This window comes from Dendronephthya gigantea, unplaced genomic scaffold (assembly GCF_004324835.1).
Source record: "Dendronephthya gigantea isolate DGI-Jeju-01 unplaced genomic scaffold, DenGig_1.0 000045F, whole genome shotgun sequence".
NCBI lineage: Eukaryota > Metazoa > Cnidaria > Anthozoa > Malacalcyonacea > Nephtheidae > Dendronephthya > Dendronephthya gigantea.
The window spans coordinates 221469-499330 of record NW_021163055.1 but is presented as its reverse complement, the minus strand read 5'-3'; the positions used below and the strand labels follow the sequence as shown (position 1 = coordinate 499330).

General features: G+C 37.7%; 35 protein-coding genes and 2 long non-coding RNA genes across 58 annotated transcripts in view; 16 read left to right on the top strand and 21 right to left on the bottom strand.

The window, feature by feature from the left end:
• The window catches only part of LOC114527594, a 1964-nt gene extending 1865 nt beyond the window's left edge, over positions 1-99 (top strand). The window contains exon 2 of the mRNA XM_028549292.1: positions 1-99. This exon is cut by the window's left edge and continues 724 nt beyond it. The gene's annotated coding sequence lies outside the window, so the exon portion shown is untranslated.
• Positions 100-8357: 8258 nt separating this feature from the next.
• LOC114527687 lies at positions 8358-9861 on the bottom strand. The gene is made up of 3 exons (XM_028549393.1): positions 9643-9861; positions 9333-9467; positions 8358-8951 (listed from the first exon to the last, which is right to left on the bottom strand). The coding sequence occupies exons 1-3, from the start codon at positions 9859-9861 to the stop codon at positions 8358-8360; spliced, it is 948 nt and encodes a 315-aa protein (XP_028405194.1).
• An 11204-nt stretch (positions 9862-21065) lies between these two features.
• On the bottom strand, positions 21066-25978 carry LOC114527586. The gene is made up of 2 exons (XM_028549279.1): positions 25377-25978; positions 21066-25171 (listed from the first exon to the last, which is right to left on the bottom strand). The coding sequence occupies exon 2, from the start codon at positions 24557-24559 to the stop codon at positions 23921-23923; it is 639 nt and encodes a 212-aa protein (XP_028405080.1). The 5' UTR covers positions 24560-25171; positions 25377-25978; the 3' UTR covers positions 21066-23920.
• A 10026-nt stretch (positions 25979-36004) lies between these two features.
• Positions 36005-36995, top strand: LOC114527685. The gene is made up of 2 exons (XM_028549392.1): positions 36005-36202; positions 36852-36995. Exons 1-2 carry the CDS (start codon positions 36005-36007, stop codon positions 36993-36995), a joined length of 342 nt encoding a protein of 113 aa, XP_028405193.1.
• Positions 36996-45079: 8084 nt separating this feature from the next.
• LOC114527436 lies at positions 45080-46075 on the top strand. Its single transcript, XM_028549081.1, has 2 exons — positions 45080-45295; positions 45796-46075. The coding sequence occupies exons 1-2, from the start codon at positions 45080-45082 to the stop codon at positions 46027-46029; spliced, it is 450 nt and encodes a 149-aa protein (XP_028404882.1). The 3' UTR covers positions 46030-46075.
• A 218-nt stretch (positions 46076-46293) lies between these two features.
• LOC114527557 (UPF0602 protein C4orf47 homolog) lies at positions 46294-49665 on the bottom strand. The gene is made up of 7 exons (XM_028549248.1): positions 49461-49665; positions 48323-48539; positions 47677-47890; positions 47304-47406; positions 47040-47116; positions 46673-46842; positions 46294-46466 (listed from the first exon to the last, which is right to left on the bottom strand). Exons 1-7 carry the CDS (start codon positions 49555-49557, stop codon positions 46418-46420), a joined length of 927 nt encoding a protein of 308 aa, XP_028405049.1. The 5' UTR covers positions 49558-49665; the 3' UTR covers positions 46294-46417.
• A 336-nt stretch (positions 49666-50001) lies between these two features.
• On the top strand, positions 50002-55080 carry LOC114527548 (ralA-binding protein 1-like). The gene is given in 17 exon segments (XM_028549238.1): positions 50002-50240; positions 51169-51332; positions 51406-51519; positions 51668-51745; positions 51857-51982; positions 52102-52220; positions 52311-52441; positions 52696-52749; positions 52843-52882; positions 52885-52926; positions 53002-53064; positions 53150-53246; positions 53406-53458; positions 53618-53689; positions 53843-53941; positions 54303-54368; positions 54488-55080. Coding segments are annotated over 17 exon segments (1596 nt in total). The 5' UTR covers positions 50002-50082; the 3' UTR covers positions 54608-55080.
• Positions 55081-55230: 150 nt separating this feature from the next.
• Positions 55231-57902, bottom strand: LOC114527591. Of its 4 annotated transcripts, none has more exons than XM_028549286.1 (6): positions 57288-57902; positions 56509-56570; positions 56272-56421; positions 55911-55977; positions 55774-55832; positions 55231-55569 (listed from the first exon to the last, which is right to left on the bottom strand). In XM_028549286.1, the coding sequence occupies exons 1-6, from the start codon at positions 57359-57361 to the stop codon at positions 55391-55393; spliced, it is 591 nt and encodes a 196-aa protein (XP_028405087.1). In that variant the 5' UTR covers positions 57362-57902; the 3' UTR covers positions 55231-55390. The 4 variants fall into 4 exon arrangements, with proteins under 4 accessions (XP_028405087.1, XP_028405088.1, XP_028405089.1 ...); XM_028549287.1 differs by having other exon boundaries at positions 56272-56406; XM_028549288.1 differs by having other exon boundaries at positions 56509-56572; positions 57291-57902.
• Positions 57903-59236: 1334 nt separating this feature from the next.
• Positions 59237-62293, bottom strand: LOC114527561 (T-cell-specific guanine nucleotide triphosphate-binding protein 1-like). 2 transcript variants are annotated; one of them, XM_028549251.1, is made up of 4 exons: positions 61931-62293; positions 60962-61080; positions 60134-60586; positions 59237-59906 (listed from the first exon to the last, which is right to left on the bottom strand). In XM_028549251.1, the coding sequence occupies exons 1-4, from the start codon at positions 62110-62112 to the stop codon at positions 59476-59478; spliced, it is 1185 nt and encodes a 394-aa protein (XP_028405052.1). In that variant the 5' UTR covers positions 62113-62293; the 3' UTR covers positions 59237-59475. The 2 variants fall into 2 exon arrangements, with proteins under 2 accessions (XP_028405052.1, XP_028405053.1); XM_028549252.1 differs by lacking the exon at positions 59237-59906 and adding an exon at positions 59928-59980.
• Positions 62294-64270: 1977 nt separating this feature from the next.
• LOC114527649 lies at positions 64271-70151 on the top strand. Its single transcript, XM_028549350.1, has 10 exons — positions 64271-64592; positions 65419-65733; positions 66336-66656; positions 66818-67201; positions 67295-67609; positions 67899-68252; positions 68555-68881; positions 68965-69055; positions 69271-69395; positions 69589-70151. The coding sequence occupies exons 1-10, from the start codon at positions 64532-64534 to the stop codon at positions 69816-69818; spliced, it is 2523 nt and encodes an 840-aa protein (XP_028405151.1). The 5' UTR covers positions 64271-64531; the 3' UTR covers positions 69819-70151.
• LOC114527684 (meiotic recombination protein REC114-like) lies at positions 70151-71992 on the bottom strand. The gene is made up of 6 exons (XM_028549391.1): positions 71858-71992; positions 71535-71624; positions 71323-71406; positions 70979-71128; positions 70653-70781; positions 70151-70438 (listed from the first exon to the last, which is right to left on the bottom strand). Exons 1-6 carry the CDS (start codon positions 71990-71992, stop codon positions 70274-70276), a joined length of 753 nt encoding a protein of 250 aa, XP_028405192.1. The 3' UTR covers positions 70151-70273.
• A 264-nt stretch (positions 71993-72256) lies between these two features.
• Positions 72257-84965, top strand: LOC114527531 (dyslexia-associated protein KIAA0319-like protein). The gene is made up of 27 exons (XM_028549219.1): positions 72257-72547; positions 72679-72978; positions 73893-73926; positions 74284-74331; positions 74428-74831; positions 75100-75762; positions 75862-75909; positions 76966-77070; positions 77255-77352; positions 77443-77536; positions 77688-77780; positions 78092-78236; positions 78449-78513; positions 78638-78738; positions 78900-78956; positions 79038-79294; positions 79519-79667; positions 79739-79890; positions 80093-80102; positions 81050-81178; positions 81630-81700; positions 81801-81892; positions 82848-82981; positions 83135-83257; positions 83724-83814; positions 84075-84169; positions 84542-84965. Exons 1-27 carry the CDS (start codon positions 72466-72468, stop codon positions 84691-84693), a joined length of 3792 nt encoding a protein of 1263 aa, XP_028405020.1. The 5' UTR covers positions 72257-72465; the 3' UTR covers positions 84694-84965.
• A 3028-nt stretch (positions 84966-87993) lies between these two features.
• On the bottom strand, positions 87994-90082 carry LOC114527622. 2 transcript variants are annotated; one of them, XR_003687433.1, is made up of 3 exons: positions 90062-90082; positions 88655-88759; positions 87994-88126 (listed from the first exon to the last, which is right to left on the bottom strand). It is a non-coding gene; the product is annotated as an uncharacterized LOC114527622 (long non-coding RNA). The 2 variants fall into 2 exon arrangements; XR_003687434.1 differs by lacking the exon at positions 90062-90082 and adding an exon at positions 89136-89147.
• A 996-nt stretch (positions 90083-91078) lies between these two features.
• LOC114527538 lies at positions 91079-92071 on the bottom strand. Of its 2 annotated transcripts, XR_003687430.1 has the most exons (4): positions 91987-92071; positions 91742-91824; positions 91327-91416; positions 91079-91117 (listed from the first exon to the last, which is right to left on the bottom strand). It is a non-coding gene; the product is annotated as an uncharacterized LOC114527538 (long non-coding RNA). The 2 variants fall into 2 exon arrangements; XR_003687429.1 differs by lacking the exon at positions 91987-92071 and having other exon boundaries at positions 91742-91843.
• A 3462-nt stretch (positions 92072-95533) lies between these two features.
• On the bottom strand, positions 95534-99095 carry LOC114527537. 3 transcript variants are annotated; one of them, XM_028549228.1, is made up of 6 exons: positions 98747-99095; positions 98205-98252; positions 97874-97949; positions 97690-97715; positions 96102-96174; positions 95534-96068 (listed from the first exon to the last, which is right to left on the bottom strand). In XM_028549228.1, the coding sequence occupies exons 1-6, from the start codon at positions 98852-98854 to the stop codon at positions 96064-96066; spliced, it is 336 nt and encodes a 111-aa protein (XP_028405029.1). In that variant the 5' UTR covers positions 98855-99095; the 3' UTR covers positions 95534-96063. The 3 variants fall into 3 exon arrangements, with proteins under 3 accessions (XP_028405029.1, XP_028405028.1, XP_028405025.1); XM_028549227.1 differs by having other exon boundaries at positions 95534-96174; XM_028549224.1 differs by lacking the exons at positions 95534-96068; positions 96102-96174 and adding an exon at positions 96639-97397.
• Positions 99096-99181: 86 nt separating this feature from the next.
• LOC114527536 lies at positions 99182-101262 on the top strand. Its single transcript, XM_028549223.1, has 6 exons — positions 99182-99308; positions 100031-100078; positions 100144-100216; positions 100345-100370; positions 100539-100565; positions 100851-101262. Exons 1-6 carry the CDS (start codon positions 99261-99263, stop codon positions 101052-101054), a joined length of 426 nt encoding a protein of 141 aa, XP_028405024.1. The 5' UTR covers positions 99182-99260; the 3' UTR covers positions 101055-101262.
• Positions 101263-103762: 2500 nt separating this feature from the next.
• Positions 103763-120643, bottom strand: LOC114527431 (TNFAIP3-interacting protein 2-like). Of its 5 annotated transcripts, none has more exons than XM_028549074.1 (13): positions 120546-120643; positions 108241-108423; positions 107529-107752; positions 107326-107451; positions 106973-107107; positions 106729-106791; positions 106089-106532; positions 105854-105970; positions 105228-105425; positions 105059-105148; positions 104800-104868; positions 104478-104558; positions 103763-104246 (listed from the first exon to the last, which is right to left on the bottom strand). In XM_028549074.1, the coding sequence occupies exons 2-13, from the start codon at positions 108362-108364 to the stop codon at positions 104073-104075; spliced, it is 1845 nt and encodes a 614-aa protein (XP_028404875.1). In that variant the 5' UTR covers positions 108365-108423; positions 120546-120643; the 3' UTR covers positions 103763-104072. The 5 variants fall into 5 exon arrangements, with proteins under 5 accessions (XP_028404875.1, XP_028404878.1, XP_028404876.1 ...); XM_028549077.1 differs by lacking the exon at positions 120546-120643 and adding an exon at positions 118804-118825; XM_028549075.1 differs by lacking the exon at positions 120546-120643 and adding an exon at positions 117814-117836.
• A 19215-nt stretch (positions 120644-139858) lies between these two features.
• On the top strand, positions 139859-142512 carry LOC114527446 (probable serine/threonine-protein kinase kinX). The gene is made up of 3 exons (XM_028549096.1): positions 139859-141214; positions 141342-141449; positions 141695-142512. The coding sequence occupies exons 1-3, from the start codon at positions 139969-139971 to the stop codon at positions 141802-141804; spliced, it is 1464 nt and encodes a 487-aa protein (XP_028404897.1). The 5' UTR covers positions 139859-139968; the 3' UTR covers positions 141805-142512.
• Positions 142513-143058: 546 nt separating this feature from the next.
• Positions 143059-148998, top strand: LOC114527444. The gene is made up of 16 exons (XM_028549094.1): positions 143059-143310; positions 143832-143888; positions 144008-144142; positions 144240-144401; positions 144527-144644; positions 144813-144925; positions 145021-145092; positions 145285-145512; positions 145688-145852; positions 146036-146215; positions 146480-146623; positions 146752-147005; positions 147481-147724; positions 147951-148061; positions 148245-148358; positions 148576-148998. Exons 1-16 carry the CDS (start codon positions 143163-143165, stop codon positions 148686-148688), a joined length of 2358 nt encoding a protein of 785 aa, XP_028404895.1. The 5' UTR covers positions 143059-143162; the 3' UTR covers positions 148689-148998.
• Positions 146102-167416, bottom strand: LOC114527440 (neurogenic locus notch homolog protein 1-like). 5 transcript variants are annotated; one of them, XR_003687414.1, is made up of 22 exons: positions 165675-167341; positions 165425-165517; positions 165000-165110; positions 164724-164834; positions 164266-164376; positions 164088-164198; positions 163530-163655; positions 163186-163329; positions 163006-163104; positions 162733-162846; positions 162521-162640; positions 162209-162328; positions 161771-161926; positions 161371-161487; positions 161171-161299; positions 160745-160855; positions 160440-160565; positions 160246-160356; positions 158758-158816; positions 155470-155565; positions 146469-146610; positions 146102-146193 (listed from the first exon to the last, which is right to left on the bottom strand). XR_003687414.1 is itself a non-coding variant. In XM_028549089.1 (20 exons), exons 1-19 carry the CDS (start codon positions 166879-166881, stop codon positions 158788-158790), a joined length of 3246 nt encoding a protein of 1081 aa, XP_028404890.1. In that variant the 5' UTR covers positions 166882-167341; the 3' UTR covers positions 155787-155820; positions 158758-158787. The 5 variants fall into 5 exon arrangements, 3 of the variants coding, with proteins under 3 accessions (XP_028404890.1, XP_028404889.1, XP_028404888.1); XR_003687415.1 differs by lacking the exons at positions 146102-146193; positions 146469-146610 and adding an exon at positions 155097-155187; XM_028549089.1 differs by lacking the exons at positions 146102-146193; positions 146469-146610; positions 155470-155565 and adding an exon at positions 155787-155820.
• Positions 150010-157251, top strand: LOC114527442. Its single transcript, XM_028549090.1, has 14 exons — positions 150010-150227; positions 152268-152324; positions 152446-152580; positions 152660-152824; positions 153220-153337; positions 153525-153637; positions 153737-153808; positions 154018-154245; positions 154479-154643; positions 154770-154949; positions 155057-155200; positions 155331-155584; positions 155869-156646; positions 156956-157251. The coding sequence occupies exons 1-14, from the start codon at positions 150125-150127 to the stop codon at positions 157063-157065; spliced, it is 2622 nt and encodes an 873-aa protein (XP_028404891.1). The 5' UTR covers positions 150010-150124; the 3' UTR covers positions 157066-157251.
• Positions 157602-159731, top strand: LOC114527452. The gene is made up of 4 exons (XM_028549103.1): positions 157602-157750; positions 158815-158940; positions 159037-159192; positions 159588-159731. The coding sequence occupies exons 1-4, from the start codon at positions 157651-157653 to the stop codon at positions 159713-159715; spliced, it is 510 nt and encodes a 169-aa protein (XP_028404904.1). The 5' UTR covers positions 157602-157650; the 3' UTR covers positions 159716-159731.
• A 289-nt stretch (positions 167417-167705) lies between the features above and the next one.
• On the bottom strand, positions 167706-171987 carry LOC114527445 (adhesive plaque matrix protein 2-like). The gene is made up of 10 exons (XM_028549095.1): positions 171258-171987; positions 170798-170890; positions 170598-170708; positions 170316-170426; positions 169843-169953; positions 169625-169735; positions 169323-169448; positions 169076-169216; positions 168568-168663; positions 167706-168301 (listed from the first exon to the last, which is right to left on the bottom strand). Exons 1-10 carry the CDS (start codon positions 171886-171888, stop codon positions 168177-168179), a joined length of 1656 nt encoding a protein of 551 aa, XP_028404896.1. The 5' UTR covers positions 171889-171987; the 3' UTR covers positions 167706-168176.
• Positions 171988-172182: 195 nt separating this feature from the next.
• On the bottom strand, positions 172183-184790 carry LOC114527439 (neurogenic locus notch homolog protein 1-like). 2 transcript variants are annotated; one of them, XM_028549085.1, is made up of 34 exons: positions 184511-184790; positions 184055-184258; positions 183855-183965; positions 183471-183584; positions 183191-183307; positions 182997-183116; positions 182527-182661; positions 182289-182390; positions 181883-181999; positions 181658-181771; positions 181303-181428; positions 181058-181198; positions 180802-180939; positions 180525-180644; positions 180238-180354; positions 179972-180088; positions 177891-177983; positions 177567-177677; positions 177344-177457; positions 177109-177219; positions 176743-176853; positions 176452-176574; positions 175948-176082; positions 175537-175632; positions 175310-175426; positions 174850-174963; positions 174536-174658; positions 174153-174284; positions 173829-173942; positions 173585-173713; positions 173325-173435; positions 173094-173207; positions 172641-172736; positions 172183-172534 (listed from the first exon to the last, which is right to left on the bottom strand). In XM_028549085.1, the coding sequence occupies exons 3-34, from the start codon at positions 183901-183903 to the stop codon at positions 172521-172523; spliced, it is 3585 nt and encodes a 1194-aa protein (XP_028404886.1). In that variant the 5' UTR covers positions 183904-183965; positions 184055-184258; positions 184511-184790; the 3' UTR covers positions 172183-172520. The 2 variants fall into 2 exon arrangements, with proteins under 2 accessions (XP_028404886.1, XP_028404887.1); XM_028549086.1 differs by having other exon boundaries at positions 181064-181198.
• Positions 184791-185317: 527 nt separating this feature from the next.
• LOC114527683 (fibropellin-1-like) lies at positions 185318-192971 on the bottom strand. The gene is made up of 20 exons (XM_028549390.1): positions 192653-192971; positions 191301-191928; positions 190645-190743; positions 190370-190480; positions 190088-190204; positions 189816-189926; positions 189631-189741; positions 189299-189406; positions 189040-189192; positions 188693-188788; positions 188467-188583; positions 188134-188253; positions 187941-188051; positions 187616-187735; positions 187400-187519; positions 187199-187318; positions 186882-187007; positions 186577-186675; positions 186335-186439; positions 185318-185925 (listed from the first exon to the last, which is right to left on the bottom strand). Exons 2-20 carry the CDS (start codon positions 191791-191793, stop codon positions 185318-185320), a joined length of 3045 nt encoding a protein of 1014 aa, XP_028405191.1. The 5' UTR covers positions 191794-191928; positions 192653-192971.
• A 51-nt stretch (positions 192972-193022) lies between these two features.
• Positions 193023-225336, bottom strand: LOC114527443 (adhesive plaque matrix protein 2-like). Of its 4 annotated transcripts, none has more exons than XR_003687417.1 (22): positions 225263-225336; positions 224754-225089; positions 223727-223837; positions 223546-223656; positions 223320-223436; positions 223128-223238; positions 222756-222866; positions 222176-222283; positions 221839-222006; positions 221630-221725; positions 206782-206889; positions 205079-205189; positions 204725-204835; positions 204399-204512; positions 204216-204320; positions 203787-203918; positions 203574-203699; positions 203388-203486; positions 203122-203226; positions 202891-202999; positions 193525-193665; positions 193023-193072 (listed from the first exon to the last, which is right to left on the bottom strand). XR_003687417.1 is itself a non-coding variant. In XM_028549093.1 (21 exons), exons 2-21 carry the CDS (start codon positions 225037-225039, stop codon positions 193662-193664), a joined length of 2343 nt encoding a protein of 780 aa, XP_028404894.1. In that variant the 5' UTR covers positions 225040-225089; positions 225263-225336; the 3' UTR covers positions 193029-193661. The 4 variants fall into 4 exon arrangements, 2 of the variants coding, with proteins under 2 accessions (XP_028404894.1, XP_028404893.1); XR_003687416.1 differs by having other exon boundaries at positions 193026-193072; positions 193475-193665; XM_028549093.1 differs by having other exon boundaries at positions 193029-193665.
• On the top strand, positions 195459-202185 carry LOC114527449 (tropomyosin-1-like). The gene is made up of 5 exons (XM_028549099.1): positions 195459-195559; positions 196362-196760; positions 200238-200789; positions 200967-201193; positions 201493-202185. Exons 2-4 carry the CDS (start codon positions 196371-196373, stop codon positions 201177-201179), a joined length of 1155 nt encoding a protein of 384 aa, XP_028404900.1. The 5' UTR covers positions 195459-195559; positions 196362-196370; the 3' UTR covers positions 201180-201193; positions 201493-202185.
• Positions 207689-221616, top strand: LOC114527447 (uncharacterized protein At3g49055-like). Of its 2 annotated transcripts, none has more exons than XM_028549097.1 (7): positions 207689-209382; positions 210085-210204; positions 220000-220263; positions 220408-220674; positions 220748-220810; positions 220897-220959; positions 221118-221616. In XM_028549097.1, the coding sequence occupies exons 1-7, from the start codon at positions 209050-209052 to the stop codon at positions 221292-221294; spliced, it is 1287 nt and encodes a 428-aa protein (XP_028404898.1). In that variant the 5' UTR covers positions 207689-209049; the 3' UTR covers positions 221295-221616. The 2 variants fall into 2 exon arrangements, with proteins under 2 accessions (XP_028404898.1, XP_028404899.1); XM_028549098.1 differs by having other exon boundaries at positions 220000-220236; positions 221118-221615.
• On the top strand, positions 215022-216339 carry LOC114527450. Its single transcript, XM_028549100.1, has one exon. The coding sequence runs from the start codon at positions 215149-215151 to the stop codon at positions 216085-216087; it is 939 nt and encodes a 312-aa protein (XP_028404901.1). The 5' UTR covers positions 215022-215148; the 3' UTR covers positions 216088-216339.
• LOC114527451 lies at positions 217581-219511 on the bottom strand. Its single transcript, XM_028549101.1, has 2 exons — positions 218799-219511; positions 217581-218241 (listed from the first exon to the last, which is right to left on the bottom strand). The coding sequence occupies exons 1-2, from the start codon at positions 219401-219403 to the stop codon at positions 218184-218186; spliced, it is 663 nt and encodes a 220-aa protein (XP_028404902.1). The 5' UTR covers positions 219404-219511; the 3' UTR covers positions 217581-218183.
• A 967-nt stretch (positions 225337-226303) lies between the features above and the next one.
• Positions 226304-238470, top strand: LOC114527682 (neurogenic locus notch homolog protein 2-like). Its single transcript, XM_028549389.1, has 32 exons — positions 226304-227193; positions 227368-227502; positions 227718-227821; positions 227995-228103; positions 228180-228296; positions 228401-228559; positions 228674-228784; positions 228980-229090; positions 229188-229298; positions 229397-229510; positions 229602-229712; positions 229833-229943; positions 230319-230429; positions 230520-230633; positions 230882-230992; positions 231100-231213; positions 231309-231419; positions 231670-231792; positions 232012-232128; positions 232404-232517; positions 232917-233213; positions 233524-233715; positions 234134-234370; positions 235250-235753; positions 236204-236308; positions 236565-236675; positions 236836-236946; positions 237147-237263; positions 237414-237524; positions 237608-237724; positions 237893-238009; positions 238355-238470. Exons 1-32 carry the CDS (start codon positions 226473-226475, stop codon positions 238468-238470), a joined length of 5064 nt encoding a protein of 1687 aa, XP_028405190.1. The 5' UTR covers positions 226304-226472.
• Positions 238471-238591: 121 nt separating this feature from the next.
• On the top strand, positions 238592-241230 carry LOC114527587 (delta-like protein 1). The gene is made up of 6 exons (XM_028549280.1): positions 238592-238678; positions 238950-239060; positions 239171-239281; positions 239722-239832; positions 240876-240992; positions 241211-241230. Exons 2-6 carry the CDS (start codon positions 239009-239011, stop codon positions 241228-241230), a joined length of 411 nt encoding a protein of 136 aa, XP_028405081.1. The 5' UTR covers positions 238592-238678; positions 238950-239008.
• Positions 241231-242125: 895 nt separating this feature from the next.
• On the bottom strand, positions 242126-243674 carry LOC114527681 (inositol 2-dehydrogenase-like). Its single transcript, XM_028549388.1, is given in 3 exon segments — positions 242126-243102; positions 243351-243395; positions 243398-243674. Coding segments are annotated over 3 exon segments (1011 nt in total). The 3' UTR covers positions 242126-242413.
• Positions 243675-244470: 796 nt separating this feature from the next.
• On the bottom strand, positions 244471-246860 carry LOC114527680 (inositol 2-dehydrogenase-like). The gene is made up of 3 exons (XM_028549387.1): positions 246839-246860; positions 246356-246700; positions 244471-245405 (listed from the first exon to the last, which is right to left on the bottom strand). Exons 1-3 carry the CDS (start codon positions 246858-246860, stop codon positions 244720-244722), a joined length of 1053 nt encoding a protein of 350 aa, XP_028405188.1. The 3' UTR covers positions 244471-244719.
• Positions 246861-250783: 3923 nt separating this feature from the next.
• Positions 250784-251724, bottom strand: LOC114527679 (cartilage matrix protein-like). The gene is made up of 3 exons (XM_028549386.1): positions 251649-251724; positions 251277-251569; positions 250784-251092 (listed from the first exon to the last, which is right to left on the bottom strand). The coding sequence occupies exons 1-3, from the start codon at positions 251659-251661 to the stop codon at positions 250784-250786; spliced, it is 615 nt and encodes a 204-aa protein (XP_028405187.1). The 5' UTR covers positions 251662-251724.
• Positions 251725-257660: 5936 nt separating this feature from the next.
• Positions 257661-260243, bottom strand: LOC114527471 (matrilin-2-like). The gene is made up of 4 exons (XM_028549124.1): positions 260087-260243; positions 259186-259492; positions 258449-258762; positions 257661-258297 (listed from the first exon to the last, which is right to left on the bottom strand). The coding sequence occupies exons 1-4, from the start codon at positions 260237-260239 to the stop codon at positions 257986-257988; spliced, it is 1086 nt and encodes a 361-aa protein (XP_028404925.1). The 5' UTR covers positions 260240-260243; the 3' UTR covers positions 257661-257985.
• On the bottom strand, positions 260239-276485 carry LOC114527678 (cartilage matrix protein-like). The gene is made up of 5 exons (XM_028549384.1): positions 276398-276485; positions 268815-268941; positions 263790-264088; positions 263137-263443; positions 260239-260549 (listed from the first exon to the last, which is right to left on the bottom strand). Exons 2-5 carry the CDS (start codon positions 268897-268899, stop codon positions 260239-260241), a joined length of 1002 nt encoding a protein of 333 aa, XP_028405185.1. The 5' UTR covers positions 268900-268941; positions 276398-276485.
• Positions 276486-277862: the final 1377 nt, after the last annotated feature.

The following is a 277862-nucleotide window of genomic DNA, read 5'->3' as shown; positions in this document are numbered from 1 at the left end:
ATACAATTGAAGACTAAAGATATGTAGCTATAGACTATACGAAGTTAAACCTAGCCTAACTAACAAAGTATATATATTTTGTATATAGCTTTTTTTAAACAGCGGTTCAATTTTACTCATGTTCTGAATGTAATACTCCAGTCTGCTGTCATAGACAAAGGATGAACCGATGAAGAATCCTTCACGAGCCATATCAACTCCAATGAATTTATCAGCGGCTTGTTCCGGTGTCATTGCGAGTAGTTTTTTTGTTTTTGGATCGAATACGAGTAAAATACTGTCGTGGTCGAGTTCAGTACTCGTGTTAAGTACACTTAATCTTTATGTGGTATGTTCATCACTCAGGCCAATACCTCCATGGGGATGTGATGCTTATAAGCATACCTTGGGTTATCGTGATAACCTGTTAATGATTTCTCATTCCTATGAATCACTGGACTGACCATGAAACTCTGTATAAAGTCGTGATGAAAGCAAGTTTGTGGTTGGAGGCGTACGAGGCATATTTGGAGACAGGTCTCTGCCTTAGTGAATATCTGGTCGAGATAGCATAGACTAAAGAGATACAGAGTAAAATTAAATTTCTTAAAAATGAGCTTTGCAGTTTAAGATATCAGTACAAGTGATTCACATTGATTATAATAGGGGTCTGATGAAGCCTCAAGTGGTACAATGGTAGAAAGGGACGATGTATTGTCGATATAATGCTATTCCCTTTGGCGACAATTGCGGTATATAACAAGCGGTTAAATCGCACGAGGAAACGGTCACAATTAGGGTGTTGCTAGAAACAGCTGCGCAAGAAAATTGGTATAGTTAGTTATTAATTCCATGTGTATATCACAACAAGATGGTAGCTTGCTCAATACGAAGCTCACACATGCAATAAAATAGATTGGTCCAAAAGTAATGCATCATAAGTTTCATGGTTTACCTGCATTATAGGTCTATATTACTTGACTGCATGTGAAAAATACACCATTGAAAATTCAGCCAAATGTGGTAATGATGTTAGCACTTTCATCTGTTGTTGATGCAAAGAGGGCTGTAATATTTTGCCTCATCGTTAGTGGAAGACCACGCGAGTTTTACTAATAATGTCTTGGACACCTGGCCAGCAGAATCGTCTGGCGATGGAAAAAATATTTTAGAAAAGTACTTTCCTGGGCGAGTTCAGTGGATAGAACCACAAGGTGACACAAAAGTTGAAGTTTCGCTCAACACGAATAATGGCCATCAATATCGTGTGAGAATATATTTGAAGGCCGCTGATAGCAGTATATTTCAGGCTCAGTTGCAAAATATGGTAGGTTTTGGGATGAATTTTTTTACGAAGCTGCGCGAATGTTATACGACTGAAGTGGACCAGTTTTTTAGGCACCCAATGAAATTGCTTGTTTCTAAACCTAAGTCCTCTTGTAAATCGGTTTTTTCTGAAGACGAATTAGGCTTTAAGGTCGTCATGTTATGGTATTCTGGATAACCACTGAAGGTTTACATAGTGAGAAGTCGATGTTCAAAATTCAAAATTCATGTATAGCTATTAGTCTTTAAATTAAAAGCATGTATACGTATTATCTGTGATAACTAACCGGATATTACAGGTGGTTTGTTCGTCACCAAAACCGCTGGCAAAATGGGGAGTTGATGCTCATAAACATACCCTGGGGTGCCGTGATAAATTTGTAAAGATTTGTCATTACCGTTCAAGTTGCTGGCCAAACCGTTCCACCCTTTACGAGGTCGTGATAAAAGGAAGACTTTGGTTGGAAGCTTACGAAGGACATGGAAACGCATTAATGAATTTTTAGGCGAAATGATAAATTAAAGAAATTGGTCAAAGAGAAAACTAGATGTAAGACCATCTTTCCATATACATGGAGTTCTATAAAGCAATAGCACCATCTTGTTCTATTTTATATATTTTTCTTAAAAAAATTACTGTTTCAAGTTATAGGCAATATGAAGAAGTCAATAAAAAGTGCGAATGACAAAAATGAGATACCAATATTTTAATTTGGACAAGTAAATAACTTGATTTGTATACTTGTATATTTCGGGTTCGTTCAAGTTATATGGTCGAAATGTCACAATTATCTATTGACACAACGCTAATATCACTATATTTACTGTTCCCTATATATATATAACATTGTTACATTACTGTTCCCTATATATAACATTGAGTATTTTCTATCAGTATTCTTGCCTCCTCTACCAGCAATAACGGATATGAAGCTTTTATTTCCAGGAGAACGTAATTAATGAACACTAATGAAAGTAATTAAAATGTCTAGTTACTTCGGTACGCGGTTATTACATATCAGTGCAGCGTTTAATTATTTTTCTAGAGTCATGACATTTGCTTTATTTTGATTTCCACCCACACAACTCTTCCAGATCATCAGTTGACACCATCAGATTTTTTATGCTCTCTCCTAATTTTCTTTTATTTTCTTCAGCAAGTGCTATGATACCATCTCTTGCTTTTTTCTGACCATTTTGTAATTTTTTTCTAATTTCATCCATCTTTTCCCGGTGTGTGCTCGGTTCCAAACTATCAATACGTTGCAGAAGAATCAATCCATCTAGTAAATACGTTTCCGAAATTTTAACGTAGAGACTAGACTTACTCATCACCACACGAGCTATTTTTTTGGCTTCTACGGACTCTCTAATGAGCATCTGGAACGTAATTGAAGTTTTCGAAATATCCTCAGGTAAATTTTTCGCTACAGCAGTTACACTCTCGAAACGTCCCACGTCTGCTTTAAGGCGTTCTTTAATTGCATTATTAAACACTTGAAAGATGCCCTGAAGTTCTCGCCAATGTTCTATTACGACACATATTGCATCCATACTTTTGCGAAGAGCTTCTTGAATTTGATCCAGGTCGAGGTCCTTTTGAGTAAACTTTGCAAGCTCCTGCAGGACTTCTCCCATTTTTTTCGACTGTTCAGAAATTTCATTATAACAAAGTTCATAGCTTTCGTAACGTTTCTGCAAAAATTCTTTTGCCTCTGCCTAAAAAGGTACGTAATGATCATTATTGCATGGTTTGTAAACTAAAGTTTTACGGCGCATGATGAACGAAAGAGAGAGTATCGAGGTAGAAGAGCACGTATAGCACAAGTGATTGTAAATCCCATACAGATCTTTTTCATCGCCAATTTATGACAGCAACTATATGTATTAACTTTGATACAGAGCGTCCTCGGTGCTCAAGGCAGATTTAGCATGAAAACGTTAACGTCAAGACGACGTGAAAATGGCGAGTAAATTGCGTGGGATGTCCATGTATAAGCGGATCCATATATAGACGCCATTTGTTCGCTATTGACCCGATTTATACTAAAGACGGATTATCTATCTGCACGAATGATCCGTCTGACAGATCATTTGTCTAAGTATAACTCACAACAAACCATGTAGACAAGCAGAGCAGAAGATGAACTATATTTCACTTGCCCAGGTTTATAAGGCGATTTTCCATTGCCGTCCGCTTCATGCACGCAGGTTATCTGGGGGGTCGCGCTGGCGACATCAAAATTTCTGCAGTCTCACGTGATTCGCGCTCAACCAATGAACTGCTACGAACACCAAACTTTGACAAGTGGTATATAATAATTAACACTTATTTACTGCATGATACCAAGGGAAAGTAGTGTGTTTTGTTGACCCGAGACCGCCGTTGTTGCCCGAGGCGAAGCCAAGAACAACAACGAGCAGCGAGTATCAAAATGAAAGTAAACCGGAGGCCAAAGAACAGCCAATTCCTAGACATTATAATTCTCTTCCCTAATATGGCCTGACATCGCGTTTGCTGCATTCTTTAGAAGGTGGACACTCGCATACATTTGGGAAGCTGAATTAAAATAGTATTTTGTATGCGGGACTTCATACCTGAATTTTTCTAGCGTTATCCAGCATCGTTCGAGTTAAAGATATTTCTGTTCTTTGTGATTGAATACTCATATTTTCACTTGATGAGTTTGGTTGCCCAACGGACGTTGTCGGCACCGCCAAAGTGGAACTCTCTTGGGCTGTTTGGTTGGTTGCAGGCTGAAGAAGAAATATTTACTATAAAAGAAGATATCGCCTAAAGAAGTCTCCGACTTTAGATTTTTTATTTTGAGGACTGATGCGAAAGATGTCAGTCTTGACATAGTGAAGAAATAGGGCACGAAAAGCACTAAAAGACTGGACGAAACAACCAAATTTTTTCTTGAAAGCACAATCAAAAATGATAATATTTGTTCAATTGCTGAAACGTTTGCTCGTTACCATAAAAAGTTTTGCAATTGTGAAATTGGTGAAGCACTCGCAAACAAAAATACTTGAATATTTATTTCCAAAAATATTTTCTGGACCGATAAAAGACTTTTTAAAACGAACAGCGGTTACAAGAAGCGCATAAGCCAAAATAGCAAAGTAATATTTACCCGGGGGTAGCGCTTATAGCGCTGAAGAACTGCCGCATAAAATTAGCGTGCAGTTTTCAAAAAAGCGCTATACATGTAAATCAGTAATAGTATACATACCGGGACCGTCGCAATAAATTTTCCCATCACAAGTTGTGGTAAAAGTTGGATCAGGTAGTCATAACTAACGTCTGCTACACCATCAATGCTTCGAAAGAGCATTATTTTTAAAGATGATGGAAAAGAGTCCATTGCTTTGACATAATTTCTGTCAGCTTCTTCAAGTTCTCTCTTTTTCTGTTCAAATCTTTTTTTTGCCTCTTCTTTTTCATGTTTTCTGTGCTTTTGCTCTTTGTTAAGTGCCTGAACTTTTTGGTTGGTTTCCTGTTTTTCATCTTTGTAGTTTTTCTTCGATTCCATCAAGGCCTGTTTCAGCTCCGACATCATCTTGGCGACAGTATCAAACGCTTTGGTAATGGACCTAGCTGTATCGGCGCATTCTGAGCAGTTTACTTCTGCTTTCTGTAAATATAACTGGGCGAGTATCAATTCGACTTTAGTACCTTTTTCTATGACTTCGGCTGCTTTCTCCAGGTGTTTATCAATGTTAACAGATTTCATATGAATTTGCTTCATACAGTTGTGTGCTGTATGGAACGATTCCCAGACACCTTTGGATACTTGGGCTGCGCATGCGCGGAAAGAATCTTTGTACTTGATATAACTGTATTCTGTATTTTTACTCAAACTGAAATCCTGTTCGGCCGAGATTAGTAGAAAATGGCCCATCGCTTCTATGATGTATGTTGCCTGACATAATGCATTGTAGCTATTTGGGTTAGGATCAAACATCGTCGTCAGACCAACTTCAGTATCTGAAAATTGGAGAACATCACTCATCAATCTATCAATTCTGATTATTTTGACGGCAAACTGGTTGCAGATATAATAAAACAAGATCATTTATTGGCCAGGTTCGTGAGTGAAGGAGCGATTACATAAAAAAGGCGCCACACGACAAAAAAGGCAGGACACATGGGTTAGATATTTACTCGCGTGCTTCCTAGAAATGCTTCGTGCGTCATCCACTCAAGAACACTAAGAAGAGGCGGCAGGTCCGTGGATTTCGCATCTTTCCTATTACGATTGGATCCAAGCATGAAAAATTTGCAACCTCCCAGTGATCTCCAGACCATCTTGCGCTGGATACCACGATGGATTGTTAACTAATCTTTGAAACTTCTCAAGTTTCTTCAAGCAACATTTGCAGGATATACAAAAATCGTCTGCCTATCCATGCATTCTTATAATGAGTAGCATGGGGGTGTTAAAGGATTTAGGGGGGTTATGGGTTTGACGTAACTCGAAACTGGTCTCTTGCTTTTTTTCGAGTCTCTAAATAATTTTTGAATTGTACATACCTTCATCTTTGCTGGTAGGCAATTTTCGCTCATCATCACCTGCAGCACACGAATCTCTTTCCTTCGTTGTTTTTTCTTCACCTTTTGTCATTGTGTCAGCTTTTCTATACGAAGCGAAAAATCACAAATTGATAATTTTCTTTCAAATTGTTATCAATAACTTAATTTTTGTACTCGTTGTATTCAATCATACCTCGTTTTGTATATTTCTTCCTTTGTTTTGCTCACTTCTTCGATGTTCTCAATTTTAATCATCAATCCTTCCACCTCAATTCCAATCTCCAAAAACTCATATTCCAAACCTTGGGTTATTTTTCCTGATTCGTAATTTTCAAGAATTTTAATAAATATTTTATCTGTTGGACAACAAATTAAAACAAGTAGACAATTTGGCATGATCCTTTCAACATTTTCTGCATCGAAGGTATTATTAATAGAATTTTGAAGTAATGGTTGTATCTTGGCGTAGCCGTACAAAGCAGCCAGTGAAATCACTCCTCCGACGGCAACGTATCCAGTAAGTTTACACAATTCCTTTGTCACGCGTATATTTGTGGTGCTAACTCTGAAATTAATTTTACGACTTTGAGGCAGTTTTTCATAAGCTAAACTAGCCTCAAAAACACCTTTCTCCACATTCTGTGCTTCTTGTCCGGCATTAGAAAAGGATCCTTCCATTACAAAATTGTTCTGAAATTGAAAATGCAACAAGTGTAAAACGCTACAAATGTTACATATTCGCTTAAACTCTTCATATATTTTTGAGGATCATACCATTTCACGTTTATGCTATCCTAATTAATATTGAGGGTAAAAGTAAAAATTTTCTTTGACGCATTGTATTATAATGAGATTGTGTTAGAGATTAATTTTGAACCACACTACAACCGATACGCCGTATAAAGAACAGACGACCCCATAAGTATATAGCGACCCATCTCCCCCCCCCCAAAAAAAATTTGTTGCGCCGCCTCCATCACTGGTACCGTAATGCAATTGTAAATTAGGATCTGCTGCCTTGCTCGATCGCCTGCTGCGGCAACAATTGGTATAAAAACCTAGAAACTGTAAAACTCCGCGTGATACTGTGAAGCATCTATGCCAAATATGAGAAAATCACTGACCATGCAGTGAATGTTAAGAAACGACACTATATCTTATAAGATTTCGTTGATTAAACGACTAACCGTCGTAATGAAAACTCACGCAACTCCACTGCATGTATGAGGAAATGAAATATTCTTGTCTTAGGTAGAAATTAAACAAATAATATGGCAATTATATCGTTGATATACATCTGTAGTTTATTCTAAAGCAAGAGGCATCGATACGACGCGATACCATGGCAATGTAAATAACAATGTTACCAGATTGTTGCAAATATGAGATAGATCGATATATAATGATATCATTAATTACAGCCCAGAACCTTTTCCTGCCTGGTTTGCTTTCAGAGATAGTAAAGTGTTGAAGATTATTAAATACGAAAAAGGAACTGTAATACTGTTTCATCTATAGATCAGTTTTGGATCATGTGACTTTTGTCAAATACGTTGTTATTTCGTTTTATCTGGTTATTCTGGTTTTATCAGTTTATAATATATTATCTCATCAATATGTAGTGTGCTTTGCTTTGCTTTAAAGCCGAGCTATACAGTTCAAATTTAACATAAAGTACATTATAGCTTTGAAGATAAGAACGATCATTTATTAATATAATAGAATGAACTCGGCATTACTTTGAGAGTTTGTCTCAAAACCATATGCTATTAAACGACTAACCGTCGTAGTGAAAACTCATGAACGCAACCGTAACTATTGAAATGATTGAATATTCGTACTTTATACTCAACATTAAGAACCCGTTATCTATTTAGCAGAAATTAAACAAATATAATATGGCAATTATATCGTTCAACATCTAGTTTATTCTAAAGAAAATACCAATGTAAATAACATAAAAACAATATTACTACTACTAGATTTTTGCAACTACTGAGATCGATATCGTTGTCTTACCATGCAGGCAACAAATTCGCCGGTTAGGCCTGTTTTAATCGTGTCATTTTGATCACGTCGACATAGTCATAGAGAAATTATGATTAAATAATATAAAATCCGTTGTCTTATCAGGCAAACAATTCTTTATGCCTGTTTTAAACGTGGCGAGAAAATCACTGACCATGCAGTGAATGTTAAGAAACGACACTAAGATTTCGCTAATTAAAGGCACATACATGATTTCGATACATGAGTTCCACTATAGATATATGATTTTGTTATGTTTTAGGGTTATCTTTTAGACCTAATAGCTCCTACATTACACACGTGCACTATGAATATTTGCTCTCCTTTGACCTATGGAGAGAAGATTGTTTGTATTTTATAATTATACCATTTAAGTTTATTTTGGATGAGTAATTGTTTTCATTCTGTCTAGTTTTAACATTGCTACGTTCAGTGCAAAGTGAAATATAAGTGCGACGTTAAATATCGTGACGTGAGCTGTGAGTTACTAACTATTGTGAAAATCAGATGAGTCAATCTCCTGCAAATCTCTCTCGCAATTTTCTTCCATTTCTTTAAGTGCTAAGATGCCACTTCTTGCTCTTCTCTGGTCATCTTGTAATTCTTTTTTTATTTCTTCCATCTTTTCCCGGTCTGTGCTTGGTTCCAAACTATCAATACGTTGCAGATGAATCAATCCATCTAGTAAATACGTTTCCGAAATTTTAACGTATAGACTAGAAATACGTTTCATCTGTTGAGCAATTTGCTCGTTTTTTTTGTAGTCCCTAATAAGCCACTGCGACTCAATTTCTGCAGTTACAACCAAAACGCCAAAACGTCGCCCGTCTTCTTTAAGATTTTCTTCGAGCATAACATGAAAAAAATAAAACATGTTTGTGATTTCCTTCCAATGTTTTAGTAACCGATTTAACGCATTGATACATTTGTCAAGAGTAAGTAGCATTCGATCCAATTCGTCGAGGTTACTTTGACGTTTTTCATGATCATCAAAAACTCTCATCAACTCCTTTGGTTCTTCTAATATTTGATCACAAAACGATTTATAGCGTCTGCAATGTCCCAGCAATACGTCTTCTCCCTAAATAGATACAAAAACATAATTGTTATACATTTTTTGTTTTTCCTTAGAGGGAAATCCAATGAAAAAATTTGAGCGTTATGTGCTCAACTCTGATTATAATAATTATAACTCAACAGGATTTAGACCACATTGTTCGTTGGGCTAATGAGCATTATATGAGATCCGTATAATATGTAGACGTTTCGATCTGAGCACAAAAGAAACCATACTGTCTGATCCGGCCAAGAAAACAATTTTCCTGACTGGAAACCAGCCTCCATCAACTATTTTCCATGACGTTGTTACAAAATTTTTACACCCTGCACTTTATTAGTTGGAATTAAGATTTCCAAGTTCAGCCGGATGATGATGTTAACATTAGCATGGAAGATTTTATACCTCATAGTTTATTTCGGCGTTGTTCTTGCTATTTGTTTTTTGAGAAATGGGGTCATTCACCCCGTTTTCATTTGATGAATTTGGTCCCAGATCGGGCAATGTGGAACTCGCCTCGGCTGTTTGGTTTGTTGAAGTCTGAAGAATAAATGTGTAGAAGAAAAGGACAAGTTCATATCATGGCAATATTGTTTATTTGAAATAACAATGCAGTAAAACATAAAAAATTTTAGCAAAATTATTGCGACGAGAAGAAGTTAACAGCTAGGTCTCAAATTAAAAAAAATGTATATACGAGCATAATATCACGTACCAAAGCACTAGGAATCCCTAAAAATCTAGCACGACTTGCAAAAGTACGAGCAAGCAGCATTCCAGCAGGAAATTGTAAGTGAGGTACCCCCTTCTGTTCACGTATTTTTTGGAAGCTCTGTTCTTGCCTATATGCCTTTACTTCACTGATTATCTTAGGTCCTTTATCTTCGTATTTTTTCTTCGATACAATGCAGGCCTGTTTCAGCTCCGACATCATTTTGCCGACAGTATCAAACGCTTTCGTAATGGACGCAGCTATTTCGACGCATTCTGTGCAGTTTTTTTCTGTTTTCTCTAAATAAAACTGAGCGAGTATCAATTCGGCTTTAGTACCTCTTTTTATGACTTCGGCTGCCTTCTCCAGGTGTTTATCAATGTTAACAGATTTCATATAAATTTGCTTCATACAGTTGTGTGCTGTATGGAACGATTCCCAGACACCTTTGGAGAGCTGGGCTGCACATGCGCGGAAAGAATCTCTGTACTTGATATAACTGTATTCTGTACTCTTAATCAAACTGAAATCCTGCTTTGCCGGGATTAGTAGAAAATAACCCATCCCTTCTATGATGTATGGTGCCTGACATAGAGCACTGTAGCTATTTGGGTTAGGATCAAACATCGTCGCCAGACCATCTTCGGTATCCACAGTTGAACTTGCCATTGTAATCAAAATCAGCCCTGAAAATTGGAGAATACCTTGAATTACATATTACCAAATATTACCATTCTCATACCTCGACGGGTAAAGAACGTTAACTGTTGGAAAATGACTTGAGCTCAAATATTGGGTTCATAAGAGCATGTTTTTTCTTATAGCAGTATAAAGTATAGCTACTAACCTTCCTTGTGAGCTGTGTACTTTTTGCGCTAGAATGTCACTTGCTTGTGAATGTCGTCAATACAACAAGTCAATACGGCGAAATTAGATTTGACTTCAAAAAATGTTTCAGTTTAAAAACCATATATGGACAACCAAGAAATTGACCAATCCAGCAATGACCATGGCCTACAGGCTCGACCTGTCATTAGGTGCAAGTACAAGAGATGCTCCTAAAATAACAAATCGGTTTACTGTATCTTACACAATATATCACTATAATAAAACAGCTCTTGGTCAAAGCAAGTTAATAATTAAGCGGCTCCGTATATTATTGATTTTATTTCAAAAACTCTTTATTTAACCAATACTCTCATAATTTAAACGAGGATGCTTTGAATAACGTGAGGCAAAGAACATTTGAAAAGAGAATTCCCCCCTCCCCTATGCCTCGATTGAGTCAAAATTAAGTGAGAACGCTGCTTATTAGCCGCTTCGCATGTGCAGCTACACGCGTAACTGAAACGCTCAGGTTGATGCAAGTTGATACAAACAGGATGGAGCAATGTTGTGCTGCCCACATTGTTCAGGGTTGTTATCAATATTGAACAATATTGTTACACCCGATTCAGTTTCAACAATGTGGGCAGCACAACATTGCTCCATCCTGTTTATATCAACTTGCATCAACCTGAGCGTTTTTAGGCGTGTAATAATAGTGATAGTATATTTGCCGAAGTCAGCTTCTCTCGCTATGAAGTTACATATGACTGTTCGTCAGCTAGATAATTGAAACTTCAGCCAAATCTTGTACAGCAACTTGCAATAAAACACCACTGTTTACCACGAACCCCCCTATCGTTTTTCCAGGAAGTCAATATTCATGGTCAAGTTTGACACTGCAGAGTCTGATTTACTACATATCTTAAAATAACAAATGGCCCAACAATGTAGTGATGTAGCTTAAGAGACAGAATAAGGTGTTAAATCGCATTAAAAATAAAAATCAGACTGCTTTCCTGTACGTGCATGCAAGCATGGGAGGAATTAATTCAAGGTCCTGTTTCACGGTGCAATTTTTCAACTTGTCTTACAATACTGATTAATATCTGCGGAAAATAGCTTCGTTTCATTTGTAATTAATTTATTAACCTAAGTCCTTCAAAAGCGGTATAGAAAAGAATTCAGACTTCACATTAACGATATTCGTGACCCAGGGTCAAGGAACACATTATGTACTTTAATACGTGAACAGTCACAGCAACTATACGCACCGTTAGTGCTCTAAACCTATCAACACACGCTGCCCAACATCACATATTATAATAAGCGTTCGTTTGAAATGACTACATGTGGTAGCGACATTTATTTAGAGACACCCTTTAACTTTTGTAATATACCAGGCTTGATGTATTTACTCCTCAAAAATCTTACAAAACGTTTCACATACTTTTATTTTCGGTATTTTTTTTTCTGTCTTTAACAAACAGTTCATTGGATAGAAGAAATTCCTAACTAGCCAAAAGCATGCATATACACTATAAATAAAGTTAATACTCAAATTGCATAGTCATAGCTATAGATGAATCTTAAAAGCTAGATGTTTTGACAAACTACGTCCATATCGCGTGGATATAAATCTGCGACTTTTCTTTTGTTCTGAATCTGTTTTTCTCTTTCGAATTTTCACTTGTTTTTAACAGGTGACTCATATTTCGTCGACACTGAACTTTGTTCGACTTGTCCAAATACTACTCGTGGCTGTGGTAAGCGTTCCACAACAACCGTCCCTGCTTTCGAAATCCTTTGTCAATGGTCAGTCTAAATACGCACAACATCCGCTCTCTTCAACACGTCCAGTGGCCTCGCACTTCTATCTAAAACCTCTTCTGCTGAACCATTTTTCTGCCCTAGACGCTCCTGAACGTGAACTGGATTCATGGGTTGGAACTCCAACAAGCGTCCTCAGACACCTGTATGCCTGTTCAACTCCAACAGGGTAGGGTTTCGTTCTTCTTCCCGTACGTTCTTGCACCGGACTACCAATTGTTACATCTTTTGGTGTGTTTCTGAAATTGAATAGTCCCAACTAAGGATCCGTATCGTCTTCCTTAGCCTTCTTCATAATTAATTTGGCGGTTTGAAAAGCTCATTCTGCCATTCCGTTACTCTTTGGGTAACCAGGCAAGCTAAAACACTGGATTAAAATTTAACCCAGGATTAGTGCTAACCTAGCTTTGAACAACTGGCCCCTGGCTTCTAAACTGATCGAGGACCATTATCTGTGATGAACTCTTCAAAGATACCATGTCTCGCTATCTGAAATTTCATTTTTCAAATAACTGACTTGGAGGTGGTAGTCTTTAAGGTGGTGGTTCTATAGTCAAGTTCGTAATCCACCATAAGAAGATAACTCTTTACCTTGCGCAGAGTGTTTTTTTCCCAGCCTAGCTTGGTTGATTTTGTTCCAGCCTAGCTTGGTTGATTTACTGCCTTGTTGGCATTTCAACTGTAGTAACAGTGCCAGTAAATAACTCTTTCTCTAGGACATCAAGAGAATTGTCATTCTTTTCTGTTTCCTTTTACAAATGAGACATGCTCTGCCAAAGTGATTTTATTGCAATTATGACAGCTAGGTTTTCCCAAACGCAGGACACTGTCTATAGGACTCTAGATAATCTTTATCCTGGTCTTCGTTGGAGCTTAACAAATCGTATATTTCAACTGCATTTTATCCAGGCTAGGTTTAAAAGAATACACGATTTTTCTTTCTTTGATACAGAAGCTTATAAACAGCGGTTTCCCGAATTTGTTGAGCTTCAGAGGTTCTGGTTTGCCGCTTCCATTTATGGCTTTCATTGTACAGCAAATCAAATAACGTTCCCCCTCCCCCTGTTATTTATGCTAATACGTTAAATTCTATAAGAAAAACTGGTCATTCACAGTTTCGCCTCGCATGATACATGTTTGCGCGCGAAAGTGGAGGTTATTAGATATAAATCTAGCTATACTATAGCTAACACTAACCTTTTTAGTGACCACAATGCTGATAAGCACACTCACTCTTCATAACGGATGAATCTTTTAAACGTTCACTTCTCCTTTGACAGTTTTACCGCTGTGTCTGTAGTGTTGTGTGCATGATGATGGACGTGTTTCCAATCAGGACTACGAAGCGCCCGGCCGGTTTGTCTATAGCCTATATATCGCCTTGTTTCAAACGCGTGCAAGTAGCGGAATAACGGCCTGCATAGCGTTATAATTTATAACAACAATGTGACTGTTGAAAAAGCTTCCATGGGTACAGGCCATGGGGAAAGGGAAAATATTTTTCTATCCCGACCTCGCAGTCGGTAAATAACATATATATCTCACAATCTCGTTCCCCGAGCCCGCGATTCCTCTGGCGAGGAAACAAACAAAGGCTCAAATCAGAAATCCTGGCTTCTGATTTGTAGCGGTTTTTATTGAATTTCACAATTGAAACGGCGTGAACAACCGTGGAAACGAGATTGATATATCTCATTGATGAATGATGGCACAATTACTTTGTCACCCTCAGTGAGCGTGAGTTTGAGTGAGCTAGTCCTCAGTTTCTGTTCTTCAAACGGATTACTTTCTTTGGGAATACATTTGTTTTTTGCCTCTGAGCATAGGCAGCCCAGACTTTGACTTGCGCGTGTGATACTCGCGCGCGTGTCGCGCTTACGTTGTTTACTTTGTCTATATATTATGACAAGGTAGGAAAGAGTTTATCAAAATATGAAAGATATACCTTCGTAGATGTATGATTATCTAAAAAACTACTTGAAGAAACGCCACAAAAACTACAACCTAATAATTACAGATGAGTAAACTACATTATCCTGCAGTTTCCATGTTTTTAAACAACATCTAAAGCCTTCAAATTAGCGAAATAAAACAGGAATTCATACGGAATTTTGAGAAAACTATCCGAGGGTCACTCCGCCTAAGGAAACGTCATCTTTTTTGAGATATTAACTAAACGCTCATTGGTTCTCATTGGTGGTTCTGCAGGTAAGCCAATGAGCGTTTAGTTAATATCTCAAAAAGATGACGTTTACTTAGGCCACAGAATACCTTACAGAAGTGGAACTCCTGTACTTTTTTCGTAAGTGTGATTCGTCATGATTCGTCACTTAGCAAGTGCATTTTTTTTAGGTAGTCACCCCCCTGCCAATACTAAAAATGCGCTAATTTTAGACATTGGCAGGAGGGTGACTGCCTCAAAAAAATGCACTTGCTAAGTGACGAATCATGACGAATCACACTTACGAAAAAATAGTATAGAGTTCCACTTCTGGTAGGTATTCTGTGCTTAGGCGGAGTGACCCTCGGATAGTTTTCTCAAAATTCCGTATGAATTCTTGTTTTATTTCGCTAATTTGAAGGCTTTAGGTGTTGTTTAAAAACATGGAAACTGCAGGATAATGTAGTTTACTCATCTGTAATTATTAGGTTGTAGTTTTTGTGGCGTTTCTTCAAGTAGTTTTTTAGATAATCATACATTTACGAAGGTATATCTGTCATATTTTGATAAACTCTTTCCTACCTTGTCATAATATATAGACAAAGTAAACAACGTAAGCGCGACACGCGCGCGAGTATCACACGCGCAAGTCAAAGTCTGGGCTGCCTATGCTCTGAGGGGATTTATCAACGCTTTTCTCATATTGGTGAATACAGCCTTCCTTATAGAATTTCGTATTTTATAAATTACTGAATATTTAGTTTAGGATTAATTTCAATTTCATAATATGCATTCTGACTAATTTCAGAGCACATTCTTCGTTTACTCCGTTTTGAGTAAATTTTTAGCTTTACTCAAGATGAGGTTGAGTAATATTTCCATTTATTCATGCATAGATGAATAATTAAACTGTGAATTGATCTACATATAGAACAGAAGTAAAACCGTCTTAACAGTTTAGAACTAATAGAGCTATCCAGTATAAATAAAGTTAGTGTAGTTCAGGTTTCCTCCTGTAGTAACACTGGATCAATAAGAGATGATCCTTACCGGACCTCTAGGAAGAACAGAACTATCCAGTACAAATAAAGTTGGTAGGTCTCCGCATGCAGCCTGCACTAATTGTGCATTACCTAAACTTCGTCCCCAAAAAATCTCAACACAAGCTTTACAGTTAAAAATATGAAAAAGGAAAATAAACAGTCTGAAGTTATATAGTCGGTTTAACATTTTGGTCTTCAATACGCATCATAACTCGTGCAGGAATTGTGCTAAATTAATAAATGGTCAGAAATTACTTAAATAAAGCATTGGTTACCAACCTTCTTGCCGTGGCTAATTAAAAGTTGCTTGCTCGTTGTTAAACAATTCTTCTTTTATTACTTCCACTTTTATTTTGCAGGTTTCAGGACAGCAGTTGCGCCTGTTAATATTAGAAATTTTTGTGTGTTATGTCAAGTCATATGTTGTATGTTAGGCGGTTAGCCCATTATTACTTTCCACGGGTAAAATGGGAATGCTTTTTTGGTAAATAGCAGGGGGGACGTAATGATTATCCAATTCGTTTTGTCTTCTATATATTTGGCGATAGAATTTATGTATATACAAAAACAAGTTTACATTTATTACATTTTTCTCTGTACTTCACTGATTTCTATTTTGACGCACTTTTTTGCCGCGACTGGATGTGTTTAATTAACCTCATTGAAGGTAGCTTAATATTGAGGTATTAAAATATACAGAAAAGCCAACAGAAACGTACAGAAATAATTATAAAGCTGTGCTGGAATAACTTTACATGGTCGAATATAGGTATTAACTTTACGCTTTAGAATAACAATTCCACCTTTCTTTGACAGTTTCACTGTTGTGCCAAACGAGCTTTTGGCATTAACAAAATATTCTGTGAGTTCAAATAAGAAATTGAAATTCCCTAAATTATTTTCTATACTTTACTGCATGATTTCTATTTTGCCCATTCAATCTGTCCTATGGTTATTTTCGATCTGAATCGGAAGACGCTGTTAGACCGGTTTAAAGATTCCATAACCCCATGCACCTGCCAGATGCATGGGGTGCTTATATTTTTTGAGGACATATTTTTCTATGTCGCGTGATATATATGCTCAAAACCTCAGTTATATCTTCATGCAACAGCACTAAAATTTTCAACATTAAAAATGTTTTGCAAACCCGAAAAGCATCCACAAAGTATGTTTACTGTATTATCTCAAAATATTCAGAAAATGAAAAGATTTCTCGGGATACGCCGAGAAGAAAATGACACTTGAATCCAAGCTTCTTTTGTATTCATTTCAGTTATAATAGCGTTGACATTATAACATTGTTGATAGCCGCATTATATTTTGTAATAACTCCTTAATTTGTTTAATTGGTGTTTTGCATTTACGAAATACAGTTCAAAACTTAGTTCACAACATAATCTAAAGAATAACGGTAAAATGAATGAATTTTGAGTGGTACGCCGAAAAGATTTTAGGTTTTGAGCGTTTTCCCGCCAAAATAAAAAATCTCCTCTTAATTTTATGCGATGATCCGGCGCACAGGAGTCGATGCAAGCATACGTTATGCCTTTGGGTGTAAAAAAATTCACCTCTGTTTAGTTTCCACTTCTCTGATTATCTCAAGAAATTATGTCATAAAAAAGGTAAAATATAGTACTCATATAATTCTCAAGTATGTATTTCGCTTTTTTGAAACTCAACAATTTTTAGAGAGTTTCCATGGTAGCGTTCGTTTATATATAGCTAGCTGCATGTCGGTGCGACTAAATATTAAAAAAATTTCCTAATATTATAGGAATTTTCTTTTTGTATAATTGTGGTGATAAAAACATCTTAAATTTTAGCACATTTTCACGTTTAAAGTTGCGCGATTAATTTTCCTAAAATGAGTTTACTAGCTACTTCAGGCCAAGCAAAAAATAACCAATCGCCGGACTATATGGCCCGTTTGAGACGTCGAACTTTTCATGTACCGAACCTAATGTTAATCCTGGGGCTAAAGTCTTTCTTTAACTTCATTGCATTCGATTCGGCACATGAAAAGTTCGACGTCTGAAACGGGCTTAATGTGCAGTCGGTTATCGGGCGTAATTTATATCAATAGAAAACTCAAAACGCGATTCACAGTTTAAAATACAAAGGTATTATATATTATAGACTTCAAAAATATTTTAGTTTTCGAATATGATAAAGACATAACTATACTAACCTTACTTGTCGTAGCCTTGGTTGAGCGCTAGGAGCCATTCACTTTATACTGTGCCTTCAGGGACTCGTCAGGTCCAATATATACGCAGAATTTTGCAATTAAATCCTAGGGCTCCTTTAATTTTCTATAATTAGTTTCTCCAAATATGGTTATGTTTTCATGAAATTTTATAAAAGCAATCATGCTCCATGCATGCAGTCACCGGGGTAATTCATTTTTTATTGTAGGAATACATTAACATGGATGACGCTACGCTGCACGAAAAAAGCATTTGGTAATTGTTTTATATATAATAACTACAGTGAAACAACGATATTCTGAGAATCCTGCGAAAATCCCGCTAGTACATTTTAACATTTTAAATTCCTCGTGCACGATTGTCTGACCTGCACGGATCAAATTGCGTGTTTCACTGTAGTTTTTGTGGGTAGCCGCTGCGCATGCGCGGCTAACCACTATGTTAGCTGAAAAGTGTCCGCGTCCGTCTAAATGTCCACATCTTCGGAAATCGTCGGATAAGTGAACAGATCACGATTATGAACTATTAGTGTTTGTTGACATCTTCGGTGATTGTCGCATTACCGAAACCTATGCCGAAACGAACTAACATGGAAGCACACCACTAACAGTTGCAATTGCACGTTTTCTGGAATTCGGGAACATATTTATTGATTCAGTCGAAGTACTTTTGGCATGGGGGAACATATTTATTGATTCGTAAGTACTTTTGGCATGCTATTTATTATCCATATATAATTGTATATGATTTCCAAAGGTAACACGGCATATAAAGTATTAAAACTTGTTTATATCGCCCATTTCATTTGTTGATTAATTTCAAATAGTTAAATTTAAAAACGTTTGGGCTAAACCATAATAGATTTTAGGCCTATGGAAATTTAAAATGGCTTTTGTATTGTAAAACAGAGCGGATATTGATACACCCTGCATATTTAATACCTTGTATATATTTAATGACTTGTAGATACATGGAAATGTTAATATGCACACATTTGTATTTTTTGAATATGAAATATTTATATTCTATTTGCTTCAAAAAGATCAAAATATTAAATGCTAAATTATGCTTCCTGTAAACACTAAAATTGAGCATAGGAATTATGCTTAAATTCACAAACCGCATGTGGAAGCAGTGGAACAGGGATACAAACAGAACATATTGATTTATAACAAGATCTCAAGGTTTAGTTTCTTTATAATATTTGGATGAAACTGGCAAAAGTTGTGCTTCAGTTTTGAATGAAACTGGCAAAAGTTATGCTTCAGTTTTATGAAAAATGTAACACATGGATCGAAAATGTGTCAGCACCCCTTAACTATTGGTGATGGAAGGAAATGGCTGAGATATCTAAAATGCAGGGGACTTGATAGATCAGGTTGTATAGAAAAATAGTAATCGAAGACCAATATAGTCATTGCAAATGTCCCATTCCCAAAATTCCATGTTTAGACATAAAATTAATATAAAAATTTTACTCAAGTTAGTTTAAACTCACAGACAATGTGTATATTGTAGAAACATATGTGTATGTAAACTACTGATAATATATTCAAATCAAGACCTAACATATAAATATATAAGTTCAAAGTGATATAAGATTCTTTAATTAAATTATATGAAATATATACCATTTTGTCAAATAACAAGTGTCAATTGTCACTAGGAAGCTCTAACATAATTTAACAGAACTTTATACTTTTTTTGTTTTACTTTTTTTTTATGTTCCTATAAACATAATTTTTAAGATAGTTAAATGATTTTCTTCTGGATAGTGTCATAAACAATGTCCAGTTCATCAATGTCTGCTATCAATTGATTGATAAGCTTTTCTGGTGTCATTTGATTTAGCGAGTCATCTGTGGAACATCTAGCTATGAGCTGATGCACAATGATGTTGAAGGCTGTCAAATTGAATTCGTACAGGAACAATAACATCCGATATGCTAGCTAATAAATAATCAAGGGGCATAAAAAAGAAGTACTTTGAAAATGTTAAAAAAATCTTTCTCTCCTTCCAAACTAAGCTTTATGTTATCAGACGATTTGTACCACCAATCTGGAACCTTATTCTCTTTTTTGTTCTGTCCACCTATTCTGTTTTTTAAAAACCATGCATTTCCTATCTTTTGTAAATATGTTTTTATATATGTTAATATTCTGTCGTTAAAATTGTATTTAAATTAATACAATAAAAAGATTAAATATATTGTGCAAAAAAATCGATTTCGTGGATTTAACTGGCTAACATATGGCATTAGAAAGTAAAATTATGAGCATTAGTTTATATTGACTCGCCACTATAGCAGCCTGTAGTTTGACATTGAATCAAACTTGAATTTTTTTGCCAAACCATAGCTTCATCGCAGCCAATGATTTGCAAATGTTTTAGAGGCTACCCACATGTACGCATTGCGTACCTATTTTTATAAAATTGTTTTTCCCAAAATTGAAGGGTTCATAAGTTCGGCATGCGATTATATTATATTCTATGACACTATCAGCCGTTTCTTAGCTGTCAACTGCACCATCTGAGACAAACTGCTGAAATACACAAAAGAAGAAATTCGCTTTGCGGAAAAAATATCACTATATAGCCTAGTGATTTTTCTTGTTTGCATTTTGATATTGCATCTAAATTTTTTAATTTTTATGGCAAATAACGGCAAACATGAAACAATTTAATTAAATATACCCGCAGGGAGCCTGAACGTGGCAATGTTCTTTTGAGGTAAACATTTTCAGTTCCACGTTGAAAAACGGCATGTTACTCGGCCTTTTCCAATTATGATATTCATCATCTTTGACGAGTGCTGTTCTAAATTATACGCCCCCTGTAGTCTTAATTTTCATATGCCGATGAATAGCTATACCCATGCAGATATATATAGACAGTGATTTATTTGGCTGCGTTATTTAAACAGACATGCGGTTATTCATATTTGCGAGACCTGCAATCCCATGCAATATGATATGTGCCACCATGCGTTTTCAATGTTGCATGACCCCCCCTTCCCCCTAACTTAATGTTGTATTTCAACAGTTAATTAAGACTAACACCTCGAATAGTGAAAACCATCACTACCCAACATAGAGACAGGGTGCGGGAGTATGTAGTGTCTCATTAATTTTTCATAAGATTGTGGCTGTTGCATGACTCTTTTGGTTTGATTCCAGGAAAACGGATACTAGGAATTAGAAAATGTTGAATAACCCCTGCTGTGTGCGAGCTAATGCCATTATAATTTGGTGTATACATAATACCAAAGTGTGTTTCTTCATCTATTTCATCTTTGGTTACAAAACCTGCCTCAGAATGAAATTCAAAGGAATAGGTTAGCTGCAGAGAAGCTATTTGGCTGCGTTATTCAAGCTGTTCGTATCCGCGGCAGACCTGCTTATTCGTTTCTGTTTCGATTGCAGGAAAACGAATACTTGGAAACTTAAATTACCCCTGCTGTGCAGAGCCAAAGACACACCATGCAAAGTGTTTTTCCGCCTCACAATTCCCGTTAAACAGCCACAAACCAAGCGATATAACCCTTTAACTATAGACATCTATTATATGTTTGTTTAGGGAATCAACGCTAGTATTATAGCTGTTTCTATAGCTGTAGTTTGACAAACTAAATAAAAAATCATAATTATGATGAGGAAAAGCTGTGTATAATACTATAGTCTGCAATTCCTTTCAGTTTTAGACTTTTAGTTCTACTTTCGTATCGCCAGTTGGATCGATCCATTTCACACTGCCGGGAAAGAAAGATCCAATGCGGTCTTTTCAGCAGCTAACTGCTTCCTCTGGGCTTCACTCCAAGGCATATCTTAATTGTTTTTGATACGAGAGTTCAATAACGCGCTCTTTCCCTAGTTGGTTTCAGTTTAGGTGCGTTGCTACGTGTCGAATTTGCATGTTTGTTTATGGCTTTTTCTCAGAAATACATCAGTGGCCATGGCGTATAGCCTGCATAGCAACTATTAGCCCATAACAACTATTTTGCTATATATAGTTATATATAGTTAAGTTATAACAAGCTATATATAGTTAAGATCATGTAAATTTCGCTCTCGTTAAGTTTCAATAGACAAATTCGTTCCTGCCTGCTGTGATTTCAACCTTGTCTTCCCTCCTAACCTCATAACCGAAGCTATGCAGCTATGATTCTTTTCTTCAAATGATTTTGAAACTGCAGGTTTAAGCAGGATTCCACAATTGCATTAGCCAGTAGGGAGCTTCTTTGTCAGTTAAAATGAAACTATTTTCAATTTTATAGAGTCTTCATCATTGTTGAAAGTTATAATTTTCCATCTTATACTCAAATAGCTTTTTTCCACTGAATAGGAACTTGCGGAATGTTGCCACAAGTCACATATCGTATATACGCGCAAGATAGTTTGTTCTTGCGTCTATAGATATGATTACGGTTTTGAATTAGTATTATCATTATAACAGAAACTAAAACGCCCAACAGATTCATTTATATATAAAAATGAATATATCGTATACATTGGTAAACGCTATAAGCCTATATGCATGGCTATAAAAATTTGACATTTATTTACACGTTAAGTCCAAATTTTGTTTATTTATGTCCGTCTTACATCACATACACTGACAACCAAGTCCACGACCCTCCATCTCAGGAAGGAAATAGTCCATAGACTCCTCTGTTCTCAAATGACCTTCGTAGGCTTCAAGCCAGACTCTTCCTTTCATAATGACTTCGCACAGCGAAGAACGATTTGTCCATTGGCTGGGGTGATAGTGGCATATCCTCACATAACCATCACGTTTTGATAAAGTATGATTACTCCCGTTCCAATCAGGCATCGGATTGGGTGAAGAAACAACGACCATATCCGGGACTGAATTTGGAAAATCGCCGATGTAAATCCTGAGAGTGTATTCGTTGTCGTTGTTTGTTTTCAACGTCACTTCCAGTTTCGTATCGCCCGTTGGATCAATCCATTTCACATTGCCGGGAAGGTAATGATCTAGGAGAGTCTTCTCCGCTGCCAACCGATTTCTTTGAGCTTCGCTCCGAGGCATATTGTTGAAAAGTGCGACGAAGGAAGCAGTTTGCGTAGTTATTTGAAATACGCCGTCACGCTTGTTAGATTATGAAGAATTGTTGATTCATCGTGACTCATGTATAAAAGTGCAAAATGAAAGTAATAAAACCACCACGACAAAATCGTAGCTATGTCTCGTGTCAAGCCAAATTGTATATCAAGTTTCGTCATACCACTATCTATAATATATTGTTTTTTATTTGTTCAGAGAAATATTTATACATAAAATAATTATAGGAAGACCACGAAATCCAGACTTCAAAAATAATTTTTTTCTGGCAGGAAGATATGTAACGTATGCAACATTTATATCTCAATTAATTAAATACATATGTCCACAATTATTAAACCACAGTTGATTTATAGCTAAATAAAATCAATCCCGAAGTAAATGATGCTGAAATGGTGAAATACACGTTATAATATGTCAGTATATATAGTGCCCGTACAGTCCAAACGTGAAATCCCGTTCATATGAATATTCAAATAGAAATAAGATCGTCAATTTTCCTTTTCACGTTCCAACTCTCCACTAGCTATTGATATCATCGGCGATGATTAATCTGGAAAAGAAGCCAGACCTGGCTACAGGTATTCCGACGGTATCGTCAGAATTCGATGTCGAAATTACAATTAATTTTCCAGTTTGTTGATCGAATTTCAATGTCTGAATTGATCCACTTGCCCATTTCAATTCTCGTTCATTGAACACAGCTCTGTCATGAAGCACATCTTGAACTTTTTCAGCATCCGCACGATTGTCACTCATTTTAGTTCAATTGTGTTGTGTTGTGTTGCGTTGCGTTACTTGCGTACCACGTTTGCCTTCCTTTGTCGTTATGAGCTACCACTGACAGCGATGTGACTTGATTTGAGAGACGAGGTCTTGGAAACGAGTCTTGCGCGAGTTAGTATGATTGACCACTGACCAGTCATCTTTCATTATACAGATTCTTATTTACAGAGACTTCATAAACTGTACAATAAATCAAAGTAAAACTATGTATGCATACATTTATACACATGCAACAAATCAGTCTACATTAATTCCATAATAACATATACATATAACATAACAGCATTGTTAAAGTTAAAAGACTCTGATAATGTTGACGAGGTCATTCCTCGCATAAACTCAGTCATGAGTAGTAAAAATAAAATCCATTTTCTGCCATGCCCAGATAAATCTGGTTATCAACATTTTCTTCTCTCCTGAAGCAGGAACCAAGACACGTCTTTGTGTTGCTCTCACTCGTACATTTGTTGTTGTCGTTTTTGCTGTCAATGCCTGCACAATCTTTTATATCTTCCTTCGGTTTCTGAAGTTCACCTGCTCTTGTATTCGGTACGCGAGGTATTTCCTCATCGTTGTCGTGAACAGCTGCTACACACTCTTTCATATTTTCTTCTAGTTTCTCAATTCCAGCTGTTCTCGTATTTGCCTTTGGCTTTGGTAGGCGAAGAACCTCTTCAACCTCTTCTTCAACGCTGTCGTAAATATCAAAATATTCCTCTATATTTTTACCCGGCTTTTCTAGTTTATCTGTCCGTGTATTCGGTTCGTGAAGGAGCTTCTCGTCGTTGCTGAGATGAATATTTTTATTTCCTGAATCGCGGACGGTAAACAGCTCTCCAGTTTCAGTTTCAAAAACCATCTTAGTTTCTGCAGGAAGAAAATCAAACTTTCCTTTAGCGATGTTAAAAAACATCATCATGTGTTCGCTTTCTTCACCAACAACTGGAATAGCTTTAATGTCACCGTGAGGTCCATACGCCATTTTAGTTGTGCATGTATATTAGAGATTAAATTACAACCAAGTTGTTTCAGTTTTAATAGACATGGTTTATGCAACGGAATGAACGAATGAAATAATCCTGGCGTGAAGAAGGCACGGAATAGTCCATAAACAGACTAGCTGTTGGCTGTTGTTATGGCTGCTAGCTAATGCATACATTTTCTCGTAAATAATTGAGTTGTGACTTGTATTTGTTTATAAAGACGACAATGTTAATGCCGGCAATGAGAAATTGAACTAACTTCATGTTCCTTGTGAACCTGCCTTACAAACCCTAACTTTATTCTATAATACACTAGATATTTATTCCGTTACTATATTTATATGAACAAAATCGTCTTGTTTTTGTTTAGTTTCACTTTAATAAATTTGCATACGTTTTGAACCTCAGTTATTCTTGGAATCCGTGAAGTTATTACTCGGAATTTATCTGCCATCAGTCGTTAAAATGTACCCATGACAAAGACATCACTTTTTTGGTGGAACTGTGGAAGGTCGAAACTCGAAAGTTTGTTGTACTATAGTCATAACTAAATGGTGATCTCCTTGCAGTTATAGCTTCCGAGTTCTCCATCATTAAAACTTCATCCAAATCTAGTATAAAATTGAGCGCACAATTATTAGAATGGTGGACAATTTGAGCTGGAGCTGAGTTACAGCAAGTTGCAATAAAACATCACTGTTTACGACGAACACCCCTGTGGTTTTTCCAGGAAGTTCGGATACGTTTTCTGTATGAAATTGTGAAAGTAAATGTTAGCGAGTAAATGTTTATTTATGTCCGTTTTACATCACATACATCGACAATGAAATAGTCCATAGGTCCCTCTGTTCTCAAATGACCTTTGTAGGCTTCGAGCCAAACTCTTCCTTTCATAATGACTTCATACAGCGAAGAACGATTCGTCCATTGGCTGGGGTGATAGTGGCATGTTCTCACATAACCATCACGTTTTGATAAAGTATGATTACTCCCGTTCCAATCAGGCATCGGATTGGGTGAAGAAACAACCACCATATCCGGGACTGAATTTGGAAAATCGCCGATGTAAATCCTGAGAGTGTATTCGTTGTCGTTGTTTGTTTTCAGCGTAACTTCCAGTTCGTATCGCCCGTTGGATCAATCCATTTCACATTGCCGGGAAGGTAATGATCTAGGAGAGTCTTCTCCACTGCGAACAGATTTCTTTGAGCCTCGCTCCAAGGCATATTGTTAAAAAGTGCGACGAAGGAAGCAGTTTGCGTAGTTATTTGAAATACGCCGTCACGCTTGTTAGATTATGAAGAATTGTTGATTCATCGTGACTCATGTATAAAAGTGCAAAATGAAAGTAATAAAACCACCACGACAAAATCGTAGCTATGTCTCGTGTCAAGCCAAATTGTATATCAAGTTTCGTCATACCACTATCTATAATATATTGTTTTTTATTCAGAGAAATAATTATACATAAAATAATTATAGGAAGACCATGCACGAAATCCAGACTTCAAAAATAATTTTTTTCTGGCAGGAAGATATGTAACGTATGCAACATTTATATCTCAATTAATTAAATACATATGTCCACAATTATTAAACCACAGTTGATTTATAGCTAAATAAAATCAATCGCAAAGTAAACGATGCTGAAATGGTGAAATACACGTTATAATATGTCAGTATATATAGTGCCCGTACAGTCCAAACGTGAAATCCCGTTCATATGAATATTCATATAGAAATAAGATCGTCAATTTTCCTTTTCACGTTCCAACTCTCCACTAGCTATTGATATCGTCGGCGATGATTAATCTGGAAAAGAACCCAGACCCACGGCTATAGGTATTGCGACGTTATCGTCAGAATTCGATGTCGAAATTACAATTAATTTTCCAGTTTGTTGATCGAATCTCAATGCCTGAATTGATCCACTTGCCCGTTTCAATGCTCGTTCATTGAACACAGCTCTGTCATGAAGCACGGCTTGAACTTTTTCAGCATCCGCACGATTGTCACTCATTTTAGTTCAATTGTGTTGTGTTGTGTTGCGTTGCGTTACTTGCGTACCACGTTTGCCTTCCTTTGTCGTTATGAGCTACCACTGACATCGATGTGACTTGATTTGAGACACGAGGGCTTGGAAACGAGTCTTGCACGAGCTAGTATGATTGACCACTGACCAGTCATCTTTCATTATACAGATTCTTATTTATCAAACTCACTGTGAGCCCATGATCAAACTCGGGCCGAATATGCAGCTGTACTGCACAATTACAATAAAGTAAAACTATATATGCATACATTTATACACATGCAACAAATCTACATTAATTCCATAATAACATACACATATATAACATAACATCATCTACTAATCTGGGCCGTAGTTGTTGAAGTTAAAAGATTCTGATAATGTTGACGAGGTCATTCCTCGGATAAACTCAGTCATGCATGGGTAATAAAAATAAAATCCATTTTCTGCCATCCCCAGATAAATCTGGTTATCAACATTTCCTCCTCGTCCTTGCTGTCAATGGCTGCACAATCTTTCAGATCTTCCTTCGGTTTCTCAAGTTCACCTGCTCTTGTATTTGGTATGCGAGGTATTTCCTCATCGTTGTCGTGAACAGCTGCTGCACACTCATTTATATTTTCTTCTAGTTTCTCAATTCCAGCTGTTCTCGTATTTGCCTTTGGCTTTGGTTGGCGAAGAATCTCTTCAACCTCTTCTTCAACGCTGTCGTAAATATCAAAATATTCCTCTATATTTTTACCCGGCTTTTCTAGTTTATCTGTCCGTGTATTCGGTTCGTGAAGGAGCTTCTCATCGTTGCTGAGATGAATATTTTTATTTCCTGAAACGACGGTAAACAGCTCCCCAGTTTCAGTGTCAAAGACCATCTTAGTTTCTGCAGGAAGAAAATAAAACTTTCCTTTAGCGACATTAAAAAACATCATCATGTGTTCGCTTTCCTCACCAACAATTGGAATAACTTTAATGTCACCGTGAGGTCCATTCGCCATTTTAGTTGTGCATGTATATTAGAGATTAAATTACAACCAAGTTGTTTCAGTTTTAATAGACATGGTTTACAACGGATGAAATAATCCTGGCGTGAAGAAGGCACGGAATAATGAATAAACAGACTGGCTGTTGGCTGTTGTTATATGGCTGCTAGCTAATGCATTGCAATGAGTTGTGAATTGTATGTGTTTATAAAGACGGCAATGTTAATGAGAAATTGAACCAACTTCATGTTCCCTGTGAACCTGCCTTACAAATACAGGCCTTACTTTATTTCGTAATACACTAGATATTTCTTCCATTACTATATATATTTTATATGAACAAAATCGTCGCATAAAAACTCTAAGTATTTGTTTGGTTTCACTTCAATGAATTTGCATACTTTTGGAACCTCAGTTATTCTTGGAATCCGTGAAGTTATTACTCGGAATTTATCTGCGAATAGTCGTTGAAATGTACCATGACAAAGACATCACTTTTTTGGTGGAACCGTGGAAGGTCGAATCTCGAAATAAACTAAATGGTGATCTCCTTGCATCTCCTTGTGATCTTATAGCTTCCGAGTTCTCTCTCATTGAAACTTCAGCGAAGTCTAGTATATAAAATTGATCGCACAATTACTTGTATTATAGAATGGTGTACAATTTGAGCTGAAGCTGAGTTACAACAAGTTTGCAATAAAACACCACTGTTTACCACGAGCCCCCCTGTGGTTTTTCCAGGAAGTCCGGATACGTTTTCTGTATGAAATTGTGAAAGTAAATGTTGGTGCTTTGATCTGTTGTTGATACAAAGAGCTAGGCTGTAATGCTTTGCCTTATCGTTAGTGAAAGACCACGCGGGTTTTACTAATAATGCCTTGGACATTTCAGACACTTTTATAAACTTCTATCAATAACTTTGTTTCCACTTATTCATTGAGACCATTTTTGTGCAATAAATAAATGGAACTTTCAAATGAGAAATCAAGATAAGGTCTTTAAATTTAGGCTCGGGACATATAAAATAAGTGATATTCATGCCATGCAACCCGAACTAAACCAAAGATATAACCCCAACTGCATGTGGAATCGACATTGTTGTCAACGCAACTATACATGGTATAACCATATTTAGATAGCTATCAATGTTCTATATTGTATGCAGCTTCGAGTCCACAATATCTTTAAATTAAATGAATATTGTGATGATGCAGTCTTCTAAAATTGTTCATGATTCATCTCACTGGCACACACAAGTGACACAACTACTCTCTGTTCCACTGGGTCGGCTCGACACGGAACTTTCTGGCAAAGATGGCAAACTTCCACAACTGCCCATTTCCCGAAGGAAGTAACTCATAGACTGGCCTGTTCTCAAATGACCTTCGTAGGCTTCGAGCCAGACTCTTCCCTTCATAACCACTTCATACAGCGACGTACGATCGGTCCACTGACTATCGTGATATAGTGAAGTATGATTTGCAACTCCCCACTCAGGCATTGGTTTTGGTGAGGAGACAACGACCATAACAGGAACTGAATTTGGAAAATCACCGAGGTAAACCCTGAGAGTGTACTCGTTGTTGTTGTTTGTGTTCAACCTCACTTCCACTTTCGTATCGCCAGTTGGGTCGATCCACTTCACGCAGCCGGGAAAGTAATGATCCAGTACGGTCTTTTCAGCGGCTAACCGCTTCCTCTGAGCCTCATTCCAGGGCATATTTTGAATATTTTTTGATACGAGGATCAATATGTAACGTGCTCTTTCCTAACTTGGTTTCAGCGGTGTAATATACAGATAATACAATATATATTAATAACTAATTATAATACTAAAATAGAGATGATTGACATTATGTTGACAGGACTAATTAAGGAGGTAGATAGAACAAGAGAGTATGGTAGTAGGGTTAAGAAATATACAAGATTTAGAATAGAAGATACATACAGAAAGAATATTACATTGGCGACGAGAATGGCAGAAGAAAACGTCCAAGAAGATAATACAAATGTACAAACAGTGACATCGTCTCTTTCGATACAACCCATAGCAGAATTCAACCCAGACATAGAAATCGGTGCTAGCTTAGCGACGCGATGGAACACATGGCTCGCAGACTTTGAAATGTTTCTACTCGCTAGTGGAATTCAAGATAAAAGGCGACAAAGAGCGCTTCTTCTTTATCAAGCTGGCTCGCGCATCCGTGAGATATTTCGACAGTTAAATGATACAGGCGATGACGATGACTATGAGCGTGCCAAAACAAAACTTACGGAATACTTTGAACCACAAAAAATCGCCGCTACGAAGTATACAAATTTCGAGAAGCTAAACTTTGCCACAATAACAGCACCGTTACGTGAGTTGACAAAAAAAAATACGAAATTTGAATGGCGAGACGTTCATCAGAAGGCATTCCAACAATTGACATCTGCACTATCAGCGAACGAGTGCATGGCATATTTTGACACTCAAAAGGACACATATATCACAGTAGATGCAAGTCCAGTAGATATATCCGCTATTTTATCACAATCAACGCCAGGCAAAGATGATGAGAGAGTCGTAGCCTACGCCAGTCGGGCACTGACGGAAGTCGAAAAGCGATATGCGCAAACAGAGCGTGAAGCCCTAGCAATCGTCTGGGGAATAGAACACTTCCATCTCTTCATATATGGTTCGCATTTCACATTAGTCACTGACCACAAGCCTCTTGAGGTCATATACGGCAACAGAAACGCAAAAGCATCTGCCCGTGTTGAGCGCTGGGTTCTGAGACTTCAACCTTATTCATTCAAAGTTATTTATAGACCAGAACGAACGAATCCTGCTGATTATCTCTCTAGGCACCCAGTAGAAACAAGCTTCGAACAGCAACGCATGACCGAAGAATATGTGAACTTTATCGCACTCAACAGCGTTCCGAAGACCATGACAATTGAAGAAAGTATAAAAGCGACGGATGAAGACGAAGTGTTAAAAGGTGTTCGAGCAGCAATCAAACTAAATAAGTGGGACTACAACATTGTTAAACAGTTCAAGCAAATCAAAGACGAGCTGTCCGTTACAACGAAAGGAGTTATACTCCGTGGTGCCAGAATAGTAATTCCAGAAAGCCTTCAACAAAGAGCCATTGATATTGCTCATGATTGTCATATGGGACTAACAAAGACCAAGGCACTTTTAAGAGAAAAAATATGGTTTCCTAATATAGATCAATTAGTGAAAGACACCTTGGCGAGATGTATTCCTTGTCAAGCGGTAGGAAAGCCAAAACCACCAGAACCTCTGTCTATGACGAGCATGCCAAAGGGACCTTGGGAAGTTATTCATGCCGATTTCTACAGTCCGTTACCATCTGGAGAATATCTTCTAGTAGTGATCGATAGGTACTCCAGGTATCCAGAAGTGGAAATCGTGTCGTCAACTAAAGCTTCAACGGTTATACCTAAGTTGGACAAAATGTTCGCAACGCATGGCATACCAGATACGTTAAAAACGGACAATGGCCCTCCTTTTAACGGAGAAGAATATCGACGATATATTCGAGCGTTGGGAATTAAAGTATTATATTCCACACCATATTGGCCGCAAGGTAATAGCGAAGCCGAACGATTCATGCAGCCCTTAGGCAAAGCTTTAAGAACTGCTAAAGCCGAAGGAAGACCGTGGAGACAAGAGCTAAACAGGTTTCTACTTCAATACAGAACAACGCCACATTTGACTACCAAAGTACCACCGTCGGAGTTAATATTCAATCGTGTGGTAAAAGGCAAACTTCCAATGATCAGTAAACGTAACATTGTGAACAGACACAAACAAGCACGAGAGAATGACAAGGCAGGACAAGAGTATAACAAGCAGTACGCAGACAATCGTCGGAAAACTAAACATCGTAACATCGCTGTCGGTGATTGTGTTTTGGTTAGACAGAGAAAACAAAACAAGCTGACAACAAATTTTGACACCACACCATATCGTGTTATAGGAACAAACAGATCGCAAGTTACAGCACAAAGTAAAGATGGACACAAAATAACAAGAAACGTGTCACACTTTAAACGTATCCCCGGGAAAAAAGTAGAGGTAGATACTGACGTCGATGACGAAGAGTATAAAGGAAAAGATGCAGAGAATGCGAAGGCAGGACAGAACAATTCTCAATCGACACCCGAAGTTCCAGTGAACATAGCTAGGAGATCAACGAGAGACAGAAGAGCACCGCAAAGATACGGTAACCCATTAATGTGGAAATAAACACTTTCTCAAAAAAGGGGAGTGATGTAATATACAGATAATACAATATATATTAATAACTAATTATAATACTAAAATAGAGATGATTGACATTATGTTGACAGGACTAATTAAGGAGGTAGATAGAACAAGAGAGTATGGTAGTAGGGTTAAGAAATATACAAGATTTAGAATAGAAGATACATACAGAAAGAATATTACAAGCGGTTTATTTGTGTTGCTATACGTACGATCACTACGATGGTATATGCATATTTGGAAGTTGTTGATACGCTTTTTCCCAGAAATAGGATAAATGAAAAACGTCAGCGTCGTAGCCATTTTTTATTAAATATTGTTCGAATGCTACACAGCTTTGGTACTCAGATCTTATACTCATGAATTTGTTACAGTTATTTTAGTGTAACAGATAGCTACGCGCTTATTCATATCCGATTCCGAGAGACCTGGATGTTGATTCGTTGGTTTGATTCCAGGAAAACGAATACTGAGAATTAGGAAATGTTGAAAGACCCCTGCTGTGTACGAGCTAAAGCCTCACCAAAGAGTGTTTCTTCATCTTTTTTATTTTTGGGTCAAAACATGTCTTGGAATGAAGTTCAAGGAAACGTTTAGCAGCAGAGAAAAGCGTGCTAGATCATTTCTTTCCTGGTTGTGTGAAATGGATCGACCCTATGGGCGATACAAAGGTGGAAGTGAAATTGAAAACGAACAACGACAACGAATACACTCTCAGGATCTACATCGGCAATTTTCCAAATTCAGTTCCTGATATGGTCGTTGTTTCTTCGCCCAATCCGATGCCTAATTGGGATGCCTAGTTACTCCAATCACACTTTAGCGAGAAGAGACGGGTTTTTAACAATATGCCACTATCAGCCAATGAACTACTTTCTTCGTTAAATGAATGGCTAGATTTTAAGGCTTAAAATACTGATAAATTTATATATACTTAAATATAGTAACGAAGTATATACATTGAATATTAATCTTGTAAGTTTGCATGGTGACATCAAATAAGTAAATTAGATTGTAGGTACTCACGTACGTATTAATTTAATACCGCAAAGCTTTCGTTCCGTTAACGGTTAACCTGGGCCTTCATCAGTGCAATTGGAAATGAGAAATCGGACCGAAAGCTTTGCAGTATTAAATACTTATGTGATGTACCTACAAGCTAATTTACGTGAGTGGCCATTGACCCCAGTCACCCCACGCGGAACTAAAGAGCTTAAATAATGACGTCTAGCTTTTTTCTCGAGAGTAAAAGACTCCGATAGCGATGTATCTATTTTGTATTGTATTTATATGATCTTTACCCGAATAATAATTATTCCGAGAAAAGGTTTCGTTTTTTGTTCTTATAGAAAAATCTGTCCTAATATATGTGTATTGTGGTATAAAAATGTGATCTAGCTTATAGATAAATCATTAATCAATAAATGAGGCGATACTTTATATTGCAAACAGTTTTTAATAGTTCTCGTCGAGATAAATCGTCACCATGCAGCTTTTGCAAAATGTATAAAATTCAATCTCATGCAAAGTAAAAGTGATACTGCATCAATGTGTCTGCGTTGCCATAATTAATTTCGTTTTTATATCGCTTTATAGCATAGTATCTGAACTATCAGCAGTACAAGCAACTACAATAGTCGGTAGATAAAATTTTACAAACGATTGTAACTCTATTAGAAGCAAGGAACATCGTCATATTTTAGCCCATGGGCTATAAAACTATAGTAATCGTGTTAGATCAGTTGTATATACAATTGAAAGATTTGTATAGCTATAGACTATACTATATGTTGGCTATCTTCATTTAGACAGCGGTCCAATTTTACTCATGTTCTGAATGTACACACTCCAGTCTGCTGTCATAGACAAAGGATGAACCGATGAAGAATCCTTCACGAGCCATATCAACTCCTATGAATTTATCAACGGCTTGTTCAGGTGTCACTGCGAGTAGTTTCTTTTTATCCGGATCGAATACGAGTCTTGTTCTTCCTCCACCTCCTGTGCCTTCCCATTTGCCAGTTTGAAGATTGAAATTCCCAGGAAGGGAAGCGTTCTCGTGAAGTGTATTTTGAACAGCCTGTGGATCTGAACTCATTATGAAACTGGCATAGATAATATTCTCACAGTAGTGTATTGACCACAGGGGAGATGTTTGGCGAATAAAGCCTCAGTGCTGTCTTCAAAATCTTTCTTGGCTAAAGTTAATCTGTGCTATAACTTGGCGTATCTCTTTGGATATCTTCAATTACTTGCGCTAGCTATCACCGAACTTTTCGCACAGCAGTTAGTCCTGAAGACGCAAGACAGAGATGATGGCTTGGCAACCAGTCCGGCCGCGAGTAGGAAATAACCACTGACCAGTCATCTTTCATTACAGATTTTTATTTATCAAACTCACTGTGAGCCCACGATCAAATTCAAGCAATACTCAGCAGTTCTATGCAACAATAAAGACTGTACAATAAAATAAATGAAAGTATACAACTACATACATTTATATACATATAAGGCCATATAACAAATATGTGCTACTAATATAATCTGCATGGCCGTAGTTGCTGAAGTTCGTTTAAAAGACTCTGATAATATTGACGAGGTCATTCCTCGGATAAACTTAGTCATGGATAATAATTATTAATAAAAATAAAATCCATCCTCTGCCATTCCCAGATAAATCTGGTTATCAACATTGAATTCCGTCTCTCCTGCAGCGAGAACCAAGACACGTCTTTCTGTTGCTTTCGCTCGTTCATTTGTTGTTGTCTTCGCTACGTGAAAGGAATCCTCGTCCGTGCTATCAATGCCTGCACAATCTTTTATATCTTCCTTCGGTTTCTCAAGTTCACCTGCTCTCAGTGTATTTGGTACGCGAGGTATTTCCTTATCGTTGTCGTGAACAGCTGCTACACACTCATTTGTATTTTCTTCCAGTTTCTCAATTCCAGCTGTTCTCGTATTTGCCTTTGGGTTTGGTTGGCGAAGAATCTCTTCAACCTCTTCTTCAACGCTGTCGTAAATATCAAAATATTCCTCTATATTTTTACCCGGCTTTTCTAGCTTATCTGTCCGTGTATTCGGTTCGTGAAGGAGCTTCTCGTTGTTGCTGAGATGAATATTTTTATTTCCTGAATCGACGGTAAACAGCTCTCCAGTTTCAGTGTCAAAGACCATCTTAGTTCCTGCAGGAAGAAAATCAATCTTTCCTTTAGCGATGTTAAAAAACATCATCATGTGTTCGCTTTCCTCACCAGCAACTGGAATAGCTTTAATGTCACCGTGAGGTCCATACGCCATTGTATATTTGTGTATATTAAAGATTAAATTACATGCAACTAAGTTGTTTCAGATTTAATAGACATGGTTGATGGTTTATACAACGGATGAAATAATCCTGGCGTAATGAAGGCACGCATAATAAAAAACAGACTAGCTGTTTGCTGTTGTTATGGCTGCTAACTAATGCATAAATTTTCTCGTAAACAATTGAGTTGTATGTGTTAAACACACTTGTATATGTGTTTATAAAGACGAGCTTCACGTTCCCTGTGAACCTGCCTTACAAGCCCTTACTTTATTTCATAATACACTAGATATTTATTCCGTTACTATATTTTATATGAACAAAATTGTCGCATAAAAATTATAAGTATTTGTTTAGTTTCACTTTAATAAATTTGCATGCTTTTTGAACCTCAGTTATTCTTGGAATCCGTGAAGTTATTACTTGGAATTTATCTCCGAATAGTCGACTAGTCGTTAAAATGTACCATGACAAAGAAATCACATTTTTGGTGGAAGGTCGAAACTCGAAAGTTTGTTGTACTATAGTCATAACTAAATGGTGATCTCCTTGCAGTTATAGCTTCCGAGTTCTCTCTCATTAAAACTTCAGCGACAGCGAAGTCTAGTATAAAATTGAGCGCACAATCATTAGAATGGTGGACAATTTGAGCTGACTGAGTTACAGCAAGTTGCAATAAAACACCACTGTTTACGACGACCCCCCCCCCGGTGGTTTTTCCAGGAAGTCCGGATACGTTTTCTGTGATAAAATAGTGAAAGTAAATGTTAGCGCTTTGATCTGTTGTTGATACAAAGAGGGCTGTGATATTTTGCCTTATATCGTTAGTTAAAGACCACGCAGATTTTACTAATAATGCCTTGGAGACCTAGCCAGCAAAATCGTCTGGTGACGGAAAAAAGTATTTTAGAAAAATTCTTTCCTGGTCGAGTTCAGTGGATAGAACCACAAGGTGACACAAAAGTTGAAGTTTCGCTCAACACAAACAATGACCATCAATACCGCGTGAGAATATATTTGAACGACGACTTCCCAAATTCTCTACCAGATATGGTGGGTTTTCGGTTGAATTTTCTAATTTCTACGAAACTGCACGAATAGTATACGAGCATCCAACCTCGTGACCTAATGTTTGGAGGCCGAATTGTTTGTTGTGCCGGATTTATACTAGAGATGGATCGTCCGTCTGGACGAACTTGGGCAAGCGAAAGGTAGTTCGTCTTCTAGTTCGTCTGTGTATAAACACGGGCAAACAGACGGATCATCCGTCAAGACGAATTATCTGCGTAGTTCGTCTATTAGACGAACTTGCATGCGTAGTTCGTCTGGACGGATCTGGACGGATCATCCGTCTGTGAGTATAAATACGGCACGTGAAAGAACTACGGAATAACCGATACTTCGTTTTTCGCATTCAGCGGATTTCGCCAAAAAATCCAATATGACATAGTTCGTCTAGATAGTTCGTCTTGTGTTTATACTTAGACGGATGATCCGATGATACGTCTCTAGTATAAATCGGGCCATTAACGAATAATTATCCCCAGTTCCTTCTCTCTGCACAATGACCTTTCATGCTCATGTCAAGTACTGTCAAAATTAACCATTTATATAGGTGATATGTTCATCACCCAAACCAATGCCACCATGGGGGTTTGATGCTTATAAGCATACCTTGGGTTATCGTGATAACCTGTTGAAGATTTGTCATTCCAATGCACCACACTGGACTGACCGTGATACTCTGTATAAAGTCGTGATGAAAGGGAGGTTGTGGTTGGAGGCATACGAGGCATATTTGGAGACAGGCGCCTGCCTTAGTGAATATCTGGTTGAGATGGCATAGACGAAAGCGAGACACAGAATTAAATTAAATTTCTCTTGAAAATATAGGCTCTGCAGTTTAAGTTGTCACTACAAGTGATTCACATTGATTATAATAGGGGTCTGATGAAGCCGTAATTGATACAATTGTGAAACTGGGACGCTATATATTGCCTATATAATGCTATTCCCTTTGGCTTTGACCAATTTGTTCGCGGCAAAAACATTAATTTCAGCAATTGCCCTAACAAACGGTTAAATCGCACAAGGAAAGGATGACAATGTGTTGCTGCAAGCCTGCAAACAGCTGCGCAAGACATGGTAAAAAGTGTTATAGCTACAGCAAGTTGATAGCTTGCTCAATACGAAAACTCAAACAATAAAATAGATTGGTCGAAATAATGCATTTTAAGTTTTATGGTTTGATAACATGCATTTTAGACAACGTGCGGTTGGTGAACAGTGCTTGCGAAAACATTGATACATGCAACAATAAACAACAAAGATATATAGTGATAATGATTGAATCAATATTACAATGTTACAACTTATATTTATATAAGGCCTCATGCAGAGTTAATGAATACCAAACTGTTTCACGATAAATGAAGATTGAGTCCAAATGTATAAATCAATAAATCAATTAATGTCTTTAAAATACTCTAAAATAAACTACATTCACGATAACACGACACTGATATATGTTTGTGTCTTACAAGAATATATATGTCAAAGCAGTTTCTATCATTGCATGTTTATATCTTCTTTTCAATGATAAACAAAATAGAGTAATAATTTTGGAATACGAAGTAATATTGTTGTCTCTGTTTAATAAAGATTAAATGTTAGTGCGCTGTCTCAAATCTTCTTAAAATCCCCTTGACTAGTTACATATAATTACGTTTTATCGGCTCCATGCTTCAATACCTTTTAGATTATCGAGTTTTTTACCTAAATCTCTCTTTCTTTCCTCAGCAATTCGTCGGATTCCTCTTTGAGCTTCTTTCATATCATTTTTTAATTCTCGTCTTACTTCCTCCATTTTTGCTCGGTCTATGCTTGGATCTAATGGTATTATTCGTTGCAGACGAACCACTCCATCAAGTAAATACCTTTGTGAAACTTCGACGTACAGACCTGAGACATTTTCCACCGTACGAGCGATAAGCTGGGCGTCGCTGGACTCCTGAATGATCATCTGGTGCGTAATATTAGTGATACTCTGACCATAATTAAGCTCTTCGTTGGCAATATTACCTACGTCAACAAATCGTTTCACATCTCCTTTAAGACGTTCTCCGATTACGTCATGAAGAACTTGGAACATGTTCTGGAATTTCTTCCAATGTTCGATTACCATTTGCAACGCCTTCATGCTCTTGATAAGGGCATCTCGAATTTTATTCAGGTCGATGGTTCTGTGATCAAACTTGGCGAGCTCGTCTAGGACGTTTTCCATTTCCTTTGATTCCTGCAGCATCTGATTATAACAACGTTCATAGCGGCTGTAACATTCTAGCAACATTTCTTTAGCCTCCCTCTATATTAAAGATGGATTTGTGTACAATGTAAGTATCTAACGCTTGTAGGCGGGACTCGGGAGGCCAAAAAATATTCCTCTTCCATTTTTTAACACGCGAAGGTTCCAATGTGTCCTTTTACGAAATCAGTCAATCCCAGCCTTGCATGCAGTTAATATATGTTATTAAATATAATCAATTTATAGCTAGCATCAAATGTGGTATAACAGCTGCCTAAAATAGACAAAACACTTCTCGATGTTTCGACCTGAGGGCCTTCGTCAGGAGAGTTATAGTTAGTAAATTTTTACTTTAATAAATTTGCCTCAATTAAAATGGTCTAGAATAGTCATGTGACTCATGTGCATGACTTTGTTTTATATGTTCAAAGCGCCAATATATAAGTTTACGAAAATGCACATGGCCGGAGGCATAAAACCTTCTGAAGTCACACTCACACTTGCTTCTATGGCCACTTCTAGGTCTAAAAATGCATTTGAGTACAAAGTAAGAACATGCAATGTTCAATACATGTATAATTTCTTACCCGTTTTTTCTCCGCATCTTCCAGCATCGTTTTAGTTAAGAATCCTTGATTTTTTAGATCACTTCCACTCTCGTGTGTTGGTCCCAAATTTTCCAGATAGTATTCAGCTTCGTTGGAAAACGCTCTCCCTTTCTTGTAGAACATTTCAATTCGATCTTTAACGGCTGGCTGAATGGTTTGTTCGCCTGCTTCCCAAATCTCATTGCATATCTGCATACCGTTTTCACACAATTCCTTGGCAATCTTAACGGCCTCGGCATTACTTTTGGGTGCATTTACATTAAGATCACGCAACATTCTTTCTAACGATGTGATCACCCTGTCGATATCGTCTTGGGCAACGCTTTCCGAGAACATCAACTGTTTTGCTTGTTCAAAAATATCGCTGGCTGCAAGATACGCGTTTGCTTCGTCATTTGAAATCTCAGGCGTCGGCGAAATTGGTTCGGCTGAATTGCTGGTTGAACTCTATAATTATCACAAGGAAATAATATAGAATGGGGAATTCCTAATCGGGAAAGTTCGCCATATTAAACAAGCACATGATAAACGCTATACGTAATGTTAATATCTACAAAAAATGAAAGCTCTTATATATTATGATACATTGCATACCGAACCCGTCGGAATTCCTTGTCCCATCAAAAATGCCGGTAAAAGTGCGATCGCGATGTCGTGAGCAAAGCCCGCAACCCCATCAATGGATCCAACAAGCATGATTTTCCATGGTGCTGGATAGGTCTCGACTGCATTTTTGTAATTCTGCTTTGCTTCTTCAATCTCACTTTTTTCTTGCTTACATCTTTCTTCGAGCAGCCTTTTATCCTGTTGTATTTGCTCTTGCTTTCTACGAGCTGCCTCCATTTTGCGGCTGGTTGCTTTCCTTTCTTCTTCGTACTTACCCTTCGACTGTGTGCAGGCTTGGAAAAGCTCATCCATTATACTGGCGACTTTCTCAAATTCATTCGTTATGGAGGCAGCAGTTTCCACGCATTCAGTGCACTTCTTGTCAGAGTCCTGTAAATACATTTCGACGTTTTTCGATTCTTTTTGAGCACCTTTTTTAATTAATTCCGCTGCCTTTTTCACGTTTGTAGCGATGGTTTGAGATTTCATGTAAATACGATTCATACTATTGTGTGCTGCCTCAAAGGCGTGCCAGATACCCATAGACACCTGAGTTGCACATGCGCGGAACGAATCTGGAAACTTGATATGTTGAAACTTTGCGTTGCCCAAATGCTCTCTTAAACTGAAATCTTGTTCTGCCGAGATAAGTAACAAATGACCCATCGATGTGATTATATATGGCGCTTGACTTAAAGCATTGTAGTTAATTAGGTTAGGATCAAGTATGATCGCCATTCTGTCGTCATCATCTACGACGGGAGTTGCCTGTTCAATCAAATCTTCCATAGCTGGCCCTTTCGATCTGTTGGATCGCAAAAATATTGTTTACAAATTTACCCATTGTGCATCAACAATCTACACTTTACCAATGAAATATAACATAAAGTAACATAAAAAGGACAAAAGAATAAAAAAGAGTGGCTATCGACTGGCTATATATCTCCAACAGCGTCAGGTAATTATACGCGCGGGATAGACAAATCTATCAAGAAAATGGACATCTTAAAAAGAATGCATGGAGGATAAAAATATGCAGGTCTATATTCAACGAAAAATATTTAGAATTCTTTATTTTCTTGTACGAATATTTTTATGAAAATTGTTTGATTGTTTAGCTATACCCTGCTGGGTGATCGAGTAGTTTTAGAACTGTATTTTGAAATGTTAGTATAGTCTCCCTTGGAGCCGCACTTTCTCACACAAAGCCAAAGGCCGACTGCTAAGCGGACTACTGTGAGGTTAATAAGATAGCATTTTCGATAAAAAGGCCGCCTTTTCAGTCCCCGACAATGTTTACTAGTTTAGGCCCGTTTCAGACGTCGAACTTTTCATGTGCCGAATCAAATTAAAAAAGGCTTTAGCTCAATTAACAACATTATAGGTTCGGCACATAAAAAGTTTGAAGTCTGAAACAGGCGTTAGATAGCCAAACGCTAAAATTAGAACAGCTCCGTTTCCTTCGGTAAATTTTCTTGGCACTGCGGCATCTAAAGCATGAACATTACTAACAGTTTACATTGAAAGATTGCCCAGAGGCCAAGACTGAAATTAAAATTCAAAAAAGGATCTGAATTAACAATATTTCGTGGTTTGCAAACCAGGTAAATCGAAAGTCTGTATTACTGAGATAAAATTTTGAAGGTCTGTATTAATCAGATAAATTTTTTTGTATCTGACGCATTATTTGATAAATTGATCAATTCGGTTGAAATAAATTGCACGGCGCATCAGGAGGGAACAGTGGTAAATACACCCCATGAACAGTATTCTTTTAACAATGTTGTTCAACCTTAAACCATCAATGTTAACAATACTGTTCACAGGGTGCAGCACAACATTGCTCACTCCTTTTCAACAACTTGCATCAACATGATAATGTTTAGCCGTGTATAGGATGTAGGATAATATAGGATAATATATTTCTACATTCACAGTGTACAATTGGTGCAAAATTTCTGCGATATGGTTCCCAATTGTATCTTTATAGACGCGTCTTCTCCATCGCTCGCGCGCCATGCAAGTAAAGTTGGAAACAGGCTGTAAAACTTTGCATTAGAACATTACACTTCAGTCGCTCCTCTCGTGAGGCGTAATTTTAACGGATGCGTCCTGCAATTAACTAGCCTGTATACTAACCTCTTCTCTGATCCTAATCGGCGTTTCTTGCTCTCTCTACACCATGCTGTGATGACCGCGATTTTACTCTGCAGTAAATTTCAGATGGATTTTTTTTTCACATATAGGTCTTCTTCTTTTAATTGACTGTTTCACTGTGGCACTCGTAGTCCTGGGTGGACGAATCTCATGAACAAATTAAAAGCTGTTAATGCATGTGTTTGGCTTCAACACTAAACGCATATATTGTATGCACGAGAGCCAATAAGTGTACTAAACGCTCCACCCATGTACTATATAGCAATAACTTATTCAATTCTGTGTACGACATTCCTTGTTTACATACCAGTCTGTCCATATATGGTTATTTTATAACAGTTCTAAATAATATTCTGCATCCCAATAGCCTTTTGGATGCTGATTTGTAAGTTATATAACAAGACCCGAATTAATTACTCCAAATATGAGGCATCACAAAAATTATCTTCATCGGGCATAATATATATAATACAACCAGTCGTTTAGAGTCCGCAAGTAAGAAGTTTACCAATATAGTAATGGCTCCTTTTCAGAATAACAAATCGAAGGAGCGAATTTTACGAGACAGGGAGAATCTAAGTAAGCTGTTGTTAAAAACTACCCAACGTAGTGCACTTTTGAACAATGAAAGATCCGTACGAGCAAACCTGCCGTACATGGCCTTCAACAAATGGCACGAGCGATTTAAAGAAACTGAGAGAATTATAGCAAGGTATCATGATGATGTTTCTAATGAAACTGAAAGAATAATAGCAAACCAAAAAAGCCTCAAAGATAACATTTTATCGGATGAAGATAAAATTAAGGAGCACATAAAAGAGGTGAGTGAAGCTCGGGTGATTGCGGACGCAGCGTATCAGACTAAGGAAGCAAAAAGAAGGCAACTACGTTGCGCAAAATATGAATTAGAAGAAGCTAGGAGAAATGGGCGTCGGTACAATAATCAAAAGTCCTTTTCTCTAGCTATTTCTCTGTGCTTCTTTGTCGCTTTGAACCGTTTCGATGTTATACATGCGCGTGAACGAATTGAACAGTGCCAAAGCGAGGTAGAACATCTCGAATCCGAATTTGCCGAAGCTCGAGACAAAAGAGATAAAGAGTTAAATGGACTAACATCATTACAGGAAATCCAACATGAGAAAGAGAAGGAATTGGAGGGGAAAATATTAGAACTAGATTCGCTGCCACAGAGACTTAAAGAATTGACCCATGTGAATAAAATTTTAATGCCCGTTTGTCATGATGTCAAAGAGATTGTCACAAAAAGCGAAAACCTTTTGGATAAATTGAACAATGTAGATTTCATATCGTCCCATGACGAAATAGAACGTCACATTAAGGAAATTTTATTTGATTTGGATCATGTCATTGAAAGACTTTAGATGATCATTTTTATATGTAATTGAAAAAGTATGTGCGTGGTAATATGATGTACATATAATAATGATAAAATAGTCCTTTTGTGATCGATTTTGGGAACAACTCATTAACGAGGGGCGCAAAAGGGGGAATGATTAATGAACATGGAGATTCTTGGACGTTCAAGTGAACATTTACAGTCTATAGTGTGTCGTACATACTTTAATGAGAAAAAAAAACAAAAAAGCCTCTGCAGAGGAGAGAGGTACTAGTCACAAAATGCATAATCGAGTTTCACTTTTTGACCCAGAAAATAAGGGCTTCCACAATGCAAGAAAATTTCCTTGTATTTGGCAATCACTAGGGAGAAAGGGAGAGATCTGTTTTAACAGAATATATTATGCATAGTTTTCAAAATGCAAATATCCTATGCAAAATAAGTTGTGGAAGCTAATACCTAATCCACGCGGGGTCCATTTTTATATCTATATACACGCACACGAAATACGTATAATTAGTTTTCAATGTTGAATGATAAATATTTAGCCCATAAGGCATAAATTCAATTTTAATTTGAAACTTTATTTCAGTTGTATTATAATATTACGAGTCTATATTAAGCCGTCTCATGTATGTAATTTCCATCGTCAATACGATTATTACTGCTATGTTATCGCACGTTACAACCAATAATAAAAACTTGAAATCGTCAAATCTGCCTTAAAGTTGCCTTTTTTCCAACAATTCAACTGACAAGCACGCCAAGGATCACGGACATGACATTATTCTTTATTTTCTTTCTTTTTAAATGACTTCAAGTAAATCAGTTATGTATTGTGAATTATGCATGCATGTAAATTATGAGAATTGTAATGTTGTTACGTGTTTTCCAACAATTTCGAGGCAGGAGTTTTGCTTTCCTATTCCTAAAATATAAGTTTTATATGATAAGTTTTATATGATAAGAACTTAGCCTTGTAGTTGAACCTTTCGCTTATCCAAGGACTTTGCCACACCACTTAATTGCACTTATATAACTTATTGAATAGTAGTGGCAACACTGAGAATTTAAGTTGTATATCTCGTTCCAGTTCGACGATACTGTAGTTCCATCAGTACCAGCCTATATATACATATATTTATGGCTATAGTATTTTTATGATCAAGGTCTATATTTCATGTAAACTACAAATGTTTTCATAATAACCAATATACGATTATTACTATTATAATTCTAAATTGTGAAACAGTAAGTTGAAAATGTAAATATATACATTGACGACGTTGCTTTTGGATATCCTTATGGGTCTCAGCCTAAAATATTAGGTCAATGGCAATAAAGAATCCGTCTTCGGCCATGCCCAAATGAATCTGATTATCCGTGTTGATTCCCTCTACTACCGTAACTACTCCCAGCCTTCCTGTTTCAATATCAAAAGTAAGTTTTTCTGTTTTCTTAGGTTCTTCTAGTTTACCCGTTTTTGTATTCAGTACTTGTATTATATTTCCATCATTGTCGTAAATAGGCATACATTCTTTCATATCCTTTTGTCCGCGTTTTGTTGACATGTTAATCTCCTGAAGATATAGTTCCACTATACTTAGAGCTGAAGAATCAGTCGAAAAAATACGATACAGAGATGCACACGACCGCAATGGTTAACACAAATACTGTTTTGCCAAATTGTTTGTTGTAAATTGTAATATCATATATTTAGTTTCACTTTGGATTCGGAGAAGACCAGCCTGACCATGCAGGTTTTTCTTGGAAAATAATAGTGAAAGTGAATTATTATACGCGTTTCCGCTCTGGCTATACAAAAAGTGGTATTAAAGCTTGTAGATATTGTCGTGCTTGGTAATCACGGTTTTGATAATATATCAGTATATATAGTCATGCCTTGGACACCCGCCCAGCGAACTCGTCTAGTGACAGAGAAACGAATTTTGGAGCAGTTCTTTCCTGGTCGTGTTCAGTGGATTGATCCGCAAGGCGACACAAAAGTCGAAGTTTCGCTCAACACAAACAATGGCAACAAATATCGCCTGAGAATATATTTGAAAGCTGCTGATAGCAGTAGTTCAGACTTCCCGAATTCTGTGCCAGATATGGTGAGTTGCATCACAAGTCATTTTGAATTAGCTAAATTTTGATCCAAACTAAAAGGCTGGTAAAAGAACAACTATAAGTCTAAGACTATATAGCTACTATATATAGCTACTCAACACTGGAATTTGCATCGATCCTTATCTACATCGATCCATGCATTAAAACTGCAGTGTTGCATGCAACATTGGATAACAAGCGACTAGTAACTGAAAGAACTTTCGCCATAACTGTAATTCTAGCGTCCTATTGTCACTATTGAAGAAGCAACTCATTGCCATCATAAATATATATTTAGATAAACTTTAATATGATCTCGAAATGCCTCTTCCTATCGTGCATTTGAAATTTTCGTATATATCCCATGCATACATAAATTTAATTTTTTTTCTATATGACTGCACTGCTAAATCCATGCATGCAAAGGAATCAGTTGATTTGTTGTAAGAAAAGGTTGTCTTTTTTCTGAAAAATTACAACTCTCACCATTAATCAACCATTCCAGGTGGTTTGTTCATCCCCAAAACCGATGCCAAAGTGGGGAGCTGATGGTAAGAAACATACCCTGGGCTACCGCGATAACTTTGTAAAGATTTGTCATTATCGTACAAGTCGTTGGACTGACCGTTCCACTCTCTACGAGGTCGTGATGAAAGGAAGAGTTTGGTTGGAAGCGTACGAAGGACATTTGATGACAGGGAAATGTCTTAGCGAATTCTTAGGCGAGATGAGGAATTGAAAAAAATGGAGTGAAAATCAGAGTGAAAATAGATCTAAATAAGACCATCTTTCCATATACAGGGAGTTTTATAAAGCAATAACACTTACACAAAATATCTTACTTGAGTTGCTTCTTGTAAACAAATTTGCATCACTGGTAATTTGTATGTATCACAAGAAAGATGCAAATTTATATAACACAAGAAATTGATTGTTAAATAAATCATAGTAGAAACTGCTATAGTTATAGTTTAAGCACAGTTTAGACCTTGCAGTCGTTAAACAAACCCTTTATTATAAAATAACGATTCACAAAAATTCACTCAGAATTGATTGGTTTTATATATTTACCATTAACAGGGTAGTCTATCATATATATGGTCGCGTTTATCAAAACGGTTTATTGATTACGTCTTAACCAGACCAGCTTGGCGGAAATTCGTAACGTTTATCCTCCTAAAAACAAGAAAATATATGTTATTCGCCTGCACATGAACTTGTTTTGTATACGACGTTTTTTAGGCGCGAAAATGAAGAACTCTTCACGAGGAGTCTTAGAAATCACGTTAGATAAGTTTAAACGTGGAGTTAAATGTTTATTTTTATATGTGAGTGGTTCGGTTCCGTATTTCCACAGTCAGTGAAAGATTGTTTTGTTTTACCTGTCAACATTTTGTGCGATAACAGAGGAGAATGGAGTTGATTTGGGACCTTGTGTAGGTCTGAAAATCTTCTTCGCTTGCGAGGCGTCAGACGCGGCTTTCTTTGGTTGATAAGGATCGTCAGAGTGCGAAGGATACGACTCGAAGCAACCTGCTTTGCAACCGCCAATCTATGTACAAATTGAAGAAAAATTTAACACTCGTGCGGTGCATGTAAAAACGTGAACTGCTTGAATACAGCTCTTGAGATTTTAAATTCGCGCCAAATAACGTTTTAATTAACACTATCTTCAATGTAGCCGTATATCTTGGATAAAATGTTTACAACCATATGATATTCGATGAAAGAATGAGGTCAAATAACCACCTCTTTTCCTGGTGAACTTTGCTTGAAAGGTTTTGCTATGGGCGGTCTTGTTTTGCCTTCTTTCAACGGTGGCAGAGCTGTGCGATAAAGAAGATGCAATTAATGCCAAGCTTCGAGAAACTCAGAAGAAATACTGTAAAGAATGGGAGTTTGCAAAATAATTCAGAACTGATTCACAAAGATCACAAGTTTTACAAAAACTACCACTAGTGTAAATTTGTGTTGGGCGCGGAAAAAATAACTATACGTCATAAAGTAGCTTACGTTTATCAGATTTGTATGGATTGCCGTCGAAGTAGGTTCTAGGATGAAGATTTAATCGGAATGCGCCTCCTTTTCGAACCTTGATGCTCTTCTCGTGGTCGCCCTAAAGGTTGATTCAAAATTTTTGAAATAAAAAAAAGGGAATTATTGAAAGGGAAATATTTTCATCAGTTTAAAACGATATATTATGCAGCTTAGAAATAACCGAATTCCTGAAGAGTTTTCTATTCCATTTTGGGTACATGGAAAGAGTTATCAAAACTTAACGTAACCCAGGGTTAGGGATAATTCCTTAAGCTTTGAACAATCGGACGAGGTCTTTGTAATGATTTTGCACAATTCATGTACATATTTATAGCGTTTCCATTCCTACCTTTCTAATTTCTTTTGCTCTCTCGTAAGGGTCAGTCATGTACTTTGGTGTCTGTCCGATGGTTACGCCAAGGTAACCATACCCTGTTCCTTTTTTGGGTGGATTAGTGGTGAAATTTCTTCCAGGTGATTTATATCCTTTCTTGCCTTTGTTTTCCGGACTGAACGCCTCAACTGGCCCGGAAAATGTCCCATAATGGCTACCAGCACCAGACCTGGATGGTGGTATATATGTTAATTATCGTCGCTGTTTATGATAATTAACACACTGGAATAGCAGTGCTCCATCAAAAACGCTGAAGAATATCAGCACTTCTAGAATATCCTTTCTAGCATTAAAGACTCCCTCACTAAGACTGCTTTTATGTTATCATTTTAAGTGCATTTAGGAAAGATTGACTGAAGAGTGTACACCATTCTCACTAGCTTTCTTTATCATTTTATTTGGCAGCCCATACGAAGATGCAGCACAGAATGCAGTAGCATATGTTTGCTTATATAACAAGATAAGTACTTGGACTTGAATGTATAAATATATAACCCCATACCCCAGGTCACTTTTGTGTGTGACAAAGAAATACCCTGAGATGGAGTAGAAATTCGTGTATGAATTGTAATTTTTAATTATTCTTTGATTCAACACGTACGCTAATTTTTCTCCACTGCTTGGGACGAAAGCATGACCAAGGTTTAAGCTTGATTGCTTCAGTCTTTCCTGTCTTCGTCTCTTCACAGGATCGCTGTATGACTCTGCTTCCATGATTCTCATGAACTGTTTGTCAAAGTAACCATCTTGTCTGGCTGATCTTGTCTTGCTTCCTCCTGGAAGCATTTGCTTTCCTTTGTGCGCTGCTGCATTGAATGCTGAATTAAACACAGGAGTTATAAAATTTATTTCGATCATGAAGGTTGGCTAAAAAACTTTTGCACTATTGTTTTACCATTGGGATGCTAGAACAGTCTTATACGATACCTGATGCAGTACCAACAATACCATATACCCTATCTCCATACTATAAGTGACACTATATCATACCATACCTTACCATACTTATACTGTACCATACCATACCATACTATACCATCCTATACCATACTATACCATACCATACTATACCATACTATACCATACTATACCATACATACTATACCATACTATACATACTTACCATACATACTTACCAACCATACCGTACATACCATACCATACTTAATACCATACTACACCATACTATATCATACCATTACCATTATCATACTATACCATACCATACCGTACATACCATACATACATACCATACTATACCATCTTCATACTATACTACACCATACTATATATACCATACCATACATACTATACCATACCATACCATACCACATATACTATACATACCATACTATACCATATACTATACCATACCATACTATACCATACCATACTATATCATACTTAATAAATTAGTTTGGTAACCATATCCTAAGACTATGTTTTAGTTTGATGACTGACGATCGATAGATTGTGTCGTCAGTCCAGACTCCAGAGTAACAAATATTCGATCGGTACAATGCAAACAAAGACAAGGCAATATTGGAGTAATTGGACTCGCGTTTAAATATATTGTATTTGCACCTAGCAATATCCCTAAACAAACTAATACTATATTCATGCCATAACAACCCATATTATTAAAACCCGTCCAAATAACGCAATGGCTAAATTATCCGCGGGACGGGTACCGCGGCCAATGGCCAATATATTATCAGACGAACACGCAAATACTTTACCATTGTTTTTGACTTTATACGAGTCCCCGATCGAGATATAACCCATCTCGCTAAACCATCCGACTCGGTTGAGATCATTTTTCCCATCAACGACCATTTTTGTTGAGTAGATCGGCAAAAAACTGCTTAAAAGGGCTGAAATTCAAGTCGAAACGACTGGCATTTAACTCATTAGCTGGAAAGTTGTTGATATTACGTCGTTGTCATGGTTACCAAGCGAGTAAACAGTGACCGTAATATATCAACTGGAACGCTAACTCCTAGGGCTCAGGCAAAAATTGAAGAAAAAATTGAGTTTTTGACTCTGTTTCCCGTTTAATTTTCATAAAAATTACCAAATGATTGTATTTTACATAGATCTAGGTATTCCTAGATAATTACTCTCTGCGTTGGTCTCAAACGTTCAAAAACTTAGAAAAACTACCTTCAAATTTGGCTTCAAGTTAGCGTTCCAGGTTTTTTCAGTTCACTAGGAATAAAAAACTTCCACTTTCTGTGAAATTTTTCAAATTGGGAAACTCGTGTAGATAAATGGAAGTTTCCCAAACAGGAACTCGGGGCAAGATGGCGGAAAGATTTTCCAAAGGAGTTGTTTGAAACCTAAGTTACTGCTGAAGCGATCATGTTCAGTGGAACTGGACAAGATGTCGACGAAACTGTTGAACGAAGAGATGGGAAGAAGGAGAAAGACAAGGGATACGTTGCTTTCTATTCTGACGATGACGATGTCGGTGCTCAAGGGGATGATGAGAGTTTGACTTCTTCAAGTGCTAGTATAAGGTTTGGGAAACTTTGATATTGTTTTCTTTGAAGGCTATAAAGCTATTGATCGTGGTGTTCAAAGGCCAAGGACAACACGAAGACGCTATTTCACGGTTTAATAGAGCAATCGAATAGAAGTTATGAAAGAAAACGTACACTTTTGTACATATTTGATATTTATAATTTGCGGTGCATTGGGAAATATTTTGTTTCAGCAATTGGGGGTTTGGTAAATTGACTTCCGTTATGCAAACAATTACTTATTGCTGTCGTGCTGTGTTTATTAAACGGAAGATGTTATCTTTCGCCCAGTTACATTACTTCAACAGTTTTATATAAAGTTTTTATCAATTTTCTTCGTTTATTATCAATTAATAATTTTCTTGAAATTTTGTTCGGAATCAAGTGCATCCGTTTAGCATACAATCACAGGAAATGTGGCGCTATATAATATTGGCAATTTAAAGTGATTATATGATTAGCAAATAATGTCAGTTATAATAGTAAGCAATGATTTAATTCAAAGTCTGGCCAGACTGCAGAGTTAGACATTACAGCACCTGGGATGAAGTCAGTTATATACAAAGTCCTATATAGCACCTCTGAGTTATGCAATACACTTTTCATAAGTGGCACTAATGGCGTAACTGGCCATCCACAATATAGCATGTCTATGTGTACAGTGCATTTTATAGCGCATCTGTTTGCACCTGAGCTTTCCTGCCAAAATTTTACCTCCTTAAAAACACAAACTTTAACAAAGTTGGCTTTCCACACCTGAGAACCTAGCGAACAGTACCGAACTCTGCAGTCTAGTCTTCTCGTAACTATAAAATTCTTGGATGTATGTATAAATTAGAAAAATAATTCCATATGAAAGATATTACTGATGTTGCCCAGAAGGTATTTTTCTTAAAATTGGCTGAGCATTCAACATACTCCACAGATTAAAGAGCAAGAAGAGCAAAAAGGAAAAATCGGTGAAGAAAGAATCCAAAAAGAAAAGCAAAATTAAGAAACAAGAGAAAGGAAAAGTGGAAAAAGAATCGAAAGAAAAAGTCAAAGAAAAAAAGAAGGACAAGAAGAATGAACTGCCAAAGCAACAGCAAGGTAAATGTTTCAGAATCATGATTTAACGTGTTATGAAGGAAATTGTAATGCTCTACTTTGGTTAAATTTTTAGCACTACCAGTGTTTGGAGTGTCAATAGAAGAAGCAGTACAGCGAAGCATTCAAGCTGACGGAGTGGAGATACCTCGTATCATTCGAGAATGTATCATGCAAATTGAGGACAAAGGTTTGTTGAGAACTGTGCATTTCTTTTCTAAGTAATACACTGCTTCTCCTTTAGTTTATTCTTGATAGAAATCGTAGTACTCTGAACATATTTATCATCCTCTGAGAACAGAAATCTACATACCATTGTACATTGTTTATGGTTTCAGGTTTATCCCAAGAAGGCATTTACCGTTTGTCTGGTGTGAAGTCAAAGATTGAAACTTTAAAAGAAATTTACAATCAAGGTTGAACATCTAATCTTAACCTGATAGCATGTTCACTTGTTGTTGATGTAATAATCTATATATGGTGTAGACAAAGAGTTTGAGATTTTGCACTTTTTCATCTTTCAACAGGAAAAATTGTAGACCTTGATGACTTTGAACCAAATATTTTAGCTGGGCTGATCAAGTTATTCATACGAGAGTTAACAGACTCCATTCTTCCTGAGGAAATTGGTCAAAGATTTGAGGAAGCGGCAGGTTTGTGACAGGAATATCAATAAACAAACTGTCCACAGAAACAAGGAATTCTTTATATAGAAGATTTAAAGAATGCACCAAACTTTTCCCATATCAAGCTACGGTACTTTATTTTCTAGCCATACCAAGTCGACAAGAGAAAATCAATCAATTTAGGAACTTAATTCTTGAACTACCTTCACCAAACAGAACTTTACTGTCATGGCTGATGGTTCACATGCTACATGTTTTGCAAAAGGTAATCGTAAACTTAAGTCCTTAGTTGCATGTTCACTTTTCAGCTAAAAACTATCCCTTTTTATAATTGTAAATTCCTTGTGTCTATCAGGGGTCGGAGAACAAAATGTCTATCCAGAGCGTTGGTATTGTATTGCATCCAACAACTGGAATAGCTCAGTCTGTTTTGAATATTTTTTTGAACAATATAGCAAATTTATTTGGAGATACTCAGTTAACTAGGTGAGTGATTGGTAAGATACTTGCTTTATGTTAGGATGATGCTAGGGTACGCGTACATATATGTCATTATCGTGTATAAAACAATTATATGATTCACTCTCCTGATATATTGGCTGATAGCCTGCCTTTTCCTTGTTGGCTTTCAGCTTATGTATGATCTAATGATCTCAATTTTAATTGTATGGTAGCTGGTAAATCTTTAACTAAGGGTGAACGACTCTTAAACAATTTATCCAAAACGTATTCTGTGTTAGGTACGAACATACTGTTAAACCAGAAGTCGATATCTCAAGTTTATCAACTCCAGAGTAAGTAAAAGATAGCATTCTTTCTATTTTCTCGTTGTTTTTTTTTCATTTTTTACAATTCCTTTTCAAAGTCGTAATCTTTCGTCCGTTAAGGGAAATTGCTGCTGAACTAACGCGTCAGGAGGAGATTCTAGGGCGAAACTTCACGAGAACATGAAAAAAGGAACTCCGGAAGAGGTTTGCCATTGTCAAAAACGAGATGCAATTTTGGACAAGGAACATCGTTAATAGAGTTTGATTTGAATATCATAGACTGAGGATAAAGATGAGGAACTCTGGGAAGTTCAACGGAAAGTTACAATGTTGAAAAGAAAGGTAACGAGATCTTCCTCGTTGCAATACAGTTGAAGGATTTTGATATAACTGAGCAACCATCGCCATTATTCGTAATCTCTTCTAGTTACGTTTGGCAGAACGTAAACGAGACGCAGAAGTTGTGGAAGAACAGAAAAAGCAAGAAGAGAATAAACCTGCACCGCAGGAGGATGAAGAGGAAGGTACCTCAACATTTCTTCTCAAATTCACAATTGTTCTACAAGCAAGACGATACAAAAGAAACCTAGCATTAAAGCGTAATAACCTAGTGGTGTGAATCCTGTATAGCTAAGTATTTATAGTATTCCGTGGTGTTTATGTATTCTATTGTTTTTATTTAGAAACTTTAAAACGTTTGGAGCATGAGGAGATGGAATTACGCTTTGAAGAAGAGGTATGTTGCCGTTTATCATTCAGTGTTTTTAGAATTGGATCAGCATTTATGTCGTCTACTTTTCGGATAGATATTTACATGGATGAGTGCATGAACTAGTTTATCGCAATTCATCAACCTGACTCTTCAATGAAGCATCTTAAAATCGAATTGTTGAAGGAATTGCTTGAAGTCAGAGAACAACTCGAAAAGAGACTTCAAAATGAAAAGATTGAAATAAAAAGACTCGAGGTATTGCAATCTTTGTGTATTAATCATTCTGGTATTCACGTTCATCCATCCAGCTAAAAATGGGGTATCAGTAACACGCTGATCGTGAATCTACTGGATGGATAAACTGCATGTGAAAGTTCTAACAGTCATAACTGTTTTTCTCGCCTCCAGGAAGAAATAGCCGAGGTCTCGGAGGTGAATCAGTCACGGGCGAGCACTTCAGGAGTAACTTCTGATCAAAACTCATCTTCATCCGATAATAGTGAAAGTGTATCCTTTTGTAGTTCTCTCTGGAAGGACGCTTACACGAAGTATCTGTTCGCGTCACATGACGACACAAAGGCAGTTTACACTTGGACGTTTTGCTCCGATTTTCGCCTTTTGATAGATGCAAACGAGCAAATAGTTAGAAATGCTCTATGAATAAGTGACTTTCTATGAACATGGTGAAAGACTTCTCCACTCGTTCACATCAACCAAGGGCAGAAAATCGCAGCAAGACGCGAATGTGAACGGGCCTTTACGATCATAACCCGATCCAGGCTTGTTTCCCGCTGTGGAGGAAAGAGCCTGGTAACCAAGCTATAATCATCTTTACTGTGACGGGTAACCACCTTAACAATTATCTCAGGAGGAAGACGAGAGCGAACTAGAGGACATAATGAACGATCTTGTTCAGAATAACAAAGAACTTGAGGTAAATATTCAAGTCTGATCAATATTTTAGCGTTAACTAGTGGCGTAGTGCCACAGAGATTGTTCACTGCGTGTTTCCACAATGTTTCAAATATTTTTCTCTCAATTTTCTCATCGAAGGAGGAAAATAAGAAGCTGTCGAAACAGATTAACGACGAACAGGAAACATGCGTTGAACTTAAAGTTCAGATAAGAATGATAACAGCCACTCAAAAAGGGGAGACCGAGAAACTTTCGTGACCTGAGAACGAGCTTGAATTTCCACAATTAATCATGGCTGAGACGCTTCATCTCGACTATTGAAAATCAGTTAAACTTCTCAATTCCTGATTGTTTATAGTTTTATTTTTATATTTACAGGCACCGGGAATAAGCGTTAGAAAACTAAGGCATTATTAACATAAAACATGAAAAATTTCACTCGACACAATGCTAAACAATATTTGAATTGCATAACTCCATTTTTCGCAGGAAATTATTTTCCTGGGATTTCCCACTTCCAGGAAAACTTATGTTATTCTCAAGTAATTTTTCACATCACATAACTTTACCACGATCATATTTAGTGGTGTTTCAAGGGTAATTTTCTACACATAATTATTTATATTTAAATGGCTGCCATCTTATAGGATTCCTGAAATAAGTAATTGTAAATAGGTAGAATTAACCAAAAAATATTGTTCACTAAGTGAAATAAAGAAGAAATACTTTCGCAAGGTTGTACCGCGTTTTGATTTAAAGTATTTTGAACAGAGCTTAAAAAGAAACAAATTACAATTCATGATTGTAGCCATGTTGCATTTATATCAAAAACAAAACGGTCGACGATATTCCACAAAAAACATGTTTATTTTTTTCACAAGTTAACTTTAACAGCCTGACCCTAAATGATCGTATATGTTAGTATTTTTCATAAGAAATATCTAAACTATTCAATGCATTGATTTCCCAATAATATGATGCGAGTTGCATTTGCAAACAAACTTCTAATATTCTGCATTCTTTCGACTCAATACTGCAAACTCAAACGCTTGAACGCGGGCAGGTTTTGTCCTTTCCCAAGAGTGTTCCATATGCGCAGCATTTCTGAGCTTTTGTGTCAAAGTATCTGTAACCACAACATCTCCAGTTCTGTTTGATGGCGTAAATATCACCACAGCAACATTTCTGTGTGATTGGACTGAATATTTTCTGCCCACAATCTAGAGAGAAATAAGCATATGTAACACGTTATTCCTCCCTTTCTATATCTTCTCTTCTGCCAACGATTTTCTTGCCAATGCTTTACCCTATTACAGTGCACTTTAGCTGGTATTTATTTTGGGACACATACACCACGACAGCAAAGAAATAGCTGCTGTTTTTTGCTGTCTGCAGTTATAGTGATTTTCGTTATAAATACTTACGGAAGAATGGACATTGTTTGAAGTGATAGTCACATAACCAACGTGTTTTCGTACAGACGCTGAAACGAAAATTTAAACGATAAATTTCCTGGACGCCTAACTTGATAAAAATGGGACCATCGCTTAAAATATCTTACCATTTCAGACATTGACAAAGCAAGATTGAGCCTTCGTTATGAAGTTCGTGTACGCTCCAACGACATCCTAAAAACAGAAGAAACCTCGGTATGTCAGCCTCTTTGAACGTGTAGTGATTTTATATGCATCTTTGTTGAGCCTGTGTTAAACCTGTAATAATGCAATATACTTTTTTAACTTTGCACACGGCGATGCTAAAGATTTTGTTGAAACAGTGTTTAACATAGGTGGAACAAGTGAAGATTATTGGCATTATTTACAAAGACTTTTTTCATGAACAAAAAATCAAATATTATCAATGCTAACAAATCATAATTTTTCTCCTACGTAAAATTAAGATTACTAAAGCCATCAACTTACGTTGATCCTTAACGGGCACATCAGCTCGTTTAGTCATGTCTCCTACAGTTTTGTCATCTGGTCCCTCGATAATCCTGACCGCCATGTAAGCATCAGGCATAGGACCGCCGTCATTCCCAGGACTCTCTTCATCAGCTGTAAAAAGACCAGCTAAACTCTTAAGATGGTTGATTTTTTTTTCTTGCTTGGTAACTGTACGGGATTTCAAACTTTAAGACTAGAAATAATCAAACTCACACTCGCTGTTGACTAAGCCAAACGCCAGAAATAAAACAAATACTATCTTCATTTCTGAAACTCTGAAAGAATGAAGGATACAGATGTCTTTGGTTGAACAATTCAATTGGTATAACTACCCCCCGAGCCTCTTCTTCCAGTTTCCCTGGGACTGGGTTAATATGGTATACTTATAAAAACCTTGGTATAGTTTATTAAACACCAAAAGATTGGCTTTCTAATGAGTTACATTGGTGTATCCAAAACCAATATTTCTACTTGTCTCAATCGTTGATTTCGATCGTTTCCCCCAGACTAGGCGTCGGACGATTTTTGTAATTTCTATACTGCAGTACATCTCTCATTATAAATCAACTCTACCCTGTATGAAATTATAGCATAATCTAGTATAAACGAAGCATGCCCTTATCAAAGGACTCGAGTAAAGATGTCGCTATCTTACAACTCTCTAGAGAGTGTTCATATTATGTACGTTCACTGATTTGATATCATTTTCATCTATTTCTTTAGTTGCTGCCTTCTGAGCGCATTGATCAGCAAGAAAAACAAGGTAAATTAAGTATAGATTTTAAGAACCTTGTTGTTTGAATATTCACATATACCGCTTCGTGCTCCAAACGAACATCAAATTACAGCACTGAAAGTTTTCCTATACCGCGGGTTGCCGCATGTAAACTTTATTTTACAAGTCCTCAGCAAAGGAACGTCAGCCTTAGCAAAGTATTTGAGCACAAACTAAGTTTAGAAAATGTTATTAAAATATTGGATTGAAAACTCACCTTTTTGTGCCGGCAAAACAAATCACAGACGTCTTCAATTGTAAGATTAGATAACGACACGCATCCCCAAACATGAACTAGTTTTGTATATTTTAACAGCAACAAAACTCTAAAGATCTTTAACTCTTACACTCAGTTCTAAAACGTTTTGTTTGAAAACTACGCTTCCTGAATTCTGCTTCATCAAATGTCCCTTGTCTTACGATAAAAACCTTTGTTTCCAAACTCAAGGAATCTTTAGTAGGTATTATGAAAGTCGTTTGTAGCTTATTTGCATGTATACATGGTTAAAGAGCTTGCATCGGCTTCAAATGACAAAAAATCTTTAATTTCTTTGTTGTTTCCGAGTGCATAAGTCGTATTTTTGAAAGCTGTTTTTAGTAGCCGCTGCAGTCATAAATTCTGCTCAACTTGGTCAAAGAATACAAAAGATTTTTCTTCTGTTACCAATAATATAAATAAACCAGACCCATGCATGCAAAAGCTAAAATAAATGAACACATTAGGTTTGATATGCAAACAAATGGATGAATTTGCCTCTGTTGCTGAGAAAAGGTTTTCATTACTCGAGTGGTTGGCCGGTTCACCAGCTCGTGTAGTAAAAATTCCCTAATGAAGAAATATTATTTTCTCCTATGTCTATATGTACTTTCGCTCATCAATGTGTATAGTTACCCCCTGGAGGCGGCTGTAAGACAAAAACTTAATAGCACTGCAACCGAACGGAGTTTGTATATATCTTTCAATTGTCGTAGAATTAAGAGTATTCTTACGGTGAAGATATCTTCTCTATTGTTGGGCCAAACCTGAAGTTTAACTGTTTCATTTTAACCACAGTTAAAGCGGCATCAAGGCTTCCTATAACAACCGGCCATCGGAGAACAGGACCTTGTTGTCTCTGCAGCAATATTTCTCGCTCTCAATCAGAATTCACTTTTACAACAATAAATAAATAAATGATACTAAATGGATTGTATTGTATTAGTCGGTGATTCATTCTATCGAATCTAATGCCTCCGGTACAGCCTAGCTGATCATCCATCATGATCTCTTGTCTCCTAGCAAGATTTACTAAACCTAAACCTGCATGAATTTAAAATATAAATCAAATGTACATCCCTTAGTGCTCTGTATTTCATATATCTGCACACAAAATAAGAGAACATAGATTTCTGTATAACTGAAGCACGCGTATTTCGTTCAAATATATTTGCACGAGACGTTTGATTTCGGCTGTGATTGACTGATTTCTTCTCTCTTGTAGATCTCTGCCCACTTCCTATATACCAGCTCTCTACCAGATGCTGTTGCCTCGTCAGGAGAAATACAGCCGCACATTCTCACATACTGAGCCTGTAGATTGGATTCTATAGAGTCCATGCAGGGGGGCTTTACTATCGAGCCAACAGGAGGAATGGAATCCAGTATCATCCTATCCAACCGCCTCGCAAGCTCTGGGAACAAGAATGACGGTATCTAATTATATTTGTGTGACTCATGCAGCCGTGAACACCCCGGGGGGAGGGGGGAGGGGGGAGGAGGATTTCAGCTATCATTTAGTAAAGTGATCTTAAATAGTTATTACAGGACCTAGTGTTGGTTTCAAAGTTTACTATGAGAACTGTTAAATTATTGCCGAAACTTTGTTGTTATCCATGTACTAACGTCTAACAAAACACTTGGCTACAGAAAACCAGAGGTAGAGGTAGTTTGTTTTGAGGCTCTGAGACAGCGGTGTTGCCCCGGGTGAAAAAAAAAACACTGTTTCCCGTGGTCTCAATAAGTAAATAAGCTCTGCTGTTGTGGCGAACGACAAAAGATACGGCCATTCTTGCTGCGGTTACTATTTTTAAGACAAAAGGCACAGTAAATGCTGCAATTACTTCTCAGTTCGGCTAATAAAATCGCATTGTCCACGTGACAAAATGTAACTGGCTTTCGAGTATAATTTTGCAACGTCTACAGGTAAATGCTAGATTTTAAAATACTTATTTTGTATCATTAGTATATGTTTATCTAACAATTGCTCCAATGCTAATAACAATAGTCTATATTTAGTAATGATAATGAATATAATGATCCTTAAAGAACAGTGAACTCAGTGAACTCTAGTGGTTTAGCTATACCTAAATCGCGGACTAGTTAAATTTATTGGTCTAGATCTTTTGCAAAGTTGTTTTAAAGGAAATTATTCAATGTCGTCCATATCATCAACTGTCCGCGTGGTCATTTCATCCAAAAACTTAACAGCGGTTCCCTCCAGTTCGTCGAGGCATTGATGGAGGAAATGGTAAGTGGATGAGAAGGAAATTCCTCCGGCAATTGCGAGGCCAATAAACGGGATGAAACGAGAGAATTCCTCAACTGCGGATCCAGCACCGTACCTGGCAAGAAACCCTGCAAATTGTGTGGCACTTGTGATGCAAAATTTGCGAATTCTATCCTGGTTTTCCGGCGACATATTTCTGAATTCGATTGAATCTTCCTCGGGCAGGCCAAGCTGGGATTTGTAGAGACTCACTTCGTTTGATAACAGGGCAATATCAACGGCTACATTTAACCCGGGAACCGGAACAACAGCTGCAGCGGCCGACGCTGACGCAATCATCCAAATTCGACCTGAAACGAATTCAGTTTTGTTAAACTCTTGCCGCAAACGAGATCAAAGGTTGCATCATCTCAACTCCTCTGGCCTGATGAAAAAACGCGAAATATTATTCAAAAACTCTCCTTAAAATTTAAACCTGCAGGTAATTTATGAATGAACATGGCTCTTGGTGTGATAAAGGTATATAGACAAGTCTTTCCCTAGTATGCCTCCTGTAGTCATGAAGTCATATATTTACCTCGAAGAAGATCAGCTTTTCTTTTCAACATATCTGTAGAAAGGCTGGTCAACACGCCTAACGACAGTGTAAGACTTTCTCTTTGACGAAACGGCAATACGTCAAGAATCGCTTGAGTGAGACGACCAAAATCCCACTTAGCAGGGTATGGGTTGCTGATCAAGAACACGACCCTGTTGGCGCCTGAAAAACCTTTCAAATTCTCGAAACAATCATTCTTGATTGTCGCAAGCATCATCTCTTCGCTGAAATTTTTCTTTCGTCTCTCGTTTGTGTAGTCTTGATCGATTTTGGTACGTATTAAGAAGAATGACTTGCCGATGGCTGTCACCTTTTTGGTCAAAGCCAGATCATTCTCCGTGAAGCGTCCAGCGGTTAGAATGAGGAAAGTGTCGTATTTCTCCAAGCCAACATTTTCAGAGTAGGTTTCAAGGTCTGGATAGTTTGGAGTGCCTGAAGAGAGATTTTTGGAATTATTTTGAAAAAATATCTTGCTCATGACTTTTAGGTGATGCAGAGGTTACTGCATGCATCGAAACACTTCTAGCACTTTTTTTTCGATTTTCCAGGAAACGTTTAATTGATCCAATGGGTGTCGTCATACGTTATACTGGATCGCTCTATCAGTTCTAAACTGTTCTTCCTAGAGGTCCTGTAAGGATCATCTCTTATTGATCCAGTGTTACTACAGGAGGAAACCTGAACTAAACTAGCTTTATTTATACTGGATAGCTCTATCAGTTCTAAACTGTTCTTCCAAGAGGTGCGGTAAGGATCGTCTCCTTTTGATCCATCGGGAAATTCCTTGGTCAATTGACTTGTGCTTACCGATGCCAGGCAAGTCCCAGAAGAATATCTTATCGTTCGTGGGATGAGGGTATTTAGCAGCGACCCTTGTCGTCTCCTTGACACCAGTCTCCGCAGCCCCCTCGTCGTCGTCTGCCAGCCTGGATGGATGATGGGAAATATGATAGAAAGCTTTTAGTTCCAAAAACGCACGCGCTTTATGGAAACTCCCCAAATGTTAATCTATTTTACAACCAGAGGAAAAGACCTTTCTTCACTGCCCATGCTAGAGAGCTAGAGTAGACTACATAAATAAGAGCCGGATTATCATTACAAATATTTCACCTGCGCCAATTGAAATAGGAATTATATTGTTATGGTAACCTCCTGGGGTCAGAGAAGCGAGTGAGCCGAGGTTGCGCTCTCAAACTAAAATACTTTTCCTTCTAAAGTGCACTAATTCTTCTAATCATGAATTATCAAAGATGATTGCCCAGGTCTATGCAGCAGGATTCTTTTCTAAATAGTTTTCTTCCTTCTAGGCCCTGATCAAACATTGTGGCTTATCATAGCTGCCAGCGTCACTAGACACAACAAGAAAACCTTTTGCCATCGCTTTATGTTCAGCTTTATCGCTTCTTCGCATGCAACTTCAGGAATTGGCAAACACACGGCTGGCATATTACTAAAACACATCTACATAACATCCACAGAAACCTATAGTTTTTCGCAACTCTTCCGGCGAATTTAAAACCTACTTTCGATTCTTGGAAGTATAGCTACGCACTACAATAAAAAATCGCTTCGAATTATCCAAATCACATTCTGTTTATTTAATAGCAAGCTAACAACCAATTTGATCGTTATTTTTCACTGCCTTCAAAGCTCCATCGAAGCGATAACGGTCAGTGTACAACTTGATACTAGTTTTTAAGTGAAATGCGACAACACACCCATAGTTGCGAAACCATATCATGCAGGTTATTTCTGATATTCACAAATTTGCTTTACCCTCGTATTGCATTTATGAAACTTGATTTTCCGACACCAGAATCACCAGTTACACCAATATTGATTTCGACATCCCGCCATTTCTCCAGCTTCTTTTTGAAAAACTCCTCAATGCCAGACACGCCGTGTTCCTCGATATGCCCTTGCACATCTTCCATGAAAACAAATTCCCAATCGCCCATGGCCGCCTTTTGAGATTCGAGCTTCTTATCACAAACTTAGAGGACTTGAATTCTGTATGATATCCACGATCTTGCTTTAGCTGAAGCAAGCTAGAACTACTTTGAGCGAAGCCTGCGAAGGGGAGTTTGCGAATGATCGTCGTATTGTTCAGGGATATATTTTGATACAAGGTTTGGACAAATTATGTAATTTTCTTTGAAACGGGGATTCTGAAGACGAGTGATTTTACGGGTTTTCCCCTCATTATAATTATGCAAGTCATAGAATTATTTGATACGCAGTTACCGTTTAATCTGGAGAAGCTATAGCTCTAGTACAACGACCATCGCGCTATTGGCGATGATAATTGACACGAATTCATCGGTAAATTAATTTGTAAGTGCGAAATATCACTCTAAGTATCGCTTTTTTCGTCCAAGATGGACAAACTTGCTTGGAATTTAGAATTAATAAATGATGAGTTGTTTTGCAAGTATGAACCTCGTACCCAGGGCTAGCGCATGTTCGAAGCCAGTTGTCAAATCATTTGTAAGTAAAGTTTCCAATTTCAGGATCTTTATCTGAAGCATATCCGAAATACTTCGCCTGTTTTCTTTAGAAACAAATCATTCAAGTGCTCGAAATTACAGTAAAATGGCGAAACATTTCCTAACAGTCTCTAGAGAACAAGCCACCCACCCCTCTCTGTGTAAACAAGGAATACAAGACTAAATTGAGTCTATGCTGAGTTCAAATTCCATTTCTCATGTCATAGGGAAACGCGATAGCTAACTGAACCTTAATTGTAGTGGTAAAAATGCCCCGTTGATTGACAAGTAACATTGATTAGTATTATCAGTCGTTCTACTGAAATTAAGTTTGGTCTAGCATTTATTATAACCCTTGTTGGTGAATCAAGAAACAGTGAATAGATCGATTGTCGTTATTTTAAACAAATAGATTGTCGTTCGAAATAAACCTCTAGCCTCGACTTAATCGCTTTGTACAGATGACTCAAGAAAACTTTTACCCTGATACAAAGCATATGTTATTCGAAACATGGCATATGTACGATCGTATGTTGTATCTTTGCAGTACTATTGTTCTCTGATCATATATAGTTCGACTTTTTATCTCAGTTGACAGGGCAACATGTCTACATGGCCATATGAACGAAGTGATACAGCAGTGCACGAGGAATAATGCATATAAAACATACTCATTACCATATCATTGAAGCATGTGAAGACCTGTCTCTCTTTCTTTGCTGCACATGGTCATGAATTTTTAAATAAATATCAGTTAAATCACAGGTTCTATTAAAAATAGGTTATTGTTATATATAGCTCAGAGAAAGTCCAGTTCCACCTCTCAAAATGAGGTATTTCCTTCAGTTTTTCGATGGCAATTATGTCAAGGTATTTCAGATGTGTGATGACTTTCCTCCTAAACCGAAATGACTTCACAAAGTTAATTTGAATAAGCTTCAACTGACGTATTTCAAAAGCATGCTTTCTTTCAATTACCTGTTAATGCTAAAATTCTTCGGTAAAAAGAAAGCAAGAATGCTTTTGTATTTTGAAAATCCTCGTTCAACTCTACTATTTTGTATATAACTTTTATCATGATACGAAGATAAGGGTTTAGCTTATAAATAGTTGAAAGAGAACTCTACTAGAACCTCTCTCACCAGAACAGCCGCATGTTTCCCCAGCAACATAAATAAACTCTGAACTCTCTCCTAAAGCATCCAATATGGCGGTCCGTGGACTCCGTAAGATTCTCCACATGCAATGATTAATAACTGCTATAAGTCTATCTTAACAAACCTTTAGTTATCTCTACGATGATATTATAGAAAAAGACGAAATAAAACCTACTCCTAGCGGTGTAAAACATGATAAAGATGATTAGATGAAAGCATGCAACATATGGTTTTAAAGAGAAGACAGAAACTACTCCGGCATAATCTAAAATCAAACTTTTAGCTCTAGAAACGCTTCTTTTCTTCACTACAACTCCGAATTGAAATATAATTCACTTCGCAATTCGAAGGCAAATTCTTTGTCTAAACATGTGTTAATCCTGTATGCAAAACTCTGGGAAACAAACGCCTTTTGCTTCGGTTTTTTACGGGTGGAAAGCCTGATGGATGCCACCAGTTTTATTGTGCACGAAGCGAGATCGCCCATTGGTTGACTGGCGTGGATACAAGCATTTGTCAGCCGCCCTTTTCATCTGGGCGGATGAAGTGAAAACAAAATTGAAATGTTGTTTTTATATTTAAACGTGGCTTGTAAATAGAACAGAAACGAAAGGAAGTGGGCAGTTGAAGAATCGATGCGTGTGTAACTGTGTAAGGTCGTCGTTGAGACACAAAGTCTTCAATTCGAGTAAAGATACGTGACTACTCCAGGCGGAATTCGACGCGGGATAATCATGGCGTGCTTGCAAATTTTTGTGGCGTTGATGTGTGTCCTGAACGGACTCACGATTCAAGGTATGCTATAGCACTCAGTCGGTTCTCAAGCAACTTAACTCGATACGCTTATTGAGTAGTCCTAAAGTTGACCAATTGACTCAAGTGTTCAATGAAGATTTGACGTTTCTCAGTAAATTTAGCGACGGGGAGTTTGCGACAAATGCAGTGCTTTTCGGCCAATGCATGGTTGAAGATTCAATTTACATTTTTTCGTCTTCATTTGTGAAGTTGTATAACGATGAAGACGTAGGCTTTCAGATTGAAATTTTTACCAATAAATAACGTTGAACAATGGTAGAAAGATATTGCATTCTTGACGTTTAATAGGAAAGCTGTTATATAATTATATCTAAACTATATGTTTAGTGTGTCCATTTACTCTTACAAGCCGGCTGAAGAAGCTGAAGTATTAGCATCGCATTGCCTGATTGCCTGCATAAGGTGTGCACTACACTTGCAAGGTCGTTTTTGCCAAATTCTGTGTTGACAATAAAGAAAAACACGAATATGTTCTTGGTTTGGTTTTCAAACAGACGACTTTCGTACAAATCCTGTCACCAAAACTATAAAGAGGAGATGTAGCCACTAGCCGGCTGCGCCGATCAGACAAAACGATCGGAACCTTGATATTTAAAAAAAATAGCGAAGGTCGAATATACCACGGCCAGTGTATGGTATACTCAACCTTGATAATAAAAATAGTAAAGGTCGAATATACGTTTATACGGTATATTCGATCTTGGTAATTAAAAAATTAGTTCATGCAGGTTGAATAGGTCCAAACTCTTCCTCGATAACTGTCGACGATGCTCGGGGTTTTACTAATTCTATTTCTACTTTCTAGCTTATCCATCGTCCAAAACAAGACCGAATTTTACTCAACAAAGATGCTCTTACAGCACAATTCAGCGTGGAGTTATACCGCAGGGAGGGTTTAATAGGGACTATGTTGAGCATGTGGGGACCGTCAAGACCGTCGAGGATTGCGTGCGCAGCTGTTGTAGATCACGTGACTGCGACATGGCATTCATGCTGGCCAATCATTGCTACAGAATAAGTTGCAGCAGAGACCCGGAGAAATGTAAGCCGATTGATGCAAGAGGAAGGCGCAGGTTTGCCTCGAAGCTCGTGAAACTGACGAGGAAACCAATTGAAGATGGTATGCCAGAATACTTGATAATTTAAGAATCATTGAATAAGATTGAACATGTACATGATGTGGAAAAGTAAATTGGCTTCCAGGTACACCACGTAAGTATTTGATACTGCAAAGCTTTCGGTCCGTTACTAAATTACAGTTAACGGACCGAAAGCTTTGTAGTATTAAATACTTACGTGGTGTACCTGCAAACTAATTTACTTATTGATGTCACCATGCAAACTTACAAGAATATTATGATATGGGTAACTATCAGTCGAAGTCAAAGGGATGAAAACGACAAACTAATACTTGATACTTCTTCACATCTTGTGAAAAAATTAACACAATCATTCGCTCGCATTTGTGTCAATTTCACATACTTGCATGCTCCTTGGAACATTTACGTCTTCGCCATTGATGTGACATCAAACGTGGGATACGATTATTTATCACACGTTATAATGTATAACGTGCTTTAAAGTTTAAAGCTTACGAGACCAAACAAAATATCCAGTAGATACGATAGCGCAATCTTTTTGTACATACAGTTTTTTTGCAACTGTAGCCTGCTACCCGGCCAAAACTCAGTGAGGTAATTCTTTGCTTCCCTAAATTACTAGATGCGTTAACAGTCCACATGAAATCCCACAAGGACGAGCTTCAGTGCACCCACAGTCCGATTTCAACAAACGTCACATTACGAGGTGGTGTCAAGGCAGGAAACTTCTCAAATCTTGGTGACGTGGAGTCAATGCACATGTGTACGGCGCTCTGCTGTGCCAAATGGACCTGCGATCTCGCGTTTATGATTGGAGAGACCTGTGTAGCGGTGGAGTGCGCCAGCGAGGAGCTGTGTCAGACCGTACGGGCAAGACCAACTGGGTTTAATCCAAAGATTTCGTACATCAGACGGAGAGAAATCAATCAAAATGTGAAAAAAGGTGACTACGAGACGATACATAAACTTAAACTGAAAATACCCGCAGCATGAATAGTGTCAGAGTATAGTGAATTGTGATACTTCACATTAATAACGAGAAAGAAACCAGTTAATGAAATGGTAGCCCCATATTGATTTTTATCTCTTCATTTTACTTTTTAGCTAAAATCGCGTCAACCCATTCCCCGATGCCGACATACACCCAACACCTTCCTATCAAACCCAAGCCCCTCAGCACAACTCACTTCACGTACGTCAGCAACCGTACCAGCTGCACGGTTACCAAGGCGACGCCCAACATAACATTGCGTCATGGTTTGGACGGGGAGAACTCCAAGCTTCTCGGGAAGGTGAGCAACATGGAAGAATGTATTGCACTGTGCTGTAATAACATCGGCGGAAATACTGCGTTCCTATTGGGCGAAAGATGCTACGTGGTGCAATGCCCCCCCGGGAAGTTGTGCGACACAATACCCCTGGGAACAAAGGGCCTGTCCTCAGAGATTGCGTATTTACAGAAACCTCAGTCTCATCTTGATTACAACGGTAAGTAACCTCAATGGCGTGCTAATTCCTTGTGCACTAAAATACGGAGTACAGTTCATGATAACGGGACATCGCCACTCAATTTTCTTGTAGGAATCGATTCGAGAACAGCAAGTGAGATGAGGCACGCCCTATGCTCTGGCAAGCGCATTCTCAAAAACCATGCAATTCTTGGCGGACTAAGTGCCGGAAATTTCACGGAAATATCAGGAATCGATAGCATTGAGAACTGCACCGTTCTGTGTTGTCGAGAGAGGAATTGTGAGATGGCGATGCTGCTTAATGGCGTTTGTTTTGTGGGAAGCTGTCGGAATACAAAAAGATGTAAACCAGTAAAGTTAGCCAGCAGGGCTGGTATGATTTCCCATCTTGGTTTCAAAATTGGTCTGGTGGAAGACGTACTACAAGGTACATTGTATAAAGCTTTCACGAATTCTTTATTGAGCTTAACTCTTGATCAACTTTGACTATGATTATTAAAAGAGATGTGAGTTCAGTGAGTTAAAAACACAGCCATTTTGATAACTGGCTGTTAAGATAGACCTGAATGTAAAAAAAACAACTATAAAATTAAATTTATCAAATCTATGCATGCACGAATCTACAGGCAACCCAAATTACTATAATTGTTTAAGGGGATAAAAGTACTGTTGTTTGTGGTGTCACGAAACATACTAACATAAGTTTTTATTCACAGAGAAGCATATTGTGACCGCTCCGAACACACACAAAATCGTAAGCTACAGGCTGCCTGCACCAACGATCCTCAAGACCAGCACCTGCTCTGCAGAGAAAATCTATCACAATGTAACTTTAATCGGGGGTATGAAAGCTGCAAATATTACCTCGCTAGGGAAGGCGAGCAACATGCAAGAATGCATCGGAATGTCCTGTGATTACGGTCAGGGAGACCTGGTACTGATGTTGGAAAAGAATTGTTATACGGTGAAGTGCATCAACGAAAGAGTTTGCCAGACGGCACCAGCACAACCTTCAAAGTTTTTTTCAAGAGTTGCGTACCTCAAGTGGGGATCAACGATAAATGAAACAGGTTAGATCACGTTGATCATTTGGTTGGGTCCAGTATAGGTAGTATTCTACAATAAGCTGTCGTGGTTTATGTCTGAACTACGTGAGAAAGATATCTCGAACGTGGTGGTCCAGTGTAGGTAGTATTGTACAATAAGCTGTCGTGGTTTGTGTCTGACCTACCTGAGAAAGATATCTCAAACGTGGTGGTCTAGTGTAGGTAGTATTCTACAATAAGCTGCCGTGGTTTGTGTCTGACCTACCTGAGAAAGATTTTTTATACCCAGGACACACTCAAACTTATTTCTATTCCACGTCTTCTAGATCTCACTCTTGATCAATCGGAGTCCAAACGTTACCCCAGATGTTCCCGAAGTCACATTCTACACAATCACACCCTCAAAGGCGGCCTGCGCGCAGGCAACTTCTCCGTAATTTCTCAAGTGGACAGTATCGAGAACTGTGCAGCAATCTGTTGCAATGAGGAGAACTGTGACCTCGCTCTGATGTTGGATGAAGTATGTTATATTGGGGATTGTGCTAACCCTGATCTGTGCGTCCCAGTACCGGTGTTCGAAGGCTCACGAAGGACATCCCAGATTGCGTTCATATCTAACCCTAGGAAAGCTCTCGACAATGACCTCATTAAAGGTGATGTACTACAGTCTGATCTATCTGGTCTGCATTGAGTTGAAAAGAGTGATGCCATAAGCTCACCTTACATATCTTTTTAGATTACAGTATGATCTACATATTGGTTGGTTCCTTTGCAATGGTGATAAGTGTGGTTGGCATGATGTGGTCCGTATGTCTATGCATGACCAGGTAAGATACCAGAGCAGTACCTTTACCATTCACTGACCTATGCTAGAATATAGGTGAGTGTTACCAGTCCATATGAATAAAGCAAGACAGCATTCAGTCAGCATAGCAGATTAATCCCACTGTTATGTCAAGCTTCCAGCAAAATTTGGCGACCAAATCATTTCAATGCCGCTGTTATAACCTGCTTTATTCATGGACGCGTTCTTTTTCTTTAGAAAACGTTTAACCAAGGATAAAGATCGTTTATCGATGATGGACAAAGATGGAGACTCGCTACAGGATATGCAGATGTATTCACCAAGTCATTGGAGAAAGGAGAGTGGATTGCATTCTCTTGGAGGTACTGGTTAGATGACCTAGATCCCTCATTTGCAAGTCAAATGAAAAACGTTAGATGTATAGTCCAGATAACCCATTTCGGTTTAAGCGATTGTATGAGCTTATCCATGCAAGCCTTTTTAAAAGGCCCATACAATGTTTGTAGTTTGTTTGAGAATAGATCACTAACTGTGATAAAAATGTAATCTTTTAAGGTGGCTACACACACAACGGTCCACTGTTCCTAAGCGACAGCGAATCAGAAGATGAGAACGACTTCACAGCTTTGGAAGAGTATAAAAGGCATCGCGCGGAACACGAACATGGTACTGCTCAAACGGCTGAAGGATTATCAACAAACACCGCCGCTTTCACAGAGAAGAACTATATTGACAGAATGAACGCCATCAATCAGAAAGTACGAAAAAGTATGCAGAATTTATAGGAGAACTTAGGCAGCATCTTTGAATGGAAAGCGTAAGTAAATTGAACGGTTTTTCTTCGTGTCTAGAGGACAATTTTACTGGTGTTGATTGGAAATTTAGAGTAACTTTTTCGAAGGGTCTCTGCAATTAGAAATAATCCATTTCTGCAAGTAAAATGCTTTATACATTACATGGTGCGTAATTTTTAAATAAAGTAAAATAAACAATAAATAAATTAAAATAAACAATGAAATATTAGGCTATCAAAAAGTGAATTAAAATACGGTGGTTAGTTTCAAAAGTAGATCATAATAAATAAAAATTATAAAACTAATATATACGTACATGAAGTAGGACGTACATTAAACTAACTTTAAACCAATAAAAATAATGGTAATTTGTGAATAGAAGTATATGCAACAAGTTTTGTAGAAATTTATAATAAAGAGTGTTGAATAGACATGGAATCCGGGAGTTATTTTTGTGCGGTTAGTAATTTCAGTTCCTTTTCAACTTTGTCCACGAAATCTGGGAATCCTGGATCAGTGAGGCAGAGTCTAACCAATACTGATAAGTCAGATGTTGGCAGATTTGTTGTTGTTGTTGTTGTTGAACCAGTAGCTTCGTTATTAGAAACAATCTGTAAAAGAAAATCGTTGGCAAGGATAAGAGGTAAGGAAAAGGGTAACTCTAGTTCATCATTAAGGATGCTTTCTGACAGTATTTGAATCATCGTTATTAGTCGACAGTATTTGATTCATCGTTATTAGTCGACATCATTTCCGCAATTTTCTCTTTACTGGATGCAAGAGAGGTATTTGGGAATGAGGCATTCACTAAGTAGAAGACTCTACCTGTCTTGCGATTTCTGGCAAGCTTGAACCTTGTTTTGGTAAATGATTGTCTTCTTCCAAAGACATGTCCTGCACTGATTGCAATGTTTCACTTTGTGGTGTGGAAATGATCTGTGAATCTTCAACGAACTACGAGGAAAATACAACAAGAGTTAGAAGTACGACTTGTATGAAAGTTGACTGGATATAACTACGTTTATTTATAAATCAAACGAGCAAAGAACTCTCGTCATTTCTCCTAATTTCTCATTAACTATTCTGATCAAATCCTAAGAAATGCGAGCCGGAGAACTGTATAATAATCTGTTGGGAATATCAGTTCTTACTTGGGACTGTGACGCTTCAGTATTGTCCTGAAATTGAATCATTTTGATCGGCATGATTGGTGATGCTACTCTCACGAAATCCTTGCAGTTATCCACGCCAGTTTTTATACCAGTATTGGCAAACTTTACCCTGAATCTTCTCGAGCCATTCTGTGTCATGAAAGAGCGAATTTGAAGTGGAACAGAGTTGATAAATATAAATTAACAGGCTTTACTATGTAGATTTAGAGTAACGGAATTTAACATTACATTTAAACATTTAAAATGAAAGAGTAATCCAGCTTCGAACATGGGATTAAAAGACGTTAAATTTAAACCCTGATAAAGTAACGTGAAGAACATACATTTGTTTTTGCAACAAATAACACACTGTCTCCTTTGCAGTACGCTTTCAACCATTGTTCCGTGTTTATGAGAGCAAAACTTTCCTAAAAACACAGGATTAATATTACAGAAGGAATGAGAGCTGATGTCGATGAAAAAGATTCAAGTTGACAATAAAAAAAGAACGCCTGCATGTTCTTGAAAATTTGAAGTCGTCAGCTTATTGACATACGTTAATCTGAGAACCAGAACTCAACATAAAGTGTTTGCCTTCGATTAAAGTTATTTGCAGAGAGCCATCTCCATCTAAAGATGTAATTTGCTGAAAGACAAAAGATATCATTCTGAAAAAAACACCATGACTTATTATTTTCTGAGCGCAATTTCCTCAGAGAAAAGCCTCTCTGTCTCAAATAAGCTGCCTAAAAACCTCTCTCTAATGATACGACCACGCCCAGTTAGCTCAAAAGAAATTAAAAGACGCTACAAGCAAAATTCTAAGTTTCCAATAGCAAATGTCCATTAAACTTTTAAATTTGAAATATACAAAATAACCTTCCACTCTCCATTGCTCTTCACACCCGAGGACCCTTTTGGATTATTAACTGTAGCACTTTTGCATTCCCTATCAATATACTTTGCATATTTATCTAATAACCAAGACTTTATGTCATCCGATGCGGCCGCCATTTTGGATGGAATATAAATAATTAGTACTTTGTTTATGCAGGTCAATATGTGGGGATATCAAACGAAATATATCCTGAAAATATACACGCGTTTGGGATGCTACTCAAGATATTAAAGTTCGCCTATGAAAATCGTTGGGAAAAATCCTACACACAACAAATATGCTTTAGAAAATTCGGAAAATTTAAGAATTTTGTGACTTCAGCCAATCAGAGACCAGCATTGATTTGTCATAGAAATCTCGTTCACTTCCGGCTACGTCACACTTTCTTGTCCAGTGACTATTTTTACGTTTTGTTGATTTAAAGTCCTTTTGAAGTTTTCCTTGTTGTTTTTGGTTAATTTATGGAGTATTATTGCAAGAGGACCTAATCGCGGGATAATGGAGAAAGGCTGAACGGCAACAGCTGGAATTTTATCATCGAAACGTATATTTTTTGCGCCGAACGCCATGTGAACATCTTACAAAGAGGATGTACTTGTATTCAAAATGTCCAACTGGAATAATCGTCTGGTTTTACACACTATTTCTACAAGCTATTTTGATTAACACAGGTAGGTTTTAACGATAATTTTCCGCAAATTACCGCGTCTGCTACGAGGTTTTATATGTCGTGATTTTTTGCCGCGATCACTTTATAAATGATAATATTGTTTCAACGTGTTGATCTTGCGTCGTATTTCAGACAGGAACATTCAAAGGATCACGACCAGCTCTCGTCGCAAAGAATTTGAGCTGTGTAAAAAGGGCGAAACGTTACGGAATCATGCTTTAAAAGGTGGACGAAACGCCGGAGCATATTATAACATAGGGAAAGCGAGAACTTTTCGAAAGTGCATAGACTTGTGTTGTTCAGATGATGACTGTAGCCTAGCATTACATATCAAGAATAATTGCTACTCCGTGGAATGTACAAGTGCACAATTATGTAAACCTATTAAAGTACACAGAGCTATAAAACCATCGATTTTTCGTCGATATAGAGGTGAGTGTTTGGATTTTATGGATCAGTGTTTGATATGTTCATGCCTTTTGAAGTGACTGTTTTTCATCAGAGTTCTTGTTTGTAATTAGAATGTGACAAATTTGTCATTATTCAAGGTTCGGTTATATAGAACCTTGCAAAACAGTCACTCCTGGATTGTCTGTGTGAAATGTAACATTGGTTTAGCTATAAACTAAATCGATGTTATGTATATGTATTGCATTAGATCAGCTCAAAGTTTCAAATTTTAAAGCTGCTCTCTGAGTTATACATTTATCATAATTATGTGATTAATAATTAATCAAATGCTTTGTGGTCATTGTTTAACCTTCCCTAGAGGAAATTTGCATGAGAATGAGCATATAGTTTGTAGCAAGTACACAATTTTTTCCTTAAAACGACTGACAGATAAAGTCAATGGCCACTAAAGTCGTCCAGCCAATATTTTCTATCACAATCAGTGTCACATGCATGTAGGTTTTGACTAATTGATCACAGTCAGATATTTGTCTTGCTGTGATTGATTGTAAATTGCCTAACTGAAATACTGTAATGAGTGTTCCATCTTCTTTTGTCAAATCAGATAAAAACAATCTATATATGACTGTGGCATATTGAGATATTTATAAGCACCTTGCTGATTACAACATAAGCTTCAAAATAATAGGAATTGTAATCAACCTTTAAGGCTCTTTTCCAGTTATCGCAATGGTCATGAACTTGCAAGCTTGCTGTGTAGGTTTTTGTCCAATGAAATTGCTTTTAAGATGCAAGCGCTTGCAAGTGGGTTTTTGCAATGAATGGAAAAAGGCCTTTAGCAAAGCACTTTGAATACAGTACATAGCAATAGAAATTCTGTGATCATAAAATCAACTATTCTAATATCAAACTGTATTATATTTTCTTTTGTTCAGCTACTGTTAATCATGGTCGTGATACTTCATTACCGTAAGTACAATGGTTTACTACAAAAATTATAATTATACTGTCATTGATGAGAGAGTTGATAAAATATTCCATCAATCAACTCATCACCAAATATTGATCAATGCATTTATTGTAAGTTTGCTCAATTTCCAGTGTATTTGAACATGTGACCAATGTTTTCATGAACATGTACTGTAATGCCTTACAAGATTCTGATCCCTCAGGATGAATTTCATATTCTGGGTGACTCTCACCGACAGAAAGTGAAATGCTACTGTTATATCTTATTAAACACATTTAACCAATTTAGTATATTTAAACATCTTTGTTTGAAAATAGACAATCATCTAGATATTTATATATTTTTTGTTTTATAAGGCTTCCTGATCTCGCAGGATCAAATGTAACCTTGAAGCGAGAAAAAAGGTAATGGTGAACCTAAGTTATACTATATCTAGTGCACCCATTAATCTTGAAAGTTAGTTTGTACTTTGTATTATACGGCCATCTTCTTTCTATTAGGTTTGGATTCTGCCAAGCATACGCTGGATCAATATGTTCAAAATATCTTGATCCAAACAGACTTGTTTACTATGATGAACCACCAAAGGCTGTGGAAAAGCGGCTTTCGGGACCGCTCACTGTTATCCAAGGCCGTTTCAAATCCCATTGCAAGAAGTTTGCATTGCCAGCCTTGTGTTTGACTTCTTTTCCTTATTGTGATCCGAAACCACATCCTCAGCCTGTGAGACTATGCAAGGATGATTGTGAAGAGCTGTACAGTGGAGTTTGTAATCATGATTTTAACCTCGCCAAAAGAGTCGCAAAGAAGTATCCGCCTTTGCTGAAGATCATTCCAGACTGCGCAAATTTAACTGTCCCAATTAACAAAGGAGATGATTGTGTGAAGCTTGGATTGGACGAAGGTGAGATTTCATTCTGGAAGAGTTTATGATTTTGATTGATATTTCGTTTGTGTTTTGAAAAATGGAAATGAGAGTTGATGAAAGATTTAACTATGCTTTTTCGGCAAAAGAATATAAGATTGATATAAAATCTCTTGTTTACGAGTGCACACAATGCGGAGTAATATATTCAAATTGTGAAGTAATTTCTCCGACGTTTTACATCAACTGTATGCAAAATCAGTATCAACTAACTCAGTCTAACTGAATTAATGTCTTCATGTTTTAGATGATGACAAAGTTTCGACTGATTCAAGTACTCTGGAAACTATTCATGCTGAAAGCGACAGTACAATTCCGCCTGAGAAGTCATCGAGCTTTCATTCAACCCCTACACCAAGTGAAGCACCGTTAACCAAGTTTCGTTCATCAACTATGAAAACAACATCAGCAATCACGTCTCCATTTCAGCCTTCTCATTCAAGCGCAGACGGTCTCAACTTTGAAGTGAAAGACGACAGCGACGAATCTCCTTCAACACTGAGAACAGTCAAACCTAGTTCCGACAAAGAACTTCCTACAAAAGCCCACTCTACTGACTCAAAAATCATTCCTAGCTTTATTCAGACCACACAATCACAGGATAATAATGATAATATATCTTCTAATATTAATACCCAAATATCTTTTCAAAAATCAACGAACACTCCGTTTAACACAACACGAAATTCCGAAGGAAAAACAACGCATATTTTGACGACGGTTTCGCCAACAACTGTCACTCCATCTTCACTTCTTTCCAGTGTCTTCATGAAAGAAAAGCAAACGAAATTAATAGAGTTTGATAAAGATGAAAATGGACACAACGGTTCAGATAACACTAGCATACAACCTACAGTTGTGAATACGAATGATAGCACCAGTGAAATTGATTTCGAAACGAAAGATACGAGTAAGTTTTGAAAATCTAAACTCATCCAAAAATAACCGTGTGGTGTGGACAGAAATAGGAATTAATTCACTGAACGCTTCATTTTTATTTTGCAAATAGAAAGCCACATCGTATCAACTTCAGGACACACCAAGGCGCCGACTAAAGGTTAGGTTGTATTGTTTGTTATCTTGAATTATTTAGCACTGTGTATCAAAATGATTTTGTGGTTATAAATATGTACATTAATCTTCTGGTTTTCATTAGATCAATTTGTCTGCTGGGAGTTTCGCGCCAAAGGTTTTCGATTTTCCAAAGCTATATTGAATAGTTTAATCCTAAAATTTAAGGCATTTTCCGGCGTGCAGTGGAAAGGCCGTTTACTATATTTGTGACACGAAGCGACTGGCGTTTCTTCTGTCTGATAAATTTTCCCTTTATCAATATCATATTTGCGAATTTATGTCTCAGCTTGAATCTCCCAGTCACCTGAAATACATGGTTTTGCATTTTGTGTGTTGAAATTTCCAGCAAACTTTCAAAATGCAAGTCTTGTACATAAACTGAGCCGGCTTAGGTTGTATATAAGTGGCATATAAGTGGCTTACAGGCAGTGTCGCCCGGCCATGCAAATATATTTTATAGTGCCTCTGTAGACACCGCTGATGAAAATATTAACATCATTATATATATCCGTTTCTGTGGTTAATAATGATTCGAGGTTATCAACCAAAACAATCTCGTTGTCGATAAAAGATTGCAGTATAGTTAGTTACATTATCAATGAATGTTCCGGCGTAATACTAGCTGGAACTTTTCTGAATTTTCGACGATTTATGATTGCTATTTCAACATGGGGAGAATGTTCGCTAACTTCGCTTTTCGTAGTTTATTTGAACTGTTTCATTCAAAATTCCTCCGTCCGTTGTCGGGAAGATGTAGACGGTAAGAATCCCATTGTTTGCCGTTCATTTTGTTAGACAAAGCAGGTTTTGTGCACAATTTAAGCGCGGTAAAAGCAAAGCCAATTTGATTTCAGAACAAAATTCATTGTGCGAAATCCCGAAATCACAAAAGTTTGATGTCAAGTATATTATAGGACAATCAGAACTTATGTCATACATATATCCCAGAGTGTTTAAGAAGACAGATATTGGTGATAGCATGTTAAATTTCCGATATTTCATAACTTACAGCGATTTAATTCTTCTCCTTTTTTTTTAGGCTCCGTCGTACGTTTGCAAGTTTCGACAGTGGGTGATAAAGTGATAACGCTTCCAAAAGATACGGCAAGTCTATATGCAAGCGCTTGGCCAAAGGAAACCTCAGGTTATGAAATATTTAGATCGTTATCTTTTATTGCTAGTAATTTTAAATCGGTGCAAATTTGAATACTTTTTCATGAGAGTTTCTCGTTTAAGCAAGACCTCTCGTCCTTTTTTGAGGTTTAGCTTTTCTTGTCAAACTTGCACTGATGTAGCTAGCGAACTATAAGTTTCATTTATACTTGCAGCTCATCCATATTTGTACCAATGGCTCCAGATCTCGTCTCCAGAGAAAAGTCATGGCTATATGGAGGGGAAAAGCGCTCAAAGAGTTGTTCTTAGTCAGGTAAGTTTAAACCATCTATATCAGTTTGTAAGAAATATCTCCCTGTATTTATCAACCTTTTTTATTATTTATTTTGCTATTCTACTTTAGTTGAAAAAACCAGGTGTTTATCAATTGGAGGTGATCGTTCGTAGTCCGCATTACGCCTATGGCAACGCTTTTGTGAACGTTACAGTGGAGAAACGTAGGTTTTATTCAGTTTGTTTACTCGTGAGATATTGAATTGAATATGGAATATTCAAGGCCCTCATTCACCAAACGATACAACTTCTAGCACTTTTCTTGTCTCCTGTCGTTCAAAGTTACATATTTCATGAGAATTATATTTTTCATAGCGAAACGTGTGAATAAGCCTCCAAGAGCCGACATTTCTCCCAAGGAACAGTCCATAACTCTTCCCACAAACGAGGTGGTTTTGGATGGATCAAGTAAGTAATCCGATAATCCTTTTAATTTGAAAATCATTATCGAGTAATTTGATCTACTAAACCTACTCTAATTCAATCCTAAATGCATGGATGATGAATTGAGAGCAAATTTTGAGTCAAGAAGAACAAAGTCTGACGCCACGTCTAGAAAAAGCATCTCAAAATGATTTCATTGTTCAATGAAATTCATATTTCATATTCCCGATTCCAAGCTGCTCTTTTTACCCGTAGTCAAAATTTAGATCAAAACTTTGTTTAAGATGGAATCATCCGAACTATTCCAACGTAATCAAACGTATTTTTATTTTCAGAGAGTTCCGATGATGATAAGATTGTGGAGTATAAATGGCAGGAGTTAAAAGGTCCTTTGATTGAAAAGAACAAGATTATAAAGTCCGGAGTGGACACTCCAGTTCTACAATTGAAGTCCCTGTTGCCTGGTGTCTATACATATAAGTGAGTGAAAGAAACATTGAATAAACTCAGTTAAAACGTCATACGGTAGAGTCGAATTTTATGACAAGTTTTCATGACAAATAGTGTTTCGGCTGTTGGTTGAGAAGATCAATGGCTGGCTGAAGAGTCATCATCCTGTGAATCTACTGTGCTTCAAGCTATTTTGTCTCCAAACAGCGTTCCTGATTGTTTAATGTTGTATCATTGTTTAGACTGACTGTCAAAGATGCGGACGGTGAGACTGACTCAATCACAGCGACAGTAACTGTTAACGCGGGTATATGATTTCATTTATACTTGAACGTTAGAGGCTCGTTCGTGAAGTCTCTTTCATTGTGAGACTCGTAGATTTTCCCTGACTCTTGAATAACCGCCTCTGTATATATGTTTGTTTTGTTTAGAGAAAGATTATCCTCCTGTCGCTAGAGCTGGGAATGATGTGGTTATCACACTTCCTGAAAATTATGTTACTTTGTATGGGAATGGAAGCACGGATGATCACGTAAGTGTGTTGTGTTCTTTTGTACAATGTTTGTGGTATGGTATGGCCGGCACGGTATGGTACGGTACGGTACGGTACGGTACGGTACGGTACGGTACGGTACGGTACGGTATGGTGTGGTATGATATCTAGAAATATTAGAAAGCGTTTCTCTTATCTAGGGCATAAAAACATACGAATGGAGCAAAAGCCCACTGAGTCCAGCTTGTGATATGCAGGTATGAGATCATTCCATTTTACTATTTTAATAGCCAGCATTCCCAGCGTAAGGTCTGATAATCCAAATGTCATTTTCACAGGGAAGTACGGGTCCGGTACTTCATGTTTCTAACATGATAGTGGGCGATTATTCTTTCACGCTCAAAGTGACCGACTCTGGGGGACAAAGTTCCGAGTCTAAAGTGACGGTGGTAGTACGGCCTGAAAAAAATTCTCCTCCAGTGGCAAAAGCCGGAGACGATAAGGATCTTGTGATTCCTGACGACAGCACGACGCTGAGTGCTAGAGAGAGTAATGATGACCAGGAGATAACTAGCTACAAATGGGAGAAAATAAGGTCAGTCTCATTAAGCTCGTTAAGGATCATCTCTTATTGATCCAGTGTTACTACAGGAGAAAACCAGACTAAACTAACTTTATTTATACTGGATAGCTCTATCAGTTCTAAACTGTTCTTCCTAGAGGTCCAGTGAGGATCATCTCTTATTGATTCCATTTTACTGGAAGAAACCGAACTCTTGCTATAGTATATTTATAAGCTGTTTCCATCCATTATTCTAGCGGTCCTTCATCAGTGGTTATGACAGGAGCAAACAAGATGGTTCTGAACTTGTCACAGTTAAAAGAGGGGCACTACAAGTTCAAGTTGACTGTAACAGATAACAAGGGTCTCACAGGGACTGATACAGTGTCTGTTAATGTCAAGAGAGGTACGTTTTTCACGTACACGCATCACAATCGTGCAATTTAGTGAAATCGTAGCAATCTTTCATTTCTTCAGACGGAAACAAACCTCCACGAGCCAACGCCGGCCCGGATGTCTTTGTTAAGCTTCCAAATCGTGCGGCCGCTTTGGACGGCTCGAGGTCTTCTGATGACTATGGAATAATTAAGTACACATGGATACGAGACTTCAAAAGCCCTGCTGCTGGTGTAAGTTTCATTCTTAAAAAGAAACTGAGTTTATATATATTGGATAGCTCTATCAGAACTTTAAGCTGTTCTTCCATTAAGGATCGTCTTTTATTGATCCAGTGTTACTACAGGAGGAGACCTAAACTAAACTAACTTTATTTATACTGGATATAGCTCTATCAGTTCTAAACTGTTCTTCATTCTATTCGTGTTTCTTTAGGATGTGATAAATGCAGGGGCGGCGCCAGCCGCCCAAGCGTGGGGGGGACTTTTCGACCGCCGAAGGCGGGAGAAAACTAGGGGGGTCCGGGGGCATGCTCCCCCGGAAAATTTTGAAATCTAGAGTCTCTTAAATGCGTTTTCCTGCGTTTTGGGAAGCCTTTTTTTCTGAAAACCTATGCCACTTAAGCCTAAAAATAAGATGACCAGCTTTCTACAAAGAGTCAAGAATGAGTTAAAACTTTCACAAAACTTTTAAAACTGTATTGAATTCACGTTATATGTGAGTAAATAAGATATGATCTACATAAACAATTTAAAGAACAGAGTTTAAGTGCATAGTTGTATCCATGTCTACAGTGGAAGCTTTCGAGGCTTTGCGAGCTTAAATATTTCCACTAATTTGCTGAGTTCTATATTTGCTGCCACATCTCGTTCACAGCTTATCTGGACTAGATCCTCAAGTCTCTCAGGTGACATGGCAGCTCGCAAATAATTGTTTATAATTTTTACTTTGCTATGTGTGCGCTCACATGATGCCACTGTTACTGGCAAGGTAGCCACGATCTTAATGACTTCGAACAAGTCGGGATAAAGATGGTGTAGGTCATCATCGCTGAAAACATCGAGCAATGAGGGCAAACAGACCCAAGGTGTAACTGGAGAATTTTCATTGAGGCGATTAATATACGATTCAATCAATCATTGCTTTATCTTGTGCAAGAAAACGCCTGAAGCAGCTCTAAAGTTCAAGAGGTCGTTAAGATATATAATTAAAAATGCCACAACCTCTTGTCTTTTGTTTCGTATAAAATATTGCTAATATATAAATAAAACCACAATATTGCCCCCCCCCCATATTTCTCATCGGTTATGAACGAATTGGAAAATTGATTTGAAAGTGGACTGGGGGGGACATGTCCCCCCCAGTCCTCCCCGTGGCGCCGCCTCTGGATAAATGGCAGCAACCATCAGCCTGTTTTAAGGCTCTCAAATCTTGTCAAAGGTGTCTACAAGTTCCGATTAACTGTGGCAGACGCCAAAGGATTAGAATCTCATGATGAAGCTAAAATAATCGTCAAAGAAGGTTTGTACGTATATCCCATTAATAGCAACGAGGAGTACACTCACACACATTGAAACCTTATGCCACAACTAGCATTGAGGGAACATGAACCAATCAAATGCGTTCAACCTATTAGATCGACAAATCACAAGTGCGATAGATTAGCGAGAGGAGGGAACATTATCCAATCATATGCGTTTAGACTATCGTATCGACCAATCACGAGCTCTGCAAAATACCACATACAGTAGATGGCGTGAAGGTTGGATTTCAGCCTTGCCATAATTTTTTATTTCTTTGGGTGATATTTGATAAAACTCTCGGCCGAGTGAAAGTCGCTATAATCGTTGATTCAAATGCCTAAAGTACATAAGAAAGCTTCTCGGTCGACCAAAAACCATTCCTCAGGAGAGTTGCTATGAGCGAAAATATGCAGAGTTTTAAACACAGCTGTGTGTAATTTGATTTGCAGACGAAAACAGTCCAAATCTGGTCGAACTTTACCTTGATGTCGACGTGACGTCTTTCACTGAAGAAAACAAGGTATGTAGCTATATAGTTCGGACGAAGACTGCATACTTGACGTCATATAGTAGCGTATCTTCTTACAAGACAATGTTTATTCTTTTATTACTTTTCCTAGCGTCAACTGGTTAGAAAACTTGCTGTGACTCTTAATGCACAAGACAAGGATATCATTATTGAACATATTCAGCCATCCGGCCGTGGAAGAAGGTTAGTTAGAATATAAACATTCATTTTATTCACAATCTTTCGTGCTGAAAGAATCTCGAAAATTTAGCCATTACTGTAGAAAGTACACTGTAAAGCTTTTTTTTTAGTCTTTTGCCGATAGTCTTTTCTTCTAAATTTCCGTCAAAATCATCTTTGAAACTTCTTCTGGTATTTCAACCATAAAACATTCATCATTCCTATTATAATAGTGTTTAAAACAGATGTTTATCTAGATCCTACTGCATGTTTGTGAGCATGTTTGTGAGTGTGTGATGAATTTGGCTTGTAAATATAACTAAGTTTACGTTTAAAATTAGGTTCTTATAATGTGTCTTGAGATAACTGTTGTGGATCAAATTTTTCTGGAAATTTTCGATACCACCGGGCGCCAGTGATTTGGCGTTCATTCGTTGTTAACGCATACCGCGTCAGATTCTATCACTTGAAACGTATCAAAACTTTCATCATCGTGTCATATTTTAATGAGTCAAAACCATGCGACAACCACAGCATAAGATAACTTTGTATTCATTCCCAAACACTCCCTTGAAAAATCGGAATAAAGAAAAAAAGCATCGGAAAGACAACAAAGTAACTTTGTATTCTGTTGAATATACACGTCGATTTGAAGTGCAGTGTGCGAATTTTGAAGAAAATTGATGATATATGTAGAAAGAGTTAATTCGTGTTTAAAAAGTTTGTATACATACGTATGTCGAGTATATCTATCATAGATATTTACAATATTTTCAGAGAAATAGAGGTTTCTAATAGAGTAATAAAATAAACTCTAAATAGAGTGAAAAGAGGCCTTTTTCAATGAAGAAATGGACTCATTAACTAAGAACTTGTTTAACTGTCCATTCTCCGATGGAAATCGGTCTGCATGGTATCTGTCAATTTTAAGAAATGCTTTCGTGTATACGTAACATTATATTTTGTTATTTTTTCTTAGTTTGGTGATATTGTTCTATGTACGAGACAGCTTAATACACCAGCCGAGAAATGGCAAGGATATCGCTTATTTGTTGAGACAAAAACTCAACGACAATTTTTTTGAATTCAGAATGCAAGAAGTTGAGCCTTACGGTAAGTACTATAGCTTATAAGGTTTACTTACGGAAGAATATGCATAATCTATTTTATTCCTCTATGTCTTTTTATGTCTAACGTTTGTACTAAATCGTCGTTATATTTGCAATTGAATGCTTTTTAGATCAACATACACTATTCCTTGTTTAGTTTGCAGAAATAATTGTTCGGGACATGGAGTTTGCGACCAACACACGAAACAATGTATATGCCAAAGTTTCTGGATGCAAGATCCTTTTAAAGCAAGCTTTGGGCTTCGTGAAAGCAACTGCGGTAAGCCAAAAACACTTGATCTGTTGAACCGTCTTGCAATTTGTGGTTGTTATACAGCTGGTTCCCGCAGCTGGTCAACGTCTTTGACAAAAGAATACAATTTATTCCAAGTTTATCCCAGCCTGTTTTCGCACAGCTCCGCCGGTTGTATGCCTATATATGATTTAGAAGGATACTACTTGAAGTGAAAAGGTTTTACAGCCATGTGCACATTCACGGTAACGTTTCCGAGCGTTTTCACATTCGTTTTCATGCCAAAACGGTTTCAAACACTGTCAGTTTACATACAATAGAAGTTGAACCTAATTTAACATATTGAACATATTTTTCCTCGGATCGTCTAAACAATAAAATAGACAAAAACGATTTTGAAAACGCTCAAAAACGATGCTCGTGTGCACGTAGCCTTAGATATAAAATTTTGTTCTCTCCAAAGTGCCTTATAATATCGTTGTTTTTTGTTTAGACTGGAGTATTCTTTATGTGACGGTGATAATCTTCGCCGTCATCGTAGCGATTGTCGGAATCACATGGGGCGTTTGTTTCTGCATGGGCAGGTATGTTTCTAGTTTCACTAACCGGGATTAATGGCATGCATAGAGGAAATGCTGGAGTACATTCATTTTTCCTACCACTGGAAAGTTAAGCGTACTTATCTGGGACCGGAGAATGTCAGGTCATCACATGCAGACTTATAATATGAGCTCATGCATTGTGCGATCCAGTTGGGATGATGCCTGCAGTATCAACACCATTCACCTTTAACAACGTTCATTTCTCATTCGCAGCATCGCTTAAATTTAATTGTTTGTTTCAGAACAAGGAGTCGTAGACGGAAGCATCAGTATTCCATCATTGGTGATGAGGATAGTGAAGATGCAAAAAATGCGACAATGGAACTATTTCCACGAGGTAAATTTCCCTAAAAACAAACCTTAAAGGCCCTGTTACACGGTGCAATTTTTCTTTTAAAAGATGTAAATTTTGCAACTATCAAACTTTTGTCTTTATTATATTCCATGGCGTTTCTTACACATTTTGAGGGCTCTCTTCTAATTTACATCTCTTATAAGTAGAATTGCATGGCAAGTTGCAAAAAAATTGCACCGTAGTCGCTGCTAAAGTTACCTGTTATCTTAAAGCAAAATTGAAGAAGCTTATAATTACTGTAGGGAGAGAAGCTTGCGAAAACTTTTCCATTCATAGCATCTCGATTGCCAAAAAAGGCTTCTATAGAGGTGAGGAGACGTCTCTTCAACACTTACAGCCTTTATCCTGCTTTAGATAAATTTCTCAACTCGAGCATAATGAGTGAGACAGATATGGATTCGGACGAGGAGACTTTGTTCGAAAATCACAAACCTTTTAAACCAGGAAGGACATCTCAAATGAACGGAATGATTAATGGCGGGAAAAAGAAAAATCATCACACCTGACCGTTATTATATATTTTAGACGAGAAATTAAATTAAGGATGAGATTAACAATTAGTTATAATAAAATTATTTAAATGAAATTATATTGTAAAAATAATATTAATTTCTATAAAAACCCCAAGACTTTGGTAAATATGCGGGGTTCTACAGTTAATCGTATGAAAGTTTCTAAGCTTTTGAGCAACAAACCTTTTAATCAGAGCATGAATATTAATTAATAATCACTCTAAGAAAATTTCCCGAAGAGATTGTTTTCACCTCCCAATGAGGCATTTCAGTCACAAATAACTATAATAACTGCTGTCACTTTGATTCCCACGCTGACTGTTCAATGTTTATGGTTTGTAAACGTATGGTACGAAGAATGTTTTTCAATAGAATTTGGAATAAAAAAAAAAGTAGAACGAAAACACAGTTTTTTGTCCGAAGGACGAATAGTCTAGTTGAGAACAATTGCCTCGACAATGCCATCTAATTTAAATATCTTGCATCGAGAAAATGTTTTCATCATCACCCCAAAGAAAAGATTTAGGTAAGATAGAAAAATACAGCTGTGGGTGTCGAGAGTCGATAATCCTGGTAAGAATGTTTTTCATTAGGTCTATGGTTTTTAAGGGCCGTTGTGATGGTGTAGTGGTTAAGACAAGTGACTGGTAAGTTCAGAGGTGGTGGTTCTAGCCTGTGGTGGGAATAAAAGAAAAAAAAGTGAAAATAGTTTTTGAGTGGAAGTGTTGGAAGAAAGGTTTAAGTGTGTCAAAAGATGTATGGATTTCAAGAGCAGTCATGATGGTGTAGTGGTTAAGACAAGTGACTGGTAAGTTGACAGGTGGTTGCTCAAGCCTATGAAGGGCCAAGAGATGAAAAAAAAATAGGAAAAAAAGAAAAAAAACTGGAAAAAAACTACTTTGACTTCACTTCATTAAAAATACAAAACAATCGCACCGTAACCATTAGCTGAGATTTTACTAAGAAAGTGTTAGGTAATATAGAAAAGGTGTAGCGGAAGAATTTTAATTTAATTTAAAATTCTTCCGTCGCAAAGTATTAGGTCAAATAAAGAACAATAGGCTTTCGACAAATGACGCGGTGGTCTAGTGGTTAAGACCTTGGTCTGTCAATCCTAAGACCAATGTTTCAAGTCCTGGTAATGCAAAGAAAATTAACCTTAGAAATTTCGGTATGATTTGAAAGCTTAAAAAAGTTAGGACTTTCAGTCTTCAAAAGTGCTTGTAAATTTGAAAGAAATTGGAAATAAAAAAAAATTGAGAAACCTTTGAAAAATTTTCGGTTCATAAAAGTACGTGAAATTGATGAAAATACGCAAGTCAAAAAATGTTTAAAAACATGTGTCTCCTAAAAAGGTTGAAAATTAAAACATGTCCGACTAACAACTTTAAAAAAAGTTTAAAAATTTCCCGTCTTTAATGCTAATGTTTACTTACCTTAATAATTTTTTTCACGAAAATTTGCCAGGGTGATTTTCTCGAGACTGAAAAAATTTACTTTTTTTCACTTTTTGGAAATTCTCTTAGATTTTTTTTTTGACGAAGAAGTATTTTGTCTTGGGCTACCTGTGTTGGTCTTGGGCTACCTGTGTCAGGACCAACACAGGTAGCCCAAGACAAAATACTTCTTTGTCAAAAAAAAAATCTAAGAGAATAGAAAAAAAATTAGAGAAAAAAAATAAAAAAAAAAAACTAGATAAAAAGAAAAAACTAAAAAAAAAACTAGAGAAAAACTAACTAGAAAAATAGAAAAAAAAACTAGAGAAAAAAACTAGATAAAAAGAAGAAAAAAATAGAAAATAAACTAGAGAAATAGAAGAAAAAAATAGAAAATAAACTAAAGACCACAAGACAAAAATCAAGTTTCTTCTTAAACTTTTCAAAAGACATTTAGAAAATACTTAGAGAAAAACATTAAGTAGAAAAATAGAAAAAAAACCTCGAGAAATAGAAGAAAAAACCAGAGAAAAAAACTAACTAGAAAAACTAGAGAAAAAAACTAGAGAAAAACATTAAGAAAAAACTAGAGAAAAAAACAAAGTAGAAAAAAAACTCGAGAAATAGAAGAAAAAACCAGAGAAAAGAAAACTAACTAGAAAAACTTGAGAAAAAAACTAGAGAAAAAAAAACTAGAGAATAAAAGACAAGAGAAAATAGAAAAAAACTAGAGAAATAGAAGAAAAATAGAGAAAAAAAACTAGAGAAATAGAAGAAAATACTAACAGGTTTAAATTAGAAAAACTACTAAAAAATACTAAGAGGTTTAATTTAGAATTGTCAAGTCACACAGAAAGAACTTGCAAAATAAAAACACTAACACCATCAGACGAAAAAGGTTTATTTCTTAAACTTTACAAAGAAAAAAGGTTTATAAATCCAAGTTTTGAAAATTGTCACATAATTTATCACACTTCACACTAAAAAATATTAATTAATGAATTTGGGTGCCTTTCAACTTTCTTCAACACTAAAGAAAAAAAGAATTTCATCAAAAAAATAATAAGAGAAAATATATTTAGAAAAAATACTAATACAGTGGTCCCTCGCTAACTCGAAATCCCAAGGGGAAAGAAAAATTGTTCGAGTTACCGGGGGTTCGAGTTAACCGGAGTTGGTGTCAGATTACGTTTATTATATAAGTAATACAATAAGATATAAAATCCAATCGAATCATTCTTTAAGGAATACGAGGCCTCTCAATATGAATGGTCAGCGAGAGTGAACGACGTTTTAAAATTAAAAAGATCGAAAGAATACAAAAGGAACTAAAAAAGTTAGATCAATAACGACCGTAGCACCACACAAAACTTTTAAAATTTATAAGCATTTATATACAATTATACACTGATTAACTTGTTGTTATTTTGATAGTTTCCAGTTGTCAAAATTCTATCTTCTCACATTTTAAAGTTTGCTGATCTATGATTCGAAACCAAAGTTCGAGTTAACGGGATATATTTGACCAAGGGGAAACAAAATTTGTTCGAATTAGCGAGGAGTTCGAGTTAAGCGAGTTCGAGTTAAGCGGAGTAAATTACTATAAAAAACACTATCAAATTCAAGGGGAATTGGATTTAGTTCGAGTTAGCGAGGAGTTCGAGTTAGCGGGGGACTACTGTACTAAGAAGAAATTAAAGAGAAAAGAAGTATGAGAAAAAGCCAAAAGCAACTGCCAAAATATTTTCAATTGTGAAAAGCACAGGGAAAAACATGCAAAATCAAAACACCAACACCACCAGACAAAAAAGGTTTACTTCTTAAACTTTAAAAAGAAAAATTTCTCTTTATAAATCCAAGTTTTGAAAATTGTCACATAATTGATCACATTTCACACATGTTATCACACACTAAAATATATTAATTAATGAATCTAGGATAGGGCTAAAATAATTCAGGTTCTTCTGGGGTGCCTTTCAACTTCATTCATTCTAAAGAGAAAAAGCATTTCATCAATCCTTTTAGGCAAAAAGTTTGTATTTTCAACCTGACATCATTATTAAAAGATATTACTCATTATCTTACTTTAGTCATCTTTCATGGATAGACAATACATTCATGAATGCATTCTGTTTTATGCCAATCATATTTTTGCCATTTTCAATAAAAAGAATGTGTCACATGCATATATTCAACCCAGACATATGTCACTATTTAATTTGAACACAGAAAAACTGGGTACCACCCTTCTGAGTACTACAGAATATAAATCACACGGAAATCAGAAAAATTTCTCCCAAGTTTAAAATAGTAATTGCTGGTCTTTTTCGTGGATATTAATTGTAAGACAGGAATTTTAGTAATTAGCGAGACTGGTTCACCTGTTATAGCATTAAGTTTCATCATTGGTTTCACACATGGTGACCATAGAAGCAAATTACAATTTCATTGTTGTCATCTCAACAATGTAGTGGCTTTTTAAAATCAAATGCTGACCAACCATGACAAAATCAAATTACCTCAGTGCAGATATCTTGCTCACTTTCCAATCAATGTACATTTGACAGTAAAGTTCATATCCACAGCAGCTCATGTGGCTGGTTGCACTCTTGACCAAGGAAAATCTTGAATATATAAAGAAGACATTATTAATACAAAATTTCATTTTCAACTATCTTAATTATTGTTTAGTTTTTCGTCAGGTATTCTATGGTTACTTCATCCCTCTATATATAACTATGGTTGCTATATTTATTCAAAGACCAGCACAGGAATTTATTACTGGTGACACATAGTGAGTATAGAAGCAAAGTTCACTTAGTAATCTTAACAAAATTGTGACTGCCTGACGATTTTCATGAGAAAGATCCTAGTTGCAGCAAATTCCCCCTTATAATAAATAACAAAATATATATCCGGGCAGTTGATATGTATTACAAAGTCACTACAAGAATTTCAGCTGCAAGGCTAATATAAATTTTGAAGGAACAATCAAATTACCTCTGTGCAGAAATCTTGTTCATTTCCAATGTTCATCTGACAGTAAAGTTCATATCCACAGCTCATGTTGCACTTTTGACCAAGGAAAATCTTGAATATATAAAGAAGACATTATTAATACAAAATTCCATTTTCAACTATCTTAATTATTGTCTAGTTCTTTGTCAGGTATTCTATGGTCACTTCATCCCTCTATATATAAGTATGGCTGCTATATTTATTCAAAGACCAGCAGAGGAATTTATTACTGGTGACATGTAGTGAGCAAAGTTCACTTAGTAACCTTAACAAAATTGTGACTGCCTGACGATTTTCATGAAAAAGATCCTAGTTGCAGCAAATTCCCCCTTATACTAAATAACAAAATATATATCCGGGCAGTTGATATGTACTAAAAGGTCACTACAAGAATTTCAGCTGCAAGGCTAATATAACTTTTGAAGGAACAATCAAATTACCTCTGTGCAGAAATCTTGTTCACTCCCAATGTTCATCTGACAGTAAAGTTCATATCCACAGTTCATGTTGCACTCTTGACCAAGAAAAATCTTGAATATAAAAAGACATTATTAATATAAAATTCCATTTTCAACTATCTTAATTACTGTCTAGTTTTTGGTCAGGTAATCTATGGTTACTTCATCCTTCTATATATAACTATGGTTGCTATATTTATTTCAAGACCACCACAGGAATTTATTACTGGTGACACATAGTGAGTATAGAAGCAAAGTTCACTTAGTAATCTTAACCAAATTGTGACCGCACTGACGATTTTCATGAAAAAGATCCTAGTTGCAGCAAATTCCCTCTTATACTATTGAAATAACAAAATATATACCCAGGCAGTTGATATGTATTACAAGGTAGTGACAAGAATTTCAGCTGCAAGGCTAATATAAATTTAGAAAAAACAATCGAATTACCTCTGTGCAGAAATCTTGTTCACTTCCAATGTTGACCAAGGAAAATCTTTAATATAATAAGACATTATTAATATAAAATTGCATTTTCAACTACCTTAATTATTGTCTAGTTTTAGCAGAAGGCACACAAACAGTAAAGTAAAATACTTAACTTTGACCAGACAGCACAACAATCTTGCTCAGAAAGGTCCGCGAACGGTCCACGTGTATAGTTTTCTTCGGCATCGCCATTTTGAATTCGGCCGGGCGAGTCTTGAACTGATTTCTATTTCAACTGTTCTCTTGACGTTCGTCTTGATAACTAGCTGTTGAGATAAACGTTAATGACAAAATCTTCAGTTCTGCTTCAGTCTATGGGTGCGGAAATTGCTCATGACATAAATTTTCAGTAAAAATTATCATCATTGCAGGCAAAATTAAGCTCGAAACTTTAGATAACCTTGTACGAAGAATATTTCATATTGTATATGTTTTTTTGTTATTTCTGGCCGACAATTAGCAGAAGGCACACAAACATCAAAGTAAAATACTTAACTTTGACCAGACAGCACAACAATCTTGCTCAGAAAGGTCCGCGAACGGTCCACGTGTATGGGATCGCCATTTTGAATTCGGCGGCCGGGCGAGTCTTGAACTGATTTCTATTTTTTATTTCAACTGTTCTCTTGACGTTCGTCTTGATAACTAGCTGTTGAGATAAACGTTAATGACAAAATGTTCAGTTCTGCTTCAGTCTATAGGTGCGGAAGTTGCTCATGACATAAATTTTCAGTAAAAATTATCATCATTGCAGGCAGAATTAAGCTCGAAACTTTAGATAACCTTGTACGCAGAATATTTCATATTGTATATGGCTTTTTGTCATTTCTGGCCAACAATTAGCCGAAGGCAAACAAACATCAAAGTAAAATACTTAACTTTGACCAGACAGCACAACAATCTTGCTCAGAAAGGTCCGCGAACGGTCCACGTGGATGGTTTTCTTTGGCATCGCCATTTTGAATTTGGCCGGGCGAGTCTTCACGTTCATCTTGACAACTAGCTGTTCAGATAAACCTATATACAACGAAAAAAAAGGGTTCGGCTCAGCTACACTGTACTCCTTAAGGAAGGCCTACGGCCTTCCCGTAGATTAGTGTAAAGGCCTACAGTGGGAACTAGTCAACTAGCAGCGTGCGGGGGACCAAAACGCTCTAGGCAAACGGTCCCCCTACTGGGGTCGGACAAAGCAACCGCAGATTACGCATATAATCGCCGGAACCCACCTTTTAGTCAACGGCGAACTCCTTCTTCCTCGAACAATCTTCAATCTTGCTGAGCTTCGATCTTGCTGTCCACCTTCGATCGCCACCAATCTAAAGAAATTTTTTTTTAACGTTGAGATTATTTTTATAGGCAATAATTACCATGTGATCATAGCAGATCACGTGGTATGATAATGTACGACAACATGCCGATCAACTCTGAACATCATCGTGAGCGATGTTACTGTAAACGAATCACTAAAAGCCTAGAATAAAGATGTCCACATAAAACAAGGTACATTTATCTGTAAGACTATATGGCATTCACTGTTAACAGCTGGGTTGGCAGGGTAGTCTATAATTGCTCCACAGTTAGCCACGAGGCTGTTAATAAACAGCCTCATAGCTAACTGTTTCATATAGCAAGTTTACTTACGACTTGTAGTGAAGTAATCCCATTGTAATCAAGTAATCTCTTTCTTCTCAACATCCTTATCCTTCACTTTTATTTGATTCAATCTTTATATTAATAGGAACATTGCTTGGGGCAATGAAATTTGGAGATGTTATTCCTTGGGATGGAGATGCTGACATATCTAATATCCACATTGAAAAATTCAATCCGTCTGTTCAAAAATTCTGAGAAAAACTGAGTGTTTTATTAATGAAAACTAAGGATACCACATGAAACCATTATCCACTTTTGTCAAACAGCAAAACATCTGTGAAAATTGCTTCTATGATAATGCAAACTCCAACAAAATTGTTAAAGCGAAGTACATGCGTGTCGAGTACTGTAGCTCAATGTGGTTATTGTGGGATTATTACTTGCTCACTAGTCACTACGACTGCGCCAGCGTTTCTTTGTACTAAATTAATTCCACTTTTATGACAAGATATTCAGCTCCGGGTTCGTGGCTCCGGGTTCGCGAACCCGGAGCTGGCTCCGGATTCGAGCGAACCCGGAGCTGGAGTGGCTAGTTTTCATACAAACCGATGTGGCCGCTTCGCTTTTGATGGGAATCGAAAAATTTAAAAAGGCCATTTTTCTTTGTTATATTATCAAGAACATGGCCTAAAATGAGAGTTTTTTTTATTTACTTTGCTCGCAATAGCTCCGTGAAAATGGCCATTTTTTTCGCAAAGTTGACTGGTCAGCGGCACGGGAGACCGCCAGGCTTTATAAAAGTTCGATTTACTAGCTTTACGACGAGTTTTTGTAAAAACTAAAAGATAGCCATTCGAGAGAAAGCTTATGAGAATATCCTTATAGTTCTAACCTTCTTCTAGCTTGCGAAACCACGACAGGCAACTTCTGTAAAGTCTAGCTGTCTGATTTAAACCACGCACCCGTGGCATAAATTTAATCCCTTCGGAAAGGCAACTAACCCGGTTTCTGCAGATTTTCGTTTTTCCACATTGGTTTATTGAACTGTAAATGTCATATCATCAATGCTAACAATTATTCGAATACTCTAAGCAAAAAAAGATCTCTTCTACCTGTAATATGCTACGGAAACAACACCGTCAAACAAGTGTACACAAAGCGACTCAAATCGACAAACGGCCATTGCATGCTAAGTACGCTTTTCATCGCCGAGATTTTTTCGCTGATTTCTTCGCTAATTCGACTTTAAATAAAATTCTAAAAGATGGCCATTTGAGATATACATTCATACTCTTCCACCACAAAGATTTGAGGTTCTAGGATTCGTATCCAGTGAGCACAACTCCTGAGAGTACATGCCGTCAGAATTCTGTCACGACCCGACATCATTAACATTACAACCTGATGGACACAACCGCCATGTTTAGAGCAAATTCACGCTTTAGCGGACAACGCTGGTAAACCATAAACCCCATATTATTATTGTTAGCCATCATTCGAATGCTTTACGCTAAAAATATCTTTACTTCTCTTACTACACGGCGCAAACAGCATCGCTAAACGATGGTCTTAAAAACGGCTCAAGTTCTCAAACGTCAGAAATATGTCAAATAAGCTGAACATCACTCGGATTGTTTCGAAAATTTCGTCGCTGTTTCGACTTCATATAAAATTCTAAAAGATGGCCATTTGAGATTTATATTCATACTACACCATGAAAGTTTTATAGGGCTTCGGGATTCATATTCAGCGCCAACAACTCACGAGAATACAAATTTTGTTGACAACAAACTCTCGGGCGATGATAATTAACATTGTCATTGTTTTGATCTCAGGGAAAACCCATCAGGAAGATCGGGTGATTATTTAATTCTGTACTCGGGTAGTAGACGTTTTTACTTTACCACTTAAGCTTAGACCTTTAAACTGATTATCACTAACCTTTCTTGAACGCGGTTTTCTCTCTGTGATTGCTGTTTTCATGCTCATAACCGGCAAGCGTTCCAAGTTTTTATGTTTAGATAGAAGCACTCGTATGATCGTATTAGAATGAATCTGACCAATACAAATAAATCGGATTTTTTCGATGTTTAAAATCAAATTTAAAAATTATTAAACGCAAAAGCACGCGGTTAAAAACGTCTACTACTCGAGTACAGAATTAAATAATCACCCGATCTTCCTGATGGGTTTTCCCTGAGATCAAAACAATGACAACGTTAATTATCATCGCCCGAGAGTTTGTTGTCAACAAAATTTGTATTCTCGTGAGTTTTGGCGCTGAATATGAATCCCGAAGCCCTATAAAACTTTCATGGTGTAGTATGAATATAAATCTCAAATGGCCATCTTTTAGAATTTTATATGAAGTCGAAACAGCGACGAAATTTTCGAAACAATCCGAGTGATGTTCAGCTTATTTGACATATTTCTGACGTTTGAGAACTTGAGCCGTTTTTAAGACCATGGTTTAGCGATGCTGTTTGCGCCGTGTAGTAAGAGAAGTAAAGATATTTTTAGCGTAAAGCATTCGAATGATGGCTAACAATAATAATATGGGGTTTATGGTTTACCAGCGTTGTCCGCTAAAGCGTGAATTTGCTCTAAACACGGCGGTTGTGTCCATCAGGTTGTAATGTTAATGATGTCGGGTCGTGACAGAATTCTGACGGCATGTACTTCAGGAGTTGTGCTCACTGGATACGAATCCTAGAACCTCAAATCTTTGTGGTGGAAGAGTATGAATGTATATCTCAAATGGCCATCTTTTAGAATTTTATTTAAAGTCGAATTAGCGAAGAAATCAGCGAAAAAATCTCGGCGATGAAAAGCGTACTTAACATGCAATGGCCGTTTGTCGATTTGAGCCGCTTTGTGTACACTTGTTTGACGGTGTTGTTTCCGTAGCATATTACAGGTAGAAGAGATCTTTTTTTGCTTAGAGTATTCGAATAATTGTTAGCATTGATGATATGACATTTACAGTTCAATAAACCAATGTGGAAAAACGAAAATTTGCAGAAACCGGGTTAGTTGCCTTTCCGAAGGGATTAAATTTATGCCACGGGTGCGTGGTTTAAATCAGACAGCTAGACTTTACAGAAGTTGCCTGTCGTGGTTTCGCAAGCTAGAAGAAGGTTAGAACTATAAGGATATTCTCATAAGCTTTCTCTCGAATGGCCATCTTTTAGTTTTTACAAAAACTCGTCGTAAAGCTAGTAAATCGAACTTTTATAAAGCCTGGCGGTCTCCCGTGCCGCTGACCAGTCAACTTTGCGAAAAAAATGGCCATTTTCACGGAGCTATTGCGAGCAAAGTAAATAAAATAAAACTCTCATTTTAGGCCATGTTCTTGATAATATAACAAAGAAAAATGGCCTTTTTAAATTTTTCGATTCCCATCAAAAGCGAAGCGGCCACATCGGTTTGTATGAAAACTAGCCACTCCAGCTCCGGGTTCGCTCGAATCCGGAGCCAGCTCCGGGTTCGCGAACCCGGAGCCACGAACCCGGAGCTGAATATCTTGTCATTCCACTTTTTATATTGTTTATAATGTCATTAATATCATTATATATGGACGAACAAAATAAGCGCGACACGGGAGTATCACGTGCAAGTCAAAGTCTGGGCCGCCCATGACTTCGCGCATGAAACCTGCGGTAAACAGCTTCTTCCTCACCAAAATATGAATTTCAGACGAATTTACACTTCTTTAAGACGCTATCTATTGCGATACACTTGGCGCCAAATAACTAAACTTATTTGCTTCATATTTTTTCTGACCATTATTTTGTTACATTTTGTGTTATTACCCGCCGTGACAGGGGCATACAACGACGATTGTTACCTAACCGACAACAAATTAAACAATCTTCGTCATATGATACTTACATCTGCAAAACTGATGGAAAAATATAAAATGACCTATTGGCTAGATTTTGGTAAGCCAACATATTAATGTACATTAATTATCAGCCAGGTAATATTCTGTAATGTATACCTGATTGCAATGTAAACAATGATACAATTATAGAATACCCTGCCAATTATGCATTATGTTAAATCTCTGTTAGAGGATCAATTTTAGAGTATAGAATTGCCCCGTTCTTTAAAAAAAGTGTTTATTCTTGTTCTCTGGAGGTCCAATTCATGCATTAAGAAACATAAAACAAGGTACATTTATCTGTAAGACTATATGGCATTCACTGTTAACAGCTGGGTTGGCAGGGTAGTCTATAATTGCTCCACAGTTAGCCACGAGGCTGTTAATAAACAGCCTCATAGCTAACTGTTTCATATAGCAAGTTTACTTACGACTTGTAGTGAAGTAATCCCATTGTAATCAAGTAATCTCTTTCTTCCCAACATCCTTATCCTTCACTTTAAATTGATTCAATCTTTATATTAATAGGAACATTGCTTGGGGCAGTGAAATTTGGAGATGTTATTCCTTGGGATGGAGATGCTGACATATCTAATATCTACATTGAAAAATTCAATCCGTCTGACATGAACAAAGAATTTGCAACCTACGGTATCCATAGAAACAGTTTGGTTGCGCTAGTTAACCACACACAACTGGACTATTATAGGTGGACTGTGCATGATGGTATATTTAATGGTATTAAACAAAAGGTACTCAAGAAGTATTACCTAAAATGGATTACAGATAATGATAATATTTTTGTAAAGTTGGAGCACAGTCGTGAAACTGTACCTTTGGCATGGGTGGTGCCAACAAAGACAATAGACTTTCTTGGTATCCCTGTTGCAGTTCCAGGGCAATATGAGAGAATGCTTGATGCTCGGTACCCTATGACCTACCGGTACAACATATATACACCGTACAAGTGGAAATGCTGGTTACCCTGTTGGTTAACTGGTGAAAAATCTTGTAAGCGTTATTTCGCCAAAAAATCAAAACAAAACGCAAAACACGCTTTTCACTAATTTTTCTATTTGTATACATTTGTAAATTAATTTTCTATTCATGAATTTGTATAAAATTATTCTGGTTATAATCTACAATAACAATAAGAAATATTGTTACTATCATGGATGGAACGACCTACATCAGCAATCATTATCACAATGTGTAAAACAGTTGGTGAAACTCGTCACCTAATCCCTACTTCCCTTGTACTTTCAAGTCCACCACACCTGACTTAATATGTTCACACATTGCTTGTTCAAAACCCTGGGAGCCTAACACTAAAAGCTGCAATAGAACTTTTATCTTCTAAAATTTTGAGAGAAACTATTGAAACATGCTAGGAGCCAATTGTACAAATACTGGTTTTTCCATCACTCTAAAATTACCTGTGTTTTAATTGGTACAATTTGAATTGAAATTTCCTATTCTTGAAGTAGTGTTTCTCTTTATTTACTTTTGAGTCATTAATGTCAACAATCTTATTACTTTCTAATGATGAAAAAAGTACTCTCTGCTGGATAGACACATCCAGACTTCATACAACTAGCCTCAGAAGATAGACAGTATTTATCAACTTCTGTATGTTCAAAAATTCTGAGAAAAACTGAGTGTTTTATTAATGAAAACTAAGGATACCACATGAAACCATTATCCACTTTTATCAAACAGCAAAACATCTGTGAAAATTGCCTCTATGATAATGCAAACTCCAACAAAATAAATGAACCATTCTTTTTCATTATCAAGTTGTTTCCCTCGATGCAGCCACCACTGGGAAAATACATAGATTTTATATATACCGGTATATATATTTTATATTGTATATATACGGGTATATACTGTATTATATGTACTAGCTGTTCATTTCCAAATTTAATTAAAAGAAATATAACAGCAGTACTTACAAGAGCAATTTCCACAAATATATACACATATATACGTATAGTACAGTATATATACAATATAATATATATAAAAATATATTTTATATTGTATATATACTGTACTATACGTACTGTTTATTTCCAAATTTAATTAAAAAAAATATAACAGCAGTACTTACAAGAGCAATTTCCACAAGTGTTATACCTGCAAAACATTAATATACATCAATATTTCATAAAATTATTCTCAACAATGCAGCTGCAAATAATGGCAGTTGAATTTTAGCAGGTACGGTAATGGCAGTTGAATTTTAGCAGGTACGGTTTCTATTAATAAAAAGTGCACTATTATGATACACTTACAGAAAATGCTAAATCCTAACAACACATAAGAAACGTGTGTTGAAGCTCCCCGACTCAGGGATATGATAATGGTTATCTACAAAAAACAGCAGAAATTGTTAATACTAGCTACCATATTAAGACAAACTAAGACAGACTAAGACAAACCAAGACCAGTACTCATAAAAAATTATCAAGAATGTGTCTATACTAGCTTTGAATGTATGTTTTTGAGTAAATTGTATATTGTTGTTGTTGTTCTTGTTTTTGACAACCATACATGAACTACCACTGGAAACCATCCAGGCGAATGATCATTAAAACAAAAATTTCAGAATAGAATATTACTTACCGCAACCATTATTCCCACTATTCCAAAAAATATTATCTTCTTACATCTCTAAAAACCACCGCAAAACTATTGTCAGCAAATGTATAAAATCAACAGGAAAACAACACATGTACTGGCACAATTTCCACCCTCATGTCATGTGCCTCACCCCTAACCCTGACCAAATTAATTCAACTGCCCTGTTGCAAAGATATTGAGGAGACATGTAGACTGATGGGGTCCACATAATATTAGTCCTATACAATAGCCAATAGTACATGGTTCCTGTATATATATATATTATAGTAGTCTATATATGACCTCAAATCCTGGTGATTTTTATATCTCCACTTAAAAATAAACTAATGCATTTCTGAAACCTTATGAAACAACCATTTCTTCATGACTTTTTATCATTAGAAATAAACCGTCCTCTATCTCATAAAATCAAGATCAAAAATTGTATTATTCAATTTTGACCAAACAAAAAAACTTTGTATGGACGACATGCATCATGGAGCGAAAGAGATAGTCATAAAAAAAATGATGACTAATAAACTAACCGTTTTTTTCTCGTAGTAATCGTCAGGATACAAAGGCATCTGATCGTTAAAAGCGTTTACATTTTGAATATTCTCCACACCTTCTGTACTATCGTTGTCAATGTCCATGTTTACCGTCCACCCCGAAATCTCAAACCGGAACTAGAATTATGGATAGTCCCGGGGGGGGATGAACAGCAATACCCATACGCCTTGAAATCGTGAAAATACTTGAAAAAAGCTTCATTTTCCTATTTTACGCCTGATTTTCTCGCATATATGTATCGGTTATACCAACGTCGTCAATCAATCCTTTCTTGGTTGAAAATTTGCACAAAATCGTCTCGTACAAACAAAAGTTTCAAGCATATCAAGTCCTGTTGATAAACCCATCACATGACAATTTCACTAACAAAACACGTGCTTTCACCCCCCGGATTCTCTCTGGAATGCGCAAAACGCAGCCGCAAATTTCATCGCATTCTCGCGTTGTGGTCGATTAACAAAGTCCTCTTTAATAAATACAAAAGACAAAATGGATGACAATGATGGACCCTATTATGGAGGGACCAGTCCATTGAAGGTAAAAGTAAATGCACATTGCACAATGAAAGATCATGTACTGTATGCTTTGTTTGTAAAACGCGCCTTTGTAGTTCAAAAACAAATGCACCAATTATGAACGGTACCATAATATATTGTAAGCCAAATGATAATGAGAATCACGATATTGTATACGAGATTGTGTATAAAACACCTCGAGAACTACAATAATATCAAGGCGGAGCGTCTTCACCGCCTCATAAAATAACAAGTGTGCCTTAGTGGTTGCTTCCTTTATGGCTTCCTTAGTTTAATTACTTCAAGAATAGATCAATATAAATACACACGTTCAAATTCCAAATATTTGCAAGTGAATAAAAACGTACCCTGTTAGTGTTTTTTTACATTCAAGACTTCTTCAGCCCAATTGAAAGAAACTGCAATGTCTCTATGTAACCATTATACCTAATGCAATACAAATACACTAGGATTTCAACTATAGCCATCATTCATAAAACTCTTAAAATTTTCATGGTGAATTTTGCAATTTAATTCATTGATTCCCAGGTACACCATACGTGTGTATTTATTATATGCAGATATTTTTGTCCCTTAACCCGCTAGCTGCATGAGCCTTCATCAATTCCACTGATCAAGGCCGCAGTTAACAGATGTAAACCTGGATATCTAGAATCTGATGGGTGAATCCATACAAGAACAATGTAATTCGTACCGACATAACAATATTCATTTCTGCTTTAGTTGTGGCTTTTACGGATCTGGTTCTTGATTACGTTCCTTGCAGTTTCGGTGAGATCTGAATTGAAATTTCACATCACGCTACCTATGATGACTAATATATTTTTTTCTTCCAGATTGCATTTATCTTGGGTCTTGTTAAGGCTAAAGATGATCCAGTGCTATATCTACTAGTAGTCAACTTACTAGGTATAAATATGAATAATATAATTATCTAGTCGTATATTTTTATACTTGTAAAAGTATAGCAAGATAATGGCTATCATTAAACATATATTCTCCACCATTTCAAAACTTTTCATTTTTTTACTTTTTAGTGAGTGGAATAATTGGTGCAACTATTGTGAGTTCTGCAAATATTTTATTTTCAATCCTATTTAGTATTGCACTAAGGCCTACTTTGTCATATTTTGCTAACAAAAATTTATCAAAAGAAGGCTGAGACTAGAACAAACTTCACTTCCTAAAACTCAACAAATATTGTATTAATAAAGTCTATTTCTCTCCATAGGCTTGGTGGTTTCATAAGGATAAAATTGTAAGTTAATAGAAAAAATTCCTGCAAAGGTTTAATTTTACCTTCCAATGTGATTTAATACTCAGGATTCAATAAAGCACAATATGATTTTGAGGTATTGAAATAAGTCTTTAGGAAACAAAACGAAGACATGCTCTTGTCAGAATGACTGCGTCACTTGCTGGAGCATTTGAATACCTCAAAGTCATTTCATGCTACATTTGAAATAAAGAGAAAAGAGACATTTTAAGCCTTACCAGCAAAGCTTGAAAATTTTCTGCCTACCTGGTACCTTTTTTTTTGCAGAAATCGCAGAGCCTTTGCTTTGTACTTTTTGTTGGCATTTGTATTGTGTTCCAAGCGGTAGTATCTGACGTGTATCTTTATCATAATCCAAACACATCGAGTAATGGAGATGTGAACCCAGTGAATGTGAACAATGCCAGCTCAATAATAAGTCCATCAACTCCTGCACAGCTCATGGCACAAATGACAAATGCAATTCACTAATGACTTATGCAATTATTATGCCATGGCATGGCATATGAAATATGACATTCCATTTTACCAGGTTTTCACTTGAATGTGAGAATCACAAATATACCATAATTGTAGAATATGTAAGTGTCATCTGTGATGATTATATAGAAATTAGAAAAATCCAATCCCCTGTGATTTATAATTAAAGCTATTAAAATTATCAATCTTAACTGGTTGAAGCAAACTTTATTTAGTTGTCTATAATTGTGAAAATATTTTTTCATTAATTTCAAGCAATTACCAGCCCAAAATTTGATGTAATATTTAGACTATTTTTTGAAATCATTCAAAAACAAATTGATATACTCTCTAATTCAAACTGTTCAACTTATCACAAGTTTTGCCAGATTCAAACTGTTCAACTTATCAAGTTTTGCCTGGGAAGCTGCGCTGGTCTAGGAAGAAAAAGCCTTCACAAATTATCACATAAAAAATACGTTTCTCGACTTTATTTATTTGTTTACAATCAATTAAACAATATACTTCCACTAGTGCAACTAAGAAATTGTAACATCCATTAAATTCACACGTATCTGGACCCAAAACTAGCTAAACACAAGATTCCGCACAACACGACTCGATTTCTCAGGTCTTCAGAAAGAAATAAGTTTAATTAAAAAATCGCAAATTAGAGTTGCTTTGTCTTCATAGGTTCCAAATTTTCATCAAGGGTTTAGTTTTGTTCGAGGAATTGAACGGAATCGTGATGGGTTGCCAAATCATGTTTTCTGTGCTAGTGCTATACTTAAATCTTCTAAACACCAACTTTAACCTGGCCTTGCGCTGTATTATTTATTATTTAGACTTTATTCATTAACTGCTACGTAATAAAAGTTCCTCAAACCGTCTAACAATCCCAATATATATACAAGTTAATCAATATGCAAAATATCAACTAATGCTAAAATTACACTTCTTTTTTTCCCACTCATTTTCATTGATTTTCTGTTAAAAATGGCTGAAATAACCTGAATTAAATATTAATCAACTGATCCCATTTTAAGCCGTTAAGCCTAAACTTTGATTAAGATACAAGTACCAAGACTTTACCTACTTTAATTCATAGTGATACTGTTATTTTTTTTGAATGCTTTTTAGAAATATTTTGTTTCGCTTAGCTGTTCACTCAACTACTTTATTTATAACCTATCGACGCGAACCATGCAACACAGTGCGGATAAACCTCATCATTTGCCAACCGCTCAAGTTTCGCTTAAAAAAAGATAGCAAATTCGCAAAACATTTTTTGCATGAATGAAGTTTGCGTTTTATAAGTTTGCGTTTTATACAACTACATTTCTATTTGAATTTGCAATTTAGCCAATGTACAATAATAAACAGTTTGTGCTTTTTGAGACTACAGTAAGACTCCATTACCGCTTACTTATAGAGATCATCAGAACCCAAATACAAACAAACGCGAACTATAGCTTATACTAAATTACTAATCACTTTCTCCCCGTCTACTACTGCCTTGAGCCTCACTATATCGAGGTTGAGTAAGGCCGGGTTTACAAAATAATTTTTGTGATTACAGTTAGGATATTGTACCATGCACGTAAATTCTAGATTTTAAAAGCGTTGTAGCAGATATTAGGGTGAAATATAATTTTTCAATTTTTCTTAATTCAAATACTATCAAATAATTTCAAACTCTCGCGTGTGAAATATTTCAACTGTGATCACAAAAAACAGTGTAGACTGGGCCCGGGTTCTATATCAAATTAGCTATCGCCAAGGACAATAGTACAACTCTTTACAAAGCCGCTGGGAAGCTGTGTCTCGTCAGGAGCCACCCCCTACACTCCAAATTCCCACATACTCGAGAAACTCGGATGAAACTCATATATCTCAGAATTCTCATTGTCAAACATGAAATTAGATTCGCTATTTTTGGTATTTTATTTTACTTCCCAGTGGCTGGACTTGCACCATCCTTCCCTGTACAAATCTACATACACTGGCAACTGAACACTTCAGACATACGAACCGACATGAAACATAGGACGCTACCATTACATTTACCAACGTATATCTTGTATATCATGTAAAATACTATAAGTGTATTCGTATTCGCTCGCAATACGAAATAGTTTCACAAGCATTTGTAACTTAGTAAATGCGGACAACAGATCTCCTTCCACTTCCTTTCTTAAAATTTCCCTCTTAAATTCTTTTGATTATTTTACAGTTTTTCAGTTCGTATTATAGCAACTTTTTCGAAGCAGTTTCTTTTTCGAGGCATTTGCTTATTCTTCGATGCGTGTAGCTATATAACTTACGTTTCTTCTGTGTGTTATTTGTTTTTGTATATGTAAATATGTAATCGGAGGAATGCCTCGCATGGGATCTCGTGTCCCGTTTGCATTTTCTCCGTTTGAATATGTTCAATAAATTTGTTATATTAATTTCTGATTTTAGCGATCTTTTAGAAACCTTGTTTAGAAACTGTCCTGATCTATTCTGCGTTTGAATTTTTCTCTTCTTCGCAAGAAAAAGCAAAGTCAGGACACGATGAATGTCCATGTCTTTTCGTGTAAAAATGATCACTTTCATTGCGCTATCTTTCGCTTAGTTTTAGTGTTATTTTTTTTATTTTTTTTGCGCCAAAAAATGCTTAACTTCTCCCAAATAATTTTTAATTTTAACCTCCAACTTTGCAACCATAGATGTAGCTATCATTTAGTATATGTTTTCTAATCATGTACAAAGAGTTTTCTGGGTCTCAATTCATGCACAGGAAAACGTTATTTACTTTTGATACGAATGTCGATTGTATACTATACAGTCAGAAGATAATTTGCTGATTAAATGTATTTATACTGAACGCCAATCGAGTAAGCAGATTATAGAATACCCACTATTGCTGCTGATACAGCGAAACAGACGCGGCAATAATGAAGTAAAGTTTATCGTGATCCATACAGGAGGATTACAACAGTTATACCAGTTCTATCCAGCAAAAAGTGCAAATTCACTCACGTGAACTCAGGTTGTGCACTTATCAATGTGCTCTTCAAACGGCCGCCTCTCGTGCGATGCGAAGACTCGTTCGCAGCGAGGGCATTTGAGGGTTGCCGCTGGACCGTCACAGTCGACCTCGCAGCCGTGGCACAGCCCGCCAGGATGGCCGTTTCCAGCCTGAACGCGGGCGTGTAGTGGCTAAAAAACACAGCAGAATATTTGGCGTGAATACGACGCGATGCATAATGCAGTAATATGTTTCATTTCGCTCGAGAACGGAAGAAATACGAGTGCAATTAACCCCTCGTATCCAGCCTCGTACAATTACTTCAGGAAGAATTTTTCGCGCACTTTCTTTCGCCGCGTTTTTTTTCTCACCCGCTTAGCAAAAGTCGAGTACATTACACCAATGACTTCAATGACACTAACCTGCTGTTGTTGCTGATAAGCTATCTCCTGGATTTCTCTGGGCGAGTAACGATACGCTCTATTATCTTGCGGGTATGCAGGCTAGAATTGGAAGAAATATGAGATAAAGGGAAATAAATACAGTTTTCATTTTGTAATTAAAGATCTATCAAGTACGACAAAGGGCAAGATGATTTTTCGATGGTCCACTTTTCCTCCCAAATACGACAACTGACCATTGTTTCTGCCGGCTCAAAAATGGAGGTCGTGCTATCGTTCCAGTTTGCATAGAGGTCACTGGCTAATGTAGAAGAGAATCAAAAAGACGCACCCTGTCACCTACCTGTCGACGAGGATGCATAGTGATGTAGTCAGCAGGCGGTACTCTGTACCACGGTTCCTCAGCAGGGACCTGGAGATGACAATAAGTACAATATAATAAGCGAAACTATCACCATACCAACACAGAGTATAGAGTCTGCCAGAGGGCTCGCTTAAAGCAATATTCGTCGACAAATTATCGATGATAGACAGGCTGTTCTCTTCTGAACTATAGTTAACACTTTCTATATCTTTCTATACAGACGGCCCAGACCTCTCACCTGGACATCCGGTCTCCTCTCCCTCAGCTGTCTCTGGAGTCTCTCCTTGTCGCGTCTTTCGTTGTCAAAATCATCGCGATAAATCTGAATCTGTGTGCGAACGAAATGAATATCAACAAAACTAGTTTCAACACGCTAGTTTCTCATCAAGATAAGCGACACAACAAACCTGTTCCTTCAGTAACTTTATTTCTCTTTCAAATTCCTTCAGTCGCTCTTTTTGTGCCTCTCTGTCGGCCTGAATACGCTCGCGATCAGAACGCTCGTTTGCAAAATCATCAGCATACACTGCCACTTGCTGTTTTAACATCTCAATCTGCTCCGCATTCCCGCCGTTCATCGATACCAAAGAGGAACTAGCCACAGGCTGTAAATGTTCGTAAAAGCAATAAGTACGCATTGTTATGTAGGTTCTGTGTATTTTAAATGTGATTGGTTCATTCGTAGTCACATGACTTGAAATAAATGCAATGTTTCCCGTTGCCCGCTTTTTGTCATAAAAAAGTAAAGTGGTTTTTTTTAAATGTTTTTGTTCCTATATAACAAAACACTTAATGTACACTATCTCAGGAAATAGTGAGTTTTGTTTTCCCTCGAGACATTCAGACTCTTGGGAAAACAAAACTATTTCCCTTACATTAAGTGTATAAAATAAACATAGTAGTTTGAGAATAAACATAGTTAAGGTCCGTTTCCACTGGCAATTTTTGCTGAGATTTTCTTCTTTTGGTAGATGTGAACGAGTGAACTATAGTTACTGATGTCATCGACGCAAGTAGATGAAAAATAGCTTACTTGCTGTAAGGAGGCCCCAGCGGAAGTTAATCTTTCAATTTCTTGTCGAAGTTCTGCTTGATTTTGTTTCTCGATTTCAAAGAGACCTTGAAGATGTTTGATGTGTTCCTCCGCCGCCTATTAATGCGAATAATATGTTCAAGAAAATTTCACTAAAAAAGGTTTTCCCCGTTGATTCCTATAGAGATTTACTATTTCCTATAGACACAGTTAAAGCATCAAAGAATCACAGTACCGCTTTCATCTGCAAGGCCGCTTCTTTCGCCGCTTTCTCTTCGCTGATCATTTTCTTGGCTGCTGCCCATATTTTATCGCGTTTCTTCTGCTCTTCCACAAGCTCGTTGACTTTTTTAACGAGCTTGTCGTTTTCCATGGTTACCTCGTGAATTATCCTTGCACTGTCTTCGTCGGGCTGCCGGGACCTTGGATCAACATTCTTCGCCTTGTCCAGTTCATCAGCAAGTCTCGCTGTTATTTGCTCAAGCTCCGCGTTCTTCCGCGTCAGCTGCTCGATTACTTTCGTCATCTCGGCGATCGTGGCATCGTCGGGGGCTTGTCGTTGTGTTTCGTCGATTTCCCGCATTTTCCCAGATCTCTGGCGGAGTTGCGAAGCCAAACGATCTTTGTCAGCCTTCAGCTGTCGGTACTGATCGTCCCATTGATGATTTACCATTAAGAGCTGAAAGAAAACCAAAACTCTGGGTTATCTCTAAACAATCCCCTAATTCCATGTCCTGAATCCTAATCCACGAATATAATCTTTAATCTAATGCTTTAAAGTCAGCACGGATTAGGGTCAGGTTTGGGATTAAAATTAGGATGATATATTGGTGGATTTCGGACTGGAGTGGAATGAAATTACGAGCTAGCATTACCTCTTCTTTTTGTTTCTTCAGCATGTTAACTTGATCCTTAATACCATTATTGTTTTCTATCAACTAAAAAAATATAGTAATATACCATTTAGTAAACGATAATTTGGAAAAGTGAATCTGCTTTGAAAAATAATAACGGTACTTAAGAAAGTAGCTGGAAATAGTTTTATGTTAAACGTGGTATGGATACTCTTTTTGCAGGATCTCTCTCAAATGTAGTCATCTATGTATCCTAAATTTTTACCTCATCAATACGTTTGGTCATCAAGCCATTTACATGCTCTAGTTGACGTAATTTGGCCGAAGGACTCAATGAAATGTCTTCACCACCAGCTGTGACCAGCTGAAATTGTTCCATCGATGATTTGTGTGTACGATCCTAAATAGCATTGGATTAATCATGAGAGATAACAACCACAACAACAGGAGTTTTTATGGATCAGTTGCATGTTTCAATGAAAACCAAGTCACTTCTGATTTTCATACTACCACCATCGTTACCTTGATTAGTTCATGTTCCTTCAACGACTGTGTTGGTGGAATTCAAATCTAAACCTAACACGACTACACAAAAAATGGCCTAATGTTTCATCTTACCGGACCATATCCACGGGGAACATCTTCTAAACGTTTCTCCGCTTCTCCTGCCATTTGTTTGTGAATGATCTCCAATTCGGCCTGCTTCGAGTGTAATTGTTCATCGTACTTTTCCATAAGTTCAACCTGGGGAATGAGAATGGAAAAACCACGCCTAAGTACCGATCTTGAATTACGCGAGTGCCCTACTAATGGATCCTTACCACAAATTGTTCGTATTTTGAACTCATTTTTTCCTCTTTAATAGAAAGACCTTTAAAATCCGACAACAACTGGTTCTCGCTGAGAGGATCTGTATTTCTTGTCGGCACGTCGACATTTCCTAATCCACCTGGTTCAACAGGGAAAGACCTGCACTGATTCGCAAGTTGCAAGATTTCTTTTTCAACATCACGCGTTTCTTCACACTTGGCTTTCAAACATTCGCCTTAAGAAACATAACATAAGTTAGCAATTTCATCTCATCTGCATTAAAGTTAGTTTAGTTTACAGTAGGCTTTTTTCTGTAGTAACACTGGATCAATAGAGCTATCCAGTATAAATAAAGTTCGTTTAGTTTAGGTTTCCTCCTGTAGTAGCACTGGATCAATAAGAGATGATCCTTACTGGACCTCTAGGAAGAACAGTTTAGAACTGATAGAGCTATCCAGTTTAAATATAGTTAGTTTAGTTTAAGTTTCCTCCTGAAGTAACACTGAATCAATAAGAGATGATCCTTACTGGACCTCTAGGAAGAACAGTTTAGAACTGATAGAGCTAAATATAGTTAGTTTAGTTTAAGTTTCCTCCTGAAGTAACACTGGGTCAATAAAAAATGATCAAAACTAGCCAAATTTCCTTGTATATCTTAGGAAGTTAACAGTTTACCATAATTAGTCAAATACAAACACTGTACAATTTCTTACAAACACTTACCAAGTGCGCTAATTTTCCTCTTGTGTTCCTCTAACACACTTATTTCTTTCGATATGCGATCAATTTTCGCGATTATTTCTTTTTTACAATCATTTTCAACATATGTAGCTTCATCAATGTCCATAATTCGAAGTGTTTAACGCGATTGCTTATAAGCAACGTTTATGTAAACAAATCATTGTTCTAGGAAAAACAGATAACTTATAAGCAAATACATTTTAACAGCTGAGAACGAATTCTAATAATTCAGTGATGTGAAAGTGCTTACATCCGCATCTTAACCAGCCAAAACTGCTTTAAACTGGGTTGCGGTTAACAAGAAACCCATGCAACTATCATAAGCTAAGTCATATTCTAAGAAATTCTCATCCCAGTGGTAAAATTGAAATGACGAAGTTTCGTTATATTCCCTCAACATCGCATGCTTACAAAAATTAATATAACGAAAATTATACATATGTTATATAGCATTATACATCAGAATAGACATGTTATACAGATTATACGGGACATATATGCTTTCGAGTTGCTTTCATGTGCAGTGATTGCGATAAATAATTACGTCTCGTGAAACATATATAAGGAGAGATTATATTGATTTGTATTATCTATGAAATGTCTAATTTCATCGTTAATTGCATCGTTATAAACAGTTATATAATTAAAGTAAATCTGACCTAAAAAAAAATAAACTTGGCTTAAAGTGGGATAAATATTCATCAAATGTCTAAAAATAAAAGTCAAATAACAACATAGGAAGTTTTTATCTATGTAAAGATATTTTAAGTTTGAAATAGTCTAAAAACATTGTCCAACTCTAGAATACCCGTGAAAAACCGATGTCATACAGTGTGTCACTAAAATGTCACTATAAACTTTACGTTTGCCTGTAATTTTTGATAAAAATTTTGAAGGCAAAACGCGGAAGATATTTTTCTATATATGTCCGGAGGGTAACAAAGAATTAAAATAAATTATTAAAATGCTATTTTCGCTGAAAATTAGCAGTGAGAGGTCTGCCAAAATTTGCTCTCTTGGGAATTTTCAATGGGGTAAAAAATAAAATGTAGGCTAATACAATTAGAGTAACATTATCAGAAACCAGCCACAGTTCGGCTAAATTTCCTTCAAAACTAAATTTCCTTCTCTGCATTAGAGATATCTCTTCTAGTAAACGGATGCAGAACTATTCAATCCTTTCAAACATCTATCTACAATAAACTTTTTATAGAATCGGTTAACATCTTTCCTATATGTACAATTTTCAAGCCCAATTCCAGCATTTCATATTTCATGTAAAAGTCGATGAACAAGACAGATCATTTTGATGGTATGCACCTCGTATGATGAAGATGATGCAAGACTTGCTTTTACAATTGCTAGCTAATTAGTAATGAAAGAATTAAAAAGGATTTTTAAAAAGGACGTTTCACAAAACGCTGCATTCACGCGACGTAGAATATGGAGTGGGTAAGATTTGACATTTAACAGCAACATAACTTACCGTTGTTTTGACGTTGTTGATATAAGATTCTGTAGTGTATACCTTTCGTTGCAGAAACGTGCTGAGGTAGCTTCCCCAAATCATGATTTGCTTAACTAGCCTAAGTTAAGCTTCTAAATTTACACACGGTGTGTAATATATATGACGTAACCTCAGAGCCCTGCTGGTGTTTATCACGAGAAAAGAACCGAGAAATGTGTGATTTTAGGCTAGCAGTTTAGGCTTCTCGTTATCATCAAGCATCGCAAGTGTTCAGAAAGAAAATACGTCTATGTCTTCCGTTTCATTATTTACGCTAAAGGAAACCTTGGTGTAAATTTTATTAATATCAACAAACGTCATTTGGGGAAACCCTTTGCATAATTAGTTATAACGCCGGAAGTATCATGTTTTGAATTTTTATGATTGGTGTCACGATTCTTGTCTATTATAGTGAATATACCACGTTCTGAAATCTATTATATACTATATTACACGCGTAGTTCTTTGTGATTGAACGAGATGGTGATGAAATCAATCTTATTTACACAGTCCTAAACTTACACAGCCATCACTAGAAATATCGCTTCTTCTGTCGGGTACAAATTGTTTTAGCCTGCATAAGGACGTAAATAGATAAGGATACGTCCTGTTCGCGCAAACTACAAACTGTTAAGCTCGTCATCAAAACAAGAATATCGCTTCGCTTAGCGTGTAAAATGTCAAATAATAATTTAGCAGGTTTACGCAGGTATAGAATTTGCCTATTCACAAACATTAACAACGCTAGTAAAACTGATCTCATGCAGGTTCAAGCGGTTCACTGTAATGCGAATGTGCGATGTCTAAAGTAAAGACTGCTTTTCATTTCACAGAGAAATTAAATAAATGAACAACTATCAGAATACCATTCGTTTGCCCTGTATATTGATGAAGACCATCATGACCGCATGAGCAGATTTTAAGAACGTCGCTTCGCCTCATCGACAAAGGAATTTAATTTAGCAAACAGAGAGTGCGATTATACGAGTATTGTAAATAGAAATAATCTTCGCCGTCTTACAACGTGGCTGTTGTCTATTTTTTATGAAATTTCGATGAGTGAAACGATTCTTATTAAATGCAAAGCAATATCGAGTTCCTGCTTGGATCCGATTGCAAGAAATAAACGGAAAAATAAAAGAATATAGCTGTATTTAAAAGACAGGATTTGATATCTGTTCAGTATCGTCTGGACTACATATCTTTGCATATATATACATATTTAGCTACATGACATATGCGATTTCGGTGTTAGATGCATGACGTCGCAAGACCCCGCGCCATGTGGTCAACATGTGGCCAGTACAACGTGTCAACATTTTTTATCAGTAGAACTACTTTGGTCTGCCTAAAACGCTTACTCTTCTATTCATAAAAATAAAAGCTAATCTTGATATGTATTTTATGCAACGTGACACTGACAGTAAAGATCTAAGCATTCAAAGGGAACCAAGACGACCTCTGACACGTTAAATTTAATACATTATAGTTATATGAAATTTTCGCCACTTACCGCATATCTATACATCTATATATCTCAGATGCTGAGAAAATCCAAACTGCATTTGACACCTTTAATATATCTTGTCATCATTTCGTCTATATATTCACGCGACTTAACTGTCTTAAGCCGAAAATAACAGTTGCAAAACGAATGCGATGCATAAAAAAATTGACAGAACGAACGAGATTATTCGTTACAAAATTCTTTCAAGTTGTACTTGAGATATCCAATGGCAATATAATATGAAAATTTTGGCAGTAAAGAATAAACTTTTCGAAGCTCTACGAGTTTGCTTTCTACCGTAAGTATGGCAGAAATGTCGGAAAACGAGAAAACAAGATATTCAAATCTAGGATGTTTTGAAATGAGTGGAACTCAAATTATTCGAATAACGTAGTAAATGTCAATAAAAACCGTTAAATATTTGGCAATTAAAACACAACTTGGCTATTAACGCACCAGAAATATTTCACGACCGTCATATTCTTCGAAAACACGCAGAAAATGCGAATTCGGTAAGATTGTAAATATGATAATCGTCTCTTTTTGATCGCTACTCTTCAAGTAGTTTTATGCCCAAAGATGGAGTCAAACCGTTACAAAACGTCAAAGCCAAAGGGGAAAACTCTTGTATAAACCTCTCGATTCTAAAAGAAAAAACTCCATATCCAGTAATACACATGACACGCACGCACCTTAGCTTATCAATGAAACTTTCATATTTAAAACTGCCAATAATGGCTTTCTGTGGTATTAATGGGGTTAAGATGTCGCGTCGGAGGATACAGCCAATGGCCAAATTTAGAAGTAATTCCATCTGCAGCCGTATTTTACAGGTGCGCCAGGAAATTGGAATCCGAGTATTGACAAATGATTCATCTATTTAGCAATTCAGTATTTATTCATACAACATTTTCCCTTGGGAAAGCCCTTAGCTATTCACACCTCAGTGCCCACGCTCTTATACAACAAAACTGAAACAAAATCACGACTTCTTTGGTTGGAGAGTCCCTAATTCGAAAATTACTAAAAAAATGTATACGAAGCATCATGTCACTTTCGTTTACCAACGAATTCGAGTTTTAACCGATGAAAACTGGAGATTAAGACAGGATTGCCAGGAAGACAAAAGAAATCCAACTGTGGTAATGTATTACAACCCACGCGAAACATCTTAAAACACAACGGGAAATTAATTTGAAATTCAAATTTCTATCTTGCATAATACGCAGTAGATTCATTATATATGATATAACATCTGGATGAAATCTTCTCGACGTTTCGACCTAAGGGCCTTCATCAGAAAATGAAAGAGAATCTTCATAAACAACAAATTTCAGACGCACGTATCTTTAGTTGCTAAAAGGCCATTGCAGAGTCTGAAAGATATTATCCTTCACATAAAGTGCTGATTGGTGGTTGGTCAGATAAAGGGGGTAGTGGTTTAGACAGAGTGGTTGAAATGGTTCCAACGGTTGTGGCAGTTGGTATGGTTGGAAGCTGCAGTGGTTGCACAAATTGCATTGTTGGGATACTTGCACCATTTCCAGTTTCAAGATTTGCACTGGTTGCAATAGTTACAACAATTGCAATATTGCAGTGGTTTATGTCATCAGGACAATAGACCTGGTTTAGAAAGTTGAGGACTTGCATGGGTTGTCATGTTGAAGTACTTGCAACAATTGCATTGATTTGGACTTGGTTTCAGTTGTTGCAAAGTGTTTCATCAGTTTCAATGTTGCAGCACATCCTCAGGACCATTGACATGGTTCAGGAGTTGCAGTGCTTGCAACAGTTTGGTACCAGTTTTTAGAGGTTCCTCCACTTGATGTTGTCATGACCATGTGGAAGTGGTTGCACTTCATCACTATCTTTAAAAATCTTCCTGGATGCACCCTCTGCAACAGTTGAAGTCCTTGCAACGGCCAATTAGGAACAACCTATCACATCCACCTCCCAAGCACTGCAGGAGAACAGGAAATCTCCATCAAGCTATGCAAATTACTACTCATATTTCCATTCAATCTACCTGTAATACACAAGAATAACTTTAACACTCCTGGAGGAAACTAGCCTTATTCAGAGTATAGGATATGGATATTATCCAAAGTATTTCTGCCTTCATCACTTTGATACAGAGGACATGTGATTTGCCTTCAACATACAAAATGACTTGTTGCTCGCATTGAAGACTCGCATCTTTTTAGCCACTGTTGCATCACTGGCAAAACACATAACAAAAGCTGATATAACATACTTTCACACAGACAAAAGCAATCAACTATCTACTCAGGGTAAATGACTAGCCACTTGTGACAGTCTGACTTGATTTCAGTTAAAGGATTACAACTTTTGAGTGGATTGCAAAAGAAAAGTGTTAGCCAGTATTTTTTTAATACTCGAAAAAACCTGGGAAACATCAAATTGTTCCTTCTTTATCCTATGGGCATATAGTAAATAGCCTGCAGAATGTCCCAAAGCAATATTGCAACATCCTGAGTATTGGGTAAGGTGTCTTACAAGAAAGGAAAATTTTCAATAACTCCTTCAATTTTTTTTTGTTGATTTCTGCATGTTAACATCAACTTAGACTGCCGACCTGTTAGAAACACAAGGTATTGTCCACAGTAACAATCACGCTGAACAAACTCATCCAAACCACTTAACTGTGATTCCACCAAATGTTTTTTAAACACAAATCATTCACTACCCAAATGTATGACATGGAATATACAACCATCAATATGAGACTACAACAAAGACAACTAAAACTTCACTAATATTACTAATATAATACCATCAAAGGCCGGTTATATTGGACTGAAAATATTTCACACAGTTTACCTTCTGTATTTGGTCTAAAATACGGCAAATACAGATTTCCCACCATCCATCTTCGACAACAATAAAGACTACCAAAGCGCATGTCGCATCAACTCTGATATCAGAGTTACAGTCACCCAATATTTTTCGGTAATCTGTTGTATTCTCTCAATAAATAAGCCAATATTTAGATCCAACAGGCTCACAAGCATAGGAGCTTGACCTAAAACTAGCAGTACGCACTTCATACGTGTACATCCAATCACAACAGTATATATAATTAACGAATCTTCCATGTATATAGAATAACATACCACTACACTTTTTTTCATTGCCTATACAATGAATAGTGCCTTGTACAGACCAAACCGTTATGTGAGAATTTAAAAATATGAAAATTTACTGTGCGGACACTGTCACAATATCGAAATCTACAAAAAAACAAAGCGCTCTTTGCCGTAACCCCCTGCTATGTGCAAGAGTACTTTATATAGATATACATGACATTTGAGTAGCTTCAACTTTGTGAATAGTAAATTAGATTTCTAAGAAATAATTGAAAATTATATTTAAATAACAATACCATTTCTTGGAAGTGAAACATGGTAGTTCCAGTAGAATATTCTTCGATAAAAGTTGATGTGGCTGCTTAGAATTTTGTGTGGTTAAGGTCTTGAGGAAAATATTGCATTCCACTTTACGGAACGGAAATCAGCTCTAAAGAAGCATTCCGGAACTGGCCAGAAAACTATAAATCGTGGATTGCGATAGATCCATGCCTTTTATTATAAATGCGTAGGTACTAGGTAGCAACAACCTTACTTCGATTATTTGCAAATTAAAGAATTTTCCCTATTTGTACTTATGTAAAAGCTCTTTTATGCCCTTTTTAAGTCATGCTGGGCAACGATGCAACAAGCAACGCATCCAAAACATTAATGCGTTTCAATCTATGTGAAAATAAACAATGCTATGCTTATACAATACATAGCATAGCTTTTGAAACGAAATGCTCGCAGGAAACGCGTCAAAGCAGTACAATAACATGTTGTTGCCAGCTGAAACTCGGCCAAACAAAGCTTTGTTTGTATGATGCTATCGTTATAAATTGTTTACACCTATGTTCCAGAGGGAAAATCCCATATATAATCTGTAACGTAATTTGCCTAAATTCCTTGCAAACTCGTACTATAACCTATCAATTTGAAGTTCGGAAAACGCACTTTCAAATGCGCGTACTTTTGTGACCTTAAACCGTACGAGGATGCAGTAATTTGGACAAACATTTCATAAACGGCTGAACGATCAATGCACTTACCTGTTAGCGATTTCGCCGCTACAAATCGTTGTAAATTCAGCTTGCTTCGGCAGTATATATTCATACCCAGCCAGAAGAAGCCGAAGGGTAAATTTTTAGGCAAAAACCACGTAAAATCCGAAGGAAGATAACTTCCTAGAAACCATCTGGCCGTTCATGGCAATTCAAATCTAGTAAATTTTAATTATAGTTCCCAGTACTTTTGCGCGGCCAAACATGAAAACGATGGGGGTTTCCGGCAAAGAGCTGATGTGAAAGATGATACAAATTTAAATCCTCGACACTAAATGCACTCTGCATTGTATCAAAAACCAAAAAAACAATGAGATTTGTATTACGGCATCTCGACTCGGGATTCAGTCTGCCTACAAAATGCGTAGTTGGCGTAGTCGGCGAATCGTATGATTAAACTATGATTGACAGACGCTGATAATTAAAATTTAAATATGACCGGAATTCGTAAAACGCGGACGCGAAAAAACACGGAGTGCGGAAAGGAACAATACGGACTCAACCCAAAATACGAAGTCACAGGTCACAAGAACGGTACACCGTCGTTCCGAAATAGTCTCAATGACCCAATCTGTTTTTTAAACTCCCTATTTTGAAATTCGGATTGAGATAGCAATGGCGGGTATCTCGCAAGTTTTGCGTAATCCGTGTCCAGTGGCAGTGTCCAGTATGAGTGATTCATTGAAATTCTCCAGACATGTTTTGTGTTGCCTTAGAAACCGTAAGCTCACCAACATCGCAAGCGTTGTTTTACCAACGAGAAGCTCTAGATATTGCTTTAAATCTCTTTTTTTCGCACCTGTAACTAGCGAGTTTACTCTTACTGTAGAATGTTCCATTGGATGGAGGAAAGGTTGTTACCGACCAATCAAAAAATACCATTTTTTCGCAATTAAAATCTTTCGCAAAACAATATTAGCCTTGTTATATAGTGCTGTTATTTCTTTCTCAAACATATTCGTCGCCTATTAGCTCATTTGAATGCAAGTTCAAGTGTAAACAAATTTATGTATCTATGCACGAATCTATGTTTTAGTAATATCTCGGTTTTAGTCCGCCAGTGGGTAGTCGTCTCGTGAGAATATCAGCTGAGAGACCTAATATCAGCTTAGAGACCTAATCAGTTGCGAGAGCCGTCTGGAAGGTACCTATATGGTTCATAGAGTTCTTGTTTTGTCTTTTTTTTGCCTGACACGATAAATTTCATCGCAAAAGCGCATGCCCGTAAAACTGTCGACAATTTTCAAGGTATAGCACAGTAGCCCGCTATTGTGTTTTTGCTTCACATTAAGTATCCTCATCCTTAACTCAACTGCTGACATATCATCGCAGGCGCCATTATTCATGTAGGTAAAGTGGCGCCTGCGATGATATGTCAGCAGTTGAATTAAAAATGAGGATCCCTGGGTATAGCATGCGAACTAGCCAATTAAAATGAAGAACACAAAGCGAAGAGCCAATCATATTTTTGATGTACTGAGTTTAAATAAGGTTGACGTTACTAATATTATTTTGATTGTCATTTATAACTGTTGAAATTATTCTCTGGGTTCACTTCGTTTCACTTTTGAATTTGGATCGATCATTCTTAGTTCTTGTTCATTCTGGAAGCTATTTTAGCAATGTATTCACAACTGTAATTCGCCAAGAAAAAAGCATAACGGAATGTAAAGAGTAAGGAGGAATCCAAAAGTCAAAACATCTATGGCTATGACTATATAATTCTGAATAGAAAGATTTTTTAGCTATAAAGTTTACCCACAGTTAATAGTTGGCCAGCATTACCAAAATAATACGCCGACTTAATACAATCCTACCTAATACAGTAAATTCAGTAATGACTCCTTATATACAGTCACATGAATATCATGGTACCCACACGGTCACCAACACAAAAAAACCCAACAAATTCATTCGAAATATCACCGATGTTTTGCGTTTTCAGTGATTTCTCATTCTCAGTCGTGTTCACGAGAGTGACGAGACGAGAGTTCGTATGACTATACGAGTGTCAGAGCTTATTATATCAAGGTCACTGGATGGATATACAGATCATGTACTTAGTTACAGTGCAGTAAAAACGAGTCGTTTTTCGCTTAGGAAAATCGTTATAAACCCAAAACTCCAAAAAGTTGCCGGCAATACATCCCTGAGATCTAAAGTTCACAACACATGCTGACATACACGATGCTAATCGGTGCCTTGCATCACTTCTGACCTTAAGCCAGTAGAGGCCAAGGTCGTTGCTCGATTGTTACAATCGTCGTTTATCTAATAGTTTAAACAAATACTTCACGGTTAAGAATGGCTCTAAATTAAGACAAATACCTATAGTCTACCAATTTTATTTTTAGAATACTCTATACCAAAAATTCAAGCATTAATTCTTACCACATGTAATTTCTGATATTCTTTACCATAAACCTCGCAGTTGTGACTCTGTCTTAGACTATTTTTAAATGACTGGGCAGACTAGTACGTACAGCTATAATAATACCTCACCTGATATGCACGTGACGTCGTGAAACCCATCATGCGTTTCCCACGTGCAGGCATCCATAATTGTAGAAAAAGTTATTTTCTATCGCAGAATACACACTGTATGCCTGCATGCTAAGATATGCTTGCAACGTCCATGTTTGGAGTTACAATTTCTAAGTATTGGTTGTACGGCGTTCTATCATAAACCCGGGCGGCCCTGTTCGTGCTATGAAATTATGGATTATTTATAGATTAGCTTTTTTTATTAATTTATAGCTGAGATCAAATAATCTATATAATTATTACCTCAGACTCAGTATTCTTACATATATTTATTACCACTCGCACGCATGTTTCTATATTAAATTGTTGAACTCGCAAAACGCTTCCTCTTAGCCCCGTTTTAGACGTCGAGTTTTTCATATGCCGGAATCGAATACAAAAGACTTCGGTTCATTAACATCAGGTTCAGCGCATGAAAGGTTCGAAGTCTGAAACGCGGGCCTTTACTCATTCCGGTATATCATGCAATGATGTAATTCCGGCTATATTATACAATGACATAATTTGTTACGTTTCAATTATGACATCATTTGAAGGACATTCAAGTTTATATTTTGTCACTGATTGCATAATGGTTGTTTGGTGATATGACGTACGTGTACGCCGATGTACCGAACTGTCAGTGGTGCCACGCACTTATAAAGTTTAATACATATATACAAATATCTATAAACTGCTAATATAACTATAATCTTAACGGCTAACCCTATCCTATATAACCCACTGGCATTGACTGAGCCGTCTACACCACACATATTGCTAAATTAAACCCTGCATCTGCACAATTGCCATATCTTTGTAATTAAATATATATTTCAATGAATTTCAATGACTTACCAAATGGTAGAGGTCAGTGGTGGATAAGTATCTTCCTTAGTATAAAAGATGTAATAATCAATAGCTTTCAACATCGCAACTACAACACACAGCTTAAAGCGAACTCTTACAAAACAACGAAGCCAAAGAAGTCTTTCTTTTCCAGTGATCACGTAATTCTTTATTTACAGTATTATATAACTACTAAGTGCCCTTGAAGGATATTTTTCATCATGTGATGAGATTTAATATGTACATTACGTGATATAAATATCATTTGACATTTTTTAACTATTAACAACATGGTTGCATGTCAACAAATAACTAAATCCACGCATTATGTTAGCTATTTAAATTTGTCCTAATTTATCCCTAAGGCTAAAAAGCTACTACAACCCCACTTTCAGGAACGTAGCGGGCAGGATTAAACGTGTGTTTTGTTCACTGATTGATGTCATGCAAAAATCAGGGTCGGTTGTTATATGTACGATATTATATTTATAAGATATGATAAGGGCAACCCAGACAAAAAGAATTGTTTTAGAGCTATTTATAGAAAGCAAATATCTGTTACACGTATATATCTGTTGTCTTTCAAAGACATCGCAATGGCATGTGTGTCACACTTCCTTGCACGAAAGAACTGATTACTTATTGAACTGGGGCCGGTTGTACTTGTATCAAGCCCGTTTAGCTCAGTTAAACAGTGGCTCAACATAGAAGCTCAGCAAGTCTTTCGATTTATTCAACAAGCAAACTAAACGTTTTTAACCTAGCTTAATATACAACGATACAGTTCACAACATATTCAGTGCACAATGTAATTAGGAGTGTTATTTATTTAAACTTATGTTTATAAGCTAAACAGGTAGATACAACCGGCCTCGCCGGGCTAGTTTCATTATAGAAACTTACTTCTTTAATGAAACGCTTCTGAAATTATTCATTTCGTATATACACTCTATGTTTGATTAGTTTGAATCCGGAAAAAGAGCGCAAAACGCCCCAACTTAAGGGGCCGTTAGTCGGTTGTATTGACGTAATTCATGTGTCATATAAAAAAACCCCGTACAATATTATTACATGCAGTTCCTCCCAATTCAAATTTTCAAAGTTCCGGCAAACGTGCAAAACAGTATTACATAATAATATAGTCTTTTATTTGGACGATTTGAAATGAACTGCGTCTTGCCCTTGGTTTTTAAAATGTATACTATCGTCGAGCAATCGTCACGAATATTATAATAGTCGGGTTGGAAACTGAAAAACTCGAGTTTCGTTGTGTGGGCTTAAGAGGCATATGCAACCCAAAACCAGCTGGACATGCTGAGGTATCCGCCTCGTGAGGTGGGCTAAGTTTAGAGATAACTTCTCGTTGTCCGGTAAGCACAACTGGCCTGCATGTTCGTACTATCGTATGTTGTATGGTTATTATATACGTGGGCGTGTGGAGCCGGTTGTTCGAAAGGCGTTTAAACGGTGGATAAAGCCAAAGTTTAATTGAAAAAAACTCTCATACATCTTGTGAAAGACTGCATGAGCCTACATCTTATAAAAGTTATATATCCATTAAATGTTTATGTATTTCTAGCTATTGAAAATTTAACTGTTTACATCAGAATATTTCGCCGGCTCATTTGTTCAATGAATAGATAATTGTGTTTTTATTTTGAACAATGATATTTGCCGTTTATAATACATATAAACGCCTTCGAAAAACCGGCCCAAAAAGGTTTGATAACGAACCTACTAACAGCACTAACCGTAATCAAAAGTGAATGTCCATCAGTCCATGCATCTCTGTCTTTTTCCGATATATAATCACCGAGACTGTAGTCGTAAACATTTAACCCCACACCTACAGAACCTACATGAAAAAGAAAGTATACATATTATAGATATAAATAGCATTGAAGTTTCGTTTTTGATGGCAGACACTTTGAGAGAGAATGTATCTAGTATGACAATAAGTGACACTATGAAATAATACGCCGGTCCTTTGGATAATCAATTCCGGCATCGTGAACATCCATCGAAAGAAGATAACAATCTACAGTTAACGCTGTTAGCGGTTGTCAATTTACCGTGAAAGCAAGCCATAAGCACTCTTTAGATTATTCATTTAAATGTTTTACACTGCAGGGAAGTAGGGAGTTTCTCTTAAGTATGGGGGCGTGCATGCGCATACGTGGGCATAATTCCGCATTAATACCGGTTTAACATTATTACTCCAAGAACTCGATATGTACCGGTTAGATCCCAGATCCCACCAATCGGATTTGTTTCGACTTCAAAAGCGCAGGAAGTTAATAGCGCTGTCAGCGCTAAGGATAACGGGAAGTCAATGCGTTTAAAAAGTTCGTTGTAAATTGTAATTCGATATTTTTCCCGCCGAAGCAATTAATAAGAATATTCCTATATTGAATATATTCCGATTAACAGAAGAGGAGTTTCTATGAAACTTGAAATCATGCAATTGTAAAGTCAATTATAACTAATCCTGAGCTTCGCTTACATATGATTGTTGCTGCCTAATGCTGCAATTCGATTCTATGCGCAATTTGCATCCAGTTTGAAAGATGTGAACGCGGGTGCCTTTTAGTTAAGCATGTTCAAATAAGAGTTCTTAGACTTCAAAGCACTTGAAACTAATTCCTCGTAAAATCGCACAGCACGAATTGGCTGAATTTGAATTTGAAACTGAATTGAATTTAGACTGGCTATGATTTATGTATATGAAATCTGAACTGAATACGTTCCCTGCAGTTGAGTATATCACGCATTCAATTTCTACAGTTATTCAGGATTATATTAGCAGTCTCGTTATAGATTAACTATTTACCATTGCAACCGATCGAGTAAGCTCCATAATTCACCAATGTTGTGCATTTTTGCACTACCATGCATGATTAAATAAACCATAAGTCATCGTGAAGAATTTTAGAATGCCAATTACTATAAGACCATGCATGCAGCAAATTCTTGACAAGCTTCAGAGCACAGCACCGTGAAACGTTAAGTTAAACGTTTAATATCATAAGCATACACCTAGCGGCCTATATGTATTAAACGTAACACCACCTACACATGCATTCGAAAATTTCGTTACGAGATGAATCCACGTTTTGTATAGATATATATATATATTTAGTTTCGATATAACTAAATAAGATACTAATATATATCCCGGAAATGCAACTATATGCAAGCACTGAAAAGAACATGAAATTATACTTACCATACGTTTTAAAAAAGGTTTAAATTGCTATATATACCAAGTACATGAGATTCCCTTTTGCAAAATGTAAGAGCATCACCCATACAGTCAGTTAATTAAGACCGCCACAAGTTCCAACTTCTAGGAAGACCTACTAATCAGAGTATATAATATCAATAACTATCAGTTCCTGCACAACTATTTCCGCTTGCATTGGAGGGTGGTTACCAGTATAATTCATGTAAGGACAGTCTTGGTGCGTCTGGCAGTACTGATTATAGAGTTGTACGAGTACTGAGTACACTTGTGAAAATGTTATCAATGTTTACTACACAACGGCTAGCGGAGAATTAGCAAGTATTTTCTCTTTTATTCAAAATTAAGCTTGTAAAGCTGCCGTCTTTATTCAAAACGAAATTGCAATGAAATCAATTTGTCAGTTTCGACTTCCTCATTCCTTAAGGAATGTCGTTAATCTTCCTCATCAAGTTAATCTAAAAAAGTATATGATGCTTCTTTAGTCTTTACTTCATTTGTTTCCGCGGAAAATTAATCAGTGTTGCCAATTTCAAAAGAATATTGACTACAAATAATTATAACTAATACATTTAATTGTATATACGAATTGATGATACGTTGTGAGCTGACTAAAGTTAACACATCATGACATCATGATAGAACATAACTGGGAAACGACCTTTGGAAATGTGGCTTTGAGTTTTTTAGAATTAACGATGATGTGGTTGGCAGGAAAGTTCAGTAAAGTGACTAAACTAGCTAATCATGAGATGGGTAACTGAGAAATGACTAGCTCGACAGAACTACCTATACAGCATGTAGCAGCAACTGTCTAAAGTTAATCGTTAATCGCTGAACTCGCAGCTATGGACGAAAGTGCACATTGTTTCACAGGCAGACAGCATTTGTCCCTTCTTAGTTTAGTCAGAGTTGATTCACCTTAACGCATCAATTTATTTACCGACAATCAGTCAAATCCAGTTATACAAAGAAATGCAAGGTTATATGGATACAACGAACAACTCCGTCGAACAGGCTTCGCGTAGTCTTGATTCCTGTATCATAGGTATTTCCCCGAATAGATCATATCTTTGGAAAGATTCAAATTCCTAACAGGGAATTCCTGAGAATTTCAGGGGAAGGCCCACGTGCACGTGATAAAGAACTTGGAATAAGCGCAAATTTTATTGGTAATCATATCCTGGTTCTATAATACATTGAAAATCAGAAAGTCAATTCTTTGGAATATTCAATTCTGTGTTTCACTTTATATTTCTAGTGAAACCGAGCTCACGGATGATATATATATACCCTTTAGGGCCTGTTTACCTGGAGGTCGCCGGGGTAACCCTAGTTAATGTATTTTATATAGGATGCATTTATATGCGCGCTATGGGTTCCCTAGGGGTTAAGGTCACCTTATCAAATAGGTTTTTATTTGCATAAGCCGCGTCAGTACTAAGCAAGGATTCCAACTTCCAAGGAAGGATGGCGTAGTAAAATCATATATCTCAGTCTAGCGAGGCTTTTCCTTTAGACGAGAACGTTGCGAATGATATCAATTTAGCTTAAACGCGCGCTAATTTTTGATCCGCGTAGAATACAGATATGACTGATCTGTGCTTTATCATGGTATAACATTCAGAGGTGACTTTGGTTCATATAGCATGCAACCTTTAATCAGAAACAAACATTTCGTAATTTCCAATAATTGCTGGAGTTAACCAAGCTAGCGGCGATACAAGGACGTCATGTAAACAGGCCCGTAACTGAATCCCTCGAATGGCCACGTGGTGAAGTAGTTGAGGTAAAAACAATACCAAATCAGGTTTTAAACATTTTATAAATAAAAAAATAAATAAAGATCAACACTGCAAATTTTTGTGGTCAAATTCGTTTAATTAATCTACTTCAATTTGTTTAATATAAAATATAATAAGACCTATATTTTTTACATGCACAATAATTAGTTTCTTAATATATGTCCTAACTTCTTCTAAAATTCGCCTGACCTTCGTTTTGCATGTTTCAGATTTTTCTGGGCTAGTTGTAATGAAAGAATAGTTAATTCCTAACTACAGTGACACTGTGACTTACGGTGACATTGCCATTTTTGTTTAACTTAATGAATCCAAGTGAATAAAATAATGAAAATAAATAAATCTATGAATTGAATTGAGTGAGGTGAAGTCTAGCGCAAGTAAATCCAAGTTTCAGCTGGAGCAGGCGACCAGGCGTGATTAAAAAATCAACGAACTTATTAAACAGGAGAATATTCCATTTCTTCGTTAGATAGGGACAAATGCAACAGGTAATTCCACCAGTTTCCAGATCCAGACCTTCACTCCGATGCGATGGTTAACTTTATCTCGCTGAACTAAAACATTGTGGTTATACATAACAGGCTTGCAGTTCCCTTTTTTGCATTTCAAACAATTCGCTACGGCAATACTGATTGGTTTACGGGTCATGTTGCTGTTCGTTACCCATTCCCAAGGGCATTCGCTGGTTTCCGATTGCTTGCTAACTCCTGAGGGTTTGTTCGGTAACTTTGCCGCGCGGTCTTTCACGAACAAAAAGTTATTCCTAGAGTACTTCAAGTTATCACGTTTGTCGTGGCTACTACTTGCATTACACGGCTTTCCTTCAACGTAGATGGAGACGAAATGGAAAAGTACACAAGCCTATAAGAGAGGAAATATTAAGTCCATGAATTCTTGGCTATGGAAAAATCGCAGGTCAAAAATCGCATGTCACGAAAGTAATACCTCCCCCCCCACAAACATTTGTTTGACCCACATTCATCCCCTAGGGTCAAAACTGCATTTAGAATATTGTGATTATTCTGCTGACAGCAGAAATTTAAATGTTTACATTACACATCCGTAAACACCGTTATTAAACTGTTAAAGGCCTGATTATTTGCATATTAAAGCCCTGTTTACACTACACTAGTGAGTTTTGGAATTACAACGGCAACGTCCTTGTCAACAATGGCATTGATCCTTTATTAAGACGAAAGAAAATGTAAGCTACGTGGCCTTTAACGTTGCACACTGCCGCATAGTTGCTGAAACGGCATCGTGACTTACACCAATTTGGCAATTTCACGGTGCATGACAACGCGGCAACAGTTGATGTGTTCGATGTTGTTTGAAGTGTTAGAAGCAGTTTTGCTGATCGACCATATTTATAATAGTTAATAACTTAGCATCAAATGAGGTACAACAACTGCCTAAATAGACAAAACACTTCTCGACGTTTCGACCTGAGAGCCTTCGTCAGGAGAGTTGGCCCTTAGGTCGAAACGTCGAGAGGCGCTTAGGTCGAAACGTCGAGAAGTGTTTTGTCTATTTAGGCAGTTGTTATACCACATTTGATGCTAAGTTGTTTGAAGACGCTGCCACGCTGCTCCTTGGTTATATAGTTAATTACTGTTTCAGAGAAAGAGGAAACTTGAAGAGGTAAATCAAGTCAATACTACCCGTATTTTTTTTTTGAATACCACAATATTTGGTAATATATTTTGCCGTTGCATTTCCCAAACTCACTACTCAATTTTTTGGCACGGCGCGGCTAAAATGGGCATCCGTGCCCATTTCATTTGTTTTGGTAGCCTGAACACTAATAAAATTGAGTACGGCTACCAATTTTAGCCGTGCCGTGCCAATAAATTGAGTGTATTAATTGTATTGTAAACGGGGCCTAAAGTGTGCTATTAATCCTTCTATACACAATGTATTATGCAATTAACTAAACAGAAAGTGCGAATAATTGCTAAGAAATATACAAATACCTTTAAATAATTCACAATTAGCAACCGCATCTCTGTACGTTGAATATATTGAAATATATCGTCCAAATATGTCTTCCAGTTATCAGGCGGGAATGATAAGCGTTGTCTATTTTCTGGCGATATATATATGTATATATATATATATAGTTATATAAAGCCAGGTTATTTGTCATGAATAAAAATATATTTATAGAAAGCCCCCGTTACATAACGGCAAGGAATATGTTATAAAACAATAGGCATATTTTATTGCAGGAAATCCCCCTCTTTTTTGCATGCGCTGCACTTTACTTTAACCTTTTTATTGAACTTGCCAGATAGAGTTGTATCATTTTGGAATAGATATATGAATATAGATATATATGCATGGATAGATATAGTAGTATGGTTGCAATATACTTAACATGCAAGTTATACTTTAGAAATTGCAACAGTTCGGTAACTAATTGCGGAGAGTTTACTAAGTCTAAAATCTGTCGTCTAATCATGTTTTATTTAAATTTTCCTAGACAAGCGTTACCGTTTAGCAAGTAATTAAAACCCGTCATCAATACCTCAGTCATACTAATTTTAATTAATATTGGTATATAAACAGCCTTAAAGTGCCTATACCATGTATGGCTGCAAATTTTGAATACATCAAAAGTTTAATGTATTTTAGAAAATTTTGCAATACAACAGTTTTGTTATTGAAAAATTTGGAGGCTTTATTAGCCTTTAAAGATACCGAGCATAACGTCAAATAGGGAATGACAAAAACTGGTATCAAATGACGGGTTTTACTTGCTAAAGTAATGCGTTGGCTACTGTCTAGCAAAACTTAAATAAAACATGATTAGACGACAGATTTTAGACTTAGTAAACTCTCATACATGCAATTAGTTACTTAACTGCTGCAATTTCTAAATTTATATGCATTGACATGAGTTGCAAGTTGCTGTAACTGAAAGACAACAGTTTTCCTTTTCCATGTTGAATTCTGTAAGGGTTTTTAAAGGGACGAAGCAATCCTATTGTATTTATATTCAACTTGAAGAACATGCAACGCAATTCTATATGTTACAAAGTGGATGTACTGTGAGATGTTTGTGTGGAAAAATATAATCACTGACTATTTTAAAAAATGACTATTCAAGAGAGATGTAAGAGTGTTATTTAATTTTAATTTATTCGCCGTTTAAGCTAACTTAACGGGCTTGATACAACCAACCCTTGGAGCCGGTTGTATGAAAGTCGGATATGGGATTTTTCAATCGCTCTAAAATCGCCCGTTGTTGGATGAAACTTTGGTTAAACCTTAGTAATCCTAATATTACGTACGTATAATCACTATATCATCTTATAACAATTTATATAATATATCAATACAACCATGATACAGCATTCTCTTCGGTCAAACTTACATGCATGAGTAAGCAAATACCTTATCCCAAAAACACGTAACAAGGTGCCAAACACAAACAATAGCTAGCATGCATGCAGGTGCTACAACGCACTGACACTGTATTGCGTAGGGGAAATGACTTGTAGTTTTAGTGTATAGCCAAGCGTATGATGTCTGAGCGCAACTAACCACGGGCAGAGAAATGCGTATAGCATTCTTCGTAAGGCCTCAGTGCCTAAATATTATATTGTATAAAAGCAGAGGTACTAAACAAAAGGAGTTGAAGTTGAAGACAAGGCTTTGACCTTTGTGGAGTTGTGCTAGCTTAGACAGAGATAAGTCAAACGTTTAAAGATACATTATATTCTTAAGGTCATAATCTTATAGAGACGTTAATTACTGTTATTGGAAAGTTAAGGAATAAAAAGTTATATAAATATAATTGACTCACACTGTGTTTGTTGCGAGTGGAAACAGAACCAAAAGCGAGTATTATCAAAGTTTATAGGACCGCGCTCAGGACAATAAATTGAGAATCCCCTTCAATAATTTTTGCTTCCAAAGCTAAAATTTTATTGCTTTTGAAGCATTTTCAGAAAGGTTGCAAAATCACTATCCGGTGGATAGCGCTATCCGGCTTTCATACAACTGGCCCTGCATGCATGGTAAATAGCATATATATGGTAGTTAGGTTAAGGCATTCAAATTGAGCGCATATAAGGCATATAGAATCAAAATTCATATTGAATTACCTCGTCCTTTAAAACCGCACAGAATTGAACATTGAAAATAATTCACTTCCATGCATGGATAAACGGCGAACAGCGACCAGCGCAGCAGTTGCATGAGAAGGTTATAATCGAGCTATAGGATTGCGCCGTTCTTTTAAAACCACTGCGCTAAATTTAACATGAAAGATATTGTCTTTCAATAATATCTTCTCCCTCAATCAAATCTTGCATGTACTCCCTTTGCTGTCAAGAACAGTATGGTAGTGGATTAAAGATGGCAGTCAATCTTTATTTACGTTGAAGGTTCACCACGTCTAGACAACTCTCAACGACAATATATTACCGCCAAACAAGTCTAGACCTCTGACCTCTCTCTGAACTTATTATACCACCAAACAATTGTACGCGCGACGGTTGATAAATTGTTTTAAAAATTCAAAAGTTCGAATAATTCAAATAAAAAAGTATTTTATTCAGTTCAAATGGTAATACTATAATGTGCCTGCATTATAGAAAGATAAAAATATTAAATAGCCATGCAATTTATAGAAAAAAATAATTAAAAACACCTTTGCTTAAATATATCCTCTCAGGAATAAAATTGTTCAATTCATGCATGCGATAAAACTAAGTTCTATTCGCGATGCTTGAACAAATTTACCGACCGCTAAGATTTACAAGTTTGTAAATTACTTTCAATAATTTCACAGAAATTAACTGATAAATAGGTATAAATGTCACGAAAATGAAAACAAACTTAAATTTAATAAGCTGTTTGCCCACGTAACTTAAATAGTAATTTGAATTTGCCAACAACCACATATAACAGGTGATCTGTCGTTCATATTTTAGTCAAATTAGAAGAGTTGTCGAAAGAGAAATCCATTACGTAGTTTTTGATCCATTCTATCTTTTTTTTCTTCATAAAACGTCTAGATATTTTGTGATTACGTTCATTCAATTATAAGAACGATATAGCTCTGACATAAATTTCAAACTGAAGCAAGGTAACTTCAAGACATTTGAAGTTTAGTTCAACCGAGAAATGGATTTTATTTCACACCCTTTTACCGCCCATATTTAGATCACCTGTTGCGAAAAGAATACCGTCTTAACGAGTACCTCAGAAAAAACGAGGTTCATTCTCTTAGAACTGATGCAAATCTCAGAAATGCACTTTCAAATTGTGGTATTTTCAAATATGGTTGAAGGCCGTTCTTCGATATATTTTGGTGAATTTAACCTACACACGCCCTCGTAAAATGAGGGGATTACTAATAGTCTACTTAACGTTGTTACACAACAAGTCTTTAAAACAAGACATCTCTCCATATTCCCTACGAGAACAGTGTTTTAGAAACGAGGCAACTGACCGTTGTTGAATTTATAGCTGGACCTGTATACAAATACGTAATAGCTGTGACGAACAACCATATTTTCCTATGTGCGATTTAGGAGTATGTCTATCGACCAAAAGTTACGAAATTCATGAATTTTAAAAACTTTCAACTTTAAGTTAAAAGGAGTGATTTCTGCAAAACGGTTCAGTTGATTGCAGTGACCTATAGGTCAGTGCCTGGTTTTAATACACTGAATCACAGGGCCTATGATTATTAACTCTACCTATTCAAAATAATAAAAAATTAACGAACTTAAAAATGATGACCATCAGGAGAATATTCCATTTCTGCATTACACAGGGACAAACGCAACGGCTAATTCCACGAATCTCCAGGTCCAAACCTTCTCTCCTGTGCGACAGTTTTCTCGTTGAACTAAAACATGGTGGCTATACATGACTGGCTTGCACTTCAACGCTTGACTTGGTGATTTGCAATTCAGACATTTTGCTTCAGCGATCTTGATTGGCTTACGGGTCGTGTTTGTGTTCATTACCCATTTCCAGCGGCATTCGCTGGTGTCCGATTGCGGGTTACCTGAAGAGGCTTTGTTCGGAATCTTTGGCGGGCCATCTTTCACGAACAAAAAGTTTTTCCTGTAGTACGTTATGTTACCTCGTTTGCTTTGGCTACCTCCTGTATTACACGGCTTTCCTTCAACGTAGATGGTGATAAAAAGGAAGAGTATAAAAGCCTATAAAAAAGGAATTATAACGTTAAATTCTTCACTATGGAAAAACAGAGTAAATTCTTCATTTTGCCGGTACGCAGTGTGCTCATATGTGCTTCTGCCACTGACCTATACTAGATTATCTAATATAGGTTAATGGCTTCAGCAATTAAGTGTCTCATTAATTGTAGTATCGCCAACCAAGGCTATAAACAGAATGTTTATAATTAAAAGAGAATATTATCTTTTAATTAAGAAGCAGCTGCTAATGAACTAAATATACAGCAAAGTTGAAACTGTATATACATATTGCCATATAGTATCATATATTAATTGCTCTATAATTGAATTAAAAGTGATCAGTTCGAATTACCGTGAATGTTACACCAAGTAAATCCATAATTATGCACCACAATACACCTAAACCCGTCACTTACTTCACAACGAACGATTCAAATTAAATTAGACTCGGATCGAACTCGGGTTTTATGCGCACGGGCCGAATAAATTTAGCCTCAATTACGACATTAGATTAATTTAGGATCAGATTGTGTTTTAAAAAAATGCGGAACAAACTCGAGAACGAGTGGAGCTAGCTCGCTTCCTGAACGCGACAAAGGCCAGCTATTCAAACAGACAAGTCTCGTCGCCTCGGCGTTAAATTACCTTTGTGCAAGGAAATTGATATAGCTTTAGAAAACTATCATTTTGAGAAATCTACTCAATGAAACCACAGAACCTAGTATTTATTTATTTATTGTAGAACAGAGCCTAACTAGAGCCTAAATTTATTTATTGTCGAACAAAAAGTTTGATAAAATATCGTAAACATATTCCCAGGAATTGCTCAAAGTGATCTTTGGTCGTGTAGATTAAACTATTCGCGACTCAAGGAAAATGTTTCGCTGTAAAAAAGGCTGTATAGCCATAGCGAATTTTCGATATGCTGATTTGAAACAGGGCACTGAGCATTCGGTTGACATTAGCATGTTAAGAAGTTTTGTAACGCCACTTGACGTTTCTACTTAAGTATAACAATTCACAGCAAGATCGATTTCAAAAACAACCTAGTTACCATTCACTCCACTCATGCTCGTGATCAGTGAGGTAATTGTCTTAAAACGCACGTGCACTGAATTTGTCCGGGATCGCACCCATTGAAACCCACATCCTGGTCTCTGGGTCATGCATATACGTATATAGCATCCGTTTTACAGACTTTTCATGCAAGGATACGTCACTGGTGAACTATGTATTTTACAAGAAGCTGTCGTGATTTGTGTCTGAACTACCTGAGAAAGATATCTCAAACCTGGTGGTCCAGTGTAGGTAGTATTCTACAATAAGCTGTCATGGTTTGTGTCAGAACTACCTGAGAAAGATATCTCAAACGTGGTGGTCTAGTGTAGGGAGTATTCTACAATAAGCTGTCGTGGTTTGTGTCAGAACTACCTGAGAAAGATATCTCAAACGTGGTGGTCCAGTGTAGGTAGTATTCTACAATAAGTTGTCGTGGTTTGTGTCTGAACTACCTGAGAAAGATGTCTCAAACGTGGTGGTCTGGTGAATAGTATAGTAAATATAACTCATGCATGTTTTAAAGATATAAGTTTAGACACCTTGCAACGAAATTCAGATTGCTGGGCTGCGCCCATTCGGGAAAAGGCGTGGTCATGCACAGCTTGCATTTCCCTTCCCTTTTAATCTGATTTTCGTAACCTTTATTGAAAATCCACAGCATGTACAAATTACGAAAAATGTACAAATTTTGCCACATGTGATGCGAAGTTGTTTGAAGACGCTGACACGCCGTTCCCTTGTCATAGCAATATATAGTACAGGTTACAATTTTGACCTCAATGCAATATCAACATTGACCTCATGTAGTATAATAAGAAATGAATTTGAAACACTCACCAATATTTTTATAATATCACACATTGTCGTTTACTCGATGTAATATGACTTGAAAAAGGAGTTGTAAATTTCTTCAAAATGTAGACAAACTTTCAAAGTTATATCTACCGCAGACTTTCTGGTGACGAGTCTTTTCAATTTTTTCTGACTGTTGCTCAGTTAGCGAACGAATGCTTATGCCTCAGTCGTTTTCACGAGGCCTTTTATAACGAATCGATCGAAAATCGAATTGGGATGTGTCCGTGATTCGGAAGTGTACTACGTAAAAAGGATGCATTTCTTCAACAAAATCTCTTTATTCCGCGCGCGAGCGACCATTTTGAAAACCATTCCGAAAACTTTTCACAAGAAATTTAAAAACGAAACTCCTGCATATTTGAAGTTTCCATTTAAAATGTCTGTCGACAAGTACAGCAATTTCATTATGAAATTTGGACGTGTTACACACATGCATTCGATTTGCCAAAATCTAAAACGACCGTCGCCCACGATAGCTGAGCCGCCCACGGATTTAGCCACGCTCAGTAAATGGCAGCGATCTCTTGCAACGAATTTACGCAATGATATTATCGCGTGGGTTTCAAAATTGACATAGGACACAAGTATCCTACAGCCAAATATATATTTAAATATTAAGTAATGTCTTTATATTATCATAGCGATTAAGTTCCTTGACCTCTCACGCAAGGTTTGTTATGCCAATGTGATATTGTTGCTTTGTATAGGTTAAGGTTCTGAACCGGTTATTATATATCTACAGCAATGCATGGGAGAAAAAACCCAAAACAGTTTCAATTGTCGTGAAATATTGATTCTATCATTTGGTGCATGCAGGAATGTTAGAGCAGGTCAAGTATATAGACAGTGGCAGTAATTAAGTATTTCTTGAACTGTTATAGAATTAATCTATATATGCATGAAGCAACCCTAAATGTATAATCGTATTTGCTACCATGTTTCAAAGTCATTGTAATCAAATAATCATATATCAGCATAGAAAGGCTTCAGCACTTAGCATTAACCCTAGCTCTTGGTATACGGGACTATAGCTGTTAGTAAATCTGTCCTCAATTAAGAGTTAACGAGAAGGTCAGTTTTTTTGGCACGACCAGTATATAAACTCTATATTCTATCTAATCCATCACGTATAAGACGTGGGATTTTACGAACCAACTGAATGACAATGCATACTGCAAATAAATACCGGTGAAAATCACCAAAAACTGGCTCAAAACGAAACATCGAGAAGTGTTTTGTCTATTTTAGGTATGGCTAGCCATTTTACCACATTTTATTCGAAGTTGCTTGAAGGCGCTGTCACCTCAGACCGGAGCTCTAACCTATATTTACTTATCCACGTAACGAAACATCTCAAGGTAGTTTGCTGCATGGACTGAATCCTCATCCGGCACAACCGAGAAATTCCTGGCAGAAACGCGACCCTTAGGCTTAGTTAAAAAAACTAGTACTGTATGAGTTTATTAAAATACTATTTATATAGCTACTGCTATAGCTGCAGTTTATTTTATCGCGCGGTTAAATTTCTCGCCATCCATCCAAAGCAGTATATCATATATATGTTTCATACAACTAGAATTATCGTGGTTTTAATAAGGATCTATATTACGGAGAGGGAACTCAGAGAAAAGCACAGGAGTGAATCGGTTTACATCCATGTATGTGGTCATTCTATAGCATGCAAGAACCATGCAATATGGCTCCGGAAAACTACGAGACTCGCGATAACTGCTGCGACTGGTTCTATTGAACTGAAGTAGAAAGAAAATTCTAGATTTGTCTTCTTTTATCAAATACAGTTCACGAGTTCCGTTGAAAAGTCCTTCCTAACAAAACATCCACGATGATAAAAGATTGCAGGCAACTTTTATAATAAAAAATTCATGAAAACACCTCATTCAACAATCTATACTCGTATAGCATTTTATTCATGATCTTTGCTTCAAGGCCTATAGGTTATACGTCGCATTTTGGTCGCGACGAATGCAATTCAAACAATAGATATAATATGGGATGACAATAAAGCTTAATAAGGTTTACGATCTCATTATCTATTGTTTGAACTTTGAAAAATTAAATTGCATTCGACGCGACCAAAATGCGACGTACATAATGATTTGCTTAACATGGTGCAAATGTAGTATTCTGGGACATGTGAGGTGTTTTTTTTTAATGAAATTACTCAGAAACTAAACATCTTGCTTTGGCTCTGAGCATCTCGATTTCCTTTTGATAATAAAATATAGTTTGAAACCGTCATTGTCGCTACCGGGCCTTGTGGTTTAAGACACCGGTATCCAGGATTCGTGAGAGCAAAAATAAAGCTGGTTACATAACCGAAACGCCGTTTCCAAAAACGGTTAGCGAGACAACAATATGTCAGTCAACAATAGACGTATATAAATATACAACCACAATTATTCAGCAAACTTGGTTGCCATTTTATATACATATCGCAATTAACAAAACGAACCTTCTTGTGGCGCTAATGTTGCCATATTCGATATTTAGGATGAATATCCGTTTGGGGATGCAAATGAAGTCTTTTTAAAACGCCCTTTCACAATTCTGTTTGTACGCTGATATAGACGGAAATACGTGCCATCGGACAATCACTAACAACTAATAAAAGTTAGAATAAAAATATATATTATCCATGTTCTAACCTGTATCTAAGTGCGCTTTACATTAAGGGGGCAAAATGATCAGACCGCGGTCATATTTTAAATTGAAATTGAGTATTTCGTTAAGAAAATGGCGGTGAAACTGCATTTCCTGTGCTAGGCAGATGTAAATAACGATATACTTGAATGCAGAGATCTTGAAACACTCTAAATTACCATGCAGTAATCTGTCTGTACCGGCTGAAATATACAACAGGACCGGTCTGGCTGTTTTTTCCGTATAAAGGAAAGCGCCTTAAGATTCAAACTATATAAGCCTAGACAGTATATTCCTCAATATTAACGCGGCTTGGAATTTAATTCTTACGCTATTCTCTATAATAATATATAAGCTATATATGACATATATAACATGCACTCTAAATAATTATAAAGTATACAACACCAACGGCAACGGAAAACGTCAGCATAGTATATTGTAGGTATGTTTACAAATGTCTATGTAATAGACAAAAAACTACTCAAGGTTTCGAGACCCGGGCGGTCTATGAACTCTCTTGACGAAAACCCTTGAAACGTCGCGAAGTGATTTTCCCCTTTTTAGGTAATTTCTGATTGTTCATGCCATTCTATGCATGGTAAACAACTGCATGCCAACCCTGACTGTTGCTAAAGACTGACTTTTTCTAGAACAAAGTACAGACTGCATGGGTGGATATATAAGTAGAAAGCAAGTCTATCATTTTATTCAACAAGCGAACTAAATGTAAACTATATATTCAGTGCATAATATTCAATTTGACTCATTCAAGAGAGATGTAAGCGTGTTATTTAATTTTTATCTTAATTTGCCCATTGCAAAGGCAAAAAATTAAGATCAATATTACAGTAACTATATTCATATCCTTCCAATCTGAAAGCGCTCGAAACGTCATTGTTATATTAATAGCTATATACAACCTTGCTCTTATGATATAGGTCTAATATATAGTTAACTATAGACGTGGACGCTAAAGCTATATTGCATCAAATTAAAAGCAACACCAATCTTTGTTTGGCAGTAAGACTGAAACACTGATGCATGCGGAACTTAATATAAACTGACGCAAGTCATATGGATGCCTTGTGAATTTAATTAAACTCACAAACGTCAAAGCCAACAAAGTTGCGGCGTTCAGTGTTCGTGTTCAGGAAGTTGAAGCGCGCAAAGCGACTATATAGTTCATATATCATTACATAACTTTTTCATACATGTCGAAATCCATTGTAATGATCATTTTTATGCTTCGTTATGTCAGTGCAACAAGAAATAATCTTGGAAACAGGGAAAAGAACGTGTTCTTTCACTTTCAGCATCCAGAAACCATTAACCCACGCATATGACTTAGTGTGCGCGAGCCATTAAATTTTCAAGTTCGTGGGCACTATATTGATCTTTATATGGCTGTGTATACGATTTAAAAGAGATTACACATATATCATGATGTCAAATATAATTGTTTGTTTATAATCCTTATATGTGTTTAATATTTTGCAACGCGATTTAAATAAATGTATATATAAGTTTCTCGATTAGGTGTATTTCCAGGTATATATTGACCATGAAACGTTCTCCTCTTAATGTTTGAATAGAGACGGAAATTATATCATTGGCCAACGCTATCTAATTATAGTGGGCATATATATATATATATATATATATATATATATATATATATATATATATATATATATATATATATATATATATATATATATTTCTTCCCAAACCAGCCAACCGACAATTTGCTCAGAGCTTGCCTTCATGCAGCCGGTGCTTGTGAAGCCTCACGTGTATAACATCAGTGAAAAGGGAAGAAATGTAGAATTTATAAATAGGTTTAGGGCTTAATTTTAATTTCAAGAATTTATAAATAGGTTGAGGGCTATTATTGTCATAAAAAAGATCTCTCGGATTAGGCAATTCAGCCATCCGTTTTTCGTCAAAAAACTTGATTCGAGGTTTCAAACCAACATAAGTATAATATTAATTGAATCAAATATGCTAGTACCGGTAGATTTTGGCTGTTAATAAACGGATCGATAGTTGACGACATGCATGAAAGAAAAACACGCACACACATCCTAAAATATATTCGCGTTATATGAGCTGCATGCATGATCCTTGATATGTGATGACAGTTTCAGGTTAACATATAAACGAACTATTTTATTAGGGCTTTATTAGCTTTAAGTGGTAACAATTTCCTGAGAGAAGCTTAGAGAAAAGCTTTAAAGATTATACGAATTTGAAGTATAAATATATACTCTTCTTAAGTATATAAAAGTGCATTTCTAGATAAAGGTCAGTCAACGGTTTGAAAGTAGTAGAACGAAGTAGATTTGAATCGTCCACAACAGTTCGTATAAAAGCATCTTGGGATCCAGTGGACTTAAAAGTTTTTATTTACAGTTTTTTATATATATATTTTCGGCAATTTAAGATATTTTCAGTTGCCAAAACTCTAGAATTTAACGAATTACAGGCCCGTTAATTTTCATCAATTCAAACCACGCCCCATGTATTTGTATTAGATCTGAAACACTTATATAAACGCACGTTTCGTAGGGAAAACGTTATTAGCACAATTACTCTTTGTGCATGCATGATAACTCTATAAAGTATAAATTCAACTGCTATTTAGTATACGACAAGCAAAGGCAATGAAACAACTCTTTTCCGCCCATGCAATCTTTAATCTTTGTTGATCGAACGTTTATCCCTGTAAAAGACGGCTTTCAACAGTGAATTACGTTAGAACTGCATGTGCATATTACAGTGTCAATATCTGCATGCTGCCATTAACATTCTACCAACAAATTATTATAATGCGCGTTATGTTTTTGGAACAGAACGAACTGGAATGAAAGTTTTCCTATTGTGTATGTTACGAAACGATCGATAAAGATAGCCATGCATGCATTGAGATACATCCACAGCTATAAATGGGAAATAACAGAGAAAGTTATAGTAGCTAATATAGTCTTTGATGTTAATTCTTGCAAATATGGAAGACATCCTGATAAAAAACTATTTTAGCGTTATTTTTAAGCGTCAGATTTCTAAGCAAGAGAGCGCCTAACAATTAACATGCCGAAAAATATCCTATACTTATTATTGCTACCGTTTAGCTCTTTGAAAAAGTTATTTCTGACTTTTTTGCAGAATAAAAATACCATACACTTAATGCCGTAGCTATATATATAGGCCAATATTTATAATCATTTTATAATAATATGCTGTATTTGAAATATGGTGTGTGTGTTCCTGGCTTGCACAACATTGACTCGTCAAAGGGCGTTAGGGCGTATCGTTGGTAAATTGCAAGCTTGCATGGGAATTGTTTCCTGCGGAACTAGGAATTACGAAATATGCAGTCAAAGCTCGCGAGTTGTTGAATGTGCTGGCGGTGTGTGCAAAAAATAGACTGCAAATTATCATAGTTTTTATATCGAGAAATAGGAATCTATTTTTGGAAAAGTTCTATTGCATAATAGCCTAGAACGAAAAACGAAGGAAATCCACACATCATAGACTTTCATGACAATCATTATCAGAAGCTTCGAAGCTGCAATTTCTACCTATATGCCCATGACATGAAATTTGAACCTGTTTGAATTTGAAATACCAGGTTGGTTTAGGAATTAAAATGAATATGTTTGGATTGTATTTTTAAATCAATTATCAGCGAGAAGTTTTATTGCATGTGACAATCCCTTCCGATGTCTTTTTACTATACAGAAAGTTTCTGATTCAGATACTTTCCAGTTGAAATTCCCTGCATTAAACCACAGGCCGTAGCCGTTTCTGTCACGATATTCACTAAACTCTAATCTTCAGAGCTCTTCTTTTGCTCTGATTTTTTGCGTGCCGTAAACATAGAAATGAAACGCCTCGTTGAATATTCAAGCCTTTTGCCAAAGCGCTATTTAAAATTTGCCCCACGGGTTTTACAGCTTTCTTCCTTTTGCTATTTCGATGAAAAAAATATAACAATGTAGCTATACCTTCGTTCAACGTATCCGATTAAGACCGTTTCAGTTGTATGAGTTGAAATTTCCTGCAATTACACCCAAACGACACTCACCATGGGAAGGGTTTTTACGTAGGCATGTTTTGAGAACAAAAAACACTAGGAAAAATTACATTAGGATATATTTATTACTAGGCAATACATTTTTAGCCAATACATATATTTATTTTTGGGTTAATGTTCCTGTATTGGGCGACTTGATATGAATTATAAAAAGTTTCTTTATAATGTGAGATTTTAAATAGTTTTAGGAACATTAAATATGAGTTTAATTAAACGCCTTGCATGCATCTTATTTATTGCTTGCATCATAAAGAGATTAAATGCTCTAGTAAGCGTGCAGAACATCACGCAGTTGTCAGCAAATCTAAGCGTTGTTCAAATGTTTATGAACGATTAAATTTATATCTAATCCCAGCCCCAGGTCAGCGCTCACTTAACCAGGCCTTCGACACTAACTGTAGAATCATTCGTTCCTATATAGTATTTTATCTGAAAATATTTTAAAATTATACAGGTCTGAACGTAGCTATACCTTTGCGTGACTATTTCCTGCAATTATATCGTTGTGCATCGATCGATATCACCCACTGTAGGAAATATTCAAACAAAGACATGATTTAATACAGGAACACTAAATAATTAAATTTGTAAAAACCAGCAAAAATCGCTGGACATCATTAATTCTGAGACATATATTTTTTCATCGATGTGCCTGTTTTGAAAAGCACTTTATGGTTTATGCATATACAATTCATGGCCTGCAATAATTTGCAACGGCGAATCTTTGCTAAGTTTGTGAGCGATATTTGCTAGTTGTGAATATGCTTCAATAACAAAGATTTGATTTGTATGATACAAGGAAATTGTCTTCACTAGTGCGATATTCCACCTCTTGCTGGCGTTATTAAATAAAATATGTTGAAAGCTCTCACATTGATTCAGTCCAGTCCAGTCCAGGCTAGCTATAGTATTGTATATCAGAAGAGATTACTCATTATTCGCATGTAGTTTATATGTTGTTTATACGCAGGTGAGTTTAAACATTTTACACAAATGGCAAGTGCATGGGCATAGCAAAATTTATGAGTTCGAAATCAGTGTATAATCGCTAATATTAGGCATATATGGCCTTGAAATAGTGCGTTCATACAAAGTCCTCAAATGCCGTGTGTTAACTCACGCCTTAATGAAATATGACCCGTGTCTAGCCCTGTATCACAGCAGGATTTAATAACACTTATCCGTACTCAATAACCCTTTCTTCTCACGCGTCCCTTTTACAATACTCGTCCATTGTGTGAGCGCATCTTCGCTAAAGCGACGCGTCTTTTACCGATGAAAAATAAGCCTCGTACAACAACAAAGAAGGGAAAACCGTCCAGCAGTATGGGTCGCATCGTGTTCTACTCTATCGCGTTAATAGTTGGCTGTTGTGCGGTCGCTGTTGTTTTGTTTGAGACTGAAGCTGGTCAGGAGTTTGTCGCAAAGGTTCGGGGTATGGATTCGGCAGATTCGCACGACCATGCAAAGTCGAAATACTCAGAGAAGAAGCATTCGGAGAGTGAGAACAACGAGGGAAATACGAAACGAAAGACGGCTGGTAAACAAAGCAGTGAATCGCGAGGAGACGAGAGTGTTTTGAAGAACGATAGAGACACGTCAGCAAAACAAACCGAGGATAGAAACGAGGATTCAGAGCGTAGCGAAGCCAGGGATGATTATGTTGCCCGAAATGAGGAATCTCAGGAAGAGAACGAAGCTCGTGAAGCTGTGTCAGACGCCGCAAGCGAAAACCCCGAAGTAAAGGAATCGCAAATGGACGAGACCACGGCTAGCAAGGACAGCGGCGCTGCCAACGAGGAGACGAAACAAGAGGAGAGCGTGGATGAGCAGATTGGCAGCGATGAACCGGTTGAGGGCCAACCGGAAATCCCAGTTGAAGAAGAAGACAAACCGGTTGTGGAAATGGATGAACCTGTTAGAGAAGAACAGGTTGAAACGGTCGAGGAACCTGTCGTCGAGGAAACTGTCGAGCAAGAGCCTGGAAACAAGGCTGAGCCTGGAAATGAGGCGGAGTCTGGAAACGAGACTGAGCCTGAAAACGAGGCTGAGCCTGGAAACGAGGCTGAGCCTGGAAACGAGGCTGAACCTGAAAGCAAGACAGAGCCTGTAACCGAAGAAACGGGTGAAGAAGAAAACGAGTTTGCGAATGAAAGAGGAATGGGTGACGAAGGAATGAATGATGAGAATTTGGAAGAGACGGAGCCGAACGTTTCTGAACAAGTGAATGAAGAGGAACAGAGGGAGGAAAAGGGTGAAATGGGTGTAGAGGATGGTGGCGAAGTTGTGGAAGAAGAGACTATCAATGTTGGTGACAGTTTGGCTGAATTGGAAGAAGCAAGAGAAGCTGAGAAAGTTGAAATGAAGAAAAAGCAGTTGTTAGAGCAAGCGAAGAAATTTGCGGAAGAGAAGAAACTGAAAGAAGAACCATACGAGCCGATTAACGAGCCAGAAGGACCACCCATTGATCAGAGTCCGGCAAAAATACGACGAGGACTGAGAGGGGATTATGGACGAAAAGGTAGGGTGAAATTGGGTCATCTTATGATAGGAGACCTTTAGAGTGTTCTTTAGAGTGATTCAAATTTCAAAACTATGATACATATTCTTTCAATATTCTCCACAGTTTTTATTATTTTGAAATTTAGATTGCAAAGATTTGAACAAAAACTGCAAAGCTTGGGCTCAGGTTGGAGAGTGTAAGAAAAATCCTGGCTGGATGGAAGTGAATTGCAAGAAGAGTTGTGACGTTTGTGGTAAGTTTCAATGTGATTTCTGTAAGCATTTTAGAGTGAATTTTGATGCAGGCAAGTTAGCAAGTACAATACCACAGCTACAAAGTGCATGGTTACGAAAGATGTGAAAAGTAAAGATAATAAGTTCTATATTCTTTTAGTAAAAGAACAAAATTTAGTCTATACAGGTTGATTGATTCATTCCACCACATTTTCAACCAAGAGTACTCCAATATTTCAGTTTATATTTCAATACTTTCTCCTAGGATGCAGCGACAATGATGTAAAATGCCCAGAGTGGGCGAGTACAGGAGAATGTAAAAGCAATCCAGAATGGATGAGAGAGAATTGCATGAAAAGCTGTGAAGAATGTTGAACTACGAAGTTAATTATGCCTGCAACAGTTAAAAACAATTTCGTTTCTTAGGTGCAGTACCGCGAACTATTCTTATAGGTATTTAAGTTGAAAAATCAACACGCGTGCAAAAAACAAATTTTGACCTTTTATAAAGAGAATTTTAACCGTACCCAGGCAAATCTTGATCTTTAAAAGTTTGGTAGCAGTCACTGACCTGTTTACAATAGTATATTACTTTAACTGGACTAGGTGCGCGAGGCCAAAATGTCTCGACATGAGAGATGACGAATATACGTCTCAGAGAATCGCATTAATTTAGCACTTTGTGTGTTTGTTTTTACGCGTGTGCATGAGACCTAAATTCGTCGTTACTGCGCAGATACTCTGTCCAGATGAACTAATTAATATACGGGTCAGTGAGGGCAGCCATGATATGCCTGCGACAAGAAGGAGACTCTTTGCGGTTCGGTTCTTGTCGAAAAACGTACGAGTTCGATTATTTGCAGCTAGAAGACCTTGCTCGTCTTGAAAAGAATCTGCTGTGCACGTGGACTACATGTGCGGGTATAATTTTGAAAATATTTTAGCTGATTCAATCAAATATATCTGGTCTAAGTTGTGATGTCATTCTGTGGTTTATATACGGTCATCTGCTTGCAAATTGCACAAGGTTAGGCGCAGACGCTTTAGGAACACAACAATTGCACCCATACTAAATACAATTCTGCTGTAAAGAACTTGTTGAATTAAATAAATGATTGCATTTTTTTTAAAACTGGTGTACCTATGGCAGAATCTGAATGTCTGTCTTGGTCAGGCAAATCTCCCTTAAACGCACACCCCACTCTCCCTCGGAACTGGGAACCCCACTCCCGGCACATCCCCCACCGTCAGGAGCCCCTCTTTTCACACACTTCCACCCTCCTCGAAACACCCTCTTTTGACACCCTCGAGACTCTCTTCGGAACCCCCCCTCTCAACACACCTCCACTCCCCACGGAATCCCCTTTCCCGACACCTCCACTTCCCTCGGAACGCCCTCTTTCGACACACTCCCCATGCACTCTTCCTCTCAACCCTCTATGACACACCCTCTCCCCTTCTCATCATCTCTCCACCTCCCTCACCCTTTTAACAAACTAAGGAAAACAAATCCGCTACTCAATCCGTAATTCAACACGGGTTCAAAGTTTACCACACATACCATGTTATAATAAATGCAGGACAACCAGTGTTTAAATTCCATATTCACTGCTGTGGCCAATTCAAAAGAGAGGTATTGACAGGTTCCCGACCACTTTCGCTGCTTGAGTTAGCCACTACAACGCTTGTCTCCCGTTCAACGGCAGAATTCCACACCACAGACGCGCTATCTCATGAGCGCTTCACTCGAAAGCTTAACGCGCAAATCCTATTCAACGATGGCATTTCTGAAACGTATTCTGGCTTTTGCTGCTATCTTCGCCGTTACGTTTGCAAAATTAAGTGTTCAGGGAATCCCTTTCGCAGGCGATGCAGATATGGGTAAGTATTAGATAAATAGCCTAGCAGACAGTCGCCAAACAACAGAGTGCATTGTATGTGTTCTCAAAAGCCGAAATTCTGCCAGTGAACGATTATCAATTGAACTTGGCCCGTCGTTATTCTAACAAGCATGCATTATTCGTATTGTGCCGGAGATCTTCGGCGTAACCAACATGGATGTACGCGGGCAGACAGTATAATATACTGTATAATATACTAACCCGTGTCGTGTAAAGAGAGAGATATTCGCTGGGCCGCGCATCTTACATTACATGCTTGGCTATGCTTAGTGCATTTGCGGTTGCAGTCTGGTTAAATAGCAACAGAGCCACTCAAAATAGAAGTATAAGATGTCGCGAGCACGCTCTGTAGCAACAGGTAGCCATAGTCTATTGCTAGGAGGAAATGCGAGGTGAAGAGCGGAAAAGATGCAAAAAAAGCAAAAAAACCCCGCCCCCAAATCCGTAGACCGAGCCATCTTCACCGCTCATATATCAAGAGTTTTTTTTTGTGCCACATAGATCTCAAATATACGGATGACGAGGTTTTCAAGCGAGAAATAAGCGATAAAATTGAAGGTATAACAGGAAATGCTTGGCTTTTGTACACAACAGAAACTTAAATAACCGTAAAATCAATCCAAAAAGACCAAATACACGCATTAAAACCAGGCTTGGTCCATTATCATCTTCTGTAGATCTGCATAAGAATGAAGGAAAGATGTTTGACAGAATTCTCATGGTGAACAGCTTGCACAAACGATGGAAAACGGAATATCGTTTGAAGAAAAGGGGCCTCAATTTTGATAATGTTATCAACACTGTTAACGAAGGTAAATCCCACACAAACACACTGTAAAATAATGTTTTAATAAAGAGCAATACATGACTGATATACGATGTATAACTGAATTTTTGCAAACTTGATAGGGGATGATAATTTGTTGTTCGAAGGAGATATCGCGATGGGTCAGGAGGAACTTTTAGATATTAAAAAAAGTGAATCATTCCGTCGTAAAAGAAACGCCATCCACAGACGTAAAGCTATTTGGACAACGCGGAGAATTCCATATTTTATAGACCCTGGACTATGTAAGTGCATAAGAGCAATGATTTACCAGAATTATAATCGTATGGATAGCTTTATCAGTTATGAACAGTCTCTTCAAAAGGTTAAGTTCTCTGATCATTTGTGTAATGAATATTTGTTTTGACAGCGCTAAAAGCAAGAGAGGCGATTCAAAAAGCAATGAACATAATACATGCCAAGACTTGCGTCAGATGGGTTCCTTACACCTCACAGAAACATTACGTTCATTTCAAGAAAGCTGACGGGTAAAAAATACACGTCGTGCATGCATGAAGCATTCAGAATCAGTAAAAAGACACTTCCACAACCGCTTTTGTTAGTTTGTTTCGTTAGATATTATAGTACACAACAAATGTAGTTACTAAACTCTATAGTCATTCGGAAGTAACATATTATGAGCTTTCCTTTTCAAGATGTTTTTCGACAGTTGGCAGAGCTTACGCTCGATCTGGTGGTCAAACATTGTCAATTGGCGAAGGTTGTGAATGGGTTCCCATAGCTCTGCATGAAATGACACATTGCATGGGTGAGCAAATGTTTTGTTTGTTTGTTTGTTTGCTGGCTTTTCCTCTCCTACTCGCTTAACGTAGTTTGTTTGTTTACAAATTCATCGAATCTCAGGATTCTTCCATGAACAAAGCAGGAACGACAGAAACAGATACATAACAATTCTTTGGCAGAATATTCCAGTCGGTGAGTTAAGATCCAAGAGCTAAATTTTATAGAAGAAATATCTGCGTGCCCATGCACGTCTTCTGTAGGGCCCATATAGTCAGTTATATCACGGAAGAGCAATAAATAAGAGCACAGGTTCTGTTTCCAGTATATTCGGTGTTATCATCGTCCAAACTAACGACCACATTTACTGGCAACTTGTCTCAATAGATCTCCACGATCAATTTGCAATGTACAGTCATGGAACAATTGACAAGATGAAGAAAGATTACGACCTGAGAAGTCTGATGCATTATAGTTCCACAGCATTTGGCATAAAAGGAGCAACCACAATTGTATCCCTTGATCCCACGAAAAAGATTGGCGATGCCGAGGACTTCACTAACCTTGATATTGAGGAGATAAATGCACTGTACGACTGCAAAACATCTTCCAAAAGTAAGGAAAGTATCACACCACCAGCTGGTGGTTTTACCAATAAACATGGTAGACCCTGTCATATGGCTGGTGTATGACCTTCATCTGTGTCCCATTTGTCCCATTCGCTACAAAACTCCCCCTGATCCATCCCTGAGTTGAATAGGTAAATTCAAACGAACTTTTTATCTCGTAGCTCAAGCAATGTCAAGTTGGTCAGACTGGACAGAATGCGATGATTCGTGTTTTAAAGAACGTCAAAGATTCTGCTTCAGGGAAAATCGAGCGGAGTGTCCAAGCAACACGAACGTATACGGAATTGAATCCGAGTACGTCAAATGTTCCAGCTCAGAATGTCCAGGTACCAAATTATGCTCTCGAAACCAGGGAGATTTTTTATCCTGTGTGCTCCTTAAAATCTCTACTGGACTACTGACTAAGTTATCTAATTGAAGTTAGGTTCACAACGATAGACCAAATTAGTATACATGCAATTAATCCGCTTTACTTAAACATGGAATTATCAATTTCACTCACTTTTTAGCTCCGGTTCATGGCAACTGGGGTTTGTGGTCTTCGTGGGGGACTTGCTCGAAAACGTGCGACGAAGGTAAACACAGACGAACCAGACAGTGTAACAGACCCGCTCCAAGTAATGGTGGCAAAGCTTGCATCGGCGCAGGCGAAGATCTTTCCACCTGCCTGAATAGAAGATGTAATATGGGTAAGAATGATAGGCTACATTTCCCATTAAGCGCAAGACAATTATTCTTCTGCACTGCCATTGAAGAGAATTAGGGTCAAACTGAAAGAGCTGTTTTGCATAGAAATATCTTGAGTTACTTTTTTCATATAATATTGCAGATTGACCTAATTTTAGGCACAATAACGATAAGTAAAGGACGCTTCTGTTCAGCTAATTTAGAGGCCGTTTGCTGATGATTGGGAATGACATCTTTTAGGTACTAGAAGTTTACCTTTCTTTCAGGAAAATACGATACAGACTTCGAAGATGGCTGGAATATATGGTTCACTGCTGGTAACCAGGGGTTGATACCATGGACACAGCACAGCGGTTCAACCAAGACGATGAATACTGGACCACAGGGTGACCATACTCTGCAAGGGAAAGGTAAGAATAGCTATTAGGTGGATATTGTAATGTAAGCAAATAGTCACAGTATGACCAATCGATAACAGCATCTTCAAAAATCTAAAAAATAATGCGAAATTCTACCCGAAAAGTCTTTCAATTTACAGGAAACTATGTTTACGTGGAGTCGTCTAACAGGAGGGCTGGTGACAAAGCAAGACTTGTGAGCAAATCGTTGGAGTTCACAACGCCTCAGTGTATGAGTTTCTATTACAACATGTATGGAGTCAATATTGGCAGACTCACGTTGTATCTGGTCCCAGAGGGTAAGGGTTGGTTTATCTTGTTTACGAAGACTGGGAACCAAGGAGAAGATTGGCATAGTGCTGACGTCACTCTGGACTGGAAAGGAAAATTTCAAGTTAGTCAATTTGTCTCTTTTTTATCTTTCTTTGTTAGTTGATTTTCAATCTCCTTTTCTGCCATCAATTCTTTCATTCTGTCTCGCTGACTTCTTTCAAGAAATCCTCAAATGATTCTCTCAAATCACGTTGAACCATCAAAACCTACTTCCCTCTTTCTAAAGGAATCAATCCTTTGTTCATTTCGTTTCTCTCGGCAATCTAAAAAATATCATATTTCGTTTTAATTCATCTGCTTGAATCCTCGCTTCAATCTTCCCAAAACAGCCTTTTATTTCTTTCTTCTTTCAAAAGATCTAAAAGATCTTCCCTTTCGTTTGCTTTCTGTCCATCAAACATATTTCGCTCTTATCTTTCATATGACTGTCATCGAACCAACCGTCCATTCCTTTCCTCTTGTCGTTTGCTATCGCTTGCCTTGTAACATGAAAAATACACAAAAACTAAGTTCATCTTCACCAAAAATCTCCACAGCTCGTTTTCGAGGTCGAAATTGGTCCAGGTTACTCGGATACTGCCTTAGATGATATTTACATCGACAAAGGCGCTTGTCCAGGGTACGAATGCAAGGATGGCAACACGAACTGTCAGCACTGGGCTAACAATAACGAATGTACTAAAAGTCCTGGATACATGCACCTAAACTGCAGAGTGAGTTGTGGAGTGTGTACGCCACATAAGGCGCCTAAACCGACACAACCTATGACTGTCCCACAAAGTAAGTAGATATTTGGAATCCTAGGGTGTGAAGGAATGTGGGGAGGGGTTGGTGGGCTGCGAACGAGAGGTGATGACAGGCAGTGATAGAGATATTTCTATAAAGTTATATAGAATATTAATTGGGCTTATACAAAAGATATGCATGAAGTATTAAAGTCATTATATCCAGAGGGTTCGTGCACAGCATTTTTTCTGTTATTGACAATGCTCGTTTTCAACTTCAGAATGCGAAGACAGCTACACCTATTGTAAATACTGGTCACAAAATGGCGAATGCCAAAAAAATCAAGGATTTATGAGCACGAAGTGCGCGGCAAGTTGTGGCTTGTGTGGAGGTAAGAATGAGTCAAACATTAAACAATATAACCATGGTTACATGGTTAGTGTTTGGTTATGATGTCAAATATTTTGACATGGATAACCACGCTGGTTAAATGGTCGAATATGCCGAAAAATGGCACTCGACCATGGTCGAATATGCCGGAAAACGGTATACTCAGCATTCTGATTTCATTTAGATTGCAAAGACAAATATCCCAGGATCCAATGTAATGTTTGGGCAAAAGATGGCTATTGCAAAACACATCCTGATTTAATGATCGTCTGTAAACAGTCCTGTACTGGTTGTCCAAGTAAGCACTCGACTCCTTCTAGCTTACATACGAGCCTGGAGTAAATTACCATAGGGAACACTTTGTTTTGAGGGCATCTCGTCTATCAAGATGGTTCACTTTCTCCACTATTTCTAATGGAAAAGCTACCCCCGGCCTCTCAGCGGCCATAAAGGCTTCGTTGCTATTTTACTACAATTTGAGTACTACTTACATTCTTTTTGAAATATTCTCTTAGGTCCGTGTTCAGACGGAAATTCAGAATGCCCACGTTGGGCGAGGATTGGTGAATGTGAGAAAAATCCGGTATGGATGACAGCCAACTGCAAAAAGAGTTGTAAAAAATGTTAAGCTTATGTATGTGCGTGCTTCACACTTTCTAAAAATCTGTTTTTGGTTAATAACTTAGGCAAAGCGAAATAGAAAATGCCCTAATAACATCTGACGTAGCTTCTTTGAGTGACAGAACGTTTGCAGAGTTACACTGAGAACAATATACGACATTTTTACAGTTAGCCTTAGTACTGTTGGTTTATCGTGTAATTCTCTTCTACAATAATAGCTTGTGTATTTCACATATTTGAAACTTTGCAGCTATTAATATCGTCCTTTTTCAACAATAAAGATAAACTACTACGAACATTTTCACTGAATCACGCGTGCTTGCATGGGTCTAACTGAAAACATTCATTCCCTATGGATTTTAAAGACGTGCGTGCAAACTGCAAAATATATCGATATAGACTCTTCATTACTTCAAATATTGATTAATTGAAAGAGACTGTATGACCCTTATCCACACGAGTCAACGACTTCTTTTGCTATTTGAATTTGCACGTTTCTCAATAAATTTTAAACACACAGCTTTGAAGAGAAGTTGATATTCCCACACACATCAATAAATAATAAAATACAGCATTTGCAAAACATATACCGCCTAAAAACATAATTTCATCTAACATAATAAAAACAAGCATTTATTAAATTCAATTAAATATTAAATATAAACGTTACTAGTCAGCTTTGTTATCGCGATAAACCGATCAACAAAACGAATGTTAATAAAAATCCCCAGCAGTTAACAGTATAAAGCTCGCTGTTGGCATAGAGTATATATATTATCAATATTGTTTTGAGGGATATCGATTGTGTTCCAGAATAAAAAGCTTTGTCTTGATATGTTTGAAAGTATATCATGAAATCACGTGGATTAGATAAAAAAATTTCTTGTATATGTACTTTAAAATGTACACAAACTTTCATAACTTGTACTAACATTCATATCATTAAACATCGATGTTTATCTCAGCTGGTCATAGCTTGAAAGAATCAAGTTATTCTGTTCAATTAGTTTTCCATACAACAGGTATCATAACAGCCAAACATATATTTTAAAAATCGCCTCAGCCTTCATAAAAGATTCCTATCTATACGTTTAAAAGTCTTCCAAAATTCATCCTGAATATATAAATCTTATAAATCTTATATACAAATCTTAGCTTATGCAATTTCGTAGTTCAACGGGGGTTTAAAAATTACCACATGCATGCATATACCGACATGATTCGACTGACAGCCAATCACAGAAGGGCTGTGGGCGTTTAAATTTCAAATTTATTGTTGCGAGGTGGATTTTAAGATCGACAGAGTCTCCTACCAGTCAGTGCGCCGCTTGAGTTAGCCAGCACAACGATTATCTGCAGGTTGGACGTTGAATAGTACATAGCAAACGCGCTGATCTCACGAGCGCCTGGTCCGAAAGCTCAGCGAAAGAGTCAAACTGAACGATGTTGATTCTGAAAAGTATTTCGGCTTTTTTTGCAATCTCCACTGTGATATTTGCAAGTTTATATGTTCAAGGAAATCCTGTCCCAGATGACAGGAATATAGGTATGTATACGAATGACATTGAAAGACAAAATGATAGACTTATTTAACATTATTTCTCTGTACTTAGAGAAATGCTGGTTGCACACAATACGTACTTTAGTTGAACTATCGAGTTGGTGGTATAGTTTTAAAGTATTTACCAAAGTTATGACAAGTTCCTAATATACATTCGTTGATGAATTTGAGTTACTCCGAGAGTATAAAGTTATGCATAATGTTGACAATAACCTTGATCTGTTAAAAGCATGCCAAGTATTAGTTTCAAAAAAGAATAGTGCTAGCGAACTTTACAGAGGAGATCTTAACACCAGATGATCTATACACCACCGTGTCAACGGTATACTATGTTCATTGATTCACAGCGTAGTTCAAGCGCTTTCAGACAGGTAATGCGCATCAATGATTTGACGTCTAAATCGTCAGACATGCTTCCAGGACTATACATCAGATTGCAGTGTTCTCAACTGGTTCAACGGTTTGTATGTCACTGTCAAGTCGCCCTGGCATGGATTAATGTTTTTTAAGCCAAATAATCCTTTAATCATACGAACTCTTGGATCGGTTGACGCATGATTGATCCAATGCGGAAAATCGGTATTATTTGTTTTTCGGGATCAGGCCTATAGTTAATATATTAGTAGCGAAGCCGATATAACGCTTCATCACGCTTCATGGAAACAACACAATAGCACATTAATCATCTTTTATGTTAGTATTTTGACTGTTTCGAAATTTAGCGCAAGCACCAAGATTGTTTTCTACTAAGATTCGGTATCTTTCATAGTTGTTCATAGTATAGATGTAGTTTCATAGTTTGCGAACGATTTAGCGCATATATAGGAGTCGAAGTTCGGACAGAAATGAAATCAACAACGGCAACAACTTCAAGCATAGATATCTGAGCGTAAACATAAAAATTAACGCAGAGATTTCCAGCCGAAAAAGACGCAAGCATAACCAACCTTGCCTGCGTGTGATCATGCAAAGATTTGGGATAAAATTTGGAAGCACGTCTAGAATTCAATACTTTCAACGTGCTGACCTATTTACTTGTGGATTAATTTTCTTTTCCTCCGCATCTTTTACGAGTACCTTTGCACCTTCTGCTTTGCTCGGGGATAAAATTACGTATGCACGACTCGCTTGGGTGGATGCATATAATATATGAGAGATTGAAACAGCAAACGACCGTCTTCATCATGCACCTACTGTTGTTAATATCATAATATATATCTCGCGGAGGCCGCTTATGAATAGCTTTGAAAAATTAATAGACCATTTAATTAGAAAGACAAAACCCCTGCATGGAATAAAAAAAAGAATCTCACCTTGGGAGACATACCTATATTGTAGCATGAAAAGTTATTTTTTAGCCAGAGTGAGGTTTTGTTCGTTGCTAGTAGCTATCATATTCCTTGTCTCGTAAAACTGTGAGAGCAAGGTTTTGATTTATGGATCATACGATGCCCACAGAACAAATATCTTTCAGTCACACTGATTTAGAAAATACACACAGCCGACAATATAACTACAGGGCTTCTTGCATGAAGTGAATCTTTAAACAATTGCATATAGCAGAATTAGTCGCATCACTTCGCATTTGTGACCGCAAAAAGCGTCCACGTTTTGTCTGGTATTTTTACCAAACAAATTCTTACGGCGGTCTTTATGATTATTTTGATTGCGAGTCAGTATTAATCTTCAGGACAATTAAAAGTACTAATTAGTTTTCTTTATCAATTACGATGTTTTTTAGTCATCGTAGAAATATACATACAGCAGACAGCTGCCTATAGGAACTGCTCGCCTGGCAACAATTTCTCACGATTTGTTGGGTACGACATGGCTAATTTTCACACCCATACCATAGTCGAAATTCTCGTTTGAGTTTGATCGCCAGTCTCTCAATCCTCCTAAGAGTGTTAAGAGCCAGCGATCAATGAAAATCACACCAAAATTTAGCACAACCCGAGGCTTCTGTACCTCTCTATATAGAGGCTCTATAATACTGTATCTAACTGCCAATTTTTGCGACAATAGATCTCAAATATCAAGATGAAGAGGTTTTCAAGCGAGAAATAAACGATAAAATTAAAGGTATAATATGAAATGACTGGCTTTTGTACACAACAAATTGTCAACTCACCGCGTAAATTCAATCCAAAAAGACCAAAGACACGCAATAAAACCAGGCTTGGTCCGTTATCATCTTCTTTAGATCTGCATAAGAACGAAGGAAAGATGTTTGACAGAATTCTTATGGTGAACAGCTTGCACAAAAGATGGAAAACGGAAAATCGTTTGAAGAAAAGGGGTGTAAATTCCGATAACGTTATCAACACTATTAACCAGGGTAAATCCACACAAACACACTGTAGAATAACGTTTTAATAAATACATGTCTGATTTCTGAATTCTTTCAAACTTGATAGAGCGTGATAATTTGCACCTGTTCGAAGGAGATATCGTGATGAATAAGAGGGAACTTTCAGATATTAAAAAAAGTGAATCGTTCCGTCGTAAAAGAAATGCCATGCACAGACGTAAAGCTATTTGGACAACGCGGAGAATTCCATATTTTATAGACCCTGGACTATGTAAGTGTATTGTAAAACTGAAACAGCCTAAAACAACTTTATTACTATACGAATACTATCAGTTTTATAATTTGTATTTCAAAAAGTCAAGTAAGGATAATCTTTTATAAATCCAACTACAGAATGATTTAAAATGAACTATATTTATTTGAACAGCTAATATATACCTATAGTTCTAAACTATTCTTCCCTGAGGTCCAGAAAGGATCCGTCTTATTTATCCACTGTCATCACAGGTGGAAACCTAAACCAGCTTTATCTATACGTAATAAATAATTCCAAATTTACATTCCAATAATATCAGTTTCAAACTGTTGATCATAGCCATAAAGGTTTCGTCCACAGAAGTAAGTCAATTCTCTGATCATTTGTGTGATAAATATTTGTTTTGACAGCGCTAAAAGCAAGAGAAGCAATTCAAAAGGCAATGGACATAATACACGCCAAGACTTGCGTCAGATGGGTGCCTTACACCTCACAGAAACATTACGTTCATTTCAAGAAAGCTGACGGGTAAAAAATACACGCCGTGCATGCATGAAGCATTCAGAATCAGTAAAAAGACACTTCCACAACCGCTTTTGTTTCGTTAGGGATTAGAGAAATAGAAAACAAATGTACTTACTAAAGTTTATATAGTTAAATACCGCATGATAATGATTCAATCCAAGCCAGATAATACATCAGCTTTCTTTTCTAGATGTTTTTCGACAATTGGCAGAGCTTATGCTCAATCTGGTGGCCAGACATTGTCAATTGGCGAAGGTTGTGAATGGGTGCCCATAGCTCTGCATGAAATGACACATTGCATGGGTGAGCACGTGATGTCTTTGTTTGTTTGTTTGTTTGCTGGATTTTCCTCTCATACTCGCTTAACGTTGTTTTTTTGTTTTCAAATTCATCGAACCTCAGGATTCTTTCATGAACAAAGCAGAAATGACAGGAACAGATACATAACAATTCTTTGGCAGAATATTCCAGTCGGTGAGTTAAAGATCCAAAAGCTAGGTTTTTGGTTGTACTATTGCTGTAAAAATATCTGTCCAAGTCTTCTGTAGTTTTCAAAGAATTATATCATAGACGTAGAAAGCACAAGAACTAGTGACGAATATTTTCAAGGTTTCGTCTCCATCCATCATCCGAAGCAATCAGCTTTCACTTGTTCATCAGACTTCACTGATTTTTATTATCAGATCTCCACGATCAATTTGCAATGTACAGCCATGGAGCAATTGACAAGATGAAGAAAGATTACGACCTGAGAAGTCTGATGCATTACAGTTCCACAGCATTTGGCATAAATGGAGCAACCACAATTGTTTCCCTTGATCCCACGAAAAAGATTGGCGATGCTGAGGACTTCACTAACCTTGATATAGAGGAGATAAATGCACTCTACGATTGCAGAACATCCTCTGAAAGTGAGTAAAGTTTCTTCTGTACGCGGAGTTCACCGTCAGAAGCCTCTTTTTCGGATCCAATTCACTTCTGACATATGGAATATAGTCTGTTTATGATAAAGCAGTTGTATTCATTTACTGCCAATAGATATTGTGAGGCCACAGACTATAAAGCATCCATCAAAAGCGAAATTGGATCTGATAAAACTGCATCTTGTAGACAGACCTTTAGAAATGTGATTCATATCTTTTAGCTCAAACAATGTCGAGTTGGTCAGACTGGACAGAATGCGATGATTCGTGTTTCAAAGAACGTCAAAGATTCTGCTTCAGGGAAAATCGAGCCGAGTGCCCAAGCAACACAAACGCATATGGAATTGAATCAGAGTATGTCAAATGTTCCAGCTCAGAATGCCCAGGTACAGTGGATCGACAAAATATCCTTCTAATCTTTTGGGCAAATTGTTTACAAATTATAGCCAAAGCAGAATGAATTTACTTTCCTACAATTAAACCTGGAATTATCAATTTCACTCACTTTTCAGCTCCGGTTCATGGCAACTGGGGTTTGTGGTCTTCGTGGGGAACTTGTTCGAAAACTTGCGACGAAGGTAAACACAGACGAACCAGACAGTGTAACAGACCCGCTCCAAGTAATGGTGGCAAAGCTTGCATCGGGGCAAGCGATGATCTTTCCACTTGCCTGGGTAGAAGATGTAATATGGGTAAGACTGCGACCATTTCTTTTTTGTTTGGTCTATTTCACAACTTCACGTAAGCTCGCCAGTGAAATATTTTTGCTAGTAAACGTTTACCTGTTCTCTCTTTTCAGGAAAATACGATACAGACTTCGAAGGTGGCTGGAATATATGGTTTACTGCTGGTAACCCGGGGTTGATACCATGGACACAGCACAGCGGTTCAACTCAGACGATGAATACTGGACCACAGGGTGATCATACACTGCAAGGCAAAGGTGAAATAATACCGTTGATGTATTTACACCATTTGCCACGGATTCTATCGTGTATGAATTCAAAGGATAACAAGTTCCTCAAAAGTGGAATACAATGTAAAATTCCAGCTAAAAGTTTTTCAATTTACAGGACACTATGTTTACGTGGAATCGTCCCACCGACAGGCGGGTGACAAAGCATTGCTTGTGAGCAAATCGCTGCAGTTCACAACGAGTCAGTGTATGAGGTTCTATTACAACATGTATGGAGAAAATATTGGCAAACTCACGTTGTATCTGGTCCCAGAGGGTAAGGGTCGGTTGATCTTGTTTACGAAGACTGGAAACCAAGGAGAAGATTGGCATAGTGCTGACGTCACTCTGGACTGGAAAGGAAAATTTCAAGTTAGTCAATTTGTTGTTAATTTCAATGTTTTTTTAGCTTCTCCCTTTTTACAATCGATCAATATCTTTCGCTTTTTGCTCTTCTCATCATCTTTCAATTAATCCATATAATCCATCATTAATCAATTCATAAATCCACTCGTTAATCCATCCATCTATCTATATAGCTATGTATCATTCCCCTTATCTTTCGTCTTCTTTCCCAACCATTCATGCTTTTGTCATAATTACGTCATCTAACATTAAATGAAAACAAAATCTTAAACTTACAATACTCTCCACAGCTCATTTTCGAAGCCGAAATTGGTAAAGGTTACTCCGATACTGCATTAGATGACATCTACATTGACAATGGCGCTTGTCCAGGGTACGAATGCAAGGATGACAACACGAACTGTCAACACTGGGCTAGCAATAACCAGTGTTCTGACAATCCAGGATACATGCACTTAAACTGCAGAGTGAGTTGTGGAGTGTGTACGCCACCCGAGGCGACTAAAACAACTCAATTACCAGCAACAACTCCACTACCAGAGACAACTCAATTACCAGAAAAATGCAAGGATGACAACACGAACTGTCAGCAATGGGCTAAAGATAACCAGTGTTCTGACAATCCAGGATACATGCACTTAAACTGCAGAGTGAGTTGTGGAGTGTGCACAACACCAGAGGCGGCTAAAACAACTCAATTGCCAGCAACAACTCCACTACCAGAGACAACTCAATTACCAGAAAAATGCAAGGATGACAACACGAACTGTCAGAAATGGGCTAAAGATAATCAGTGTTCTGACAATCCAGGATACATGCACTTAAACTGCAGAGTGAGTTGTGGACTGTGTACGCCACCAAAGACGACTAAAACAACTCAATTACCAGAAATCTGCAAGGATGACAACAGTAACTGTCAACAATGGGCTAAAGATAATCAGTGTTCTGACAATCCAGGATACATGCACTTAAACTGCAAAGTGAGTTGTGGACTGTGTACGCCACCAGAGGCGACTAAAACAACTCAATTGCCAGCACCAACAGCACAACCTACGACTGTCCAACAAAGTAAGTAGATCTTGGGGTTTATGGTACAAGTTTCAGTGTGATTTCTGTATCCATATTAGAGTGAATTTTGATCGACAAAGGATGACACAATCCGACTCTAAAGCTAGGAAATTACAACCTTAAAATGAACTGCAAATTTTTGTGACGAAATGTTGTGAAATGTGAAAAATAAAGACAGAAACATGTATAATTTTCTATAAGACCTAAATGTTCTTACAAAGACCACACACAATTAGTCAATACAGATTGATTGACCAATCCCCCTACAGTTTCGAGCGAGGATAGTTCAATTTCAATGTTTCCTTCAAGGTTGCAGCGACAATGATGTAAGATGCCCAGGCTGGGCGAGCACAGGAGAGTGTGGAAAGAATCCAGAATGGATGAAGGTGAACTGCATGAAAAGCTGTCAAGAATGTTGAACTACGAAGCATATTATGTCTGCAGCAGTTAAAAACAATTTCGTTTTTTAAGTGAACTATCACGAACTACTCTTGTAGGTATTTAAGTTAAGCGCTTGGCAAAACGCATGGTGAATATGACTTATATGAGGCAAATTTTATCTATGTATGTCAACTGTAAAAAATGTTGTAAAATGTTAAACTTAGGTAATTGCATAAAATTTTTTGAGAAAAACGTACAAAATTACATAAATGTAAACTATATGCGAACTCTTCAATCTGATCCAATATGTGGGTTTTGCACATCCAACACTTCACAAGCGTGTTTAAATAATATTAAGATCTCGCTTTAATATTGATCTGTTCATTCTGTTGCATAATTCACTTTGCTATCATGGTGTACTCTTCGAAAACAAAGCTTATTTGTTTAACTGGCGGTAGTGATATTCGCTTCGTTTCGCTACGAAACGTTTCAAGTGGAAAACAAATCTCCAGCTATCATTACACGCCTGCCTGTCTGCTCGAGAGCACAAATCAATACAGCAATTCGGCGTCTTGGATATACGCCTGAATATTTATAGCTAAAAAAAATTTCCAGCAGGGACAATGTTTCTACAAAGTTTTGCGGCTTTTATGACCATCTTGGTCGTTATTCTTGCAACCTCGTCGACCCAAGCAAATCCTTTGCCCAGAGACAAAGAACTTGGTGAGTTTGTAAACTGCAGTGTGATAGAAAACGTAAGCTAGGCAGCACATGATTGAATGATATATTGCCTTCTGATAAAAGAGACTGTTTGTGGTATAAATTACAGCAAAGTTCAGCAAAATTTCAGCCTATGGTGCCCACGAATATATGGTCATTTCACAGCAAAGCGGTTATAAGGGCGCTCAGGTCTGTCGAGCAAGCATCGCGCTTAGATGGTTTAGCATCGCACTTATAGATGGTTACCCCGAATCAAAGTAGTTATGCTACGAATACAAGATAAAGAAGGCTATTAGCTTCTCTGGTACATAGTTCATCAAAAGAAATACATTATAATAAGCCAAAAACGCATGATCCGTTAGATGTATTAACTCTTCAAACACACGCATGGTCGCGTTCTTGAGAAACAGCGCTTCATGGCAGTTCATGCATTGAAGTCACCGCTCAGCGATATGTGACCTTATTTTCACTGTGATATGTTCCCAATACTTTGCACCTTTTAAAAAACAATCGTTTCAAAAGTCCTTTGGTTTATAAACTGCCTGTAATTGTACCCAATTTTTATTGTACATTTTGGGTAGGATATAATTAACAATTATACCATAAGCTCAAGTGGTATACGAGCTGATAGCCAACGAGACGAAGCCAAATACTAGTTGGCCATTGGCCATAGATGTAAGGAGAACGAATGATATAATTGTTTTATAATATAGCCAGAACATTATAGTAAATTGTGTAAAACTTTCAAATTCTCATCACAAATTCTTCCTGTATATTACCGCCTGTTTTCACTACACACGGTATATGAACTTGTACACTGTTAGCATCTTGCCCAATCTCATTGCATAACAGATCTGAGTAGCCATATTTATTAAAGAATATGACATTCTGTCACTTTTTGAAGCAATAGGCTTCCCCTTTTGCTAATTTATTGGAAAGCAATTATATACAGAAGACTCTAATATGAATCGAAATATTACATGCAAGTATAATCTCGAATTTCCACTCACCGTTAAATAATCCACGAATTAAAACAGGAATCAAGCATCCGTGATCATCTTGTTTAGATCTGCATAAAAAGAAGGGCGAAATCTTTCACAGGATTCCAACGGTGGACAACAAGAAAGAGGAAAAGTCATCGAACGGAGAAGGGGATTCAATCAACTCCCATAATGTTATCATTGTTAACTTGAGTAAGATCTATAAGCACTAATATGAATATCATTCGAAGCCTGGATCATTGCGGTTAAACTGAACTTTAATCTTTAAACTATTTTTACGTTTTGCAGAGAATGTAAATATAACATTCGGAGGAGATGTCGTGATACGTCCGCAAGGGATAAAAATGGAACAGGCTCATCGTCATAAAGGGAATTCCAGTATTCACCGAGGTAGACATGACTGGAAAAGACCGAAAATTCCACATCATCTGGACACTGAACTTCGTAAGTGTATGAAAGCATTGTTTGGATATGATAGACAGCACTATAAGTTTTTTCTACAGGTCCTCCAGTAAGGATCATCTCTTATTGATCCAGTGTTACTACAGGAGGAAACCTAAACTAAACTAACTTTATTTACACTGGATAGCTCTATCAGTTCTAAACTGTTCTTCCTAGAGGTCCTCCAGTAAGGATCATCTCTTATTGATCCAGTGTTACTACAGGAGGAAACCTAAACTAAACTAACTTTATTTATACTAGATAACTCTATCAGTTCTAAACTGTTCTTCCTAGAGGTCCAGTAAGGATCATCTCTTATTGATCCAGTGTTACTACAAAAGAAAACCTAAATTAAACTGAATAGTTCTATCAGTTCTAAACTTATTGATTTTCTATAGTTCTACTAAATAGTCAACGGGGTGCGCAGCCAACCGGTGCTAAGCCCGACAAAGGTAAACACAGTCGAGCAAGATCGTTCCAGAAACAATCTGCAAGAGACGGCGAGAAAGATGGAAAAATCTATTGATGTAATCTCTCCCTCAGTACAATTTATATGTCATTATTTTAACGATAAATCTAGTTCATTTTAGTAAGTGCCAAGGAAAGAAAGTCTACTGATTCTTATAGATGTTTACGCTTAAACTGTTACAGTTGTTATATCAATTTATACAACAATTATATATCGGGTAAAATTTTTGTACAAGTTTATCTTTCTAATATCCTGTTCAGAATTTTTCGTTTATGTGCATGAGTTAATTTGTTAATATTTAGTTATTATTTTAGCGTGCTATCGCACACGTTTTTCGGTCAATTTATTTCCTATAGTCATTTAAAAAATTTAATATTTCTCGACGAGATTACAGAAGTTTATTTCTTTTAAACCAAGGAATTTGTTGTTGATTGGGATTATAATACTGGATTGTACCTTAAGGGAAAGCCAATATATCATGTTATGTACCATACTATACCATACTATACCAATATCACCACACCACACCACACCACCGGTCTGGTAATTAGGTCTTAGGACACCGAAATAAAAGCATTAGCCCTTACCAGGATGACTGCCCGTACATTGATAACCATCACCGACAAATCCAGATTTACAATGACAAGTATTATCCATGCAAAATGCTTTAACTGGGTGACATAGAATGCAGACATTAACTACAGAAAGTAATAATTCAGAACGGTTAGAGGTGCATAGAACAATCTAGTATAAATGCTGATGAGTTGAGATTCATTATCACCTTTCTTTGGACTAACACTACTACGAAGTGTACACTGATAGCCATTGCCCGTGAATCCAGGTTTACACACACACTGTCCAAGATTGCACCAAGCATTCACCGGATCACATTTTAAACATCTATCAACTGAAGATTAGTAAACAGTTCGTAAATGATAGAGCTTTCATTAAATCTTAAAAAAGGTTTATCCTTGATAAAACCAAATGGCCAACCTAATTGGTCAGCCGTTATATACTGCAGGGTATACACTTTATAACGACTGGATAATAAATCCTAAGCTAAATATTATTAAATAAGTACAATACCTTCGCAATTTGGTCCTGTGTATCGCTGATTACAAATGCAATCGTAGCTTTCTCCAGCGATAACGCAACGACCCTGATTACGACAGGGACTTGGCGAACACACGGATTTAGCTAAGAATAAAAGACATTATTTTCCATCAACTACACTAGTTCAGTCAGTACGTTCAGTCCAGATAAGTCCTAAATGAAGACAGTTTATTTTAGGTTTCCTCCTGTAGTAACACTGGATCAATAAGAGATGATCCATACTGGACCTCTAGGAAGAACAGTTTAGAACTGATAGAGCTATCCAGTATAAATAAAGTTAGTTTAGTTTGAGTTTCCTCCTGTAGTAAGAGATGAATGATTCTTACTGGACCTCTAGGAAGAACAGTTTGAAGGACACCTTGCAGCTCAGTAGGAATCCTAATAAACAGTTTTTACTACCTTTAATTTCACAAAGAGGAGGCAAAAATCCCTCGGGACAAGAGCAAACGGCAGTACCATTCACAACGCGACATAAACCTCCATTTTCACAAGGATTGGGGATGCAACTTTCGTTCTTCCCAATCGGAGCTAAAAAGAAAATATGAATTGGTATTATACTTCATATATGATCTGAGAAGAGCATAATAGCGAGCACTCACCTTTAATATTACACGTCTTTCCGCTCCAACCCACAGGGCATTGGCAAATCCATTTTGACGACGACAGCGGCACGCACGTTCCTCCATTTATGCAAGGATTAGGAACACAACTTCGTTCTACAAACGTAATTTGGTATTCGTCCTCTGATGCTGCTATGAAAAGAGGTGGGGAAAGGGGCGAAAAGAGGTGGGAGAGGAGAAAAGAGGTGGGAGAGGGGGCGAAAAGAGGTGAGAGAGGGGGCGAAAAGAGGTGGGAGGATGGCGAAAAGAGGTGGGAGAGGGGGCGAAGAGGTGGGAGAGGGGGCGAAAAGAGGTGGGAGAGGGGGCGAAAAGAGGTGAGAGAGGGGGCGAAAAGAGGTGGGAGAGGAGGCGAAAAGAGGTGGGGAAGGGGCAAAATTACCTGACTTTCCACTAACAGGTTTTGTTCTACCATCAAGACAGACATCGCGTCCTTTGTGATGTTCAAAACCTGCCGGGCATTCGCACACACCTTCCGGGTTGTTGCAGGTTAGGTTTCGTTCGGTAGGGTTATGTGCATTGGCCGGGCAGGCGCAGGCTGAATAATCAGAAATATAAAGATATAGCTTAAGAATCATCCTTAAGTATCACTGAATCCATAAGAGATTATCCTCCTCACTGGATCTCTAGGAAGAACAGTTTAGAGCTGATAGAACTATCCAGTATAAATAAAGTTAGTTTAGTTTAGGTTTTCTCCTGTAGTAACACTGGATCAATAAGAGATGATCCTTACTGGACCTTTAGGAAGAACAGTTTAGAACTGATAGAACTAACCAGGATAAATGGTTAAAGTTAAGTCAGTCTACATCACTGAACTTACCGCAATCTGGAGGCTTGAAGTGAGGACTCTTGCATACACAATACCAACTCTTACCGTCCTCAGATACCCTGCAAGTTCCCCCATTGAGACAGCGCTCACCTTGGCATAAACTGGTCGTATCTATAAACAACAAAACTGAAAAATTACATGGCGTTCTACGGAACTAGTGTTTCCTGAATATGACAGTATAGAGGAGAAATGGAAAGCAAAAAAAATAGTCAGTTTTCTCCGATCTTTCAGCAAAAATTTTGCTACAAGAACATTATTTCGGAACAAAATTATTTCGGAACATTATTTTTGAAGAAATCTTACTTTGCGAGCAGTCTTTTCCTTTCCATTCTCTTGTGCAAATGCATCGGAAATTGTTCTTCTCGTCGATACAAGTTCCACCATTCCTGCAAGGGTTTACCACTCCTGAACACGGAGTCTTCTCTAAAGAAAAAAGCCAAAAACATCCGAATTTCAAACTTCATTCACGCGGGATAAACTGCAAGCAACAATCACCTCGCGAATCGTACAATTACCTCTGCAGGTTCTTCCCTTGAACCCTGGAACGCACTTGCACTCAAATGTACCAAGTTCGGCCTGACAAAATCCCTCGTTTTCACAGGGATTTGGGACACAAGGATCGGGGATTTCTAACAACAGATGGAAACATAACGTATCGTGTAGTCAATGGTACAAAAAGACTAGAGAAAGCGCTGTTATATGCAGGAGAATAAATGTACAGTATTTTAATAAATATTCAGACGGGAGTATATCTCCCCTGTATAGCCTAATAAAGTACTTATACATACTTCGACAATCCTGTCCATCCCCTTGATATCCCTCATTGCATGTGCATTTAAATCCGTCCAAGCATCGTGCATTTGGATCGCAGTGGTCGCATCTCTTTGCTAGAAATGGCAATTGAAGAAAAAGCATCACCTCACTGGAACATATGGGAACACGATTCAATACCTAAGATATCCACTTACATTGGCAGTTAACCCCAAAGTATCCTTCGTAACAATGACACGTGTATCCTTCTGGGGGAATCGCGACTTGATCAATGTTCGTATAGGCGTCGTAGCATAGTCCATGGACACAAGGACTAGGATTCGAGGCACACGGATTTGGAACTAAAAGAAAACCAAGACCAATGTCCTGAATTCACGAATATAATCCTAACATCAATCCTAAACAAATACCAATCTTTATCCAACTACTGACCCCAAAGGATTAGATTATATTCGTGGATTCTGGACATGAAATTACTACGGAGATCTACTATTAAGATTTCATCCTCTACTAAGATTTCATACTACTTTCCATACTTTACCTTCACACATGTCACCTTTGTAAATACTCCTGCATTGGCAGGAAGCGTACCACGTGTTGTTAAATGTATTTTGTGCAGGATAACACTTTCCATTGTGTTGGCAAGGATTTGGTTGACAGACATCCTCTAAAGACGTTACGTTACAGACTTTATATTCCAGTACAAATAAAGTTAGTTTAGTTTAGGTTTCCTCCTGTAGTAACACTGGATCAATAAGAGATGATCCTTACTGGACCTCTAGGAAGAACAGACTGAACAGTTTAGAACTGATAGAGCTATCCAGTATAAATAAAGTTAGTTTAGTTTAGGTTTCCTCCTGTAGTAACACTGGATCAATAAGAGATGATTCTTACTGGACCTCTAGGAAGAACAGTTTAGAACTGATAGAGCTATCCAGTATAAATAAAGTTAGTTTAGTTTAGGTTTCCTTCTGTAGTAACACTGGATCAAAAAGAGATGATCCTTACTAGACCTCTAGGAAGAACAGTTTAGAACTGATAGAGCTATCCAGTATTAATAAAGTTCAGTTTAGTTTAGTTTTTTCTTTAAATGACTCACCAGTACAATGTCGTCCAGAAAAACCCGGCGCGCACAAGCACGGGTTACTTGGTTTATCTTCCAGACAAGTCGCACCATTGCGACAAAGATTGAGAGAACACGTCTTGGGAACTGAAAGATAAAGCATCTTGTAGTAACGTTTACATCGCAAATCGAATCATCAGATGAAGACGTTTACCTTGACAACGACGTCCTTTGAACGATGATGTGCACGTGCACGAGGCTGCTTGATTGAGTTCCTCACATTTCCCACCGTGATGGCAAGGATTAGGGTGGCAATGATCTACATCTGTGGATAAGAGAGGAAACGATTTCAATTCATCGGTCTGAAATTCACTTACTTTTCTTAAAGTCATCCCCTATTGATCCAGTGTTACTACAGGAGGAAACCTAAACTAAGCTAACTTTATTTATACTGGATAGCTCTATCAGTTCTAAACTGTTCTTCCTAGAGGTCCAGTAAGGATCATCTCTTATTGATCCAGTGTTACTACAGAAGGAAACCTAAACTAAACTAACTTTATTTATACTGGATAGCTCTATCAGTTCTAAACTGTTCTTCCTAGAGGTCCAGTAAGGATCATCTCTTATTGATCCAGTGTTACAACAAGAGGAAACCTAATTATATCGTATTACCTTGGCAATATTTGCCCTTGTAACCAGGAGAACAGACACACTTGATTTCGGCCAACAACTGAATACATTTAGCATCATTTTTACACGGGTGATTGTGACATTTGTCTGCAACTAAATTGATTTAGGAAATCGATTAGATTCAAGCGCGGCGATTGGTTTGGTAAGGATCAAAGATTTGAAGCAAAGATTTGAAGGATCAAGCAAGGATTAAGCAAAGATTTAAGTAAAATAAAGGCAGTATCAACTCAAAATCAGAGTAGTTTAAAAGCGTATTACCTTCACAGTTTATCCCCTTGAATCCTTTAGGACACCTGCATTCATAATGCGTCCCTTGATCAATACAATCTCCGTTATTTTGACACGGGAAAGGATAGCACCAATCTCGATCTAGCCCGAAAAAGAGAGAATATTTAAAACAGACTGTGGCTTGATTTACCACACAGGGAAATTACCCTCAGGAACAAACCGATCTTCCTTCTTTTCGCGATCGAGTTGTCGAAAAGAAGCAACAACCTTAACAAGAGAAAACATTCTTGTTCGTTACGGTCCTGAAGATAATTTTCCTGAATGGAAAATGTCTTCATTCATTCTTAATTCTTTTTATCACCAATTCTTTCATAGTTAAGCAAGCAGAATAAACTCCACCGACGATCGAAAGATCTCGAAAAGCATTAATCATTACGGCCACAACTTGAGAATACCTTGACAATGCTTTCCCTTGTAAGCCTTGCGACATAAGCAATTATAACCACCAGGACTCTCAACTATAATTCCGCCATGTTTGCAAGGATTTGCTAGAAAATGAAGAGTAATTGAGCACGCATACTGTAGGCAAAGAATTTTGGGCGGGAAATATATGACAGGCTGCCCAAACAGGGGAATAATTTGCAGACTGGCTGTGTAGGGCATATGCATGGTTAGTATACCAAACTTTCAGGGGAAAAAGCTTACCTCTGTTTTCAAGATGAACATAGGCGAGGTGAACATCTGGTTTGGAGAATGGCTGCGGATACGGCCGTGGCACGAATTGGAAGCTCTTTTGATGAACTGGATACGGGACAGGTTTCGTTACGGTGACGGGAATGGGCCTTGGAACCTTCTGGACGACAGGAAGGGGGTAGAATTTTTTGATGATGTGAACGTTGTCTGGACCAAGGGCGTTGATAACTTGAGGTCCCGAATCAGGGTGAAGTACAGGTTCAATGTGGCGAGTTGAGGGGAGGGTGGAGAGGTGTGGGTCCCTTTGTGGGCTGATGAAGCTGTGTTCCATCAAGTCACTCGAGGGTAGGTTGGTACCATTAGGATCTTGTGTTTCCGATGGTGGTTCGTCTTTTTCCATGCGCGGTTTAAGTGAGGAGAGGTCATTGTTAAAACGTCCATGTAAAGCGTTCTCGGTGTTCTGAGAATATGAATCCATTAAGGAGACACTCTGTTGAACGTTTTCTGGTGAAGTATTTTCAAACAGCCTTTCTCCAGCCCGGAAAGGTGTTATGGATGACTCCTGAACATCGGGTCGTTCTGATGTGGGTAAATCACTCTGAGAACGTTCTGCCATGCCTTGCAAAGTGTTTTGAATGTTCGTCTGCTGTTCCTGGGAAGGCATGAAGTTCGTATTCACAACTCTGTTATATATATTAGTACTCTGCGAAGAGTCTCTTGGTAGACTGTGTATGTCTCCTGCAGAATTCATTTCGAGATGTATATCTGCCATTTGTGAATTTGATTTATACGAAGCTCCTCTCTCAGGCAAAGGAGAATCACTTCTTGGTGTTGGAGACAAATTCTCCTCAACATTACCAGCAAACGAACTCGCTGAAAACTGTCGCGCCATTGAATTTGAACCTGCTGTTTCTCTTTCCACGGGGTTCCCAAAGTTCGTCTGTCCAAAGTTATTACCTAAGCCTTGGTAAGCACTGTCTTTACCAGGATTTTCGTATATGTGTTGTATTCCATTCACGCTGAACACCATTTGCCTTTTACCAGGCTTTGATGAACGTTCTAGTTTGTTGTGATGTGAATCCTCTAGCCATTTATTTTCATTGGCTTTGTAAATTATATTACCACTCGTAGATTGAGAAACATGAGCGTTTAAAGGTAAAACGCGATACAAAACTAGCAGCATTGTCCAGATCATAGTTCTATGAATAAACTCCATCATATCAGTTAATAATACAACACTACAACACTTTACGCCATCTTGGTTTCACACAAAAATTTCCCAAATACTGCAGTTCATGATTTCCCCAAAACCAATGGACTGCCTTTAACATGCAGTCACGACACATAAAATAAAAGATATATCAACGGTTAGTCGGAATATACTTCAATTTAATTACTGAATGCAACAGAGTATTCGGTCAGCCATTGAAGGAAGTTGATCTATAAAATAATTTGTTTACATTTGGTGACCAAAAGCGTTTGGTAACGCTTTAGTAATTCCAGTGAACCTTTTCTTAACTGCTATAAACATAATATTACTATAAACATATAATTTGTCGTTTTTTGTTCAGATAATATTGATAATTAAAATAAAACACATATGTTAAATTTGAAATGTTAACTTTGAACTGTAGTAAACATTTCTCTCTTTTTCATCATTGCACTTCAACTTACATTTTAGAACTTTTCTTTGTCCGATAAGCTGAAATAAGCCGATTAGTTGAAATCTTCACGTTATAGGCCACATATTCAAGCTGTTCAAAGTTAAATATACAACTAGCATTAAACAGTAACGACTTTTAGCAGGTTTAGAAAACATTTCTGTCAAAATCCATTAAATAAAACAGGTAAAAATAGCGTATATATATGGTTGACATAACAAATAGGTTATAGGTGGAATAGCCGCGAGTCGAACAAACGATTATAGATTTTTACAAACATTTAAAAAAGATTATTTTATTAACCAGAATTCATATTTCGCTTTACAAATTAGATTATTTATAAAAATATTGAGTCACAGACAGAGGACACATATATGTCATTTTTTGTCAGTGAGGATATTCTGATAACGATTTTTTTGAAGAGCTTATACTGTTTAAAATATATATATAATCCAATATCTAGAAACATATATCATAGCCTTCCTACTATTAAACTGCATGTACATTCCCAAAGGTACTTCCTATAGCATCTGCTCGGAACTTTCCCATTTTTCCAGAAAATGTCGTTTCCCGCGCGCATTCGCGCCAAGGAATAAGGTAACGGTTAATCCATACAAGCCTCTTTCCAAGGAATGAATGAATATGGATGACACATTTTTTTCACATCTAATGCAGACAAAATGCGAAGTGAACTACAACCTCTCTTCCTCTAAGAATGGTTTTACGAATGCCAGTTTTCACTTTAACCCAATGTTGCCCTGTAGATCTCACTGATCTATATGTGGTCGCTGGATGATCATAGACCATCTTCCCTGGACGAGGAAAAGGTATACGATACTTGACATAACCGTCCTCATAGTTGCTGTTCACATCTCGCTCCAACAAACGAGAACGGACAACGACAGTCGTAGGAGGATTGAACAGGAACACAAACGCCAAAATTCTTGCAAGGGTTCGGGATACAGGGATCAGGAAGCTCTAACAGAAGACAAAGGTAGAGAAATCGTTTGTGGTGAGGCGGAAGTGGTTGAGCTAGAGGCTTTGGCAATGCTCTTTCAAAAGTTGCGATGACAGTTAAGATTTTCTTTATTAAAATGAGTTATTAAAGTGAATAGGTTGCATATGTTTGAACAAAAGCACCTTCAAATCAAAGCATTCATAACTATTCGCTTCTTTGCATCTGTCAGAAGGAGATCGCACCAAAAATTGCTGCGAAATATGATGAAGTTGTGAGGTTTACTTACTTTTGCATTCGAGACCCTTTCCAACGTAACCATCGTTGCAAACGCATTCCTTATTGAGGCACTTTGCATTTTTATCACATTTGTCACAAATACGAACTACAAGTTGGAAAGAGACGAACATAACTCATGAGCGATAACGTGTTTAAGATTGTGCATGAAACTAGAAGAAGTTGGAATAAATATATTTGCTCTTTCAAAGATTCTTTTCAACGTTAAACTATCAAACGAGACGCTTTCATGTATTGCATATTCGTTTTGCAAGATATTTTCATCCGCTCTGATGCACAATCCACACTGAGGCATTTGAGGATAAAGATAGGTTAAAAAGACTCCTGAGCAGTGGCGTAGCCAGCCTGACGATTTAGTCATGCTATGCAAATTTTATGTTATTATCATTATTCATTTCTTTAGAAATTCATTGTTTTCACAGTCAATGGACACCAAAATATTAGCATAGCATGACTAAATTGTCGGGCTGGCTACGCCACTGCTCCTGAGCATCCCCTACCGTCACATTTCTGTCCCATATATCCCCTCTCACACATGCACACGTAATGATCAGACAAGAGGTCCATACGACGACCATTGAAAGCGTCAGAACACACGCCATGTTTGCAGGGACTGGGTTTAGCCGCGCACGGGTTGGGGACTGGAATGAAGAAGATAAATTAAGATGGAGTTTGAAACGGTTCAAACTGAGGGAGCTTTTCAGAATAAAGAAAGCTAGTTTAAGTTTGTGCAAGCTAAACCCTTACTTTCACATTTTTCTCCCTTGAAAGTTAGAGGACACTGACAGACGGGAAGCCACGTGGACGAGACTTCGGATTTCTTGAATAAACAAGCACCTTTGTTGAGACATGGATTTGGTTTGCAAACATTTTCTAGATGAGAAGGAAAGAAAAAATGTCAGGCAACAAAAGAAGGTTGTCTCTTCCACCAGATCTGAAGCCCATTTGGCTTTTCACAAAGAATACCGTCCCGAGTGGAAACCAATTATAAAATATTTGAATCAATTTCACAAATTTCTGCAAAAGTTAAGCGGAACTTGAAGCTTTACCTTCACAATATTTTCCGGTGAAACCTTGAGCACACTCGCAAGGTGAACTTGATTTATCCTCGTTGCATTTTCCTTTGTTACGACAGGGATTAGTAACACAAACTTTCTTCACTGAGAAACAAGAGGAATTCTTAGAGAGTTGCATTGGTTTTTGATCCTGCTCGTTTGGTAACAGAGCGGCCAGCAGTACTCGTGAAAACAGATGCTCGCGTACATACCTTCACATCTAGTTCCCTTGTACTCGTTGGTGCACGTACAGATGATACCCAGGCCTTTCTCTGTGCATTTCGCGCCATTTTTGCATGGGTTCGGATTACAATAGTCGAAGTCTAAAATGAAGAATAGGAACTAGCCTTTTACTGGATAGCTGCATGTATTAGTTTTAAACCTAGAGATTATCTGTATATCTGGTTCGATTTTACTACAGAAGGAAACCTAAACTAAACTAACTTTATTTATACTGGATAGCTCTATCAGTCCTAAACTGTTCTTCTTAGAGGTCCAGTAAGAATCATCTCTTATTAATCCAGTGTTACTCCAGGAGGAAACCTAAACTAAACTAACTTTATTTATACTGGATAGCTCTATCAGTTCTAAACTGTTCTTCTTAGAAGTGCAATAAGGATCATCTCTTATTGATCCAGTGTTACTACAGGAGGAAACCTAAACTAAACCACCATCCTTCCCTCACCTGCACAGAATCTTCCTTTATATCCAACAGGACAGACACAGCGAAGGCCACTAGCAAGATCCAAACAAGTCGCGCCGTGTTTGCAAGGATTCTTTGCACAGGTATTAAGAACTACGGTATTAGGAGACGAAAATCAAATTACAGGGGGGTCATTTCTTTTAGGGGTTCACTGAGCAGATCAGACGCTCCAAAACATCTCTTGAATTGAGTTAACTCAAATATGATGCACTGAATATGTGGTTAAAAACATAATCATCCATTTGGTCTCAAAGTTTGACTTACTTTCACATTTTAAACCGCGATATTTATGTCGACATTTACAGCGATAGTGTGTAATGTGATCGATACAATTCCCGCCATTTTTACACGGATTGGGAAAACAATGATCTTTTTCTGAAACGGAAGACAGAAGTAAACTTTGTAATATGACGCCCGACAACAGATTATGTCGTATGAAAACAAAGATAAAGGTGACCCTCTACCTTGGCAATGTTTTCCTCTGAACTGCTTGCGACAAACACACGAATATCCACCAGGAGATTGGACAACCAGACCGCCATTTTGACATGGGTTAACTGAGAAAAATAATTGAAATGAAGAGCGACAATGACTACAGCGGTTAGCTAGACAGTTCACAAGCATCTCTAAAGCAATATCCTCGTACAAGAGACACAACTCTACAATATCTATTTACACGTATAGAATAGACTTTTATAATATAGGATTAATTTTCAAGTCCGTGACGCGTGATGATAGTTGATTATCAGAGTCAATTTGAGTTGTGATGTCGCGATGTTTATGAGAATTTAGTTGTTGCAACTTAAATTGATGATCAACTACCGTTACTTAGAAAAGTAAGTGGCAGGAGATCAATTGATACACTATAACCAGCTATAAATTAGTAAAGCCGGATTTTGAGACTATGGTTTTTTGGAATCTTACCTCCCTGATGGTAATGGATGTGCGATACATGAACATCTGGTTTCTTTGTGTAGCGGAAAGGAACTAACTTCGGCACCAATCGAAACTCTGGCTTGTCATAAGGCACGGGTGTCTGTTTTTCCAACTCGATTCCGTTTGGCAAGAAATTATAATCTAGTTTCGGCAGATTCGGCGCTGTCAAACCACCTTCGATTAACGGACTTGTAGCGCTTGAAAGCGGGTTTAAATTCACCGCAGGCAGATTTCCAATAGATGAAATGTCTTGCCTGTTTGGTAAAGGTCTCGTTTCTGTCTCAATATTTCCGCCCAGAGAAGACGCGGTTGGCGAGTTAGATACAATTTCTTGTGTTTGTGATGAAGATTCGGTTCCCTGTTGTGATAATTGCGTTTGTAGCTGCCCATTTTCGACGGCAAGAAATTGTCTTCTCTCTCCCGACTTTGTTATCCCAACCTTCGATCCGTGAAGTTTGTTTAAATTTGGTTTATGTTTAGCAAAGTCTTTTTTTAACGTTTTTACATGGCGATGTTCACCGCTCGAGTTGTGTTTCCCAAGTTTTGCCTCGTCTTGATGTATGGTCAGGAGAAAGCAAAGAAGACTGAGCGACTCTATGACCCAGAAATTGAGTAACATTTTTTAATCGAATAGATTTCAATTGAAATCGGCTTTAATCTTGAAGACCAATAAATAATTAAATACGTTAGCACAAGGATGACAATTTTACTACCGGTAGAATCACTGAGGCATTCAATAAATAAATAAACTAAGCCCATATCTCTCATATAGTACGACGAAGATTAGATAGACAAAATTAAATTTTACAAAATAAATAACTTGTTGAGCAAAGTATTTATTTTTATTTTACAGACGTATTTTTAATGGTTTATTGCTTTATAAAACTGAACTTGAAGTTTTCATTAACTCTATTCATATGCTTTATATCATTAATAATTTTTACAATTATTTATTTTATTGCAGAACACTTGACATTGTGAACTGAATAACTGTTATTTTAGCCACATTATTTTGGCGGATTTAAAGTGAGTTTGTTTTATTTGTATAATGAGTTAAATTGCTCGGTGTTCTTATTACAGTTCAGCCAAGACCAGCAAGATTGTTAGTAGAAATTCATCTTTTTTTGAAGTGGTTTACATGGATGACATCATAATTCATGCACTCAGCACGGCTCCCAGTATATTATACACACTCGAACTTGCTCTGGGACTGACCGGAGTACGCGATTCGATCACAAATTACTACCCAGTTTAAACTGTTATCGCTGAAATAAGGAAACACAATTGTGAATGAAGTTATCATTTCATAAAAATGAAGACGAACTTGTTCGCAGATGAGGTAAAAACGAAAGAAATTGGTTATAAACTTACGAATGCAGTTTCTCTTTTGCATGACATAACCATGACGACATTCACAAACTCCCAAATTACACACAGTATTCACAGGACATTTGTAACAAGAGGAGTCTGGAAGGTAAGATTGAAATACGGATGATTTGATTCTTGATTGATCTAATGGATGACGAAGGTCGATGATCACACCAGGCCAGTGAACTGAAATAAGACTGGAACGCTCACTCTCTGACTTTCCTTCATTAATGAGTAAAGCCAAGATGGCGGATCATGAAGCCTTTCTTGTAGATATGATCCAGCGGAAATTTCAAAGGAAAAAATCATAATTGCCACTATTTTAACAACAAAATTTCCGCGTGGAGGCCTGGATCATACCTACAAGAAAGGCTTCAGTGTCCGCCATCTTGGCTTTAAACGTCCGACAGAGTGAGCGTTCCAGTCTTATTTGAGTTCACTGCACCAGCCCTATACCTGACTTCTCCAGTTCAACGATGCAGTTATATCCATTCCCTACGAAGTTTTCCTTGCACGTGCACACGCCCTGGATGCAATATGCGTCTTTGTGGCATTTTAGACATTTATCAACTGAAAATCAGAAAAATGAAGATGAAATGTATCCAGGTAATGGCCGGGTCCATTGAAGCTTTGAGAATGGAATAATGGATGTGTTACGAGAAATCCAGTGTAATTGAGGTCACTCACCTTCACAATGAGGCCCAGTATATTGCGGAGAACACTGACAGTCGTAACCGTTTTTCAAAGCCAGACATCGTCCACCGTTCTTGCAAGGATTCTGTACACACGGTTTGAAATCTAAGTTTATTAATAACAAATGGAAGTTAATACATTAGAATATGACCGAATACTGTTTAGAAACGTATTTATTGCCAGGGTATTACTTTTGAAAGACAAGAAACGTTTACGTAGTCTTATGAACTGTTGGTGAATTGAAACACGCGTACTTGCTATCGTCTCGGGTTCACAGAAAGGTTGTCTGAATCCTTGCAAACAGTTGCATTTAATTCGTCCTAAACTCTCCTCACACGTTCCCTGATTCTTGCAAGGGTTAGGAATGCACTGGCGACCTGTTTCTAAATGAGGTTTAAAACAAGTTTAGTGGTAAAAGAAGGTGGACAAACCAGGAAACATTGTTTCCTTGCCATGCATCGGAAGGTTCGACAAAGTGTAGTTTACAAACGTCCATACTTGTCTCGCATCTTGCTCCTGTGTAGCCAGTTGGACATCGACAAATGCAAGTGGAGCCAGCTCTTTCTTTTGTTCCACCGTTTTGACAGAGTAAATTAAGACAGGGGTCGGTCTCTGGATGAAGAAAAGCAACAATTTCATTCAAACGTTTTCCTATCAACCAACCAAAGAGTCCCGTCTCATAGACAAACGAATATATTTGAAAAAATGAATCGCTGCAGAGAAGTAAAATAGACTTCAATGGACGATTCCGAGTGACCCAAGTCGAAGAACTGCCATGCAGAAACATAGGATGAAATTTGTTAAAAAATGAAATGCACTCACTTCCTACAGTACAGCCAGTGCCTGTTACAAACGTCTTGGATGCATCTGCACAAACGCAGTCTCCATCTGCGTCACAAACTGGATCAACCGCAGAGGAATCGACGTTCTTGTTTGCAGGCGCACAAGCACAGGCTATGGAAGAAAAAAGTCAAATTGAATCACGTGAGATACTTGATCTCTGTTGCAAATGATTCAGACACACAAACCGACGTAGATTGTCCTGAGATACAAACAAACACTCTTTTCATAAAAACACAAGTCCAGGAACAATATCATGATATGATTTTGCAGATACGGAGTTTTAAATATCGTTATTTGAATAAATAGCTCACACTACAAGGCAACTCATAACAGGGCACTCACGTTATAAACATTGCACTTACCACAGTTAGGAGGAACAAATTTGTGCGTTTTGCAGATACAAAATGGCGGTTTAGTAGGGTCCTCGGGTTCTTTACATATTCCACCATATTGACAAAATGTAGGAGTACATTTTATCTTCTTGACTAAATAAAGAAATTACAGGAAGGATGTAGGTCCTAATGTGTTTGGTGGACACTCGAGTCTAACATTCTTAGGGGCTTTTTGATACAAAAGCGTGGTGTACTATAGGCTGGTAGAATTGTATTCAAGAGAAAAAGAGATCAACTGGAAATAAAACCACGTCTTGAAGTAACTGTAACTCAACATCACTTACTTTCCTCACAGTCGGGTCCAGCCTTCCCCTGTGGACAAATACACGTGTACTTCCCAGCAGCTGCAACACAGGTCGCCCCATTCTTACAAGGATTAGGATCACACAAGGTAACACCTAAAAACAATCAATATCGATTTGGAAACTTGGGGGAAATACTTCACATACTCTCAGGGAGAGGGTGGATAACATATTCAACGATCCTCTGACTTCTCTACAACCACAACACTTCTGCAAATTGCAAACTATGATCCTACCACATCTCTGATGACACCCTAAACTAAACCCTTTGGGTTGTCTAATGATTACTAAACTAAAACACGCCCAAATCCTATAAATGGTGAAGGTACCCCCCCTCCCCCCCTAAGATATAAAAAAAATTTTGACGGAGATATTCGACTACTGAACCCCTCACCCCCTCCCTTAGAACACGTATTATTTTAACATCATCGCCAAAACTTACTCTCACACAGTGGTCCAGTGAATCCTCGGACACAAACGCAATCGAAAGAATCTTTGGGAGCGTGGACACATTTAGCGCCATTCTTGCAGGGATTCGGCGAACAAATGTCGGACGATTCTAAAAAGCCGGAAACATGAGCGTAAAGACGCTGTAAGCTACAAAATACGTGCAACCGAAGGAATTTTCTAAATTCGACTTCCCTCTCAGCTTCCATTAACTAGACTTACTTTTACAGGTCTTTCCATTTCCGACAAAACCATTCTTACAAATACATTGCCCATATAGGCACACGGCATCCTTGTGACAATTGTCGCAAACGTTACCTTCGTATAAACATTGTATAATATTGTATAAACAACTTCGTATAATATTGAAATAACAATGTACTGAAATATAGCACATAACGATACATCTTAGAAAATTTAAGCTGGATCTAAATTGCTATTTGCATGGAGCAAAAAAGCAAAGCTTTATTTGCCAGGTACAGTCTGTAATTGAACCAATAACTGGCTTTAATTTTCAACTAACGATTGAAATGGTTTGGCAACAGACACAGTCCTGTCATTTGGGCTGCCCAACCCAAGTATTCAACATTGAATGGCCTCGTTTAGGTCGTTTTAAAATGAATTTTAACGTACGGTCGCAATTCTCTCCTTTAAAACCGTCTTTGCAAATACAGAGATATCCATTCAGAGGAAGATCGACGTGGTATTTGCTGGAATCGTCGATACAGACACCATTTTTGCACAAATTTAAAGCACAACGATTGCGAACTGTAAGGAAAATAAGTGAAGATATTCAGTGCATTTTCCTAGTCATCATGTTCAAGTACTACGAATCATTTAGCTGTAAAAATATCAGTATTCGTTGAGTCAAAATTTTTTATATCATGCTAGACCTTTCTCGAACGCTTGTGTTTACACGTTTGAAGGAAAACAACGCTTGTTGGCATATTCAAATTTTATCGAAATCATTCAAAGACGAGTTCGGATACACAAAAGATTTAAATCATCAATGGACATAAACAATGGCGCTGCAATGCCACAAACAATGCTGTTCGCTCAACTCCACTCGAAGGCGAAATGCATAATGATATTCACCTTTCGCTAAACTGAATCACTTGAAGATATATTTATTCCTACCCTGACATCTTTCGCCTTTGAACGTCGGCTGACATTGACATTTGTATGTCCAGGTTTTGTCAGGTTTAACTACCACTGAACACTCTCCCTTGTTGAAGCAAGGATTAGGCAGACAAACGTGGTCTAAATAGATAAATATATTGAATAATGATGTATTGAATGAAAGCTAGAAAGATTGTTTAACTAAACTAGAGGATGGAGCATTTGCAATAATACATGTCACACAATTATCACAGTCGTATTCGTAAATATCATTAAAAGCACATTACTATCGTCCTCATCTTCGTTTACCTTGACAAAAAGTACCATAAAAGCCTTCCTTGCATTTACACATTGTCGCTGTTTGCCCTTCGATACACTGACCGCCATTTCGACAAGGATTCACAAGACAACGATGTGGAACTAAAAAGTTCACTGTAGTTTAAATATCCTCCTGCAATAACACAGGATCAACAACAAATTATGTTGTTGCAAAAATAAATTATCCTAACGAGAACTCCAGAAGGAAATGAAAGGGCTATTCAAAACAAATGAAGTTGATTTAGTTTATATAAGTCACTCCAGTACTATCACTAGAAGAATAAGAGGTGGTCCTCACTGGACCTCTAGTAAACGCATATCCATTGCTCAGAATGGAATATTGTAACTAACACTCACTCTCACATATAGATCCTCTCCAATCTTGCACGCATGCACAAACAAACTTCCCGTTGCTCTCCTTGCATGTCCCCCCGTGAAGGCAGGGATTAGGATCACAGTACTCAATTTCTATAACAAGGGATAATTGGGTATATATAAGGTGTGATAAGGTATGATGGGGTGTACATGAGGTGCAATAAGATATAATAAAGTATCACAATATGGTACCCATAAAACTATTGACAAAAATTACCTCCACAGGTGTTCCCCTTGAACCCTATTGGACAACTGCACTGTACTTTAGATCCACCAACATCAATGCATGTACCACCATGTTTGCAAATATTCAGAGCACACGGATCTTTTTCTAATGGCAAAAACACACATGATTGTTATTCAAACCATTGTATATGCAATTTGGTAAAAGTTGCATTCTTGAAGTTCAGGTTATACAAACGTAATAAACATTTCCATACCTGAACATGTTGCACCCTTGAAACCTTTCAAGCACTTGCAGACGAAACTATGCTTCGTCTCAACACAATTTCCCCTGTTTACACACGGGTTGGGATAGCAATAATTTCTAGCTAGAAAACGAAGATTCGTACAAGATAATGAAGCGTCAAATGTATCGAGTAGAAGACATTGTGAAATCATACACGGAGTGTCATATTAAATTTAATCCTGCTGTGATATTTTCATTCGTTGTCCATTTCCAGTCTCGCTACATGATAGTTGTTTCTTTATTTTATATGTACAAATACACTGTCACGCTGCAAAATATACGTAATGAATATTACCTTCGCAATGTTTCCCTTTGTATTGCTTTTTGCACAAGCATTCAAATCCGCCTGGTGTGTGCAAAATTATACCACTGTTTTGACATGGATTTACTGTGGGAAAATATGCAACAATAAATATATCATTTCATCACAAAAATGGATAATACTTAGGTTTCCTCCTGTAGAAACACTGGATCAATAAGAGATGATCCTTACTGCATGGACATCTAGGAAGAATAGTTTAGAACTGATAGAGCCATCCAGTATAAATAAAGTTAGTTTAGTTTAGGTTTCCTCCTGTAGTAACACTGGATCAATAAGGTATGATCCTTACTGGACCTCTAGGAAGAACAGTTTAGAACTGATAAAGCTATCCAGTATAAATAAAGTTAATTTAGTTTAGGTTTCCTCCTGTAGTAAAACTGGATCAATAAGAGATGATCCTTACTGGATCTCTAGGAAGAACAGTTTAGAATTGATAGAGCTATCCAGTATAAATAAAGTTAGTTTAGTTTAGGTTTCCTCTTGTAGTAACACTGGATCAATAAGAGATGATCTTTACTGGACCTCTAGGAAGAACACTTTAGAATTGATAGAGCTATCCAGTATAAATAGAATGAGTTAAGGTTTCTTTCGATATGTTGATATAGTTGTCGTATTAATGCAGATATAATCATCAGGAAACAGAATATAAAAAATACATTTATGGTATCAGCAGATACCTCCATTATTGACATGCACGTGATTAATAAACACATCAGGTTTATTGCTGTAGGCGACGGGTTTTGCCACATGAACAGGCGCATAATGAACTCTGTGATATGGAACTGGAATATTCACAGAATTATAATGTCTTTTCTGTGCTGAACTTAAAAAGCGTTTTTTTCCAGCACTGTCCTTAGCTTGGCTGGCCGTTGATGATTTCAAACCGTCAACCAGCAGGTCTTTGTTATGGACATTGAATGATCTTTTGTAAGATCTACGTTCTTCTTTAGAATGGACCAGAGATGATAGAAAATGAAGAAAGAAGAGTACGGTTCCTGCACTGCGACTACATTTCATCTTAGTGGCCAAGATAACGGAGATTCGCTTGTTTTAGAGGTTAATATTCAAATGTTATTAATATTTGAAAGAATGGAACAGGTGCCCAGCTTGATCGCCCCTTTAATTAGTAAACAACTAACCACAAGTTCGTGGTGTCGGAAAAAAATGTTATGGAGGGTAGCGAGAGGGCAACAAAGGGTAACGGGAAAAAAACGGCGAAAGGGCAACGAGGCTGTAAGGAATGGGTAATGAGAGGGTGGTAGAAGGGTGACAAAAGCGCAAAAAAGAAAAACCAAATGCATGGTGACGCAATGGTAACGAGTGAGTAACAGAGGGAAACGAAAGGGCAACAAAGGACAACTATTGGGTACCAAAAGATAACAAAAAGGACAACGAAAGGACAACTAAATGTCAAGTAACAAACGGACAACTAAAAGGACAACTAAAGGACAACTAAAAGAACAACTAAAAGGACAACTAAAAGGAGACTAAAGGACAACTAAAGGACAAACTAAAGGACAACTAAAAGGACAACTAAAGGACAACTAAAAGGTAACAAAAGGGTAACAGAAGCCAACAAAAGCGAACAAAACAGCAACAATTTTGTAATATAATATTTTACAAGATTTATTAGAAATTAACAAATTGTTTACGCAATTTATGGATAATTACATAAATATTTTCTAAAATTTAGTTTTTGATTAGTATTTTGTAACTCGCGATCATCAAGTTTTTTAGTTAATGATGTAATGCAATAATTATATGATTACCAATTTTCATTCACTTATTATTATAGTCATAAGTTTAATTTTAGTTTCTATTTTTTATGGTCGCGGACTTTTTAGGGTTACCTTAGTCCTCCTAACTACATTAATGATAGGAGTATCTGTAGCTTTTACATCTGTTAAAATAAGGAAGCAATCGTGATTGAAATTTATGAACGGTATGAAGACACCTATAGTGTTTACCTTTAAAGAGATTTATCGATGGTTTACAGTCAAAGTTTAGCATTTAAGAAAGGCTATCTCGGTCAGTGCTGGTGACGTTAAACTTACCTGATAACGATGGTGCACAAACTTTCCCATTTCCGACGTAGCCAGGTTTACAAACACATTTTCCGCGGAAGCAATGAGCAAATTTTGAGTTACAATCCTTGCAATCATCCATAAAAACTAAATAAAAAATATATAATTATATCTTGGCGCTCAAAAAGGACCATCTCGTAGTGATTTAATGCTACTAAATAAAGCTTTGACCTAAAAGTCTTCACCAGGACAGGAGACATGAAGATATTTTGAAGAATATATGAAATACGACGTACTTTGACAATGAGTTCCAGTGAAGTGTTTCTTACACTTGCAGGAATATCTGCCATCTTTTTCAAAACATTCACCATCGTATAAACATGGATTTGGGTAGCATTTGCTCACGCCAGGGGCTGGAAGAAGACAGAAGATGATTCAATAATATACTTCGAGGCATCTTTAATATTCCCCCTTCTCTTCCAGAGAAACTAGCACTAAAATCGCGTAATTTGGGGTGTGAAATGTTCACCTGGGAAAGGACAATAGCACAACAACAAGATCACTATTTGTTACGATTACTCACGAGGTCGTAAACAGTATGGTCGTACGTAGCCGGACTTGCAATGGCAGACAGCGACTCCTTTCGATGCTTTACAAACACCTCCGTTTCTACACGGATTACGTAAACACGGGTCGGGTAACTCTAAAAACAATAAGGTATAGTTTAGTTTAGGTTTCCTCCTGTAGTAACACTGGATCAATAAGAGATGATCCTTACTGGACCTCCAGGAAGAATAGTTTAGAACGAATGGAAAAGCAAAAGCCTGGGTAAAACATCTGTCAACTTGTAACGAACTTACTTATCTCACAACGGGAGCCAGTGAAACCAATTGCACAACGACAACGGTAGCTGCGGTCATTTTGTGTGAGCGGAGAAATACTGAAATTAAAGCAGGTGCCATTATTTCTACACGGCTTCACACTGCATGGGTTGTCCACTAAAAAAGAAGTTAGAAAATACTCTTATTTTAAAACCTTGTTCGATTAAACTAGGTATAAGGTTGTTTATGTCCGTGAAAGGACGATTACCAATTACTCTAATCAAATATCACTCACACTCACTCAATACAGAAGGCACACATCCCCAAGGAGTCAAGTACATTTTGCTTCGTGGACAGATGCAATCTCCTTTCTTGTCACAAAAAGAGTTGATGCTGTTTCTCTGCCGTAATGGGTTTGCCTTGGGACAGTCGCAATCTATGAAAACACAAACATCATTGGTCGTCGTTCTTTAATTGAAAGACGACTTTAATTTCTCTTCAGAGCCTAGATTGCTTTAAATCTAGCTCTCTCGTCCTCACCACAAAACGGTGGCTTGAATTTGTACGTTGGACATTTGCAAAATGCTCGTGTTCCATCCTCTGAAGTCCTGCATTTCCCATTATATTTACACGGGTTGGGTGAGCATCGATCTTTGATAACAACGCCTAAAATGACAGGGAAAATTGAAGGTTTTCGGGGACATGTTATACAATAAAAGTGAAAATTTACATTGAGAATACTAAGGTTTCATCTGAGTCAAGCTATGAGCAACTTTAGAGCGACCTTCAAAATCATAATACCGGAGAATGGCACAGTGATGGAAAGGATACAACTGTTATCCCGCTAGATTTCTACACAACTTTCATTGCGAGTAATAGTGAATGAGAAACGTACGTTTCGAGCAATCTTTTCCAGTGAAATTTTTCTGGCAAACACAACGGAATGTCTTGCCACTTTCAAAACAAACACCGCCATGTTTACAAGGATTGGGAACACATTTCAAACGAGCTAAAAACAGATGAAGTGAAATGTAGCGGTCGCTTGGGAAATGCGACATTCCTGCCTGTCTAAAGTATTTACAAACGTTGGAAGAAAAATGCTTTACGTGATAACACTCACTCTCGCAGTTCCGTCCAGTATATTTGGCAGAGCATCGACAGTCGTATGTGGTTTCATCCATATTCACACAAACACCATTGTTTCTGCATGGTTTGAGAGCACAAGGACCAGTCTTATCTGAAAGAAAGACAGAGGTAATGACGTGAATTGATGTTAAAATCATCCTTGTAGACGAACGTTTAACCAAACTACAAAGAATGCAGCTCGAATGGATCCATGCACGGGTAAAAAATTGCCTGACAACCAACTATAGCAGTAGGCCGGCACCCATAAGATAGATCGTCGACTTTCACTCTCCGAGTAATGGCAGTTAAAAGTTACGAGGTATCCTAACATTCAGCCTATGAATGTCTACGATGGTGGAATGAACTGCAGCAATAGTCAATTGTTTTAAGGGAATACTTACAAACTGATTTACAAGTCAGTCCGTTTCCAATAAAACCAGGTTTACATACACAATGACCGCCTTGACATTTGGCATTTTTATGGCAACTGTCGCAAATCTTTTCTGCAGGAAAGAGACAAACAAAAGATTATTCTTTACGTTCTGACCAGAACAGGTTATCTTTCATCCAAATATCTCATTGAAGATTTCATAATATAGTTTTATCTGGCCTGTTAGAACAACTAAACAGAAACCTTACTTCTACAATTCTTCCCGGTGTATCCCTTCTCGCAAAGGCAGAGATAACCACCAGTGAGTCTCGTGTAGCGTGGATCATTCGTGGCGTCAATACATCGACCATGCATACAGGGTTTACTCATGCATGGACTGGCGACTATTAAAAAAAAAGAAGAAAAAAAAGAGCAATGGGGTCAAATTGTATGTGTTCAAAATGGATCAGCTTCTAGCTTTCTGAAAGGTTAGTATTTAGCTGTATAAAGGCTAGTTTCCACTCAGGAAAATTCTCCTTTGGATCGGACAGGACAGAAAAGTTTCCTTTGTATAAAGGCCGCCTGAGAACTCACCGACAAAGGAAATTTTCCTGTCCGTTCCGATCCAAAGGAGATTTTCCTGACTGGAAACTAGCGTTAAGAGTTTGCATGCTTAGGATCTTTTGTGCACATCTTTTGTAAATCACATGCAGTTGTCTTGTAATCTTTATAGACAAACCTTGACAAATTTTCCCGGTGAAACTTTTCGGACATGAACACTGAAACTCCCAGGTCTGTCCTTTGGCTTTTGCCTTACAAACTCCTCCGTGAAGACAAGGACTTGGTTTGCAAACATGATCTAAACGCAAAAGGAACGAGCCAGTCTTAAACAGAGTGTTTTCTTGCTGTTGTATAAAAAGTCTTCGAGCTCACCTTGACAAAATTCGGAAACAAATCCTTCACGACAACTACAGACAGGTTTCTTCTCGTCGGTTGAACAAATTCCACCATTTCTGCATGGATTAACATGTACAAGACAACGATTTCGCTCTAAAAGGGAACACAGAGTTTAGCACCAGCATATTTATTTCCAATATCCATGGCTAACATTTCAAACTAAGCAAAGGTGTAAGCCAATCATTCATTGCTGGTTATGAGAACATTCAAACAATGTCTCATTTAATGGTTTTATACCGCGACAAAAATTACTCACTGCGACAGAACGTTCCGTTGTATTCAGGCAGACACTTGCAGAAGAACTGATTTTTTTCTAACTGGATGCAAGTGCCTCCATTTCTGCACGGGTTAATTTCACATTTATTCACATCTATCCAGTATAAATAAAGTTAGTTTAGTTTAGGTTTCCTCCTGTAGTAACACTGGACCAGTTTAAATAAAGTTAGTTTAGTTTAGGTTTCCTCCTGTAGTAACACTGGATCAATGAGAGATGATCCTTACTGGACCTCTAGAAAGAACAGTTTACAACTGATTAAGCTATCCAGTATAAATAAAGTTAGTTTAGTTTAGGTTTCCTCCTGTGGTAACACTGGATCAACATTTATTAACAGTACATAAGTAACATATTGGGGAAACCCACCTGTACAGTTGATACCCTTGAACCCACGTTGACAACTGCAGTTAACCATTCCATTTCTTTCATGGCAGATGCCCGCGTTTCGACATGGATTTGGATAGCATCTATCTTTCGCTAGTGAATACAGTAAACAAAATACAGTTGCAAAAATCTTCTAAAATTTTCTGATCAATGGTTTATAAAAAAAATTCTGCAACACGTACCTTCACATTTGAAACCTTTGTAACCTTTCTTGCAATGGCATTCGTATCTTGTTTTATGATCTCGACAAATCGCATCGTTTTTACAAGGCTTGGCATAGCAGTGGTCTGTGTCTTGACAGTGATCTCCCTTAAAGCCAGGCTTGCATACACATCGTGTTCCAAATAAGGTGAAAGTAAGTGTGGCACCATTACGGCAAGGATTTTCTGAAACAGACGATACTTGTCTAAGTATCTAAGATAGTAAGGAACTAATAAAAAGCTGTCGTGATCTTAATCAAAGTCAACTTAACCAGACAGGCCAAAGTGCTTAAGAAAACCGAATTACAATAGTTTGACTTGAATGTGAATTACAAGGGACTATGATAAATACACATTATGTTTTCAAAGCATTTAATTCATACGCATAAGTCTGAAAATAGCAGGCGATTCAAGTCCTTCAAAACACATATCACAAACCTGTATAAATGTGAATATGGGCAGTCTCCTTTTCTTTATTGGAATCAAGTTGCAAATTTTTCGATGTATTTCTCAATCCTGCACTATCATGAGTTCCCAATTTACTTGTTTCGTTGTGATAACCTTGTTTACCATCGTCTAAACCATCGTCTCTTGTGGGAGACGACGTTCCAGTCGTTCCAGTCTTTGTAATCGACTTGCCATTGACAGCAGCTGTCAAACTGTTATGAAAAGTATTTACAGAGGTTTCATCGCCAACACTTGTGTAGCTGCCGTTCACGTTAGGCGACACAGAAATCTGCGAGAAAGCATTGTTTGTGAATTGCAGTAAAAGCACAATAAAGTGAAAATTTAATATATATTTTACATATCTGGTTTCCGTTGTCATTTTAGGATGAAGCTTTACGCACGCATGGTTGGTCTTTGGAGCCGTTTGACTCGTTTTGTTTAGCAAAACTGCAGGTTTTATCAGTGGCCCATTGAACAACAGGCTAAATCCTCGCACGCTTAGACGAATGAGGGAAAGAAAGAACTCGTTAAAAGCTCGTTTATGTGAGGTGTTTAAGTTAAGGAAATTTATTATTTAGTGAACGAACGTTTTTCGAGTGAAATTACCATCCAAGAAATATGCTTTTGTACTGTCATTAGTTCAACTATATCCAATCCTGAACACTCGAGTCGTTATCTGTAAAAGCGGTCTTTTTACCATTTTATTTATCCTTTTAAAATATATTATTTACACTTGAAGGTTTTCAGCTCAAGGATTATGAATGTTCTGTTTGTAAAATTGTTTTTATACGTGAGTTTTTATTTTTGTGCTATTTTTGATCTTTTGTAGAAGTCATTGTAGAATGGTGGTAAAGGTGGAGGTTTTAAAGATGAGGTTGACGGTGGGGAAGCTCCTGAAGTGACGGGTGGGGAGGGAGGAGGGCCGGAAGATGATGGGGGAAGTGGAGGAGGAGGGGGAGGAGGTGCAACAGGTGGGGCAGGAGGTGGGGCAACGGGAGGAGGCGGTGGTGGAGGATTTGGAGAGGGTGGAGGAGCAGCAACATTCGGAGGAGGTGGTGGAGGAGCAGGTGGAGGAGGGGGTGGAGGAGCAGGTGGTGGAGGAGCAGGTGGTGAAGGAGCAGGTGGGGGAGCGGGGTTTGGAGGAGGGGAAGGAGGAGAAGGTGGGGGAGCAGGGTTTGGAGGAGAGGGAGGAGGAGCAGGGTTTGTAAAGGGAGGAGTTGGGTTTGGAAGAGTGGTAGGAACATTTGGAGGAAGTGTGGGGAGGGAAGTTGAGAGGGTGGGAACAGACGTAGGGTTTGTAATCGGGGGTGTTGTTGGTGATATTGTGGGTGTAATCGACGATGTCGGTGGTGTTGTCACAGTTTGTTCGGTCTCAGTAGTTTGTTCCGTCTCAGGAAATATGAGCGCTAGTTTAAAAAAAAGTAAAATGGAAACTTTAAATTTTATTCATAAGACCATAGCGATACACTTTATTTAGCTTTGTTAGGTAATTTCTACAGGGTTACAGCCAGAATACTACTATTTAAAATACACGTTTTATAAGAGACTTTAACTTAGATTTTTTGATATTTTATACGAGGTAATAAATCGTTATATTATACTTTTCGTATACGAGTTTCAGTATACACGATGCTCTTAAATCGTCTTTAAGACTATTAATTTGCACGACAGTTTATATTTTTATTTATTTCTTCCTTTATTTGAAGACTTGATTCAACCAATTTTAACAGATGCTACATTAAAATGTTTAAAAATGTTACGTGAAGTATTGTGTTAATTGCATACAGAATAGCAACTATAAAAACCTCGTCTTACCTACACACTGGTCCCCTTTAAATGCGAAACCATCAGTACACTGGCAGACATTTTGAAAGCATTTCGCGTTTGAAGGACATGTCTTACAGCTTGATGAACCACCAGCTGAGGGAAAAACGAATTGAGAAAATGTGGATGATGTTTTGCACACAGGTAGAATCACATGGCTGCATACATACAGTGGTGCCTTTTATATAATCTTTCGATTTGCAATTGAAATATACTAGTTTGGGGCAGTATACCTTCAACGCAGTGGAATCCAGTCCCTATGTAACCCTTCTTACAACGACAAATCCCAGCGATACACAAAGCTTCTGCATCACACTTGGAGCACTTGTCAACTGCACGAGGAAAATAATGATTTTGTAAAAAGCATTTAATTCGTGTTTAAAATGAGATTGGTTGAGACTGGAAGGAGTGAAAACGAAAACAAAAGATATAGGTTGTGGTACTACACTCTTTTGAACTCAGGCAAAACTGCGCATAATTGAAATAACTATAAATTAAGAAGAAAAGAAAATGGCAGGCGTATTTCGTGATCACTGACCTTCGCAATGAGCTCCAGTGAACTGAACTGGACAGTTGCAATCGTAACCTCCAACAACGACCTGACATAATCCGCCATTTTCACACGGATTTGGATGGCAGACCTCCCGCTTTGGTGATTTACCAACTGGTTCAAAAAATGCATAAAGTTAGTGGAAAGCCTAGTTCACGACTCATCTTGACCACGAATCTCATCACCAGCTCTGCTGGCAAGTGGTATCATAATTTAACGACAAAACAATATCATTGGTCGTGTTTGAGATGACTGCAAATCATCATCATCATCGTCACTTATTCCAATGTACTGAGGTAACTTACCATTGGTCGGATCTTCCTCACAGCGAGGACCAGTGTATGGCAATTTGCAATGACACTTTCTCAGTTTGTCCTCAACATAACAAGTCCCAGAATTTAAACAAGGGTTAGGAGAACAACCGTCTAAAATAGTGGAAACAAGTTTTATTCATCCATTGTTACTACAGGAGGAAACCTAAACTAAACTAATTCTATTCAACTTACTTGTCTCGCAGCTGTTGCCAATCCAAGGTGAAGCACAAACACATTCATATTGACTGCCGCTGATTCGTCTACAAGTCCCTCCGTTCTTGCACGGTTTGTTCAGACATGGCGAATAAGCCCCTAGTAAAAAGATTTGCTTGTGTTGGTTCAATGGCGAAATATAATAACAAGAGAGTATAACCTAGTACAAAGAAGACGAAATGCATCATAACATACTTGCAGCCAAACACTGTCCCTTTGAATCCCGAGTAAACCCTCCAGGACACACGCATTCTCCCACAGCGTCACATATCAAATCAGCGGTGTTTGGGGCCAATGATTTCGGACATTTACAAGCTACAAAACGAGACCAGAAAATTTCCTTCATCTGCTCTTATAGGATATCTCAATTACTTTGGAATCCAGTCATTAATCTGTCGTTTTCAGATTACAATGACAGAAATCTTGTCTTATCTTTACTTCCATACACGCCAAGATGTAAACGAATTAGCTCCGGCAACGGTTGAGATTCAGTGCAGTTGTTTGCAGTTGTTGTACTTACTTTCACAAAACTGTCCACTGAAACTTCCTTTGCATTTACAGGCTGGTTTTCCATCCTCATTGATGCATTCTCCATCGTTAAGACACGGATTAGGAAGACACGAATCAGTGACTGAAATAAGTAAGTATGAAAATACAAATAAGACCAAACAAGAACGGTCCGTTTTAGGTTCAAGAGAAAAAAGTTATCGTACTTTTTTCACAGTCTTTTCCACTGTATCTAGAAGAATGGCAAACGCATCTGTAATCAGCGTTCTGTAGAGCCACGCACTGTCCTTTGTGACGGCATGGACTTGGGATGCACGGATTCTTTTCTGTAAAGGGAAAGATTTTAGACAATTCATTCAAGGTAAGATATGGAAGCCCTTGATACAAGACCAGAGTGCCTTGACAAAAACCCCGAAGCAAAAGTCATCTCAATTTGAAAGAGTTGGTGAAGCACTGTAGTAATAAAAGATTGGTTCGTTGGGAAAAGGCAGAGTACTGACAGCGTCCACACAGCAAGAGACAAAACAAATGAAACCCACCTTCACATTTGGAGCCAGAATAACCGCCGATACAAAGGCAGTCGTAACCACCTTGAGGATTCTCCTTGCATGTTGCTCCATTCTTGCAAGGATTGGGGTGACATAACCGAGCTTCACCTGGTAGGGAAATATGGGGATAAACAAAGATTATATAGAGTAGCAGAGATAAACTAGGTACATTATGAGCTCTGGTCAAAAGGGCACTGGTGAAACATTATAATCTTACGTTGGCAGTGGAATCCATCTCCTTTATAACCAGGATTACAGATGCATGTGTTGTTTATACACTTGGCGTATGGATCACAGTTCTTGCATACATCAACTAGACGAATGAAATGATATGTATCAGACGCAGAAAATAAAGTACCACACTGACAAATCATTCCGTTTTTCGCTTTTAACCTTCCTCGAAGTCAGTTGTTTATTGCCATACTGCTAGCCTTAATGTTACCATAAATACTAGCCTGCCTAGACAAGCAGATGTCGTAGATTGGCAAAAGCTATATTTCTCTTGTGCAATTTTTCTTAGTGTGGAATGCTTCTTCTATTCACATAAGCTAAACGCTTCAATACCTTCACAATTTAACCCTGTATAACCAGGACGACAGATGCAAAGGTAATGCAATGAACCATGGTTCCATTTTGAAGGATAACCATTGTATCCGCTGAAGGAATCGACACAGAGAGCTCCATTAAGACACGGTCGAATGTGACAGGGATGTGGAACTAAAACGATAGTTTATACCTTTTTATGGTGCGTAAAAAATACCGAGTATTTATTAGTCTATCGGTGAACAAATTATGATTGAAACTAAACAACCAAATTACTTACTTTCGCAAACATCGCCTTTAAACAGTGGAGGACAAACACATTTAAAATGACCAGATTCCACAGAGCATCTTCCTTCGTGCATACAAGGACTTGGATGACAAACGTGTTCTGAAATAGGGAAACAACTATTGCATTAAGGAGATAATCAACCTTTCAGACAACCTCAGCTCTAGTAAAACCTCGCCACAAGTTGTGGAAACTTGTGATGGACTCCAAATTCGGTTAGTTAGAATAAAAGAATGACACTGGTAACACACACACATCTTCTGATGAATCATAAATGTGCAGAAAGGTATCACAAGTCCTGCTGTGATCTTGCATGGTGATCTTACCTCCACAAAACTCTCCAGTAAACCCGGCTGGACACGTGCAGTTAAAACCTTCGTCATGCTCCAAGCACGTGGCACCATTCAGACAGGGCTGCTGGAAGCACTGCCTTTCCTCTGTAAAAGGTAATCGTACTGATCAAGAAGGTGCCAAAGTTTCAGACGTTTGGAAAGAATTTTCTGAAACTCACCTTGGCATGTGGGGCCTTTGTATTCGTGCGTACACAAGCATATGGACTTTCCTTCTCGTTCTTCACAAGTTCCACCGTTTTTACAAGGACTTGGCTTGCACTTGTCGACCACTAAATAACATGTAAAACAGATTTAGCAGTGAGACAGATGAACGATGGATTACACGTACTCTGTGGCAATGACTACGAGTACGAGATTCGTGATTCTTGCGTGTGTTTGCTCACGCCATCTGACGAAACTCGTAGTCGTCGGAGTTTTGAGTGGGGCTTACGTTCACAGCGTTTTCCTTTGTTTCCAGAACTACAGATACACTGAAATCCTTCATCTTCGTCAGAGATTGTGCACGATCCACCGCTTTTACAAGGATTTGGCTGACAAGGATTCTTTTCTGAAATGAAAACAAATTTTGCTAACCACGCTAATGCCAGGCTAAGGCCCTAGCGCCCAGCACATAAAAAAATGTGTAGCATTAAACAAAGAGAAATAAGATCGCGTGAGACCAAATCTAGGGCTTATCAGGACGTATTCCAAGAGTCATTCATTGTGACATTACCTTCACAGTGATTACCCATGAAACCTCGTGCGCATAGACATTTATATCCATTAACCATCTCCTCGCACGCGCCGTTGTTCTTGCAGGGGCCTGAGGAACAGTAATTCCTGTCTTAAAGAGGAAGAACAACATTGATTAGACTAGAGCTAGGCAGGGAAAGGTCATATCAAAAGCTCCTCTACAGCCAGTGTCTTCGCTGGTGACTGAACTAATCCGTTCGCTCAGCGCGAAGGCGGTCTACTGCAAGAATGAAGGAATCAATTGAAAAGATTTACCTTGGCAGTTCTTTCCTCGAAATTCTTTAGGACAAATACAGATGTAATCGTGATGGACCACGGCGTAAATACCACCATTCAGACAAGGATTTCTGTGAACTAAGAAACGACAGACAAACGATGGAGCTATTCGGTATAAATAAAGTTAGTTTAGTTTAGGTTTCCTCCTGTAGTAACACTGGATCAATAAGAGATGATCCTTACTAGACCTCTAGGAAGAACAGTTTAGAACTGATAGAGCTATCCATTATAAATAAAGTTAGTTTAGTTTAGGTTTCCTCCTGTAGTAACACTGAATCAATAAGCGATGATCCTTACTAGATCTCTAGGAAGAACATTTTGCAAATGATAGAGCTATCAAGTATAAATAAAGTTAGTTTAGTTTAGGTTTCCTCCTGTAGTAACACTGGATCAATAAGAGATGATCCTTACTTGACCTCTAGGAAGAACAGTTTAGAACTGATGGAGCTATCCAGTATAAATAAAGTTAACGTTAGTTTAGTTTAGGTTTCCTCCTGTAGTAACACTTGATCAATATGAGATGATCCTTACTGGATCCTTATGATGATCCTTACTCCTGATAGAGCAAACGTTATATTGAATTACAGGGTATCTAATTAGCAACGATTCAAATAATATATATTACAACTACTTACGATCCTTGTGGATATGAAAATGCTGAACTCTCAACTGATTAGGAACCTCGACAGGAACAGCAATGGGTTTTGCAACATACTGCACATGTTCCACGGGGTATGGTTGAGGAACGTAGTTCGTGTGTCGATCCAAATACGGCTGTTCTTCAAACCTATTCACAGGAAACGGTTCGGGAATTGTCACAAAGTTATCACGCTTCTCACCATTTTTATCCACAAACGTTTTCCTCGGTGCGTTCTTCCGCGTTTTAGCTTTGCCAAAAAAAGAAGACGCGGCCTTAATATTCTTCAGCTTTCCAGCGACGTGTCTGGAAAGATGATCTTTTGAGCTATGGAGAGCCTTGAGTTTTATATTGTCTGCTTTGCTATCGTGCTTTGAACTTTTCTCATCTGTAGTGCAATTACAATATGGCAAAAGAAACAGATAGATTATAATGAAACATCCATAAAAGTACAAATTCAATTTCCCAGCATTTCGCACGAATCTAGCCATTGATATTCCAAATACGTTGATTACTACAAAGAGTTAACTTCATGAAATAACGTCGCCATACTGCTTGTGTCAGTTGCTCTGTAAATCTTTTAAAACCAGCCAAAGCGGTTCCATTCACCCAAAGGTATGCATCAGCTGATAATTTAAAAAAACACAAACCCAAATTATAAAACAACAATTAATTTACAAAAGGACAAATTACATTCGATGAAATTAAGTCAAAGTTTAATGTAAACGCTTTGTAATTGTTTTTACTGGTAGAAGCAAAAGAATAATACAATTGAACAGGTACTAACTCTTTATAAACCGTTAAGATGGCTGGCGGTTGGGAAAACATTATATTGAAAGTAGATTCCAGCGATTTACGTTAGCTTCATTTATAGTAAATAAAGCATTTGAATTTGGAAGTTTTGAAGCGTATTTTTAGCTTGTGAGTAACTAGTTATTCGTTAACAGTTGCCTAAATATAGCATGCAATCGATAACATTCGCTTGTTTGGAAATAGGGAATTCGAGTTCTACAGTGTAAGATTCAGAAATATACCCTCGATAAATCTTGATAGATTTTCGTTTCAAATAGGCCTGAAATGAGTGTCGCTACACAGTTGGCTGTGGATAAAAGGTTGTGAAAAGTGTACAACAACATTTCCTCAATACAAAAAAAATACATTAAAACGCTAAATTAATTGCGACAAGAAGAACAGGTTAATAAATGATCACATAACAAACACTCCATGCACAGACCCTTAATTTTAGTGCAAACGTTATCATCATTGGGAAACGCAAAAAAAGCTTTACTGCATGACCTTGAATTTCATTGGAGTTGATTTGTTAAGAGATTATAAAGCTCCATAAACTACCTGCGTTTTCATAATGAAATACTCGGCATGAGGCACAAGCTATATCTGATGTTAAATGCCCCGTTGATTTTGAATCCATTTAAAAAGATACAATGACAGAAAAAAACCTGGAATAAAGGAGATAAAATTTGCTTTCAATAATAATAATAATATTTATTCAAAGGTACATATTACTGCCAACGGCTTACTCGCGTTTAGCTTGGGCCTTCGTTAGTTTATCAACATCCACAGAAGGCACGGGGACAGAAGGCTTTGCAATATATTCGTGGCTGTGCAATATAAACTATTATTCCTAACAATTGTATGCATAAATAGCAGAAAGAATGTCTAGGCAGTCTAGCTAGGAGAGTCCAACCAAAGCTATCACCTGCCTCAAAAATTTCCCAGAATCCTTACCCAGATTGGGACGACAGACATTTTCTAGAAAGATAGAATACTGGCTTTAACCAAGCTTGTGATCGAATTACGATCGCATAAGGCACGATTGAGATGAGAGTTGTATTGTCATATATGGTAAATCTATACGCTTCGTACATTTACCTTGCGTTCGCATCGAATGTGGTATGACAACTGCCTAAAATTGAGAAAACACTTCTGGACGTTTCGACCGAAGGGCCTAACTCTCAGATTAACTCTTTTGAAGAAGGTCAAAACCTCGAGAAGTGTTTGTCAATTTTAGGCAGACGTTGTAACACACATTTGATGCCAATGATGCTAAGTTGTTTTGAAGACGCTGCCACGTTGCTCCCTAACTGGTTATATGTGAAATACGTTGTTCAAAGATTATGAGCGTATTTCAGACACCTTCTCGATAGTAAATACCTTAGAAATACACGCTTGAGCCAAATTTATAAGAATTTTGAAAGAGCTACGTGACCAATTTTATGGCAGCCAAAGTTACATCTCACAACAGGTTAAAACAGGTTTTCTTTGTCTCATGACTGTGTGGTTTTAACTCTCAAAATCATTCGCACGAAGAATTCGCGGAGTGCGGTTGGTCAAGAATAAGCTAACTAAAAAGCGAAGAAAAAGCATCAAAATATCATATAAATCCTCTGGTAAGTGCGGTCGATGTTCCACGAGTAATTGCTACTTCCTTGATGTGCGGCTGTTGTCGATCAGTACAATAGCCTGATGATTTCGTGAATTGAGCGCTGATTCCCAGCATAATTGAGCCGAAAATTGAAGTTCATGGCAATACATTTATCAACAATCGGACTGAATCGGTGTAGTATTAAAATTCGCTGTATATTGGAATCACATGGTCACGGAAATTGCAAAATTTCTTGTTTAGCCTTCCGTATACTATCGAATGACGACATTTCATGTGTTAAAGTTTACTTTCCCCCCTCACCGCACAAAATTCCCATTCCCAGAATTCCACTCGTTCTTTCGCAAACCTGTTAAAAACAGGATTATAAACAGCCGCGTCATCATCATCATTATATATTAATTTGTTTCTTTGATGTTTCCAAAGCAAACATCTGAGAGCAAAAATTTCGGTTGAACAGTCCTTATTGAATCGGTTAAAACAATTACATGACACAACTAGGCCTACTGAGTATAGAACAATCGCAAGGAGACGAAATTGGACTGCGACTGTTGCTATCAAGCCCTAAATCAATCTTAAAAATTGTGCGTTGATAGCGACGCTGGCATTTTAAGCTAGTTTCGTTTTTTGAATAAGTATCGTTGCCATATCCAGAGTATTATTAGATCAGTTGGCGGTTGACATATTGACGTAAACAACAGTCTTTTAAAAATTGATTGATGAGTTTCAGGCACTATTTCGATAGTTGATTCGAAGAAAAAATTAAAAATATATATATATAAAAGTGTATATATAGATATGATTTCACTCACAAAACACCCATGATGTATATATAGACCATCTGGAAGAAAGATGAGCTGATTCGATCGAGCCCAGTGTAATGAGATGCGCATAGTTCACTGAAACGTCATTTCTAAACATTACGTGTGGTTATTTGAATGAACGAAATTGAACTTATTTTCATCATGCTTACGAAAAATATTCACAAAAAGCTTAGATTAGGTTTGTAGTCACATTCGATGAAGTAAAAAGAAGCAAAGGGTGTAAAAGTGAGAAATTTTAAACATGTTTTACACAAAGGGGAAACCCCATTCCCAGAATTCCATAGTTTCCCCTCGATTCATGGGAGTTTCCCTTCGATTCATGGGAGTTTCCCTTCGATTCATGGGAGTTTCCCGCAGTACAACAGCTAACAGGTTAAAACAGGTTTCTTTTCTATTCTTAAGTAACTGACACAAATAGACAGATTGCCAACCTTATATAAGCGCACCCTGCTCAAAACTTTATCGTCATTCATACAAGGGTTTCGCTTTGAGCGCTAGGCAATCAGTTATAGCATAAAGATAAGGCGGCGCCGGCATCGAACATATATATACACGATCTCGTAAGTAGGTCTTCAACGAAGACTGCTGTTCAACAAACAAATTATGGAGGTGAAAAGTGAAACACTGGGGAGACAAAATGATTTAAGAAGGGTTAGCTGGACATGGAAAAAACTACAAAATTGGAGGACGAACTGTCGTAAACGCGCCGAAAATTGCAATATTACTCAGTAAACATTTAATTTCAGTGTGAAATCGCCATATTTCTGGTCACTCTAGGAAGAGATTTGATGAACCTGACCCAGAAGCTTAAGTTAGAAAGGTTAATATAGTGCTTAAACTGGCGAATGTGCGCCATTTCAGCAAATAGAGAAATAAAAAAGAATTTCATTATTTTTAAAATACTTCGGTTTTTGATAAGCAATAGCATCAAGGAAAACAAGTGCCAATAAAATTAAAATATGATGAGGATATGGAACGCGATAAGCCACAGAATGATTCCACAGGCACAACAAAGGAAGATCTACTAACGCGGTATGAAATTTAAGAGGCTGATAATATTGCTGTGATAATTCTTCAGTTTTGACATAGTAACGCGGCATATCATAGGCAATAGACCTAAAATTCTTTCTGTTTGCTTTCCTTGAAGGCATAACATTTAAAGCGCTTTGAAAAGCGTTGGCTTCATTGTTTCCAGGGGCCGGTTGTATCAGGCCTGTTTAGCTTAAACAGTGGTTAAGTCAAAATGAAATAACACTCTTACATCTCTCTTGAATGAGTCAACTTGAATATTATGAACTGAATATGTAGTTATAAACAGTATCTTTGTATTAAGGTCAAAAACATTTAGTTTGCTTGTTGAGTAAAATGGGAAGACTTGCTTTCTATTTTGAATAACCACCGGGCTTGATACAAGCGGCTCCATAATCACCAGGGGCCGGTTGTATCAAGCCCGTTTAGCCTAAACGGTGGATAAGCTCAAAATAGAAAGCAAGTCTACGGTTTTATTCAACAAGCAAACTAAATGTTTTTAACCTTAATACAAAAATACTGTTTACAACTACATATTCAGTGAATAATATTCAAGTTCACTCATTCAAGAGAGATGTAAGAGTGTTATTTAATTTTGACTTATCCACCGTTTAAGCTAAACGGGCTTGATACAACCGGCCCCAGACGTATTGCATATATATCGTGGTGACGCATGCGTACTAGATTGCTCTTATTTCGTATAATTATATATACATTACGTAATCATATTCATATATTTTCTTATATACCTACCGGTTATCATTCAGAAACATAATTTTTTCATTTGCATGTTTATTTTTGACAGATAACAATCATGTCTCAAGAGCGAAGGGAGCGTATGTTAAATATGGACGAACTAAACACCGGCGATCTTAAACGAATAATTGCCGTTCAGTCCAAAGAAATTGAGAGGAAAAATGAACAACTAAAAGGACTACAAAACCTGGCAAAAATCTGCAGCGAGTCGGAAGAGAAACGGCAGAGTTGGAAGACCAGGGCAGAGAAATATGAGTCTGCTCTCAGACGCGCCGAAGCGAGAATCGCAGTTTTGAACAAGAAACTTGGCATGCTTGGTCCTCAAACAGCTTTTGATATCAAAATTTCGAGACACGCTTTCGATGCGATTACTAGAGAAAATATTGAGTTAAAAGAAGCCTTGGAGCATATCGTACCCACAGAACTCGGCGGTAAAGACGTAGTTTTGGTAAGTAAAAATTTTAAGGGGGTCCTCTACCAAAAAAATTTTTAACCTTCCTATTCATAGTACCAAACTGATACCTTAGTATGTTGTTAGGCTATGGTCACTGACAAAAAGTACATACAGTTGCAAAGTTGTGTTGCCTCGGTTACCAGGAAATGCCACGCCTAATAGCAAAATGGATGCCATATTGCAAACATGATAACTACACAACTATTAGCCATAAAATGATGAAATAACTTTTATTTACTCAAAAATAACATGGTCTAGGAGTTGAACTAAAACCTTTCAGGTTGGTGGGGTTTTAGCAGTTTTACGGGCAAAACAATTGAAAAGGTTACAATACATTCCAATGAATTAGATACCACTTGATATCTATACATCAGAATTTAATTTCTTTAGTTCATCTCCTAGAGCTACTCATACTGAGGCTATCCTGAAAATTTCAGCAGGATAGCTCCAATACTTCTTCAGATATCTTGCATACAATATCGGAAATTGCAGATTTTCGGCATGTTGAGAAAAATGCATTTAAAGTGTAATATTATGTTCATAACACAAACAGGTCTAAATAACAAGGCTCTATTGCTATTTTATTGCTACTGTACAATAGTTACCACATTAGAAAGCTCCTGCTTCATAAGTGGTGCCCTCTTTTTCTTTATTTTTATCTTCTTTCTTCTTTTTCTGCCCGCGGAGGATTTTCCGTCGCTTCTTTACTTCAGGAGTGTTCCTATGTTCAGCCTTCCTTACTCGCAAACGATCAGCTTTTTCAATGCCTTCTTCAAAGAAATGTCCTGGAACTAACTCCAACTCTTCAAAAATGTTCACAGCTGCTTTATTGCCAAGATTGAAATGAGCTACAGCATCATATGTTCCAAAATTCAGGACATCCGCTCCAACAAAAATGGTTTTCGGCAACCGGTTCCAAATCATGCCATTTAGTGACTCATTCTGGTTTTGGGTTTTTCCATCTAAGCACTTGCTCAATAGTTCATCATTGCTAAGCCTGGCATAAATAGGTTTGAGCAATGCAATAATATCATCAGGAAGACCTTCACCTGGTTTGTACAGCTTTGTATTGTTCGCTTTATCTTGTTTGTAGCGACACCAACTATCTGGACCATCTGGACAATAATGTGAAGGTTTCGTTTCTCCGAAGAAGCACAGTGGAATAGGCTTGCATGAACTGCAGCTTTCATTGCAGCTAAATCTCCTGAATTGCTTCTTATAGCAATCCCGTAATAGTTTTGTAGTTTGTCAATTTTGGCGTTGGTTAACTTTCCCTTTCCTCCAATCCCTTTGTTTGCCTTCTTCAGGTTTCTTAGGTTAGTGCCAACACGCTTTTGAACGTGACCAACACATTCCTTCTTCTCTACATGAGCATCCTTGTAACAATTTTCCACCTCATTATATGCCTTGCTATCACCATCACCATAGTACTCTGTGTACTGGAGTTTGCGGGTTTCCTCACTTCTTCCAAATATTCTTTTGATGCCTTCGTTTCCATTGATGGTGCAGACCCCTGATAATTCACTTTGCACTTACTGTTGTGCTTCTCCAGAAGTTCTGCCTTCTTATATCATCACACTCTTTTTCAATTTTCTGGCAACCATGACAAACTTTGGTGAGGACTTCCACATCCAGACATTTACCTGTATCAATAGATAAGGTTGTGACACAACCATTTAATGATGAGTGACCACGTCTTTGCCATGTACCATCACAAGAGACACCACATTTTACTATTTTATCACCATCTTCACTACCGTGTAATTCCCTGGCTGCATCTTTCATGCTTTTTGTGGCAACAGTCTTTGCTGCTTTTGTAAGTGCAGCATTACTGGCGCTGTAAGCTTTTGAATGGAGTGGAGGTGGCATGTTCATCAAGCCACAGAAACGTTTCATTGATGAGTGTCCTTGTCCCCATACTCGCATAGCATACACAAATCGCTTGTTGATAATCAAACGAGTGTTGAACCTTTTAGATGTATAAAAGGTATACACCCAACCACACGTTTGGCAACGTACACGAAGATGAGACGCACTGCCTTTTCGTTCACGTGGGTCTTCTTCTAAAACAACACAACACGATGAACCACATTCACTGCAAATCATTTGCTGAAAAACATAGTTCAGGATCTCCATATCAATAAATCGATACCCTGTCACGGTAGCTGTAACTGGGGGAGCATTTCGAGGACATGGATTGCCAATCTTACGAGCGGAAGCAGAAATATTTGGAGACGAATTGCCTTCGATCATTAGTTGAAGTTGATGGCGCAACAGAATCATTCTCAAGACGCGCTTTCTTTACAGAGTCCATGAATCTATTGCCATGAAATTTCCGTTTCCTTACTCTTGAACCTTCCCTTGGCATCGTGAATATATGAATATATAATATCGAGATTTATGCAAATAACACAAATTACGCTTGACGAACGCTTGAGAGTTTAGAACACGAGAACAACACAATGAGTTTATTTAGCTCAAGAGACGCCTTCAGATCGTTAAAAGACCTTTCAGCGGGTGTGTTAGAAAAGCAGAAGGACTACTTCATATAGTATACAAAAAATCGTTCTCATTGGATAAAAAGAATGGCTTTCAGGCGGAGTTTTCAAACAAACCAGCTGTTGCTAAGGGCGTTGCTAAGGTAGAAAATAGCCAAAGGTTCAGGAATTTGCTTTTTTTTAGTGTGTTGTAGTATTCTATGCGCACTGAAAATTTCTGAGGCCATAGAGGAAGGCTGAAAGTACATATATTGACGGTCTTTGAAAATTCAAAAATTTCGAAGTCAAAGTGAAAATTTTAGTAGAGGACCCCCTAAAGCAAATATTAAAATATGACAATCGTGCGGTGAAGATGTCGGTAAACATCTCTGTTGTTTTGGTAAATATCGTTGGTTAATTTGTAATCGATTTGTTTAAACATTAAGTAGGTGCAATATAGGTTATTTGAATCCAGATTAGTCGGTTTTGTAGAACTTCATGTTGCATGCACGGAGAAATCCCTTCCCATGCAGGTGGTCCGTTGTTACAGAGGTACTTTCCCTTCTCCAAGTCCGGTCAGTTGAACGAAAGCTGGATAGCGTGGGCAGTTAAGACCAATTGAAAAACCACTATCGTCTTTCCGGTCGATAGCACTATCCAGCTTTCGCACAAATGCCGCCCATGGAATACAAGCATAGCCTTATAACAAATGAAAACCAAAAACGAAGCGTAGACCTAATCTCCAAAATAACATAATAAGCTAAAATCGTAGACTACGGTCTTTGTTTTAGAATGTTAAAACGCTTTTTAAGTTATTTAGAGGTGTACGACAATCGTATCATACATCCTTTATAATATATGCATGTCTATGTCTGGCTATGTATGTTTTTATCACGCAAAGGCCTCGCTATATATCGTAAAAAATAAAATTAAGCATCGAAGTTCGATTGCGTTTCCTTACATCTGCTAAATGTGTATCTGTTGGTACTTTCAGAGAAATCAGGAACTCTATGAATTGGTTACAAAATATCAATATGATATCTTGCAATATGGCAACCACATCAAAGAGTTGGAGGAAGCATTGGCTAGCAGTGAAATTGAGCTGGCAGCCAAGGTTAGTGATCTGGCAAAGAAAAACATGAAACTGGAGAGATCCATGAACGCGAAACAGGTTTTCTCTGAAAAGTTGCTGAAGGAAAACAAGGTTGTGGTCAATCATTATGAAGAAATAATTGATGAACTAGAAAGAAATAAGTCGGAGTTATCGAGACAAAATGAGGCAGAAAATGAAAGGAAATCTGTGGAGATTCAAATGTTGATGAATCAGCTGGAGATAACAGATGAAAGCAAGAAAAAGCTCAAATTTGACTTAAATGAGACCGTAAAAAAATGTTCAGATTTTGAAAAGAAGCTTAACGATCAAGTTCAAACTTTGGAGGAAAAGGAACTAAAATGGGTAGTGGAACGTTCGGAATTAACGTATGGAATTGTGAATTTGCGCTCACAAGTCGATGAGAAGAACGCCATAATAGACATGAAAGACGGGGTAAGTTTGTAGCAGCAGAACCATCTCTGAAACATAATCGCAGAAGACTTCCAAGCCAAAAAATCACCCACTGTCACCGACTGTCACCCACTATGAATACAACAGCCAAAATTGATTCTATTAGATTTTGGATAAATCACGCGAAATATGTTTTTTTATCGTTGTTCTTATATATAGGAATATCGTGGCCAGGTCGCAAGCAAGCAGCGTTTACAAGAAACGCTGGCCAACACTAGACAAGCGCTGGCCTACACTTTCCAAGCGCTGGTCGACAGTGAAGACAAGGTCGTAGCGTTAACTTTTCTGTGGGAAAATGCATCGGAAGATGCCCGAAGATATAAAAATCAGCAGAGAGCTAATGCAAACTACGAATCGCCTGAGCTTGATTAAGCAAACGTAAGACGGTAGGTCGTGTTTAGTTTCACTTCTGTTTTACAACTATAAACTTGTTTTGTTTAACTGATTAAATTATCGAATGATCAGTGCATGGTTAGATGTTATTAGTGGTTATGTACGACGTATTTTCGCTCTCACCGAAAATACGTCGGAGTATACAACCATGCAGGGTATAAATTATATGAGATGGTTTAAGCATGAACTATATGAAATATTCCGATGCCAATCAACCATAACTTAACCTCTAAGAATGACATGACTCTGAGAATTACAACCGCAATAGAATTCTCTTCTTTTTATTTCCTAGTGGTGATATTAGATAAGATTGAAGATTGTAGCAATCGTCTTGCAACTTGTTTTGAAGATTCGTCCGTACTTGTTCTCTCTCTCAACACCTTGTGAAGATGACGTATGCCGAGGCATGACAAAGGAACAGGGCAACTCATGGCTTAACCATATTTCTACGGTAACGACTTCATTAAAAAAGGACAAATGGTGATGTTCTTTCACATAATAACGCATACTGGAAAACCGACATTTACATGTAATCACTAAGTATATTTTTGGTATAAAATGCAGCATTCCTTAAGTTCATTTTGCTAAATTTTGAATAGAAACTTAGTTCTATAAAGTAGTGCATGTAATTTATCTTCTTTAGTTTTTATAAAATAAAACTATCGAATACATTATTCCTTAAAAAGTACATTGTTCTTTATTTTAACAAGTTCAATGGATCATGAAAAACGAACTCCAATTCTAAATTTAGCCAAGAGATTAAGAGAAAACGAGGTCTGGAGATTTTCTAAGTTATTGTGGAAAATTTTGAATATCTATGAGTCAGGTGATGAGTAATTTTCCATATATTGGCCGAGATCTCTTTAGCATCACATGATGTATTTGTTAAACATGGATGAAGGTTATATTGAAAGCCTATTTCAACTTATCGTTTGGTTTAGTAGTCGGGAAACAAGCAAACGCATGTCTTCAACATGCTATTGTTTTTGAAAAAAAGTCGTTAAATAATTTAAGATTTCTTCTTTCGTCTGTGATGTTTAATTTTGGATCTGGCGACTTTCATTATTTGCGACCTGAAAAGGTTAATTATAGGTTTAAAGTATAGTTTACATGCAATTATAGGTTTATTTCTAAGTTATGATCCACCAAAAAATCCATTTAAATTATGATTAACATTTTATTTTTTCATAATGGGCAATGTTTAAATAACTGTCTGAAATAAATATTTCAGTATTTGAGCTAGTATAACAGTATCTATCTACCGAATCTGACACTGAGGAAAAAACACGAAACTTGCTGCATTACGGAAAGCTATTTGGCTTAATTATTTCATCGCTGGCATCTGCTGTAATTTTGCATCAAACTATATGTATTTTCATCTCAGAAATGGCAGATACAAGTCAATAATAAATTTGAAAGTAAAGTATGTAGTTGTGATTCAAATTTTTCTGAATGGAACTCGAACATTAGCAAGTCCAGTTAAGCTGTTTTTGTAAATAGTCTGTAGAACTGCTATACTTAATTTTATTGCATGATCGATTATTGAAATTTTTCCTAGTACTAATAAACCTATAATAATTCAAATTTGATTTCTAGTTAGACACACAAAGAGGCCTTCCTGCATATGCATATTGACTGCTCAACCCAAGAACTACCCCGGGAATTTTTAAAGAATATATACGATTGTTACCTTTTAGACATACAAATATTACCATAACATTGACTGGGAGGCGGGCACGTTGAATACGTACAGAATGAAGTCGGTGGGGGAGGGGGAGGCGGTGGTGGAGGAGGTGGGGCTATTTAAAGAAAGAAAAAAATTTTAGCACGAAATTTCAGGCTTTTTTAAGGCCGTAATTACATGTGCCGAATGCATTTAGGCAGTTGTAAAGCCTCATAAATTGACAGGCATTTTACTTACGCATTGAGCAGGTCTGTCCATCTCCGATAAGCGGGAAAAGACAAACACACGTCCCTTTCTTACACGTGGCCTGGGAACTACAGCTGTCACAACCACTGTCCGAGTCTAAGAAAGGATTCAATATAATCAGAAAAGAGCTTAGCAAAGAGACACAGAAACTGTGTAATTCTTATTCTTATGTATGTTAATACAACTGCAAGTTTAGAACGCAGTAAAATTAATGTAGTGGGCAAGATTCGGTGAAAACTGTGAACTGTGAACCCTACCTTTTAAACATTCGTATCCATTTCCTATGTAACCCGTCCTGCACTTGCAGTGACCGCTGACACATATTGCATGCGGATCACATTTTTCACATTCGTCAACTAAGAATTATAGAAAAAAAAAGGTACAATAGGAGCAGGTTGTTTCGAACAATTTTAAATGCTTTAAATCTGCGCATGCTCACTTACTTTCACAATGAGGTCCTTTGAATCCTGTGGTGCAGATGCAATCGTATCCAGGCCCGTTCTCACGACATGTCCCAGCATTTTGACACGGGTTAGGGTGGCACTGAGACTTGGGAGCCTGGGCTTGAACTATGGAGAAAAGTAAGCAGAATTCATATCTTGTACTCGCAAAATCTGATTACCTGGAAAAGGTAAAGTCCTGGTACTGTTTTTTACCTTGACAATAATCGCCAGAGAATCCCTGTGGACATTGACAGTTCGGTTTGTTTGCCGTTACGGAACAAACACCATTGTTCTTGCAAGGGTTAGGACTACAAGGATCCGCTGCACCAATTGACTGAGTGTCCTCTGATAAAATATAACATTATTGTACCAATGTACTGGCTGAATAACTAATAAATGATCTCAATATACTCAACAAAAGCAACAACGTTTCATGGTTTTATTTTGATTGACTAATAAACTAAAAAGATATATTAAAATACGATAGCTTGCCAACTGCAGGTGGAAAGTATAATCTATTACCATCTCCATAGTTTTCATTGCGGAAAAGCAAACTCGGCTTACTCAGGAAGTTCTCACACAGTGTTTGTATTATACAACAGACAGTAAAATGTTGAAAATAATGATGCAATAAATGCTTACCTTGTTCACAAAATCTCCCGTCATAACCTTCGGGACACTCACATCGTCCTGGTTGGCGACAAACACCGCCGTTTTTACATCTGTTAGGAGTACATGGATCTTGGGCTGAAGACGAAAAAAAGTTTAAAGGCAACGAACTCAACACTATTCTGTTAACTCATAAAGGAGAAACGTGGCACCAACCTCCTCCTCGTTCAATTTCGCATCGTTTCTCAGCAGTCTCGAGGTAACCGTCATTACAAACGCAACGACCTTGTTCACAATGAGCATTCTCAGGACATTTGGCACATCTGTCAACTTTGGAGGAAACAAAATATCTTTAACAAAAGGTATTACTGCAGGTAAATAATCTTATAGAGGTTTTGCATAACTGGTGCCCAAACATTCATTTAACCAGCAAATATAGCATTTGCAAGTTGGAGCATCTAAATTAAACATTCAATGAGAGTTATAACTCTCATTAGGTGAATAATATCAGCCTGATAACATTTTACAGACTCGTTTCATACCTTCACAAACCTTTCCTTCAAACTGCATAGCGCATGCGCAAACAGCGGCATTGTTTTCCTCCCGACAAGTCCCGCCATTTCGACAAGGGTTGGGATTGCAAACGTCACCTTCTAAAATCATGAAAGATGTCAATTTAGCATTAGTTTGTTGTGTTAATAAACATTAAAGCTACTACGAGGGAGGGAAATTCGTGGTTCCAGGAGAAAACTATGAAATCAGGCTGAACTTGGTTGACGTGCGTCAATAGTAGATATTTCTCAGTTGTGTTGGGGTATTGCATGCACTGATGATTCAGCCATGTCAACAAGCTATGTCAAGCAATTTAAGAAATTGTGGAAAGGATTCGATTTTACCTGAGCAATCGTCGCCTTTGAATCCTCGCTTGCAGGAACACGAGTATGCTTGAGTTGACGGGACGCACACACCTTCATTCTTGCACGGATTTGGAAGACAAAATTGACGAACTGAAAAACAAACAACATAGGTTCTCAATATTAGCAGATCTAATATTCCAAACCATTATTACCTCATTCAAGGATTCGTACTGATAAGTATTGAGAAGCAAGATTTTCGTCAGCTGCCGTGTGCCAGTCCAACAAGAAGTGTTGCAAGATGATAGTTTGCCAACCAAGACAAGAGTTGCATGATAATATTCTTTTAGGATTGCATGGCGAACAATATTAAGCTGCATTTACACACCGGAAAAATTTCCTCGAAACGGAATTCATTCGGAAATATTTTATTCGGAAAGTCATTTAAACGTTTTTTCATCAGAAAAAATCTTGCATTCGGAAAATTTTCCTCCAAGGAATTTTTTCCTGTGTGGCCACTAGACGACGAAGACGAAATTGGTACACAAAACATAGCCCTTGTTGAGCGTACCACCTCTAGAGGTAAAAAAGACCGAAGTGAAGCACCAGCCAGCCCCTGCAGCTTCCTAGACAAAACCATGGCAGAAAAGTTTCTATAAATTGGCAGCAAATTGTCACGTTCTATCAGCATTGATGAGGTCTCCTACAAAAGATCGCCAGAGCCAGCTCAGCCTTCGGCAGACTCAGAGAGAGAGAGAGTGTGCGGAAAAAAAGAGGGATCAGCCTTCAGACCAAGCTAAATGTGTACCGTTCAGTCGTTTTCCCTTCCCTGCAAAGCCTGTGAAACATGGACGTTGTACAGTCGGCACGACAAGCAACTCCCTCCACATGCGATGCCTCCGGAACTAGCCGGACATCAAATGGCAGGTCAAACTGCCGGAGACAGAGGTACTCCAGAGAGAGAAGATGGAGAGCATTCGCGCGATATCGCTCAAGCGCTCTCAACTAAGGTGGGCAGGGCACGTACTCTGGATGTACGTACTCTGGATGCACGTACTCTACGAACGCAGAGCAGCTGCTCTATGGAGAACTGAAGGAAGGCAAGCGCTTCCGTGGAGGTCAAAGGAAGCGATACAAGGAAACTCTGAAAGCCTCCCTGAAATACTGCAGCATCAACTCTGACTTCTAGGAAGAAATTGCACAAGATCTCTCCCCAGCTGCTTTACTGGTGTGTCAGGATACGGAGCCTGGCGTGTGGAGGGGCAGGAGCAGAAGGGCGCCAGTGTCGTAAAAGCAGACCGAGCTCTGCCGTACCACCTCTCAAGCTGATCCTTCGGCATATCCTTCTCTCTCTCTTCTTCAATTTCTCCTGCTATAGGAGAAATTGTGGTTCTCTTCGCTCGCAAAGGACGCATATCATCAACTCTAGAGGCATCGTGTCCAATCAGTTTTTTTTAGAACCGCCATGTTTTATTTAACCTACGCTCCAAACATATAAACTGGCAGACAACACTTCCGAGTCCTCAGTCTGAAATCAACCTAATTAATACTGCAAAGCTCGGGCCTTCATCTGACGAAGATCCGGGCTAATTATAACCCCTTCTGTAGGCTAACCCCTACATAAAGCTTTACATTAAATATAGTATAGTATATACCTTCAAACTGTCAAGTATTGTTATTAAATAGCATAGATGGAATAACTTCAAGATCTTTCCGCAACCGTGTTTAATTTGGCCATAACTCACCCTGACAGAGAGGTCCAGTGTAACCAGAAGGACAGTCGCAATCAAAGCTTTCACCCGCCTCAACACATTTTCCAGAATTCTTGCATGGATTAGGATGACAAACATTTTCTAGGGAAAAAAGACATGTGATCGAATTATGATTGCATCAGTTTTGCCATATGGTAATCACGAGAACCACCTGCAGACAATAGGCCTTTCCTATAATGACGTCAAACGCGGAAAGTCTGATGTTACACGAAATTTGATTGGCTCCACAAAACTATCGAGCCAATCAAACTTCGTGTAACATTATACATTCCGCGTTTGATGTCATTATGGAAAAGGTCTATTGACCTAACTATAATATGTTAATCGCGATGTCTGAAATATCGCTGTTCAAAAACAAGAGTGTGTTTGCAGGACCGTGTATGATCAGACACCTTTTCGACAGTAACAACAGCCTTGAAAGAACCTTCGATCGCCGAAACTGCATATCAGATCTAACGAAATCATTCGCGAAAAAGGCTGTTTAAGGCCATCAAGCAGAAAACAGACGGACTCACAACGAGAGTGGGCGATATGCACATATTTAATTGCGACACTGACCGAGTCATTTCCTGTCAATATTGTGTTTCAAAAGGTCAATAATAGAAAGCATGAGCATGTCTTGCAATTTTCGAGCAGTTTTCACATGAAGAAAAATCCACTCCGAGAAATTTTATTCCCAAATATCCCATTCCCCTGCATACATGTATAAAACCACATGATAAAACCATTATATTGCACTGACATGAAATCCCTCCAGCCTGCCTAAGAGCTCAGTGGTCTCGTGGTGGGAAAAACCCTAAACGTCAGCGTTTTTCCGGTACAAAACAAGTTATAAACCTGTTTAGTAACCTGTATAAAAGGTTTTGTTTTACATCATCGGTGGCGGCGTAAGCTGGGTCGTATAACTCCAACGATCGGCGAAGTATACTCAATCGGCTAAATTCAACAGAGCTATGAAAAATAGAAATGAAACACCAAACGTCTTGAGAGAATAAATGTAACGATAGATGTATGAATGGATCTGGTTTGGTTGGGAGACCATGGCATGAAAATAATTGCTATTCAACAGAGCTATGAAAGATAAAATGAAGCACAAAGACCTGAGAGAATAAATATGATGGATGTATGGATGGATCCGGTTCGGTTGGGAGACCATGAAAATCATTGCTATTCAACAAAGCTATGAAAGATAGAAATGAAACACCAAAAGACTTGAGAGAATAAATATAATGATGGATGATAAGTTCCAATATAACCAAGGAGCAGCGTGGCAGCGTCTTCAAACAAGTATAGCCTAACTCTCCTGACGAAGGCCCTCAGGTCGAGACGTCGAGAAGTGCTTTTCTATTTTGGCAGTTGTTATACCACATTTGATGCTATAATGATGGATGTATGGAAGGATTCGGTTCGGTTGGGAGACCATGGAAAATAGTACCACGTGACGTAACAAGTTCGCGAGAAAGTGTTTATTTCAACGAGATATTCGGGTTTGGTTTTCAAAGCTTTTCAAGCATTATTATCGATACCGTGTCGCGTGTTATAGAATACGGCATATTACATGTACATATACAGGCGTTCGAGAAATTTTTATCTATCGAGTATGTTAATCTTTAAACGTGTTCAACAGGTTTATAAACAGGTCATCCGGTCAGGTTTTCATTGTTTTGAAATGAGGAAGCACGCAAAAATTTCTTTGACAAAATATTTAACTCTTTTAATTTCGAAAACAATCTCTCCTTTTAAGTTAAAATGGATACATGACAATTTTGAACAAATCAAATTTTAACTCGGTTATTTGAAATGCACGCAATTACGGTGTCGGTTTCTTAGTAAAGCTGCGGTGATTGTTCGCCTCTGTTGAGTTGTGAAAGCACATATACTCGATCTTTTGTCCGTTTATTACTTCTAACCATTGCTGGGATGAAATGTTTAGTATCGTCCGCAGACACGGAGTCAGAGGTGTTGGCAGAATATTGTTACTCCTACGCTTGCGACATTCGAGAAGTTTCCATAGAGATGGGTAAAAAATAATCATTGACCTTTCAGCCTGCATGCCCGATCCAATATTATTTTATCCATAATGTGATATTATATAATGTGATATAATTATACCATAACACACGTGAACGAAAATTTTATATCATAGGCGGCCCAAATTTGCGTGATAAATTGAACGCGAGAAATATTTCCATTATTTCGGCAAGTAAAAAACTATAAATATTTCAACTGGACGGTCACAGCATGTCTGGGCCAAAGGATTTAGATAAACTAACCGCAAATGATCTTAAACAAACTATTGTCAATCCACAAAGCGAAATCGACGCAAAAAATGAAATACTGAAACAAATATCAGAGCTGACAAGAATTTGCAACAAGGTGAATGAATTTCAGCCCACGACATCTTCCCGTGATATTGAAGCCGTGGCGAATATTCACGCCAGTTTGAAGGAGAAACTTGGTATCGGCCCTCAAACGGCTTTGGATATCGATACCGTTAATTCTGGGGTTTCAAGAAACGATTCCGACGCGGTTACCGAAAAAAATACAGAGTTAGAGGAAGGCTCAGAGCCTGATGTAAGTATGAAATAAAATATATAGACCATAGTACTTTGCCATCGTTAAAATAATACTTGCAACATTTTATAACAGCTTTTAACTATAGGAAATAAATCTATGATAGGTAAACTGAGATTAAAAGACGAAAAATATTTCAAATAAGCGAAAATCTTATTATATAAGCTTTAAGACTAACATTTAAAGATATTTGCAGAAGCGGAAATTATATTTTGGCATGCTAATGGCTGGAGATATGTAACAAATAACAATACGTTACTTCTTTAATATATCTCTAGTCACTGATAAAATGAATTATAACGCTATCTATGTCACTATGAGGGCGATGAGGCTAAATAGGGTTTAATTTCCCCTATATTTCATCTCAAATAGATAAAATGGAAGATAATTAACGTTTGCTCCCATGAAAAGGGAAAACCCCTTTCCCCCAAACCGCTGAATATGGAACGACAAAGCGGGTGCTTTTACGAGCAATTTACCAAATAAAAATTTGTAAATGTGAAAAATCGTGACTAGTTATACAGATGTATACATACAACGGTCACTTTTAAGTTAAATCTAGTTTAAAATTTGCTAAAGGCCAACAATTTATTTCTATAATTTAAAAATATGATAAGGTATATTCAGAAAAGGAAATATTGTTTTACCAAAAGGTTCTACTATGCCTATGTTGTATGACAATTAATGTATGTTTCTCTATAGGCAATTCGGGAACTCTATGAAATGGTTGTAAAATTATTGGAGGAAATCGTGCAAAGTGCCCACTATATCAATGAGTTGAAAGAAACATCAGCCAGCAGAGAAACTGAGCTGGTTTTGAAGGTTAGTGTGAATTTAATATAAATCTGCCATGCGTAATCCTTTAACTCTTTAGCTACCAAAAGGGTCGTTAACGACCCTGCTGGGATTTATGTGGATATTTTACCCATATTTGAGGACAAAAAGGGATTGAAAGGGTCTCTGCACTATAGTTAACATATATTGTAGCTAACATGAAGTTCTTCACGTTTTATTTCGAAATTCTTAGTATTCTCAATAAATCTTGTTATTTTTCCTTCGCCATGTTGGATTTACAAAATGGTGGCAAGTTCTCGTTGGCAATTAGACGAAATTTTAAGCGAAATATTAGTTTCTGATCGGGAATTTTACAGAGAAAATGAATCTTTTGCATTTGAAGACTATAAGGAAGCATTAGACATAGGAATGAGTGCAGTTACAACTCACTAACGACGACAATGTTTTACTCTTGAGAGAAGCACCAAGTCGTCATCCTAAGTGTGGAAGATGTGCATCTTGGAGGTACAAGAAAGTCGAAAATTAAACATTTAAGCACACAAAAACTTTAAACTATTGCATAAAGTGTGATAGGTTTCTCTGCAAAGTTGTTTTGAGTTCTTTCATATAAAAAAAATGTGTAAGGTAGATTTATTATAGAACAATGTAAAATAATTCCAATTTGGGAAGAATGTGATGACACATTATTCAGCCATAACTGGCCGCTCGTTAACTTATGTATACAGATAACCCATTTTAATTATTCCGGTAGGGATAGGACATTGATATTTTGATGCATTTGTAGGGATATTGTGCATCATTAATTATTTATAGGGAAAGTAATTTAAATTTTTAGTTTTTCTAGCATAAAATTTTATTATTTGTAAATAAGCACATGACTTGTGACATCATACCTTGTTAATTAGCATAAAAGTGAATGCATATAATTAAAGACCTTGTTCTGCAGATTCTAAATATATATAGTTTTGTATATCTAACTGCACTAAAATACCCATTATAAGTAACTCTATGTAACTTCCCAAAAATTTCAAAAATCGGAAAAAATTATCTTGGTAGCTAAAGAGTTAAGCACTGATGATTTCAAAATGTCCTTCCCTGACATTCACCTGAAAAGCTGAAACAATCCAGAATGCTGTCAAATTTCACGTGTGACCACTTTCACATACAACCACTTTGTGCCGGACTATGTCTGAGTGGAGATCATGAAAGAAATGTATAGGATTACAGGCGAATCATTATAGGGGAACACTGATATCATGTATATGTCTATCGTGTCTCTAAAGCGCCTACGACAGCCACGTATTTAATAGTTCATCTACATGCAATATATAACTTTTCCCACTTTGACTTTATAAGTAAATTAGCTTGTATCAAACAATTTACATCGAAATATTTCAGCTCAGTTGTTCAATAAATAAATAATTTTGTTTTTCATTTTGAACTTAGGGGCTGTTTACATGAGCCCGGTTACCCGAGATTCAACGAAGCGTGAGAGGACTTTGAGGTGTTGAAATAAGTCTTTATGACACCAAACAAGCACATGCTATTGTTATGGTGATTATACGACTGCCAGGATCATGTCATCTGCTCATTTCAATACCTCAAAATCATCTCACGCTTCGTTGAATCTCGGGTAACCGGGCTCATGTAAACAGCCCCTATCTACCGTTTAAGCTAAACGCCTTTCGAACAACCTGATATTTTTGTGCAGTACAATTTATTTAAAGACTTCATTCTCAGTGGGGATTAATTGTCCCAAAAAATAATAATAAAGATAGTTCACTGATCCATTTAGATTATGTTGTGAACTAAGTCTCTAAACTGTACGACAAGAGTTATTTCAAAATATAATGCGGCCATCAACAATGTTATAATGTCAACGCCATTATCACTGAGATGAATACAAAAGTAGATTCAATTCAAGTGTCATTTTCTTCTCGGCGTATCCCGAGAAATCTTTTCATTTTCACAATATTTTGAGATTATACAGTAAACATACTTTATAGATGCTTTTTAGGTTTGCAAAACATTTTTAATGTTGAAAATTTTAGTACTGTTGCATGTAGATAAACCTCGTCATGTTACAATCTTTTGACAAGTTTTTTAGAAACTGTTCTAATAATGCTTGATTTACACTCTGTATACAAAACATAAGGAAACCCACCAGAAAAAGTCCGTTCAAAGTTTCCAATCACGATGTACAAACAGTAAATTTCGTCTGGAACTGATGGAAGTCATGCAGAGATTCATCACGGTGCCTGTTGCTATGATAATCGTGTTGCTATGCATAAGTTACATGATATTATGTTGCTAGACATATGCATGTATGTTAATTAATGTACACAATCATGCACATTCACATACACCCACAGCCGTTTAAGCATTAAATTCAAAACGACAAATAGCAAACGTGAAACATGCACAGCAAAGCTGAATTTGGTTTTTGACTGCATACATACATCAACAATGCACGGCCTTTGCTCTTACATCACTGCTGAATATAACGAGTTCTATATGTACCACGTTTATGATTTAACGTTTGTTGCACACTCTAAGATAGCGTTTCCCTATATATAATTCGCGAATATATACGCGTCTGAACGCAAACTGGTGTTACGGGGTTTACAAATTTTTATCCCTATAATATTGTACCCTATACAATATTATACAATATTATTGTACAATATTAAATGTGTATATATATATATATATATATATATATATATATATATATATATATATATATATATATACACATTTTGAATGAAGCATGCAAACGGGGAACTACCTTTCCCACAAATCCATTCGGGCCTGGTATCTTTAAACCTGTTAATCGTGTTCTTAACGCAGGTTTGACATCTTATACAGCGCCTGGCGCTACACTAATGTGAAACAGAAATACGTGGTCCGGTAACTGTTCCTTGCCTTTGCCCATACTTCAAACACGGACGTAATATATATAATATATATATATATATATATATATATATATATATATATTTATTTATGTGTGTGTGTGTGTGTGTGTGTGTGTGTGTGTGTGTGTGTGTGTGTGTGTGTATGGTTTAGATCTTGTGTCCAAACATTGCTAAATTCTAGCTTCAGAGAATGTGCCACTCTATATATTATATTTTTGAGTGAAAAGGTGAAAGACCTTAGACCTATTTATCGCCGTAATTATGGGCGAAATTTTAAGCAATGTGGGACGCAAGATGAAACAGCTCCTGCAATAAAGCAGCCGCAGCAAACTGATTTCGATATTGAAGGGATTAATCTCTGGATTTCGAAAAGGAATTTATTTAGTTCTGAGAGATTGAGATAAAATATCAAATTTATGCAATACTCATCATGTGAGACGACGTTGAAACTTGAAAATCTCATGCATACGTAACTATTATTCTAGAATTACAAATTGTAAGTGAAATGCTGCGAGTGAATACACGTAGAGCCTTTATCTTCCCCCAGTCATCTCTTTGGTAGTCTTCGGGATAGTAATGCAAATATTGCGTGTCAAAAAACTTGATCTTGTTTATACTATGATAAACGTATACAATATTATATTGTGACTATGCTGATGAGAGATGTCTCTCCCTATCGACTGAACGTTTATGCAATACTCATCATGTGACTGATGTGAGACGACGTTGAAACTTGAAAATCTTATGCATACGTAACTATTATTCTGGAATTACAAATAGTAAGTGAAATGCTGCGAATGAATACACGTAGAGCCTTTTAGATCTCCATGTAGTCATCTCTTGGGTAGTCTTCACGATAGTAATGCCAATATTGCATATCAAAAAACTTGATCTTGTTTATATTATGATAAACGTATACAATATTATATCGTAATTGTGCTGACACGAGAGAGTTCTCTCCCTTTCGACTAGTGTTTTTAGCCGCTGATGCAAGCAACGTGCACGTACGTGCTAATATGAAGCATTGCGCATTCGAATGGCATGAAACCGCAGTACTATGGTACGTGGGCTCAAAAATCATCCTGACAAACAAAAATCGCAGAAATCGAAGTGCAATGTCAAGAATATAGACAGATACGGTGGCCCACAAATGCAAACACAACGCAATATTAACTAAGCACGACGGTGTATTTAGTAAAGCTCAACAGCAAGTAAACTCGAAGAAATATCCATCGGCCTATCACAACACAATATTTGCAAAACACAACAATAAATTCATGAAACACAACACAATATTTGCAAAACACAACAATAAATTCATGAAACACAACACAATATTTGCAAAACACAACAATAAATTCATAAAACACAACACAATATTTGCAAAACACAACAATAAATTCATAAAACACAACACAATATTTGCAAAACACAACAATAAATTCATAAAACACAACACAATATTTGCAAAACACAACAATAAATTCATAAAACACAACACAATATTTGCAAAACACAACAATAAATTCATAAAACACAACACAATATTTGCAAAACACAACAATAAATTCATAAAACACAACACAATATTTCAGTGCAAAACACAACAAAAAAATCCTTAAACACGACACATGCAGCCACGACGTGTTATACTGAATGAGGTTATCACTATAAAATACAATTAATTGTAAAAGAAAAATTCTTAAAACAATCGAGGAGGACATATTGACAGCAGAGATGTAGCTCGTTTATGTAACAGAATGGATGGGAGTATACAATGTTTGTACTGCTCTCGGGAGTTAGAACTAACCTCAATGAACTTTTGTCCAGAATGTGGATCTGCTGTAAACAAGGAAGAACTTCTTATACGCTATTTTCATCGTGTAGTTATTCGTCAATTATTTTGTTTTTAAATAACCGGCACGAGATCGAAATTTCTATTCGAACTCTGCAAAATAGGCTGTCAGAATATGGGTTGAAAAGAAGAGGTACAGATACCCCCAATGCAGTCGTTTATGAAGCAGTCCAACAAGAATTAGATGGTCCTGGATGTATGAGAGGGTATCGTGCGATGTGGCACAGTCTCCGTCTAAAATATGGAATTCAAACGCCCAGAAATAATGTCGAAAGAATTCTGCGCGAAATCGATCCAGAGGGAACCGAATTAAGAAGAACTCGTCGACTTAGAAGAAGATCCTATGTAAATCCTGGGCCTAACTTTGCGTGGCATGTAGACGGGTATGACAAGCTAAAGCCGTATGGTTTTCCGATTCACGGTTGTGTGGACGGGTTTAGTCGTCGTGTTATGTGGTTGAAGGTTTGTCGAACAAACAACGATCCATCACATGTTGCATCGTTTTTCTACGAGTGCGTGAAAATAACCAATGGTTGCCCAAGAATATTACGAACTGATTGCGGCACCGAGAACGGAGTCATGGCTTCAATGCAGTGTTACCTTCGTGCCCCAGGAAATGACAACCAAGCAGGTTTAAATGCACATGTATATGGATCGTCGCATTCCAATCAACGCATTGAAAGATGGTGGTCATTCCTTCGCCACGACAGATCCACATGGTGGATAAATTTCTTAAAGGATTTAGTGGAAAGAAATGTTGTTAATACCGCAAATGAAACAAGCATGGAATGCCTTTGGTTTTGTTTCAAAGATATTTTACAGGCAGATCTTGATTCGGTAAAAGATAATTGGAACAGCCACTATATCCGCAGATCCCGATATGACACCATCCCAGGGAGGCCAAACGAGCTGTATTATTTACCTGAAAATAGCGGCTACCAAGATTACAAGTGTGTCGTTTCTGAAGAAGACCTTTGCGATATGGCTGAATACTGTGAATTGTATGATGACGATGATGGTGATGATAGCATATATGATGAATACTTTAGTTATCTCGTGGAAAACAATAATTTAACACTACCATCAAACTGGAGGGAAGCATTATTGTTATACAATAACTTGATGCATTTCGCATAAACACCACTGATCGATGTACTTATATATGCGAACATTACAATTTGTAATTTACAATTAATTAATAATATCATTTTTGAAGAAAACATCGCCTCATCGACGACGCAGGCTAATCTCGGGTGGAAGAAAATTAGTTTCATACTCGTTGAATCAAAAATGGATTTTTTTAAATTTGAATAAAACAACTTACAACTATTCACAACCGTATGACATAGCCATAAGCATAGTAATCAGTTAAGTAACTTGTAACTATATACATGTATGTGCAACCAGCAGGACTAAAATGGACACACCCCATAACTATATCTCTTATATTAGGAAATTTCCGTGGCCAAAAAAATTTTTGGAATACAGTCACTGCAAACTAGACGTTGGTTTTAATCCTGCTGAAGCTCAATGCGAATAAAAAACATTTTAACATAACACAACTTACATAACTATACATATAACTATACATTTGCATGCAATTATGCATATAGTCAAAAAAGTTAGTTATAAACAATCATTGAAAAATGCAAAAACGAACAAACTTTACATAGGCTAGATGTACATCCTGCGTTCTCAATTATGCATAGCCAAAACCTTTAGTGTTAAGAAAAGCTAATGTTAGATCCTTTTTGAAGTCGTCATATGTGCTATGGACTACTGGCAAGTGTAATTCACATGAGCAAGTGTTGGCCTTTGGAAATTTAGAGAGCAAACCATCTTTTTCTGGCGCATGGAGGAAACACAGCTCCAAAGACAACCCTAAAGGGGGAAGCTCTTTACATCCACAAGCAAAGAAAAGAATGTCCGGGAAATCCAACCCACCAACTACTTTCTCTTCCACATCTTGTAAGAAGTCATTCCAATGCGATAAAACTAAACCTTCCAGAGCAGATTTATTTGAACCTTCTTCACTTCGCAAGACAGAAAAGATAGAGCCGAATGTATCAGCACTAAACTCTGTACTTGAATAACAAAACACACTTTTAAACTGTGTATAATGCACACATCAAAAACACCAAGAACACTAAGACCTGCTTTAAACCTCTCAAGGGATGCTTGCACCCTCTCCAATACAAACCAATGAGCAGTTTTTTTAGCAACATTAAAAACATCTTCTTTTGTCTTAAGCACCTCAAGGGTTCCAGCAAGATCAAAAATTGTTTCTAAATTGCTGTTTGATATTACAGTTTGAGCTTCTTCAACTGTTGGGGAACTTACAAAAGATTTAAGAGAGCCTTGTAGCTCAAAATCATAGACATCTTCTACATCTACAGATGCTCTCTGCACCCCAATTGTCAATGCATCATAGAGAGACTGACTGAAACATCTGGGACCAGGCCCACCATGTACTACTGACATTGCTATAAGCTGACCAGCATGAAAGTAAAAGTCATTATTCAGGTAATTGGAATTAATTGACAAACACTTTCCCTTTCACTACCACAAAACAACTGAGAGCATAACATCCACTCAATAATGAGAGTGAAGAATTCTCTCATCGGCCCCCAGAATCGACAGCTCCTTCAGCATTCCCAACATCATCTGTGAATTTGACAGAGACCTTGTTTGCTGGAGAGAATGTCTTTCTGCTTAGGCCTCTTACAGCCCCTTCCCAAATATGACTTCGACTTATATTAAACTTGGATATTTCATTGGAGTTAATTTGAGTATTTAAATTTGAAAGTATGTCTTGCAAAGATTTGTCATCATCTGTAATCTCCAATGGTACTGCTGGGTCCTGTAAATATTCGCTTTCTGAATCACTCCAATGCATATTCTCATCAAAAAGCAAAGATGCATACAGCAAGTCATCATTAGCAGTAAGCAACATCATTGTATCAGATGAAGATGCATCAATTTCATTACTTTGCACAATATTATTATTGGAACTAGAGCTCTTATCATGTTGTTGTGTTGCGCCATAACTTGGTGGTACACTGTTACTAGAATTGATTCTATCAAGTTGTCTTTCAGAATCTGAATCAATTTCAATGGGACATTTACCATCATCACTATAGGGAAATGAGGCCATATAATTAGCATGAATGACCTTGATTGAAGTACTATATACATGATATATTATTGCTAAAATATTAACAATTTTATTTTGATTACCTGTTTTGTGGACCAATATATCCTGCAGTGTCATTTTCTTTTTGTTCCTTTTTCCTAGTAACATTAATTCAATGTTAGTTATTTAGTGTGACAGAGTGCTGCTACATACATCCATGAAGCTAGTGATTAATCTTGTAATTATTTTAATCACCAAATTAGCCATAAAGCAATAATTGGAAAAAACAACCTAAGTAATTCACTTTTTTCATAATTAAACAAAGTGCTAAAAGGAGAGGGGCCTGATGGCAATTAACTAGCCTCTAAACAATAGGCAACTTCAGTTGTAACTTTTGGGGTGCATAATTGTTAATTAATTTATATATTACCAATTATATGTCATTTCAAGTCATCATAAAGACTAGCTTTTTTTTTCATATTATATAGTACACCTTTTGTCTCAGTAAAACCACACTGAATATTGCTCAACCTTTATTCTGCAAATAATGAACTTCTCAAATGATTTAGGTCACGTGTTCTACAGAAAGTTGACTATAAAACACGTGTTTTATAGCCTCCTGGCTGCACCTTGCACAGGCAGCACTTCCCCTTACCTCATTAGGGTCAAAACCTGGGATTTTCCAATTTTATAGAAATATATTTTATTAATTTACCTGACATTTTGATCACGATCATACTGATGGTGATCATCACTGCCAATGTCTTCTGAATTCATATTGTCGGGTTCATCAGGACATAAATATAATGTAATTCTATTATATGGCTTCCCCAAGTCTTCTTTATACTTCCTCAATGTGAATTCTTCTTCTTGTCCAGGAAGAGTTGAACAAGGTTGGCCGTCAGGGTATACTAGGTTCCAACTCAATTTGGTATCAAATGATTTATCATATGCCTCCCGTTTTGTTAGCGCCATCGTGAAAACTTCTGCATAGGGGGCATCTTTTTTAACTTTCAGTGGCAATGATTTTCCCCGAACTGGAGTTGTTGTATCAGCGCTGATGTATTTCATTAATCCAATGTTTATTAAAGCAAAAGGTTCTGTATCTTTTGACTTTTTTTTAGTCTTGGACGACGTTCTGAAATGTGTCGATCTTTCTTGCCTTTTTTTTGCAGCAAACTGCTCAAAAGTGAGACATTTTATGTCTTTTTTACCGTCTTTTTTGGAAGAGACCTCCCCCTTTTCCACTGCTTTATGCCCACAAGTAGGGCAAAATTTATTTGTTGCCTCCGTGGGTCTGCCACATTCTGAGCAAAACATGGTTTAATATACTATTTTCGGAAAGTAAAAGCAAGTCGAAGTTCGGTTCACTGGTTCGCCATTGGATATCGTATTATTAATAATTTATTATACATGAAGTATTACATTTGTTTTGCAAATATTGTGTTGTGTTTTATGAATTTATTGTTGTGTTTTGCACTGAAATAATGTGTTGTGTTTTATGAATTTATTGTTGTGTTTTATGAATTTATTGTTGTGTTTTGCAAATATTGTGTTGTGTTTTATGAATTTATTGTTGTGTTTTGCAAATATTGTGTTGTGTTTTATGAATTTATTGTTGTGTTTTGCAAATATATATTGTGTTGTGTTTCATGAATTTATTGTTGTGTTTTGCAAATATTGTGTTGTGATGGGCCGATCGATATTTCTTCGAGTTTACTTGCTGTTGAGCTTTACTAAATACACCGTCGTGCTTAGTTAATATTGCGTTGTGTTTGCATTTGTGGGCCACCGTAGACAGAGCTAGTCGCTTCGCTCGCAGGAATTAATGCAGTTAATCTACTAGGCTATACGACGTCAAAACACAAACCAGTTCAAATCTTATCGAATCCTGATGTCTCAATCGTTTCATGTAGGAAAACCGACAACTAAATGAATTAGTCGCAACCTTGCGATGTGATATTTCTCAACGCGACCGGCAGATCAGAGAGTTGGGAGAGAAATTAGAGGACTATGCCGTGACAAATGACAACCTTCGGGAGCAGAATATTGAAGGTCGGGATTTCGCCGAAAGTTTATTGGCAATCAACAGAGAACTTAACGATATACAAAGAACCACAAACCATCAAGTACCAGACCTTGATCAAACGAACGTGAGTCGTATTTACTATAATCAAAGGGTACGTGGACATAAAAGCCCCAACAAGTGTCTAAGGTTATCGGCACTTATAGGCCCCGGAAGTTTTGCCCTGCGTCTCGTTCAACCACTCTAAGGCGGGCATTTCATGGTTCATTTAAAACTTAACACATCTTTTGGGATTTAGGAACAACTCAGCGTTGATCAATCCCCTTCAGCCAGCTTTATTAGAGTCAAGGAGAGAGAGAAACAACTTCTAAGAAAAACCGGGACCGTATGGAGGCAAATCACAGCTGGCATAAACGAGCTGGCATATTGCCAAAATAAATGCAAAGCAATTAACTTGGAGTTGCAAAAATCTGCGGAACAGATCTCGTCATTGCAACGGACGATTGAGAGTTTGCGCTCAGAAATTGCTGAAAAGGATGCAAGGATCGCCCTGATGCAGGATTTAGTAAGTTTTTGTTAATCACATAATAAGTGGATGTTTAACAACAAAGAAGACAACACAGTTTTCTGTTTTTTAGAATACGAGTCAGAGTTCTCAGGATGCCAATAGTGGACCGGGTACATCCAGAAGCTGTGCTCACGTAAGTTTGAGATTTTGCGCCTTTAAGACAAACGTTATTGTGTATTATTAGGCATTTAGTGAGCTGATATATTCACATTTGTTTAGGATAGGACCAACAGAGGTTATCGCGACTTCACTCTTCCAAGATTTCGGTCGAACGCTCCCAATGTGAGTTGAGAAAAATCTATACAACTTTTTTTGCAGTTCTATGTCTTCTAAGTATGTGTTTGTGTTTTTATCTCTGATTGCGAGATGGTAAAATAACAGCCTGCATGGATTCTGACGCAGATTACTTTACGCTAACCGTGAACTTGGTTCTGTCACAGGATCGACACAGACAACTGCCAATAATCGTGGCAGACGGTGGAGGTGACGTCAGTCAAGAGGATAATCAATCGGTGTCATCGTCAGACCTTATTGAGTGTCTCTATTGCCCGAGAAGCTATCCAATCAATTTGATTGAAAAGCATTTACAGGAATGTAGAGCCTCCATGAATGGTTGATTAAAAACAATACTGCATGGATCAGTTGGACTACGACATTTTCACTTTTTGAAACGCCACTGGCTAACGTAAAACGCACAACGTTTAAATGTACCTCGTAATCGAAGATTTCCTGCCCACGAGTGGGCTATATTAATACGAGGTACACCTGAATAAATCATGTTTAGGGAAGGATTAGCCCACCATGTCGTTTTCAAAAGGTGATTGGGCGCAGTCTAACTAATTTCAATTAGAATTTAAAAAATACTGTTTGGAAAGAAAGATAACTTCAAACTATGATAGTAGAATTTAGAATGATAATTTAGAATTTAGGAATAAAAATGAATTTCACTCACTGTGACAGCGCTTCCCGTCTCCATGGTAACCAGCTCTGCAACGACATCTGGTTCCAAAACAATCCGCGAAGAAATGACAGTGACTGCAGGAGTCATCTTGAAAATACAAAGAAATATCTCAGTATCACACTTATAGCCCCCAAGGAACCCTTGCAATAACATCCCGCTCGAAACTCTACTGTACTTCATTTTCATCTCATGCACCTTACCTTCACAATGTGTCCCTGAATACCCCGAGGAACATTTGCAATAATATCCATTAGTGTACATAGATGATGGGGATACCATGCTGGCATCAAGGTGATGATAGTGCACAGCAGTTGTGTCAATGCAAGTGCCACCATTGAGACAAGGATGTGAAATACAGGGTGTCTCGTCTGAAACACAGAAATGCTAAGAATTAGATCTTATTTTTAAACTCATTGAGCATTAAATGGAATCATGCAACTGAGCAGTTTATAAGACTCAAGAGCCAACAATGGCATGCGCAGGTGCTTTATTAAGCAGCATTCAAGTGTCGTTAAATACAAAAGTAAATACGCATACATTCGCAGTTATTTCCATGGTATCCTATGCCACAAACACATCTGAAAGATCCACGTTCCTCGAGACACGTCCCGGAATTCTGACATGGAGAAGGGTGGCAAACGTGATCTAAAAATAGTCATAAGATAAGTTTAAGATTCCCTTTTAATTGAAATTTGCAGGGTGTTTTTCGATTGTAAATCGGTGTATTCCTGTGTGATGCAAAACTCTCTCTAGGATCCAGGTTCATTTGAGGGAAGAGCCACATGCAGGTGCCGTCCAACCCCCCATCCCCTCCCCCTTCCCCACAGCACTCTCTGGGAAAATCTGTGCTACAATCACCAGCGATATATACATATAAGAGATCTTAACGGTGTTCTAACGTCTCTCAATAGAAAGATTTAGCATGAGGACGTGAACGTCAAAGAGGACGTGAAAATGGCAAATAAATGGCGTGATGCCTATATATGGACATACCAAGCCATTTATTCGCCATTTTTACGTCTTTTTTGACGTCCACGTCCTCATGCTAAATCTGCCTAATGTCTCGAAGTTCCAGATCTCAACCAGTCTTGAGAAACACACCATACCCAGCACATACCTTGGCAATTTATGCCGCTGTAATGATATTTACAGTTGCATTTATATCCGCCAGGTTCTTCAATGCAAGTTCCACCGTTGAGACATGGCGCAGAGAAACAATTACTGCGTTCTATGCAACACAAAATGAATTTGCTTGCATCGTGCGTGTATATCATATGTATTTATACGTGGACTTTATAGTTTCTCTGTTGGAAAACCTCCTGCTTTAGTCGCCTTTAATACTTTTATTGTTCTTTTGATTATAATTTAAATTATTTACGTAAGACATTTGTTGAATCGATTTTATGTTTCTATTGCGAACAACCAAACGGAATACGAGCTTAATGCTACCGTTACTATATACCGATAAATACCCACACTTGTTCCTCACCTTCACAAGTTACTCCCTTGTATCCTAGAGGACACGTGCATTCGTACTTAGCCCCCTTCTCGATACACAACGCTCCGTTCTTGCAGGGATTAGGACTACACTGGTTTACAGCTAAAATAAAAAGTAGAATCAGCCGATAGTCTGAAACAAGGCAGTGACAATGGTAGGAGATGTAACCGGATTATCCTTTACCTTCACAACTCTTCCCCTTGTATCCCTCCCTGCAAGTACATTCAAATCCATCAAGGTCATTGGTACCCGTACATATCCCTCCATTGCGACAAGGATTAGGATGACACTTGTTCTTGTCTGAAAACACACAAAATTCTCTGAATGACTGCATTTTAAAATCATTACTTTGAATAGCATTAGTCGCTCTGTAATGTTCGTATAATAATATGAATACTACACGACGTACCTTCACAAGTGCTGCCTTTGAAACCAATGGAACACGTGCATTCGTATCCAGTCCCCACATCGTAGCACGATCCACCATTCTTACATGGATTTGGTTCACATTGACTTCGAACTATGATCAAAACATCCAGGTATTAATTCGAGATCAGTCGGCTATTCTAACATACTGAACAAGGTCATACCTTCACAATGTGAGCCCATGAACCCAGCCGGGCACGTGCACTCGTAACCCTTGACAACTACAGTACAAGTTCCCGCGTTCTGGCACGGGTTAGGATCACAAGCCACTGGAACTAGAAAAGATGAAATCAAGTTCAGAAAAACAGTTGATGGAATCAGAACGGTCGTGGGGACCCCAAGCACATGATCCAATTTCAGGAGATCCAATTCACTTCTGATGGATGTTTTATAGTCTGTTGATTTACAATGTATATGAGCAGCAAATCAACTCAACCCAATTCAGTACTGCTTTATCATCGACAAGCTAAATTCCATACGGCAGAAGTTAACTGTATCCGGCAAAATAGGATGACTCATGCTGTACGTCTTTTGCACGATTTTCCCTCTGATAGATGTGAACGAGCGAATAGTTAGCAATAGAGTATAAATTTGGTGCCCTAACATAAACGTTTGTAACTTATTCACTCGTTATCATCTATCAAAAGGTTTTTTAAAAGACAAGACAATCCCTGCAGCAGTTTGACCAAATCTGGTGAATTTTTTTACCAGATCCGGTCGAATGCACAGAGACAGCCAGACTTGAATTTGATAATTACCACATTTCGACCAGGAGGGGGGGAGGCCAGTTTTACTAGATTTGAGCAGCTTTGGTTCAAAAAATTTGCATACATAGTCACACTGCCCAGCAGGTACCTCGTAGTTTTTTGAGAGAAGTTATAATTTTACAACCGAAGAATCAAAATGATACAAGATTGCTGAAATACATCACAAGCAATGCACTTGAATCTTTTGTCTTAGCTTTAAATCTCGGCAAACTTGTCTCCATATAAATATTATTACAATTTATATTAACAGAAGATCAACAGTCAATGTAAACAACTCTTATAGGTTGACCTTTTTTTCAAACAAACTAAATATTGCTTGATGAAGTGTTTTTAAGATGATTAAACCAGGCATTTTAGAAGAATGTGGCTCGTTTGATAAGAGTCATTTATACTTCCACAAATCGCACCAGGGAATTCAACTTACTTGCGTGGTGATGAACTACAAAATGGCGTATCGGTGGAGGTTTTAGGATTGGGTAATTGGGAGGCCCATAAGGTCTGAACATAAACTGTCGTTTAGTAATGTCTGCCTTTTTATCCTTTGAACTCAAATGCGTCTTCTTGAAATCATTTTCTTTTAAACCAACCCGTTTCTTTTGATGTTTACTATGCTTCTTGTTGGCCCCATGACGTCCTTGCTGATTCCCGTGGACTTTATCGTTCACGAGCAGTATCAAACAAAATCCATAAAACGCCAACAATAAATTCATAGCGAGGTCTTCTCTAGACCCAGATTCCGTCAGAAAATCACATTGGAATCCTGAAAAGATATAGAAAGCAAAATTGCTCTGAGCTAGTTTCCTCCACGGCTTGTTAATATATTCATGAAGAATAATTGATTTTAGTTTGCTGAAGTAAATCACGCGTATATAGTCGCCGTTCATAGCAAAAACAAAACAAATGATATCTTAATATTCTGTTAAACGTTCTTACTCGATAAACAACTTGAAATACGAAAAAAATCCTTGTTTATTTGAAAGCAGTTAGTTCTTGTCCGTCGGAGTATTTTTTTCTACAGGAAAGAATTTGAAAGGCACCACCGGTTGTTTTTGCGGGTAGTGAATTGTAGTGTACAATGAAATCTAGAGTGTAGCACCTTTGAAATTATCAACCTGTATTAATATTTTAATTTCGTCTTCATTTTTTAATATTGGAGATCCTTAAGCAATTAGTTGTGAGGGTTTTTTGAATCTTATTATCGCCTGCGATTGTGATCAATTTAACTTTCCTGACGTGGGACCAAATTAAGCAATGTAGATCAATTTCTAAGTTGTTTAACCACTTACATTAAGTGGTTTGTGACTGAACTATCTGAAATTATATCTCACACAAAGTTGTTCTATCGTATAGACTGTGTCTGAACTACCTGAGAAAGATATCTCAGACGTGACGGACTGACGGTCCAGTGTAGGTGGTATTCTACAATAAGTTGTCGTGGTTTGTGTCTGAACTACCTGAGAAAGATATTTCAAACGTGGTTGGTCCAGTGTAGGTAGTATTCCACAATAAACTGTCGTGATTTGTGTCTGAACTACCTGAGAAAGATATCTCAGACGTGACGGTCCAGTGTAGGCAGTATTCTACAATAAGCTGTCGTGGTTTGTGTCTGAACTACCTGAGAAAGATATTTCAAACGTGGTGGTCTAGTGTAGGTAATATTCTACAACTAGTTCTCGTGGTTTGAGTCTGAACGGCATTGGAAGCCGTACTTGTATAGAACAATCTCGAGGCATGACCTGGGTACTAGTTTGACCATGGAGTTGAACTTCACTACCCATGGTGAACGGTTAAAACCCATGCATGGTTTAAAATCAACATGATTTAGAAACGTCGCTATAATTCACTCGTTCATTTGTACAAATACACTGTTCCGTCGCATAAAAAAAGAAATTTCGTTTAAAAATTACTCTGTTCAGACACAAAGCACGGCCGTTCAGCAAAGCACGAAAAGCGGTCAGCTAGATTTCAAAGTCCCCAATATAGCACCCGTCAAACTGCTTTAAAAAACAATGAATTTTACAGGTGGACTTCATCAGCGTGATATGAAGATATAGCTCGAATATACTGGAGTTAAATTTAGGATTTTTAATAGCAATATAATGATGTCAATCTAAAGGAAAATGTAAAAAAAAACTGGATAAATATGGGCTTCATTAGAGGCAACATTCTGAGTGGATTGAACAAGAAGAAAGCAGTTTGTTTACTTTTATTGGTATTAGTAAACGTTGAACTAAACACAGCCTTTAAAGAAAAGCAGCGAAGTAAAAGATCAAGCTTTGGCAATAGCATTCAAAATAAAGGAAAGCGAAATGTACTTTATAACTTTGTAACGGATCGACCTCGCGTCCAAACAACAAACATTCAACAGACAGCGGCTAGCCAGCGAAACAACATTGCTTCGTCGTTAATGGCCCAAAAGCAACACTTAGCTCAGCTAGCAAACTACCGGCAATATTTGACAAAGTTGTATTCGAAAAGACGATCGGACATAGATGCCCCGATACTGCAGGGAGATATGCCGGACTTCAAGGACAAGCATTATGAGAATTCGGCTGAACTCGTAAACGATAATCAGTTGAATGATGCCTTGGATGTAAACAAAAAATACGCCTCCAAAATGATCGGCTTGAATTACTACACAAAAGACGTGTTGCCGGCAAGTCATGTTGTGCTACCTCATGAAGACTACCGCAGTTCAATCGGAGGAGGTGGTTTGGTTCAAGGATATTCGCCGTATTCGTCGCAAGAAAGCTCTCTTGTTGGCAATGGAGGAGATGCGAGTCAGCCGCTGCTGACGAATGAGGATTCGCAGATCGAGAAGCTGGTTGAGATGGAAAAACTAAGAGAGCTTGAAGAATTGAGAGGTCAGTGCATGGTGTTGGAATTTCAACGTCGTTAACGTAAAGCGTTTTATCAAAACTATTCTGAGGTGAAGAGGGGAGAAGATTTGCATGAGATCTGAATGTGTATTACCACGCGCATGCAGTGTAAAAATGAGTCTTCTTTCATCGAGGGTCATCCATAGTTTTCCCTTTTAGAGCAAGCATACAGACACCTTCATCTTCACCCCTGTCAGATCCACACGTGTCAACACGGGCACTGCATATCAACAGGCAGGGGTCGATATAAATGTTCATGTAAGCCTGGGTATACTGGACTACGGTGTCAATATGGTAAGGATTATATCAGGATTAGATTAGTTCAAGATTAGTATCAATCATTATGGTAAGAATTATATTAGGATTGATTTAGGTATGAATATGGTAAGAATTATATTAGGATTGATAGGTATTAATCCAGGATTAGACCAGTGTCAATATGAGAGGATTTAGAACTATATCCACCCGGATCAACTAAAGTCAGTCAAATTCATTTCATTACTCTGCAGCACAGCATCGAGCGTGCACGCCGAACCCTTGTAAAATGATGGTGTGTATAGTGACTGGATACGAGTGTTCGTGCGCCGCTGGATATCGCGGCGAACATGCCAAGGTAAGGTCAGTGAGCTCTATATATATATGGAGCAGTAACTTGGTTGCTAAAAGTGAAGCTCACTGGGTAAGGTTGGTCGGTTGACATAGTACTTTAATAAGAAGCACAGAGCTTTCCATTTCAAATACAGAGCATATTTAACCGAGGTTTTTTGTTTTTTCTTTTCTTCAGAGGAGCTCCAATGTGAAAATGAGCCGTGTCAAAATGGAGGGACTTGTACTGAGCTGGATAATGGTTTCGTCTGCACATGCGCGAGAGGATACCGAGGAAAGACGTGTCAACGTATGTACAATGTTTATCAATAAAACATCACATTATAAAGATTATCAGTGGATAATAAACGGATTGTTTATTCTAGTTGAAAATCCTTGTCTTGTGAATCCTTGTCAAAATGGCGGGAGATGTGTCGAGGCCGCTGGACGATACTCGTGTGTTTGCAGAACTGGATGGAGATGTAATGATTGCAGTTGTAAAGGTAATGTCATTGATCGATAATTTCTGTTAAATTGTCCAGGAAACAAACAGGAATCGAGTTTTGCTGTGCTGTGAGGGATGATACTCAATCTTTAATGGTTTCAGTTGAAGTGGAGGAGGCCAAAGTAAGGACGTTACAACTATTTAAACCCCCAGTGGATGAATGTCAACCAAATCCTTGCTCTCATGGGGGGACATGCTCACCCACCCCCTCAGGGTACACGTGTTACTGTGAGGATGGCTACAAGGGAGACACCTGTGAAGGTAGGTGTGATTATATGGATATTTGGGGTGATATCCACACTCGCATGATAATTCCCAACCCCATTTCCTTCACCAACTTAATGTTTCCATTCCTTCATTTTTCCTCATCCAAAGCACAAGATTTCTGTGCGGAAGCTCCTTGTATGAACGGTGGATTATGCATTGAAGGTGGCGGGGAATTCCTGTGTCGTTGCAAGCCTGGGTTCAAAGGGAAGACGTGCGAATGTAAGTGGAAGCACTCAGTCAGAAATCCAAATTTACCTCGCTAACCTGAACTTGTACTTAGAAAAAAGAACATTGCTAAACATGTACCGTTAGCTCTCACAAGATGTCATAAAGTTTCTTCGTTCTTTTTAAAAACTTCTGCGCTTATAATTCTATAAAATGCCACATCATGACTTTTTATCGTCTCTTCTGTAGCGACCGACTTTTGCAACCCAAATCCATGTCTTCACAGCGGCGTGTGCGTCATCCGAGACGCTGGGTACAAGTGTAGATGTCTTCCACAGTTCATTGGTCTAAACTGCGAAGGTAAACCTTCTTTCTACTTCCATAATGTCACTTGTAAAGAGTTCCGGGCTCAAACAAAAAGAAGCGAGTTGACTCTCTTATTTTGGTTCGTTTAAAGCTAAGAATCCCTGCATTCCCAACCCTTGCGTGAACATGGGAGCCTGCAAGAGATACGGAACAAAACACGTCTGTCATTGCGCGAATGGATTCACTGGTCCTCGATGCCAAGGTAATTCAAACTTGTTGAGATGCGACTGATCGATTTTTTTACACAAATTGGATAGAAGCTATTCCTATCCATACTCATCCATCTTCAACAACTTTCAGAGCAAGATCTATGTTTTCTGCGAACTCCCTGCAAGAACGCTGGTAAATGCCGTTCTACAAAAGGCGTCATATCCTGTATTTGTCCCACAGGATTTACTGGACTGCACTGCGAACGTAAGAAACTGTTTGAAGAATTCTTGAACACGAGCAGCAGGCCGTTTTTCATTCACAAACAAGGCATACATGTATTTCTCTCGATATTTAGTGAAAGATTTATGCGAACCAAACCCGTGCGCTAACCACGGAGTATGCAAGACAAACGGAGCCTCATTTCAATGCCGCTGTTCTCGTGGTTTTACTGGAGTGAACTGTAAAGGTAGGTTTAGACACAACCTTGCATATCAGACTCTGGAATTGGATTGAAAGCTATAGACCTTCCTGATCAAGGCTATCGACAGTATGACAACTGTATTAATTTATGATATCTTTACTAAAGATTACGATAATTGTGATCCAGACCCCTGCCAAAACGGAGGTCGATGTTCAAACAGCGCTGGGGGTTATCGATGTGACTGTGTAAATGAATTTGTTGGAGTTCATTGTGAAAGTAAGATGATAAATTATGGTTAATAAATAAAACTAGTGTTTATAGAGCTTATTGCTGGAAATATCAATTGATCTACCTCCACCAGTGAACTCTATCTCAACTGGAACGATAACTTCAATCGACAACTACCATCGATAACTTGAAATGACAACGCCAATCCCTTTCTAATGTTTTCGTCTTCACGTTATTGACACAATTTGGCTTCAAATTGATTTCAAAGATGGCGGCCACACAACCGCCATCGTTCCAGTCTTTATGGAATTCACAGACCTCCACTGAGCCAACTTCAGCAAACTATGAAGTCATTGATATCGCTGATTGATTGCTTGCTTGACTGCACATACTCTCATTCGTCTCTTTCTCATCTCTCGACAGATGAAAACCCATGCAAGCGGAACCCTTGTACGAACGGCGGTGAATGTATAACAATCAGGAGCAACGCACAGTGCAAATGCCCGAAAGGCTTTGTGGGAAAACTTTGCGAACGTAAGCAGATGAATGATGTCATCCTCGTTGATTTCAAAACCTCTCTTGTCTGAAAACAACATCCTTGAATGTTTATATTTTTCATTGTAGATTCAGACCCCTGTCTACCCAATCCCTGCCAGCACAATTCAGAATGCAAGACGCAAGATGATGGAAGCTATCGCTGTGAATGTGAACCAGGGTACACGGGATCCCTGTGCCATCGTAAGTATGCTCAATTCAGGTTTGCTTGTGTGCAGGTAAAACGCCAATCGCCAAAGCCTTAACCAAATCTTACACGGTAAAAGAGCTCCACTTTAAAACCCAGACTGTGAGCAGCAAATCAAGGCAACTCTTCAAAGTTCAAAACTAGTCGGGAAGAGTTGTAAAATATTTCTTATAAGTCTTTCGTGACTGTGGCTCAAACCAGTTCATTGCAAACTGTGGCTCGTATTGTTTTTTAATCAATTTAGTTCGCAGCCATTGCTATCACAATCCATGTTTAAACGGAGGACGATGCGAGACCTTCCACAACACTTACATTTGCCACTGTCCACTGGAGTGGGGAGGACATCACTGCCAAGGTGAGAAGAGGATTGGTATAACCCCTCGACTCGACATGACATCCACCATAAACAGCAGGTCAGATCAGTACACCACAATCTAACTCGTAACATCAATAATTTTTCAGAACACAACTTATGCTTTCCCGACAATCCCTGCGAGAACAACGGCGTTTGTAAAAGCGATGGGCATAATGTTGTCTGCAAGTGTCATCCAGGGTTCTTGGGGGATCACTGTGAAGGTAAAGAGATAGAATGGGATGGTATATTTTCGTCACGGTTAAGATAAGTTTGATTATCATATTTTTGAAATACTTGCCGCATTTTTTTCCTGCAGAAGTGAACTATTGTCACAGACATGTCTGTAAGAACGGTGGCAAATGTTACAACACGAAGTCTGGGTATGAGTGTGATTGCCCTGAAGGTTTTGGCGGCAAAAATTGTGATGGTAGGAATACTCTTCATTGTCTCCTCTCAGACACAGAGTATAGAACGTGCTATTGAATTCGTTGAAAGCAGATCTGCCGATACTTGATAAAAAGTATAGTTGCAGTTTTACATCTCATACATCAAGAGTAAAGATGATCCGAATCAAGTTTTAAACAGACTTGAGTTAGTTTGAGTATCGCTTGTACGAACACGGAAGAGAATAACGCACTCACTATTCCTTTAACCAAATCTTGTTATTTCTTTTCAAGGTTATAGTTCTCCTTGCATGCCCAATCCCTGTCTCAACGATGGATTTTGCGCTGAAGACAAAGCAAATGAGCACGGCTACATGTGTGTTTGCAAACGAGGCTTTGCTGGAAACCAGTGCCAGAGTAAGAAACACTCCGTTGTTTTTGAAAATAGCTTTGACTTGTACCGTTGAGGGAACATGAACCAATCAAATGCGATAACTGTATCAGGTTAACCAATCACGAGCGTAAAACGTATTTGAATTTGAGCATCTCTGATACTAACAGATGACGGAATGGTTATAGAAGATAAGTATAAATAATAGTGATTTGTATTTTAAAAGTTCCAATGTTGCTTCACAGGAAAGGACGCATGCGTTCCAAACCCCTGTCAGAATGCAGGCAAATGTTTCCTGGCAGACAATCGTCTTGGATATCATTGCATTTGTGCTGCGGGAAAACGAGGTCTTCATTGCGAACGTAAGTGCATGTACAAAGTGTTCTCTTCTTTCACCCAATAATGTTTTAGATTTCCTATGTAAAGATTTCCTCGATGTAAAGTGCTATGACCTTCCTAGATTGTCCTCAGATTGCATTTCAAACTAACTAAACAAGTCGCACAGTAACTGGGTCAGCATCTAAACCCAAAAGAAAATATGAAGAAGACTTACACACCTGAGCAACGAACACGCCCCCCCCCCCCACAGGACCCCTAATACAATTTTCACTGTATTAATAACCATTTTTCTTTGCAGACAACGATTATTGCTACCCACAGAACCCCTGTTTGAATGGAGCGACGTGTTTCAGCACTCATGTTGGTTTCGTCTGCAAATGCAAGCTCGGTTACAAAGGACAGAAATGTCAAGGTACGTGTTCACCAAATCATCAAATTGAGCCGGCAAAAGAGAGATGGACAAGTTCTCATACTAATACTGTCATAAACGGCTACCATATACAACAACAAATTGATGAAGATAAGTAACAAAGCATTGCAAAACAAACTCGAAGGAACCTCAATGCTTCTAAACGATTAACTTTAGTTAGATGAATGTAATCGCGGAGAACTGTAAAGAGCTTAGTGCATGGACTAGAATTCTGCCTTGAGTTAGTGGTTAGTGATATGGGGTTAGCATTTCAGAGGGGATAAACCAGGATACTTCGATAAGCTGAGGACACAGAGTGCACTAATCACAACCGATATGAGGTCATATATCAAACAGGAATACCAGGGATAGCGCGCTAACCGTGTTATCATTTCTTTGCAGCTCACGATGAGACAAACCCTTGTGCACTGCACCCGTGTTTAAACCATGGTACTTGTTACGACCAGAGAAACAGCCAAAGCAACCTGGTCAGACTGAACAACCAAGACGCCTACAAATGCTTCTGCATTAATGGCTACAGTGGAAAAAATTGCGAAGTGCCTCAATTCGCGTGTTATTCACAGCCCTGTCAGCACGGTGCCACGTGCATGGACGCACACAAGTTCTCTGATATCGCCTTCGATTCAATAGGCTACAAATGTCTCTGTCCCTATGGTTTCTCCGGGCGAAATTGTCAAAGTGAGTATGAATGAAATAAAACCACATGATGGTGGTTTGGGAGGCAAAAGTTTGAAAGTCAATTGCTGCCGGAAGACCTGACTTGATCTGTCAAATGAGGAATTCATCAGTTCTCTGTACTTATTAAAAAGTATATTCAGTGCTAAAATTTCTTCTTTTTTCGAGTAAACTCTTCAATAAAGATCTCTCTGAAAGAGCAATAAGCTAGGTACCTTCCCAGCAGGCATGGTACACAGACATGCATTTCAAAAAATGCCACATCCACAGCAATGTGAAGAAGAATATGCCATGTTGACATTTTATTTTCCAGTGAATCTTGGCAATGTGGATGGTGGAACATCAGATCTGATATCATCGCTCACCCAAGGGTATGACAGACAGGGCTACGTGCCAGTGCCCAAACCAGACCTCATATCACGATACAGTAGCCCTATTGATCCGAGACAGAGCAATTATGGCAATGTTCCCGTTCCAACTCCGGGACCACCAACTTTTCCTACAGGTGAGATCGTATGGGGCGGGTAGTACTCTTGGAAGACATTCTCTCATTAGATTGGTAGGAGTACTAAACACTTAGTCAGACTACCAGCACTGCGATGATCAACTGACATCGAGGCAGTGAAACACTGAATAAAACATTGCAAAGCAGTAAGTACTAGACTAGTCAGGCTAGTATTAGTAGCAACAGTCAACACTCAGTCAGACTAGCAGTATTGCAATGATCAACTGACATTGAGGAAGGTTGAAAGAGAAACACTGAATAAAACATTGCAAAGCAGTAAGTACTAGACTAGTCAGGCTAGTATTAGTAGCAACAGTCAGCACTCAGCCAGACTAGCAGTACTGCAATGATCAACTGACATTGAGGAAGGTTGAAAGAGAAACAAACTCAACACAGTAAATTTTCCTTTTCCCTTTAGTAAGACGAACCTATGACACACAGGAACAAAACAATGTTAACACAGGCAACCCAGAATACAGGATAGGAAATTCAGCAACAAAAACCGAAGATTATTCGGCAAACAACCAGCCAACGGACGAGGAACTTGAAGCTCAGGCGATGGGCATACCGCAGTCAGCACTGCCTGGTGGCTCAAGACGCGGTCAGATTGTCCGCTTATCACAAGGAATGCAGCTCGTACGGGTACGAAGGGAACGCTGATCTCGGAATATTTCTGGAGTCATGATGCAACCGGCATCCACTTCCAGGATGAAATATCAATGAAAAAAATCAGTTGACCTTTAGTCAATAGTGACGTCATCGTGGAAATGTGACGTCATCGTGGTATACCAAACGGCATCGGAAGTCGAACCCAAAATGACCCTGGATGTAAATAGCTAAAAATACGGTAGTTCATTTATGTTTAAATGCAATAAAATTGACCAAAGTGAATCATTTTGATAGATAACATACGTTTGCTGTTAAGTATCGAGTTTACTACGATGGACTATCAAAACTTGTTTCGTGATTAAAATAAACTGAGTAAAAGGGCATTAATCTTCGACAAAATTGCCCCAATTTACTCGGCTAAACCCAAGAAAGTTTTCCTGACAAAAGAAAAATTCTTCCAGTGTTCCTTGTTGAACTATACTGAGGTATAATGAGCCCTAGTCTTCACTCTCAAATGCCAGATATTTTCACTCGATTTTACTTCTCAATGGACGTCTTTACGCTCTGACTTAAACAACACAACAACGCGATATTTTGACAGGCATAGCGACAATTTAAAATAACAATTCTGATATGAAAAACCAGATATTTCAATAAAAGATCCCATTAATTCTTCTTGTGTTTTCAGTGGAAGTCAATATATCAAACAGTGCCTTCAAATCCGAAATGATAAGTCCCTAATTTATCAAAAAGCAGTCAATCACAATTCAATCGACCACAAGCGAGAAAATACAATTTGTTCAAAGTGGAACAGGTACTTGTGGGGTGGCAATACGCTTCGGAAAGATCGCTAAATTTCCTCGGTCGGAGAGGAAGATTGAAACAAGTCAAAGATTAAGGCGAACTCTGTAAAAAATTCCGACAAAAAGCCCTAATGAATTTGGGATCATGAAAAGGGCTTGCTTTGTTTTGGTCGCTGTTGCAATCGTTGTGATTTTAATCGCTGACGTTTCTGCCAAGTCGCGCGGAAAGAAAAAGCCACATATTACTAAAAGCAATGGAAAAAGCGTTTTAAAGCATTCGAATAAGAATGGAGTGACTAAGAATAATACGACAAAAAGGCAGTTTATAAACAGGCCGAGGATTAGATATTTCGGAAACCGGCCTTACATATGGATGAAACCGTCTCCGTTAACGCAAAGAACGATTGTGACAACACACATACCAAGGCCGCCATTAGCCTTGCCTTATTCCGCACGTGTAATGCATTTGCTGGCAAGTAGGTATCCGTCCTTGTATAATAACAGGCAGGCTCTGTCGCAGGGATTTGCCGGATATGCCGGAGGATTGCCTCAGAGCCCGCTGCTTGGAGCTGGCTTGGATGGAACGGCGGTATCGCACGGATTAGAAGACGAGGAAGCAGATGACGGTAGGTAGTCAGTTGAAACAACAAGCTTCAGGGATTCAGGTCTCAATTTACCGGGAAAAACATGACAGATACTTTGAGGATTCGACCCAAAGCTCTGTCAAGGTAGGAATCAGCTTCCATGGGAAGCCCTAGGAAAACCTGCAAGATTTGTTTCCTAAATGTACTTATCTTATAGATCCAGATCGAGTGGTTTGTTTGTAATGTTTAATTTCAAATAAAATGCGCTTCAAACCAATGCACCATCTCAGTGCCTGCATTTTGCTCCTCATCGAAGACCAAAAAACATTCAAAATTCTTAATTATTTCCACTTTTCCACTTCGTCATCTATCAAAGCATCAACTAGGGCACATTAAGATCCAGAGATCAACCATATTTCCCCCCAAGGAGGCCCAGCCTTGTATTAGCACTGGTCGACCTAATCGACAAAAGTGGATCTGCGTCTTTCTTAGAACGCTGCGAGCCGAATCCATGTCAGAATGGAGGAACGTGCAACGAGATCAAAGAGGGATACGAGTGTATCTGTTCCTCTGGATTCAAAGGATCTGACTGCGAAGGTGGGTCTAGATTTTCACTTGCAGAGAAATTGTTCGCTGGCGAAATATTTGCATATTTTCCTTCGAATTGAGAACAGTCAAGTTGGACTTACTTACAGCTGGAGATCCATAGGAAGGTGTTCAAAGTACAAGAGCTCACGGGTAGACTACATAGGAATCTGACAATTTATGTACATTATCCTGAATCCTCCGATAATCCGGGTAATAGCATTCAGGATAATGGCTCACATACAATCCACCTTCTTTTCATTTTCAGAGGAGAATCATTGCCATCCTAATCCGTGTAGAAACGCTGGGGTTTGTACTGAAGCTGACGGCGCTTTCGTCTGCACTTGCAGTGAGGGATTCAAAGGAGTAAACTGTGAAGGTACGATACCATGATCCACCTCTTTACCTAACTATCCTTATTTACTCCTAATCATCCCCATGCATTCCATTTAAACACGACAGATGAACCGCATTCCTTAATCTCGTTCTTCAGCCTATTATTTTCATATATTTGACATGATCCTAATTTTCGTCTACAGAACACAACAAGTGTCAACCTAACCCCTGCAAAAACGGTGGATCATGCACCGAAATTAACGCAGGATTTGAATGCAGTTGTGGGGCAGAGTACAGGGGTCCCACCTGCGAAGGTAAGCGAAACACCTCGCGCTTGTTTCCCAACAAAACCTTTCACAAACTGTCCAATCTGAATACACTTGAATACGCTTATTCCCCCAACAAAACCTTTCAAAAACTGTCCTCCATTCTGACGCGCTTTAATACAATAGTGGATTTGACATGAAAACCGATATGTATTTTGGCGCCTCAAAACTGTTTTATTACTTTGTAGAGATCGATCACTGTCATCTTAGCCCTTGTATGAACGGTGGGACATGCATGGGTGGCGAGGGACCTGCCTCGGTATCATGTTTGTGTCCTTCCGGATACAATGGCATTCATTGTGAACGTAAGTTTTGAAGTCATACGATTCAAGCTTTAGGATAACTAATTTTAGGCTTTAGCATAGATCGAGCTATGTAAATGAAGTGTAAATGAAGTGTAAATGAAGTAAATAAACAAAGTACATAACTATTTGTAACCAACCTATCTTGTTTAGTTGAAAGTCGGTGTCACACAAGCCCATGTCGAAACGGTGGGACATGTCTTGATAATCAGGGAGCATTTCAGTGCCTCTGTCCTCAAGGTTTCACTGGAGTGAGCTGTGAAGGTGAGAAAAACATAAGAGTCACATTTTAATGAAGAAAGAGTTTGTGTGAAATTTTTATATTAAATTTTGACATTTTTTTCTAGCTGTGATGAATCCGTGTGATTCAGAGCCTTGTCTGAATGATGGCTCCTGCATTAATCTCGGGCCAATGGTCTTCAAATGCGCATGTGCTAGAGGTTTTAGAGGCAGAACATGTGAAAGTAAGATTTGAGAACATATACAAAGATACAAATTATAAATCCTATCATAACTTTCTTCCTTTATAAGACAAACTGAATACTCTCTCTATTCTCTCAAAAAAACTACACATACTATCCTAAATCCTTTATTAAGCGCTGTGAAAATTCACAAGACTTCTTTTACTGTAGTGGAGAAAAGATGCGAGCCTAATCCATGTCAAAATGGTGGATTTTGTCATGAAAGTTTCACCACGGGCGACTACAGATGCGAATGTCCAAAACCTTACAAAGGAACCAACTGTGAAGGCAAGTCATGACATCTTCATATGACATCGATAATGAACTCCCAGTTCTCTTCATACATTAACAAGAACTTCCTCAATATTTCAACCGGAATATCTATCTCTTTCTCATCACGTTTTCTTTCAACTTTAATGATATTTTACTCTCTGAAATTGGTTGAAAATACAGAATACAAAACGTTTTCCACCTCAAATCATCTGCGTGACGTAACTCTAATACGACCATCACTCCAAGTCGAAACATGTTGTAATTTACCTGAAGATGACTCGACTGAAGACAAAAACCTTTTTGCATTAAAATTTTGGAGTCGTTTTAAGTCGTGAAACATATCATTCAATATGCATTTAGATCATATCAACGCATGTGAAAACAGCCCGTGTCTCAACGGGGGAACATGTACGACATCGTTTGGGCTTCAGACAAAAGTCTGCTTCTGGATACAAAGGACAACATTGCGAAGGTAAAGTGTGAAGAACAGTAGAAGAAAAGAAGTCAGTATATACAGTTATGTCAGACCACAGTTTGACCCGTGTGAAGCCAATTCGTTCTTCTTGCTTTCAGAAGAGGAGCACTGTCGCTCAACGATATGTCGAAATGGTGGCACGTGTTCCCCGGGAACTAACGGCGACAGCTGTACATGCTTAGCGGGATTCAGTGGTCCTACTTGTGACGGTACGACAGACGAGCTTTGAAGGCTGGGGGGGGAGGGATTGCAATGAACTGCAATTTTGAATCGTCACAGGCGTGTGTCTATCTATAAGGTTTTTGGATACTGTCGCAAAATTAGGTTGCGAGAAAAAAAGATCATTTACTCACAGTACTGAGACATCAAATATGGGCAAATTACTACCTGTTTTGCAAATATTTGGGTGTGGCCCCATTGGAGACATTTCACATTAGGTGCACAGCCCAAGTTTACATTTCTCTCTCTCAATCTCTCTAGTCCGCTCAAAATGTCACCCCAACCCCTGCACCAATGGTGGAACGTGTTTCGAAAATGACATGGAGTTCACCTGCACGTGCCCAAGTGGTTTCAGAGGAAAGACATGTGAAGGTATGCACAGGGGTGCACAGGGGTGAATACCCTTATACACCTTGATCACTAAGCATGCAAGAAAGGTCTATATAGAGCAATAGTTTAATGTGTTTCTCTGGATTGTTTAGCACGAGATAAATGCCATCCAAACCCTTGCCACCATGATGGAATATGTGAAACTGAAGGACTAGATTATGTGTGTACGTGCTCCTCTGGTTGGACCGGTGATACCTGCGAAGGTAGGGCTAACCATAGACCAAACTGCGCCCGAGATATTTGCTACTTTTAAGGCCACAAATAAAGGAGGTTGGTCCCCCATTCAGTAAACAGCAAAGATCTTCACAAAAATGCCATAGGATGACAAAATTTATGTCACTAATATCAACTTAGTCATGATAAGTTTTGTGGGGATGCAGAACCTTTTCTGAGGGGACAACTCACTGGTATAACTCTACAGGAATCACCTAATTGATTAATTATTAATTAACTTGTATTATATTACTAACAATCACTAATGGCATTGCGATAGTTGATAACTAATCCTATTAATTTGAACTAAATCATTCAGGCAGATAAATATGTTACACGTCACAAATTGCCACAAAATTGTATCTAACTATTTAACCGGTGAAAATAACTAATTGATTAATAACTAACCTCACTAACCATGATAAAACAGACAAGGATCGTTGCCGCCCTAACCCATGTGACCATGGCGGAATTTGTATCTCAAGAATCAATAATTACATCTGTCATTGTCCTGCTGATTGGATGGGAAAAACCTGTGAAAGTAAGAATCAGAATCAATGTAATTTCTAATTGAACCACTGCAGACCATAGGGGACGAGATAGGGAGGTTCTTCTACATCAATTATACATCCTTGTAGCTGAGAAAGCTAAAAATTTCAGAATGAAAGAAGAATCAGAATTTAATGGTTGTTAATACTATTTTTCTGCCTTTATTCTCCTAAGATAACATCAACATTGTTGTTTTTAAAGTTCTAATCCTAATACTTCTCAATACTACAGCACTATAGAACTACTGCAATCACGATATATATCTAACCTGAAATAACGCAAAACTAACACCAGCTATGCTGAACATCAGCATCTAAAGTAAAAAACAAATTCCGAATAGCCAAGACATCTTGAGAGCAAATATACGACGAATCATCCCAAAGATGACTTCAAAATCACAAGTCTCAACCTGTATCTAATGTTTCAATCATATATTGACTCATATATTGATTTGATTATATTTTTATAATATTTTAAAGCCATCTAAAAGCTATTTTAAAATCTCGCCACGTGAAATTCAAATACACAATAAGAAAATCCTTCAAAAGAAAGTGCAATCCCGACAAGAAAACCCTAATATTAATCTAAAACCCACCTTTATTAAAATACTTTTAAGTCTTTGTTTACTTCGTGGACATTTAAACTTTAAATGGCATTTGAATGTGGCAAATGTAAACGTAAAATTTGTATTCCCCGCCATTTCATACGCGCGTCTTTTTCGATCGATCCCAAATCATCCATAATAATCCCTTAAAAAAACATCATAAACCCTGGCAAATCCATAGATATCACTGATCTGAAGATCTGCCGTAAATTGGGAGACGTATTTTGGATAGAATATTACCCAAGCGTTGCCACATGGGGGGTCCACCTTATGAGGAGGTAGGGGGAACTTATGGGGAGGTGGGCTCATTCGGGTGCCACCATGGTTTGCATCAATACTTCGTTAGCCAATCTCACAACGAGGTGCAAAACCACCACTAAACAGATCAATTCAAGGGTCCTAATACACAACTCAACTATTTATTGTTTTAGTTTCAGCATTCAACAACATTGCCAGCGCGTCGGGAGGATCTTGTGCTACAACACGATGGGGTTGCTGCCCTGACGGAAAAACACCAGCCCAGGGACCAGGGCAATCAGGCTGTCCAGGTATGCAACTTCTGCAATTTCCGTGCAGATAGGAACAAAACCTTTTGTAATATCACCAACCCAAAATCTCAGCCTTGGATTTAATCCTAAAGAGACCTGGTTTGAATTCTCAATCGCACTTCTGACTTCCCACTATCGCAATTTTAAACGCAGGAAAGCTGTGACATCGTAAAAGGGCTTAGAACTTACCTTTCTTTTCCTCCTTTTCATCTTTGTAGAGCGTTTCCGAAAAAGGTAAAACCTTTTATTTGTATTTTACTGAATATAATTGATATGAATTTATTCATTTATATCACACTCAAATCAGCCTGATATGTCCCTAATGATAGCGTCTCCAGGGCCGCCGAGAGAAATTTGCCATTTTCCGCCGAATATGACCATGGTCGTATTTTCCATTTTTCCGGCGAATATGACCATGGTCGTATTTGCCATTTTCCGGCGAATATGACCATGGTCGTATTTACCAAGTTCCGGCGAATATGACGATGGTCGTATTTGCCATTTTCCAGCGAATATGACCATGGTCGTATTTGCCATTTTCCGGCGAATATGACCATGGTCGTATTTGCCATTTTCCAGCGAATATGACCATGGTCGTATTTGCCATTTTCCGGCGAAAATGACCATGGTCGTATTTGCCATTTTCCAGCGAATATGACGATGGTCGTATTTGCCATTTTCCAGCGAATATGACCATGGTCGTATTTGCCATTTTCCGGCGAATGTATGACCATGGTCGTATATTTGCTATTTTCCGGCGAACATATGACCATGGTCGTATATTTGCCATTCTCCGGCGAATACGAGATCACCGGAAAATGATAAACACGACCATGGTCGATTCCGCCGGAAAATGGCGTATTCGAAAAATAGCCCCTTCAGGTTTGGGGCCCGGAGCAAAATGCACCCTACCCCCCCCCTCTCGGTGCTGGGCATCTCAGTTCTGTATCTTTTTAGGTCAAAAGTGCCTAGAAAATCTACCTAGGCTTCCCGCTTCGTCAGAAGTCAACCATGCTGCAGGTCCTGGAAATCACTAAAGGCTTGTTTTTTTTGCAGAAAAACTATATACGTAGATACGACCACATACGCATGTTGGGTATTTTAGAAAGTACAGAGTACAATCATTCATTTCAATTTTGACTTTCATTTTCTACAGTACACGAAAAACGATTGTGAAAAGTTAGCTATTGTATAATAGTTTGTATAAAAGTCGTAAGTTCGTAACCGATTGTAAAAAAGTCGTATTCTATCCTTCACCTCCACAATGACTTACTGAGTTTAGTTGTAGTAAATTCCAAAATTAAAAGTACTGTTTTTAAAGCTCCTGTGGTACATTAAAAGACAGCAATTTGGGCATGGCTCAGTCATTGCCTGTTCGGTCATATTTTTCGGAAAACTATACTATTGGTATGAAATGTGTTTTACTCCTGAGGAAGCCTAACCGCTTGTCCTGATGCACAAGACTTCTCGCATGCCTCTACAATTTCACTAACAAGCAAGATTGATTCCTTCGTTATATCCGTCGCACATTTCCCTTGGATTACGTCCAGGAAATGTTCGATAACATTCTTATACGATTTCGCAAATCTCTCCATGAAAGAATTCAAAATTCGTCCAGTCGACGAGCCTTCTTTCCCGGAGAATTCGACGTTCGTAGCCTTGTAGTTGTTTTGAACAAGCATTCCTTTATTGCCAAACACCTCAACGCGTTGGTCATGACCAAAACAAGCAAAACGTGAGAGGTCTATGATCCCGATACCTCCGCTAGGAAACTTCAACACGATCGCCACTGTATCGACGTCGTTTAACTCCCCTATTTCTTTGATAAAGCTATGAGCCGCCGTATACACGCTCAGCGGTCTCTCTCCGTAGATCCACGTCAGCAAATCGATGTCGTGTATTGCGCAGTCGTGGTAGATTCCTTTCGTTGACTTGAAGTAGTCTATGGGCGACATCGGCGAATCACGACTGGTAATCTTCACCATTTGAACCTGTCCAACATCGCCAGCTCTTGTACGTGTGTAGATTTCGCGAAGCCCTGGATCGAAACGACGGTTGAAACCACAAATCAATGGGACTCCCTTTTTCTTCGCTTCGTCGTAACACTTTTCTGCAACAGATTGTAAAGTTAGCCTCATGAAAATTCATTTAGGTCAACAGTGCAGTTTCAGATTACGGGTATTTTAGAGTGTCTCAAGAGCTCCCGGGCCCATTCAAGTAAATCGTTATTTACATCTGCCTAGCACGGGAAATGCAGTTTCACCGCTTTATTTATAACAAAATACTCGTTGGCATATAAACAACACCACTAGCTACAATCCCTGTAGTTAAGTTGTTTGTATTACACTATAAACTAACCGATTTCCTCGACAGTGTCAGCCAGAGGCTTCTCACAAAAAACGCCTTTCCTGCAGCTATACTGGCTAGTACCAAAGACGCATGAGTATGATTTGGAGTCGATATAACACATGCGTGGAGTGTTTCATCGCTCAGCACAGATTGCATGTCGCTTGTGTGAGCTACCTTCGTGTCAACCTGATAGTCCGCAACATATTTCTCGGCTTCCCTGTGTAATTCTTCGACTACATATTTTATCTTGACCCGCGAGCTATTGTAGAGATCTTTGAAATGAACTTTCCCCAATACGACCCAAACCAACACGGCAATTGATGCGGACTCCATAGTAAGAATGAACCGAGTGTCTTCTAGATGAGATCATATTACCGCTTTGCCAACGATGTATATCAGTTGTGTCGAGCTCCCGAGTAAACAAACTTTACGAAGCAAAAAAAGCAATGGGTGCAGAAGCGACGATGGTCAGATGATGAATTTAGGATTGAAAACTCAAAACTGGAACTAGTCGATGACGATGTATCAGATTTGGTGTTAGGATAGCTTTAGATTAGTTAAGAATAAAAAGCCAATACTAGCCGACAATTTCAAGAAATACAAAACAAAACATAATCCAAAGATTAACATCTTGAAACCCAAAATATAGGATAAAACAAGAAAAATAAATTCGTGATATTTCGAATTTATTACAAAATCATCATCAGACTAACTGAAGTTACAATATACACGTAAGATCTCATATGCAATCGGTAATCCGTTACATCATATAACGGAAATCTCAATCAAAAGACCACGACAGATTAGCAGTGAGAGGTGTGATGATATGGGTGTAGAATCACGAGAAAAACTAGAGCTCTTTGCTTGCCTTCAGACCAGAATTTAGCTTAGCCTTAGGTGAACGATATTGATATAAAGTGCTTCAAGCAATATGAGAATTACACGACATTTCTGAGTTAATAATGCATGTGTATTCGGGAATTGTTAATAATTAGGTTTGAAATTAAAGTAGAGACGTCGTGTTCGTCTATGGTAAATTATTTATAAAGTTTGTCGAAAGCAAGGTGTAGACTTACAATGGCTTATGACTTTTCATTTTCGTTTTCATATTTTCCTGGGTCGGTACGTATCTATATGAACAAGCTTTGCTATTGGCTGATGATAACAATAAAACACAATGAACTATAGAAAATGATTTCTGAAAGAACGAATCATAAACACTGTTCAAAAAACTCGTTCAACTTGCCTATGATAATAAACTGAACTGAAACGAGGACAAAAGATGAGGTGTCATATTGTTAATTGGCAATTTAATATCCACATAAACGTATAATTTTAAACGCTACATAACTAGAGTTTAACACTACCTAAATGAAGTTTATTGCGGCAACATAACCGCTTGACCGGATTTTAGCGACTGTTCGCAGGCTTCGACAATCTCGCAAGCGAGTAATGTCGACTCCTTGGTAATAGCCGGTGGACATTTTCCTTGGATGACATCAAGGAAATGATCCAGAGACTTGACGTACGATTCTGAATAGCGACCTGGAAACGAGTGATAAATTCGGCCAGTCGAGGATCCGTCTTTGCCGGAGAATTCGACATTAGATGGCTTGTAATTGGGCTGGATCAACATGCCTTTGTCACCAAATACCTCAAAGCGTTGATCGTAACCGAAGACGGCACGCCTGGATATATCAACCAGCCCTATCCCTCCGCTTGGGAACTTCAAGACAATCGCTAAGGTATCCACGTCATTCATCGCTCTAATTTCGTCGATGAAGCAATGAGCCGTCGTATATACGCTCAGCGGTCTCTCTCCAAAGATCCACGCCAGCACGTCGAGATCGTGCACTGCGCAGTCGTGGTAGATGCCGTTTGTTCGTCTCAGGAATTCCATGGGTGGCAGAGGTGAATCACGACTTGTGAGTTTGGCCATTTGCACTTGCCCCACCTCACCAGACTTAGTTCGGTCGTATATCTCCCGGACTCCGGGGTCAAAACGCCGGTTGAAACTGCATATTAAAGGTAGATTTCTCTTCTTCGCCTCGTCATAACATTTGGCTAGAAAAGACGATGAATTTAAGGCGCTGTTACACTATGCAACTTTCCTTGCAACTTGCAATCCAATTCTAATTTTGAGGGGTGTTAATTTGCAAAGAGTGTACAAAATGCTAAGAAAACGTCATCAATCAAAGGAATTGTTTGCATTTGACAACTTTGGATGCCTCACAAGTGGAATTGCAATCGAATTGCAAGGAAAGTTGCATAGTGTAACAACGCCTTTAGTGATTTAGACAGCGTTTAATAGACATGCACCTCCCGAATTTGTTCTCGGGCAATGAAAACCTTAAACCTTCCCACTAACAATAGATTTCATTGCCCGCTTCGTTTCCAAGCTATTTTTTTGCGTGCACTCAAGCAAGCAAATTCGGGAAGTGTCAAGAGTCTATTGCTATTTACTTAGTGTTTCATTCAAATCACTGTGTTCAAATCTAGAGGCTTACGTGTATGACGATGACATATCTCTGTCGCGTGTTGTGACAGCTTATACTGTATCGATTGCGAAATATTTAGGCAATGTCCGCAATGATGATTGTAGCTTCACTAGCTTGTCTGAGAAACTCTGAGCTCTTACGGACCTGCGCTTTTAACCTCGCATAGATCTTGCCTGATCGATCTTATACCAAGCGAAATCTGAACAGGTCGATAGAGAAATACGGTTTCTGTGCAACAGTGAGTAACTAAATCCCCCACAAATAACCTAAAGTCCTAATTCCACGGGCTAAATTTTCAAGAGATATGCGAAATATTTCGCCTGCTTCTTTTGAATGTGAGCAATGGAACAGAATTAATCAATTCAAGCGGTCGAAATTCAAAAGAAACAGGCGAAATATTCCGCATTTCGCCGAGAAAAAGCGCCCGTGGAATTCGGCCCTATTCTGCCCTAAGTTCTCTGTGTCTGTGTCGTATTTGTGAATAGTAAACTTGCTTGACATTAGATCATTTCATACCAATTTTTTCTACGCTGTTTGCCAAAGGCTTCTCACAAAACACAGCTTTGTTCGCCCCTAAACTGGCGAGCACCAACTCTTCGTGGCTTTGCGTCGGAGTTGCAATAACACAGGCATGAAGTGAGTCATCACTAAGAACGCTCTTGTATTCGCTGGCGTGAATAATTTTGGTATTTAATCCATATTCGGACACGAACGTCTCTGCCTCGCTTGTGTATTCCTCGACCAAGTACCTCAAGTCAACGCGCACGTTATTAAAGAGGTTTTTAAAGTGAATTTTTCCAGCCCGACCAAGGCCAAACAATGCGACATTAATGCGAGAATCCATGGCGATGATGCATGCGGCTGATAGTAATACACGAATTTAATCCTCTTGAGATCAGGTCAGGTCTTAATAGATTAGGTTTATGATTGTTTAAGATTAACTCTAAACCTTAACCTTGTAAAGAGTGTTTAAAATGCTAAGAAAACCAGTGCTTCCACTTTCAAATTTGAAATCAAGCATATATCCATGCTTGCAAAGTTACATAGGACCAGGGCCGTCCTCAGGATATTTTACAGGGGGGGTGTAAGGTAATCTAAACCGACTGATCGACGGACTTGTACCGACTACACTCTGGATGAAACTTTGTCAAGTTTATATTGGATCGGTCTATAGTGTCAACAGTATGTTTGTCTGCCGACTAAAATAGCAATTTTACCGACTAAACCTCAGAATAAACTTTCTGGGGGTGTGTGACACTCCCCTAAACCCCCCCGTAGCTCCGGGCATGCTGATAGGACAAGCATTTGACCATTAAAACAGCGTGGTTATCCATGTCAAAATATTTAACTTCATAACCAAAGCATGGCTATATTGTTAAATGTTTGTATATGAGCACATAACATACTTGCAACTTTACATAGGACAAGCAATTGACCATTAAAACAGCGTGGTTATCCATGTCAAAATATTTAACATCATAACCAAAGCATGGTCATATTGTTAAATGTTTTTATATCAGTATATGAGCACAAAACATACTTGAAACTTTACATAGGACAAGCAATTGACCATTAAAACAGCGTGGTTATCCATGTCAAAATATTTGACATCATAACCAAAGCATGGTCATATTGTTTAATGCTTGTATATGATTACAAAACATGCTTGAAACTTTACATATATAGGACCAGAATTAGACCGTTAAAACAGCGTGGTTTACTTGATTCAAGTATACTCGATTTTTGAACAAGTGTACTTGTCATAGAAAAAATTGTCCGGCAAAGTTGGGCGTACAGATGAACAATTAAAACTTGTCACATAAAACTTGTCATAGAAAACGTGCTCGTCTGTAAGGGGCCTAAAACAGCGTGATGATGCATGTCAAAATATTTGACATCATAACCATAAATTAGGATACAGCTTCTTGCGCCAAATTCAAAGAGCCGTTAACATCACTACGGCCATTTGGAAGAATACCGCTTAGGTAAAAATGTACTACTGTAACCCCCCTCTTATATTACAAGCGTAAAAATTGAAACCTGTCTATAAACGCTAATCACAGGTTAGTCGCAATAACTTCGTAGCAAAGCTGGCCAAATCTGGAAAATCGACACTAATGATGTCGTCTTTGTTGGTAACAATTTTCTCGAGTTCGCCCCTAAATTTCTTCACCTCCTCCTCTTTTCCCGCGGCAACGCCAACAATTTTAATATCACGTGACTTCATTGCGTCAGCCATCTGGTGAGCAAGCTTTAGGTCATGCGCATTACCGTCTGTGAACAGAATCAAAATGTCATCGACCAAAGGTCGGTCGTTGCCATATTTGTTGAAGACCTGAAAAACATTTCAATATAATCACCGCGCTGGAAATTGCTGCATGTTTGACGATGTCTTCAGTTGAAATGACAACTAAATTTATGAACTTCAATTGGAACAAATGAGAGGCATTTATCTAAATTCTAATCGTAAACATAAGACCTAAATCCTGGTTGAATGTAAATCTTGATTAAGTCAGAAACATCCAGTCTTATTGGAATAAACTAAATTGCTCTCCGCCTAAAAATGTCATTCAAATTCAAGTTTTCTCTCAAAATTCTTCAAAAAACTAACCTCTGTGCTGACCCTACTCAGCGCGTCCCCAGTCCTCGTTTGGCGTCCAGCGTGATACGTCATGGATTGTATGACGTCAATGATCTCCTCCGTGGAGTGCTTGTCGAGCCTTAAATTTTTTTCAGTTCTTTTTGCCTCGCTGTATTGCATCATTCCAATATGCAGGTTATCATTCTGCCTGGTCAGCAGAATGACGAGGTCTTGGAGAAGTTTTCGCACATTTCTGAAGTTCGTGTGCTTGATGCTGGCTGATCCGTCAATTACGAAGTAGATGTCATGTGGGCGACCATCGCATTGAAAAGAAGCTGGTGGGTCTGAAATAATCAAAATATTTTGGCATTATAAATAAACAATTCTCCCAAGAGCTTGGGTGACTCTATCAGTTCTACGCTGTTCTTCCTAGAGGTCCAGTAAGGATCATCTCTTATTAATCCAGTGTTACTACAGGAGGAAACCTAAACTAAACTAACTTCATTTGTACTGGATAACTCTATCAGTTCTAAACTGTTCTTCCTAGAGGTCCAGTAAGGATCATCTCTTATTGATCCAGTGTTACTACAAGAGGAAACCTAAACTAAACTAACTTTATTTATACTGGATAGCTCTATCAGTTCAAAACTGTTCTTCCTGGAGTTCCAGCAAGGATCATCTCTTATTGATCCAGTGTTACTACTGGAGGAAACCTAAACTAAACTAACTTTATTTATACTGGATAGCTCTATCAGTTCTAAACTGTTCTTCCTAGAGGTCCAGTAAGGATCATCTCTTATTGATCCAGTGTTACTACAGGAGGAAACCCAAACGAAACTAACTTTATTTATACTGGATAGCTCTATCAGTTCTAACTGTTTCCTCTGAGTGAAAATTGTTCCTTAAATATAAAGCACAAATAATCCCAGGAAGTCCTTCATTGTATAAGAGAGTTCTTCATCGCACTTACAATTCTTCCTGTAGTAAAACTCAGAGCATATGGGCTCCCAAATGAAATCAAACAGCTCGCGAAAATGGGATGGAGGCGACAGTGTTGATGTAAACAAATATGTAACATTCACAATCTCGTTCCACTTTTGATCAACTAAGTATCGCAAATCGCCGAAGGAGATGACGATGATTTTGATATATCTTGCCTTGAGCAAATCAATCTCAGACACGACCTTGGCTTGGTCGCTAGCAAAGCCGTTTGTCAACAAAATGATGATACCTTGAACTTCGTGCCGGTCATGTTTTGTGTTGAACTCGTAGAACTACAGCAACGAAAAGCAGTACATCAGTACCTGGTGTTTATAGATTGATGGAAGCATCTCCCTTTTAGATTCACGTTGTCATTTCAACGTCCCAGACGTGTTCAATGAAATATCTCATCGAAAAGCATCTCCTTACGGACCTTACCATTTTGATATAGATATATTTAGCTTAGCTAGGATGAAACACATAGTATCTCGACGTACGCTCATCTTGCAACGGAAAATACTCGTTCGGTATAGCACTGTTTGTGATTGTTCAATAAAATACCCGAAGAAACAGCTATTTTAGTAAATGAAAGGAATGAAAGGATAAAACTACTCATGTGTATAGAAAAGGAAAGCGTTTAAAAGATTTCTAACCGTTTTTCCAACTTCTACAAGCGCTTCCCCTGTGAATCTTTTTGAATGACCTTGCAGTTCCATTTTATCCAAATCATTCTCGAGGTCATTTCTATCCTTGTACTTTGTGATATCTCTAACCATTCTGGCCGTGTTTTTATCGCTGAACTGCATCACACCCGTCATGAATGATTCATCAATCTGATTGAAACGTGCAATGGAGTAGCTGATAAACTGTTTGGCCTTTTCTAATTCAGACTCGGTGACGTTCGCCGTGGTGTCGACCATGTAGAGGATGTCCCTCGGTTGTGTGGTGGTACACGCTTCAGGCGGGGGTCGCTTTGTAGGACGGGTGGTTGGTCTTGTTGTCTCGACGGTCGTTGGACGTGTTGAAGTCGGAAGGGTTATGACCTTATTAGGGGCTTGGATTTCTATTGAATTTAAGTCAAGCACAATTAGCAACAGATGTAACAAATCTCGAAACAATTTAAAATATAACAATTTAAAATGTAACAATTTAAAATGCAACAAATTTCGACGTATAATCTCGAACAAGACTACTGAAAAACAGTGTCCGCAAATTGTTATCACAATGCAAGTCAGCTATTGAAGATATTGTGTTTTTGATCAAAATTCGTTGTTCTTATTATTTTATTAATTTCGTGTAAAATGAACATCTGCAGTCATCAAACTTTTCCCAGTCATTTATTGATTTGGACACGCACTATACGCACAATATGCTAATGATATTCACAATATACCTGGCTCTCGAGTCACTGGCACCAATGTACAAATTTTGTTCAGAATGTGATTACCGACTTGGTCAAGATAATCAAAATTCGACCTAAGCATGTCTTGCAAGCTCGAAGCCATCAGCTCGATCTGATCTTCAAACAATTCCGTTTCGGTTCCAACCGCGGCAGCGATTATCCGCACTCCGCGAACTTTCAGTTTTTCCGAATATTCGCTAGCGACCGCTGCGTCTTTCATTCGGCCGTTCATAAGGATCACCAGGGTGTCGCCAACCTCCGGACGATCTCCGTCAGAGCCCGTAAATACCTGAAAGAGTGTTGATCAGAAACAAGTTGAAACAAAATTGATGGTAAACATCATTAGAAAACATGCATGATCAGATTTGAAAGCGACAAACTACGAAGTCATTTGCTTTCATTGGAAAAAATAAGTTCACTTTAAGCCATGAAAAAGTGGCTTATGTTACTGTTGATTATATTATGGTACTCACCGAAGTATAGACTTTCTTCAGTGCTTCTCCAACGTATCTATCTGGTTTGTTGTAAAACGGCATATCCTTGAGTAAATATTCAATATCAAGCGGATTTTGCGAGGACTCAAAACTAAATATTACTTTTGTTCTCTCCTTGTTGCTAACTTCTATTACTCCAAGACGTATCTTCCTAGAATCCAGATCAACTTTTCTCACGAACCTTGCTAAGAATTCCACTTGTCTTTTGAAATTTTCCGGCCCTACACTAGCGCCGCCATCAATAAGGAAGAAAATATCGCGTTCGTTGCACTCTAAAAGAGGCAAGACGTGTAATATACTGTTTAGAGTATTGGTGTCTTCAAATAAGAGAATGCCTTAAAACAAGATTACCTTCAACTCGCATTTTAACAGGTGGACCAGCTGGGATTCTATCAGAGGTCGTAGGAGCATTAGTTGGTGTTGTTGTTGGTTCTGGTGTTGTTGTTGGTTCAGGTGTTGTTGTTGGTTCAGGTGTTGTTGTTGGTTCAGGTGTTGTTGTTGGTTCAGTGTTGTTGTTGGTTCAGGTGTTGTTGTTGGTTCAGGTGTTGTTGTTAGTTCAGGTGTTGTTGTTGGTTCAGGTGTTGTTGTTGGTTCAGGTGTTGTTGTTGGTTTAGGTGTTGTTGTTGGTTCAGGTGTTGTTGTTGGTTCAGGTGTTGTTGTTGGTTCAGGTGTTGTTGTTGGTTCAGGTGTTGTTGTTGGTTCTGGTGTCGTTGTTGGTTCAGGTGTTGTTGTTGGTTCAGATGTTGTTGTTGGTTCAGGTGTTGTTGTTGGTTCAGGTGTTGTTGTTGGTTCAGGTGTTGTTGTTGGTTCTGGTGTTGTTGTTGGTTCAGGTGTTGTGGTTGGTTCAGGTGTTGTTGTTGGTTCTGGTGTTGTTGTTGGTTCAGGTGTTGTTGTTGGTTCTGGTGTTGTTGTTGGTTCAGGTGTTGTTGTTGGTTCAGGTGTTGTTGTTGCTTCAGGTGTTGTTGTTGGTTCTGGTGTTGTTGTTGGTTCTGGTGTTGTTGTTGGTTCTGGTGTTGTTGTTGGTTCTGGTGTTGTTGTTGGTTCAGGTGTTGTTGTCGGTTCTGGTGTTGTTGTTGGTTCTGGTGTTGTTGTGGGTTCAGGTGTTGTTGTTGGTTCAGGTGTTGTTGTTAGTTCAGGTGTTGTTGTTGGTTTCTGTGTAGGTTCCGTTTCATGAGCTATGCAAAGCTTGTTCAACAAACTTCTAGAAGTTCGAGGCAAATTTTCAAAGGACGTTGTCAATAAATCTCCTGGACTTGTGGCTAGTCTTCGTAGTTCTATCATTCTCGCCTGTGTCATTTTTCCAATTCCAATAGGTATAATTCTGATGTTCCTTGCTTTCAAAAAAGAAGCCTCAAACTGTGCTTTTATAATATCACTGGATGGACCAAAATTAAGTAAAATTACAACGTCCTTAACGTTTCGTCGATCACCATTGCGTCCCGTGAATACCTATTGGAAAAGAAACAGTTTAACCGTGAAAAGGAATAACTCGTGCAAAGTCCAAAAAGAAGTTACGCTACACTCTTGGACTGAGATAGAAGAGTGAAATATTAGTGATATGACAATTGTCACGAACCGAGCCTTCGACAGCTTGTAGTGCCTGTCCAGTATATCTGCCTTCACCTTCCTGATAGTACAGCGAACGTATCCTTTCCACAAGGGAGCTTTTGAATTGTAAGTCTTGAAACATAATTTCCAAAGATGCTAAGTGAGGTAAGCTAAATTGTAGCAGACCAATGTGGCTCTGTGACGGGCTGACATTCGAGTCGTTTACAAAATTTGTCAAAAACTCTTTAACTTTGGCAAAATCAACATTGTCCGCGACCGAACCGTCTACCATTAGGAAGATATCATAGGACTCACCGCCACAGCTTTCTAAAAGGAAATCACAGTAGTTATAGACTATACTCACTATAGTAAACATCATAATTACGCGTGTTCATTTATAAATTGGGAATCACCTACTTGTTGTCGCAAATGCTTCTGTAGTTGATCGTTTAGTCGTCAGGGCCTTGGTGGTTGTAAGAGCTTCTGTAGTTGTCAGAATTCTGGTTGTTGTCGGAGCTTCGGTGGTTGTTGTTATTTCAGTGGTTGTCGGAGTTTCTGTGGTCGTTGATGCTTCGGTAGTCGTCGGTATCTCGGTGGTTGTCGGAGCTTCAGTGGTCGTTAATGTTTTAGTAGTCGTCGGTATTTCGGTGGTTGTCGTAGCTTTAGTGGTCGTTAATGCTTCGGTAGTCGTTCGCATTTCAGTGGTTGTTGGAGCTTCAGTGGTCGTTGTTACTTCGGTAGTTGTTGGAGTTTCTGTGGTCGTTAATGCTTCGGTAGTCGTCGGTATCTCGGTGGGCGTCGGAGCTTCAGTGGTCGTGAATGCTTCGGTAGTCGTTGGTAATTCGGTGGTTGTCGCTGGGCGAGTTGATACGGTAGGCGTCTCTAACGCCAGACAAATTTCATTTGCAACATCCAGGGCAGTCTTCTTAGCCACATCTTGTGTAAGGTTCGCAAAAGTGAAAGTATATACATTTCGTGGACCAGAGGCCATTTCTTCAAGATCTTTAATAAAGCGAGAAAGATAAGGCCCTATTCCGACCCCGATAATTCGGATACCATTCTTCTTCAAGGTCCCGGCGTAATTTTTCGCTTCGTAACTGTCGTGTGCCTGACCGTCTGTGAATATGATTATCAGATCGTTCGCATTCGGTCGGTGATAACCTTTTCCAGAGGATACCTGATTTAAAGGCAACGTTTGTAAAAGGACGGATTTTGACACAAATTTCTATTCTAGGAACTGAGCTGATTACTAACTGCTGGATGGATAAAAGTTTGTCTGGTTGCACGAAGCCTGGATGACGCTATATATACACTGGATGGTGATTTTTTCAACCATTGCAAAAATGCTTGAAAAGCAATAAAGTTGCAGCTTTGGAGCTGATAATTATTAAATAGGATCCCAATTTAAGAATCCCAAGGTTTATTTAAGGTTAACCCCCCCCCCCCCCTTCAACGATTCCTCTATTTCACGTCTGAAGCAAGTCTTACCGAGTCGAGGACTATCTTTAAAGCTTGACCAGTAAACGTTTTCTGACCGCTGTGATAGCGCATGTCGCTGATTCGTTTCAATATGGCTGACTTCTCCTGTCTGTCTTTGAAGTCAAATTCGACACTCGTGAGCTGTTCTTCGCTGAACTGAATGAGGCCGATGTGGTTCGTGTCATTACCAACTTGTACATAACTAATGAAGTTGATGAGGAAATTTTTGAGCTTTTTAAAATTGCTTGGTGTGATGCTTAGAGATCCATCGACGATGAAATAGATATCGTGAAATCTTTCGTAATTGCATTCAACTAAAGAAGAAGGCATGGCGAATGTTTTGAATACATTGAAAATTGACAAGAGAACACGATAAACAGCAATGGCAACCCCCTGTATTTAGCTGAATCGGCATTTACCTGATGAAATATCACGCTTTCTGCGTGGCAGCCCGTTGACAACATGAGCATTCAACGAAGCAAAAACTACGAACATTATATATACCAGAGCCGCCATTATGTGAGAACCTTCAAAGAAAAATGATCACAAATTAATTCGATCAATACAGAACGGGAAATGGCTAAATATATATGATTGTTTGTTTGTAAAACCGAGTAAAGCCATGCCACAGGAATGTGCGTTGCTATACCTAGAGTTTGTCTCTCGAAATTTATCCACTGGATGACAGTAAAGGTGGCTAGCCCCGAAGATGCAATTTGCACTAAGGTGCAAATGTAACATTATCGATTCACGCGACGATTTAAAGGCAAGGGCAGGCTGCACCTATTGACCAGCCAGCACTTTTAAATAAACATGATGCGTTACTAAAAACCATATTGAATAACTATTATAAGCAGATCCAGTATAAATTAGGAGGTTTTGGTGACCCATCCATTATACTGACAGCTCAGAGCTGGCTAGGCGCATGTGCGGTGATTGGGTTCCAGACATCCTTAACGTCATATTGGGCTTTCTCTGTATACTAACGAGTGACAGTCTTGTCTGAAAGTCTCGTGTCCTAATGATACCTCAGTGGGACGCCACAGCATGTCGAAGCACATTGAAGATTATCTCGCTGGACTACTTGAGAACTACATCAGGCTTATTATTATTAATCAAGAGCTCAAATACCAAGCATAAAATGTGTTGCAGATTCCGAGAAATCAACTACCGAAATCTATCGCTTTGGTAAAAGATGCGAGGCTATTGCCTTCTAACAAAGGTCGGAGTGATAAAAGATTGCATTTAGAAAAGTGTTTATGAACACGTTTGAAGGTTGAGCAATGCATTGCAGATGTTTTTTAACCTGTGATTTATCCACATCAACTGGACTCTAGCCAATTGTTGACTAGTTTGTTTGGTTGGTTGAGCCACTCAATTCGTCCCATAATCCTATTGTAATCGCTTACATCATCCGTATTTTATATCTATGATATATCTATCGATTCAAAACACCATATAGAAGTTGTTACGCGCGACATTTAAGTACTCGATTCCCAACATTGAAACAACCACTTATTTTTATTTCATCGTAGGACTTCCAATCTTCTAATCGTATTACAAAGCAACGATGATAGTTTGTTTATTGGTAAAATCTTGACTTTAAAACTAAGAGGATCGTAAGGATTGAATTTCAAGCAACGTGCACATTTGAAACGCATTAGCTAACTAACGTATGGCATGAGGTCACGAATTTCATCGCTTTGTGAACAGGCAAGTTTATGTATCTTCCCTTCCAGTAGATTCGGAGCAAGGCAGGCATTTATCAAGAGGAGAAATATCACGCGGGAACCCAGAGAACATTTAATCGCACCGTTTGTGAACACGTACGAAATGTTGCGTCGTTTGAACCACACTACACTGCGTGTGTTTAAAAAAAATTTCACGGCAAAAATCCGCGTCACTTTTCGTACGAACGAAAGCTAAACGCGTACAATTTGTCACGCGAAGCTGAAGGAAATAAAACAGAGGGCAGCCCAAACTTGAATGAAGAATTGTTCTTGATAGTTACATAATGCGATATATTCACTACATAATCTGATATATCGAAGTTAATCGCATGCATCGTATCATGAAGGTAAGCAAATGTTTATATTCACCGCAGATAAAATTATTTTAAGCTGAAGTTAGAGTTTTATGCGTGGCATAACAAAGAAACCCGTTACCCACCTTTAAAACAACCCACTTTTAAAGCAGCTTCTGTTTCCTCTCCGTACAATTGTGTTTTTGGGAAGCTATTCTTCGATAGATTGAGCTACCATCGACTGCAAACGTTTAATACTGACTTATGCCGTCTGACCAATGTGTATCCTTCTTTACTCTGACCAATTTTGGATACCTCTTTCAACACTCTGGATTGAGAGATTTATTTTGAAACATAATTAAACATCTGAAGTACTTTTAAAGAACATGATGACGTTCTAGGGCTACGATTAACGGCTATCACATAACTAGAAAAAGTGGAAGATGACAGGCTTTAATATTCGACTCTAGTTCTTTTTCATCTTTCCAAGGTCATGCTAGTAATCTTGTTGTTCCACCACTTCGGATTGGGAAAAGATTGTCCCGAGTACATGGATGAATAACCATGTTTTCGCAACGGGGAAAACAAGATACGAGTCATTCAGGCGAGAGTGCATCAACTGATATTTTTTAAAATCAAACTTGGGAAAAAGACAGTTGCCTATATCGCTTCTAATCGACGAAAACGGCAATCGAAGGCTCGCTGTGCATGACTGTGAGATCGTGTATCAACACACAATATGTTTTTGATTAGATGAAAAAAATTTCTGCAAGCCTGCGAAGTGGTCTCAGTGAAATCGTGGCTTTTTATACTTTGCTGAGCTAAATAGCTCAAGAGACGATTAACTTAACGCGAATGATTATCCACCGCGCACGAGAGGAACTTGTCTCGCAATTAAGCCGATGAATTCCTCACAAAAACTATCTAAACACAAGCGAGACCTGCTGAGGTGGCATATGTCGCCAGGTTGTTAGTTCAGGCAAGTAGTTCCCGCATTTGTCATGCCTAAAATAGTCACTAGCTATCAACTCTCGTGTTCCAATCAAACTAGAACGAAGCTCACGCGATCGAGATCAACAAGATATCATGCACATGCGAAGAGTAATTTAATTTCACAGGAATCCGACCAACCCAGTGCTTAGGCCAAAAGATCGCGAGGGTCGTATGTGCCGATGTAAATTTCCTGTCGACAAACGTTAAGATGCCCTGGTAAACATTTTTAGAATCTAACCCATGCAGCTCCAAGTTCAAGTTCATGAAGAAGACGGAAGGCAAACTATACGTGGTAAAAAATTGAACCTATAACACACTCGTATTTTCACTGATTTATTATGTTACAATCACACTGTATTATTATAAATATTTTCACAACAAGATTGTGTATGTTGCCTTTGCTTCTAAACAAGCCTAAAGTTCTTCGGATTAATAAATATGTTTTTTTGTATGGGTTCCTAGAACCCGTACACTATCCTCTCGACTCTTAAACTCTACATTGAGTTATTTATGGTATTCTACTATATTCTTGGCGTGATCTTACGGCCTCCTTTCTTCTGTAACGGTTTTGTGTGTATTTTACCTTTAAGTGAGTATATTTCTGGTTATTTTTTTGCCAATCTACTCTCAGTTTCCATGCCGATTTCAAAGGCGCTTTTTTCTCATTAATCCTAAGAGTCGGCAGACGAGCGGGAACGCTTTTTCGGCGAAGAATTCGAGCTGTTCAAAATCAACAGTAAACGCATATTCAGGTCCAGAGGCCATGTCGATTAATTCCTGTTTGAATTTTTGGATTGATCGCTCGGTTCCAGCCCCAATGGTAATGATGAAAATGCCTTTTTCCTTCAAAAACGCAGCCTGTCTGCGGGCTATTCTCAAGTCGTGGGCATTGCCGTCGGTGAATATGATCAACATATCGGGGATGTACGGACGATCGCCGTAAAGTCCCGTGAAAACCTGTGTTTATCAAAAATATGCACGCATTAGGCGTTGAAATGAAAGGTTCTCGCCATGAAAGGTTCAAATTGGGATAATTGGTAGCATTAAAGATAGATTAGGTTATAGTTATGGCTTGAATTTGTGTTTAAATTGATAATAAGCCACTCACCTCGTTGTTAACACGAGTCAGCGCATCGCCAGTTGCTGTGCGCGTCCCAGCTTGGTAATTCATGTTACGAATATTTATGATCGTCTCGAACTCCGTGTACGCACCTAAGTCCCAGACCACCGAAGTGAGACGTTCCTCGCTGTACTGCATGAGTCCAGTGTGAATGTTGGACGACTCCACTCTTAGTAGTGAGATGAAATCCATCAAAAAGATCTGGACTTTGGCGAAGTTGGGGGTTTTGATGCTCGCTGATCCGTCGATTACGAAGTAGATATCTTGTGGATCACGACGGCACAGAGATGGACTTAGGGCCCCTTGAATTTTCGAAAGATTTCGATGTTATTGCAAATAAAAATAGCTGTCGTATTGACTACCTTTATCAAGCTGTTCCTTCTAAAGGTCAAGTAAGGATCATCTCTTATTGATCCAGTGTTACTACAGGAGGAAATCTAAACTAAACTAACTTTATTTATACTGGATAGCTCTATCAGTTCTAAAATGTTCTTCCTGGAGGTCCAGTAAGGATCATCTCTTATTGATCCAGTGTTACTACAGGAGGAAATCTAAGCTAAACTAACTTTATTTATACTAGATAGCTCTATCAGTTCTAAACTGTTCTTCCTGGAGGTCCAGTAAGGATCATCTCTTATTGATCCAGTGTTACTACAGGAGGAAACTTAAAGTTAAAACTAAACTAAGGATCATCACTTATTGTTCTCTTTTTAAAAGATACTTACTGCCAGGTTTAACAGGTTTTTCGAATTCTGAACAGATCGTTTCTATTGCTTGAAAACGCTGTTTCTTTAGGCCTCTGTACTTTGAAAGAATGACGTTGCTCTTCTCGGTTATCTCTTCCAAGAACGATGCAAGAAATTTTGATGATGGTGTTGAACGAACTCCAACAGTAATGAGTTGGACTTGTCTTAATCCTAACAGTCTAGCTGCACTACGAGTATCCTCTTTGTCGTTTGGTATTCCTCGCGTGATGAGAACGATCACATTTGGATTGCGTTCTCGCTGTCTCACTGCATCAAGCTCGTAGAACTATGATTAGAAGTAAATACAACTTGAGATTTTGCTTAAACAAGGAGTGATTAGACTTAGCAAGTATCCAACGTTTTTATATTATAATAATTATATATAAACTTTCACGTTCTTGACAGACTGGAACAGAGTTGATGAGAGTTAGCAAGCCGAGAGGTTATATGAGTGTTTTCTCAACTATCATGTCCTGATCAAACGAGAATGAGAGTTGATGAGAGTTAGCACGCGAGAGTTTACATGAGTGTTTTCTCAACTATCATGTCCTGATCAAACGAGAATGAGAGTTGATGAGAGTTAGCAAGCGAGAGTTTACATGAGTGTTTTCTTAACTATCATGTCCTGATCAAACGAGAATGAGAGTTTAATGAAAGTTACCAAGCGAGAGTTTTATCACATGAGTGTTTTCTCAACTATCATGTCCTGATCAAACGAGAATGAGAGTTGATGAGAGTTAGCATGCGAGAGTTTACATGAGTGTGCTAACAGCTATATCACAATTCATAGGAGAATCACCTCAACATGTTAATGTTAATCGGAGTTTATATCATTCATTCTTGTCTTATATTTTGGACAAACAAAGCTTAAGATACCAACCTTATGATTAGCTGCGACCAACGCATCCCCGGTGAACCGTTTGTATCCCCTCTGTTGAACAATGGTCCCCAATCGTACTTTAATCTCCCTATACTCCTTTGGGTTCATGAAATCTATTTCCATTTTTGCGGAGCCTTTTTCAGTGTATTGCATCACACCAACCTGAATCTATCATCGTTCATAACCGACTTGATAAACCCCTTGACTTTTCTGAAATATTTGTGGGAGAGATCGTAAGAAAGTTGGAAGTTAACCGAACCATCGACCACGAAAAGAATGTCTTTTCCCTCGCTCCCAGAGCAGCCGAGCGGCGGTGAGGTTGTGCTCACTTCTGTTGCTGTTGTGCTCACTTCTGTTGTCAGATGCTCGGTCGTTAGACTGGGTAGACTGGGTGCCAGGGCACGAATCCTCGTCGCTGGCTTCTCTGTCTGTGGTTTCAACTCTGTGGTTGGCCGCGTAGTCGCTAAAATGAAATAGACCAAGTGCATTAGTTCAGTGCCGGACTTTTCCGTACTCGCAACTTTAAATTTCATTGTCAGACCAGGTATAGAACCCAGCCAATGATATACGGATAGCTATGCTTGTGTATATAAAGCTTCAAAACCCCAATATTTACAAGACAATGCTTAGAGCAGAATGTGGCAGTATTGTCTTATAGGAATTCTTATGACAAGTTCGTTTTTCCTAAACCTGTAAGGGTATCACAATATAATCATTCAAAACCAAGAAGTATCTCCTATGTGGCTACAACAGAATGTTTCTTCCGGAATAGACTGACAAAAATGAGATAATTTAGCTTATCGTCATTCTTGATCTTATGTGAAAGCAGTTTGAAATCAGCATGTTCATTCAGCAACGAGTAGCCCTGTATTTTACTTATAAAATAAAGGTTACTAAACATTCTTAGTATACTGATAGTGTTTCAGCCGTGTCTTAATATAAAACAATAAATGCATGTACTTTATCAAATTACAGATTTGCATGTCTGTCGCGAGAAAGAATTAATTGAGATGAATTGATAATGGTGCCTAAATGGATAAATAGATAATAGCCAATTAAATCGATCCTATCAGTGTTATCTTCCACCTAAAGTTCCTTTATCAGATTCTGTCTGTGATAATTAATATAAACTGATATGAGTAATTCTGTATCAGTGGTAATATTACTGTCTAGTGTGTAGCAATTATGTTTTGGGGGAAAAACAGAACGGACCTCAGGTTAAATTTCGTATTACCTTTAGGAGATTTTGTTTCGACATTGCATGACGTGTTTTTTTTCCCACAAACTGGCAATAACCTTGGCCCGCAAGCATTTTAAGGGCACTTCCTAAACGGTCTAGAAATTTTTTTCATTGTAAAATATGTACAACTGCCAATACCCATGGGTGTATGTCGCCCATGTTTGGTACACAAGTCTAGAACTGTACTTGTCAAGATCATCGCCCAACAACCTGCTAGCATTTATGGCGTGCGTGAGTATCAGCATATCGCGCCCACCCACTGCGCGATACTTGTGCATTGTGGGAATGATTCTAGTTTGAAAGGGAACTCTATCACGTGGACAGACACGCAGATATAATAAAACTGGCAGAATGCCGGTTACCTCAAAGTAAAAGTGCAAGTTGAAAATGTAAACAAAAAAGTTTCCCATGATAATATTAGACCAGTTCGTATTGAAACTGATTTGTTCCCCGCCTCATAATCATATATGTTTACTTTATTGCTATGTTTGGTCCATAGATAGGCTGTTGAACGCTTATAAAGCATGCTTTAGTTTGTTCCACTTGTCCAACATAGCTTTAAATGAATGTTTTTGTAAGATTGACTGTCCTGCCTAGGATGTACTCATCTGTTTGCGCCATAATACAATCTCGCGCGATGTAAACAGTTTTCACTTCCTGTGATATTTGTTTAAACTTCCAGACCACCTGAAACATGTTTTGATACAGAAAAGCGAATTGAAATAGCGTTTTTGTAAACGATTCTGGTCAGAAATTTGATGAATTTTAGGCTTTCTTTATACATGAGGAAATTCATTTTGACACTGATTTCATGTTACGAATAGTTCTTGATGTTGTGAAATTTGTTACGACAAATTAATGCATTTCGACAGAGCTTCATCAATGTGAACAATTTATCGAAAACTCATCGCCGAATTCCTCAAAGGTCAGTGTTCTTCAAAATACTTACGAGACCGTATGAAATTTACAAGGCAAAAAGGACTTTAAGTATTTTACGATGAGACAGTGGCTGGCTGGCCAAAAAAGGTTAGGAAATCCTCGCCGTAATTTCGGTTTTTACCAAGTAAAGCGCTCATGGAAGCGTGAATATTGGACAGAAACAATGGCCGACACAATGTCTATATACAAGTGACCTTCGTAGGAAATAAAAAATGAATTCCAGTGTAAACATTTGCTAGTGTTGTCAATATAAACACCTTGCATTTACCGCTCTTTCAATATATGTAAACTTCATCAAGCTATATAGTCGTATGATTTTCAATTTCTCACGACAAAATTTCATATCGTGTTTCTAGGTGTGAGCATATGTAAATGAAGGGCCTTCATTCATTTAAAGTGTTCTAAACTAGGCCAAAATTAGCAGGAATTTTAATGTGACGCGCCGGTCGCGAGCTATTGATTTGACAAGAGTCACTCGCATGGTGGAGATTTTTTCTCCCATTAAACTCATCAGCTATCATCGGCAAAGCCAAACTGTCTGCCAAGCACTAATGAACTAGCTTTAAATTGGACATACCCAGTATTAACATTGGCTACAATCCAAAACAAATGGTTCGGCTTTGTGCAGTACAAAACTATGCCATATTTTGAAAAACAGACAGTAGTACGTTTCATGTGGTTGTATTCAACTCCTACTACCCCTCCCCCCCCTCAACCTACTGTTGCATTGAAATTTGATTGACGCTTACTTTCAGATACGAAAACGATTTCAACGACTTCGTTTTAGGAAGGGTGGGGTGGGGCATGAATTTGAACACGAAAGTCATTCTGAATAAATAACAAGATGAATGCAATGATTTGTTTTACTTACGTGGTCTCGTCGTCGTAATTGGTGTACAAACTTTATTCACAATATCGACTGCTATACTCTCAAGGTTTGCAAAGTCCACCATTTTCACATCATCAGGGCTCGAGGCGATAGTCTGTAATTCATCTTTCATATCATGTTCGACTTTTTGAACATCTTCCCCGGCGCCAATCGCAATTACACGAACTCCCTTATCTTTCAAGCGCTTTGCCTGCAGAGCGGTGAGGTCGGGGTCACGAGATTTCCCGTCAGTGACGACAATCGTGATATCTGGAACGTCGGGACGATCACCTCCTGTTTTTGTGAAAACCTGAAATATGATGTTTTAAGATTGTTACTACAGGAGCAACCCTACACTAAACTAACTTTATTTATACTAGATAACTCTATCAGTTCTAAACTGTTCTTCCTAGAGGTCCAGTAAGGATCATCTCTTATTGATCCAGTGTTACTACAGGAGGAAACCTAAAATAAACTAACTTTATTTATACTGGATAGCTCTATCAGTTCTAAACTGTTCTTCCTAGAGGCCCAGTAAGGGCTTCTTCCTAGAAGCCCAGAATGAACCTTATACTTATAGCCATTCATGCAATAACTCATTTACACGAAGTACACCAGCCCTATGCATGCAGTCAAAAAACGACGACTGTTCTCACCTCGTCCACGACAATCTTTAAAGCAAGGTCAGTTCTTGTTCTTGGACCGCCATAGTACTCCATGTTCACGAATCTTTCACGGATCGTCTCAGCGTCGAACTTATTGTCGAGATTGAATCTTATCGCTGTGTTTTTTTCGTCGCTGAATTGCAAGAAACCAATTCGTGTCATATCGCGGCTGACGTGAACAGAAGACACAAGCTTTGTGAGAAACTTTCGAACTTTTTTAATATCCCTTCCTCCTATGCTTGCGGAGTCATCCACAACAAGAAACAAGTCCCTCGGCTGTTCTTCGCAAACTACAAATGAAAGGAGAAACAAAATACACTGTCAAATGAAGTAAACAAAAGCTCTGTGTATTCTGCCAAAGTTTCTGTAAATGCAGTGGATGTTCTGCACAAGGAAATCTTTAGGATTCGCTACAGTGTTCCTTAGAAATGAGATGGCATTTATAGCCGAGAAAGCCCCACAAATGTACAATCAATTGAGATTCTCTCTGAAGATGACTTTGAAATAAAGTCGAAAATTTACAGTTTCGACCTGTGTCTTGCTTGATTCATATTTTGACTCTCAAGATGTCCTGCTTATTCGGAATATGTTTTCTTCTTTACTTTTTTAAATTGTCGTCTGGTCGTGGTTTTTAAAGCCCCAAAAGTTTTACAAAAAAACCCTGAGAGTTACAATACACAGATTAGTCAAATTCCTAAGTTTTCAGAGGTAAATTTGAAAGTGCAAATCAGCAGAAACTTTTTACGTCGCTTTAAACTATATCGATTGCCATAAAAGTTGTACGTTAAGCTACAATACAAGCTAGATCTAGCTACTAAGAGAGCTTTCAATTGAAAGTGCGTTAAAGTTGCGAGGGCGACACAGACCAACTCTATCATCACAGCTTTATCAAAAGGCACTATCTGATCATGAACAATCACATTGCACTACATTAATTACGATAAAAAGTAATAAACTACAATTAGACTAAAACCTATTAGTAAAATTAACGGAAATAATTATAACATTTGCACAACAAACATATCTACTTAAATACGAAAGGGCGGAACATTAAATCTTTTCGTTCAAAAATGCCTGTTTCAGTATCTTGAGGGACTTACATCGTGTCTGATCATCAGGTTTTAAAAATAGTTTTTGAACTTTTATATTGAGTTATTTCCCGTGACAAATAAAGCAAGGATAATGATTTATTCACTGATGTCGATGCCGATGTAAACTTTTTTATATAAAACAGAGAATCTATATAAGATAATTATGGGTAATATTCAGCAAGCCGGGAAATCAGTTTCGCATCACGGAAATGTGTAAGAAGAGTCTTGAAAGTTCGACCAAAACGCCTCAAAAGTTTAAATACGATCGTAAAGATGCATGTTCGTGCGTTAATGCATACACGTCCGTTGCATGGAACCCAGCGTTTTATCACAAATTCACTAGACCTTTAAATTGTCCTGTATTAAGTTTCCTTAAGAGGAAACCTTTGTCTCGCTTCTACAAACAGATATCTGAATATCTCTCACAATCACATATGCACGCGATGCTAATGGAAACTTTGTGAACGGAAAGTAACATGAGAGAAACTGATTCAAAAAGCATTAGTAGTCTATGTTGCTTAGGAAAACTCGCATCTCTAAACCAAATCATACTGGCTAAATAAAAAGGAGATTGTTAAAAACTTTGCCTTTGCCAAACTGTTGAAAGTGTACGAATAATAAAAACCTTGAGATATTGCTCAATTCTTTGCAGGCTGTCTCTGCAATTCATGAGGGAAACGAGTTCAATATTTCTAAGGTTCGAAGCAGTTCCGTTATCGCTAAAAATAAAACTTATTTCGAAAGAAAAGCCTATTAATGAAATCACACCTTAGTTTTAATGACAGCTCAAAGAGAAAGTATGCATGCACCTCATCTGTAGTTTTAATATATGAAGGAGATACTCAGTCAAGAACTCTTCAGTTAATGAAGTACTTCATCTCTGATGCTGAGATGATTCGGTCTTTCCATTCAATTTCAATTCTGAAGTTCTCCATGACGATGTTGTATATAAATTTCCTATGAAAAAAGGGTATAATTCACCACGATGCGTGTCCATTGTCGAGGAAATATATGTCATAATGATTTCACCCCGATTTTTGATAATGGCGGAGATTAATAAGCTGCAAAACGTGTCTTTGCATATTGCGTCATGGATAACTTGTGGTCGCCGCACCAGTAAGTCATCTCGACACTGTTGTCGTTCTTACGACACCGTCAAATAGGACTTTTCACGCCCACCAAGTGACAATAGATGAAAGGCGACAACAAATGCGATGGTAAAGCTATTTTATAAGGTTTTCTCCAACGGCAATATCAATGCATGCAGAGAGTGGTTGTTAAGATAGCTGAAATTCGTTCAGACAATCAAAACTACGCAGTTTAAATCCGGTATTTTAAGAATTTAGATAAAAATAAAGGAGTTATCGTTATGAGGACGAAGCATTTCACGAATGAATGTTTGGAGCAATTAAAACGCTACTACGGTTGTTAAAAGTTACCCTAAAACAATTGACGCAGCATAGTTACCCTATGGCATTTCAAGAATTCAAGGGTATAAATTGAGTTGTTATCATTGAGAAGAATTAAGCATCCTGCGATCAGCTTTTTTATACGGGATTGTACGCGAGGAAGTCTTGAAATCAATTATATATTTTACCCGTTGAACAACGAGCAAAATGGAACAACATAATTTGCAGTGTGTATTCTTTATCGTAGTAATAGAAATTCGGGAAGATTTGAAATATTCTGCGTACAGTTATCAAGGAAACATTAACCAATCAAAGTCCACGCATCGGTTTAACCAATTACAAGCGTTGGCAGTGATTTTTAGCGCTGTTGAAGGCAAGCGGCTATAGCCATGGTCAAATGCGCATACTCGTACAGTAAGGGCACGTTCTGTGACGGTACATACGTAATTGCAGAAGTTTCCCGATGTCTTTTATCATATAGCCTGAAGGCTTCAGAAATAATGCGTACACAAGATCAACTTGAACCAATTCAAAAGCGCGGGATGTTTATGCAGACGTCAGGATTCCTTGCCTTCAAAGATGCTTAAAAACGAGAACCCTGTTATTATCATCATAACTGTCTTGTGTTATCGACCACTAGATTGCATAACAATATCCAACAATATTATGCACCTTATTTTGACGTTGAAAAACGTCAAAACGCATAAACAAAGACAGTCTTTGCTTGAAATATCGCATAGCAATTTTCGTCGCAAAAAACCGGCGATTTTTTAGCAACCGTTTCTTCAAAATGACAAGCTCGCTGCCAGACACACTGTCATTACGAATAATGATCGATTCAACTCCCGTCTTACAACGAGGGACGCGGTTTTACAAAGACGTCAACGGTGTACAATGATAGTGTACAATGTTCCTTGATTGGACATTGGCTTTGAAAAGCTGAGAGCTCTCTTTAAGTAACTATTCCGGCATAGTTGTGATTTTAAGATTTGCCGATCCAAAGCATGAGAACTAAGTTTGTTGTCGAATTTGCGACCAACAAAAAGATTCTTGTATTTAGAGGAAGAAAAAAAACGTCTATGCTTAGCTAAAAAACTGTTTTTAAAATCTGTTGGCATTCTCTCAAAATCTGGAATAACGGCTATATTCATGCATATTGGATGATAAGCGCCTTGCCGCGTTTACAAGAAGATCAACAAATTCCCACATGCAGCTTCAAATAGGCGCAATTGGATTATACTGACCAGGCAGCACGTACTGTCTCTTGCTTAAAATGGGCAGGAAATTCACACGATTTTTAGGGGAAAAGTGGCAATCTTAAAGCCCGCGAGGCTTTCCATGCATTTATCACAGGAAGCAATATATTTTTGGTATGCCACAATTCGTCGTGTGGTTTATGACTTTATGTATATTCCGTGTACGTAAGCATGTTTAGTAATTTGTACTTTCCGCCTTTCCAGACGCGAAGCTACCGCGTTTTTGTTGAAGTATATTGAACTTGGGCATGTTTCAGTCGTCCGTGCATGCAATCAGGCGTATTAGACGTAGATAAAAGCTATCATTCTTAATAGATTATTAGGTTACATAAAATTTGAAGGAATATCATTTACGATTTTCAAGCACGCGAAAACTTTGATTACGACGGCAAAAAACAGAGTGGCTTCTGTTTGATTTCTCAACTTGATTTCAAGGATTGAGAGGGTCGTTGATTTAAATGATACTGCATGGGTACTGCGGCCGGTAAACAGCGACCAAATGCTTGCGGAATAGCGCGAGCGCACTTTTCCGAAAGAGTCGCTCTTAGCGAAGAAAGTATATAGGATGCCGCACATATCAAGGGTAAAGACTTTTTCCTGACTTCAAAAGTATGCAGACAACAGTTAATATTACTATGGGAACTACAACGAAATATTATTGTCAATATTATTTTAGTTTTCCGGTGCCTTTTTTAACTTTGTTTAAATTCGCTTTGATTCAAAAATAACCGTTGCAAGATTTGATATACATAGCAAGATCGTGTTCCCTCTTCCATTGCATAAGTTACTCCTGTCGCATTGTTTTCTAGATAGCCCGTAATGCGCGTTTCTATTCTACTTGTGGCACGGTGCTTATGCATGTGTTCTGTTCTGAATCACGTATACGTAATATTCTAGACTTTATTTCTCTAATTCTTTGGCAATAATACCACTAATTACGAACTCGACGTCACAGATATATATAATGTACTTTAATCCTACTGGAATAGTATGCAATATAACCGTGGATTTGTCTGAAAAAGCTACTTGGAAATTACAATTTAATATGACAAGCGAATCATTAAGCTAGCGTTCAAATGCAGTGTTTGTGTTCGGCTTTTCAACTCAGCTCAGACGGGTCCTTAACCCTGAACGCGAGAAAGCATACTGCAGAATAGTACTATAACCTGCACTGGTGCATTACTGGCTTAAAATGAAAACAAACAGCAATCATTTATATTACGAGCAATCATGGACACGCTAATTCTGACTTTAGCTTACCTTGTGTCATAGCATGCGCCTCTTGGAATAGATCCACACTCAGCCATATGGACAGAGCAAAAACGATGTAATTGGTACGCGCCATTACGATAAAACCTCTCTTTCTGCGTATTTAACTTTGTGGCTGCTAATGAGAAGAAAAACAAGGTAATATATTAGCAACGAAACGATAGACTTGAATGCACAAATATTGCTTCATGTTTGACATTCGTACCGAAAATTGAATGCCTCCTATATCTAGGATAGTAGTTCCTTATGATCGGAGCTCATGTTCCTCGATTTGATTTATAAACGAATGAAGACAAATTTGGTCGGAAGGAGACCTTTGTACTAACGGAAGCCAATTAAGATAAGTGTATTGCTATCCTTATGCGTCAGCCAAGTGAATATATTAGGTCGCGATTTGCCATAATACGCACTTCAAAAAGCCCCTTCAGAATGCACCGAACCGCGCCTTGAACTCTATGGAAACCATGCTCGCAAGTTATTTGACGTTGAAAGTATCGAGGAAACGCTGTCATGACTCAGTTATGTAAACCACTCCACTAATTCGAACAACGCGAATCGAGGTTTGTTTGATTGACTGAAATGAAAACATTTACCGGCGATATTAAATGGCATATCTTAACTCAAATATTTAATAAACCTGGATTTTATATCTTATTTTCATTAACAACCCTTCAAAAAGTACTTTTGCTGAAACGTGCTACTTAAGTTCATTGTTAGATAATGTTCACTGTTGAGAAATCTTACATTCATTGCCTATAAATGGTCGAAATCTCAGGCTTAGCATTAAAGGTTTTAAAGTGCATACATTTATGCAAATTCCTCTCACAAATGTTTCCAAAATTAAACTTCAGGGTTGGATGAATATATACGTGAACTCCCGAATGTCATTGACGTTTTAGGTTTATAAAAAAAATTGAATGGAAGTCCTGGTTTAAAAATACCATCACATAATCTAAGTCATATGTATATGCCTGTAGTAAAATATAATTCTCTCAGAGTAACTAAAAGTAATAGGATATAAGAAGTGAAATCCCGTTAATAAAAGGCGGGGTTGTAGCTACTGAGAAACAGAAAAAAAGACAATAAAATAAATTGCGCCAAAAGCTCCAGGAATCACATGAGGGTATTTCATGCATTTAACAAATATGAACGGACGCAAATACTTCATATCTTACTTCTAGTTTATGTCAGATGATAGTATACTGAGTTTTTTTTCCGATTATGTACTGCTATATATTGGAACGGTTGAAGGAACTATATATGCTGTCAGACTCTTCTTAACACAAGTATTAACTTTGGAATGTGTTCAGAACGGCCTACTTTAGTATTCCGTTTGTTGCCAGACACATTTTATTTGTCAACCTGCCAGCTAATAATATAATCTGCATTCGTTCAGTACACTTTCGAAGGAAAAATTCACTCGAAAATTTCCTGGGTTTATGCCCTATTTCCTCATGAATCATGACCAATACCATTTAGTCCATTTCCCCTTATAAATTATTGATATCTTTTCGGGAATCGTAGAATTTAGCGTTGATTGTTCCTGCAATGTTTTGAATTACCGCTAGGAAATGTCTTTATAAAGGCCTGTGTCTTTTATTAAATTAAACTATGTTTCAAGCTGAATAATAGCGCTGAATAGTTCAATCAACTTGTCTTAAAAAAAACACAACTCGTTGACGTCTATCTAGTCCTTACTTGGTCCTGAAATATTTCTTGTTTGACAGCAATATTCTCTCTTGAACGCAGACGGGAGCACGCCTTTGCTTGTCCTTAGAGCAACTTACGACACTCAGAAATGGGACTTGTCGCAAACATCGCGGATTTTTATGCAAACGGCGAAGCAACGGGGCGCCTATGACTAAACACCTTAGCTTGTTAATCGAATTTACGAGTGCTCAATAAGCGTAATATTTGATCAAGGCGTGCCAGCGATGGACAGATGTCGACACCACATGATACGCCCGTATTTTGAACAATTTACACGCTGCCAAATGCGCTATTCCTAAACAAAAGAGAGGGTCCCACGTTATTGACGAATTCCAACCACAATATCAAAACACACCAGAAAGCATAATATTGCAAGAGCAATTTGAAATTGCGTATCGTACGCCAAGTGAATTCGGTTTGATGACGAAACGACCAGCTTTCAAGACTTGAAAATTTTATCCGAGGAATTTCGCCCGGGTCTGGGCAATAATGTCAGTCGATACATTACTAAATTTAGTTGTATATAAACAAGTCATTTGTGCCAATAACTATAGGGGATTTACGAACAAAGTTTGAAGAACAATGAGACTTAATTAAGTATGTCCAACGCGTGTACTTCCCCATGTGCAGAACGAGATGAACCCAAATTAAAATGCAACAAATCATGAATCAGTTACGTGTTCATATTCACCTATCGTTGTAAACACTTAAAAGAAACAGCCTTGTATAATTTAACATCTAATCATTTTGCATGCATAGTTTCACGGACCAACTTTCATACTCAGAGTGTCTTTCGTGCGTTTGGATTTGAACAAAATATAGAGAAAGATACGAAACAAAAGCTTCTAATCAACCGTATCTATTTCTAGAATTATTTCCATTCTTGGATTCTAGTACATTATATGAAGTGTAACTATTGCTCTAGTATCCTGTGTAAAAATGTGGTATCCCGTTGGTAATTTTCTGGCTTCCTTTATTAAAAAGTCATTATCGCATTGTAAAAGGTGTAAAGCCGTAAAAGTGTCTAGTTCTCAAGCACGCGATGGAAGTATTTTTGGCTCATACGAGGAGATAATTCAGATTTGTCCCATAGGAAGATGATTAAAACGATAGTAATATACCGTATCCAATATGAATAAATTTTGTTAATCAATTTAGGTTTCCTTCTTGCGATAACATTACATCCGCTGGGATGAATCTACAGGACCTCTAGGAAGAACAGTTTAGAACTGATAGAGCCACCCAGTATAAATAAAGTTAGTTTAGTTTAGGTTTCCTCCTGCAATAACACTGGATTAATAAGAGATGATACTTACTGGACCTCTAGGAAGAACAGTTTAGAACTGATAGAGTTATCCAGTATAAATAGAGTTAGTTTAGTTTAGGTTTCCTCCTGTAGTAACACTGGATCAATAAGAGATGATCCTTATTGGACCTCTAGGAAGAACAATTTAGAACTGATAGAGCCACCCAGTATAAATAAAGTTAGTTTAGTTTAGGTTTCCTCCAAAGAGGCAAACTTTACTGGACGTTAAAGCCAATACTGATTTCTTTGTTTTGCTTGTTATTGTTGTTTAGACTGCAAGGTCGAGCACGACTTGCCCTTCAGCATGCAGTAATTTGGGAAGATGCGTCATCCTTCGTGTGTGTAAACTTTATAATTAGACAATAGTTTGTCTTAAAGTCTAACGCCGACCCTTCCTTTGCGACCGTCAGAAACGCGGTTAATCTTTTTGATTAATTACAGGCAGGAAACCACAGCCCATGAGTCAGAACAAAAAGCGTTTGTAGGATGCTCGTTTTGTTGTGTAAACACGGCAAATATTTAACATACCATTAGGACAGACGATAGCTTCGTAAACACTTGTAATTTTGTAAAAGAAATCTTTTAAAGACAAACAAGACCGGTTTGGATTACGCAAAATAATTGAGATAAAGAAACCAAGACAGTTTTTACAATGTATTACTGATTGCCCCCATTCATGCATTGGTTTATCTCGGCTTAAAAATACCCCAGGTTAATAATTTTGAACGTGTTGACATTGAGAAAAATATAACCTTGGTTCGGTAGAGAAATTTATAGACTGAGCCACCCCAGGTCGAAACTGCGGGTTACCATTCGTAGTGCAAACGGTGCTTCAGGCTGTGAGAATTTAGAAGACACTGTTTTATATCAGGTCAATTTAGGTTCATTGGATCTTATCTGAGCATACTGAGCTCCAGTGTGCGCTTGAGTTTTCATGCGTGTCGTATAATTATGGACAAAGCAAAGATGGACCTTGAAACTGTTGATTAGGAATTACCCTATATGGTGATCTACCTCGATTCTGACACGATAGACATCTGCATGCATGCGCTTATGACCTCATCTTTGAGCATTCATAATTTTTTCCAGCATTTTCTAACAGACCGTCCGAATTTCGATTGTTTTAGTTTTTGTCATATACTGCCTTAGTTTGTTTGCATAAGACCACGAAGCTGCTCTGCTTAGACAAGGTTAAATGGATGCAGATGGCCGCGACCAGACAGCAACTATTTTTGGATGTATGCAAGAGCAAGTGTTCCTAATTACGCTAGCCTGGGCTTCTCCATACTTGACTGTATGCCAGTGCCGAAAGAAGCGAGCTAAAACATGTGTTTGCTTATAGATAATATAAGAAAAACATGCTCTGAAGAACGAGATCTTGTGCGGTGAAATCCAAAAATTTGAGCTTCAAAATAAGACTTCGGGTGCTTAAATTGATATTAGGTTTCATATAGTAATTTGCTATTAAGCCATCGTAGCCATACTGGCTTCATATCTATATAAAGCTGATTTGTTTTGTCAAACGCGTTTTTTACAAAAATGTGACGTTACCCTTTGCCACAGTGAATGACAGACGTCGATTAGAGCTAAATTGAGTTTTAGGAATATCGAAATAATCTTTCGTAGAACAGGAACATGATAACAAGACAGGAGGAACATTATTGTCCTCGAATGCTTGAACCACTTTTGATCGATCAATCACCAGGCTTAATTCAGTTGTTTTATGCACATGCAGGTTTTTTAAAAAGCCACGTATATAAGCTATAATTGCTTCATCAAATGTCATCTATAGTAGCGAGGCTGACATAGAACCGTCAACCGTAATTAATTGAACCATATATTGCAGGTCTCAATCTGATCCATTTCACACAGAAGATTTTAAAAGCACATTGTATCATATGCTCATCGCCTACTTCTAATATCAGTAGAACTGATTAAAACAGTGCAGACTTTCAAAATTCTAGACATTCAGTCATCAAGTATTAGACAAACATCAAACGCATACTTGCACTGAATTTATATCGTAAACACATTAGCCCTTCCCAGAAATAATGGGCGATTAATAACTAAATACAAAGTACAAAGTAAATAGGATGGGAGATTATGAGTCTATATATATAAACATAATATTCTACTGGACGGTTCCTTCCTTTTCGCCCGGAATTTCGGTAGGATTTTTCATTTTAATGTGAATTACAATTTCACAATCTCTTTAGCATTGTTTTGTGATGCATGTTTGCAAGCACGTCTTGAAAAGCCGACGCTGTATTAGTGTATATACTGTATACAACAATTCATAAGTGGAGGCTAGAAAAATCGCCGGCTTGTTGCTTTCAATTCCGTCACAATAGAATCCTAATGAGGGTCCCAAATTTGGGGAATTTTTTGCATACTTCGAATTCTCCAACGTGCGAGTTTTGGCGTAAGGATTCCTAGCTTGTTGAACGCTTGTAATTTAAAAACGGAACTTTTTCAAACGAGGCGTTGCGTGCGTGGATCTATAAGTCTCATTTTCCGGTGTTAATGTTTTTGAGTAATTAAGTTATAAGCATATATTTGTAACTATTTTCGCTATGTTATGGTATGCATTGGCACATGTAAAACGTGAGTTGTGGGCTATAAAAAACTAGCTGTTTATTTCTGCGGTGACATAAATTATAGTGGAGAGCGGTTGAGACATTAAATGCATGCATTTACCATTGACGGGAAAGATCAAAGATGTTTTTACAACGAGTCTTTCTTATTTAGACTAAAGCGCTAGTTGACATGCATCCAGACAATATATTGAGTCACATATGAGACGTTGTGACGTCATGAATAAAAAGCTCATTCAGCAAAAATTTTTTCATTGAAAAAAGCCGTATCATGAATTCCTAACCACGTACGGGCTCTCTCAAACTTCAATCAAGGATAATCCCAGAATGATATTTAAAAACGAAAATATGCTACAAATTCCCAACTGAATACAACGTGCATGGGAAAATAACATTTTGGCAAAGAAACGGAGATGTTTAATAATTATACGAGAACTTATTGGAAAGGAAGCTTCTTTACAAGTTGAAAGAATCAAAGTTATGTAAAATTGTCATAAGATTCCGGTAGAAACAAAAAATGAAAACTGTAACTATCATATATTACAACTAAGAAAGGAAGAAGATACCCTAATGAATTCCGGCTCGCTTTTAAAGTGTTAGTGTCGCGATGGCTATAGGCTTGTTTACACTTGACATCTTTCACTTTCGGTGCAACGACAACGTTCAGTTTTTGATAAATACGCGTTTTTGGAACGGTCGTTCCAAGCCAGAATCACAACTAAATTCACAAGCAAACTGATGGCAAATGATAAACAAACATTAGGAAGACTACAACTAATCGTAACTCATAGTATAGCCGTTGTAGAGCGTTAGAAAAAAGTGAATTGTTGGCCAAAGGAATGCAAGAAAGTAGAGTTGATAGCGTGCATGATATACCAGTTGAGGATTGACAAGAGAAACAGTTTTGATTATCAGCCACATCGCTTCACGCGAACGGAAATTGATTTTCATACACGAAGTGCATAAATGAGATAATTAGAAGTGGATTAAGACCATTCACGAGTGTTTGGCAAGAAAAAAAACTATCATGTAGCCTGCCAAATTATTCGAATGGCTAAAAGTGCAAAGGGAAAAAATGCTCTGCCCGTCCACGAGATGTGAACACGCGAACGGAACTAAAATAATGAGGAGATACTATAGCTTAAAATTTTTTAACTACCACAAGTTAGTCTCTGCCAAGATTTTCGAACGTCAGCCTTGGTCAGCGAAATTTAAAACTGAAATTATTTAAATTTTTCGGTAAAAGATGAATCAGTTTCATGGCAAACTGAAGCGAATAGTTCAACTGAAAAAAAAATATAATGCGGTTCCAACTGTTTCTGTGCCTTATTTATCTACAAATATATCGCGGTATATATTGCTTCGTTTTCGAAGTCAAACTTTCATTTTATCGGTGATTTTGTTCCGCAAACATTCGCAGTAAATTTTTCGCTAGCTTAGCAGCATGGAAATAAAGTTAATGAGGAATGAGATTGTCTGGTGACGAGCCAATTTTTCAACGTTGTAATCTGCGTCAAATCTTCACATGCAAATCGATCACAAATAAACAGCCTTTCATTACATCGTGACGTCGACTCATTATATCCCGGTATTTTTAACAGTTATTAATATCACATCGCAATACTGCAGAATGCTAAAGACTTAAGCTCAACAGTCACAACGAATATCACATACTTTAAAGCCATCTGCTGTTCCAAAATTGGAATTTCTCAACAGCAGCGCAAATCAACTGATATTCGAGGCAAATTTTAGCTCAATTACCACTTCAAGCCTCTCTCAAACACCAGGTAGTTCTGACCTTTCTCAACATTTCTCACGAAATCACACACATGGATCGTGAGACCTCAAAATGCTCGATTTTTATATCACCTTAGCTTTAGGACTATTCAGTACTTTCACCAAAAGCCAATATTTAATATATAAAGTCAATTCTAAATACAGTATATGAAAGTCAACTCACCTACGTATTGATTGTGAAAATGCCTTGCGAAAGACCAGAATATTCTTCGAAGAGTATACTCCTCGAGTTTATGTTTAGGATAATTGTATGATCTAAAAAACGAGAACAGAATCTTATATTTTGACTGTGAGGGTCCAAATCGTTTTCAGGACGTTTTCTGATTGCATGAGAAGAATTCAGGCAAGATAAGAAAGCACAAAGGATTGAAAGGAATAGATTTTAAGCGCGCAGCAGAGGGCTCCTCGTTTTCAATAACAAAGTTCCTGAGAGATCCTTCAATAAAGAAGAGGTATCAATTAGCATAGAGACCTTGCCTATACAGATTTCAAAACAAATCACAACTCCTGTTTTTTTTTTCTCCTAGCCCGTTGAAAATATCAGAAAACTCTTTCATCGTGATACACAAGAAGAGCTAAAAGCTATACGGTATACCTTAGCTTGTCACCTTCTGTAATTCGACAGCTCTGTTACAATAATGAGACACCGCGATTTGCATGCATCAACAGCTTGACAAATTAGCAACTTTGTTTGCAAACTGTTTACAAACTTGCTACAAATGATTTGATAACAAGCGAGCGCTATTTATATACAGCTACGAATCAAATTGTGTAGGTTGAGAGGGTAATGCACCTCTTTTTTTAGATTACCTATTATTCGCCTTGATATGATCCCTTTAATCCTCTTGTCAGCGGAGAATGAAACGCACAGACACACACACGTACAACGAACTGTGTCGATACTGCTTTGTGTAACGACGGTATTGTTACCAAATATATATGAGATAAATCTAACTTTGCAACTAATATTAGATGTTCACTGCAGGCGGTGACAAATATGCCATACAAATAAAAACAAATACATAAAAGTATGAAAACATGCAAACAGCGTTGGCCATAGAGCGTGGGACATGGGATTATGATCACGTACAGAAGATTTGTGTTGAGATATTTGAGGAATGAAACTTTAAAAGGATGCAATTGTTTTGGTTAAATTTGGCAAGATAAAATCAATATTGAAACTAGTTGTACACTATTCATGATTGTGATGGTGCTAGAGGGTGGTCGCTGTCTAGCCGTGACGCCCTAACAACTGTGCCTTGCGCTGTAGGAAAACAAAGACCTTCCGAAAACAAATTAGTTGCAAGCAGAAATTAAATGGATCTATTACTTGTGGTTTGTTAAAGACAATATAGCCCTTTTTTTTTGTCGCGAAAGATCCAAAGTTTTACTGACAGATGTCACAATCTATTTCATTACATTTAACTCTAACAGCTCTAGCTTAAAACAGCTCGTCAGTATAAATCGATAAGGTATTTGGTCAATAAAACGATTCTGGTTTAAAACAGCTGTTCTCAAAGAGCTGTTCTTAATTTCTTATAGAAAATTGTGGTTAAGACAAATTAAAACGTCCATCCATGCATGGTCATAAGTTAACCGCATTGGTGTTTTGAAAATATAACCCAATAATCA

Excerpts from the sequence above, each read along its gene's own strand:
- LOC114527687 (XM_028549393.1), bottom strand. The coding sequence starts at position 9,861 with ATGATGTCGGAGCTGAAACAGGCCTGCATTGTATCGAAGAAAAAATAC. Across the intron at positions 9,468-9,642 it reads TAGGGATTCCTAGTGCTTTG|ACTTCAACAAACCAAACAGC; the intron begins GTACGTGATATT and ends TTTATTCTTCAG. Across the intron at positions 8,952-9,332 it reads ACGCCGAAATAAACTATGAG|GGAGAAGACGTATTGCTGGG; the intron begins GTATAAAATCTT and ends GTATCTATTTAG.
- LOC114527586 (XM_028549279.1), bottom strand. The coding sequence starts at position 24,559 with ATGGCGTATGGACCTCACGGTGACATTAAAGCTATTCCAGTTGTTGGT.
- LOC114527685 (XM_028549392.1), top strand. The coding sequence starts at position 36,005 with ATGCCTTGGAGACCTAGCCAGCAAAATCGTCTGGTGACGGAAAAAAGT. Across the intron at positions 36,203-36,851 it reads CAAATTCTCTACCAGATATG|ATTTGTCATTCCAATGCACC; the intron begins GTGGGTTTTCGG and ends AACCTGTTGAAG.
- LOC114527436 (XM_028549081.1), top strand. The coding sequence starts at position 45,080 with ATGCCTTGGACACCCGCCCAGCGAACTCGTCTAGTGACAGAGAAACGA. Across the intron at positions 45,296-45,795 it reads CGAATTCTGTGCCAGATATG|GTGGTTTGTTCATCCCCAAA; the intron begins GTGAGTTGCATC and ends CAACCATTCCAG.
- LOC114527557 (XM_028549248.1), bottom strand. The coding sequence starts at position 49,557 with ATGGTCGTTGATGGGAAAAATGATCTCAACCGAGTCGGATGGTTTAGC. Across the intron at positions 47,407-47,676 it reads GAGCAAAAGAAATTAGAAAG|GGCGACCACGAGAAGAGCAT; the intron begins GTAGGAATGGAA and ends ATCAACCTTTAG. Across the intron at positions 46,467-46,672 it reads ATCGCACAAAATGTTGACAG|GAGGATAAACGTTACGAATT; the intron begins GTAAAACAAAAC and ends TCTTGTTTTTAG.
- LOC114527591 (XM_028549286.1), bottom strand. The coding sequence starts at position 57,361 with ATGTTTGGGGATGCGTGTCGTTATCTAATCTTACAATTGAAGACGTCT. Across the intron at positions 55,833-55,910 it reads CTTTGTCAATGTCTGAAATG|CGTCTGTACGAAAACACGTT; the intron begins GTAAGATATTTT and ends TTTTCGTTTCAG. Across the intron at positions 55,570-55,773 it reads CAAACAATGTCCATTCTTCC|ATTGTGGGCAGAAAATATTC; the intron begins GTAAGTATTTAT and ends ATTTCTCTCTAG.
- LOC114527561 (XM_028549251.1), bottom strand. The coding sequence starts at position 62,112 with ATGGGCGATTGGGAATTTGTTTTCATGGAAGATGTGCAAGGGCATATC. Across the intron at positions 60,587-60,961 it reads CTGGGACTTGCCTGGCATCG|GCACTCCAAACTATCCAGAC; the intron begins GTAAGCACAAGT and ends ATCTCTCTTCAG. Across the intron at positions 59,907-60,133 it reads AAAAGCTGATCTTCTTCGAG|GTCGAATTTGGATGATTGCG; the intron begins GTAAATATATGA and ends AATTCGTTTCAG.
- LOC114527649 (XM_028549350.1), top strand. The coding sequence starts at position 64,532 with ATGGCGTGCTTGCAAATTTTTGTGGCGTTGATGTGTGTCCTGAACGGA. Across the intron at positions 65,734-66,335 it reads GAGGAAACCAATTGAAGATG|ATGCGTTAACAGTCCACATG; the intron begins GTATGCCAGAAT and ends CTAAATTACTAG. Across the intron at positions 68,882-68,964 it reads CGACAATGACCTCATTAAAG|ATTACAGTATGATCTACATA; the intron begins GTGATGTACTAC and ends ATATCTTTTTAG.
- LOC114527684 (XM_028549391.1), bottom strand. The coding sequence starts at position 71,992 with ATGGCGGCCGCATCGGATGACATAAAGTCTTGGTTATTAGATAAATAT. Across the intron at positions 71,407-71,534 it reads GTTCTGGTTCTCAGATTAAC|GAAAGTTTTGCTCTCATAAA; the intron begins GTATGTCAATAA and ends CTGTGTTTTTAG. Across the intron at positions 71,129-71,322 it reads TATTTGTTGCAAAAACAAAT|AATGGCTCGAGAAGATTCAG; the intron begins GTATGTTCTTCA and ends TTCATGACACAG.
- LOC114527531 (XM_028549219.1), top strand. The coding sequence starts at position 72,466 with ATGTACTTGTATTCAAAATGTCCAACTGGAATAATCGTCTGGTTTTAC. Across the intron at positions 78,514-78,637 it reads GACAGTAACTGTTAACGCGG|AGAAAGATTATCCTCCTGTC; the intron begins GTATATGATTTC and ends TGTTTTGTTTAG. Across the intron at positions 82,982-83,134 it reads GCAAGAAGTTGAGCCTTACG|TTTGCAGAAATAATTGTTCG; the intron begins GTAAGTACTATA and ends TTCCTTGTTTAG.
- LOC114527537 (XM_028549224.1), bottom strand. The coding sequence starts at position 98,854 with ATGGACATTGACAACGATAGTACAGAAGGTGTGGAGAATATTCAAAAT. Across the intron at positions 98,253-98,746 it reads ATTACTACGAGAAAAAAACG|AGATGTAAGAAGATAATATT; the intron begins GTTAGTTTATTA and ends GGTGGTTTTTAG. Across the intron at positions 97,398-97,689 it reads CACTTGTGGAAATTGCTCTT|TGGTGGCTGCATCGAGGGAA; the intron begins GTAAGTACTGCT and ends GTATTTTCCCAG.
- LOC114527536 (XM_028549223.1), top strand. The coding sequence starts at position 99,261 with ATGGATGACAATGATGGACCCTATTATGGAGGGACCAGTCCATTGAAG. Across the intron at positions 99,309-100,030 it reads GAGGGACCAGTCCATTGAAG|TTGTGGCTTTTACGGATCTG; the intron begins GTAAAAGTAAAT and ends TTTCTGCTTTAG. Across the intron at positions 100,079-100,143 it reads TTACGTTCCTTGCAGTTTCG|ATTGCATTTATCTTGGGTCT; the intron begins GTGAGATCTGAA and ends TTTTTCTTCCAG.
- LOC114527431 (XM_028549074.1), bottom strand. The coding sequence starts at position 108,364 with ATGGACATTGATGAAGCTACATATGTTGAAAATGATTGTAAAAAAGAA. Across the intron at positions 106,533-106,728 it reads TGAAGAAACAAAAAGAAGAG|CTCTTAATGGTAAATCATCA; the intron begins GTAATGCTAGCT and ends GTTTTCTTTCAG. Across the intron at positions 104,247-104,477 it reads CTTATCAGCAACAACAGCAG|CCACTACACGCCCGCGTTCA; the intron begins GTTAGTGTCATT and ends TGTGTTTTTTAG.
- LOC114527446 (XM_028549096.1), top strand. The coding sequence starts at position 139,969 with ATGAAAAATAAGCCTCGTACAACAACAAAGAAGGGAAAACCGTCCAGC. Across the intron at positions 141,215-141,341 it reads AGGGGATTATGGACGAAAAG|ATTGCAAAGATTTGAACAAA; the intron begins GTAGGGTGAAAT and ends TTTGAAATTTAG. Across the intron at positions 141,450-141,694 it reads GAAGAGTTGTGACGTTTGTG|GATGCAGCGACAATGATGTA; the intron begins GTAAGTTTCAAT and ends ACTTTCTCCTAG.
- LOC114527444 (XM_028549094.1), top strand. The coding sequence starts at position 143,163 with ATGAGCGCTTCACTCGAAAGCTTAACGCGCAAATCCTATTCAACGATG. Across the intron at positions 144,402-144,526 it reads TTTTATAGACCCTGGACTAT|CGCTAAAAGCAAGAGAGGCG; the intron begins GTAAGTGCATAA and ends TTGTTTTGACAG. Across the intron at positions 146,624-146,751 it reads CCATACTCTGCAAGGGAAAG|GAAACTATGTTTACGTGGAG; the intron begins GTAAGAATAGCT and ends TTCAATTTACAG.
- LOC114527442 (XM_028549090.1), top strand. The coding sequence starts at position 150,125 with ATGTTGATTCTGAAAAGTATTTCGGCTTTTTTTGCAATCTCCACTGTG. Across the intron at positions 154,950-155,056 it reads GGGTAGAAGATGTAATATGG|GAAAATACGATACAGACTTC; the intron begins GTAAGACTGCGA and ends CTCTCTTTTCAG. Across the intron at positions 155,201-155,330 it reads TCATACACTGCAAGGCAAAG|GACACTATGTTTACGTGGAA; the intron begins GTGAAATAATAC and ends TTCAATTTACAG.
- LOC114527452 (XM_028549103.1), top strand. The coding sequence starts at position 157,651 with ATGTTTCTACAAAGTTTTGCGGCTTTTATGACCATCTTGGTCGTTATT. Across the intron at positions 157,751-158,814 it reads GCCCAGAGACAAAGAACTTG|ATCTGCATAAAAAGAAGGGC; the intron begins GTGAGTTTGTAA and ends CATCTTGTTTAG. Across the intron at positions 158,941-159,036 it reads TGTTATCATTGTTAACTTGA|AGAATGTAAATATAACATTC; the intron begins GTAAGATCTATA and ends TACGTTTTGCAG.
- LOC114527440 (XM_028549088.1), bottom strand. The coding sequence starts at position 166,881 with ATGATGGAGTTTATTCATAGAACTATGATCTGGACAATGCTGCTAGTT. Across the intron at positions 163,656-164,087 it reads TTCTGGACGACATTGTACTG|AGGATGTCTGTCAACCAAAT; the intron begins GTGAGTCATTTA and ends TAACGTCTTTAG. Across the intron at positions 162,641-162,732 it reads CAAGGGAAGAACCTGCAGAG|AGAAGACTCCGTGTTCAGGA; the intron begins GTAATTGTACGA and ends TTTTTTCTTTAG.
- LOC114527445 (XM_028549095.1), bottom strand. The coding sequence starts at position 171,888 with ATGTTACTCAATTTCTGGGTCATAGAGTCGCTCAGTCTTCTTTGCTTT. Across the intron at positions 169,954-170,315 it reads TAAAGGAAGATTCTGTGCAG|ACTTCGACTATTGTAATCCG; the intron begins GTGAGGGAAGGA and ends TCTTCATTTTAG. Across the intron at positions 169,449-169,624 it reads CACCGGAAAATATTGTGAAG|AAAATGTTTGCAAACCAAAT; the intron begins GTAAAGCTTCAA and ends CTTCTCATCTAG.
- LOC114527439 (XM_028549085.1), bottom strand. The coding sequence starts at position 183,903 with ATGGTTAACTGCAGTTGTCAACGTGGGTTCAAGGGTATCAACTGTACA. Across the intron at positions 177,984-179,971 it reads TTGTGCACCATCGTTATCAG|TAAATCCATGTCAAAACAGT; the intron begins GTAAGTTTAACG and ends ATTTTCCCACAG. Across the intron at positions 172,737-173,093 it reads CGTTGAACTGGAGAAGTCAG|ACTCCTCTTGTTACAAATGT; the intron begins GTATAGGGCTGG and ends CTTACCTTCCAG.
- LOC114527683 (XM_028549390.1), bottom strand. The coding sequence starts at position 191,793 with ATGGCTAGATTCGTGCGAAATGCTGGGAAATTGAATTTGTACTTTTAT. Across the intron at positions 190,744-191,300 it reads TTTTCATATCCACAAGGATC|TTCACAGAAATCCTTGTCTG; the intron begins GTAAGTAGTTGT and ends GTCGTTTCTTAG. Across the intron at positions 188,052-188,133 it reads TGGAAAAGACTGTGAAAAAA|TCACTGATTCGTGTCTTCCT; the intron begins GTACGATAACTT and ends TACTTATTTCAG.
- LOC114527449 (XM_028549099.1), top strand. The coding sequence starts at position 196,371 with ATGTCTCAAGAGCGAAGGGAGCGTATGTTAAATATGGACGAACTAAAC. Across the intron at positions 196,761-200,237 it reads GCGGTAAAGACGTAGTTTTG|AGAAATCAGGAACTCTATGA; the intron begins GTAAGTAAAAAT and ends TGGTACTTTCAG. Across the intron at positions 200,790-200,966 it reads TAATAGACATGAAAGACGGG|GAATATCGTGGCCAGGTCGC; the intron begins GTAAGTTTGTAG and ends TCTTATATATAG.
- LOC114527447 (XM_028549097.1), top strand. The coding sequence starts at position 209,050 with ATGTCTGGGCCAAAGGATTTAGATAAACTAACCGCAAATGATCTTAAA. Across the intron at positions 209,383-210,084 it reads AGGAAGGCTCAGAGCCTGAT|GCAATTCGGGAACTCTATGA; the intron begins GTAAGTATGAAA and ends GTTTCTCTATAG. Across the intron at positions 220,264-220,407 it reads GTATTTACTATAATCAAAGG|GAACAACTCAGCGTTGATCA; the intron begins GTACGTGGACAT and ends TTTGGGATTTAG.
- LOC114527450 (XM_028549100.1), top strand. The coding sequence starts at position 215,149 with ATGAGAGGGTATCGTGCGATGTGGCACAGTCTCCGTCTAAAATATGGA.
- LOC114527451 (XM_028549101.1), bottom strand. The coding sequence starts at position 219,403 with ATGTTTTGCTCAGAATGTGGCAGACCCACGGAGGCAACAAATAAATTT. Across the intron at positions 218,242-218,798 it reads GATCGTGATCAAAATGTCAG|GAAAAAGGAACAAAAAGAAA; the intron begins GTAAATTAATAA and ends TAATGTTACTAG.
- LOC114527443 (XM_028549092.1), bottom strand. The coding sequence starts at position 225,039 with ATGAATTTATTGTTGGCGTTTTATGGATTTTGTTTGATACTGCTCGTG. Across the intron at positions 222,284-222,755 it reads CAGCGGCATAAATTGCCAAG|ATCACGTTTGCCACCCTTCT; the intron begins GTATGTGCTGGG and ends GACTATTTTTAG. Across the intron at positions 203,919-204,215 it reads CGGGAGATTTTGTGAACAAG|AGGACACTCAGTCAATTGGT; the intron begins GTAAGCATTTAT and ends ATATTTTATCAG.
- LOC114527682 (XM_028549389.1), top strand. The coding sequence starts at position 226,473 with ATGGGCTTCATTAGAGGCAACATTCTGAGTGGATTGAACAAGAAGAAA. Across the intron at positions 229,091-229,187 it reads CATTGGTCTAAACTGCGAAG|CTAAGAATCCCTGCATTCCC; the intron begins GTAAACCTTCTT and ends GTTCGTTTAAAG. Across the intron at positions 229,713-229,832 it reads TACTGGAGTGAACTGTAAAG|ATTACGATAATTGTGATCCA; the intron begins GTAGGTTTAGAC and ends TCTTTACTAAAG.
- LOC114527587 (XM_028549280.1), top strand. The coding sequence starts at position 239,009 with ATGGAGTTCACCTGCACGTGCCCAAGTGGTTTCAGAGGAAAGACATGT. Across the intron at positions 239,061-239,170 it reads CAGAGGAAAGACATGTGAAG|CACGAGATAAATGCCATCCA; the intron begins GTATGCACAGGG and ends TGGATTGTTTAG. Across the intron at positions 240,993-241,210 it reads AGGGCAATCAGGCTGTCCAG|AGCGTTTCCGAAAAAGGTAA; the intron begins GTATGCAACTTC and ends TCATCTTTGTAG.
- LOC114527680 (XM_028549387.1), bottom strand. The coding sequence starts at position 246,860 with ATGCTTGATTTCAAATTTGAAA. Across the intron at positions 246,701-246,838 it reads GCTTGATTTCAAATTTGAAA|CCGCATGCATCATCGCCATG; the intron begins GTGGAAGCACTG and ends TATTACTATCAG. Across the intron at positions 245,406-246,355 it reads AAACAGCGTAGAAAAAATTG|CCAAATGTTATGACGAGGCG; the intron begins GTATGAAATGAT and ends CGTCTTTTCTAG.
- LOC114527679 (XM_028549386.1), bottom strand. Across the intron at positions 251,093-251,276 it reads TGAAGAAAGTCTATACTTCG|GTATTTACGGGCTCTGACGG; the intron begins GTGAGTACCATA and ends ACACTCTTTCAG.
- LOC114527471 (XM_028549124.1), bottom strand. The coding sequence starts at position 260,239 with ATGCAATACACTGAAAAAGGCTCCGCAAAAATGGAAATAGATTTCATG. Across the intron at positions 259,493-260,086 it reads TGGTCGCAGCTAATCATAAG|TTCTACGAGCTTGATGCAGT; the intron begins GTTGGTATCTTA and ends TTCTAATCATAG. Across the intron at positions 258,763-259,185 it reads AAAACCTGTTAAACCTGGCA|GGGCCCTAAGTCCATCTCTG; the intron begins GTAAGTATCTTT and ends CGAAAATTCAAG.
- LOC114527678 (XM_028549384.1), bottom strand. The coding sequence starts at position 268,899 with ATGGCGCGTACCAATTACATCGTTTTTGCTCTGTCCATATGGCTGAGT. Across the intron at positions 263,444-263,789 it reads TAAAGATTGTCGTGGACGAG|GTTTTCACAAAAACAGGAGG; the intron begins GTGAGAACAGTC and ends ATCATATTTCAG. Across the intron at positions 260,550-263,136 it reads AATTACGACGACGAGACCAC|CGACTACGCGGCCAACCACA; the intron begins GTAAGTAAAACA and ends ATTTCATTTTAG.